Source organism: Ranitomeya variabilis, chromosome 1, assembly GCF_051348905.1.
Source record: "Ranitomeya variabilis isolate aRanVar5 chromosome 1, aRanVar5.hap1, whole genome shotgun sequence".
NCBI lineage: Eukaryota > Metazoa > Chordata > Amphibia > Anura > Dendrobatidae > Ranitomeya > Ranitomeya variabilis.
Window position 1 is genome coordinate 848,216,595 of NC_135232.1, and position 285,701 is coordinate 848,502,295.

General features: G+C 45.0%; 1 protein-coding gene across 1 annotated transcript; it reads left to right on the plus strand.

Moving 5' to 3' along the window:
- The first annotated feature begins 54,133 nt into the window (after positions 1 to 54,133).
- On the plus strand, positions 54,134 to 164,056 carry PARM1 (prostate androgen-regulated mucin-like protein 1). Its single transcript, XM_077276641.1, has 4 exons — positions 54,134 to 54,388; positions 123,643 to 124,443; positions 135,985 to 136,063; positions 160,737 to 164,056. The coding sequence occupies exons 1-4, from the start codon at positions 54,316 to 54,318 to the stop codon at positions 160,819 to 160,821; spliced, it is 1,038 nt and encodes a 345-aa protein (XP_077132756.1). The 5' UTR covers positions 54,134 to 54,315; the 3' UTR covers positions 160,822 to 164,056.
- The last annotated feature ends 121,645 nt before the right edge of the window (positions 164,057 to 285,701 follow it).

The window sequence follows — 285,701 nt, forward strand, 5'->3', positions numbered from 1 at the left end:
CGGGAGCGCAAACCTGTGCACCATTTGGCGGTGTCTACTGAGAAGACGCCAGAGAATATGCAATGTGATAGAATTCTGTCCAGAAGTGAACGGCAGAATTTTAGACGAAAAAATGGGTTGTGCTTCTATTGCGGTGATTCAACTCATGTTATATCAGCATGCTCTAAGCGTACTAAGAAGCTTGATAAGTCTGTTTCAATTGGCACTTTACAGTCTAAGTTTATTCTATCTGTGACCCTGATTTGTTCTTTATCATCTATTACCGCGGATGCCTATGTCGACTCTGGCGCCGCTTTGAGTCTTATGGATTGGTCCTTTGCCAAACGCTGTGGGTATGATTTGGAGCCTCTTGAAACTCCTATACCCCTGAAGGGGATTGACTCCACCCCATTGGCTAGCAATAAACCACAATACTGGACACAAGTAACTATGCGGATTAATCCGGATCACCAGGAGATTATTCGCTTTCTTGTGCTGTATAACCTACATGATGTGTTGGTGCTTGGATTGCCATGGCTGCAATCTCATAACCCAGTCCTTGACTGGAAAGCTATGTCTGTGTTAAGCTGGGGATGTAAGGGGACGCATGGGGACGTACCTGTGGTTTCCATTTCATCATCTATTCCCTCTGAGATTCCTGAATTCTTGACTGAATATCGTGACGTTTTTGAAGAACCTAAGCTTGGTTCATTACCTCCGCACCGGGAGTGCGATTGTGCCATAGATTTGATTCCGGGTAGTAAATACCCTAAGGGTCGTTTATTTAATCTGTCTGTGCCTGAACATGCTGCTATGCGAGAATATATAAAGGAGTCCTTGGAAAAGGGACATATTCGTCCTTCGTCATCTCCCTTAGGAGCCGGTTTTTTCTTTGTGGCTAAGAAAGATGGCTCTTTGAGGCCGTGCATTGATTATCGGCTTTTGAATAAAATCACGGTTAAATATCAATATCCGTTGCCACTGCTGACTGATTTGTTTGCTCGCATAAAGGGGGCCAAGTGGTTCTCTAAGATAGATCTTCGTGGGGCGTATAATTTGGTGCGAATTAAGCAGGGGGATGAGTGGAAAACCGCATTTAATACGCCCGAGGGCCACTTTGAGTATTTGGTGATGCCTTTTGGTCTTTCAAATGCCCCTTCAGTCTTTCAGTCCTTCATGCATGACATTTTCCGTGATTATTTGGATAAATTTATGATTGTGTATCTGGATGATATTTTGATTTTTTCGGATGACTGGGACTCTCATGTCCAGCAGGTCAGGAGGGTTTTTCAGGTTTTGCGGTCTAATTCCTTGTGTGTGAAGGGTTCTAAGTGCGTTTTTGGGGTTCAAAAGATTTCCTTTTTGGGATATATTTTTTCCCCCTCTTCCATCGAGATGGATCCTGTCAAGGTTCAGGCTATTTGTGATTGGACGCAACCCTCTTCTCTTAAGAGTCTTCAGAAATTTTTGGGCTTTGCTAACTTTTATCGTCGATTTATTGCTGGTTTTTCTGATGTTGTTAAACCATTGACTGATTTGACTAAGAAGGGTGCTGATGTTGCTGATTGGTCCCCTGCTGCTGTGGAGGCCTTTCGGGAGCTTAAGCGCCGCTTTTCTTCCGCCCCTGTGTTGCGTCAGCCTGATGTTGCTCTTCCTTTTCAGGTTGAGGTCGACGCTTCTGAAATCGGAGCTGGGGCGGTTTTGTCGCAGAAAAGTTCCGATTGCTCCGTGATGAGACCTTGTGCTTTTTTCTCGCGTAAATTTTCGCCCGCTGAGCGGAATTATGATGTTGGGAATCGGGAGCTTTTGGCCATGAAGTGGGCTTTTGAGGAGTGGCGTCATTGGCTTGAGGGGGCTAGACATCAGGTGGTGGTATTGACTGACCACAAAAATCTAATTTATCTTGAGTCCGCCAGACGCCTGAATCCTAGACAGGCGCGCTGGTCGTTGTTTTTCTCTCGGTTTAATTTTGTGGTGTCCTACCTGCCGGGTTCTAAGAATGTTAAGGCGGATGCCCTTTCTAGGAGTTTTGAGCCTGACTCCCCTGGTAATTCTGAACCTACAGGTATCCTTAAGGATGGAGTGATATTGTCTGCCGTTTCTCCAGACCTGCGGCGGGCCTTGCAGGAGTTTCAGGCGGATAGACCTGATCGTTGCCCACCTGGTAGACTGTTTGTTCCTGATGATTGGACCAGTAAAGTCATTTCTGAGGTTCATTCTTCTGCGTTGGCAGGTCATCCTGGAATCTTTGGTACCAGGGATTTGGTGGCAAGGTCCTTCTGGTGGCCTTCCCTGTCTCGAGATGTGCGAGGCTTCGTGCAGTCTTGTGACGTTTGTGCTCGGGCCAAGCCTTGTTGTTCTCGGGCTAGTGGATTGTTGTTGCCCTTGCCTATCCCGAAGAGGCCCTGGACGCACATCTCGATGGATTTTATTTCGGATCTTCCTGTTTCTCAGAAGATGTCTGTCATCTGGGTGGTGTGTGATCGTTTCTCTAAGATGGTCCATTTGGTTCCCCTGCCTAAGTTGCCTTCTTCTTCCGAGTTGGTTCCTCTGTTTTTTCAAAATGTGGTCCGTTTGCATGGTATTCCGGAGAATATCGTTTCTGACAGAGGTACCCAATTAGTGTCTAGATTTTGGCGAGCATTCTGTGCTAGGATGGGCATAGATTTGTCTTTCTCGTCTGCTTTCCATCCTCAGACTAATGGCCAGACCGAGCGGACGAATCAGACCTTGGAGACATATTTGAGGTGTTTTGTGTCTGCAGATCAGGATGATTGGGTTGCTTTTTTGCCTTTAGCGGAGTTTGCCCTCAATAATCGGGCCAGTTCTGCCACCTTGGTGTCTCCCTTTTTCTGTAATTCGGGGTTTCATCCTCGATTTTCTTCTGGTCAGGTGGAATCTTCGGATTGTCCTGGAGTGGATGCTGTGGTGGAGAGGTTGCATCAGATTTGGGGGCAGGTAGTGGACAATTTGAAGTTGTCCCAGGAGAAGACTCAGCTTTTTACCAACCGCCGGCGTCGGGTTGGTCCTCGGCTTTGTGTTGGGGACTTGGTGTGGTTGTCTTCTCGTTTTGTCCCTATGAGGGTTTCTTCTCCCAAGTTTAAGCCTCGGTTCATCGGCCCGTACAAGATATTGGAGATTCTTAACCCTGTGTCCTTCCGTTTGGACCTCCCTGCATCTTTTTCTATTCATAATGTTTTTCATCGGTCATTATTGCGCAGGTATGAGGTACCGGTTGTGCCTTCCGTTGAGCCTCCTGCTCCGGTGTTGGTTGAGGGCGAGTTGGAGTACGTTGTGGAAAAAATCTTGGACTCCCGTGTTTCCAGACGGAAACTCCAGTATCTGGTCAAATGGAAGGGATACGGTCAGGAGGATAATTCTTGGGTGACTGCCTCTGATGTTCATGCCTCCGATTTGGTCCGTGCCTTTCATAGGGCTCATCCTGATCGCCCTGGTGGTTCTGGTGAGGGTTCGGTGCCCCCTCCTTGAGGGGGGGGTACTGTTGTGAAATTGGATTTTGGGCTCCCCCGGTGGCCACTGGTGGAATTGAACTGGTGTGCATCATCCTCTCTGTTCACCTGTTTCCATCAGGATGTGGGAGTCGCTATTTAGCCTTGCTCCTCTGTCACTTCCATGCCGGTCAACATTGTAATCAGAAGCCTTTCTGTGCATGTTCCTGCTGCTAGACAACTCCCAGCTAAGTTGGACTTAGTCCTTGTTTGTTTTTGCATTTTGTTCCAGTTCACAGCTGTAGTTTCGTTTCTGTGTCTGGAAAGCTCTTGTGATCTGAAATTGCCACTCTGATGTTATGAGTTAATACTAGAGTCTTAAAGTAATTTCAGGATGGTATTTTGATAGGGTTTTCAGCTGACCATGAAAGTGCCCTTTCTGTCTTCCTGCTATCTAGTAAGCGGACCTCAATTTTGCTAAACCTATTTTCATACTACGTTTGTCATTTCATCTAAAATCACCGCCAATATTTGTGGGGGCCTCTGTCTGCCTTTCGGGGAAATTTCTCTAGAGGTGAGCCAGGACTATATTTTCCTCTGCCAGGATTAGTTAGTCCTCCGGCCGGCGCTGGGCGTCTAGGGATAAAACGCAGGCTACGCTACCCGGCTACTGTTAGTTGTGCGGCAGGTTTAGTTCATGGTCAGTTTAGTTTCCATCCTTCCAAGAGCTAGTTCGTATGTTTGCTGGGCTATGTTCTCTTGCCATTGAGAACCATAACAGAGTGGCCCCAGACCCCGACAAGGCTACGGTGATTCAGGACTGGCCGAAACCCAGCAACCTCCATGAAGTCCGGCAGTTCCTCGGGTTGGTAGGCTATTACCAGTGGTTCATCAAGGACTTCACCAAGAAGGCCGCGCCATTGCAAGACCTGTTGGTGGGCCAGTCCAGGAAGACCAAGGGAAAGAGTACCCCATTCGATTGGAACGAGGGACTGGAAGGATCCTTCACTGGTCTGATGATGGAGCTGACGGGAGAAGAGGTACTGGCTTACCCTGAATACGATCAACCGTTTGTACTGTATATGGATGCCAGTAACGTAGGACTGGGAGCCATGTTGTCCCAGGTCCAGAAAAGCAAGGAGAGGGTAATCGCTTACGCCAGCAGGAAGCTTCGTCCCACGGAAAGGAACCCTGACAACTACAGTTCCTTTAAGCTGGAATTCCTTGCCATCGTCTGGGCAGTGACAGAGAGGTTCAAACACTACCTGGCCTCGGCGAAATTCACCGTCTTCACGGATAACAATCCGCTAACGCACTTGGATACTGCCAAGCTCGGGGCCTTGGAACAGCGGTGGATGGCCCGACTGTCGAATTACGACTTCACCATCAAGTACCTGGCAGGACGCAAGAATGCGAATGCCGATGCCTTGTCCCGGATGCCTAATTTGCTGGAAACGGAGGAGGATCCGGAGGCATTGGAAGAGGTAGAGCTGCCCGCTTTCCATCGCCCCAAAGCCACTCAGTGCTCCCATCATGTGAAGAACTGGCACAAAACTAAACAGGATATCATGCTGAATCCCCTGCCCCACCACGGATGGGCAGAGACCCAAGATGGCGACTTCGCGGTCCGTCAGGTGAAAGAGCTCCTGACGCAGGCAGGTTCGCATCCTGGCCCGGATGACCCACAAGAGACGCAACAGCTGTGGAAGGGGCGAAGTAAACTGTTCATTCGCGAGGGTAAGCTGTGCCGAAGAAGTGTCGACCCGCGCACTCATGAATTGGTATGGCAGATAGTGGTCCCAAGGCAAGATGCACCAATGGTTCTGGGGGCGTACCACGATGGGGCCAGACACTTTGGGTGGAGGAAGTTGGAGAGGCTACTGCGAGGGAGATTCTACTGGATTGGCATGAAGAGAGCCATCGAGAAGTGGTGTCGGGAGTGTGACCCATGCAGCCTACACAGGAAGGACCGTGATAGCCAACGGGCTCCGTTGCAGCCCATCATCACCAAACGGCCGCTCGAACTGGTCGCGATCGACCATGTGAAGCTGACGCCTAGCCGGTCAGGCTATATTTATGCTCTTACCATCGTGGATCACTACTCCAGATTCCTGGTGGTTGTACCTGTCAAGTATCTAACGGTCAGGACGGCCGCCAAAACCTTCCAACAGTACTTCTGTAGGCCCCATGGGTATCCGGAGAAAGTACTGACCGATCAGGGACCAGCGTTTGAGGAGGAGGTGTTCCAGGAGTTCTGCAACCTGTACGGGTGTAAGAAGATTAGAACCACACCGTGCCATCTACAAACCAACGGGATGTGTGAGAAGATGAACCAAGTGGTGATCGACTTACTGAAGACCTTGCCTGTAGAGGAGCGGAACTTGTGGCCAACAAAACTGCCTGACCTGGTAGACATGTACAACCACATCCCAGTCAATTCCACCAATTGCACTCCGGCGTACCTGATGCGAGGAAGGTCTAGCAGGTTGCCCATTGATCTAGACATGGGGGTCTTAACTTCCGAAGATGCCTCGCCGGATGCAGATTGGGATACAGGAAGGCAACAAAAGTACCACAAAGTGCAGGAATGCGTAGAAAGAAATCTCACTCAGGCCAGACAAAAACAAGAAAGGGACTACAACCAGCATGCTCCTGCGATTCCCTTGTCACCCGGTGAGCAAGTACTCAAGCGGAAGAGGAGGCTACACAAGCTTGACGACCAATGGGAAGCGGAACCGTATACCATTCTGCCGTCCGACTTCGACAACACGAAGGTCTGCCTCATCAGCTAGGATGGAGGAGAAACCTCCACGGTAATATCCAGGGACCACCTTAAGATATGCCCTGATAAGTTAAGAGAGAGGGAAGCAGATCCAAGAACCTCTCCACCTGTCGAAGAGGAGAAGATGATACACACTGTTCTTGGCGATTTTCCCCAGTCGTGGACTCAAATAAACCAGGCTATCGTGGTGCCTGTCCTAACGTTTCGTCAACCGAACCCGCCTGAACTAACTGTGGTGCCAGATCATCCGGACCCGCAATCACCGCAGACCCCACCAGAAGATGCCATGCCGACCGTGGGACCAGCGGGTCCTCCCTCCGCTATCGGCGAGCCTGCCGTACCCACTGTTGGTAGCAGCAGCCCTAAGAGCCCCAGCATGCCGGTACTACTCCGACTCACTAGAAGCGTAGCTAGAAGGCAGTGCACTACACCAGCGGTAGCAAGCGTAGCGAGCCCTGTTAGGCCAAAAGCAACCCCTGCGCTGCGGAGGTCTAAACGTAGCACCAAGAATCAAACTCCACTTCGCTACAAAACTTGGAGATATTAACGAAAGTTGCTATTTGGTTAAGAATGTTTGTGTAAATATCTGTGTTACAGGTTTAAAAATGGACAATGGAGTAATGGACAGTGAATTGCTCCAAAACTTTCAAAGGGGACTCCTTTGTTTACCCGGGGTCCCCGCTGTTTCCACTACTGAACTGGGAGTCATGAACTGTGCATGACCAAACTTTTGCAACGTTCAAGCGTCCTCACCTCCCATAAAGGGAAGCACTGTTATATATTCACTTGTTCATAGCATTTGCTTGTTTATGGTGTTTCAAAATTTTGTGTGTTTTCTAATAACATGTAATGATGTTCTTCTTTTCCCAGTCCGGGAGTACTGGATTTAACCGGGGGGGAGTGCAGCGCCCCAGAGTCCTGGTCGTTGCAGTAATGTCGCTCTGCCACTAAGGGGAGTGATGTTACGTCTGATTGCACTAAAGGAGTTCACCTGACCTGGTATCACAGACACACACTACACTCCACACTCTGGCCACCAGGGGGGGTGGTTCTATCTATTAGGCCACTCCTCACACTTTAGTAAAACTGGGGGTTGGACAGGAAGTTAGGGAGAAAGTAGCTGGGAAGAGCTTGAGAGAGGATCTGTCAGGGGTGGGATCCTGGCAGAGCCCTAGAAAAGGAGATAGATCGTTACGGAGCCATGCCTGTGCTTTACAGCGGCAGACTCCTAAGAAAGGACAAGAAGCGAGGGGTATTGTGGAGGAGTGAGAAACGGGAATACAGCAAAGAGGCGATAGAACCAGAAGGAGTCGTGCCCCTAGACCAGCAATATCCTTCTGAGGCGCAAAGCCGGCGGCCGGAACGCCGAGAAAGTAAGAGACTTTAAGCATTACTTCAAACCAAGGCAGGACAGTCAATTATAGGTTGGCTGTCTCACTTAAATCACCTAAGCAGACAACGGAGGCAATTGTAGGAGAGGGGCGACTCTAGGGTCCCGGAAGAACTCCAGGCCTACCCCGTCATACGGGTGCGTCCTTGCCATATCATCTGGGGACGGAGAGAAAGAACATCAGGAACAGACACAACAGTTGTGAGGACTATCCCGTGGTGCTCAGCAGGGAAGTACTACAACACACAGGCGCTAGAAGGTAGGCACTGATTTCCACCTGCAAAGGGAACTCTGGATGTGACTTCGGACCGGCCGGTCTCAGCCAGCCCTGTTAGCAGTGCTCTGGATTGCGGATCCTGAAGCCTACAGGTAAAGAGACTGCAACCCTGTGTCTTTGTTATTTCATCGCACCACGCACCACCACCTTTAATTGGACGCCCCTTAGCAGGGTCACGGACCGGGTCAGGCCACCGTGACAACCCCAAGACCGCGGCAGAGAGGCCCAGTACCGAGTGCCCCGCGGGCCCTGCGTCTGGGGGCGCTCCAAACTCCTTCTCCCATCATCCCCCTGTCAGTGTCGGCATCTGACTTCTCCCACAGTGACAGCAAGCGCGATGACGTCACTGCCCGGCGCCCGCTGTCAGGAGATCAGCGGGAGCAGCGCAGGAACCAGGAAGAAGAGAAGTGAGTATTTATTTTTTATGGGTGCTGCCGCCTTATTACAGGGTCTGCCTATGCGGGGGCTGCCTTATTACAAGGTCTGCCTATGGGGGTCTGCCGCCTTATTACAGGGTCTGCCTATGGGGATCTACCACCTTATTACAGGGTCTGCCTATTGGGAGGCTGCCTTATTACAGGGTCTGACTATGGGGGTGCTGCCTTATTACAGGGTCTGACTATGGGGGTGCTGCCTCATTACAGGGTCTAACTATGGGGGCTGCCTTATTACAGGGTCTGCCTATAGGGGTGCTGCCTTATTACAGGGTCTGACTATGGGGGTGCTGCCTTATTACAGGGTCTGACTATAGGGGTGCTGCCTTATTACAGGGTCTAACTATGGGGGCTGCCTTATTACAGGGTCTGCCTATAGGGGTGCTGCCTTATTACAGGGTCTGACTATGGGGGTGCTGCCTTATTACAGGGTCTCACTATGGGGGCTGCCTTATTACAGGGTCTGCCTATAGGGGTGCTGCCTTATTACAGGGTCTGACTATGGGGGTACTGCCTTATTACAGGGTCTGACTATGGGGGTGCTGCCTCATTACAGGGTCTGACTATGGGGGTGCTGCCTTATTATAGGGTCTACCTATAGGGGTGCTGCCTTATTACAGGGTCTGACTATGGGGGCTGCCTTATTACAGGGTCTGACTATGGGGGTGCTGCTTTATTACAGTGTCTGACTATGGGGGCTGCCTTATTACAGGGTCTGACTACAGGGGTGCTGCCTTATTACAGGGTCTGCCACCTTATTACAGGGTCTGACTATAAGGGTGCTGCCTTATTACAGGGTCTGAATATGGGGGCTGCCTTATTACAAGGTCTGTCTATAGGGTTGCTGCCTTATTACAGGGTCTGACTATGGGGGCTGCCTTACTACACGGTCTGACTACGGGGGCTGCCTTATTACAGGGTCTGCCTATAGGGGTGCTGCCTTATTACAGGGTCTGACTATGGGGTTGCTGCCTTATTACAGGGTCTGACTATGGGGGTGCTGCCTTATTACAGGGTCTGACTATGGGGGGCTGCCTTATTACAGGGTCTGCTGCCTAATTACAGGGTCTGCCTATGGGGATCTGCCGCCTTATTACAGGGTCTGCCTATGGGGATCTACCACCTTATCACAGGGTCTGCCTATGGGGGGGCTGCCTTATTACAGGGTCTGACTATGGGGGTGCTGCCTTATTACAGGGTCTGACTATTGGGGTGCTGTCTTATTACAAGGTCTGACTATGGGGGTGCTGCCTTATTACAGGGTCTGACTATGGGGGCTGCCTTATTACAAGGTCTGACTATGGGGGTGCTGCCTTATTACAGGGGCTAACTATAGGGGTGCTGCCTTATTACAGGGTCTTCCTATAGGGGGGCTGCCTTATTACAAGGCCTGACTATGGGGGTGCTGCCTTATTACTGGGTCTGCCGCTTTATTGCAGAGTCAGCCTATGGGGGTGCTGCCTTATTACAGGGTCTGCCTATGGGGGCTGCCTTATTACAGGGTCTGACTATGGGGTGCTGCCTTATTACAGGGTCTGTCTATAGGGGTGCTGCCTTGTTACAGGGTCTGACTATGGGGGCTGCCTTATTACAGGGTCTGACTATAGGGGTGATGCCTTATTACAGGGTCTGCCTATAGGGGTGCTGCCTTATTACAGGGTCTGACTAAGGGGGCTGCCTTATTACAGGGTCTGACTATGGGGGTGCTGCCATATTACAGGGTCTGACTGTGGGGGTGCTGCCTTATTACAGGGTCTGACTATGGGGGTGCTGCCTTATTACAGGGTCTGCCGACTTATTACAGGGTCTGCCTATGGGGGTGCTGCCTTATTACAGGGTCTGCCTATGGGAGTGCTGCCTTATACTACAGAGTCAGCCTGCCTATGGGGTACTGCCTTATTACAGTGTCTGCCTATGGGGGCTGCCTTATGCTATAGAGTCTGCCTATGGGGAGTACATTATACTATATTGTGGACTATTTGGTGCATTATGCTACTGTATATGGAGGCTATCTAGGGGGCCATCATACAGTATGAAGATTACAGTGTGGGGGTCATTATACATTCTTGAAGCCATCAAACAGTTTGGGGGCTACTAAGGAGTCAGCATACTGTGTGGTTGGTACTATACGGTGAGGGGGCATTATACTGTGTATAAGAGAGCATCATGCTGTGTATAGGGGAGCTGTACAGGGGGGAGACTCGGGACATTATTAAAAGTAAAGTGGGCACTTATTGTTATAGGGGAACTCAGTTTACTGTGGCTATCAAAGGGGCACACAGGGCAATATTACTTTCTAGGGGGCAAAATATGGGCACTGTTTTCCAGGGCACTTGCACCTGGCATTACTATATTATAGAGGGTTGCTTTAGAATTTAGAGAGCACAGAGAACCACACAGCAGGTGCAGTAATAGGGACACATACGGCAGCAGCGGCTCAGTATTGGGGTATCAGGTGCAGTAATAGGGTCACATACGGCAGCAGTGGCTCAGTATTGGGGTATCAGGGGGCAGTAATAGGGACAAATACGGCAGCAGTGGCTCAGTATTGGGGTATCAGGGGCAGTAATAGGGACAAATACGGCAGCAACGGCTCAGTATTGGGGTTTCAGGTGGAGTAATAGGGACACATACGGCAGCAGCGGCTCAGTATTGGGGTATCAGGTGCAGTAATAGGGACACATACAGCAGCAGCGGCTCAGTATTGGGGTATCAGGTGCAGTAATAAGGACACATACGGCAGCAGCGGCTCAGTATTGGGGTATCAGGTGCAGTAATAGGGTCACATACGCCAGCAGCGGCTCAGTATTGGGGATTCAGGTGGAGTAATAGGGACACATACGGCAGCAGCGGCTCAGTATTGGGGTATCAGGTGCAGTAATAGGAACACATATGGCAGCAGCGGCTCAGTATTGGGGTATCAGGTGCAGTAATAGGGACACATACGGCAGCAGCGGCTCAGTATTGGGGTTTCAGGTGGAGTAATAGGGACACATACGGCAGCAGCGGCTCAGTATTGGGGTATCAGGTGCAGTAATAGGAACACATATGGCAGCAGCGGCTCAGTATTGGGGTATCAGGTGCAGTAATAGGGACACATATGGCAGCAGCGGCTCAGCATTGGAGTATCAGGTGCAGTAATAGGAACACATATGGCAGCAGCGGTTCAGTATTGGGGTATCAGGTGCAGTAATAGGGACACATATAGCAGCGGCTCAGTATTGGAGTATCAGGTGCAGTAATAGGAACACATATGGCAGCAGCGGCTCAGTATTGGGGTATCGGGTGCAGTAATAGGAACACATATGGCAGCAGCGGCTCAGTATTGGGGTATCAGGTGCAGTAATAGGGACACATATAGCAGCGGCTCAGTATTGGGGTATCAGGTGCAGTAATAGGGATACATATGGCAGCAGCGGCTCAGTATTGGGGTATCAGGTGCAGTAATAGGAACACATATGGCAGCAGCGGCTCAGTATTGGGGTATCAGGTGCAGTAATAGGAACACATATGGCAGCAGCGGCTCAGTATTGGGGTATCAGGTGCAGTAATAGGGACACATATAGCAGCGGCTCAGTATTGGAGTATCAGGTGCAGTAATAGGGACACATATAGCAGCGGCTCAGTATTGGGGTATCAGGTGCAGTAATAGGGACACATATAGCAGCGGCTCAGTATTGGAGTATCAGGTGCAGTAATAGGGTCACATACGGCAGCAGCGGCTCAGTATTGGGGTATCAGGTGCAGTAATAGGGACACATACGGCAGAGGCTCAGTATTGGGGTATCAGGGGTAGTAATAGGGACACATACGGCAGCAGTGGCTCAGTATTGGGGTATCAGGTGCAGTAATAGGGACACATACGGCAGCAGCGGCTCAGTATCGGGGTATCAGGGGCAGTAATAGGGACACATACGGCAGAGGCTCAGTATTGGGGTATCAGGGGTAGTAATAGGGACACATACGGCAGCAGTGGCTCAGTATTGGGGTATCAGGTGCAGTAATAGGGACACATACGGCAGCAGCGGCTCAGTATCGGGGTATCAGGGGCAGTAATAGGGACACATACGGCAGAGGCTCAGTATTGGGGTATCAGGGGTAGTAATAGGGACACATACGGCAGCAGTGGCTCAGTATTGGGGTATCAGGTGCAGTAATAGGGACACATACAGCAGCAGCGGCTCAGTATTGGGGTATCAGTAGGATGAGGAGTTTGTGCAGGTTGGGAATAGATAGTGATTTGGCTGGAATGTGAGAAGTGAAATGTGTCTTTGTTGTATTCTCTGCAGATGAGTTGTAGCTGGAAGAAGTTGTCATGTCGGTCTGAGCCAGAGGGAAAAGATGGGAAAAGTGAACGATTCCATCAGAAAGGACGTCAGCGGTAAGTCATTATCTGTAACTGTGCTGTGATCTTACATGTTCTGTAGGACTGGTATCTACCACTGACCATATGGCGGTAATATCCATATTGGTCTTTATATAGAGATTATCTTCAGTAACAGCGCGGTCATCTGCTGAGGTTCTCCTCCACTATTAGGGCGCGTCACCGAGTTGTAATCAAGGTTACCTGGTTAGGGGCCCACTCAGAAGTTTCTCGCCATACGGATGTCACACGGATGCTTACATGCACTGCACATGGATGACATATGGATCACTGTGCAGGGAACATTTCTGTGATTCTCATCCGAGTAAAACGGATCTTTTTTTATACGTTGTGTGTGACTCCAGCCTAAGGGTTAAATTACCAAGCAGGTGTTTTCTCCCATAAAGGTTTAACCTATGCCTACCAAAGCACTTTTGGTCAAATATATAACATGAAACTCCTAGGCCCCTGTTTAACCCCTTTCTGAGATTAGACGTACTATCCCGTCGAGGTGGGGTGGGCCCGTATGACCACCGACGGGATAGTACGTCATAGCGATCGGCCGCGCTCACGGGGGGAGTGCGGCCGATCGCGGCCGGGTGTCAGCTGACTATCGCAGCTGACATCCGGCACTATGTGCCAGGACCGGTCACATTAACCCCCCGGCACACTGCGATCAAACATGATCGCAGTGTTCCGGCGGTATAGGGAAGCATCTGGGTCCTGCAGGGAGGTGGCTTCACAGCGCCTGCTCAGAGCAGGCGCCGGGAAGCCTCCAGGAGTGCACGTCAGATCGATGATCTGACACAGTGCACAGCAAAGTGTCAGATCAGCGATCTTACACTATAACATGATGCCCCCCTGGGGCAATGTTATAGTGTAAAAAAAAAAATATTCACATGTGTAAAAAAAATTTTAAAAAAAATCCCCCCCCCCAAAAAAAAATATATTGTTCCTATAAATACGTTTCTTTGTCTAAATAAAAAAAAACAATAAAAGTACACATATTTAGTAACGCAGCGTCCGTAGCGACCCGACCTATAAAATTGCCCCACTAGTTAACCCCTTCAGTGAACACCATAAGAAAAAAAAAAACAAGGCAAAAAACAAGGCTTTATTATCATACCGCCAAACAAAAAGTGGAATAACACGCGACAAAAAAAGACGGATATAAATAACCATGGTACCGCTGAAAACGTCATCTTGTCCCGCAAAAAATGAGCCGCGATACAGTGTCATCAAAGAAAAATTAAAAAAGTTATAGTCCTCAGAATAAAGCGATGCCAAAATAATTATTTTTTCTATAAAATAGTTTTTATCGTATAAAAGCGCCAATACATAAAAACATGATATAAATGAGATATCGCTGTAATCGTACTGACCCGAAGAATAAAACTGTTTTATCCAGTTTACCAAACGCGGAACGGTATAAACGCCTCCCCCAAAAGAAATTCATGAATAGCTGGTTTTTGGTCATTCTGCCTCAAAAAAATCGGAATAAAAAGCGATTTAAAAATGTTACGTGCCCGAAAATGTTACCAATAAAAACGTCAACTCGTCCCGCAAAAAACAAGACCTCACATGACTCTGTGGACCAAAATATGGAAAATTTATAGCTCTCAAAATGTGGTAACGCAAAAAATATTTTTGGCAATAAAAAGCGTCTTTCAGTGTGTGACGGCTGCCAATCATAAAAATCCGCTAAAAAACGCTATAAAAGTAAATCAAACCCCCCTTCATCACCCCCTTAGTTAGGGAAAATTAAAAAATTTAAAAAATGTATTTCCAATTTCCCATTAGGGTTAGGGCTAGGGTTAGGGTTAGGGTTACGGCTAGGGTTAGGGCTAGGGTTAGGGCTGGGGCTAGGGTTAAGGCTGCAGTTAGGGTTGAGGCTAAAGTTTGGGTTAGGGTTTGGATTACCGTACATTTACGGTTGGGAATAGGGTTGGGATTAGGGTTAGGGGTGTGTCAGGGTTAGGGGTATGGTTAGGGTTACCGTTGGGATTAGGGTTAGGGATGTGCTTGGATTAGGGTTTCAGTTATAATTGGGGGTTTCCACTGTTTAGGCACGAGGGGCTCTCCAAACGCGACATGGCATCCGATCTCAATTCCAGCCAATTCTGCGTTGAAAAAGTAAAACAGCGATCCTTCCCTTCCGAGCTCTCCCGTGCGCCCAAACAGGGGTTTACCCCAACATATGGGGTATCAGCATACTCAGGACACATTGGAAAACAACTTTTGGGGTCCAATTTCTACTGATACCCTTGGGAAAATACAAAACTGGGGGCTAAAAAATAATTTTTGTGGAAAAAAAAAAGATTTTTTATTTTCACGGTTCTGCATTATAAACTGTATTGAAACACTTGGGGGTTCAAAGTTCTCACAACACATCTAGATAAGTTCCTTGGGGGGTCTAGTTTCTAATATGGGGTCACCTGTGGGGGGTTTCTACTGTTTAGGTACATTAGGGGCTCTGCAAACGCAATGTGACGCCTGCAGACCAATCCATCTATGTCTGCATTCCAAATGACACTCCTTCCCTTCCGAGCTCTGCCATGCGCTCAAACGGTGGTTCCCACCCACATATGGGGTATCAGCGTACTCAGGACAAATTGGACAACAACTCTTGGGGTCCAATTTCAACTGTTACCCTTGGAAAAATACAAAACTGGGGACTAAAAAATAATTTTTGTGGGAACAAAAATGATTTTGTATTTTCACGGCTCTGCGTTATAAACTGTAGTGAAACACTTGGGGGTTCAAAGTTCTCACAACACATCTAAATAAGTTCCTTGGGGGTCTAGTTTCCAATATGGGGTCACTTGTGGGGGGTTTCTACTGTTTAGGCACATTAGGGGCTCTGCAAACGCAATGTGATGCCTGCAGACCAATCCATCTAAGTCTGCATTCCAAATGACTCTCCTTCCCTTCCGAGCTCTGCCATGTGCTCAAACAGTGGTTCCCCTCACATATGGGGTATCAGCATACTCAGGACAAATTGGACAACAACTCTTGGGGTCCAATTTCAACTGTTACCCTTGGAAAAATACAAAACTGGGGGCTAAAAAATAATTTATGATCACTGCACCTTTAGATGAATTAATTGAGAGGTGTAGTTCTTAAAATCAGGTCACATATGGAGGGTTCTGCTGTTTTGGCACCTCATGGGCTCTCCCATTGGGTCATGGCACCTGCAAACCATAACAGTAAAATCTGGCGCTCCTTCCCTTCTGAGCTTTGCCATGTGCCAAAACAGTGGTTTACTCCCACATATGGGATGTCAGTGTACTCAAGACAAATTGCACAATAACTCTTGGGGTCCAATTTCTTCTGTTACCCTTGGGAAAATAAAAAATTGGGGGCAAAAAGATTTTTTATTTTCACGGCTCTGCATTATAAACTGTAGTGAAACACTTGGGGGTTCAAAGCTCTCACAACACATCTAGATGAGTTCCTTAGGGGGTCTACTTTCCAAAATGGTGTCACTTGTGGGGGGTTTCAATGTTTAGGCACATCAGTGGCTCTCCAAACGCAACATGGCGTCCCATCTCAATTCCTGTCAATTTTGCATTGAAAAGTCAAACAGCACTCCTTCCCTTCCGAGCTCTCCCATGTGCCCAAACAGTGGTTTACCCCCACATATGGGGTATCAGCGTACTCAGGACAAATTGTACAAAAACTTTTGGGGTCCAATTTCTTCTCCTACCCTTGGGAAAATAAAAAATTGGGGGCAAAAAGATCATTTCTGTGAAAAAAATTTTTATTTTTACGGCTCTGCATTATAAACTTCTGTGAACCACTTAATGGGTCAAAGTGCTCACCACACATCTAGATAAGTTCATTAGGGGGTCTACTTTCCAAAATGGTGTCACTTGTGGGGGGGTTTCAATGTTTAGGTACATCAGGGGCCAGTGGCGTAACTACAAAGTTATGGGCCCCGGTGCGAACTTCCAAATGGGGCCCCCCCCCCCTACCCCCCCACCTTCCCCCGCCCCGCTTCCCCTAGATACGCCTCGGACTGTTGCAGGAATCTCCTGCACTGCAACATGGTGTTGGGTGCCAGCACAGCCCGCACAGTGGTATATGCAGCACAGCCCGCACAGTGGTATATCCAGCACAGCCCGCACAGTGGTATATCCAGCACAGACCGCACAGTGGTATATCCAGCACAGCCCTCACAGTGGTATATCCAGCACAGCCCGCACAGTGGTATATCCAGCACAGACCGCACAGTGGTATATCCAGCACAGACCGCACAGTGGTATATCCAGCACAGACCGCACAGTGGTATATCCAGCACAGCCCTCACAGTGGTATATCCAGCACAGCCCGCACAGGGGTATATACAGCACAGCCCGCACAGGGGTATATACAGCACAGCCCGCACAGGGGTATATACAGCACAGCCAGCACAGGGGGTATATAGAGCACAGCCCTCACAGTGGTATATCCAGCACAGACCGCACAGTGGTATATCCAGCACAGCCCGCACAGTGGTATATCCAGCACAGCCCGCACAGTGGTATATCCAGCACAGACCGCACAGTGGTATATCCAGCACAGCCCTCACAGTGGTATATCCAGCACAGACCGCACAGTGGTATATCCAGCAGAGACCGCACAGTGGTATATCCAGCAGAGACCGCACAGTGGTATATACAGCACAGCCCGCACAGTGTTATATACAGCAGAGCCCGCACAGTGGTATATAGAGCACAGCCCGCACAGTGTTATATACAGCAGAGCCCGCACAGTGGTATATACAGCAGAGCCCGCACAGTGGTATATACAGCAGAGCCCGCACAGTGGTATATCCAGCACAGACCGCACAGTGGTATATCCAGCACAGACCGCACAGTGGTATATCCAGCACAGCCCTCACAGTGGTATATCCAGCACAGACCGCACAGTGGTATATCCAGCACAGACCGCACAGTGGTATATCCAGCACAGACCGCACAGTGGTATATCCAGCACAGACCGCACAGTGGTATATCCAGCACAGACCGCACAGTGGTATATCCAGCACAGACCGCACAGTGGTATATCCAGCACAGCCCTCACAGTGGTATATCCAGCACAGACCGCACAGTGGTATATCCAGCAGAGACCGCACAGTGGTATATACAGCACAGCCCGCACAGTGTTATATACAGCAGAGCCCGCACAGTGGTATATAGAGCACAGCCCGCACAGTGTTATATACAGCAGAGCCCGCACAGTGGTATATACAGCAGAGCCCGCACAGGGGTATATACAGCAGAGCCCGCACAGGAATATATACAGCAGAGCCCGCACAGGGATATATACAGCACAGCCCCCACAGGGGTATATACAGCAGAGCCCGCACAGGGATATATACAGCACAGCCCCCACAGGGGTATATACAGCACAGCCCGCACAGGGGTATATAGAGCACAGCCAGCACAGGGGGTATATAGAGCACAGCCCACATCTCATCTCATCCCCCCCCCCGATAATGGCCCCACAGTCCGGTTAAAAAGAAAAAAAAAAAAAAACTCTCCTCACCTTTCCTTTTGCCCGCGCTGCTCCTGGCGGCTGCAGTCTGCCCAGGACACTGCAGGTGCGCGATGATATGACGTCATCGCGCACCCGCAGTGTACTGTCAGAGGCAGAGCGGGGAATGATGGGAGAGGGAGCGTCAGGTGACGCTCTCTCCTCCCATCATTGCATTGAACTATACCGGTGTCATAGACGCCGGTATAGTTAAATGCGGCGGCGGCGGCGGCACTGGGGGGGTTCCGGGGGAGGAACAGTGCAGCGGCCCACTACTGGCATCGGCTCTTCTGGCATTTGCCAGAAGTGCCCGATGGCCAGCCTGGCCCTGCTCAGACCTGCCGGCCCGGGGCCCCTGACCTGCGGGGCCCGGTCGCAATGGCGACCGCTGCGACCGCGGTAGTTACGCCCCTGTCAGGGGCTCTCCAAACGCAACATGGCGTCCCATCTCAATTCCTGTCAATTTTGCATTGAAAAGTCAAACGGCGCTCCTTGCCTTCCGAGCTCTCCCATGTGCCCAAACAGTGGTTTATCCCCACATATGGGGTATCGGCATACTCAGGACAAATTCTACAACAACTTTTGGGGTCCATTTTCTCCTGTTACCCTTGGTAAAATAAAACAAATTGGAGCTGAAGTAAATTTTTTAATAAACTTCTTGAATTTGGTTTTGAGCACCTTGAGGGGTGCAGTTTTTAGAATGGTGTCACACTTGGTTATTTTCTATCATATAGACCCCTCAAAATGACTTCAAATGAGATGTGGTCCCTAAATAAAAATGGTGTTGTAAAAATGAGAAATTGCTGGTCAACTTTTAATCCTTATAACTCCCTAACAAAAAAAATTTTGGTTCCAAAATTGTGCTGATGTAAAGTAGATATGTGGGAAATGTTACTTATTAAGTATTTTGTGTGACATATCACTGTGATTTAATTGCATAAAAATTCAAAGTTGGAAAATTGCGAAATTTTCAAAATTTTTGCCAAATTTCCGTTTTTTTTCACAAATAAACGCAGGCAATATCAAAGAAATTTTACCACTATCATGAAGTACAATATGTCATGAGAAAACAGTGTCAGAATCACCGGGATCCGTTAAAGCGTTCCAGAGTTATAACCTCCTAAAGGGACAGTGGTCAGAATTGTAAAAATTGGCCCGGTCATTAACGTGCAAACCACCCTTGGGGCTTAAGGGGTTAAATCAGTAACAGGGCTCCATGTGCCATTTAGAATATCGGTGTTTTGGCCTGCGGCCACCCTCAGACATAAGGGTCTAGGTGCAAATGATAGGTCTGGACCTTTCCTCGTGGTGTCTTAGTATCTGTAGGTGGTATAGATTTTCATGAGATATATTTAGTACCTATCACCTGCTTTTTCTACAGTATAACAGCTCACAGTAAGTTTATGTTATGGTGCTTTGTAGATTGGAGCCATCTGCTGGACATGTTTTAAAATACTATATCATACATATGGTTGAAACCAAAATGTGATGTAATCCATCACCTTTAAAACTAAGAAAAGTACAGCTGTTATTCTGAATATCTATTACCAGGTTTTTGTGACCTAATCTGAGAGAAACATACTTTAGCGGCATACATGCGATCACCTACACCGAAGATACTAGGGAATCATAACACTGTGAGCTTGTATGCTGTCACATTTTAGCATATAGAGTGACTGCAAACTTTTGTCTGAAACCTGGACAACCCTTTTACTATATAATAACAAGGGAATATGTCATCACTGGATCTATGCTGAAGGCACCATAAAAATATAAAAAAATTTAGAATATTGAAATTACCCCTCTTTTCACCCATTAAAGTAAAAAAATAAAAATAAAAAGAAATTAAAAAATTGGCATTGGTGCATATAATAAGATCCAGTGTATCAAGTATAAAATTAATTAAAGGGGTTGTCCACTAAAAGGAAATCCTCTTCTCAATGTGAATGTTTGGTGCCAATAAAATAAAAACACTTATACTCACCTCCCGTGTCGGTGCCGTTCTGGCCGTGTTGGCGCTCACATTCCCGGGTATCACATGTGGCTGTTATGACATATGAGCCATGCACCTATTTAACGCTGGCATCATTGTTTTCACCATCGGACAAATGAAACATCAAGAGAGCAGGGCCGGCCCGAACATATAGGCGAACTAGGCGGCCACCTAGGGCGCCGACCCTAAGGGGGCGCCAGAGAAAAAATAGAAAAAATTATAAATAATCTTTTCAAAAGGCAAAAGGTGTATTGAGCGGAGCTGAATGTGTATGAGGTGTATGGAGCGGAGCCATGTGTGTATGAGGTGTACGGAGCGGAGCCGTGTGTATGAGGTGTACGGAGCAGAGTCGTGTGTGTATGAGGTGTATGGAGCGGAGCTAAATGTGTACAAGGTGTACGGGGCAGAGCCACGTGTGTACGAGGTGTATGGAGCGGAGCGCGTGTGTACGGAGCGCAGCCGCGTGTGTAGGAGTAGCTATGTGTGGCCATTATATGGTACGAAGTATCATGTGCGGCCAATATACAGTATGGAGCATCATGTGTGGTCATTATACAGTATGGAGCATCATGTGTGGCCATTATACAGTATGGAGCATCATGTGTGGCCATTATACAGTATGGAGCATCATGTGTGGCCATTATACATTATGGAGCATCATGTGTGGCCATTATACAGTATGGAGCATCATGTGCGGTCATTATACAGTATGGAGCATCATGTGTGGCCATTATACAGTATGGAGCATCATGTGCGGTCATTATACAGTATGGAGCATCATGTGTGGCCATTATACAGTATGGAGCACTGTGTGGCCATATTTTTTTGTTTATAATTATTCTTTATGAAACAGTGTGATCAGCAGTGCTAAATGGGTGAGGTTGGGACGTGGATATGGGTATGGCTAGTTATGAATGGGTGTGGTCAGAGGCGTGGCCTAAAATTTGCCGCAATGCAAACTTTGTCCCTCTTTCCCATCTTCAAAAGTTGGGAGGTATGTTAAAAGTAGTAGGGGCGCAACAAAATAGTTTCGCCTAGGGCGCCATAATCTCTCAGGCCAGCCCTGCAAGAGAGCAGCCGCAGCATAGCAACACTCTGATCTGGTAATACAAAACATAAAAGCCATCGTGCTCTACCAAAGTTTCTGTCCATCTCAGTCTGAGAATGGCCTGCTCCCTTCTTGCAGCCCTGCATTGAAAGAGATGTTATCAGGGGACTGGCTGATATTAGAAGCCAGGCGGGGAGGGGGCAGGCCATGCACCACCACCTTGGACTGCAGACAGGCAGACATTATAAGAGGGTTGGCTGCTACTAGAGGCCGCGTGGTGAGGTCATACCCCACCATGCCCCGATACCTAGGACTGCAGACAAGGAGACATTATCAGGGGGCTTGCTGATATTAGAAGCCGGGAGGGGAGGGGGCAGGCCACACCACCACCTTGGACTTGGGACAGGTAGACGTTATAAGAGGGTTGGCTGCTACTAGAGGCCGCGTGGGGAGGCCACACCCCCACTATGTCCCCTTACCTAGGGCTGCAGACAAGGAGACATTATCAGGGGGCTGGCTGATACTAGAAGCCGGGTGGGGAGGGGGCAGGCCATGCGCCACCACCTTGGACTGTGGACAGACAGACATTATTAGAAGCCACGGGGGAGGCCACACCTTCCGCCATGCCCCCTTACCTAACTGCAGACAAGGAGACATTATCAGGAGGCTGGTGTGAATGGGGCTGCTGTTCACTGCTCACATTGACAATATCACTCATCAGAGTCGCCGAGTCTCATAGAGGGCAGTGTGACACGGCGATTCTGATGAGCATTATCGTTACTGATGTCACGACTGTTCCGAGCCGCCGGGGCACACGGAGCGCAGCGTGAGCCGGGAGTGGCTAAAAGTCTATGAAGTCTCAGAATGAGTCTCTATATTTATCAACGGAATTGGGGAACATCAAGGGAAGCACTGGACTACGTCAGACTTGGGTGGAAACATTTTTTCTAATAAATTGGTGAACGAGGGACAATGTCTTGTTTTTATTTCTCTCTTTTTATGTTTTGCAGGTATCCATTTGTGGACTACGTCTGATTCCCTGGACTACATTTTTTTTTAAATAAATTGGTGAACCAGGGAAAGTGTCAAGGAGTGTTTATTCAAATTAAGTATTTTTTGGTGTGTGTGAATTCCTTTTTATTACTGGGTTAGTAATGGGGTCCACAAAAATCTAATACCTTAAAATATACCTTTTATTTTGAACTATTTAAAACACAGCAAACAAACGCTAATGACATCTTACCAGGTAATAAGTCGAAAACAGTAAATGGTGTAAGGGAGACCATGATAAGTCCTAATTCTCCCTATTTCACCCCTACCTTGCTGCGGAGGTTGGCACCCTATCTTGAGCGCAAAATGGCGCGCCTGCTCACCAATGACTTCCCCTGGATTCTCCCTATAAATCCCCCACTGTTAACAAATGCCATAAAGAAATCTAAGTTGCTAAATACCACACTTGTCCCTTTAAAGGTTATATAGATCACACGTAGTAACCAATACCTGATGAGGAACAAAGGTGTTGGGGGGAGACAGAGGGAAGGGAAGGGGAGGGGAGTATTGATACAAAGGAACCAAAGGAGATTGAACAGTGTAAGGCCAGTCAACCAATTAACAACAAACCTATGGAGCCTGTCACTTCAATACCATTTACATAACCAAAAACAAATATTCTATAGGAATATATTAAATGTCAGATATCCAGAGAAAAACACTCTGGGGATTACCAACGGGGTTTGAACTAACATAACTCACCCTCCGGTATCCTTGATCAATTGTCTCTACCTATGGCACCCTAATTTTGTACGCAAAGTGACACCCCCGCTCAACGGCAGCTTACCCTCACTTCCCCTGGGTACTCTCCCTTCCAGCTATCTGTCTGATTACAGAAAAACAAAAGTGGAGGTAAGGGGAAGGGGTAAGTTAAAGGGGTGGGTGGGTTAACTCATTGAGATGATAAAGCAATATTACAAACCCCAAACCACAAGCAGAAGGACATAGAAGACAAGGTGTCTTGGCAATCAATTCTGATAAAGTGCTATAGTGCCACAAAGGAGATAGAGGTTGTTTGTTTGATAGTATACTGTATATTGGTGCTGCACTCCTCTAAATTCTTGTTATACTAATCAAATAAAAAAGCGTTATGGTGTTAGGGCTAGCGGAATGCACAAAATAATAAGTAAGGAATAATAATAAGTAAGGAATAAGGTGCGTTCGCAGCCCGGGGTCCACCGTGCAGAGATATCACCTGCTGCTCGGTAATGGCGGCACTATATGGCGCTATTACATCAAAGTACACATGGGTTAACATCACCCGGTGTGAACAGACGCAAACTCAGTTACTTCGCAGAGCACAATGGAACGCTCTACCCTGTTAGCTGGCACAGAGTGCAGCAGAGTAGCATCTAGTGGGATCCCTAACGCTCACCCCCACTACACTGGTGGTTAAACCTGCTCTGTCACTCAGTGGCTTTTGAGCCCGCGCCTGAGGACGCCCAGAGACAGATGCTGGGTTCAAGCAGGAATTCCCACCCTACTCTGACAAAGGTATTGTTCTAAGATTATTAATGCGGACGCGACTGCAAACCGCTAACGGAAATCAATAGCGGACGGAGTGCATGCAGCGTCGCGCATGCATATGCCGCTACTGACGCTGACCTAGTGTGTGGCGGAGGCTTAGCCACTGACTGGCGCTGTATCTTAGCTCCACTCACCCTACCGCCAAAGCAACAACCGGAGGGAAGGGGATGATTAAGGAGCATTCACCAGATACAATCATACAAGCTCACACACAAGTTAGGTTTTATACTAGCGCATGGCCAAACGTTTTATAGCTGTAGCTCTCCAGGACCTTCCTTTTGGTCCAATAGGAGCTGCTACAGGACCTGAGCATGTGACCCCAACCTCCAATGAGAGGTCGACCCATGGGCATGCTCAGTAGGAGAAAAGCAGGACTTAGTCCCTGGATCGTCTGCTAGCCGCTGAACAGTGCTGGCTACAAAGGCTGTGCCTGGAAAGGCAGCAGTAACCAAGTGCACAGTATCAGCTTGAGCCAGATGCTGGGATCACCGTCTCTGCTGAGCAAGTTCCACTACGGCTGGAGGAGAATGGGAGACCGCAGCAAACATGTTTCAAGATTCCCCCCCTGAGCAGCAGTGGGAACTCGACACCTAACATATGGTTTCCTAAAATACCCGAGATACCGCATATACTCGTGTATAAGCCAAGATTTTCAGCAGATTTTTTTTTTGCTGAAAATGCCCCTCTTGGCTTATACATGAGTCATGGTTCTGAAAGCCGGAGGGGGCGGAGCAGCGGCAGGAGCCGGCGGCTGTGACATCATACTTACTCTCCTCGTGCCATCGCTGAACATCCCTACATCTCCGTTGTCCTGGTGCTGCAGCGCTTTCTGTGCTGCACAGTCACGTGGTACCGCTCATTAAGGTAATGAATATGCACACGTCTCCACTCCCATGGCAGCTGTGATTTTGGAAAGTTCAACTCCAACTACCATTACCCCGGTCACTGCACCAGGTCAACCGGGAAGAGCCACGGTGAAGCACCCAAATTGGCCCATTTAATGTGATGTGCCACTTCTAGGGAAGCTGATGGCTGGTATTTTTAGGCTGGGAAGGGCCCAATAAACAAGGACCTTCTCAGTCAGAGTATATCAGCTCTCAGCTGTCTGCTTTACCTCTGCTGGAGAGACCTGAAAATGGCTGTCCACCAACGTTCACCATCCAACCTGACGGAACTGGAGAGGATCTGCAAGGAAGAATGGCAGAGGATCCCTGTCATGATTCTCAATGGCGAGAGAACATAGCCCAGCATATATGAGAACTAGCTCTTGGAAGATGGAAACTATACTGACCATGAACTAAACCTGCCGCACAACTAGAAGTGGCCGGGTAGCATGCCTACGTTTTTTTATCCCTAGATGCCCAGCGCCAGCCGGAGAACTACCTAATCCTAGCAGAGGAAAAGACAGTCCTGGCTCACCTCTAGAGAAATTTTCCCAAAAGGCAGACAGAGGCCCCCACATATATTGGCGGTGATTTTAGATGAAATGACAAACGTAGTATGAAAATAGGTTTAGCAAAAATCGAGGTCCGCTTACTAGATAGAAAGAAGACAGAAAGGGCACTTTCATGGTCAGCAGAAAACCCTATCAAAACACCATCCAGAAATTACTTTAAGACTCTAGCATTAACTCATAACACCAGAGTGGCAATTTCCGCTCACAAGAGCTTTCCAGACACAGTAACGAAACAGCAGCTGTGAACAGGAACAAAATGCAAAAACACACAAGGACAAAAGTCCAACTTAGCTGGTAGTTGTCTAGTAGCAGGAACATGCACAGAAAGGCTTCTGATTACATTGTTGACCGGCATGAAACTGACAGAGGAGCAAGGTTATATAGCGACTCCCACATCCTGATAGGAGCAGGTGAACAGAGGGGATGATGCACACAAGTACAATTCCACAAGTGGCCACCGGGGGAGCCCAGAATCCAATTTCACAACAGTACCCCCCCCCTCAAGGAGGGGGCACCGAACCCTCACCAGAACCACCAGGGCGATCAGGATGAGCCCTATGAAAGGCACGGACAAGATCGGAGGCATGAACATCAGAGGCAGTGACCCAAGAATTATCCTCCTGACCGTATCCCTTCCATTTGACCAGATACTGGAGTTTCCGTCTGGAAACACGAGAGTCCAAGATCTTTTCCACAACGTACTCCAACTCACCCTCAACCAACACCGGAGCAGGAGGCTCAACGGAAGGCACAGCCGGTACCTCATACCTGCGCAACAATGACCGATGAAAAACATTATGAATCGAAAAGGATGCAGGGAGGTCCAAACGGAAGGACACAGGGTTAAGAATCTCCAATATCTTGTACGGGCCGATGAACCGAGGCTTAAACTTAGGAGAAGAAACCCTCATAGGGACAAAACGAGAAGACAACCACACCAAGTCCCCAACACAAAGCCGAGGACCAACACGACGACGGCGGTTGGCAAAAAGCTGAGTCTTCTCCTGGGACAACTTCAAATTGTCCACCACCTGCCCCCAAATCTGATGCAACCTCTCCACCACAGCATCCACTCCAGGACAATCCGAAGATTCCACTTGACCGGAGGAAAATCGAGGATGAAACCCCGAATTACAGAAAAACGGGGACACCAAGGTGGCAGAGCTGGCCCGATTATTGAGGGCGAACTCCGCCAAAGGCAAAAAAGCAACCCAATCATCCTGATCCGCAGACACAAAACACCTCAAATATGTCTCCAAGGTCTGATTGGTCCGCTCGGTCTGGCCATTAGTCTGAGGATGGAAAGCAGACGAAAAAGACAAATCTATGCCCATCCTAGCACAGAATGCCCGCCAAAATCTAGACACGAATTGGGTCCCTCTGTCAGAAACGATATTCTCCGGAATACCATGCAAACGAACAACATTTTGAAAAAACAGAGGAACCAACTCGGAAGAAGAAGGCAACTTAGGCAAGGGAACCAGATGGACCATCTTAGAGAAACGGTCACACACCACCCAGATGACAGACATCTTATGAGAAACAGGCAGATCCGAAATAAAATCCATCGAGATGTGCGTCCAAGGCCTCTTCGGGATAGGCAAGGGTAACAACAATCCACTAGCCCGAGAACAACAAGGCTTGGCCCGAGCACAAACGTCACAAGACTGCACAAAGCCTCGCACATCTCGTGACAGGGAAGGCCACCAGAAGGACCTTGCCACCAAATCCCTGGTACCAAAGATTCCAGGATGACCTGCCAACGCAGAAGAATGAACCTCAGAGATGACTCTACTGGTCCAATCATCAGGAACAAACAGTCTACCAGGTGGGCAACGATCAGGTCTATCCGCCTGAAACTCCTGCAAGGCCCGCCGCAGGTCTGGAGAAACGGCAGACAATATCACTCCATCTTTAAGGATACCTGTGGGCTCAGAATTACCAGGGGAGTCAGGCTCAAAACTCCTAGAAAGGGCATCCGCCTTAACATTCTTAGAACCCGGTAGGTAAGACACCACAAAATTAAACCGAGAGAAAAACAACGACCAGCGCGCCTGTCTAGGATTCAGGCGCCTGGCAGACTCAAGGTAAATTAAATTTTTGTGGTCAGTCAATACCACCACCTGATGTCTAGCCCCCTCAAGCCAGTGACGCCACTCCTCAAAAGCCCACTTCATGGCCAAAAGCTCCCAATTCCCAATATCATAATTCCGCTCGGCGGGCGAAAATTTACGGGAAAAAAAAGCACAAGGTCTCATCACGGAGCAGTCGGAACTTCTCTGCGACAACACCGCCCCAGCTCCGATTTCAGAAGCGTCGACCTCAACCTGAAAAGGAAGAGCAACATCAGGCTGACGCAACACTGGGGCGGAAGAAAAGCGGCGCTTGAGCTCCCGAAAGGCCTCCACAGCATCAGGGGACCAATCAGCAACATCAGCACCCTTCTTAGTCAAATCAGTCAATGGTTTTACAACATCAGAAAAACCAGCAATAAATCGACGATAAAAGTTAGCAAAGCCCAAAAATTTCTGAAGACTCTTAAGAGAAGAGGGTTGCGTCCAATCACCAATAGCCTGAACCTTGACAGGATCCATCTCGATGGAAGAGGGGGAAAAAATGTATCCCAAGAAGGAAATCTTTTGAACCCCAAAAACACACTTAGAACCCTTCACACACAAGGAATTAGACCGCAAAACCTGAAAAACCCTCCTGACCTGCTGGACATGAGAGTCCCAGTCATCCGAAAAAATCAGAATATCATCCAGATACACAATCATAAATTTGTCCAAATAATCGCGGAAAATGTCATGCATAAAGGACTGGAAGACTGAAGGGGCATTTGAAAGACCAAAAGGCATCACCAAATACTCAAAATGGCCCTCGGGCGTATTAAATGCGGTTTTCCACTCATCCCCCTGCTTGATTCGCACCAAATTATACGCCCCACGGAGATCAATCTTAGAGAACCACTTGGCCCCCTTTATACGAGCAAACAAATCAGTAAGCAGTGGTAACGGATATTGATATTTAACCGTGATTTTATTCAAAAGTCGATAATCAATACACGGCCTCAAAGAGCCGTCTTTCTTAGACACAAAGAAAAAACCGGCTCCTAAGGGAGATGACGAAGGACGAATATGTCCCTTTTCCAAGGACTCCTTTATATATTCTCGCATAGCCGCGTGTTCAGGCACAGACAGATTAAATAAACGACCCTTAGGGTATTTACTACCCGGGATCAAGTCTATGGCACAATCGCACTCCCGGTGCGGAGGTAGTGAACCAACCTTGGGTTCTTCAAAAACGTCACGAAAGTCAGACAAGAATTCAGGAATCTCAGAGGGAATAGATGATGAAATGGAAACCAAAGGTACGTCCCCATGAGTTCCTTTACATCCCCAGCTTAACACAGACATAGCTCTCCAGTCGAGGACTGGGTTATGAGATTGCAGCCATGGCAATCCCAGCACCAAAACATCATGTAGATTATACAGCACCAGAAAGCGAATAACCTCCTGGTGATCCGGATTAACACGCATAGTCACTTGTGTCCAGTATTGTGGTTTATTACTAGCCAATGGGGTGGAGTCAATCCCTTTCAGAGGTATCGGAGCCTCCAATGGCTCCAAATCATACCCACAGCGTTTGGCAAAGGACCAATCCATAAGACTCAAAGCAGCGCCAGAGTCGACATAGGCGTCCGCGGTAATAGATGACAAAGAACAAATCAGGGTCACAGATAGAATAAACTTAGACTGTAAAGTGCTAATTGAAACAGACTTGTCAGGCTTCTTAGTACGCTTAAAGCATGCTGATATAACATGAGTTGAATCACCACAATAGAAGCACAACCCATTTTTTCGTCTAAAATTCTGCCGCTCGCTTCTGGACAGAATTCTATCACATTGCATATTTTCTGGCGTTTTCTCAGTAGACACCGCCAAATGGTGCACAGGTTTGCGCTCCCGCAGACGCCTATCGATCTGAATAGCCATCGTCATGGACTCATTCAGACTCGCAGGCACAGGGAACCCCACCATAACATCCTTAATGGCATCAGAGAGACCTTCTCTGAAAATCGCCGCCAGGGCGCACTCATTCCACTGAGTAAGCACAGACCATTTGCAGAATTTTTGGCAGTATATTTCAGCTTCATCTTGCCCCTGAGACAAGGACATCAAGGCCTTTTCCGCCTGAAGCTCTAAATGAGGTTCCTCATAAAGCAACCCCAAGGCCAGAAAAAACGCATCCACATTGAGCAACGCAGGATCCCCTGGTGCCAATGCAAAAGCCCAGTCTTGAGGGTCGCCCCGGAGCAAGGAAATTACAATCCTGACCTGCTGTGCAGGGTCTCCGGCAGAGCGAGACTTCAGGGACAAAAACAATTTGCAATTATTTTTAAAATTTTGAAAGTGAGATCTATTCCCCGAGAAGAATTCAGGCAAAGGAATTCTAGGCTCAGACATAGGTGCATGAACAACGAAATCTTGCAAATTTTGTACCTTTGTGGCGAGATTATTCAAACCTGTAGCTACACTCTGAAGATCCATTTGAAACAGGTGAACACAGAGCCATTCAAGGATAAGAAGGAGAGAAAGAGAGGAAGGCTGCAGTATAGGCAGACTAGCAAGTGATTCAATTAAGAGCACACTCAGAACTAGAGGAAAAAAAAAAAAAAAAAAAAAATTGTAGCAGACTTCTTTTTTCTCTCCTTTCTCAGCCAGTAATTTAACCCTTTTTTTTGGGGCCGGTCAAACTGTCATGATTCTCAATGGCGAGATAACATAGCCCAGCATATATGAGAACTAGCTCTTGGAAGATGGAAACTATACTGACCATGAACTAAACCTGCCGCACAACTAGAAGTGGCCGGGTAGCATGCCTACGTTTTTTTATCCCTAGATGCCCAGCGCCAGCCGGAGAACTACCTAATCCTAGCAGAGGAAAAGACAGTCCTGGCTCACCTCTAGAGAAATTTTCCCAAAAGGCAGACAGAGGCCCCCACATATATTGGCGGTGATTTTAGATGAAATGACAAATGTAGTATGAAAATAGGTTTAGCAAAAATCGAGGTCCGCTTACTAGATAGAAAGAAGACAGAAAGGGCACTTTCATGGTCAGCAGAAAACCCTATCAAAACACCATCCAGAAATTACTTTAAGACTCTAGCATTAACTCATAACACCAGAGTGGCAATTTCCGCTCACAAGAGCTTTCCAGACACAGTAACGAAACAGCAGCTGTGAACAGGAACAAAATGCAAAAACACACAAGGACAAAAGTCCAACTTAGCTGGGAGTTGTCTAGTAGCAGGAACATGCACAGAAAGGCTTCTGATTACATTGTTGACCGGCATGAAACTGACAGAGGAGCAAGGTTATATAGCGACTCCCACATCCTGATAGGAGCAGGTGAACAGAGGGGATGATGCACACAAGTACAATTCCACAAGTGGCCACCGGGGGAGCCCAGAATCCAATTTCACAACAGATCCCCAAATCCAGGTGTGAAAATTTGTTGTATCATTCCCAAGAAGACGTGTGGCTGTTCTAGCTCAAAAGGGTGCTTCTACTCGGTACTGAGCAAAGGGTCTGAATACTTATGACCATGTGATATTTCAGTTTTTCTTTTTTAATACATTTGCTAAAATTTCTACATTTCTGCTTTTTCTTAAGTCAAGATGCGGTTGAGAGTGTACATTAATGTGAAGAAAATTAACTTTTTTGAATTTACTAAATGGCTGCAATGAAACAAAGAGTGAAAAATTTAAAGGGGTCTGAATACTTCCCGTACCAACTGTATGTATGTTTTGTTGTTTGGCGCAAGTATTTTGTATGATTGCAGTTTTCATTTATCCCTGTTTGTCTTCCCTTGTCTTTCTGGTTAGAGTAATCCTATATACTTTGGCCTCACTCCATCTGGTGGGGTAGGGAACAGATAAGGGTAAGTCAGGAGCATTACAAGGCACATGACCCCAGCTGTTGTGAATTTGCTTCTTGGCTCCCTCTAGTGGTTACTAGTGATTTGACTCTGGGTATGTCAGTCATCCCTTGTATGCTCACCTGGGCCGTTAGTTCAGGGGTGTTGCTATATAAGCTCCCTGGACCTTCAGTTCAATGCCTGGCAACGTTGTAATCAGAGCTAATCTGTTGTGCTCTTGTCTACTGATCCTGGTTCCTGCTAGATTAAGCTAAGTCTGCTTTCTTGCTTTTTGCTATTTGTTTTTGTTTGCATTTTTGTCCAGCTTGTACATAATCTGTATCCTAACCTTGCTGGAAGCTCTAGGGAGGCTGGAGTTCTCCCCCCGGGCCGTTAGACGGTTCGGGGGTTCTTGAATTTCCAGTGTGGAATTTTGATAGGGTTTTTGTTGACCATATAAGTTATCTTACTACATTCTGCTATTAGTAAGTGGGCCTCTCTTTGCTAAACCTAGTTCATCTCTGTGTTTGTCATTTCCTCTTACCTCACCGTTATTATTTGTGGGGGGCTTGTATCCAACTTTTGGGGTCTATTATCTGGAGGCAAGAGAGGTCTTTGTTTTCCTCTTCTAGGGGTAGTTAGTCCTCCGGCTGGCGCGAGACATCTAGCGACCAACGTAGGCATGTTCCCCGGCTACTTCTAGTGTTGGCGTTAGGAGTAGATATATGGTCAACCCAGTTACCACTGCCCTATGAGCTGGATTTTTGTACTTCGCAGACTTACTTGTTCCTCTGAGACCCTCGCCATTGGGGTCATAACAGTTTGCCAGGCCAGTATTAAATGTTAAATGCATTGCAGAAGCGGGATTATAAGAAAGAAAATTCTGAGTTTTTTTTTCTTTTTCTCATTTGTTTTTTTCTTTTCCCCTTTACCTCTGAGTGGCTTGTGTTTGCTGCAGACATGAATGTCCAGACCTTGATTACAGGTGTGGACCAGCTTACTGCTCGTGTGCAGGGCATACAAGATTATGTTACCAGAAATCCTATGTCAGAACCTAAGATACCGATTCCTGAACTGTTTTCCGGAGACCGATTTAAATTTAGAAATTTCAGGAATAATTGTAAATTGTTTTTGTCCCTGAGACCCTGTTCATCTGGAGACTCTGCTCAGCAAGTGAAAATTGTTATTTCTTTTTTACGGGGCGACCCTCAGGATTGGGCCTTCTCGCTGGCGCCAGGAGATCCGGCATTGGCTGATATTGATGCGTTTTTTCTGGCGCTCGGTTTGCTTTATGAGGAACCCAATCTTGAGATTCAGGCAGAAAAAGCCTTGCTGGCTATGTCTCAGGGCTAGGACGAGGCTGAAGTGTATTGCCAAAAATTTCGGAAATGGTCCGTGCTGACCCAGTGGAACGAGTGTGCATTGGCTGAAAATTTCAGAAATGGCCTTTCTGAAGCCATTAAGAATGTGATGGTGGGTTTTCCCATTCCCACAGGTCTAAATGATTCCATGGCCCTGGCAATTCAAATCGACCGGCGGTTGCGGGAGCGCAAAACCGCAAATTCCCTCATGGTGTTGTCTGAACAGGCACCTGATTTAATGCAATGTGATAGAATCCTGACTAGAAATGAGCGGAAAATTCATAGACGCCAGAATGGCTTGTGTTACTACTGTGGTGATTCTACACATGTTATCTCAGCATGCTCTAAACGTCTTACTAGGGTTGTTAGTCCTGTCGCCATTGGTAATTTGCAACCTAAATTTATTCTATCTGTAACTTTGATTTGCTCACTGTCATCGTATCCTGTCATGGCGTTTGTAGACTCAGGTGCTGCCCTGAGTCTGATGGATCTGTCATTTGCCAAGCGCTGCGGTTTTGTTCTGGAGCCATTAGAAAATCCTATCCCTCTTAGGGGTATTGATGCTACGCCTTTGGCAAAAAATAAACCGCAGTTTTGGACACAGGTTACCATGTGCATGACCCCCGAACATCGGGAGGTGATACGTTTTCTTGTTCTGCATAAGATGCATGATTTGGTTGTTTTGGGTTTACCATGGTTACAGACCCATAATCCAGTCTTGGACTGGAAGGCAATGTCGGTGTCAAGTTGGGGCTGCCATGGAATTCATGGAGATTCCCTGCCCTTGTCTATTGCTTCTTCTACGCCTTCGGAAGTTCCGGCGTATTTGTCTGATTATCAGGATGTCTTCAGCGAGTCTAAGTCCAGTGCACTGCCTCCTCATAGGGAATATGACTGTGCAATAGATTTGATTCCTGGCAGTAAGTTTCCTAAGGGGAGACTGTTTAATTTGTCGGTACCTGAACATACCGCGATGCGTTCATATATCAAGGAGTCTCTTGAGAAGGGGCATATCCGTCCTTCTTCTTCCCCTCTTGGTGCGGGATTCTTTTTTGTGGCCAAAAAGGACGGATCTTTGAGGCCTTGTATTGACTATCGGCTTTTAAACAAGATCACTGTCAAATTTCAGTATCCTTTGCCGCTGTTGTCAGACTTGTTTGCCCGGATTAAAGGTGCCAAGTGGTTCACCAAGATAGACCTTCGTGGTGCGTACAACCTTGTGCGCATTAAGCAAGGCGATGAATCAAAAAACCGCATTCAATACGCCCGAAGGTCATTTTGAGTACTTGGTGATGCCATTTGGGCTCTCTAATGCACCTTCAGTTTTTCAGTCCTTCATGCATGACATTTTCCGGAAGTATCTGGATAAATTTTTGATTGTTTATCTGGATGATATTCTGTTTTTTTCTGATGATTGGGACTCGCATGTGGAGCAGGTCAGGATGGTTTTTAAGATTTTGCGTGAAAATTCTTTGTTTGTTAAAGGCTCAAAGTGTCTCTTTGGTGTACAGAGGGTTCCCTTTTTGGGGTTTATTTTTTCCCCTTCTGGGGTTTATTTTTTCCCCTTCTGGTGTGGAGATGGACCCAGTCAAGGTCTGAGCTATTCATGATTGGACTCAACCCTCGTCAGTTAAGAGTCTTCAGAAGTTCTTGGGTTTTGCTAACTTCTACCGTCGTTTTATCGCAAATTTTTCTAGCGTTGTTAAACCATTGACGGATATGACCAAGAAAGGCTCTGATGTAGCTAACTGGGCTCCTGCTGCCGTGGAGGCTTTCCAGGAGTTGAAACGCTGGTTTACTTCGGCGCCTGTTTTGTGCCAACCTGACACCTCACTTCCCTTTCAGGTGGAGGTGGATGCTTCGGAGATTGGGGCAGGGGCCGTTTTGTCGCAGAGAGGCCCTGGTTGCTCTACTATGAGACCTTGTGCCTTTTTCTCCAGGAAGTTTTCGCCGGCAGAGCGAAATTATGATGTGGGCAATCGGGAGTTGTTGGCCATGAAGTGGGCATTTGAGGAGTGGCGTCATTGGCTCGAGGGTGCTAAGCATCGTGTGGTGGTCTTGACTGATCACAAAAATCTGATGTATCTCGAGTCTGCTAAACGCCTGAATCCTAGACAGGCCCGCTGGTCATTGTTTTTCTCCCGTTTTGACTTTGTGGTCTCGTATTTACCAGGTTCTAAGAATGTGAAGGCCGATGCTCTGTCTAGGAGCTTTGTGCCTGATGCTCCTGGAGTCGCTGAACCTGTGGGTATTCTTAAGGAAGGAGTTATTTTGTCAGCTATTTCTCCTGATCTGCGGCGTGTGTTGCAGAGATTTCAGGCTGGTAGGCCTGACTCTTGTCCATCTGACAGATTGTTTGTGCCTGCTAAATGGACCAGCAGAGTCATTTCCGAGGTTCATTCCTCAGTGTTGGCAGGGCACCCGGGAATTTTTGGCACCAGAGATCTGGTGGCCAGGTCCTTTTGGTGGCCTTCCTTGTCAAGGGATGTGCGGTCATTTGTGCAGTCCTGTGGAACTTGTGCTCGAGCTAAGCCTTGCTGTTCTCGTGCCAGCGGGTTGCTCTTGCCCTTGCCTGTCCCGAAGAGACATTGGACACACATCTCTATGGATTTCATTTCTGATCTTCCGGTGTCTCAGGGCATGTCTGTCATCTGGGTGATATGTGATCGTTTCTCCAAGATGGTCCATTTGGTTCCTTTACCTAAGCTGCCCTCCTCTTCTGATCTGGTTCCTGTGTTCTTCCAGAACGTGGTTCGTTTGCACGGCATTCCTGAGAATATTGTGTCGGACAGAGGATCCCAGTTTGTTTCCAGGTTCTGGCGATTCTTTTGTGGTAGGATGGGCATTGATTTGTCGTTTTCGTCCGCTTTTCATCCCCAGACTAACGGACAAACGGAGCGAACTAATCAGACTCTGGAGGCTTATTTGAGGTGTTTTGTCTCTTCTGATCAGGATGATTGGGTGACCTTCTTGCCGTTGGCTGAATTTGCCCTTAATAATCGGGCTAGTTCCGCCACCTTGGTTTCGCCATTTTTCTGCAACTCTGGTTTCCATCCTCGTTTTTCCTCGGGACATGTGGAGCCTTCTGACTGTCCTGGGGTGGATTCTGTGGTGGATAGGTTGCAGCGGATCTGGAGTCATGTGGTGGACAACTTGAAGTTGTCACAGGAGAAGGCTCCGCGTTTTGCCAACCGCCGCCGCGGTGTGGGTCCCCGACTTCGCGTTGGGGATTTGGTATGGCTGTCTTCTCGATTTGTTCCTATGAAGGTCTCCTCTCCCAAATTTAAGCCTCGCTTTATTGGTCCTTACAAGATATTGGAAATCCTTAATCCTGTATCCTTTCGCCTGGATCTTCCGGTGTCGTTTGCCATTCACAACGTATTTCATAGGTCCTTGTTGCGGCGGTACGTTGTGCCTGTGGTCCCTTCTGTGGAGCCTCCTGCTCCGGTGTTGGTTGAGGGCGAGTTGGAGTACGTGGTGGAGAAGATCTTAGATTCTCGTCTCTCCAGGCGGAGGCTTCAGTACCTGGTCAAGTGGAAGGGCTATGGTCAGGAGGATAATTCCTGGGTGGTCGCCTCTGATGTGCATGCGGCCGATTTGGTTCGTGCCTTTCACGCCGCTCATCCTGATCGCCCTGGTGGTCTTGGTGAGGGTTCGGTGACCCCTCACTAAGGGGGGGGTACTGTTGTGAATTTGCTTTTTGGCTCCCTCTAGTGGTTACTAGTGATTTGACTCTGGGTATGTCAGTCATCCCTTGTATGCTCACCTGGGCCGTTAGTTCAGGGGTGTTGCTATATAAGCTCCCTGGACCTTCAGTTCAATGCCTGGCAACGTTGTAATCAGAGCTAATCTGTTGTGCTCTTGTCTACTGATCCTGGTTCCTGCTAGATTAAGCTAAGTCTGCTTTCTTGCTTTTTGCTATTTGTTTTTGTTTGCATTTTTGTCCAGCTTGTACATAATCTGTATCCTAACCTTGCTGGAAGCTCTAGGGAGGCTGGAGTTCTCCCCCCGGGCCGTTAGACGGTTCGGGGGTTCTTGAATTTCCAGTGTGGAATTTTGATAGGGTTTTTGTTGACCATATAAGTTATCTTACTACATTCTGCTATTAGTAAGTGGGCCTCTCTTTGCTAAACCTAGTTCATCTCTGTGTTTGTCATTTCCTCTTACCTCACCGTTATTATTTGTGGGGGGCTTGTATCCAACTTTTGGGGTCTATTATCTGGAGGCAAGAGAGGTCTTTGTTTTCCTCTTCTAGGGGTAGTTAGTCCTCCGGCTGGCGCGAGACATCTAGCGACCAACGTAGGCATGTTCCCCGGCTACTTCTAGTGTTGGCGTTAGGAGTAGATATATGGTCAACCCAGTTACCACTGCCCTATGAGCTGGATTTTTGTACTTCGCAGACTTACTTGTTCCTCTGAGACCCTCGCCATTGGGGTCATAACACCCAGCATCTCCACCTTCCCAGGTAATCCAGGGGAAAGGGATAGACTAGGGCATCCCTTAGTGTGAGGGATAGGTAAGCACCCACTTTCGTGGAGAAATCCAGGCAACAGTTCCATGACATTATCACTGGCTTTACCATTTTGATGGCTACTCTGGCAGGGCAAGTACAACAACTCAGCCTGGAGGTGGCAAAGTTGCACTCAGTTGCTTTGCAGCACCCATACACATCAGGCTTAGGGCCTTCAGCTCCCTGGCAACCCAAGGTGGAACCAAAGCTCTACCGGATAGGTTCTCTGGGGGTCAGGATAAGCTCGTTGTTTTCAGGGAGGCCTGCAAACTGTATTTTAAGATACGTTCTTGCTCCTCTTGTACCGAGGAGCAACGAGTGGGGATCATATTTTCTCTCCTCCAGGGTGACCCCAAGCCTGTGCATTTTCTATCCCATCTGACTCTCAGTTGCTTTGTATAGTTGAGGAATTTTCTCAGGCTCTGGGTCATATCTATGATGACCCAGACCACGTCTCTCTTGTCAAGTCTAAATTATGAAGCTCACAGACACAAAAAGAGGACTTAAAAGATACTCCAAAAATTTTGAAAAAAAAAGTCATAGAGAAAAAAGCAGAGATGATTACCTGCTCAGGCCTCCAAAACAAATGCAATGGCAGGGTGCAGCGGACCCGATTAATGATGGCTGAAACACGGGTCCAACAATACCGATGAAACAACCACTTTCAATCCAGTGCTGGCTGTTTGGTATTTTAGTGCACAAAAAGATAAGAGATAATAGTCTGTATGTGGTATTATTCACACAGGCAATGCAGAGCATCTGGCCTACAGCCTATTACTAATGCACATACAGGCGGACTGCCCAGTGCTACAAAATGCATTCTTTGCGAACAGAAGCCACAGTTTACAGAGCCATCATTAATCGCGTCCGCTGCACCCTGCCAGTGCATTTGTTTTGGAGGCCTGAGCAAGTCTAAATTATGTCAGCTTCAGTAGGGAGTCCGGCCAGCGGAAGAGTATTGCTCTCATTTCCGTAGGTGATCTACAGATACTAAGTGGATTGACCCCGCGGTCTGTAGTCAGTTCTGTCAGTGGCTTTCCGTGAGAGTAAAAGATGCCTCTGCCCTGTATGAAACCCTGGTTTCCCTGGAGACATCCATATCTTTGGCTATCCATGTGGACCACTGTCTTTGTCAGAGACATAAAGAGACACCCCAATTTTCAGGGGGTCCGAAGTCAAGGGAACATAGGGCTGAATCAACCAAGGAACCCTTGCAGATGGGGGGATGACTTGCTTGGTCTTCCTGCAGTTTGGATCAAAGAGGGAGTGTGCTTTTTATGTGATGCGAAGAGTCATTTTGTGGGTACTCGTCCATCCATAAATAACTGCAAACAGCAGTCAGAAGACTAAGGAGCCCAGGTTGCGGGGAGGTTAGGAACCCAGGCGTACATATTTCCTCTGTGGGTAGGCCACAATTCTTATTACTGGCTTTTTTAAACAGTGAGGTGGGGTTTAATTTAATTGACGCCTGGTTCGTCCTTGACCACGGTCTCAATCCTCATAAACTCTCTAGAGTAGACCCTTGAGCCAGGCGTATTTTACTCTAGTAGTTCGAGTTTTACATCTCCAGGTAGGGGACTGTCATGAACACCGCACTGCATTTGCTAACTGAGCCAGTGCACTTGTTCTGAGTAAACAAACTGTGCCCAAAGATACCTGTGGAGCAGGGCAGCAGCGATGAAGATGCGTGCTTCAGACAAACAGGACTTGAAGCACGTGACTTCTGGGGGCATGGCCTATCTCCGGAGAGCTAGGAGGTGAAGGAAAACTCCTAGAAGGATAACTACGGGACAAAGTTACCCAGGGGCATAGACAGAACGGGTAGTCAGAACGTAGCCAAAGTATCACACACAGAGAGGGCAGCGCAGTACAAGAGAAGCAGGCAGAGGGCAGTCAGGAAGTAGCCAAGAGGTCATACACAGAGAGGGCAGCGCAGTACAAAAAGGGCAGGCAAAACTCGTAACAGGGACACAGCCAAATCAGAACCAGACAGACAAAACGTAGCACATGCACAAAGCACTGGCACAGGCGCAATAGGTTCAGACACACTCAGCCAAGGGTCAGAGTATAAGCGACAAGCAACGGACCCACAATGAGGCTATAAGAAGCCTCCCAGAATCCTAAAGTGAGGCCAGTAAAGTTATCTGTTTTAAGTTGAACGTGAAATCTGTCTCTATTTGTGCAACTACACCAGCAGAGAACTTCGGCCACTCAGATGGGACCCTGATGGTGCAGGTGGTGTAACTGAAGGTATGCTAAAAAGAGGACATTATTTTCATGTGACGGGAGACCAGGGCATGTGTAAACAGATATTCTCAGCCACGACTACGGCCCTGGCGCGTGCTCACACATGCACCTCAGCACTCGGTGATCACGCTCTGCAACTACCTGGTCTGCCACTTCTTAGTTAAGTTGTTATGGTCACTAAACTCTTCAGCCCCTTTTCAGCAACGTGTTTACCCTTGGTGTTTTCACAACAGTTTGGTCCAGCTTTAACAAAAGTGGCAGAGCTGGAGCGAGAATGGGCATGGCTGCACCAGCTCTTCTACTTCATGATGAGTGGTGGCATTCTGAATGGAGTAAGATTTGTGGTGAGGCGTATGTCATTTTTCAGATCTTCTGGATTCATTAAGAGGCATGTGCCTTTTAATAAATCTGGCGGCTCTGACTCTAACACACCCCCTCACCAAGAGTGGTGTGAACATCACTGTTCTTGATAAGTCGGGCATTCCATGTTTCAATAATACCACTCACAACTGATTGTGGAATATTTTGGAGGGAAAAAATGTCATTAGCTGACTTGTTACGGTGGTGTCATCATATTACAGGATCACAGTTGAATTCAGTGACCTCTTTGAATGACCCATTCTCTCACAAATGTTAGTAAGGGTGGCTGGGTGCTGTATTTTATACACTTAGGGCAACTGGACTGAATGAATAATTTATTGATGTTTGATGTATTGCTCTTTGCTTTTCTGTCTTTGCCCAACATCTTTCCCCACTTTGAAGTACATCTTCTTAGACCTCTCATCAGGAAACCTTGTAGGTTGCAGGCCAGGGGGACAATGGCTGATGTCCACGAAACATAAAAAACATTTTCCTGTGTTTCTTATTTTTTGATGTTCAGTATATTTGCAATTTATTTACTTTTAGGAGCATCTAGTGGTGAATTCACAGAATGCAATTAGAACATCAGCTGTCAAAAGGAGAATTGGGTTATATTTTTTCACCTAAATATATACAATTAAAGTGAACTTGATAGCTGATACATGCTGCCTGATCCACTCAAATTTGAGTTAGGATTCGGCAAGGTACTCTGCTTACTGAAAATGACCCCAGGACTGGACAAACCTTTTAAAAGATGTATCCAAATTCTCTAGTCAATATAGGGCAAATGGTGTTATAGGGTTCCATCTCTTATTTAGTTACTTTCAAGGGCCTGTGTTGGTGGCAACATGTTCATTCCATCTCTTTTTTAACTAGTTATGTCCAGAACCTACATCCGCAATGGAATCCACAGCGTTTGCACAAGCCCTTAAATCTACTGCGCATTGCACATTTAATATGCTGCATCTTTAAACAGGACCTTTCGCTGATGTGCCTCCTGTAATTGCTGCTGTTTCACTGATTCTGGGAAAGATTTTCTTTTTCTTCTGTGCCCTTCTGTTCCAAATTTATGCCCCTTGGAATTATAGTAACATAGTTAGCAAGGCCGAAAAAAGACATTTGTCCATCCAGTTCAGCCTATATTCCATCAGAATAAATCCCCAGATCTACGTCCTTCTAAAGAAGCTAATAACTGTAAGATACAATATTGTTACGCTCCAGGAGGACATCCAGGCCTCTCTTGAACCCCTCGAGTGAGTTCGCCATCACCATCTCCTCAGGCAAGGAATTGCAGATTCTCAATGCCCTAACCATAAAGAATCCTCTTCTATGTTGTTGGAAAAACCTTCTCTCCTCCAGACAAAGAGAATGCCCCCTTGTGACCGTCACCTACCATTGTATAAACAGATCCTCGGAGAGATATTTGTATTGTTCCCTTATATACTTATACATGGTTATTAGATCGTCCCTCAGTCATCTTTTTTCTAGACTAAATAATCCTAATTTTGCTAATCTCCCTGGGTGTTGTAGTTCCCCTTTACTAATTTTGTTGCCCTCCTTTGTACTCACTCTAGTTCCATTATATCCTTCCTGAGAACTGGTGCCAAAAACTGTACACAGTACTCCATGTGCAGTCTAACCAGGGATTTGTACAGAGGCAGTATAATGCTCTCATCATGTGTATCCAGACCTCTTTTAATGCACCCCATGATCCTGTTTGCCTTCCCAGCCGCTGCCTGGCACTGGCTGCTCCAGGTGTCTTAGGCGTGTGAACCTGACTCTGGTAACTCTTGATTTGTCCTGCTGTGATCCCTGACTTGTGCCGTGTCTGTTTACTCCCTCTGTCTGCCCTTTTCCTATCGTTTCTCTGTTTTTCTGCTTGATTCTCCAGTTCTGACCCCCTGGCTTGGCTATTGACTCCGTTACTGTTTGTCCCTATTGTACCGTATATTGCCCGTTCTGGTTTACTGATCTCTTGCTACGTCCTGACTATCTGTTCTGTCTAATCCTTTTTGTACTGTCGTGCTATCTCGTGCTTTGACTCGGCTTGTCTGACCACTCTTTCGCCACTTGGTGGCGTCTGTTTTGCTGCTCTGTGTGTGCAGTCTCACTTCCCCCTCAAGCTCCCCCTGGTGGAGGTTGTGCTGTATTGCACTGCAGCAGCTTGACACAGGTAGTGTCAAATTGGATTCCTGAGTGTACCACAAAATCAGGAACCTGAGGCTCATAATCTTCAAGAGGGGGTTGAAAAGAGGAGGAGGAAAAATAGAGGAAGGTGGAATCCTCTTCTTCACTATCAGTATTGGAGGCAAGGAATCACCAGGACATGTGAAGGAGGCCTAATAAAGTTCCCTATCCTGTCTTCTTTGTTAAATAATGTCCCCTGGCCTATACTCAATTTTGTAATAATGTCCACCATTATGGCTCTCTTTTAAAACACATTAAAAGGAAAAGAAAAAAAGATTCTTCATACTTCTTCCTGCTCACACGACGTGCGGTGTCCTTCCCTCCACAGCCAGTGAAGAGAGGCGGTGCTGACATCAGCTGCCGGCCTCTGACTGAACTGCAGCATCTATAGCGATTGCGGTGCAGGGAGTCACACATTCAACTGAAAACAGCACTGGCGTCATCAAGAAGATCACATCCACTTTGCTTACACATTTAGACCGTGTCCACATGTAGCGTAAATGCTGCATATTTTCTGCTGCTTTTTTTTGGCATAGAAATACTGGGTTGAATGATGGGTTGAACTGTCCAAACAAAGTGGATGTGATTTCATGAAAGCTGCTCCCCCTGTGTGTCTAAAGGCGCAGCTGAACGATGCGATTTTACTGCTTTTTTTTCTCTATAGGCTTCTATGTGGAACATGTACAAAGCTGCGGTTACTTTTTAAATGCAAAATCAAAGCTTTTCTGGACTATAAAAAACACATTAAAAATGTGGCTTCCCATCTCCACCAGAAACGCATCAAATAAGGTGGAAAAGGCCTTAAAAATGCAGCAATAACCAGAGAAGATTGTTATTGTGTAGTTTGGTGTAGACACCTGCAGAAAACAAAAACACAGTATTTCTGACACGTGTGAACACTGCCTTATAGGCATCAAAAAACCGACTGTCATATAGTGAAACTACATAAAGATGAGAAAGTTCTGGTGGCTCCGTCTGTGAATGAGCGATAAAAAAATACATTGGTCCCAACTAGACATGAGCAGGATGCAGAGATGACGTTGCACCAGCCATGACTAATTAAAAACCAAGTGGGGGGCGTCAGAAGGCAAGAGATTCGCAGCCCCCCATTCAGCCACCAAGTACCACTGACCTGGATGCTGTACCTGAGTCCAGTAAATGGATCCGCTTATCTCTAGTCCCAACCGTACTGGATACAGAGGGCAGTCCTGGATTTGGGTCTGCACCCTGCAGTCTGGAGCATCTACTGAAGTTTTCTCACTTCCACCTCACCTCTGCTATCTTCTCCTGCCAGGTGAGAAAGAAATGGTAAATCGGCATGGATTGGGGTCTCCATAGCTGTGGCCCAAATTTACTTTGATGCGCTATAATTTGTCACTCATTCTGTTCTTCACAAGCTAGTGGGTATATATAATATACTGCTTGGCGAACTGACAGCCTCTGCATAGAGTGTAATCATCTCATTCATTGATAGCAAACTTATACTTTCAATATGGTGATAAATAAAAACATAATGTACAGTGGGTACGGAAAGTATTCAGACCCCTTTAAATTTTTCACTTTGTTTCATTGCAGCCATTTAGTAAATTCAAAAAAGTTCATTTTTTCACATTAATGTACACTCTGTACCCCATCTAGACTGAAAAAAACAGAAATGTAGTAATTTTTGCAAATTTAAAAAAAAAATTGAAATATCACATGGTCATAAGTATTCAGACCCTTTGCTCAGACACTCATATTTAAGTTACATGCTGTCCATTTCCTTGTGATCCTCCTTGAGATGGTTCTACTTCTTCATTAGAGTCCACCTGTGTTTAATTAAACTGATAGGACTTGATTTGGAAAGGCACACATCTGTCTATGTAAGACTTCACAGCTCACAGTGTATGTCAGACCAAATGAGAATCATGAGGTCAAAGGAACTGGCATAGGAGCTCAGAGACAGAATTGTGGCAAGGCACAGATCTGGCCAGGGTTACAAAAGAATTTCTGCAGTACTCAAGGTTCCTAAGAGCACAGTGGCCTGCATAACCCTTAAATGGAAGAAGTTTGGGACCACCAGAAGTCTTCCTAGACCTGGCCGTCCAGCCTAACTGAGCAATCGTGGGAGAAGAGCCTTGGTGAGAAACGTAAAGAAGAACCCCAAGATCACTGTGGCTGAGCTCCAGAGATGCAGTTATGAGTTGGGAGAAAGTTTCACAAAGTCATCTATCACTGCAGCCCTCCACCAGTCGTGCCTTTATGGCAGAGTGGCCCGACGCAAGCCTCTGCTCAGTGCAAGACATATGAAATCTCGCATAGAGTTTGCTAAAAATCACATGAAGGACTCCCAGACTATGAGAAATAAGATTCTCTGATCTGATGAGATGAAGATAAACCTTTTTGATGATAATTCAAAGTGGTATGTGTGGAGAAAACCAGGCACTGTGTCATGTCGGACGCTCTTCATACTAGGGCGTTCGACAGACAGCGGTAATTCTGCTTTTGTCCACTATGCGCTCAGTGGCGTCGGCTAGTTTTTGTCTAGCTGGTCTGGGGTTAATTTAGCTGGTGCTCGGATTGGAAGCTGGGTCAGGCCCACTGCCTTTAAATTGTTCTTCTGAACATTGGGCGTCGCCGATTATAGCTTCTGTCTTGTGCTTGGTTATCTCGGTCTGGAGTGGTGGTCTAGGAGAAGGAGTAACGTATCTGGTGGTGTATATTTCCCTTTGTCATATTTTCCTCCTTCCTATATTTGTATTTGTTTTGCCCTGTGCACTTTTAGTGTATTCCTGTGTGACTGCGGCGTGGTGTATATTTTCCGTTATCCTTGTCTGTGCTAACTGTGGGTATTGGTTAGTGGTCTCTTCACTGGGTGGTGGTTTCAGCCAGGGGTTGAAACAGGAGAAGAGGGTGAGGGTGGAGGCCCACACATGCACACCATCAGTGTAAACTCTGGGAGAGGGTCAGTCAGGGTGTCCCAGAGTTGAGGGAAATCGCAGGGGCCCGGGTTACTAGCTCTTGCCTACCTAGGCTTCCCGTGACACACTGCTCATCACCTGCACAATACAATCCCAACAGTGAAACATGGTGGTAGCAGCATAATGCTATGGGGGTATTTTTCAGCTGCAGGGACAGGATGACTGGTTGTCATTGAAGGAAACATGAATGAGGCCAAGTACAGAGTTATCCTGGATGAAAACCTCTTCCAGAGTGCTCTGGACCTCAGACTTGCCTGAAAGTTCACCTTCCAACAAGACAGTAACCCTAAGCACACAGCTAAAATAACAAAGCAGTGGCTTCAGAACAACTCTGTGACCCTTCTCGACTGGCTCAGCCAGAGCCCTGACCTCAATTGAGCATCTCTGGAGAGACCTGAAAATGGCTGTCCACCAACGTTCACCATTCATCCTGACCGAACTAGAGAGGATCTGCAAGGAAGAATGGCAGAGGATCCCCAAATACAGGTGTGAAAAACTTGTTGGATCATTCCCAAGAAGACTCATGGCTGTACTAGCTCAAAAGGTGCTTCTACTCAATACTGAGCAAAGGGTCTGAATACTTATGACCATGTGATATTTCAGTTTTTCTTTTTTAATAAATTAGCAAATATTACTACATTTCTGTTTTTTTCAGTCAAGATAGGGTGCAGAGTGTACATTAATGAGAAAAAAATGAACTTCTTTGAATTTACCAAATGGTTGTAATGAAACAAAGAGTGAAACATTTAAAGGGGTATGTATACTTTCCGTACCCACTGTATATTAGAAAGCTGAAAATGTGTTATTTATTGAGTGATTAAGGCCATGTGCACACGTTCAGTATTTTTCGCGTTTTTTTCGCTATAAAAACGTGATAAAAACGCAAAAAAAAGATTACATATGCCTCCTATTATTTACAGTGTATTCCGCATTTCTTGTGCAAATGTTGCATTTTTTTCTGCGAAAAAATCGCATCGCGGAAAAAAAAGCAACATGTTCATTAAATTTGCGGAATTGCGGGGATTCCGCACACCTAGGAATGCATTGATCTGCTTACTTTCCGGATGGGGCTGTGCACACCATGCGGGAAGTAAGCAGATTATGTGCGGTTGGTACCCAGGGTGGAGGAGAGGAGACTCTCCTCCACGGACTGGGCACCGTATAATTGGTAAAAAAAAAAAGAATTAAAATAAAAAATAGTGATATACTAACCTTCGATGGCCCCGGAGTCTTCCCGCCTCTCAGCGGTGCATGTGCCGCTTCCGTTCCTATAGATGGTGTGTGTGAAGGACCTGCGATGACGTCGCAGTCTTGTGATTGGTCGCGTGACCGCTCATGTGACCGCTTACGTGACCGCGACGTCATCGAAGGTCCTGCACACACACACCATCTATAGGAACGGACGCCGCTGAGGAGATCGGCTGTCTGCAGGTGAGTATAACCATTTTTTAAATTTTTTTTTATTATTTTTAAACATTCTATCTTTTACTATTGATGCTGCATAGGCAGCATCTATAGTAAAAAGTTGGTCACACTTGTCAAACACTATGTTTGACAAGTGTGACCAACCTGTCAGTCAGTTTTCCAAGCGATGCTACAGATCGCTTGGAAAACTTTAGGCTATGTGCACACTTTGCGGTGTGCTCTGCGGGTTCTCCCGCAGTGGAATTGATAAATCTGCAGGGCAAAACCGCTGCGGTTATCCCTGCAGATTTATCGCGGTTTGTCTTGCGATTTCCGCTGCGGGATTACTCCTATACTATTGATGCTGCATATGCAGCAATATGCAGCATCAATAGTAATGGTAAAAATAATAAAAAATGGTTATACTCACCCTCTGATGTCCGGATCGCCTCGGCGCAGCACGCGGCGATCCGGTTCCAAAGATGCTGTGCCGAGAAGGACCTTCGTGACGTCACGGTCATGTGACCGCGGCGTCATCACGGTCATGTGACCGCGACGTCACCGCAGGTCCTGCTCGCACAGCAACTAAGACCGGACGGCCGCATGCAGCGCTGAGAGGTGAGTATAGCATCATTTTTTATTTTAATTCTTTTTTTTTACACTATTTAGGCTTCCCAGGGCCTGGAGGAGAGTCTCCTCTCCTCCACCACAGGTAGCAACCGCACATTATCCGCTTACTTCCCGCATCGTGGGCACAGCCCCATGCGGGAAGTAAGCGGAACAATGCATTCCTATGGGTGCAGAATCGCTGCAATTCTGCACAAAGAAGTGACATGCTGCGGGTTGTAAACCGCTGCGTTTCTGCGCGGTTTTTCCCGCAGCATGTGCACTGCGGTTTGCGGTTTCCATAGGGTTTACATGTTAATGTAAACGCAATGGAAACTGCTGCGGACCCGCAGCATCAAAATCGCCGCGGATCCGCGGTAAAAACCGCAAAGTGTGAACATGACCTTAGCATTCTGCAAGCTAATTTCGCTTGCAAAATGCTAAAAAAAACCACGAAAAAAACGGGAAAAAAAACGGAAAAAAAAAAAATGCGGATTTTTTGCAGAAAATTTCCGGTTTTCTTCAGGAAATTTCTGCAAGAAATCCTGACGTGTGCACATACCCTAAAGGTACCGTCACATTAAGCGACGCTGCAGTGATATAGACAACGATGCCGATCGCTGCAGCGTCGCTGTTTCGTCGTTGTGTGGTCGCTGGAGAGCTGTCACACAGACAGCTCTCCAGCGACCAACGATGCCGAAGTCCCCGGGTAACCAGGGTAAACATCGGGTTACTAAGTGCAGGGCCGCGCTTAGTAACCCGATGTTTACCCTGGTTACCAGTGTAAATGTAAAAAAACCCAAACACTACATACTTACATTCCGGTGTCTGTCGCGTCCCCCGGCGTCCGCTTCCCTGCACTGTGTCAGCGCCGGCCCTAAAGCAGAGCGGTGACGTCACCGCTGTGCTCTGCTTTACGGCCGGCCGGCGCTGACACAGTGCAGGGAAGCGGACGCCGGGGGACGCGACAGACACCGGAATGTAAGTATTGTAGTGTTTGGGTTTTTTTACATTTACAATGGTAACCAGGGTAAATATCGGGTTACTAAGCGCGGCCCTGCACTTAATAACCCGATGTTTACCCTGGTTACCAGTAAAGACATCGCTGAATCCGCATCACACACACCGATCCAGCGATGTCAGCGGGTGATCCAGCGACAAAATAAGGTGCTGGCCTTCTAGCTCCGACCAACGATGTCACAGCAGGATCCTGATCGCTGCTGCGTGTCAAACACAACGATATCGCTATCCAGGACGCTGCAACGTCACGGATCGCTATCGTTATCGTTGTTAAGTTGTTCAGTGTGAAGGTACCTTAAGAATTAATGCTATCAAACAATACAACACCTTTAACAAAGTAAGATTTTATCACACTACGTAATCTCTGCAAGAAGTCTTGAGTAAACCAGTGGGACAAGTTTTACATTTTACATTACAGCCAAAAACTCCAACTGCAAACAGAAGAAATGATAAGTAAATGCATCATTCCAAGTAGGTGGCAGTAAGAAAGATAGAGCAAAGCCTGGTTTCCTTTTTAGTTTACAACTTGTACATTCAGAGAAAAGAAACTGAAAGGTATGATGTGATAAGACTTGTGCAGTAACTAGGCCAGCACTAGGTCCTCCCTTTCATGACAAAGATCTTCTCTCCAATTCTCCCAGTGGCCCAGAAAATGGAATATGTGCTGTTTTTTGTGATTTTTCATGTTGAACTTGATTTACGATGTAATAGTGGCAGCAGAGTAGAATAAAACAGTTTTGTTTTCGTTTAATTTCGCCTCACTGTTGTGCAGATACTAGCAGTCAAAATATTTGGCACCTAATTAGTTAACTTTTGTAAAGTCCAGGTGAGTGTTATCAGATAGTTTTCCCTGGAGGGATGTATTTCTCACTGTACATTGCTGACCAATAATAGGCAGACAGCAACACACATGATAAGAAGAGCATGCCTCCACAATAGCTTAGAGCAGGTTTCCCAGTGTGAGATGTGATGATACAGCTCTGGTCTTCTGGTCTAACCTCCTGCATGATTAGAAAGCGCTGAGAGTAGAGAACAGATGACTCACACCTTTCAGATAAAGTGCTGTCAATTAATGTGTCTACTTATGATTGGTCAGCATGATACAGGGAGAAGTACATGCCTCCAATGAAAACTATCTGATAACACCCACTTGGACATTACAAACGTTAACTCATTAGGTCCCAAATACCTTAACAGCTAATATCTCTACAATAGAGAGGTAAAAAAGAATAAAACGTTTTGTTCTGCTCTGAACATTGCGTGTCCATTTCAACATGAAGAATTTGGTGAAAGTTCCTCTTTAATTTTTATTAGTTGTTATGATATATTAAATAGAATTTAGGTTTTGTTATTATGTTTCATTTAGAAAATATATTTGTTTGAAATTGAATTAATTCTTTCAATCTGTTTCTAAACAAAATGTGGGTGATAATAACTATGGATTGAGGTTAAGCCCAGACGGTGCAGTTGTGACGTGGTTTGGCACAAACAGACCTGATTTGACGCCTTCAGCATATTGGACTGGAAAAATTGTATGAAATAAGTACATTGTAAGATCCAAATTTCAGTAAATAAAAGTAGTCTTCGTCATCAAGTAAAACATTTAAATTGCGCTGTGCAATATTCTATGCAGCATTAAATGAAAACTAGTCTAGTGTCACTCTGCTAATCACTTGTTTTCTCTTTGCACAACCGAGCGCCAGCCACCCTCAGTGCAGGGAACTGTGGTAGGCGATGAAAATAATTGGGGCTAAAATATTTTCAAGCAATATGTCATCACTTTATAGAATTTAACAACACCTTTACCCCCAAAGTGGAGTTTCACATCTAGAGGTCATGGAGAATAATTCTGAACAGGGATAGGGCTGAAACTTTCCAATGTGCACTATCCCATAACCAGAGCTATGGGGGCTGTTTCTGTGGACATACTTTTTAAGCTGTGGGGAGGACCATACCCTGCCCTCCATGCATCGTACTGAAACAATAGTTGCATTGAAAGCTGTTTCTCACCAGTGATCAAAATGACTAGTAATTATAGAGGTAATTACCACTTAGGTCGGAGTTTGCAAACTTTTCTCAGTTTCCAATGTTTATTAAAAAAGATAAAAGCAAAGCCCCAAACTGCATCACTTTACAAGCTGCTAGTACTCTAGACAAGTTCAATATTCTTGATAGTAGCCTTGCCGATAGCAATGACTGATTTTTTGCCTCTGTCATTACATTATACAGGTGGTTTTAAAAGTTAGTGTCATTAGATATGTACGTTTTATGGTTTTTTTTCTCTATTCCGTTGTGGAATACTTAGAAATTCTCATTTTTGCCAAAGTTTAACTACTTCACATTCACGGAGTTCCCTGGCAGCAGAATCCCTGGTGGCAGCGCCATTTTCAACTGTGTTGTATCTTGCCGATTATATATACATGATTGTAGGTAAATGTGGTAAATAATGCAGGCACTGAGCTTTACAATGTACGTGTACAGTGGGTACACCAGTTAGTGTAGGCCACAGATCACTGGCGCAGGACACCAACATGTGGCACCATATAAATCCTGATGCTGGCAGGTCAAGAGTATAAAATGGTGGTGTGACTGATCACAGCCAGAGGTGTGCTGGTCACTGAGTTAGCCAAGAGGCAAAGAGATTTCCAAATGTGCATTCAACATACAGTAGGGAAAAAATTATTTAGTCAGTGACCAATTGTGCAAGTTCTCCCTCCCACTTAAAAAGATGAAAGAGGCCTATAATTGACATCATAGGTAGACCATAACTACTGTATGAGAGTCAAAATGAGAAAATAAATACAGAAAATCACCTTGTCTGATTTGGCAAGATTTATTTTGCAAATTATGGTGGAAAATAAGTATTTGGTCACCTAAAAACATTCAAGATTTCTGGCTCTCACAGACCTGTAACTTCTTCTTTCAGAGGCTCCTCTGTCCTGCACTCATTACCTCTAGTAATGGCACCGATTTGAACTTATTATCAGTGTATAAAAGACACCTGTCCACAACCTCAAACAGTCACACTCCAAACTCCACTATGGTGAAGACCAAAGAGCTGTCGAAGGACGCCAGAAACAAAATTGTAGCCCTGCACCAGGCTGGGAAGACTGAATCTGCAATAGGCAAGCAGCTTGGTGTGATGAAATCAACTGTGGGAACAATAATTAGAAAATGGAAGACATGCAAGACCACTGATAATCTCCCTCGATCTGGGGCTCTATGCAAGATCTCACCACGTGAGGTCAAAATTATCACAAGAACGGTGAGCAAAAATCCCAGAACCACAAGGGGGACCTAGTGAATAACCTGCATAGAGCTGGGACCACCGTTACAAAGGCTACCATCAGTAACACACTACGCTGCCAGGGACTCAGATCCTACAGTGCCAGACGTGTCCCCCTGCTTAAGCCAGTACATGTCTGAGCCCAATTGAAGTTTGCTAGAGAGCATTTGGATTATCCAGAAGAGTATTGGGAGAATGTCATATGGTCAGATGAAACCAAAATAGAACTGGTAGAAACAAAACTCGTGTTTGGAGGAGACAAAATGCTGAGTTGCATCCAAAGAACACCATACCTACTGTGAAGCATGGGGTGGCAACATCATGCTTTGGGGCTGTTTCTCTTCAAAGAGTCCAGGACGACTGATCCATGTACATGAAAGAATGAATGGGGCCATGTATCGTGAGATTTTGAGTGCAAACCTTCTTCCATCAGCCAGGAAATTGAAGATGAAACGTGGATGGGTCTTTCACCATGATAATGATTCCAAGCACACCACCAGGGCAATGAAGGAGTGGCTTCGTAAGAAGCATATCAAGGTCCTGGAGTGGCCTAACCAGTCTCCAGATCTTAACCCCATAGAAAACCTTTGGAGGGAGTTGAAAGTCCATGTTGCCCAGCGACAGGCCCAAAACATCACTGCTCTAGAGGAGATCTGCATGGAGGAATGGGCCAACATACCACCAACAGTGTGTGCCAACATTGTGAAGACTTACAGAAAACGTTTGACCTCTGTCGTTGCCAACAAAGGATATATAACAAAATATTGAGATGAACTTTTGTTAATGACCAAATGCTTATCTTCCACCATAATTTGAAAATTAAATCTTGCCAAATCAGACAAGGTGATTTTCTGGATTGATTTTTTTCCTCAATTTTGACTCTCATAGTTGTGATCTACCTATCATGTCAATTAAAGGCCTCACTCATCTTTTTAAGTGGGAGAACTTGCACAATTGGTGGCTGACTAAATACTTTTTCCCCCCACTGTACATAGAGGGAAATGGAGGAAACAAGGCAGCCCAGGAACTAGTGAGGTGTTACGGGCGGCTACCTGGTGACTGCATGTTGATGGCTACAAAGAAGTGTAGAAAAACCCAGTAGTGTGGTGTGCATGGCCAGCGCCAGGGGAAAGACAAGTATTTTGTGCCACGCATCCTGTTAGCCATTAGCTTAACCCCCAAGTAGAATCATAGATAGAGTTGCAAGGGATCTCACCCCCTGCTCAATGCAGGATTCCCTAAACCATCTCAGACATGTCTGTCCAGCCTCTGTTTGAAGACTTCATTGATTGAGAACTCCCCACCTCTCATGCAGCCTGTTCCACTTATTAATCACACTCAGACGGTGCAGTACAGGGATTAAAACTTGAGAAAAATACTGATGTAGATAAAGGTAGACCCAACAATAAAATGAAATAAGGCACTATCAGGTAGTCTTGACTGTCAAAGTGGGTTTGTACGACTGATACCACTTTCAGAGCAATTCTGTAATTTACAGGGGTGCAGGCAGCATCAGACTGGAGCACACTGGGCCCACCAGAGAACATCATTCTTGGGGCCCACTATGTAGCTACATAGAAATAAATACAAGACCACTGACTGTGTGGTAAAACAGGCTAATATCAGGGCATAATATAAGGTAGTACACGTCTTAGTTATGTAGCAGAACTTGAGATAGCCCCCTCATAGAATATAAAGTAGCCCGCATATAGCATACTGCAGCCCACTCATTACAGATTAGCACCCAGAATGCGAATTATATCTGTATTATGTATTGTTGGGTCCTAACTAATAACAATAATTGGCTGTTCTAATTATGAAGATGTCAGAAGCACCTACACTAGGAAACCCTTTAGGGTATGTGCAGAATTTGCGGATTTGGCTGCGGATCTGCAGCAGTTTTCCATGCGTTGTACAGTACCAGGTAAACCTATGGAAAGTAAAATCCGCAGTGCACATGCTGCAGAAAATACCAGGCGAAAACGTTGTGGTTTATTTTCCGCAGCATGTCAATTCTTTGTGTGGATTCCGCAGCGGGGTTACACCTGCTCCATAACTGGAATCCGCACAAAAGCAGCGGTAAATCTGTGGTAAATCCGCAGGTAATCTGCAGGTAAAACACAGGGTGTTTTACCTGTGGATTTTTCAGAATCTGCACCAAAAAATCAGCACACAAATCCGCAAAGTGTGCACATACCCGTAAGGTCTGTGCACACGTTGCAGATTTGGCTGCAGATCCGCAGTGTATTGGCCGCTGCGATTCGCAGCAGCTTTCCATGCGTTGTACAGTACCATGTAAACCTATGGAAAACCAAATCCGCAGTGCACATGCTGCAGAAAATACAGAGTGGAAACGCTGCGGTTTATATTCCGCAGCATGTCAATTCTTTGTGCGGATTCCGCAGCGTTTTACACCTCCTCCATAACGCTATGTGCACACGCTGCGGATTTTGCTGCGCATCGGCAGCTGCGGGTCCGCAGCAGTTTCCCATGAGTTTACAGTACAATGTAAACCTATGGGTAACAGAAAACGCTGTGCCCATGCTGCGGAAAAAAACGTGCGGAAACGCAGCGGTTTACATTCCGCAGCATGTCACTTCTTTCTGCGGATTGAGCAGCGGCTTTACAGCTGGTCCAAAAGAAAACTGCAGGTGTAAAACCGCAGTGAAATCCGCGGTAAATCCACGATAAATCTGCAGCAAAAATGCAAATTTATCAATTCTGCTGTGGAAAAATCCGCAGAGGACTATTATACGTGTGCACATAGCCTTATAGGAATCCGCAGGTGTAAAAACGCAGGAGAAATCCGCACAAAAACAGCGGTAAATCCGCGGGTAAAATGTTTTTCAGAATCTGCGCGGAGAAATCCGCACATGTATCCGCAACTTGTGCACATGCCCTTAATCTGCTCCCATGAGATCACACAGAGAGGTCCAGCAGAGGGCGCTGCGGGGCCGGTCGCTGTCACTCGCTGTGTACAGTGACTCTTCAGTGGGAGAGGCGTGGGAGGGTGCGGGCGGGTCTGCTGCCATGGGCAGGAGCAGGCGGCATGGACTGCAGATGTCACACCGCTCCCAGCTGGTCAGGCACCTGCTCCTGATGTGTCACACGCCGCCGCCGATCCCGGCTTCTGCACCGCTGCTCCTCTAGTCCTGTGACCGATCTCTGAGCTCTGGCTTCTTCCTCCACCATGGACATAAAGTGGGGTGCGGGGTCCCCGCTGGTGTGCTGCCCTCTGCTGGCCTGCCTGCTGCTCCTGCCAGGTAATGCATAGTGAGTGGGGGGCGCCATGTGGGGTCTTCTCTACGGTGTCACCTTATGGGGAGAGATAGGGCGGACTGTGCTGTCACTCCGCTGCATCTGAGACCTCACTGAGGGCCAGGGGGCTTGTTCTTTCTTCATTGATTTAGAGGACTGATTTACCCCAAAGTGACAGCTGTGGCCCCACAAAATCCCTCCGGGGGTCCTTCTAATTAGTGGGGGTGCCAGAGGAATATGGGCATTCATTGCTTATCCTTCTTCCTGCAGATTGGTGACTGATCTATACATGGAGATTATTACCAGTAATATCTATAGATCTAATGCAAGGTATTGGAAAGGGGCAGAACCTAGTGCTTAGGGTGGGCCCCAGAAAGCTCATCGGCATCTTTTCTCACTTGCCACCCGTGTGTGGTCCGTATACAGTCCACTTTTACAGCAGCAGCCATTAATCATTTCGTTTCCTGTGTGACAGAGCTGTAATGTATCCATAATGTTATATTGTGTCTCCGCACAGCATCCGATTGTTCTCCCGCTCCCATAGACCACAATGGGCTTATATCATATGGTTTCCAGAAGAAACGAGTGCACGCGGCCATTGTTTTCACACACAGATTCGGTCAGTGCCCGGCCCCATGGGATAATATTAGTCCGAGTGCTGTCCGTTTTTTCCACAGACCGCACTTGTGTGAACGAGCCCTTACAACCCTCACAATACAGACATTACGTGCCTGTTCTGCGTTGAGGTGGCCACGGTAATGACATGGGGGTGACGGGGGAAGGGCTGCTGATTTCTGACACTTTATTTTTGTCTATGGAGTTTTGGAAAGTTTGTGCACAGCGTCTGTGAGGGAAAAATGTCATCAACAATTTCAGGCTGCGCTCAAAAGGTTCAAAAAGTGAACGGAAAGCAGATGAGGTTTAAGGCAGATTATAAAAGCTGGGAGAGAAAGTCGTGAACTCCGTCCTGTAGGAAGCAATAAACTGACTGGGAGAAATCCCCTGCCGATATGTCTGTGATATCTGTACATATATAGTGTAAGCTACAGAGGAGGGCGCGATGTACGCTCTCACAGTTACTGACATCATATAATCGTGTATATCTATGTGGCTATACATACAATGTATATATATATATCTATTATATATATGCATACAGTATATATATACAGTTACGTATGTACAGATATCTTGCCTGACGTGGGCACTACATATCTTATGACAGTTACTGACAGGTGCTATGTATCAGTTGCTGATTGACGTGGGCACTATGTGTCAGTTGCTGATTGATGTGGGCACTATGTATCAGTTGCTGATTGATGTGGGCACTATAAGTTGCTGATTGACTTAGGCACTATGTATCAGTTGCTGATTGACATGAGCTCTATGTATCAGTTGCTAATTGACATGGGCACTATGTATCAGTTGCTGATTGACATGGGCACAATGTATCAGTTGTTGATTGACGTGGGCACTATGTGTCAGTTGCTGATTGACATGGGCACTATATATTAGGTACTGATTGACGTGGGCACTATGTATCAGTTGCTGATTGACTTGGGCACAATGTATCAGTTGCTGATTGACTTCGGCACTATGTATCAGTTGCTGATTGATGTGGGCACTATATATCAGTTACTGATTGACGTGGGCACTATGTGTCAGTTGCTGATTGACATGGGCACTATATATCAGTTTCTGATTGATGTGGGCACTATAAGTTGCTGATTGACTTGGGAACTATGTTTCAGTTGCTGATTGATGTGGGCACTATGTATCAGTTGCTGATTGATGTGGGCACTGTGAATCAGTTGTTGATTGACGTGGGCACTATGTATCAGTTGCTGATTGACTTGGGCACTGTTAGTTGCTGATTGACTTGGGCACTATGTGTCAGTTGCTGATTGATGTGGGCACTATAAGTTGCTGATTCACTTGGGCACTATGCGTCAGTTGCTGATTGACTTGGGCACTACGTGTCAGTTGCTGATTGATGTGGGCACTATGTATCAGTTGCTGATTGACTTGGGCACTGTTAGTTGCTGATTCACTTGGGTACTATGTGTCAGTTGCTGATTGACTTGGGTACTATGCATCAGTTGCTGATTGACTTTGGCACTATGTATCAGTTACTGATAGACGTGGGCACTATGTATCAGTTGCTGATTGACATGGGCACTAAGTATCAGTTGCTGATTGAGATGGGCACTATATATTAGTTACTGATTGACTTGGGCACTATGTGTCAGTTGCTGATTGACATGGGCACTATATATCATTTTCTGATTGATGTGGGCACTATAAGTTGCTGATTGACTTGGGAACTATGTTTCAGTTGCTGATTGATGTGGGCACTATGTATCAGTTGCTGATTGATGTGGGCACTGTGTATCAGTTGTTGATTGACGTGGGCACTATGTATCACTTGCTGATTGACTTGGGCACTGTTAGTTGCTGATTGACTTGGGCACTATGTGTCAGTTGCTGATTGATGTGGGCACTATAAGTTTCTGATTCACTTGGGCACTATGCGTCAGTTGCTGATTGATGTGGGCACTATGTATCAGTTGCTGATTGACTTGGGCACTGTTAGTTGCTGATTGACTTGGGCACTATGTATCAGTTGCTGATTGATGTGGGCACTATAAGTTGCTGATTCACTTGGGCACTATGCGTCAGTTGCTGATTGACTTGGGCACTATGTGTCAGTTGCTGATTGATGTGGGCACTATGTATCAGTTGCTGATTGATGTGGGCACTATAAGTTGCTGATTCACTTGGGTACTATGTGTCAGTTGCTGATTGACTTGGGTACTATGCATCAGTTGCTGATTGACTTGGGCACTATGTATCAGTTACTTATAGACGTGGGCACTATGTATCAGTTGCTGATTGACATGGGCACTATGTATCAGTTACTGATTTACGTGGGCACTAAGTATCAGTTGCTGATTGAGATGGGCACTATATATTAGTTACAGATTGACTTAGGCACTATGTATCAGTTGCTAACTGACATGGGCACTATGTATCAGTTGCTGATTGACTTGGGCACTATGTATCAGTTACTGATTGACATGGGCACTATGTATCAGTTGCTGATTGATGTGGGCACTATATATCAGTTACTGATTGACTTGGACACTATGTATCAGTTGCTGATTGATGTGGGCACTATGTTTCAGTTGCTGATTGGCGTGGGCACTATGTGTCAGTTGCTGATTGACATAGGCACTATTTTAGTTACTGATTGACTTGGGCACTATGTATCAGTTACTAATTGACTTGGACACTATGTATCAGTTGCTGATTGATGTGGGCACTATGTATCAGTTGCTGATTGGCGTGGGCACTATGTATCAGTTGCTGATTGACATGGGCACTATATTAGTTACTGATTGACTTGGGCACTATGTATCAGTTACTGATTGATGTGGGCACTAAGTATCAGTTGCTGATTGAGATGGGCACTATATATTAGTTACTGATTGACTTGGGCATTATGTATCAGTTGCTAACTGACATGGGCACTATGTATTAGTTGCTGATTGACTTGAGCACTATGTATCAGTTACTGATTGACTTGGACACTATGTATCAGTTGCTGATTGATGTGGGCACTATGTATCAGTTGCTGATTGACATGGGCACTATATTAGTTACTGATTGACTTGGGTACTATGCATCAGTTGCTGATTAACTTGGGCACTATGTATCAGTTGCTGATTGACATGGGCACTATGTATCAGTTACTGATTGACATGGGCACTATATATTATTTACTGATTGACCTGGGCACTATATATCAGTTGCTGATTGACGTGGGCACTATGTATCAGTTATATTTCTACTATGTATCTCTTGTAAACCAGTGACATGGACACTGTGCATTGTAAGCTATGAACATGTGGCTTCTTTTGGTTTGGGTGTTATTTCAATGTTTGCTGTAGGTGTTTGGGATTTCAGTATTGTATGTCGCAGTGAGGTCTATGGACCATATTACATACGTAGAGTTCCCTGTAGGAAGGTAGGACTCAGGGAGAGGCTTTTACACTTAAAAAAGTCTCTGTTTGTTTGCTTTTTTGTTGCTATTAGTTCTTTATTATAAAGGTGAAGAATTTATATTCATTGTATGAAGATTGTTTTTATAACAACACAAAAGTGACATTTCTGGGATGACGAATGAGATGGACAACACTGCCTTACATAACCTGGAATGAAAGGAGTGACAGTGCAGCACTAATCTACAATGGGCTGCCAACTTTATGCCAGTGGCAGCCAATTGCTGGTCATATCGCTGTGATTGACACCTCACCATCGTGGTCTGGGATTAGCCCTATTTTAAGGGCTTTGAACACATCTTTAAGGCATTTTGAAGGTGGGTAATTCAGCAGGTCTAATGTCCCATGTCCATCTGCATCTACAATGGACATAGTGCCAGATTTGTCGCACAGTGCATTCCCCCGTTGCCGTACTGATCCCATTGACTCACATTAGAAAGCTTTATTGGTCTTGCTGTAGTTTTCGTTTGCGACGGAGCCTCCAATGTAATTGTGAACATTGCCTAAATTCTGATAGTTTGGGATGAATTACCATAATGAGGTTATCAGTGGGGAGGTCATTACTAATATGGGGCAGCAGAGATTACTGTGTGATTATTTGTAAAACTTTCATCCTTATTCTTTTTCTGATAGGGGATTCTTTGGAGCCTCTCGGAAGATAAATGACATTTAGAAATGATCTAAGGTTTTCCCACCCCGTCCTGGGAATTGCCATCTTTATTGGATTATTTAGCAGTTCTCACGGTAACTTTAGACAGGGCGCTCATTAATCATGTATGTGCGGGATACTAAATACCAAAAGCAGCGTATTTGTAATAACGGCCCTTCGTAGAGAATGGATCCCCTTGCTGTGTCGTTATGTAATATGGTCGGTGAGAATGGAACTATATATTTTACCCTCACAGAATGATGCACTTACATATAGTTATTAGTACATAACACTTATAGATATGGGCACTTCTCACCATAGGACTGGTCTTACTGGGCACGTGACACATTTATCTCTGCTACATCGGTAACCCTATATCATTATGGTGAGGACGGTAACAAGATCGTCATCTTCTTCCTTGCACTGTGCTCTGACTGTAGACTTTCAATTTAACCCCACTCTCCCCATACTGCCTGGGAAAAAAGACTGACTATTGTGTATCCAGCAGGAAATATGTTTAATTCCCGTCATGACTACATGGTCATTCCAGTGGCGGCCATGCCAGGTTACTGAGAATAGCCCCTTCACTGCTGGACTGTTAGAGCTGGTTTTAGTGAACAGGTTATTTAGAGGTAACGTGTTATGGACTCGTGTTTAGTGGATAATGCAGAAGAACAGGATTTACTGCGACCTCGTAACACAGTGGTTAACCCTATTATGACCACTTGTATCTGTTTCAAAGAGCAAACATTAATGTTTTTTGGGGCCTGGATGTCAGTGAACTTTGATGGAAGCTTTAAAGAAATATTCCCATTTCCAAGATCCTATCCCAGTATGTAGTAGGTGTAATAATAATAATATTAGCAAATTCCTCCAAATTAGAAATGTAATATAGGTTTTTTTTGATTCGCTATGTCTCTTTCCTCATGTGCAGGCATTGCAGGACCTTTGGTATCCGTGGTTACGACCACTAGCAGCTAGCTGTCACTTTATTAGTGGACGTAACCATGGATACCTAAGGTCCTGCAACGCCTGCACATGAGGAAATAGTACTGAAATCCCAACTATCAAGAGGAAATTAATTTTATACCCCCCAGCAGACTTTGGCTTTCAGTCATAGGCCAGCGTGGCTTCAGTCAGCTCTCAGTGCGTAGTGAGTGATAGTGGTAAGCACACCCAGCACATTGACTGACAGCTGCCTTCTCTGCAGTGTATCAGTGCTGACAGCTGTCAGTCAATGTGCCAAGGTGTTCTTTACAGCCACCACTCACTGTATACATACTGAGCAGTGACTAAATAAAGCTAATTTTCTCCCAGTAGCCGGGCTTTCACTCTGGCAGCCGGGTAGCTTTGGAACCAGGGCTGTGGAGTTGGTAAGCCAAACCTCCGACTCCTACATTTCCATGACACCGGCTCCAACTCCACTAAAATGGGCTCCGACTCCACAGCCCAAACAGGGCAGTGGAGTCAGTTAGCCAAACCTCCGACTGCTCAATTTCCATCGCACCGACTCCGACTCCACCAGAATGGGCTCCAACTCCGACTCCACAGCCCTGTTTGGAACACTGTTAACCTGCCGATTAACCCTATATCTGTAGGTTAATAATGTTTTGAGACACAACAAGTTCTCTTTAAATTAAAAATTCAATGAACGATCCTCTTTAAAGAATAGCTTCTCATGTTACACACCCACCTCAGATATTCTAATCTTCACCTGGTATAAAGTCAAAGAAAGGTGGATATTTTTGTGGTCTATTTAAAGGAAAAATATGTAACATGTTATTACTATTTTTGCCCTCTATCAGTAATAGCAAAATAGCTAAGGAGAAAATAACATAGATTCAATAAAATGTCTCATTGGTGCAAAAACATGAGAAAAAAACAACAACTCAGTGTTGAATAGCGTAAGGGCAGAGACATACTGCCTATTTCTCCTGTGAGAATCGCATGGCACTGCACGGACTGGTATAGCTGCTTATGTCATGCCTGCCGGAGGAATGTGTCTGGTCAGTAAAGTGTACATGCACTGAATTTCTCCTCCCTGGTCATACCTTATTTTGACCAAAATACACAATATATAAAACTAGCCCTAGGGCATGTGCACTCGACGTCTTTTTTGCAAGAAATGTACATAATGTCCAGCAATGTCATGTCGACATTGCTGTGTACGTGTCTCTTCTATTGTCTCTTTTAACCACGTCAGGATTTGGAAACCTTGTTCGGGAACATGTTAAGAGAAGTGACATCTTCATTCTTTGGGCATCTTTGTTGGGAAGCTGCCCGCTCTATACACTGGAAAGTATGGAGCAGAGCTGCCAAAGGACTGACAAACCACCCGCGAAGATGCTTAGGAAAACGCGGCCGCCAAAAATCGGCAGTTCCACCAAACAAAATGGGATAAAACCCTGAATGCTTTTTTTTTTTTTACATCTCGGGCAATGTGCGCACAGTCTTTTTGCTAAGTTTACGAGTGGAAACAAAGTTTTTGAGGAGTTTTGAGATTTGGAGGAGGATTTGAAAAGTTTACGTTCAGTTTTTTGCTCTAGAAACTTCTCAAAAAACTCCCAAGTGCACATAGGCCAAGGCTGGGTTCAGGTATCACATATCCCGTATTTGGTGTAGATTTTCCCACCGGATATTCAGATTTCTTAAAGAATCAATTTCTCCTTGGTTCCTGCACCAAAAAAATGAGAGCAAAAAAAAATTGTGTGAATGAGATTAGGTTAAAATTCAGGAGGTTTCACGTGTGGAAAATCCACACTAAATACGCAATGTGTGAACACAGCCTAAGGCTGCCGTCACACTAGCAGGATTTGGTCAGTATTTTACATCAGTATTTGTAAGCCAAAACCAGGAGTGGGTGATAAATACAGAAGTGGAGCATATGTTTCTATTATACTTTTCCTCTAATTGTTCCACTCCTGGTTTTGGCTTACAGATACTGATGTAAAATACTGACCAAATACTGCTAGTGTGACGGCAGCCTAAGGGTATATTAACACATAAGAGATTTGTAGAAACTTCTGCAAATAGGAAAAACTGCTGCATGTGCGTGGATTCCTACAATACACCCAAACTTAAGTGTTGTGTCAAAATAACAGCATTAAATTGAGCCAAAAATTGGTCTGGTTAACAAAGGGTTAAGGGAAACTTTAGGAAAATAGTGCAGTTTACCCTTGCAATTCTTTATTGGTGAGTCCCTTAGCAAGTGCTTGGAAGAGACGTTTCTGCCACCTGGCATTAGCCCGGCCGCTGGTAGTCAACTCTTGTTGCTAGTTGGGTATAGAAATAAGGCCGGTAATTGCCATCTTACGGAATAACCATTACCTGGCTCATGGGCTGCGATCTTATGGCGTACGGTTCTTCTTTCTGCCTGGACCATGATCTGAGAGTTGGTTATTACATTGTGGAGATAAGCGTCCTTCCCTTGTGCGCTATAAACACCCACTCCCCGGAGAATTGAGAAATGTGATATTGCAGTGTGTGAACTCTCATAATCACGAGTCATTGTATCAGGTTCCTTCATTTATGGTTTGGGCTTTAAATGTATCACTGGAAATGTTGCTTCACGAGTTACTTCAAAAACCTTTGGAAGAAAAACTGTGTTTTCTGCCATTTCTGGCAAAGAATTAGCTTGACTTGAAACACAAAGGAACTGATTTAACAAACCCAAAATGTGCAAAAATGTTGTTACCTGGGTTTGTGTTGACCCCAACTCCAAAAACTCTTTAGAAAGTGAGTGCAGCTTAGGGGGGTGGGCCAGGCCTAGTGCAGCCCCACACATTTATTACAATTTATGCCACAAAATTGGTGTTAATTGTAGCAATATTAGCATAGTAATGGGACTCGTAGTGCCAAGAACTATGGCGGCCTATGAGCATTGAGCAGTCTAGTACAAATCATTCAGTGTGCATTGCTTACTATGGTCTGTTGTGTAAACAGGCTGTTAAACGACCACTGATTGGTAAAAGTGCACCGATCGGCGATTGTTTAGTGTGATAATGCCACCAATAGGTCCATGTGAATGGAGCCCTAACACCTCAGTTCCTTGGTGCTCTCCATACACTCAGCTTTGGTACAACAAGGTGCTTGATTGCCAACTTAGCTCTACTATTCCTGGGTGCTGTCTCAGCTCTGCTACTGCAAGGTACCTGACTACTTACTCAGCTCTCCTGATCCAGAGTGCTGTCCACACACTCAGCTTTGCTGCAACAAGGTGCTTGCCTGCCTGTTTGTATCTACTGATCTAAGGCGCCGTCTGCACACTCAGCTCTGCTCCAGCCAACGTCATACCTGCTTACTCCTCTCTTCTGAACTAAGGTTCTGTCCATACACTTAACTTTGTTGCCTGTCTATTTGTCTGTCTTTTCCATTGTGCTGTGCGCATATTGAATTCTGCTACCTCACGTTTTCACATGTAAAGCGCCATGGAATAAATGGCGCTATATAAATGTATAATAATAATAATCAAGTTACCTACATGCCTGTTTGTCTCTACTGATTCAAGGTATTATTGGCACACTTGACTCTGCTCCATCCAGCACTTTCAACTCCTTTGGGTCTTTACTGTTCCCTTTGTTGTCTGACTAGTCCAGCTCCACTGCTTCAACTCCGGTCTGTCACTCTGACCCTGACCTGCAGCTTAACAAATCTATCTCGCCAGGTGAACCAGTACATTTTTCAACATTGGCGTATGGGTAGCCAAGTGCTGTTAAGAGACATATGCCTGTTAGTAATTATGCCACATCTTGCTTTGCCAGACTCTAGATCAAGACGGCATACAAAGCCCTTGTCTTGATGAATTCACAGAGATTAGAAGCAATAGTAATGGTTGGGTTAGATATGTTGTATGTATGTAAGTGCATATCTGTGCCTTTATTGGGGGTCTTTCCGCCCCCTTTATATGGTGTCACCATTTACTGTCTTCCGTAGTCAGGTGATGTGTCATCAATATTGAGCATTGATGTGGCTGATGGGAGACATCAGGAAAGCCATCCGTAGGGTGACTGTATTGAACACACTTGGGTTGGAATTGTGTTTGTCCAGGAAAATAATGGAATTACACAGGTTATCTACAAATTAAATGCCTACAATAGGATCTGATTCTCTCATGAAAACAACTTTTGGGAAAGTTTTCTTTTGTTCCATTGACAAAATTCGATCCCGTGTGACAAAAGCCCGAGTCTTACTGTATATGGAAGGTAAATGTAGATGAGTTGTTGAGAGGTCCTGGAAAAGGTGGCCATGTGTAATGTTTGATACAATATTTGCTTCTGAGGGTAAACATGCCATCTCCATCATTCAGGGAGAATGAGGAGGCCACGCTTGAAGTAAGGCTAGGTCTTGATGTTGACACCCGTCACGTTATGGGATGTTGCATTGTGTCATCACCGTCTAGAGTGAGTATAGTAAATATTGGTCATTGGAGGTATTCCTAGAAAATGCTACATACACTCGACATTGTGCAGTTTATATCAGTGTGATATACTCACCCGTCCCAGCTCCCACAATATTAACCTCTGGTAGAAGCTGCCAGGTCGAACCCCATGTGAGCACTAACAAGTGCAAGTGCCACTGAACCAGCATGGTGGATAGTAATCTGGGCCATTAGGTGGTCTGATTGGCCAACCAATTACATGGGACAGCCAACAGACCAATTATGTGATGGGTTCTTGGAACTTTGTTTAAAGGGAACCTGTCACCTCTGTCTTAGCTATTAAACTGGCCCCAGTGTGTTGTTAGTAATGCATTGTGACAGGTGACAGATTCCCTTTAATTCCCCTTTGTCTTGCCACCAGGGCCAGCTATTGTATACTTTTTTGACTACTGTCTTGGCTCACTATTTTTTCTTAAATTTTGTATTCTGTGTTCCTATTAAGCCCTGTAAGCCCCTACTGGTTTAACCCTTGGACTGCATGATACTTCTCTTTACCTTCTGATTGACGCTTTGCACCGTAACCCGGCTTCCCTGATCAATTTATATTTTTTTTCTCTATTTCTGTGGTACTGACTTTTTCGGTTTATATCTTATCTTTCTCATCTTGACAGAGGCTATTTTGCTATTTTGAAGCAGCTAGGGATCTCCTACAGCACTTCTCTCTTAAAATGTAATAAAGTGCAATCAAGACATCGTTTGGACCAAAATTGGCATCAATGAAAACTTGGCTCGGTGTGCATAAAAGAACCTCTCAACGTGCTCCGTCAGTAAAAGTAAAAAAGGTTACAAGCAGGGCTGTGGATTCGGTAAGCCAAACCTCCGACATTTCCCTGACTCCCGACCCCACAGCCCTGGTCACTACTGAGCATTTACATAAAGTGCAGCACAGATTCATCTCAGCTAAAAGCCGAGACCTTTAGATCAGGAACAGAACAGGCATTTATAGGACATTTCATAACTTTCCCAAATTATTATAAAAACAAATTACAGCACATCCTGGATTGTACTACTGCACCTAATTTATTATATATATTAGGAGTCAGTCCATTTTATACTGACTCCACCAAAATGGACACAGACTCCACAGCCCTGGTTGGAAATCTGAAAATGAACATGGGGACTCAAACTATTTTTTTTTTTACAAAGTTTGGAGTTTTCTAACCACTAAAATATGATCATTTTTCACAACACAATGATTACCTTAATAACGAAGCCCCCCAAAAAACAATGTTGGCATTGCATTTTGTTTCACCATTTTACCCCACTGGGATTTGTTTTCCATATTTTTCAGTGCATTATATTTTAATGTGGTTTTTAAATTATAAATAAATGCAGATTTCCCAAGGCAGAGATGGAAGAACAGCGCTATTGGAGTGTAGTATTAGTGGGAAGGGTATGTGAGATGAAAGATAAGTATCACCTGGGAGTGTCGGGCAAGACGGGGCACAGCTCCATAGTGAACTGTGAGATTCAGGTACTTTGATCAGGTGCCGCTGGTATCTGCTCCAGATAAGAGTCGGACAGCTAATATATAGCAAGGATGAAGTGACTAGGTAATCTAACGCTGCAATAAAGGGATGAATAAAAACACCGCGTTTTGGCTGCATCCAGCCTTCATCAGACATACTGTACGTACTGGGCAGGTGCACAGTTCTCTCCATTTAGGGACCACTGTTCTTTTAATAGTTGGAGAAAAAGTGTTAGGACCCTAACGAATCCAATTTTTTGGCCATATCTAATATATAAAGCTGTGTGTGTGTGTGTGTGTGTGTGTGTGTGTGTGTGTGTGTGTGTGTGTGTGTGTGTGTGTGTGTATGTCTAGGATTGGCAGGCAAATTGACAGCCAGGAGGAGATGGCATACAGGTATATACTATATACAGGGGAGATGATATACACGTATATACTATATACAGGAGAGATGACTTACAGATATATCTAATATATAAAGCTGAATGTGTGTGTGTATGTATGTGTGTATGTCCGGGATTGGCATCTGCACCGTCGCAGCTACAACCACAAAATTTTGCACAGTCACACGTCTGGACCCTGAGAGCGTCATAGGCTATGTTGTGAGGCAACATTTTAACCCCGCGCGTTCCAATTCACTAAACAATTTTGCACCTATCTACATAATGGGGAAAAAGTGAAAGGAAAAGTGTTGGAGGCAAATTGACAGCTGCCAGATGTGAACAAGGGGGACTTAAAGAGTGAGAGCAATGGCGCCAAAGAGTATATACCGTACAGTTGCTAAGGTGGGGCCCTGACATGGGATAATCACCACACACGGGGATATGAATACACACAAAATGCTCCACACACTACCACGAGCTTGAACACATATACCACCCTCAGCACACATTTCACCACACATACACCAACCTCACCACATAAAAGTCAAAACACAAAAGTCGCCGCTCAAAATTCGCCACGCGCAAAATTCGCCACATGCAAAACTCGCCACATGCAAAACTAGGCTCACGCAAAACTCGCCACACGTGCAAAACTCACCTCATGGAAAACTCGCCACACGCAAAACTTGCCCACGCGGAAAAATTGCCACATGCACAAAAGTTGCAACACATGCAAAAGTTGCCTCACACAAAACTTGAACATACTCAAAACGCACCACACATAAAACTCGCCACGCGCAAAACTCGCCATGCGCAAAACTTGCTGCACACAACTTGCTACACTAACCTGTCACATGCAACTCGACACAAAAAGTTGCTACACACATGTCGCCACACAAAACTCATCTCACAAAAGTCGCTACAAGTATGTCGCCACACGCAACTCAACACACACAACTGGACACATGAAACTCGCCCTAAAACACACACAAGTCTGGTATTATCCTTCAAAAATAAAAATCTGATTAATAAGCAGACAAACTACAAGAGCAACAAATGTACCATATAGGAAATACAGCAGCTGTCAGTCACATGACCTGTCTATTATGTGTATGTGTGAGCTAATATATACTGTCGGGGGGGAGGGCTTCCTGTTGGCTGGGGATTTATCAGGCTGCCAATTTAGCTTACAAATACTGAGGTAAAAATACTGAGCAAATAACGTGTGAACGAGGTCTAATACAGGAGGAGATGACACAGATATATACTATATACAGGAGGAGATGACACACAGGTATATACTGTATACAGGGGAGATGACACACACATATATACTATATACAGGGGAGATGACACACAGGTATATACTATATACAGGAGGAGATGACGTACATGTATATACTATATACAGGAGGAGATGACACACACATATACACTCACTGGCCACTTTATTAGGTACACCTGTCCAACTTCTTGTTAACACTTAATTTCTAATCAGCCAATCACATGGCGGCAACTCAGTGCATTTAGGCATGTAGACATGGTCAAGACAATCTCCTGCAGTTCAAACCGAGCATCAGTATGGGGAAGAAAGGTGATTTGAGTGCCTTTGAACGTGGCATGGTTGTTGGTGCCAGAAGGGCTGGTCTGAGTATTTCAGAAACTGCTGATCTACTGGTATTTTCACGCACAACCATCTCTAGGGTTTACAGAGAATGGTCCGAAAAAGAAAAAAAATCCAGTGAGCGGCAGTTCTGTGGGCGGAAATGCCTTGTTGATGCCAGAGGTCAGAGGAGAATGGGCAGACTGGTTCGAGCTGATAGAAAGGCAACAGTGACTCAAATCGCCACCCGTTACAACCAAGGTAGGCCTAAGAGCATCTCTGAACGCACAGTGCGTCGAACTTTGAGGCAGATGGGCTACAGCAGCAGAAGACCACACCGGGTACCACTCCTTTCAGCTAAGAACAGGAAACTGAGGCTACAATTTGTACAAGCTCATCGAAATTGGACAGTAGAAGATTGGAAAAACGTTGCTTGGTCTGATGAGTCTCGATTTCTGCTGCGACATTCGGATGGTAGGGTCAGAATTTGGCGTAAACAACATGAAAGCATGGATCCATCCTGCCTTGTATGGAGCATCTTTGGGATGTGCAGCCGACAAATCTGCGGCAACTGTGTGATGCCATCATGTCAATATGGACCAAAATCTCTGAGGAATGCTTCCAGCACCTTGTTGAATCTATGCCACGAAGAATTGAGGCAGTTCTGAAGGCAAAAGGGGGTCCAACCCGTTACTAGCATGGTGTACCTAATAAAGTGGCCGGTGAGTGTATACTATATACAGGGGAGATGACACACAAATATTTACTATATATAGGAGGAGATGACACACTGGTATATACACTATATACAGGGGAGATGACATACAGGTACATACTATATACAGGGGAGATGACACACAGGTATATACTATATACAGGGGAGATGACACACAGGTATATACTATATACAGGGGAGATGACACACAGGTATATACTATATACAGGAGGAGATGACACACAGGTATATACTATATATAGGAGGAGATGACATACAGGTACATACTATATACAGGAGGAGATGACACACAGGTATATACTATATACAGGAGATGACACAGGTATATACTATATACAGGGGAGATGACACACAGGTATATACTATATACAGGAGGAGATGACACAGGTATATACTATATACAGGGGAGATGACACACGTATATACTATATACAGGAGGAGATGACACATATATACAGGAGCAGATGACACACAGGTATATACTATATACAGGAGGAGATGACACACAGGTATATACTATATACAGGAGGAGATGACATACAGGTACATACTATATACAGGAGGAGATGACACACAGGTATATACTATATACAGGAGCAGATGACACACAGGTACATACTATATACAGGAGGAGATGACATACAGGTACATACTATATACAGGAGATGACATACAGGTATATACTATATACAGGAGATGACATACAGGTGTATACTATATATAAGGGAGATGACAAACATGTATATACTGAGGGGAAAATGAGAGGTGTGAGGTGAAAATGAGGGGTGTGAGGTGAAAATGAAAAGGTGTGAGTGCAAAATGAGAGGAGTGAGGGAAAATAGTGGAGTGATCGGAAAATGACAGATGTGAGGTCGAAATGACAAGTGTTAGGGGGGGAATGAGAGGAGTGAGGGGGGAATGAGAGGAGTGAGGGGGAAAATAAGAGGAGTGAGGGGGAAAATGAGAGGTGTAATAAGAGAGAAAATGAGAGATGTGAGGGGGAAAATGAGAGGCGTGATGGGAAAATAAGAGAAGTGAGGTGCTATAACTAACCACAGATATTTACTATGCCCAGGCAACGCCGGGCTCTTCAGCTAGTTCTGTATATATGCCATAAATATCTAAGATCAATAAAGCCTTTAAGTGTAATAATGCGTTTGGTTTTGACAGATATAGAGCCCCAAAGTCCCTTCTTTTTTCACCTGGAAAGTTGCCATTAATGGGAATTCACTGCATACAGATTGATATTATTTGTTTATTAACTGTTGTGGCAGACAGTGGCCGTTATATCCATACAAAGAACCCAGTAAATGACATTTCTGGCAAGTCCTGTGGCCATGCCGCCTTAAAAACATAGATACACCTTAACCCCTTTACTGTCGTAAACCACTACAAATAATACCGCTGAGCTGTACTAGCACCGCCGTTTATGGGGTCACCGTTTATACAGGACTCGGTATGGGATGCTCTGCCGGCTATGAAGTCCCAGCCATGGGAGAACTTTGATTTGCTGTTAATGGGACACTGACTGTTCATGGGTGCCCTATTTGCATTCTGTATAGCTGTATTATTTATTTTTACAATATGGCAGCTTTAGTTATGTAAGATCTGTAGTGACCTTCTGGTAGGAGTTGTTTGCAGCCTAGATAATTGTTATAATACATTTACAAGGTTAAATGAATGGAAAAGGGACGACTAAAAAATGCTTTTCACATCCCAGACCTTTACATTGAGTGCAGAGACTGAAGAATCTGCAGCTCCTGTACCATTCAGGCCGGAGTGTGAGCAACTGACGTATGTGATGTGAAGGTTGGCAGGTGAAGGGTTTTATTGTGGTCACGCACAAGATGTTGCATGTCCCACACACATCCTGCTTGTCGCACTGCATAGATCTCACCGAATGTGCCGACACGCTATATAGAGACAATTACGTCTAAGTTGTGACCTACAAACAAGGAGCATTTCCTATTTTTGATTAAATCTTAGATATCATAATTTTACAAAGAAATATATATATCTTTTCAAATCACATAGTTTTTATTAAAGCATATGACACCCAAGTAACACAGTCTGATACAGTTTCCAGACAGGTACAATGAATACAAAACCGATGGATACATCGCTCTTACCCCATAACCAACCCCCCCAATCCCCTGCCCTTTGTCCAATAAAACCATCTGAAACATCACCTCTTGAAAAGTGATACCAAGCTTCTTCCTCTTGAATCAAATTACAGTAAGCACCTTCACCCAAAAAGGCTGGAGACGAGCACACGACCTTATCATATGTAGCAAATCAGCACCTTCCTCACCGCACCTTGGGCATTTTGAGTCACCTCTCAGTCCTGCCTTCATCATCCATGCCGTGGTCCTGTACACCCTATACACCACATATAGCTGCAACACCCTCTTAGCCTCACTCAAGGAAACCCTGGGGATGTATTGTAGTATGGACTCCCACTGGGACTCTGACAAGGGACCCACGTCTGCCACCCATTTTTCCCTTATCCTTAAAGGGTGCTTCAATAAAAAGGTATCCATCAGACCCCTATACATCAAAATAATAAACCCCTTCGTACTCCTCCGAGGCCCTATTAATTCAACAAGCTATCGGACTACAGAATCACACGCGACACCTCATTTTGACTATTCAGGGCGTGACTCAGCTGCAGATACTGAAAGAACATCTTCGGACTTAAAGGACACTCATTCCTAAGTGTTTCAAATGTTTTAATAACATCCCCATCAAACAACTGAGACACGAACCAAATGCTAATGCGCCTCCACTGACCGAACCCCCGCAATCTCATGAGCTCTGCCAACCTGGGATCAAACCAATTCGACGTATATCACGTCAATTCCGTTACTCCCCTCCACTGCTTAATTTTCTGCCAGACTTTCCCCAGCATAGCTATTGTTGGGAATTTTGGGGGGTTAATTCTGAATCTGCCCGCTTCCAGACTAGCTAACAATGGGCCCTTCCCCACCGCGTATTCAATGATTATCCCCGCTGAAGACCTTTGTTCGGGTTCTCCCCAACCTACCATATGTTGGCCTTGGGATGCTATATAGTAAATCCATGGATTAGGGACTCCCAGACCACCCTCATCCTTTGCCCATTGCAGATGCTCTAATTTGATGTGTGCCCATCCACCCTTCCAAATTAAATCCCTAAATAAAGTATTGATCCTGATCAGATTGACTCTATCTGCGACCGATATAAATAGCTTCTTCCAGGCCCCTATCTTCTGCTGGAACTTCCCAAGCAGGGGATTCAGGTTGAGCCGCACATAGTCCTCTATTTTGTCCGAAACCATGATGCCCAGATATTTAAACTCATGTACCACCCTTAAGGGGGTCCCAGGGTCAAGTGTCAGAGGAGCCGCCGCGTCCATGGGCAACAACACAGACTTATCCCAGTTAATAGATAATCCGGAAAGAGACCCAAATTTAGTAATGCTGTTCATAGCGGCCCCCAGAGACTCCTGCGCATCCTCAAAAAACAATAACACATTGTCCACATACAGGGCTATCTTTTCTTCATAGTTTTCATATCTAAATCCCTTTATGTCCTATCCCTCCATATCGCCGCCGCCAGAGGCTCTATAGCAATTGCAAACAGCAGAGGAGACAAAGGGCACCCCTGCCACGTTCCCCTATATAAATCCCCTGACAAGAGCCCATTTACCTGTATCTTAGCTCTCGGAGACGAGTACATCAGCTGCACCCATCTTATAAATCTCTCACCAAAACCCATAGCCTTCATGACCGCCCACAAATACTGCCACTCCACACTATCTAATGCCTTAGCGGCGTCTAAAGACATCACAACCCTCCGACCCATATTATCCGCCTTTACCTGCATATTAAGAAACAATCGTCTAAGGTTGCATGCGGTAGAACTATTGGGCATAAATCCGGATTGGTCCTGATGTATTAGTGTGGTTATCACCTTGTTAAGACGATTGGCCAAAATCTTGGCCAGTATTTTGACATCTATCGTTAATAACGAGATTGGGCGATACGAAGCCAGATCCACCGGATCCTTTCCCTGTTTTGGCAACACTACAATTATTGCCTCACACATGGACCGCGGAAATTCCCCCTCCACCAGACCAGCAGCATACACCACCAAAAAAGCGGGTAGTAGTACCTTTTTATATTTTTTATACACCTCCCCTGGTATCCCATCCACCCCTGGGGCTTTATCATTAGGCATAGAGGCCAGTGCGGCGTCAAGCTCCTCCAAATTAAATGGCTCCTCAAGAAGTCCCCGATCAGCTGCTGAAAGTCTGGGGAGCTGTACCTCTGCCAAAAAACCATCCACCTCCTCCATCGTTGGCTGTTCCCGTGTTTTATAAAGATCTGAATAATACTCCATCATCACCTCCAATATTGCTTTGCAACCAGTATGATCCTTCCCGTCCTTTCCTTTCAAAGCGACTACATGTGTTGAGTCCCTCTGCGCCGCCACTATTCTAGAAAGGAGATCTCCTCAAAATATTTAGCAGTTTGCAACATTCTCCTACGTTCTGCCTTTTTCATTGCCATCTGGCATACAGTGGGGCAAAAAAGTATTTAGTCAGTCAGCAATAGTGCAAGTTCCACCACTTAAAAAGATGAGAGGCGTCTGTAATTTACATCATAGGTAGACCTCAACTATTGGAGACAAACTGAGAAAAAAAAATCCAGAAAATCACATTGTCTGTTTTTTTATTATTTTATTTGCATTTTATGGTGGAAAATAAGTATTTGGTCAGAAACAAAATTTCATCTCAATACTTTGTAATATATCCTTTGTTGGCAATGACAGAGGTCAAACGTTTTCTGTAAGTCTTCACAAGGTTGCCACACACTGTTGTTGGTATGTTGGCCCATTCCTCCATGCAGATCTCCTCTAGAGCAGTGATGTTTTTGGCTTTTCGCTTGGCAACACGGACTTTCAACTCCCTCCAAAGGTTTTCTATAGGGTTGAGATCTGGAGACTGGCTAGGCCACTCCAGGACCTTGAAATGCTTCTTACGAAGCCACTCCTTCATTGCCCTGGCGGTGTGCTTTGGATCATTGTCATGTTGAAAGACCCAGCCACGTTTCATCTTCAATGCCCTTGCTGATGGAAGGAGGTTTGCACTCAAAATCTCACGATACATGGCCCCATTCATTCTTTCATGTACCCGGATCAGTCGTCCTGGCCCCTTTGCAGAGAAACAGCCCCAAAGCATGATGTTTCCACCACCATGCTTTACAGTAGGTATGGTGTTTGATGGATGCAACTCAGTATTATTTTTCCTCCAAACACGACAAGTTGTGTTTCTACCAAACAGTTCCAGTTTGGTTTCATCAGACCATAGGACATTCTCCCAAAACTCCTCTGGATCATCCAAATGCTCTCTAGCAAACTTCAGACGGGCCCGGACATGTACTGGCTTAAGCAGTGGGACACGTCTGGCACTGCAGGATCTGAGTCCATGGTGGCGTAGTGTGTTACTTATGGTAGGCCTTGTTACATTGGTCCCAGCTCTCTGCAGTTCATTCACTAGGTCCCCCCGCGTGGTTCTGGGATTTTTGCTCACCGTTCTTGTGATCATTCTGACCCCACGGGGTGGGATTTTGCGTGGAGCCCCAGATCGAGGGAGATTATCAGTGGTCTTGCATGTCTTCCATTTTCTAATTATTGCTCCCACTGTTGATTTCTTCACTCCAAGCTGGTTGGCTATTGCAGATTCAGTCTTCCCAGCCTGGTGCAGGGCTACAATTTTGTTTCTGGTGTCCTTTGACATCTCTTTGGTCTTCATCATAGTGGAGTTTGGAGTCAGACTGTTTGAGGGTGTGCACAGGTGTCTTTTTATACTGATAACAAGTTTAAACAGGTGCCATTACTACAGGTAATGAGTGGAGGAAAGAGGAGACTCTTAAAGAAGAAGTTACAGGTCTGTGAGAGCCAGAAATCTTGATTGTTTGTTTCTGACCAAATACTTATTTTCCACCATAAAATGCAAATAAAATGATAAAAAAACAGACAATGTGATTTTCTGGATTTTTTTTTCTCAGTTTGTCTCCCATAGTTGAGGTCTACCTATGATGTAAATTACAGACGCCTCTCATCTTTTTAAGTGGTGGAACTTGCACTATTGCTGACTGACTAAATACTTTTTTGCCCCACTGTACTCTATTCTGCGCTACCTTCAACCTTCCCTGTGTTTCTGGGAATGATTAATGCCTCCTCCAACTCTCTTATCAACATCTGATCCTTCCTGCCCGTTTCTACCTTGACTGGGGATATCTCTTTAATGCAGAGCCCTCTGAAATAAACCTTCATAGCCTCCCATACCACAAAGAAATATATTTAAACTAGATGGCAGCCCGATTCTAAAGAATCGGGAGTCTAGAATCCATATATACTTTATTTATTCAAATGTAAGAATAATACAATTAATAAATAATAGTAAGAAAGAACAAAAAATGGCTGCACTCACCAGCTCTTGACAATTCTTGACAGTACGGCACATTTCTGATTGGTCGCTTGCGGCAGGCGGCAACCAATCAGAAAAGTGCTGCGCACCACGAAGGCATATATCTTTGTCCACCCTGAGCGGGTGTAGGACGCTGGTGACGTCACTTATCTCCGGACATTATCTCCGGACAAAGCCACGGAAGTTGGCACAAATTGCCGGAAGTAGTATTCTAGGCAATTATATATTAGATTTTAATGTTATCAGTGTTTACCTTTGAACGTTTATATTGTATTGTCCTGTCACCAGCCATGTGTACGATTATCGGCCGAAAGCCTCTCTGGAACCAATAATCACCCCATGTAAAGGTATCTTTATAAGTTAAAGATTCAGAATACTATGACTTTTATCATATCCTGAACAGTCAAGTTTTTTATGAACCGTTAAGGTTTTCTGGTTGAAGTAAAAAAAACTCTGAGTGTTTACAGTTTGAAACCATAAAATGTTGAAAAATTATGTCATTCTTGAGTATATCACTCAATGGTGCTCATAAACGTGTCAAATTTGATCTATAATATACTTTAATATACGTTACTTTAATCTTTAATATACTTAAGAACAGGGCCCCAGACATCACACAGGGGGTCTGAAACCGCACAGTGGTCCAAAATATCGCTGTGCTCTGCCTGGGGCCCCATATGCTGCCTGGGGCCCCTGTGCTCTGCCTGGGGCCCCATATGCTGCCTGGGGCCCCTGTGCTCTGCCTGGGGCCCCTGTGCTCTGCCTGGGGCCCCATGTTCTGCCTGGGGCCCCTGTGCTCTGCCTGGGGCCACTGTGCTCTGCCTGGGGCCCCATATGCTGCCTGGGGCCCCTGTGCTCTGCCTGGGGCCCCATATGCTGCCTTGGGCCCCTGTGCTCTGCCTGGGGTCCCATAGGCTGCCTGGGGCCCCTGTGCTCTACCTGGGACCACTGTGCTCTGCCTGGGGCCCCATATGCTGCCTGGGGCCCCTGTGCTCTGCCTGGGGCCCCTGTGCTCTGCATGGGGCCCCATGTTCTGCCTGGGGCCACTGTGCTCTGCCTGGGGCCCCATAGGCTGCCTGGGGCCCCTGTGCTCTGCCTGGGACCACTGTGCTCTGCCTGGGGCCCCATATGCTGCCTGGGGCCCCTGTGCTCTGCCTGGGGCCACTGTGCTCTGCCTGGGGCCCCATATGCTGCCTGGGGCCCCTGTGCTCTGCCTGGGGCCCCATATGCTGCCTGGGGCCCCTGTGCTCTGCCTGGGGCCCCTGTGCTCTGCCTGGGGCCCCATGTTCTGCCTGGGGCCACTGTGCTCTGCCTGGGGCCCCATAAGCTGCCTGGGGCCCCTGTGCTCTGCCTGGGACCCCATATGCTGCCTGGGGCCCCTGTGCTCTGCCTGGGGCCCCTGTGCTCTGCATGGGGCCCCATGTTCTGCCTGGGGCCCCTGTGCTCTGCCTGGGGCCACTGTGCTCTGCCTGGGGCCCCATATGCTGCCTGGGGCCCCTGTGCTCTGCCTGGGGCCACTGTGCTCTGCCTGGGGCCCCATATGCTGCCTGGGGCCCCTGTGCTCTGCCTGGGGCCCCATATGCTGCCTGGGGCCCCTGTGCTTTGCCTGGGGCCCCTGTGCTCTGCCTGGGGCCCCATGTTCTGCCTGGGGCCCCTGTGCTCTGCCTGGGGCCACTGTGCTCTGCCTGGGGCCCCATATGCTGCCTGGGGCCCCTGTGCTCTGCCTGGGGCCCCATATGCTGCCTGGGGCCCCTGTGCTCTGCCTGGGGCCACTGTGCTCTGCCTGGGGCCCCATAGGCTGCCTGGGGCCCCTGTGCTCTGCCTGGGACCACTGTGCTCTGCCTGGGGCCCCATATGCTGCCTGGGGCCCCTGTGCTCTGCCTGGGGCCCCATATGCTGCCTGGGGCCCCTGTGCTCTGCCTGGGGCCCCATATGCTGCCTGGGGCCCCTGTGCTCTGCCTGGGGCCCCTGTGCTCTGCCTGGGGCCACTGTGCTCTGCCTGGGGCCCCATATGCTGCCTGGGGCCCCTGTGCTCTGCCTGGGGCCCCTGTGCTCTGCCTGGGGCCCCTGTGCTCTGCCTGGGGCCCCATATGCTGCCTGGGGCCCCTGTGCTCTGCCTGGGGCCCCTGTGCTCTGCCTGGGGCCCCATGTTCTGCCTGGGGCCCCTGTGCTCTGCCTGGGGCCACTGTGCTCTGCCTGGGGCCCCATATGCTGCCTGGGGCCCCTGTGCTCTGCCTGGGGCCCCATATGCTGCCTGGGGCCCCTGTGCTCTGCCTGGGGCCACTGTGCTCTGCCTGGGGCCCCATAGGCTGCCTGGGGCCCCTGTGCTCTGCCTGAGACCACTGTGCTTTGCCTGGGGCCCCATATGCTGCCTGGGGCCCCTGTGCTCTGCCTGGGGCCACTGTGCTCTGCCTGGGGCCCCATATGCTGCCTGGGGCCCCTGTGCTCTGCCTGGGGCCCCATATGCTGCCTGGGGCCCCTGTGCTCTGCCTGGGGCCACTGTGCTCTGCCTGGGGCCCCATATGCTGCCTGGGGCCCCTGTGCTCTGCCTGGGGCCCCATATGCTGCCTGGGGCCCCTGTGCTCTGCCTGGGGCCCCTGTGCTCTGCCTGGGGCCCCATGTTCTGCCTGGGGCCCCTGTGCTCTGCCTGGGGCCACTGTGCTCTGCCTGGGGCCCCACATGCTGCCTGGGGCCCCTGTGCTCTGCCTGGGGCCCCATATGCTGCCTGGGGCCCCTGTGCTCTGCCTGGGGCCACTGTGCTCTGCCTGGGGCCCCATAGGCTGCCTGGGGCCCCTGTGCTCTGCCTGGGACCACTGTGCTCTGCCTGGGGCCCCATATGCTGCCTGGGGCCCCTGTGCTCTGCCTGGGGCCCCATATGCTGCCTGGGGCCCCTGTGCTCTGCCTGGGGCCCCATATGCTGCCTGGGGCCCCTGTGCTCTGCCTGGGGCCCCTGTGCTCTGCCTGGGGCCACTGTGCTCTGCCTGGGGCCCCATATGCTGCCTGGGGCCCCTGTGCTCTGCCTGGGGCCCCATATGCTGCCTGGGGCCCCTGTGCTCTGCCTGGGGCCCCTGTGCTCTGTCTGGGGCCCCATATGCTGCCTGGGGCCCCTGTGCTCTGCCTGGGGCCCCTGTGCTCTGCCTGGGGCCCCATGTTCTGCCTGGGGCCCCTGTGCTCTGCCTGGGGCCACTGTGCTCTGCCTGGGGCCCCATATGCTGCCTGGGGCCCCTGTGCTCTGCCTGGGGCCCCATATGCTGCCTGGGGCCCCTGTGCTCTGCCTGGGGCCACTGTGCTCTGCCTGGGGCCCCTGTGCTCTGCCTGGGGCCACTGTGCTCTGCCTGGGGCCCCATATGCTGCCTGGGGCCCCTGTGCTCTGCCTGGGGCCCCATATGCTGCCTGGGGCCCCTGTGCTCTGCCTGGGGCCCCATATGCTGCCTGGGGCCCCTGTGCTCTGCCTGGGGCCCCTGTGCTCTGCCTGGGGCCACTGTGCTCTGCCTGGGGCCCCATATGCTGCCTGGGGCCCCTGTGCTCTGCCTGGGGCCCCATATGCTGCCTGGGGCCCCTGTGCTCTGCCTGGGGCCCCTGTGCTCTGTCTGGGGCCCCATATGCTGCCTGGGGCCCCTGTGCTCTGCCTGGGGCCCCTGTGCTCTGCCTGGGGCCCCTGTGCTCTGCCTGGGGCCACTGTGCTCTGCCTGGGGCCCCATATGCTGCCTGGGGCCCCTGTGCTCTGCCTGGGGCCCCATATGCTGCCTGGGGCCCCTGTGCTCTGCCTGGGGCCACTGTGCTCTGCCTGGGGCCCCTGTGCTCTGCCTGGGGCCACTGTGCTCTGCCTGGGGCCCCATATGCTGCCTGGGGCCCCTGTGCTCTGCCTGGGGCCCCATATGCTGCCTGGGGCCCCTGTGCTCTGCCTGGGGCCCCTGTGCTCTGTCTGGGGCCCCATATGCTGCCTGGGGCCCCTGTGCTCTGCCTGGGGCCCCTGTGCTCTGCCTGGGGCCCCATGTTCTGCCTGGGGCCCCTGTGCTCTGCCTGGGGCCACTGTGCTCTGCCTGGGGCCCCATATGCTGCCTGGGGCCCCTGTGCTCTGCCTGGGGCCCCATATGCTGCCTGGGGCCCCTGTGCTCTGCCTGGGGCCACTGTGCTCTGCCTGGGGCCCCATAGGCTGCCTGGGGCCCCTGTGCTCTGCCTGAGACCACTGTGCTTTGCCTGGGGCCCCATATGCTGCCTGGGGCCCCTGTGCTCTGCCTGGGGCCACTGTGCTCTGCCTGGGGCCCCATATGCTGCCTGGGGCCCCTGTGCTCTGCCTGGGGCCACTGTGCTCTGCCTTGGGCCCCATATGCTGCCTGGGGCCACTGTGCTCTGCCTTGGGCCCCATATGCTGCCTGGGGCCCCTGTGCTCTGCCTGGGTGTAGGACACTGGTGACGTCACTTATCTCCGGACATTAGCTCCGGACATTAGCTCCGGACATTATCTCCGGACATTATCTCCGGACATTAGCTCCGGACAAAGCCACGGAAGTTGGCACAAATTGCAGGAAGTAGTATTCTAGGCAATTATACACTCACCGGCCACTTTATTAGGTACACCATGCTAGTAACGGGTTGGACCCCCTTTTGCCTTCAGAACTGCCTCAATTCTTCGTGGCATAGATTCAACAAGGTGCTGGAAGCATTCCTCAGAGATTTTGGTCCATATTGACATGATGGCATCACACAGTTGCCGCAGATTTGTCGGCTGCACATCCCAAAGATGCTCCATACAAGGCAGGATGGATCCATGCTTTCATGTTGTTTACGCCAAATTCTGACCCTACCATCCGAATGTCGCAGCAGAAATCGAGACTCATCAGACCAAGCAACGTTTTTCCAATCTTCTACTGTCCAATTTCGATGAGCTTGTACAAATTGTAGCCTCAGTTTCTTGTTCTTAGCTGAAAGGAGTGGTACCCGGTGTGGTCTTCTGCTGCTGTAGCCCATCTGCCTCAAAGTTCGACGCACTGTGCGTTCAGAGATGCTCTTAGGCCTACCTTGGTTGTAACGGGTGGCGATTTGAGTCACTGTTGCCTTTCTATCAGCTCGAACCAGTCTGCCCATTCTCCTCTGACCTCTGGCATCAACAAGGCATTTCCGCCCACAGAACTGCCGCTCACTGGATTTTTTTTCTTTTTCGGACCATTCTCTGTAAACCCTAGAGATGGTTGTGCGTGAAAATCCCAGTAGATCAGCAGTTTCTGAAATACTCAGACCAGCCCTTCTGGCACCAACAACCATGCCACGTTCAAAGGCACTCAAATCACCTTTCTTCCCCATACTAATGCTCGGTTTGAACTGCAGGAGATTGTCTTGACCATGTCTACATGCCTAAATGCACTGAGTTGCCGCCATGTGATTGGCTGATTAGAAATTAAGTGTTAACAAGAAGTTGGACAGGTGTACCTAATAAAGTGGCCAGTGAGTGTATATTAGATGAGCCATGACTGCAACTAGTAATAGTACACAAGGCCATCGTGACTTACTTTGTAAGATGATCTTTTCCCACATGTGACATAATTGGGAAATTAGACCAATATCACAAGGGTTCTCCGTTCTCCTAGGCCATAAGCCTTAATAACTATGAAAGGAAGATCATACTCTTGAGGGTTCTCATTATGTTCTTTGCGTGGGCTTTTTACCCTAATAGAAGGGATATGTTATAACTTTATGACTGGTGGAAGTCGAACCACTGAGGCTGCTGCAGATCTTCAGATTTGAACAATCCCTCACAGTTGTGGCTCTTAGGAAAATGGGTGGAAAAAACAAAAACGTACCTAGTTAAGAAAGGTTTAATGCACTTTCCCATTAATACAAGTCTTTGCATATTGCTAGAATGTGCCATTACTGGCTGATCTAAAGGAGATCTGACGCTTGGGTTCCCTTTAGATTGAATGGCTAGCTTGCCGTGCGGGGAACGAATACGTCCTGGTCTCTTGAATTCCTTTCACTTGAGGTCCAGGAACGGTACTGTGCACGAGTCCTAGTACAGTATGTGGCTTTCATCCCCGGTTTTTTTGCTCTGCTTCATAGTTGCCAGTAGCCACAAATGTTTTTAAACAAAATCTTTGGGCTAAAAAGAGGACAGGATATTGCTCAACTCTGGCAAAACGTTACCTTCCCGTTTTGTGTGTTTTAGAAGACGTTATGGGCGTTATGGAGGCCATCTTCGGGACAGGACTAAAACATCCCTATTTTACCAATGGGAATATGGGTAAATATGCTGCAAAGTAAAAAACTGAATTCATTGCACCAAACTGCATCCTCACGTAAAATTCAAAATAGCAAATTGCATTAGAACCCCTTGATAATGCTGATAATCAGCGAAACGTTGTACTGTAGGATAGATGTAAATGATGTTTGTAAAGTAACTTTCCCATCACCACCACTATTGCCTAGTCTCGTACCATTACGTGTGCTTCTAATAGCCAAGTGACTGTAATATGGGATGAAAGGATAGTAATACCTAGTAGATACTTGAGTACTGCAGACGTATTCGTGCTCCGTAATCATCTGAGTTTGGTGACTATACAGCAGTATAAAATACACTTACAGAACTGTATGTGAAGTGGTTCAAGGCTTGGACTCATTTACACTTGTCTCTACTTAAATAATGGGATTAACCGAAGCCGAGCTGAGCTGTTTCAGAAGCAGTTTGCTTTGTTGTAGGTCAATATACTCAGCTAGATCGCCAGTGCTGGGAAAGTGTCAGATGACACGATGTAGGTTATTGTGTGAATGTTGGTGAGCATTTACATACCTCATCCACCTGTCCTCCTCCACTGTTACATTAGAGTATGCCTTATGTGTACAAAACGAGACTTCCATGAACATTCGGGATTACTGTGGCTGGAAGGGCAGCCGTGTGTGCATCTGTTCTGTGGATGGGAACATCTTAAAGAAGCAAATACTTTTAGAGTTGTACTGATCTCTTTTGCTGAGAAAAACAACAACTCACGGCAAGATTGTACTGGGAGTTGAAGTTTTACAATATCTTAAAGGGAACCTGACAGCTGATAAAAGCTGCCCGAACCATAGGCAGCAGGTATCAGATTCTGGCTGTATGATCCCAGTCAGGTAGGTTTGACTTTGAAATGCTACAGGGAGACTAGTCCGATAGGCGGGTCACCGGTGGCTTCTCCCCACCTGCTGCCAGTGACTGACGGGTCTCTATACCCGCATACAGGGAGAGACCCGTCACTCAAGGTGTGCAACTTGTTAGAAGCCACCAGGGTCCCGCCTTTCCAACTGGTCTTCCCGGAGGCTTTTAAAATATGCTGTAGCGTTTCTCGGTCAAACATACGTGGCTGAAATCATGCAGCTAGTGTCTGACACTTGCTGCCTACAGATCGGGCAGCATGTATCAGCTGTCAGGCTCACTTTAAAAGCCATAGGATAGGGGATTACTGATCGCTGGGCGGTCTGATCACTGGACTTCATGCTATCATGTGAATGGGGCTTCCAAATGTTAAGAATGGGCACTTCCTGAATTGAGTGGAGGTGCACATGCTCAACCTCTGCTCCTTTCATTGTCTATGGAACTGACAGAAATTTCCAAGTGTTTCCAAGTTCACTCCAATATGCACCTTGAAACTAAGGATTATTTGCGTAAGTAGATATAAAAAATAGACTCTGTTATAAACATCAGCCATAATGCAAGTGCGAATAAAGGCTTATAGAAGATGATGCAGTGGGCTTGAGTTTTTATACGGCAACCAGAGTTTCAGTATAAATGACAAGGAAGAGACATAGTAGATGGGCTTCTAATTACACAAGAAGTGAATTTTAGACTACGGCACTGTACTGCAGCGGGGTTGGTGCAGTGTGACAGACAGGCAGTGACCCATGAAAGTTCAAAACAAATGTGTTTAATATCCAAACGTCACAAAGTAAACAGCACACGGTATCCTCCGGATCGCAGCTTGGAATCAAGACAATCCGTATCTGAGACCGATTGCCGTGGGCGAGTGCAACACCGTGTCATGCTGAGGGGTGCCAGGATTTTTGGCTTCGCTTGGGTCTATGTTACTTCAAACAGTCTGAAGATTTGCAGAGCCACCTGCTCTGCACGTTTGCAAATCAAGACTGACACACCCAAACCTTTGCGGCAGGGTTTTTAACTGGAATCTGTAGAGGCCACTTGTAAGACCGGCCTGGAGGGAGTGAACTGCCCCACTACCATCCTGTCGTTCGCTCCAAAAATAAAAGCTCATGCCGAGTTTTCTTAAATCTGCCTTGGGCAAATAGCTTGTCCAAGACCAAACTTACTTTTATTTTGCACTGCAATCACAGCTATGCCTGTGACTACAATGCACTCCAGCGGTCTTAATACGCTTCTGTGCGCATCCTGGGGGACACATAGCGACCCTCACATATAACAGCGGTCACTGCCTTACAGGCACTTCTCTGTAGTCGCTATTATCTTTGTATCTATTTGTATTCTTAAAAGTGCAGTGTGGTGCTACTCCCTTCTACATCGGGAGGTGACATCGCATCTACACACACCTGCACAATCATGGGAAATTGTCAACGTTACTTCTTCTAATGGATATAAGAGTCCACACTGGTCACAATAAAATCTGAAATAACATGGCCTCATAGAACCCATTCATACAATAAAAACACAAAACGCTTTCATTGTGGATAAAAATGGCCGTGTAGTTTATTTAGGGTTACATAAATTAATTAATCACCAATAAATAAACTCCATAAATTATAAAACCAAAGTACCAAACTTTTCCAATAAACCAATCCACCCAGACATGGGTGATTTTCCCACAAGTAAACTACACGACAGTAAAATTACAAGAATTCAGGGGAGGGAGGGTGGGGTCTTCTTTATCTTCTTCCGCTGACAGAATGACCAGATACCACAAAACAGGTGTTTATATATTCAAAAAAAGAGCGGCAAAGCTGCTAACAGCCAATAGAAAACCGTTACAATAGCTGCCAAACATACCAGAAAAAACTGGATAAAACCAGTGTCACACTTTCAGAGATGACTGACCTGACCTTTATTTGACCTTTCTTCTGACAGAAAGTCATATTAAATGACAGGGTCCATGAGGCCATGAGACCCCCGCTATATTTCTTTCAGGTTTACGCGGGGGGCTAACATGGCCTCATAGAACCCATTCATACAATAAAAACACAAAACGCTTTCATTGTGGATAAAAATGGCCGTGTAGTTTATTTAGGGTTACATAAATTAATTAATCACCAATAAATAAACTCCATAAATTATAAAACCAAAGTACCAAACTTTTCCAATAAACCAATCCACCCAGACATGGGTGATTTTCCCACAAGGCCATGACTCAGCGAGACATGGCCCCCCCAAACCACACAGCCATTTTTCAATGATAGTTTGTAGGTCCAAATTAAAAATATCAAGGCCGATATCAGATAAATGAACCAAATCAGGCCTATAAAGGCCCGGTAAAAAACCCTCCAAATCCAAATGCCGGAATGAAAACCCTGAAATTAAAAGAAAAATTTTTTCCATGGATTTATTGACCCTTCTCCGGATTTTATCTAAAAAAGAAAATTTATTGTCGTGCCACAAAAGTCTGGGAATAATCTTGAAAAAACGAAGTTTGAATCAGGCAGAATTTGCTTAAGATAAATAATATCGGATCGAATGGCCGATAATAAGTCAAGAGTCCTGATTTTTCCGAGATCATTCCCAGCTACATGAAATATAATTAAATCAGGGGAAGGAAATTTAATTAGCCATTTCTTCACTTCAGCAACCAGGCAATGCCATTTCAAGCCGCGAACTCCATGCCACCAAACCTGAATATCAGAAGGATTAAAGGATACATTTTCAACATAAGATCGTTGGCTGGCCCTCTTCCTGGCCCAGAAGATAAAAGAATGTCCGACTATCCAAATGACTAGCGGACCTGAAAGAAAACCAATAATTAATAGTCATACAGATCATGTCGTACATATAATTTGAACCTTTTGGAGTTCCATCTTCCCAATTCCTTTATCCCTGAATCGGAAAGCCCGGCCCTAGAGGCCTCCGTAGCTGCTCCGATTCTAAACGAATGAGATGTGATTTTAAGGTGTTTTTTACCCAAAAAGCGTAAACATTTCTTTAGGACAAAATTAAATTGAAAGACAGTAACAGGAGAAAAATCTCTATGAATGAATAATGGGCCCTGTCCCATAGGTCTGACCTTAATCCAATTTGCCGTGTTATCAACAGGGCAAATGATAGAGACATGGATCGCGTTAATTTTCAACCTAGATCCCCTGCCTAATTAATCGGTCTTTAATTTTCTTATAAATAAAATTAAAAAAAATAAAAAATAAAAAAAAAAATACTCATGAATCTGGACATCCGAAATCATGAGTCCCGAAGGCTCTGATTTCTTAACAGAAACCACCTCACCAACGCGAAATGCTCCAAAAAAGGACAGAGAAAAAAATAGAGCTAAATAATAAGGCTTCCTTAAAATTTACACAAACGTGGATGAGACAGGAGCACAATTCTTTCAATAAAGACAGGGAAATAGGTCGTCTCGAGTCAGGTATAAAATTGGTTTTCCTAAACTGCTTTACTGGAAAAAGATTAGTTAAAGCAATACTGCCAGAAAGTTTAAGGAAAAATGAAACTCCTGCTAGGCATTTCGCTATTGCATAGTAAGACAAACCGTTTTGTACTATAGATTCAGCAAACTTTAGTGCTGCTACCGGATTAGAAACTGTTGGGTCAAAATAATGTAGGTTGCAAAAATTGTTCCAATTCAGCCATGCAGCCGAATAGACAGCCCATGATCTATTAGATAACTATTTTTTTTTTTTTTTTTTTTTTTTTTTTTTTATAAAATACTGTATCAGAGTGCAATCATGTCCCAAATTGAAAGGGGTAAGAGGGTCCTTCCGAATCCACGTTGGGAACCTGCAGGAAAATATTCGACCACTGACGATTTTGTAAAGAGTCAGTTATGAAAAGAAATTTGCTCTTTCCCAACTTTGCTTTCAGGCATTGTAAAACCAATTGTCTCAAAATTCTGGCAGCAAAAGTATTTTTAGAAGATAACGTGTTGATAGAAAAAAAAAAAAAAAATAAAATAAATAAATAAAAACAACTACTGCCTGGTTAGTGGAAAGGAGTAAAATCCTGGAATTCTGCATTAGTGATCTCCAAATTAATATTCCTGCAAAAATAGAAAAAAGTTCCAACACCATTACGTTTGAAGTTACTTTCTTAGACACCCAACTTATTGGCCACAGGATGGACATCCAATGGGAGTCAAATAAAATACTGAAGCAATGCTGGCTATCCGCTGTGAAAAGAAAGGGAAAAGAATCGCCAGAGACAAAAAATGACTGCCACAAAGATCTGCCGTTATGCTCTGACAAAAAGGAGAGCCAAATTCTAGCGTCTTCCTTTAGGTCAGAACGGATACTATCATGCGAATGAGGTGAAGATACACCTTTAGTGGCATCCTATAAACTTCTGCAGAAAGCCCGACCTATAGGAATGACGCAAACCGCAAAATGCAATAGACCTAACAATGAATGAATTTCCTTAAGAGTGACCTTGTTCTTGGCTAAAAAATTTGATAACGCAATGCGCAGTTTAAAAATTTTCTCATCAGGAAGTCAGATTCCATTTTTTGATAATCAAGAGTGATTCCCAGAAATTCGATAGATCTAGATGGACCAACTGTTTTTCTGTGAGCAATAGGAACACCGAAGTGCTCACACATTTGGATAAAAAAAAAAAAAAAAAACAGTCATCAAAATAAAAACCTAAAGAATTAAAACCGCACGGGTGAACAGGAAGGAGTCTAAAAGCAGACTTAATATCTGACTTGGACATTAAAGCATTAAAACCAAATTTCTTGAGGATTTCCAATGCAGAATCAAAAGATGAATAGGACACGGAGCATAAACCCTTGTCCACTTCATCGTTCATGGATGAACCCAGCGGATATGATAAGTGGTGAATTAGCCGGAAAGAGCCCTCATCTTTTTTTTTTTTTTTTTTTTTGGTACAATACCCAATGGTGATATATGGAAATTAACAAACTGCGGGGTTAAAAAAGGGCCTGAAACTCTGCCTAGCTGAATTTCATTAATAATTTTATCCCTAGCTGCCTCAGGGTGAGCCTTTAAAGAGGGTAAATTAGGAACAACAGAACAGCCCGCCCCTTTAAATTGTGGGATAAAAAATCATTCTGAAAAACCATTAAAAAGCAGCTCACTGGTCCCCTGGTCGGGATATTTGCTTAGGCACACTGACATGTTTGCCAGAATCACTGGCGTCTGTGCTTTTTGAATTAGGCTCCTTACCTGAGGACTGTTGACCTGCTTGTTACTTAAAACATTTAGACATAGGGTGTGAGTTACCACAGAACGAGCATTCATGGCGGAATCTACAGTTGTTGTTCCACTTACAAAAGGAATCGTTGAAAGCGAAACAAACACCGCGTTTACTTGAACTAGAAGGGGGCTGAAATAACTTGTTGCAGAGATGGGGAGATTTTTCACCCAAAACTGCAGCAAAAATAGAAAAAGCTTGCACCCAGTTGTTGAAAGATTTAAAGTTGGTGCGGTTAAATTCATCTGAATCAGCTTTCTCATTCTTTTCGGATTTTGAAAGCTGGTCCTTTCTAGGCAGTAAAGAAAAAATATCGACTAAATGATTATTCCAAATAAGCTCTTTAACAGAAGGGCTTAAATGGAATCCTAAGGGAGACAGTTCGCATGTCAGAGCTTCATTAAAAGAGTTAACAGGGGCGGTGTTAGCTGATGAAATGTCAGAAATTGCAGCACTGTGTACAGCTGATGTGACAGCTGATGTGACAGCAAGGGGGGGGGGGAAATAGCTTCTCTTAAAGTTTCAGCTAACACTTTTCTTTATGATGTCTTTTAAATGTGAGTGTGGAACAGACAAAGGAACATTGAAAGTCTCACCCCTCGATGAATGCTGGTCGTTTCTCTGCTCCATACAGCAGCTGGAGCTCGAGCCCTCCATGTTGGGCAAGCTCATATGGGAAGCTGCTGTAAGTGGCATTTCTTCATCCTCTTCTGAGTGTGACGACAGGGGGTCCTCCCGAACCGGTGGTCTGGACCGCAGCTGCAGAAGCCACCGCTGTTGTAGCATCCAATGACACCGCAGCGCTTTTACGGCTGCGGTGTGTTGAAGACATCCCGGCCACTTCAGATGAGGCGGTCGGCGCTCTGTCATGACGCTGGCGGTGGAAGTCTCGCGCTGGGCTGCGAGACTTCTGAGGAGGGCGGCGCCGTGACTTCCTTCTTCCTTCTTGGACACTGCGGCTGGAAGCAGGCGGCAACAGCGACTTCGGAGAGTATGGGGTCCTTTGCCTCCTGCGCCTCCCTGAAGCGGTGGGTGTCGGCAGGACCGGAGAGGCTTGACACGGCGACCGAAGGGTATCTTCTGGAGGATGAGGGACAGCATCAGCAGGCGCTAAAATAGGTTTCATAGCCAGGCACTGCCTCAGGCAGTCCGCTCCATCCTCGCCGTCGGCTCTAGTCAGGAGCTGTTGCAGGAGATTCTCCATCCTGGGGTATGTGTCTTCTTTATCTTCTTCCGCTGACAGAATGACCAGATACCACAAAACAGGTGTTTATATATTCAAAAAAAGAGCGGCAAAGCTGCTAACAGCCAATAGAAAACCGTTACAATAGCTGCCAAACATACCAGAAAAAACTGGATAAAACCAGTGTCACACTTTCAGAGATGACTGACCTGACCTTTATTTGACCTTTCTTCTGACAGAAAGTCATATTAAATGACAGGGTCCATGAGGCCATGAGACCCCCGCTATATTTCTTTCAGGTTTACGCGGGGGGCTAACATGAGACTGGAGTCTAAAGAATGGGACAAGAATATGTAGAAGATGAGTAAAGCAAAGCTGTGGAATGCTATAAAACTGTTCTTGCCCTTTGTTTCCACATTCTGTGCAAACATGATGGCTGAAATCCAACTGCCGTAGCGCTCCACTCTTACGTGCTGCCTATATACAAAGTATCCCCAGTCTCATTTTCTTAAAATAACAGGCTAAATGTCAAAATGACAGGAGAGACTGAGGCTTCTTCCCTTACCGGGACAAAGAGACAAGTTCCCATTGATGAATGTTAAAGCGAACCTGTCACCCCAAAAATCGAAGGTGAGCTAACCCCACAGCATCAGGGGCTTGTCTACAGCATTCTGTAATGCTGTAGATAAGCCCCCGATGTATCCTGAAAGATGAGAAAAAGAGGTTAGATTATACTCACCCAGGGGCGGTCCGGTCCGATGGGCTTCGCGGTCCGGTCCGGGGATTCCCATCTTCTTACAATGACGTCCTCTTCTTGGGTTCACGCTGAGGCTCCGGCGCAGGCGCACTTTGTCTGCCCTGTTGAGGGCAGAGCAAAGTAGTGCAGTGCGCAGGTACCGGGAAAGGTCAGAGAGCCCCAGCGCCTGCCCTCAACAGGGCAGACAAAGTACGTCTGCGCCGGAGCCGCAGCGTGAAGACAAGAACATGACGTCATCGTAAGAAGATGGGAGGCCCCGGAGCGGACCGCGACGCCCATCGGACAAGAGCCGGACCAGGACCGCCCCTGGGTGAGTATAATCTAACCTCTTTTTCTCATCTTTCAGGATACATCGGGGGCTTATCTACAGCATTCCAGAATGCTATAGATAAGCCCCTGGTGCTGGAGGGCTTAGCTCACCTTCGATTTTGGGGGTGTCAGGTTCCCTTTAAGCAGTAACTTATTGACTTCTGATTCCTCGTGTGGGTTGTTTAAGACTTGCTGAAGTTAATACGTAAGCTCGGGCAGACATGTCAGACTTGGGTGCGTCACATTTCGCAGGAAGATGTTAAAGTCCACAAACACGAGCAATAATACATGAGAGATCTGTACTTTGGCTCACGAGAAGACTTGTAAATGTTAATATGTAAAGTCAGAGGTTGGGGCTGGAGGACTCTCCGCATGGTAGCACCCTCTCTGTTGTGTCTTATACATTTTTATGGTTTGTATGACAGAGCACAAATATTCCTTATTGTTTTGGCCATTCTTGTTCTTTATTTCTTCTAGAAAAGCAAGTGTATTGACTATCTACAGGATCCATTTAATACAAATGGAACATTTCATTCAATTCATCAGTACTTGTTTCCAGTGAATTATTCTATTTTAAAGGTTTTTTTTTTAGAAATTAAAAATGTATTATTTTAAGCCCATCTTGAATAAATAAGCATTTTTAGGACCATTCTGTGTATAGCTCTCCTGGTCACATACATCCTGCTCTCAGATACTGTCCACTTCCGATGATATTATGTTCACCCATACCTTTTGCCTTCTCAAAGTTGTCATAATCTCTGAGGTCACATTTTTGGGACCGGTCTGTGTTCGTACTGTTGTTGGCTGGTGACATTCCACCCTTGGCTAGATTGGAGCATGGTTATGTGAGATAGCGCTACCTGAGTGGGTTGGAGGACACTCGCTTGGTAATGGGATTAAAGCACTCAGGCATGGTTTCTCACAAAAACAGTCTATTTGGTTTATTTAAATGTCATAAACCGCACCCTAGGCCATGTTGCACATCACAGGCCTACACATAGTCCATAGCACTTTAACTCGGCGAACAGTTCATTAACATCAAAGGAACACATAAACCACCGACAGTCTGTTCCAATGGCAGATACTTCTCTGCCCGTAACCCCCTTTATCTGGAGTTACCTTACAGGAGCTCCTACTCCACACACTAACTCCTGTCAGTCCTGGTTCCCAGGAAAGCTGCCTTACTGGGATCACCGTCCTTGTGACCAGGCCACCTCAGATAGTCCAGATTCGCAGAAGGAACTGTAGCTTCCCCAACACAGTAGCTGTTCCAGGCTCTGCAGACACGGCCTCTCCGTGCGCTATTCAGGAAGTCCAGTCCCAGGCACTTCCAACACACAGGCCTTCAGTCCATGGTCTCACCATGTGCTTCCAGGAATCCAGTCCACTCCAGGACATTCCAACACACTGACCATTCAGTCCATGGCCTCACCATGTGCTTCCAGGAATCCAGTCCACTCCTGGACATTCCAACACACAGGCCATCAGTCCATGGTCTTACCATGTGCTTCCAGGAATCCAGTCCACTCCAGGACATTCCAACACACTGACCATTCAGTCCATACACTCTGAACCATGTGACCAAACCCTGGTCACATTATGTAGCTGTAACCACCCCATAGGTGGGAGGTGTGTGTGGTTAGCCAGTCCCACCCAGCTCTCCGACTAACCCTGCAAGCCTCCCTTTTAACTATACAAATACTTGTGGAACTACAGGTCCCAGAACAACAATACTACAGGCTTACAGCGCAGACTCCCTCTGCGACACATACCGACCTTTTACAATCATGCCGGTCACTGTTTCATTATCGCCATTACAGATACGCCTTCATGTGTATCCTGAGGAGCACATACAGCGCCTTCTGGCTGTAACATGGGTCACTGCATCACAGTTAGTACTAACATGCGCCACTACCCTTTCTGATATGTGGTCACTTGCATGTCTTCTGGGTCTACACCGGGAGCAGGAGAAAGAGGACCAGGGTTAATCAAGTTCTGCGTGGACCACTGATGATGTGCCGTTACAGAACTTGTAGTTGGCCAAGTGCCAGAAGCGAGCACTGGAATGAATGGGCTAAATGTTAAGAAAGGGGCAAATCAGCAACATGCACAATTAGCACAGAAATTAAGCTCAAATACACAATTAGGTTCTTTCAGGCGGAGAGGTGGGTAAAAAAGGACAAACAATTTTTATAACTTTGGAATATTCCCTTATTGTGCAGCTAAAATGATACAAAGAACAATGTTAGAAAATCATGTTGTTTTTTATTGTTTAAAGTTTCAAAAAGTATTAACTTGTTTTATAAAAAAATGAATTGCAAAGTTGAATACATTTCACATTCTTCAGCTCTGTAAATGGTTGAAGGATTTGTAGAAGAATGTGTTTGGTCTGAGTAGAATCCCACCATAAGCCCCCACGATGCTGCTATCTGCGGCATAATATGATCTGCCTGCCTGTATTGTGCCGGTTTTAGGCTGTTGGCTTACTTCTAGGTTGTGGTTTGCAGTCACATGCACTTTAATTTCCAGATATTTTCTCTTTTGGTGTTTGCACTTGTAAGTAAATACGGATAACAAATGTCAGCAATTAGTCCTGGATATCACATTTATACATCTTTGAAATCCTACGTTTATTACTTTATTTCTTTTTTAATCTTAGTAACAGCTGTCAAATCCCCAGAGAGGCTTGGAGGTTATAAATCGGGGTAGTATTGATGTCCTTCCATTTATTTAGTTATGTGTGAAAAAAGCTTGAACAACTGGACTTGTCTCTTGATCTTGTCATCAAGTGCAGTATATTAGGTAAAAAGTTATAGATAGATAGATAATAGATAGATATTAGATAGATAGATAGATAAATAGATAGATAAATAGATGGATATTAGATAGATAGATAGATATTAGATAGATAGATAGATAGATAGATACCGTAGATAGATAGATAGATAGATAGATAGATAGATAGATAGATAGATAGATAGATAGATAGATAGATAGATGTGGGATAGATAGATACGATAGATAGGTAGATGATAGATAGATAGATAATAGATAGATATGGGATAGATAGATAGATAGATAGATAGATAGATAGATAGATAGATAGATAGATAGATAGATAGATAATAGATAGATATGGGATAGATAGATAGATGATAGATAAATAATAGATCGATATTAGATAGATAGAAATAATAAAAGACAGATAATAAATATGTGATAGATAGATATGGGATGGATGGATAGATAGATAGATAGATAGATAAATAGATAGATAATAGAGAGATAGATGGATAGATTGATAGACATGGGATAGATAATGATTGATAGATAGATAATTATGGGATAGATAATGATAGAAAGATAATAGATAGTTATGGGATAGATAATGATAGATAGATAATACATAGATAGATAGTTATGGGATAGATAATGATAGATAGATATGGGATAGATAATGATAGATAGATAATAGAAGTGTGACGCCCCAGGGTCCTGGTTGTCACAGTGGCATTGCTTTCCTCACGGGGAGAGTGATGTCATGCTTGGAAGCGATGGAAGATTCCTCTTAACAGGTAATTAGCACATACAACACCGTTCTGACTCCAGGCCAGAAGGGGGAGCTCTGCACCCGACTTCTGGGGAGCTGCTCTCTCTGGTTGGGTGGAGGAGTTAGTTGCTAGGCAGTTGCTAGACAGTTGGGAAGATTTAGACAGTTGGTGCCAGACAGCAGACTGGAGCAGTCTGAGGCAGAAGGACGAGTGAGGGGCCATACAGCCTGAAGTGCTGTAGCTCCTAGATAGGGAGATACAGAAGGAAGAACAGCTTTTAGTGAATGTGTCAGAGAGCGAAGCACAGGAGAGTGACAACAAGGGAGAATAGCTGTGACTAGGCTACCTCCCTGACAGAGCGCAGATACCGGTAACCGGAAGACCGAGGTTGTGTCATACTCTAGGAGGCACAGCAGAAACTGGTAGGACAGCTAGACTACACGTAACCTGTCCGTCCTAACACCCAGGAGACACAGTGACACATAGAGCCCTGGTCATGATAGAGACCCTGTAAAAAGTCTCGAGTCACCTGTCATACGGGTTTGTGTCTTAACCTACATGGGGGACAGAGAGAACTGAGAGGACCTTGCAAGAAGCCATAGGCAGTAAGGGACTACAAAACTACCGCACTATTTGGAAGGGTTTTAACTCCACCTGGTTAAGGGGACTCTGAACTCGCTTCCAAGCTGGCCGGACCCTGCCTGTACTTGTGATCTGGTACCCTTGACTGTGACTGCCTGCTACAATCAGTAAAACCGGTAAAGAGACTGCACATCTGTGTCCTTCGTTCTTACTACACCTCCTACCATCTTCATCTATTCACCGGGAGCCCTGGGGACCTACTTCACCTGTGGGAAGTTATACCATCTGGCAGCCATAACATCACCCCAGAGGACCCTTTTAAGCAGCGTCGGACACCCCTGACCGAATACCACAGGTGGCATCACAAACTTTTACTATTTCACAAACCACTTTAAAGACCTTCCCTTTAACATGGGCGCCCAGGGCCATGGTCCGGGTCACCGCCGCTGTGACACATCCCTTTAAGTTCCGGACCCGGTACAGAGTACCCCACGGCCCTGTCGGGCACGTCAGATAGATAGAAAGATAATAGATAATAGATAGATGGATAGATAATTATAGATAGTTATGGGATAGATAATGATAGATGGATAATAGATAGATATGAGATACATAGGAGAAAGTGGGGAGAATGAAGCAGCTGATGATTGGCTGCAGAGCTCGCAAGACGTAACAATGTCAAGTGATCCCTGGGAGAGACAGTGCTGTCAGTGCTAGAATGACACCCACACCAGAAGTGAGTGTAGGTGTTGTTATTTTAAAAGGGGTGAGCATAGTGATTAAGATCGGGGTCTCTGAGTAGTGAACAACCCCTTTAAAAGGAACCTGTCAGCAGATTTTGCCGCTATAAGATGCGGCCACTGCCTTTCATTTTATAATGCTGTAGATAAGCCCCTGGTCCGACCTGCAAGCGAAGAAAAATAAGTTATATTATACTTACCCGGGGGCGGTCCTGTGCGGTCCGATCCAATGGGTGTCGCAGGTCCGGGTCCGGCGCCTCCCATATTCTTGTGACACCGCCCTCCTGCTTCATCATTCCCCGGCATCGCGCTCCTGCACAGGCATACTTATCGGCCCTGTTGAGGGCCGAGTAAAGTACTGCAGTGCGCAGGCGCTGGGAAAGGTCAGAGAGGCCTGACACCTGCGCACTGCAGTACTTTACTCTGCCCCCAACAGGGCCGATAAGTACGCCTGTGCAGGAGCGCGATGCCGGGGAGTGATGAAGAAGCAGGAGGGTAGAGTCACAAGAAGATGGGAGGCGCCAGACCCGGAGCTGCGACACCCATCGGACTGGAGCACCCCCCGGGTGAGTATAATATAACTAATTTTTCTTCACTTGCAGGTCGGACCGGGGGCTTATCTGCAGCATTATAGAAAGCTGTAGATAAGCCCTGAAAGGCAGTAGCCGCATCTTATAGCTTTCAAAATCTGCTGACAGGTTCCCTTTAAGTACTGTTGTTTTTTTATCTTTATAATGTATGCTATTAATGCTGTTAATTGACAACCCCTTTAAATAGAGAATCATTTCTTTCTACTCCCCCCCCCCCTTCATTGCCACTGCAGGCATAGCCTAATGCATTGCAGCAAGTAATGTAGGTGGCTTATATTACACCCTCGGAAATAGCTATATGACCTGCATAGGGATTGCCCAACAAAGCCATCACATTCAGAGGTCATTCAGCATCTGTGGCATGCTAAAAATGGTGGTGGGAGTCTGTGAGGTCAGGCCCCTCTTTGAGCGGGGCGGACACTGACAGCTTGGAGTCCCTGTGCAAGAAATGTGTCTGGGCCCCCCTTTTATGGCGATAAAGCTATATGTATATCCACACACACACCTACATGTACTGACTATATATTACATAGTCTGCTTTATTATGTATATTGCCGTCCATTGTTACCCAGTGACCCCTCTTGTTATGTACAGCACCGTCCTTTACATATCGGATTATGTAGAGCCCTGTCTTTATTATATAACGTCCTCTCTTGTTAGATAATATAATGCAATGACGGCTGATGGAGCATGGGAAAGCTTCTTTTCTAATAGAGGAGGCTGTTGGACTGGTCATCTGGTCAGTGGCTGCTCCATCAGCAGTCATTTTATATCTAACAAGAGAAGGGACTATGTAATAAAAGAAGGCTCTGAATAACAAAAATAATAAGAATAAACTATATAAGAGACAGCACTGTACATAACAGCAGAGGAAGCTATATAATAAGGGAGGGCATCATCTATAACGAGAGGATGGTACGCAATAAGGGATGGTGTGATACATAATAACAGTGGAAACTGTAACTAAGGACAGTGTTATACATAATAAGTGAGTACACTGTATATTAAAGGACTGTGTGAGTACACTATATACTAAGGGACTGTGTTATACATAATAAGTGAGTACACTATATACTAAGGGACTGTGCTATACATAAGTGAGTACACTATATACTAAGGAACTGTGCTATACATAATGAGTACACTATATACTAAGGGACTGTGCTATACATAATAAGTAAGTACACTATATACTAAGGGACTGTGCTATACATAATAAGTGAGTACACCATATACTAAGGGACTGTGCTATACATAATAAGTGAGTACACTATATACTAAGGGACTGTGCTATACATAATAAGGCTACATTCCTGAATCCGTGTGCAGTGTCGGTTTGTTGCATGCTTTTACAGACGCATTGAGCATGTCCTATCCTCAAAATCGGATCAAAAGAGGACATTCTCTGACCCTCAAGGATCTCATTCTCAGATCAGTGATTTTCATGTATGTGTGAATGGATCTATAAAACTCTATGAGGTCCATGTGCCATCCGATAAAAAAAACCTGGAAGCATACAGACATTTCACACAAATGTGAGAATGTAGAATGAGGGATTTTACAGATAACATTATCACTCCACATTACACAGTGCAGATACAGAATAATATCTACATCCAGGCACTTACCGCTGACGTCTCGTCTGATTGGAGCCGCTTTCTCCTGTTTCTTCTCCGTCTGGTCAGACCTTCATGTCGACATCTCCTAGCCACGACTCGTCTTGTCATGATGATCATCGCAGCCCTGAAAATAACATGGTCACATACATTGTATATATACTTGTGCGTTCCCCCCGAATGCAGATATGTACCCCACCATTATTATACTATTGGCCACACACCTTTAAAAATATAAAGTGATAAGCAGCGCTGTGCCCCCATTACTATAATCTATGACTCCCAATAGTATAAATTATTCAGTCTCTGACTCTCCCCAATTACCTGTAAGGCTATGTGCACACGGAAAATATGCAAAGTGTTACAGTACAAGCGAAGTGAACGAGATCCCTGAAGTCTCATGCACACGCTGCTTATTTTTTCCTTGAAGATTTGCAGCAGCTTATAATCTGTATAATATCAATTTTTGTAGCGTATTTCACCTGTACTAATGGAGAAAAATACTTAACAAAAGCATGGCAAAAATGTGGAAAAAAAATACATGTATTTTACGCAACTTGCTCCCTGCCGACACATTAGGATATGCAGCAGAATTTTCTCCTGCATATCCTGAACATGTGCACATAGCTTTAGTCCCTGTCCTGTGTCCTCATCATTCACTATACAGTGCCTTACAAAAGTATTCGGCTCCCTGGAACTTTTCAACCTTTTCCCACATATCATGCTTCAAACATAAAGATACCAAATGTAAATTTTGGGTGAAGAATCAACAACAAGTGGAACACAATTGTGAAGTTGACCGAAATTTATTGGTTATTTTAATTTTTTGTGGAAATACAAAAACTGAAAAGTGGGGCGTGCAATATTATTTGGCCCCTTTAACTTAATACTTTGTTGCGCCACCTTTTGCTGTCTGGCACAGCCGTGCGCTGAATGCTGACAACATCCAGCTGCGCTGCTGTATCAGACAGGAAGCACGGGCAGAAAGCAGGACAGATCCGTGCAGCTCCACTCCACCGTTTTGTAGGAAGTGGAGCTGCAGGGATTGCTGCCTGCCTGTCGCACAGGAGGTCAATCTGTCCAGGAGCCCCTCTGGCCAGATTGCCCTCAGTGTTAGCCCTCCACCTCCGGGCCCCGGTGCAGCCCCGGTCCGCCCCTGCCTCTGAGTCTACGAAGAAATAATGATGTCCTATTGTGCACCCATTAGCCATCACTAGTATTGAATGGAATGACACCCATGTGAGACCTGGAGATCAGTTCCCATAGGCCCCTGCATTAGGCGCATTGATATCTGTACATGAAAAGGTGGCTGTATAATCACGCACAATGAGGAGAATTTCTAATCGGGCTGGCATATGGAGACCTGCCAGTTCCAGGCATTATGGTTGGCTCCACTCTTGTTTCATCCGCCCTAACCTTTACTCTGGTTCTTCTGAAAAAAAACTATTATTCCTGAGAAGTATTTTAAGAGCGTTTCTTACCAACAAGCTTAATGAGGAGAAAACACTTCTAAATCCTTGTGTGCCATAACACAAAAACATTCATAATGAGCGTAGGGAACACACTCCGAGGGCAAGTTATATGCTAGCACATTGCCAATGATGTCAAAAGGTCATCCAAAATACTGTAACAATGTTGTCTAAATATATCCATATCCATAAAATGTCATCTTAATGTTCACTGCTGGATTCACAATTTAAAAAAATTACACGTCACTCGACTGCAAAGAGCAGCTTAAAACCATCTCAACTAGAACTTTTGGGCAAGGGTGCCCCATAGTGTGAATAGTCACCTCCTTGCAAAATCCAGCTAATACTATGGCAAAAAAACATGGCTGCCAGAAGTGAATGTCAGAAAATAGATTTATTTTTTTGTAATTCTTAATGGAGTTACTCACTTTAAACTATAAAGTATCCCCTACATAGACCCCCTGTGATCACCTGTGATTCGTGGGAAAACATGGCAGTAAGGGGAGAAGAATAGAGATTATCAAATAGATTCATGGGATCCTGGTTCAGCGGCCACAATGGTAATCCATGGCCATCGGCCAGAGCTCTGCGAACCTTCTCTTGCATGCTCTCCTGACTCCCTTTCTGATTAGTAGGCCCAGTGTAATCTTGTGTGCGCATTGTGCAACTATGACGTTGTGCTGAACTGGTGCCGGTGACTCTGGCAGAAGTAGGTGACACAAGCGGCTGAAGTGGACCAGGGTCCAGCAAATCTTTATGTCCATCTTGAATCATGTACCGTATTTTGCTGTCTATAAGACGCAGCGGGACAGACCCTAAATTTTGGGGAGGAAAATAGGAAAACTTTTTTTTTTTAATAAAATGGTGGTGCATTTTATAGTTTGCATTTATGTCAGCTTCCCCGGGGTCGGAGCTGTAGTGTAGCGGGGTCCCAGGAAGCAGGGTTGCTGGTGGCAGCTGTAGGATTGAGGTGATGCTGCCTGCCCCGGGCTGGGTGGAAGGGGGGTTCGGCTGTGCGAAGTTGAGGTGGGCTTCGGGCTTTCAGAAAATGTTCGAGAAGCCAAGATCTCAGTCTGCATATTCGCCGCCTCCAGTGGCCATTTTCCCTAAATCCACCATAGTTAAAAGAATTGGCAGTGCTGAAAGCCCGCGGCCTGCCGCAGCCTCGCACCGCCAGACTCCCCCTCCTCCCATCCCAGGGTCCGCGGCATTGCCCCACTCCTGTTGTCGCCAGATTCCTACAGCAGTAGCTCTGCCTCCTTGAACCATGCTCTACTGCAGCCGCCCACCCTGGTAAGCTACATTTGGGTTATGAGATACCCCCCATTCTCCCTCCAAATTTGTGGGGAAAAAAGTGCGTCTTATAATCAATAAAAATGGTAAATGGCTGCCGGCATCTTCTCTGTGCTCAGCTTCGCTTAAATGACAGGTCTTTTATTGGTGTATGTAATTAACCCATTGGGCCAAAGCCTGTTTTCCCCTTCCTGACCAGGCAAAGTTTTCAATTCTGACCAGTGTCACCTTATGAGGTAATAATTCTGGAACGCTTCAACAGTTCTCAGTAATTCTGAGATTATTTTTTCATGACATATTGTACTTCTTGTTAGTGGTAAATTTAGGATGATATATTGTTTACATTCATTTGTGAAAATATTGGAAATTTGGCAAAAATGTTAAAAATGTAGGAATTTTTAAACTTTTAATTTTTATGCCCTTAAACCAGAGAGTTATGTCAAAATTGGCTGGAATCAATAGCGTACGACATGTCACATTTGGAGAACCCCTGATGTGCCTAAACAGTAGGGCAGCAAGAGAGAATGCACCCCAAAATTTGCTGTGTCATTTTTCCTGTGTGTGCCGATACCTTATATGTGGTGGAAACTACTGTCTGGACAAACTGCCAAGCTCCAAAAGGAGTGATGTTTTGGAGTGCAGACTTTGATGGAATGTTTTGTGGGCGCCATGTCACGTTTGGAGAGCCCCTGATGTGCCTAAACAGTGGAGACCCCCCACAAGTGACCCCATTTTTGGAAACTACACCCCTCAAGTAATTATCTAGAGGCATAGATATAATAGTGCTAATAATTCTTTTGGCTTTATTGGTGTATGAATTTATAATGTGGTGGTATATGTTGTGCGGGGTACATCAGGTTATACAAGTGTGTTGTGTTAACAGGATAAAACCAAATTTTAGTAATTTATGGACGTGTGCTATGCTTTAAAGCAATCCTTAATGCAAAGGCCAGGTCTCTCAGGGCAGGCTTCACAATGGTAAATTGTCCTTTTGTATTCACGTCTTGGAGCATACTCTGCACCGCTTTTGTGTTCTTCCTTTCTTCGCTGTTTGGAGAACATCACAGGGAAAATGTGGACCTGGGACTATACGGGCCCCATCAGTTTCAGAAGTACTGGGACCCTCACCTTCCTGAATGCCAAAGATTAGGGCCTTGATGACTACCTCCTGAAACTGAAGGAAGGTCCTCTTATTGCCTGCAGATCGAAACAGCACACAAAACATTGTTTTTTTTGTTTTCTTTATTGTCAAATCGCTGTTATTGGCTGGATTGCAGGATGGGGTTAATGAGGTGAATCGGTCACAAGGTATTCGCTACTCCACCTGAGAGCTTCATGATATATCGATAAAGACCCTGATTTCAGCAATGTATCTATGAGGCTATGTGCACACGCCGCGGATTTTGCTGCGGATCCGCAGCGGATTGGCCTCTGTGGATTCACAGCAGTTTTCCCTGAGTTTACAGTACCGTGTAAACCTATGGAAAACAAAATACGCAGTGCACATGCTGCGGAAAAAAAACTCGGAAACGCTGCATTGTTTATTCCGCAGCATGTCAATTCTTTGTGTGGATTCTGCAGCGGTTTACACCTGCTCCTCAATGGGAATTCACAGGTGTAAAACTGCAGGTGGAATCCGCACAAAAAAACGCAGAAAAAATGTAGTAAATCCGCTTTGCGGATTTACCAAAATCAGTGCGGAAAGATCCGCACATCATTCCGCAACGTGTGCACATACCCTGACTATGCTGCTTGCTGCAGTTTTGGTAAAATTACTGTTTTCTTTGCCTCTAAGCTGCCAATCAGTGGTGGCTCATGAATTTGTAAGACTACATGGCAGCAGGTTTACTAGTCCTCTAATAATAATCTCCTGCTGATACAGCAGTGATTTTATTACTACATCAAACAGCCTAGAAAGGGATGCATCGGTGGAATCAGGGTCTTTGTCTCTACATCATTCTGCTCTCAAATTAGGTGTGAAAAATCTGGTGACAGATTTTCTTTAAAAGGATTGTGTCACTTATTTTTTTTTTCCCTAAAAAAACTTTTTTTTTTTTTGGCTCCTAAAAAAAATTCTTCTGCATCACGATTATGGAGAAAATGAAGCGTTATAAAGTGGCCGTTCATATCAGTGAGTTTCTGTGTAATGCAGGACAGGGCACACCCTTTATAGATAGAGGCGCTCTTTGTAATTGCTTGCCACTCTGGCCAAGAAATGAGGATAGCAGAATTCCATAATAATCTATACCATAAGTTTGGTAATCTGTGCCCCCTTGTCAGCGACAATATAGGAGACCTTTGTGCCATGTGGCCTCTCAGACTGCATTTGCCAAAGCTTGGTGCTTTCTGCCTTTTCACCTTCTTTTGGCATGCGGTTTCTGCTGTGATTTTCCTTGGCTCTTTTTCATCATAAGACAATGTAGCATTCTGTACATGTTCCCAATAAGATATCAATTTCTAGCATTCATTTATTTCATGCTAAGTGTCAGGAGCTTCATGTTAATTCAAGGGAAAAGAAAGCGGTCACTAGGGAGTGCTGTGGGGGTCACAGTTAAAATTGAAGGCAAAAGGTTCACCGCAGCTCCAGCCTTCTAGGAGGATACAAAATGCAGTAGAAAATAGTAATAACAGTCCTAGGAGCGCTGGAAATGAGAGCAAAACAAGGATTTTAGTGTTGAACTACAACGCGTTAACCGTCTACATCAGGTGGAAGTTCCACCCGTTCATGTTTTTTTCTTTTTACTGGTGTTTGGCGTATGGGTATTGTACAGGTCTTCTCTTTAACTTCAATTTTTACATAAAACAACATTTTTAGTGAGCAAATATTATTTTGTTATTTTTTCATTTATTTTGCTTTTTTTTTTAAAAAATATTTTCATTTTTGACCCTCAGTCAGCCCCATACAGTATTCTGCTGCTTTTTACATACACGTAAAAAAAGTCTTCTCGCCTGACCTTGCTCCCTCTGCGGACAGCGTCCTCTTCCCCCTTCACAGCCGGGCCGCTTAACACTGACATCATTTGCGGCCTCTGGCCAGTGGCTGGTATTGGTATTGCGGTGCGGAGAGCTGGTCTCTACACCGCAATACATTTCTATTGAAAAGAAGCGCTGACGTTGGCGGGGCCCTGGCTCACTAGACACGATTGTCTCAGGAGCCTTAGGACTGCACAACTGCTCCTCAGGGGCCTCGTGTTTTAGACCCCTGCTCTAAGAGCTCGTTCACACCAGCATATACATCGGAAGTCGGCATCTTCTCTGTGCCCAGGTCGGCTAATTGACGGGTCATCTAATTGTGTATGTAATTAATGAGGTCAATTGGGAGATGGGAGAAGTGTGATCTGTCTAGCTGAAAGTGACATGAAATGGTCTGTTGCCTGCAAGGTCTATTATTTTATTACCTGAGATGACAATGATAGGGAAGTATTTGGAGAAAGGGGCATCTAGTACAAGGAGAAAGGGCTCCTGACAAAAATCAGGTTGCCTCTAAGAGGAGACTATTTTGTGTGTGCTACCATCGGTGAAGGCTTCACCATCGGTGAAGGCATGGTATTGCAATAGAGCGTAGAATTTCTCAGGAAAGGAGATAAAAACAGTCATCAGGTGGAAGACTTACATCTGTAGTGAAGATGTGTCCTGTGTGTGAATCCACGATCCCTGAACCTGTTACCTAGGTGAAGACTAACTAACCAAATTACGTTGATTTTATGACACTGTGGTTAGAAGAACACAATTCTACGGGAGGTGTCTTCTGCTCATCTATTTTATTGTGGCCTTTGAATCTGCTTTTGGATTTATCTGTCAGTTTTTGTAGTACATGGACAGCCATCTGGTACAGAGAATGAGTTACTATATTACTTCCCGCCAAAATAACGTTTTCCAGTAAGAAGGGTCCGAAAGCACGGCATAATAAAAGCGCTGTACGGGAGAGAGGGTCACACTTGTAGCATTCTTCATCTCGTATAAAAGACTCTGGAACTTTGCAAGGCAAGTGGCTCCTGCATTTTGCTTCCGAGCTTGTCATGTTTTGTATCATTTGTTCTGTTCTGTCACAAGAACTGTTTGTAGTTTTGGCTGCTTCTCTGTGGTGGCTTTTATATGACCCAGACTGCTTTCTGCTTTTGTGCTTCCCTAATTGCCTACAGCCATCTTCCAATGCTTGGATAATGATACATTCCTATTCCCTATGTCTGGGGGTTCAACATAATTTACTGAACTGGAGGAAAGCCAGAGGATATCTCGTTGGATGGTCCAGATTCAATGTGCTTTTTCACAAGGAGGACATATGTTTCTTAATAGGAGACTGCAACTTTCTCATTACGTGTGACAATTGATATAGCAGTACAAGTGACGAATACTTGTGTTAGGGGTCGAGTTCCCGACTCTGCACAGGGGGAATCTCGGGCCATCTCCGCTGCGGTCTCCCATTCTCCTGCCGCAGTGGAGCCTGCTCAGTGGAGACGTCGGTGCAGCTAAGTCCATTGGTCCTTTCAGGAAGGTCCTGTAGGTGCTAGGACTAAGTCCTGCTCTGCACACACTGAGCATGCCCAGGGCAAGATCTCTCAGTGGAGATCTAGGGTCACATGCTCAGGTATGGCAGTCTCTCATTGGTCCTTCTAGGAAGGTCTTTTACTTGCTGCAGCTATATAAGGCTCGCATGGCCGCACGGCCATGCGCTAGTATCAAATCTGTTATGTGCATGCACCAGTGTGGTCACATTTATGTGTGTTCAGGGACTCAGCTGAAATAAGCCCCTAGAATGCCGGCACCTCTGGCGAGGAGATTGTGTGCGTGGATTTAGTGCCCCGGCTGAAATAAGCCCCTAGAATACCGGCTCCTCCGGTGAGGAGATTGTATGTTTGCGTGACCACAGACTGCCTTCAGCTTGGCAGTTAGCTGTGAACTCCTGTGGGGTTAACAGGGCACAGCGTCTTGTTTCCGTGCGACTCTGAAGTAGCAGAGTTCGCTTAAACAACCATATAGTGCCGTCATTTGCTAGCAGCAGGTTCCTCCTGCACGGTGGACCCCGGGCTGCGAACGCACCAATAAAAACATCTATATTTAATCAGTGCGTTCCGCTAGCCCTAACATAATACTAGCGCCAGGGTCTAGCTGGCAATGGCGGACAAACAGCAATCTTTGCAGTACATCCAGCAGCTGGAGGGTAGGTTGGCAGCTCTCGAGTGCACAACCTCAGCTGTGGATGTTACCGCAGTAGCTGTTCAGGCTGCTAGCGTGGCTGCAGCAGCTTTGTCCACTGCCACTCCTGTTCCGACCCTGTCTCGCCTCCCGCTGCCAGAAAAATTCTCTGGTGATGGCAAATCATGTAGGGGTTTCGTGAGCCTGTGCTCTATACACCCCGAGCTCTTGGCTGCACGTTTCCCTACAGAGCGGGCAAAGGTGGGATTCATTATGTCTCTCCTGTTGGACAGTGCGTTGGAGTGGGCTACGCCGCTGTGGGAGCGTGGCGATCATGTGGTGCAGAGTGCTCCGCTGTTTCTGAGCACTCTGAAACAGGTCTTTTTAGGACCTCGAGTAACCCATGATACGGCGCTCCAACTGTTGGCATTGACTCAGGGCTCGTCCTTGGTCAGCCATTTTGCCGTCCACTTCCGCACCTTAGCATCTGAGCTGGAGTGGTCGGATAAAGCCCTCATCCCTATATTTTGGAGGGGGCTGGCTGACCATGTTAAGGACGCTCTGGCCACTAGGGAGATTCCCGCCACACTGGAGGAGTTAATAGCTGTATCTACTCGTATTGACCTCCGTTTTAATGAGCGGAGGTTAGAGCGAGCCCAGTGTAGGCAGAGGTTTCAGCTGGCTCCCACCTTTGCCAAGCCTTTGGAATCTCCGGTCCAGGCACCCGAGTCACATGAGGCCATGGAGGTGCTACGAGCGGGACCTAAGTCCCGGACCGCTCGTGCACTTAGGGTCTGTCATGTTTGCCAGCAGTCAGGACATATTGCCACCAGATGTCCTCAGCGGTCGGGGAAACGTCAGCGTCTAGTGGTAGTAGGTGGAGGTTCACTAGACACGGCGACGTTTGCCTCCAAATTGTCCTTTAAGGGGACAATTACCATTGGCCCATCCACTCATTCGGTAGAGCTTTGCGTGGATTCCGGGGCGGAGGGCAATTTTATGTCTTCTGCCTTCGCCCAACGACACGCAATACCTCTGGTGATGCTCGCCCAACCAGTGACCGTACGAGTGGTGAATGGGTCGACACTGCCCTCACAGATTACACACCAGACCATCCCATTTACTCTATCCATGTCGCCATCTCATCAGGAGATAATATCTCTGCTCGTCATTCCTGAGGGAATCGATGAGGTCCTCTTAGGGATACCTTGGCTACGGTACCACTCTCCTCATATTGAGTGGTCCACAGGCAGGATTTTGGGATGGAGTGAATCTTGTGGGGGTAGATGTCAGAAGGAATGCATTCAGGTTGCTACTACAGAGGTACCCGCAGATCTTTCCTCTCTCCCCAAGCAATTTTGGCCCCATGCGGACGTGTTCTCCAAAAAGGCTGCGGACACTCTTCCGCCTCACCGCCCCTATGACTGTCCTATTGACCTCTTGCCTCCCCGGGGTCGAGTCTACCCATTGTCTCTCCCAGAGACGGAGGCAATGTCTCAGTACATCCAGGAGAATCTGGCAAGGGGATTCATTAGGAAGTCTGTGTCACCTGCAGGGGCTGGTTTCTTCTTCGTGCAGAAGAAGAAAGGAGAATTACGTCCATGCATAGATTACAGGGGTCTTAACGCCATCACCGTTAAGAACAAGTACCCTCTGCCCCTGATATCTGAGCTTTTTGACAGGCTTCGGGGAGCAAGAGTGTTTACTAAATTAGATCTGCGGGGTGCTTACAACCTGATTCGCATCCGTGAGGGGGACGAATGGAAGACGGCTTTTAACACCAGGGATGGGCACTATGAATATCTGGTGATGCCCTTTGGGCTTTGTAATGCCCCCGCCGTTTTCCAAGACTTTGTAAACGATATCTTCCAGGATATGCTCTCCACCTCGGTTGTAGTCTACCTGGATGATATTCTCATCTACTCTCCAGATATAGACTCCCACCGGAGAGATGTGTGCAAAGTCTTCAACCTCCTACGGGCAAATTCCCTCTTTGCCAAGTTGGAGAAGTGTGTGTTTGAGCAGGAGTCTTTGCCTTTCCTGGGCTATATCATCTCGGCCCAAGGATTGGCTATGGATCCTGCCAAGCTACAGGCTGTGATGGACTGGCAAGAACCCCATTCTCTCAAAGCGGTGCAGCGCTTGATGGGGTTCATTAATTACTATCGCCAGTTCGTTCCCCACTTCTCAACTTTGGTAGCTCCTTTGGTTGCCCTCACCAAAAAGGGAGCAAATCCCAAGTTGTGGTCAGAAGAGGTCTCCAAGGCCTTCATCTCTATTAAAGGGACACTGTCACGTGAATTTGGAGGGAACAATCTTTAGCCATAGGGGCGGGGTTTTCGGGTGTTTGATTCATCCTTTCCTTACCCGCTGGCTGCATGCTGGCTGCAATATTGGATTGAAGTTCATTCTCTGTCCTCCGTAGTACATGCCTGCACAAGGCAAGATTGCCTTGCGCAGGCATGTACTATGGAGGACAGAGAATGAACTTCAATCCCATATTGCAGCCAGCATGCAGCCAGCGGGTAAGGAAAGGGTGAATCAAACACCCGAAAACCCCGCCCCTATGGCTAAAGATTGTTCCCTCCAAATTCACGTGACAGTGTCCCTTTAAGTCCCACTTTGCTAGTGCTCCCATTCTACATCGCCCCGATGTAGATAAACCTTTCATAATGGAGGTGGATGCCTCGTCTGTCGGTGCTGGAGCAGTCCTATTCCAAAACGATGCTCAAGGTCGGAAGCATCCCTGCTTCTTTTTCTCTAAGACCTTCACACCGGCAGAGAGGAATTATTCCATTGGGGACAGGGAGTTGCTAGCTATGAAGTTGGCCTTCTCGGAGTGGAGACATCTCTTGGAGGGGGCTCGTTTTCCCTTCCAAGTTTTCACCGACCACAAGAACTTGGTCTATATTCAGACTGCCCAGCGGCTAAATTCTCGCCAGGCCAGATGGTCCCTGTTCTTCTCCCGGTTCCATTTCACCCTCCATTTTCTCTCCGGGGAGAAGAACATTTGTGCCGATGCTCTCTCCCGCTCCGTAGTGTCATCAGCGGAGGAGGAGGAGGAGAAACCTCGGCTAATTGTCCCATCTGAGAGTCTGAGGACCGTGGCTCTGGTTTTGCTAGAGTCTGTGCCCCCGGGTAAGACTTTCGTGCCAGCAAATTTGCGACCGGAGGTTCTCTCTTGGGCTCACTCGTCCAGGGTGGGTGGACACTTTGGGACCAAAAGGACATCTGAGCTTCTGGCAAGGACGTACTGGTGGCCGCATATGGCCCGTGACGTCCGAGACTATATTCGGGCGTGTGTCTCCTGTGCCAAAAATAAGTCTCCTCGACAACGGCCAGCTGGCTTACTTTATCCCATGCCGGTGGCAGACAGGCCCTGGGAGATGGTCGAGATGGACTTTGTGATGGGCTTACCCAAGTCCCGTGGCTGCACCATTATTTGGGTGATCACCGACCATTTTTCCAAAATGGTGCATTTGGTGCCTCTTCCACGGCTACCTTCTGCACGGGCTCTGGCAGCGTTGTTTATTAAACATGTCTTTCGCCTACACGGTATGCCGAACAAAATTGTCAGTGACCGGGGTCCCCAGTTTGCATCTCGGTTCTGGAGCGAGCTTTGTCATCTACTCAGCATTGAGTTGAATCTCTCTTCAGCATATCATCCCGAGACGAATGGGTTGGTAGAGAGGGCCAAACAGACTCTGGTCACATATCTGTGACATTTTGTTTCTGCTAGGCAGGATGACTGGGCATCCTTGCTACCGTGGGCGGAGTTTGCGCTTAACAACGCCGTAGCCGACTCCACTGGTCAGACTCCATTCCTTCTTAATCACGGTCAGCATCCGCGGGTTCCTGTGCCTATGCCTGTGTCTTCTGCCGACTCCAGGGTGGCAGACTGGGCTGTGGAGGCACGGGACATTTGGGACCGCACTCAGGATGCCATTCGGGCCTCCAAGGAGAGAATTAGGTCCTCCGCCGATGCACATCGGCGCCCCGCTCCGATCTTTGCTCCTGGCGACTTAGTGTGGCTCTCCGCCCGTAACATCAGGCTGCGAGTTGAGTCCACTAAGTTTGCACCTCGCTACTTGGGTCCCTTCAAGGTCCTCGAACAGGTTAACCCTGTGGTCTACCGTCTGGCCCTTCCTCCACGCCTGGGTATCACTGACAGCTTTCATGTGTCCCTCTTAAAGCCCGTATACATGTCCCAGTTTTCTGAGTCATCTGCCAGGACATCGGGTTCATCTTCGGATGATTACGAGGTGAACGCTATCTTTCGGTGCAAGGTGGTACGTGGCAAAAAATTTTATTTGGTGGATTGAAGGGTTATGGTCCAGAGGACAGGTTCTGGGAGCCTGTTGAGCACATTCGGGCTCCGCAGCTCATTGCCGCCTTTGAGCGTAGCGAGGCCCAAGGAGGGGGGGTAATGTTAGGGGTCGAGTTCCCGCCTCTGCACAGGGGGAATCTCGGGCCATCTCCGCTGCGGTCTCCCATTCTTCTCCTGCCACAGTGGAGCCTGCTCAGCGGAGACGTCGGTCCCAGCGTCTTGCTCAGTCCCACTCTGTACAAAGAGTTACTGCTGCTTTTCCTGCTTCTGCCATTGAAGTCAGTGCTGGGCAGCGGCAAGCAGACGCTTCTGGGACTAAGTCCTGCTTTTCTCGTTCTGAGCATGCCCTGAGTAAGATCTCTCAGTGGGGATCGAGGGTCACATGGTCAGATGCTGCAGCTAAGTCCATTGGTCCTTTCAGGAAGGTCCTGTAGGTGCTAGGACTAAGTCCTGCTCTGCACACACTGAGCATGCCCAGGGCAAGATCTCTCAGTGGAGATCTAGGGTCACATGCTCAGGTATGGCAGTCTCTCATTGGTCCTTCTAGGAAGGTCTTTTACTTGCTGCAGCTATATAAGGCTCGCATGGCCGCACGGCCATGCGCTAGTATCAAATCTGTTATGTGCATGCGCCTGTGTGGTCACATTTATGTGTGTTCAGGGACTCGGCTGAAATAAGCCCCTAGAATGCCGGCACCTCCGGCGAGAAGATTGTGTGCGTGGATTTAGTGCCCCGGCTGAAATAAGCCCCTAGAATACCGGCTCCTCCAGTGAGGAGATTGTATGTTTGCGTGACCACAGACTGCCTTCAGCTCGGCAGTTAGCTGTGAACTCCTGTGGGGTTAACAGGGCACAGCGTCTTGTTTCCGTGCGACTCTGAAGTAACAGAGTTCGCTTAAACCGCCGTACAGTGCCGTCATTTGCTAGCAGCAGGTTCCTCCTGCACGGTGGACCCCGGGCTGCGATCGCACCAATAAAAACATCTATATTTAATCAGTGCGTTCCGCTAGCCCTAACAACATGTCACCCATTTTAGAGAATATGAGCATTAATACTACTACTAAACAGAGGAAAGTGGAGAGGGTTATTAGAGCAGTACATACAGTGAAGTTGGCTGTGATGAGACATTTATCCCAGGCCAAGAAAGGAGGCTGCCAATGGGCTTTCATTTTTATTTTTTCTGTGTATCTATTCGAAACAGGAGGAAATCAGCGCCACTTAGTAAAAAATGGTATTGCGTCAGAAGTGCACATGCTCTATTGCTGGAATGGCTATAAATTGGAAGGATTAAGGATTACTTCCCCTTTAGTTCCCACATGGCTAATGACTTAAGGTACCGTCACACTAAACGATATCGCTAGCGATCCGTGACGTTGCAGCGTCCTGGCTAGCGATATCGTTTAGTTTGACACGCAGCAGCGATCTGGATCCTGCTGTGATATCGCTGGTCATTGAACAAAGTTCAGAAGTTTATTTGGTCGTCAGACCGGCGTGTATCGTCGTGTTTGACACCAAAACAACGATGCCAGCGATGTTTTACACTGGTAACCAGGGTAAACATCGGGTTACTAAGCGCAGGGCCGCGCTTAGTAACCCGATGTTTACCCTGGTTACCAGTGTAAAATGTAAAAAAAACAAACACTACATACTCACCTTCGCATCCCCCGGCGTCCGCTTCCCACACTGACTGAGCGCCGGAAAGTGAAAGTGAAAGTACAGCACAGCGGTGACGTCACCGCTCTGCTGTTAGGGCCGGCGCTCTCACAGTGCAGGAAGCGGACGCCGGGGGACGCGAAGGTGAGTATGTACTGTTTGGTTTTTTTACATTTTACGCTGGTAACCAGGGTAAACATCGGGTTACTAAGCGCGGCCCTGCGCTTAGCAACCCGATGTTTACCCTGGTTACCCAGGGACCTCGGCATCGTTGGTCGCTGGAGAGCGGTCTGTGTGACAGCTCTCCAGCGACCAAACAGCGACGCTGCAGCGATCAGCATCGTTGTCTGTATCGCTGCAGCGTCGCTTAGTGTGACGGTACCTTTATTAAAAAGTCCCTCGGTGTCCATTAGTGAAGGGGTTTAGGCCTTTGGATGATGCGTACATCGGAAGCGGTGGGTCACTTGGTGCATATTAGGATTACTGTCCATTGCTATAGGGCATTTTCCTGCGCATTCTCCCCAAAGTGGTAAGAGTGGGTTTTGATTAAGGGTACGTGCCCACAATCAGTAGTTGCTGCGGTTTTCACGCTGTGCATTTATGCAGCGTAAAACCCACAGTGTCCAGATGTTACAGCATAGTGGATGGGATTTCTAGAAATCCCATGCCCACTTTACCTCCACAGATGTCCACGGCTTACCTATGGAGATTGACATGCGGTGCGTCTCTCCAGACCACAGCCTGTCAATTTCTCTTTCGGAGATGCGATTCTCTGCAATAGAAATGTAATCAATAGATTGTATTGAATGTGGTAAATCCCCTTAGTTCAGAGAACACATACGGATTTACCCGCGTTTAATGGAAGGCAGCACACAGGACGCAGTGAACATACACTGCTTCCTAAGTGCTGCTACTTCTGGATCGTGGGCACATTAAGGATGTAACCCACAGTGAAAATCCTACGATTACAGATTATTTTCCCACCATGTGTGGATAAGATGGATCCACTTAGTTGCTACAGCAGCACTCTGCAGATATTGTTTTGCCCACAAAACTGGGCTAAAAATGAGCAATGCAACATATCCACCCTGTGTGAATATACCCTAAAAGAAGAATTTTGTATTAATAGCTCCTATAGGCTATTATGTGGATCTATGTGTATGGTCTATACAAGTCCCCTCTAAAATGTAAAGTGCTGCGGAATATCTTGGTGCTATAGAAATAAAATTATTATTATAATGTGTACCTAATCTTATTATACTAAGCCATCAAGGCCCAGAGGTTTATGAAAATACAGGTATTATACTAAAGATAAGTATGATGGATCCTGAGAGCGGTGATAAGAAGAGAACAGGCGGGTGAGTGGCCAAGATACAGCTGTGTGTAGGCTCAAAAATGGCTGACAATGGTGAAATATCGTACAGAGGGAACCTCAGATTTACTTATTGTATAATGTAAAGTTATTTTCCCATATACTTTCCGTGTCGATTCCTCTTAGTTTCTTTGACCTCTATTTCCTGTGAATCAGTGGGAATCCTCATTGTTCACTCTCATGGGATAAAGATCTGTCCTTCTCATGAGATGGAAACACAGCACAAAGTATATTGTACAGCAGATCATTATACAATGATTCACCTTTATTTGTTCCATCCAGCTGTAATACTTCATGAAATGCAATTCAGGTCCTTATTTGTTACTATGAGAAAAATCTTCTTTGAAGCTGACCATAGACTTAAACTGCAGATCTGCCTCCTTTTCCTACACATGCATGCTAAGCCAACTGTCCTAAATGGGGAGAGGGGCGTAAGTTGTTGGGCACCTCTGGCAGCAGCTTAACTGCCTTCAGAAAAAAGAATCGGGCTTATTGAAAACTAACATATCCAACACTTCCTTTGACCATTGAGTAGCATAGATTGCCAGCGCCCTGGACCAGACAAGTATTTTGCATCCTCAAACCCACCCGTGGACTATTAGCACATCCTGAGTCCATCCCTACCCGTGTATTACTGAACCCTCTATTCCCAACAAACATAAATTGTATTTTAACAAAATTGTAATTATAATTTGCGCCTTGACCCTCTATTTATTTTTTTGCTGAAACATTTAAAAATATAAAATTACACATTGTTATTTTATTTTTTATTTTGTAGCAATTTTTTATGTAACTATTTTATTACCCTATCCCTAGCACTAGTGCTATCTCTTGCCCTAGTACAAACGCAAAACCTTAACTCTAATTTAAACCTTAGTCCTAACACTAGCCCTAACCTTAGTACTTTCAATAATCCTAAAACTAGTAAAGAATAGAAAAGAATGTAAAAGTGTCTATTAATGAATGAATAAAATATTGAAAGTTAGGCAGTACACATTATTCAATACTTTCTTTATTCATTAACTGCTCAGATTGTTAACCTTAATCGTCTATGCAGAATGTAGCGGTTGAGATTAGTTTGTCATTGGCTGCTGCTCTGTCCGTAGGCTGTGACTAGAGAGATTGTACGGAAAACGTTCGCCAATCTCAAATTCGGCACGAGCATTGCACTTTCGGATTCGTGTTTGTGCATTATCCTAAAAATCAGTAAAATACTACCAAAGCTCGATAAATCATTGAATTTCCACTATTGCTTTTGTTAGGACTTTTGCTAGGATAGTGGTGATGCATGATGAGCGGGGGTGACAGGGGGATGGGTTTGATAAGGGGAGGGGTTGGGCACTGGGAAGAGGTCAAAGTAGTGGCTGACATTTCTTTTTATTAGCTCTTCAGCTCTACTGGTGGTATCTAGACACATAAGCGCATCCGGCTGTCCCCTGAAAGTGGAGACCGCCTAACTTTCATCAAGATGAACAAGTCATGATGTTGCTGCTGATTTTGCAAACTATTTTTTGAAATGTGGAGACTCCAAGTTGGGTTTCCGATAGTGAGTTGCCTGTAGTGAAAGGAGTCTCAGAGCCCCATTGTACTATTTCTACTCTGGGGAAGTTGATGCCTCTTTACTGATGTAAAACCAAATAGAAAAGAAGAGCGCACTACCAATAATATATAATACTGAATCCCAATCGGGGTGCAAAAAAAGCGGCCAGTGCCATGAACCTAAACAAAGAAGAGGAGCCACTTATATGAATGCACACCACGAGTAAATGAATAATAATACTCAAATATATAAAAAAACAGGAATTTTATCGACAAACCACAACTTCAAGAAAACCATAAAACATAATGAAAACCAGTGATGCATGAGACACTTGATCCGTATATAAATATAGCAGATATAGCGAATAATATACAAAATCAGGCCTGCACAACCCTATTTATAATAGACACCCCACCCTCTGACTCATGGGGCTAAAGGCACAACAATAAGTGAGGACCTAATCCCTATACCACCTAAATGTGCTGAATAGCAAACAGACTCGACATTCCTGGATAAAATACCAGCATGATTAATGACCTAAATAGAGTGAGCGCCCACAATAAGGCAAAGAGAGCATGGAATTACCCACATGAGGAAGGGAGGAGGAGACACCGTCCCCGTGTGCAGGTCAAAACCGGACCAAGGGACACAGCCCAACGCGTGTCGCTCTACAGAGAGACCTTCATCTTCCCTTCACCGGTCCCTCACCCTCCTCATCTTAATTTAAACTTAAAGGGAACCTGTCACCAGGTTAGGCTGATATGAAGTAAGGCCACCACCTTTGAGGGCTGATGTACAGCATTCTATAATGCTGTATATCTCCCCCCAACCCGACCTGTAAGAGAAGAAAAATAACTTTTATTACACTCATCTGCGGTCTGGCTCAAGGGGTGTCGCTATTCTTGGTCCGGCATCTCCCATCTTCTTGCAATGCCGTCCTCCTTCTTGGTTCGTGTGGATGACACGTCCCTGCATCATCCGCACAGTCTGCTCGGCATTGCGCTCCTACGGTATTTGCCCTGCCCTTTTTGTATTGAAGAACTGAAATAAATTAACTTTTTTATGATATTCTAATTTTGTGAGAAGCACCTGTATGTCATTTAATCTATCTAAGCTTGATTTGGTTGTCGCTCATTTAAAATGTGTGGATTCCTTTACTTTAATACAGTCCTGATATATAACACCTAAATTGTATTTCCAAATACTATGGAATTTGAGATTAAAGGTTATTAGCATGCATCATGCAGCATGAAGCCATAGATTTGATACATAGCCATTTAATTATCCTGCTTTTGCTTTCTTGTGTTTTATGAGCTGAAATTGCACTGAGGATTTTTTTTTAGAGCTAAGCTATGTTATAAACTATGTATTGTTTTAATTGTAAGACAAGTTTTATCTTCACACTGAGATGTCTATCTTTAAATATATGTCTTAAAAATATGAATTAAAAAGAGATTGGTCATTTTTACTCCCTGGGACTAAATGGAACTTTTAGTATGATCCTTCAAGACAATATGTCCTTAGAGTGTAAGCAGAAAGGAGACCGTGAAACAGAAAGCAGAGGTACTGTAGGCTTCAGGCAGACAGGAAACCGAGAACCAGATTGCAGAGGTTCTGGAGGCTGCAGGCAGACAGACAAACCAAGAGGCAGATTGCAGAGGTACTGGAGGCTGCAGGCAGTCAGGAGACCGGGAACCATGTAGCAGAGGTTCTGCAGGCTGCAGCGGATAGGACTCAGGAACACTATCAGTCTTGACACCAAGACAAAGGTTTGTGTCTTGATAGTCCTTATTTTGGCCCAGGCAGACATTCACATGGGAGCTGCAAAGCCAGACATGGAGCACAACAGAGTTCAGCACACTGATGATGAAGGGAACAAAGCCCGGATCTGGGACAGGTGTGTAACACTTAGAAGAATTCTAATGGGAAACATGTTAAAAGGTTGTCACACAGAGGACCTTTACTACCTTCCCACAGCACAGCTAAGGTCCCCCATGCTGGGATGTCCGTGATCACTAGGATGCGCATCTCAAATTTGTTTCTTGTCAGTGCCCACCTACATTAAGGAGCAGCTTGAATGGAGTGGAGGTCAAACATCCTCAATTAGGCTTAGGCTCAATTGTCCTTAAGGTACCTTCACACGAAACGACATCGCTAGCGATCCGTGACGTTGCAGCGTCCTGGCTAGCGATATCGTTTCGTTTGACACGCAGCAGCGATCAGGATCCTGCTGTGATGTCGCTGGTCGCTGAATAAAGTCCAGAACTTTATTTGGTCGTCCGATCGCTGTGTATCGTTGTGTTTGACACCAAAAGCAACGATACCAGCGATGTTTTACACTGGTAACCAGGGTAAACATCGGGTTACCAAGCGCAGGGCCGCGCTTAGTAACCCGATGTTTACCCTGGTTACCAGCGTAAAAGTAAAAAAAAACAAACAGTACATGCTCACCTGCGCGTCCCCCAGCGTCTGCTTCCTGACACTTACTGAGCGCCGGCCCTAAAGTGAAAGTGAAAGCACAGCGGTGACGTCACCGCTGTGCTGTTAGGGCCGGAGCTCAGTCAGTGTCAGGAAGCAGACTTTAAATAGAACAGCACCTAATCTGCTCAACCTCCTCTTCATTCAAGGTTCTCCTCAGTGTGATTTTTTAGTGAGGAGAAAAAAAGATTCTCCAGACCCCACCCAAGTGAGCATGGGATCCAGTGCACTAAAACCACTGATCAAACAATGGTTGTGTATTCAAAGGAAAGGGGATAATATTTTATCATAGGAAAAGTCATTTTATTATGACTATTATTCTCAATACAAAATTTTATTTTATTTTGTGGTCGTTTACCATGTTTGGGGTGTTTCCTGACTGCACTCATTCTTGGATGCCATCCTAAAACTGTGAGCAATAGGGGTAAATTTTGACCCTTTTTTACAGCTATTTTAATTGAGTACAACCATGTGGGCTCATTGATAATGATGAAATTAGGGACCATGATAGCCCTAACCCCCTGAGGAAGGCTATCAAGTTGAAGATTGTTGATTTGGCTATGAACTCCTTTTAGCTACTTTATAGAATCCTGTATATATTATAGATACTACGTTCCTTGATAAGCCTCTACTGAACCATGGACTGCAGCCGTGGTGGTTAGGATTACCTAGTATTAGTTACAGTGGTTAAATAAGTATTTGATCCCTTGCTGATTTTGTAAGTTTGCCCACTGACAAAGACATGAACAGAAAAAGGAAAATGGGGCTAAACCACCAAAAGGACGATCACAAAGCGAATAAAAATTATCACATTTTATTAAATCCTTAATTAAATGCAAAATGACAAGTCAGAACAGACAAGGGATAAAATGACACACATGTACAGTAAAATACATAAGAGCACGGTGGACCACATGGGCAATCTATATCATGAAAATGAAAATAGTAGGGACATAAAACCATTTTCCTTCACAATAGAGTAATATGGTGAAATAATGACTACAGTAATACTGATCATCAGCAATTCAAGACAAAGGAAGGAACCAATCCAAAACGTGCGTTGGGGAGGGGAGGCGTACCACTGGGCTCTTTGGGTGAAATTAACCAGGTAATGTCCTGTTATGTGATATTTTGTCTTGTATTGCTGATGATCAGTATTAGTCACAGGAAACAGTTTCTTCTAGATACTACCTACAAGTATTGCTTCATTCTATGACTGTTTCAGTTTGCGCAGCCAGATACAGGAGATTCATCTACAATATTACCACGTTATATGAGTAAGGATGATTGTCTCGTATCAGGCCCCAGAAACAGTGGAGAAGGGTAAAATCTATCCATCTACAGTCGCATGTAAAAGTTTGGACACCCCTGGTCAAAATTACTGTTTTTGTAAACAGTTAAGCAAGTTGAAGATGAAATGATCTCTATAAGGACTAAAGTTAAAGTTGACACATTTCCTTTGTATTTTAGGCAAAAAAATTAAAATATTGTCAGTTTTTTACATTTCAAAAATTGCAAAAGGGTAAATGGGCCAATACAAAAGTATGGTTAATACCTAGTAGCACTCCCTTTTGCAAGTTATACAGCTTGTAAACGTTATTTTGTACCCAGACAAGAGTCTTTCAATGCTTGTTTGAGGGATTTTCAGTCATTCTTCCTTGGAAAATTCTTCCATTTTTGAGACCCAGGAAACCTGAGATTCCTGGGTCATTATGCGTTCACTGCTATTTAAAGGTCTAGCCACAGATTTTCAATGATGCTCAGATCAGGGGACTGTGAGGGCCATTGTAATAACTTCAGCTTGCCCCTTTTGAGGTAGTCTGTTGTAGATTTTGATGTGTGTTTAGGATCACTATCCATTTGTAGAAGTCATCCTCTTGTCAACTTCAGCTTTTATACAGATGGTGTTATATTTGCATCAAGAATTTTTACATAGTTATTAAGGTTGAAGGAAGACTTTAAGTCCATCTAGTTCAACCCATAGCCTAACCTAACATGTTGATCCAGGGGAAGGCAAAAAAAACCCATGTGGTAAGAGTAAGCTCCACCATGGGGAAAAAAATTCCTTCCCGACCCCACATACGGCAATCAGACTAGTTCCCTGGATCAACGCCTTATCAAGGAATCTAATATATATACCCTGTAACATTATACTTTTCCAAAAAGGTATCAAGTCCCCTCTTAAATTTAAGTAATGAATCACTCATTACAACATCATATGGCAGAGAGTTCCATAGTCTCACTGCTCTTACAGTAAAAAATCCACGTCTGTTATTATGCTTAAACCTTTTTTCCTCCAGACGTAGAGGATGCCCCCTTGTCCCTGTCACCGGTCTATGATTAAAAAGATCATCAGAAAGGTCTTTGTACTGTCCCCTCATATATTTATACATTAACATAAGATCACCCCTTGGCCTTCGTTTTTCCAAACTAAATAGCTCCAAGTGTAATAACCTATCTTGGTATTGCAGACCCCCCAGTCCTCTAATAACCTTGGTCGCTCTTCTCTGCACCCGCTCTAGTTCAGCTATGTCTTTATTATACACCGGAGACCAGAACTGTGCACAGTATTCTAAGTGTGGTCGCACTAGTGACTTGTATAGAGGTAAAATTATGTTCTCCTCATGAGCATCTATGCCTCTTTTAATGCATCCCATTATTTTATTTGCCTTTGTAGCAGCTGCCTGACACTGGCCACTGAATATGAGTTTGTCATCCACCCATACACCCAGGTCTTTTTCATTGACGGTTTTGCCCAGAGTTTTAGAATTAAGCACATAGTTATACATCTTATTACTTCTACCCAAGTGCATGACCTTACATTTATCCCCATTAAAGCTCATTTGCCATTTATCAGCCAAGCTTCTAGTTTACATAAATCATCCTGTAATATAAAATTGTCCTCCCCTGTATTGATTACCCTGCAGAGTTTAGTGTCATCTGCAAATATTGAAATTCTGCTCTGTATGCCCCCTACAAGGTCATTAATAAATATGTTAAAAAGAAGAGGGCCCAATACTGACCCCTGTGGTACCCCACTGCTAACCGCGACCCAGTCCGAGTGTGCTCCATTAATAACCACCCTTTGTTTCCTATCCCTGAGCCAGCTCTCAATCCACTTGCATATATTTTCCCCTATCCCCATTATTCTCATTTTATCTAACAACCTTTTGTGTGGCACCGTATCAAAAGCTTTTGAAAAGTCCATATATACTACATCTACTGGGTTCCCTTGGTCCAGTCCGGAACTTACCTCTTCATAGAAGCTGATTAAATTAGTCTGACATGATCGGTCCCTAGTAAACCCGTGCTGATACTGGGTCATAAGGTTATTCCTCTTCAGATACTCCAGTATAGCATCCCTTAGAATGCCCTCCAGGATTTTACCCACAGTAGAGGTTAAACTTACTGGCCTATAATTTCCGAGTTCAGTTTTTGTCCCCTTTTTGAATATTGGCACCACATTTGCTATACCCCAGTCCTGTGGTACAGACCCTGTTATTATGGACTCTTTAAAGATTAAAAATAATGGTCTATCAATGACTGTGCTTAGTTCCTGCAGTACTCGGGGGTGTATCCCATCCGGGCCCGGAGATTTGTCAATTTTTGTGATTTTTAGACGCCGCCGTACTTCCTGCTGGGTTAAGCAGGTGACATTTAATGGGGAATTTTTATCACTAGTCATATTGGCTGCCATGGGATTTTCTTTTGTAAATGCTGATGAAAAAAAAGTCATTTACAATATTGGCTTTTTCCTCATCCTCATCCACCATTTCACACAGACTATTTTTAAGGGGGCCAACACTGTCATTTTTTAGTTTCTTACTATTTATGTAGTTAAAGAATATTTTGGGGTTATTTTTGCTCTCTCTGGCAATGAGTCTCTCTGTCTCAATCTTTGCTGCCTTGATTTGCTTTAAATTTGTTGAAATTTCATTCAATTCACTTGTAACAACCCTGCCGGCATCACTACAAGGCCTTTCATCCCCCACCTGCCTTACACACCAACTTACTCACTGCTCTGGGCCATGCTGTGAGTTCTGTCTTCTGACTGTTCCATGCTGTGTGCCTCATGTCTCCTGCTTGTTCTCTGCATGCTTCCTGGCTGTGTGCATAGGGGGCGGCGCAGGCAACTCCTGATACTTATTGAGACTGTGGGCACCTTCCTAAGGTGACCTCTGATACTTAAGGCATCCCCACCCATTGTAGGATGCCTGAGCAACTTACTTCCTCAGTTAGTGACATGCTGCTGAGGTGCCAGGTCCTGTCTCGTTATTTCTCTTGTGTCAGCCACCCAGAGGGGCTTTGTACCCTGGCCTGTACCTGTGCCTTGCCTCTACCCATGAAACGTTTCTCGTTCTATTGGCTGCAAACCAACCCCAAAGCATGATTGATCCACCCCATGCTTAATGGTTGGCGAGATGCTCTTTTCCTGAAATTCTGTGCCCTTTTTTCTCCACACAGATCTGTCATCATTGTGGTCAAAGAGTTCAATTTTAATCTCATAGGAGGCTGGGTGTTTATAAAGCTGAGAAATTTGCAGAATCTGGCCTTTTCTAATGGTAATAGTGAACAAGTCATAACCCTAACTGGTCACAGTAATAGTAATTTTGACCAGGGGTGCCCAAAAGATTATATGCCACTCTATCTATCTACAGTCTCTTTCTATCTATCTTATCTATCTATCTATCTATCTATCTATCTATCTATCTATCTATCTATCTAATGCAAGGAGTATTAAGAGCAATACGAAAAACAAAAATAGGGTGCAAAGCCCCCCAGGTATATACCAAACCTTGTCCTAAGAGTCCAAAAAAGATTAGAGGCAGCACTCCATTGAGAGTTGAGGTTTTGAAGGTGGTAAATTTTACTAGCCCATTGCTGCAACGTTTCGGCTCATGGAAAGCCTTTCTCAAATGTAGCACCTTCAAAACCTCAACTCTCAGTGGTGTGCTGCCTCTAATCTTTTTTGGACTCTTATCTGTCTATCTATCTATCTATCTATCTATCTATCTATCTATCCAATATATATCTATCTATTATCTATCTATCTATCTATCTGTCTGTCTGTCTGTCTGTCTATCTATCTATCTACAGAAAACAAAAATCTGACCAGCACCTCCATATAATGTGAATAGGTGCATGCTGGAATGACTGCACAATATGTAAAAAAATAGCACAGCAGCTTTCTATCAGGACCAAAATATGTGGAAACCCTGAATACATGAGATCTGAAACGTATTGTTGCTAAATGAAATGTACTTACAAAATTGAACTTGCCAAACTGAAGGTTCTTAGCGTATAAATTGGCTATTCATGTGAGCCCATCAACCACAGCAAGGTGACAGTTCTCTGATGGGTAACTGCTCTGTTGCTTATCAAACATGCCTCTCCTGGGCTATAAGCCTACATTTTATATGGGCAGGGGAGGCAGCACTAATTAACAACACCCTTGGGCTGATGGGAGACGTGTAGAGTCAGGAAAAGAGGCAGTCACCACCTCCAATTGGAAACTACAGAAAACAAAAACCTGACCAGCACCTCCATATAATGTGAATAGGTGCAAGCAAGTTGAACCAAAACATCGCCACGCCACATGGGCTGAATAAAGTCCACACCATAAATATTGGAGTGCTGGCTGCTTTTTCCATATTTATATACTTTTGCAAAAAAATTGGATGTTTTGCTGGGGAAGCCTTTTACCCTCTATACAATTTATCATTTACCTGCTATACAATTTATATTGTGCTGTTCAATTTTTTTTCTATTTATAATACTGTCTCAGTATCTATCAATATCTATGTAGCTATCATTGTCTATCTATCTACCTGTCTGTCTGTCTCTTTATCATTGTAAACTTTTTTTTACACATTTTAGATTTTATGACTCTTTGTATTGCCGCTTTTGCAGTTATATAAACAAAATACAATACGTAAAACATGCTTTAGCATGCTTTTATTTTTGTGGAAAATGACCCCAAAAAACTACAATAATGCCCAAAACCCAAAGGCTGTATTATTTATTATTTTGCCTTCCCCATTTGATTACTAGTGACTTATCTATGAACCATTGCAGCATACGTGACTTTCTGTAGTAGGATCCATGCATTATGATGACAGTATCTGTACACGATACTAGTAATATCTGTGAATCACAGCTGTCAGTGGCGTAACTACAAAGTTTTGTTCCCCGATGCGAACTTTCAATTGGGGCCCCCCATGCCAAAATTATTACATTACCCTCACTAACCTTCTATTTAATGCACTATTGGGGATAGCATACAAAGTCCATACAGTGCACAATTCTGTTTTCATTCGCCAGCTGATCAGTGCACAGCTCAGTAAATGCTGCACTCAATATCTCCACAGATCTAGAGGGTTTTTATGGGACACCAATAAATTCTTAAAAAAATACAACAGTTTACTTACAGTACAGTACTGGGCAGTCTAGTTTTAAATGCCAACGTGCCAAATGTAAATCCAAAAAAGATCTTGCCAGCGCTCACTTAACATAAACATGAGCAAACATAACAATGACAATGGAATGTCACCAATGTGGGATGTCAGCATGTGAATTATTTTTACTTTACATGAAATACTTTAGCATTTAAAGGGAACCTGTCACTTACTTTATGCCCCCAAATCTAGGACTACTTGTCCCTGCAGCTTCCTAGTACATCCCTAATCATCCCTGTCTGACCTAATACTGTCTTGTAATCGCTGAGAAAAATGATTTTATAACTTACATATCCCTATGCTAATTAGGGTGATGTGTTCGGAAGTGCAGACACTCTGGGCGTTCATGTCCTCCCTCGCTTCAGTTCCAAGCGCACTCCCAGCGTTTGAAATCTGTGTGCCGTTCCTTCCTGGTATGACGCGTCAATTACGGTCCTGTGCAGTGTGGGGGTGTATTGGGTGTACTGGTCGGCTCCGGAGCATGCGCACTGCACATTCTGAAGCTGACGAGTACACCCAGTACTCTCCCACAATGCACAAGACCAGAAATGACGCAGAGACGCGTCATACTAGGAAGAAACAGCACACAGATTTCAAACACCGGGAGTGTGCTTGGAGTTGGAGCGAGGGAGGACATGAAGGCCCAGAGCTGGGTGTGTCCCTAAGCACTCTGGGCCCTGTCGCAGCTGCAACCCCTGCGACCTCGATAGTTACGCCCCTGACAGCTCTGATATCTGTGAAGATGAGATTAGTGGCTTGGGTTTGGCAGGACAGGGCCGGAGGGCCTTCCACGGCATAACATTTACTGGTGTAAACTACAGCTCAAATCTACGTCTGCTCATAGAGTTCCCATCTTGAGACATGTACAGGCAAACATACCAAAGTGCACTTCTTAATAATGTCTGCTTCAACGTACTGTGGTTTCAGCCCATTGTAGGAAAAGCCAGTCTTAGTCATTTTCACCCTATCTGTATATTACTAAATGTGGAGCTTAACTTATGTGATTTTGCTTTATTCTAATGGTTTGTCTTTTTTCCAGGTCTACATATTAGAGCAGAATCAACAACAGTCAGCCAACAATCAGTGACAGACACATCTTTAGTATCTACACATGTGCCAACAGAACTACCTGAAAATCCTTCTGGAACAGCGTCAACAAAGGTTCCTACAGGAGAATCAAGTGCTAAAGCATCCACTGAACTCCCAGAAGTCACTCCTGTATCAAAAAATGACACCGATAGTGTGACTGCTACCAAAGAGGTGTCTCCTACTATAAAAACAAACCTTTCATCAGACTCCATTCCAACCACAATAACACCATCGAATACTAGCGAGGTATCAATGAAGCCAAACACAACAGTATCAACCAATTTAACAGAATCAACCAAAACAACAGTACCAACCAATACAACAGTACCAACCAGTACAAAAGTACCAATCAATGCAACAGTACCAATTAGTACAATGATTTCAATAATTACAACCAGTGCACCTACTACACCTTCCACCCCAATTTCATCCAAACATGAAAGTGGGCCAACAGAATCCAGCACAGAGACAATAACTAAAGTCGTCAATGAAACAATTACTGGAACAACGAATCAAACGGGAATTACAGAATCTACTGAAAATAGTACCGCTAATGCTACCTCTCCTTCTAAGCCAGTGTCTCCAGAAAACACAAATCATTCTGAGATAGAGTCTTCTCCACATACTGCTCCAACTGTTGCCCCTGAATTGCCACCTTTAAGCAAAACTCCAGCCTCACCTCCTAAGGTTACATCAACCACAGACGCTCCAACTGGACATGACGTTGAGCTTCAAAAGGCACTAAGTCCTGGTAAGAGTTTTGTCTTCAAACGTATGGGGGATTGGATGGCGTTTTTTCATGTTTTATAGGAAAGCTGGTTAACACACAATAGGGCCTTCAAAGCTGCTCCCACATAGGTTGTCATGTAATCATTTCTCACTCCCATTCACCATGAGTTTTGTCATTATTGAAATATGCCTCCACCTATTGGGAAGGGTCTGATACATCTGGGAGAAAAGCTTAAAAGTTGAGATGAGAAGCTGCAGAACCATTTTGTGCCAACCTCTTAATAGTATTTTAACCCTTCACGATACGGCCAATTTCCATTTTTGCTTTTTCGTTTTTTCCTCACCTTCTTCCTAGAGTCATAACTCTTTTATTTATCCATGGCAAAGCAGATGGTCTACTCAACCATGAGAGTTTCGTGCCCAGAAGAATTACATATGTCAAGATAATAGAAAGATAACTTCAGCACCTGAACCTGTCACCCCCAAAATCGAAGATGAGCTAAGCCCACTGTCATCAGGGGCTTATCTACAGCATTCTGGAATGCTGTAGATAAGCCCCCGATGTATCCTGAAAGATGAGAAAAAGGTTAGATTATACTCACCTGGGGCGGTCCCGCTGCGGTCCGGTACGATGGGCGTCGCAGTCCGGTCCGGGGCCTCCCATCTTCTTACGATGATGTCCTCTTCTTGTATTCACACTGCGGCTCCGGCGCAGGCGTACTTTGTCTGCCCTGTTGAATGCAGAGCCTAGCACTGCAGTGCGCAGGCGCCGGGAAAGGTCAGAGAAGCCCGGCACCTGCGCACTGCAGTACTTTGCTCTGCCCTCAACAGGGCAAAGTACACCCGCGCCGGAGCCGCAGCGTGAATACAAGAAGAGGACGTCATCGTAAGAAGATGGGAGGCCCTGGATCGTGATGGCCATCACACCAGGACCACCCCTGGGTGAGTATAATCTAACCTCTTTTTCTCATCTTTCTGTAATGCTGTAGATAAGCCCCCGATGCTGGTGGGCTTAGCTCACCTTCGATTTTGGGGGTGACAGGTTCCTTTTAAGAATGAACTACTCAAGAAATTCACTGAATAAGTTATATTTAATAGATCAAAGTCCAGCCAATGGGACACAGATAAGGAACCAACGTTTTGGCCTGTTGAGGCCTTTATCAAAATAACCCGTAGGAATGGCGCATGTCATGAAGAGGTTAAGTTGACTAAAAAGGTTGTTAGAGGGATTTATTATGCAATTTGCTCCAGTTTTGTAAAGATTGTAATCGTCACCTGCCAAATTTAAAAGGTTGTCCAGGACTATTACATATTTTTTTTACTTTGGACCTAAAAACTAACAGGCAGGTATTTGCTATCCGAGGCAACTACCCGCCTGTTCAACCTGACGCCAGCACAGAGGAGTCACCGACCACTTCTGCCAGTGATGCAGTTGCTCCATGTCAACAGAGCCACTTTTTTTATGGGCTGCTTTGGCAATCAATGAGGCGTGACTGCCCTCATCATGCTGATTGACAACCTGCTCCCCGCAGTTAGGCAGCAGGGAACTGACGTCAACAGTCAAATCCCGTCAACAGAGCAGAACGGATAAGAAGCTGCTGCTCTGTCGGCGTGGCATCAGTGGAAGTCGCTGAATAATTGGCAGAAACGGTCTTTGACTGCTGTGGTGTCAGAGATCAGCGCTGTACACAGCAGGCGGCTTGTTAACAACTACCTGTCTTTTCCTAGGCCCATAGTAAAACAATTCTATACTCCTTGACAGCCCCTTTAAAGAGTATTTGGCCAGTTTAGACTGACATTTCCTTGTCGACCAGTTTGTAGTTTTCTGTACCGTAGCTGTATCTCTCTGGCAGATATGCAGTACATACTGCAACTCATAGGAACGTATGGAAACATTGTATACATTACCAGATATTTCTTGTACAGGAAACATTACCTCTACAAGCAGAATCAATGGATCTGTCACCAGTTTTCTCAATACTAAAGGCATGCATTATTATATAGATCTCTTAGACACGATAAGACTGGTGTAATTACTTTGAAAATTCATGTCAGAATGGTTTTATAAGCCAGATAAGCATTTTTTGAGTCCTGCTGTAGAGTGAGAAAGTGCATGAGTCCAAGTGTATTCAGTTTCTGCCCACCCAGACTGACAGCTGCAGCTTGTGCTGAGCTGTGTGAGGTCTCAGCAGGGAGGAGGGACACTGAGGAACTGTCCAAAAGCAGAACAGAGCTTAAGGATAAACTTTTAGGATTTACTAATGTCTACAGTATGTATTGTAAAATCTGGTGACAAATCTGCCATGTTTCCTGCCATGTCTCTGGATTAGGACATTAGCCAGTGTCAATAAAGCTGTGATTGCACACTACGCAGCCTTTCCTATATTTCACTGAACAAACAGTCAGCATTTGCATTGTTCTGCTCCTGAACAGCCCTGCACGTTGGATGAGCATGAATCTACTCCAATACGGAAGCTTGTGGAAGTAAAGATTTGTTTCCACCAGCAGACAACGTGGAAATATGCCCTTATCATGTTCTCCTGGGATGCCATGGAGAAAAATAGATGCTTTTGTTTCAGAAACCTTAGTCTCGAGTAGGAGAAATGTTTCAGGAGATGACATTCATAGCTACAGATGCAGTGATCACCAGCTGAGATCATCCGCTTCCAGTATCATCAGATCAGAGAAGGCAGGTTACTGATAATGAGGCCAGGAAGAGCTGGTCACGGGACCACGTGTAATAACAGCACATAACGGTCTTCTGTCTTCTCCCCCATGCTGTGTCCTGCAGATAAGCATTATATGCCTTATTAATAGGGCGCCGTGCGACTAAAGCTGAGGACTACATGTGCTCCACTTACACTGTCACAGCGGCAAGACAAGGGGATGCTGTTTAATTACGTCTCATCCATGATTTCCCTACTTACCAGAATGAAGCCAAATAATAAAGACATAATCAAGAGTTCTGCCCCTTAGTATACTCGGAGGCTGACTCTGCAGGACTGGCTGTTTTTCTACGCCGGCCTTGATGATGAGTGCCCTGGAGTAAACGGTGCCATATTCACCAAGAGGCTTGCCTATGCTAATACAACACAGCAGAAATTATGACAGTGGTTCAGGAGTTGGATAACTTGTAACATATACATTATTTTCACAGAAGTGGACAGCCCCTTTAAGCTTTGGATGTAGGCGTTTAACCTACTTGGGGGAGGTTGATCTACAACAAAGTAAGGGAAAAATGAGGTTGCTGCGTTCATTGGTGCCTGATGTTTCACGTACCGTAATAATCAGCCCGTCATGCTGCATTAAATCAATCTGAAAAGTCTGGAGAAAGGCCAATATGGGCAAGTGACAGTGACTCATATGTGAAATGTTTGAGACTAGGAGCAGATTGGAAATTGCTTATGAAGGCTTCTGAAAATGAAAGACCGCAAAAGATTGCCAGAAAATACTTAAAGGGTTTGGCCACTACTTTTCTATTGGTGACCTATCTTTAGGGTAGGCCATCAATATCTGATCAGTGGAGGTGCGACATCTGGCTCCCAGCTCATTAGGTATCTCCAAGTTCTTGGATGCTGCCAGAACACAACAGCTCCGTCACTTCTATGGTGGCTGTGATTCGGTACTGCAGATCCACCCCGTACGCAAACGAATAGGGGGTGAATCCGTAGTACGTGGCCGCGGCCACTATAGAAGTGATGTGGCGGCTGTGTTCCAGCAGTGTTCAAGAACTTCCGGTTGGCGCCAGTAACAGCTGATCGGCCAAGGTGCCAGGTGTCCCCAGTAAAAGATTAGATATTGATGGTTCGGTTTGGTCATCCTCTTTAATGTGACTTTTTTTTACTCAAGTTAGAGAGAATCTGTCAGCATGTTTTTGATATGTAATTTAACAGCAGCATGATGTAGAGACAGAGACCCCTATTCCAGCTTACCCAGTTTACTGGGTGCAGCAGTTATTATAGAATCACAGCTTTCCCTGCCACAGATGTAGCACAGCTCAGTTGTTGCGCTGTGTAGAACACTACAGCTTTCTGTGTACATTGTATAGTGACAGAGAGCTGCTAATCAGTGCTGGGGACATGGTTGGACTAGAATGCACCAGGCAGCTTGTCCTGTAGTGATAATCTCCTGCTGATAAAACACTGATTGTATTGAAACAGCAAAACACAGTCCGGTAAGTGATACATCCCTGTAATCAGGGACTCTGTTCTTACATTATGGTACTCTCAGATTACATAGCAAAAACCTGCTAACACATTTCCTTTAACCATTAGTATATGTAAAGGTACCTTCACACGAAGCGACGCTGCAGCGATAGCGACAACGATGTCGATCGCTGCAGCGTCGCTGTTTGGTCGCTGGAGAGCTGTCACACAGACCGCTCTCCAGCGATCAACTATGCCGAGGTCCCCTGGTAACCAGGGTAAACATCGGGTAACTAAGCGCAGGGCCGCGCTTAGTAACCCGATGTTTACCCTGGTTACCAGCGTAAAATCTAAAAAAAACAAACAGCACATACTTACATTCACGTCCCCCTGCGTCCACTTCCTGACTGACTGCCGTACAGTGAGAGCAGAGCGGTGACGTCACCGCTGTGCTGCTTTCACTTTCACTTTGCGGCGCTGAGTCAGAGGAGGAAGCAGACTGCAGGGGACGCAATGTGAGTATGTGCTGTTTGTTTTTTTTACATTTTACGCTAGTAACCAGGGTAAACATCGGGTAACTAAGCGCGGCCCTGCGCTTAGTAACCCGATGTTTACCCTGGTTACCAGTGTAAAATATCGCTGGTATCGTTGCTTTTGCTTTCAAACACAACGATACACAGCGATCGGACGACCAAATAAAGTTCTGGACTTTATTCAGCGACCAGCGACATCACAGCAGGATCCTGATCGCTGCTGCGTGTCAAACGAAACGATATCGCTAGCGAGGACGCTGCAACGTCACGGATTGCTAGCGATATCGTTATAATGTCGTTTCGTGTGAAGGTACCTTAACTATGTATGTTCCGTTGAAACCATACTTTACCTTAATTAAAGTTTATCTAGTCCTGGAAAACAAGAGCCCCCTACACTGTATCATAGCATCACAATCTTACCTTCTACAGATCTTTATCTTCTCATTACCATATGTGATCACAAGACTTTTCCTAGGCTCACTTTCAGGGAAAGATACATTACACAAGGTTGGTTTTCCATTGATGAGTAATTAGGGTTCTAAACCTGTGTGAGAAAATCAATCCCTTCTTGAAGTATATGTTTTTCGTAAAACAAAAATGAATAATTTACACTTCCTATAAATTACTACTTCTTATCAACTATACCTTTTATATTTAGACTCTATAGAGATTTAAATATACAGTATTAGCTAATTGCTGTGAACTTGGACAAATATGGCAGGTCATATATAAATAGAGAAGCAGTATAGTTTTTATCTACATCATTAGTTAAGGCTAGAAATAAAAAATATTAAGGGAGTTTAAATACTCATTTAACCTAGGCCACTATATTCACATCTAAAGGCCCTAAATGGATTCAGCTGGAATCTAAAATCCACTATGGAGAGTACGACAAGCAAGATCCTGATCCAGCGGTCACATACAGCGACGAGCAAAAGGCTAACAATGTTTTGAACTTTTGACTTTCAGGCTCCATATCTCACCCTCCACTACTGCTTCGAATGTGACACTATCATCATTTTATAGACAATCATCTTGACCATCTCATATGTAAATTTGACTTGCACCTATTTAGCATATGATTAGTTATGCAGATTATTGTCATGTCACTGCATTGTTACTGTTTTGCTCCTAAAAATCTCAATTTAAATTTGTATTATTTTGTAAATCAACTTTTGGCTTTCAACCCTGCCTGAATCCTTGTGGGCATGCGTCAATCAGATTCAAACATGTCTCGACCAAATTCTGATCCCAGGTCTCTTTTACACGTTCCCTGAGTTGGAGCAAACAGGTCGACTCACTTGGGGATGTATACAGTTTTTCCTTCAATTCTACCCACAAGTGTTTGATTGGGTTGATGTCTGGAGACTGTGGGGGCTATTTCAGCACATCCACTTCATTGTCATTGAACAATTTCTTTGCCAATATTGACGTATGCTTGAGGTCGTTGTCCTGCTGGAACCCTTTTCATAACCATAATACTTGAGTGTGCCAAGTAACTTGTCTTGTAGGATACTCACATATAGCTCATCATTGAGACCACCAACAATCCTGGTCAAGTATTGTGCCTTTGGCTGTGAAACAACCCCATATCATCAGGCTTCCTCCACCGAACTTGACAGTTCCTTCAACTTCTTGATCCGTAAGCCCCTTTTGTCCTTGTTCTTCCAGACCCATTTGCACATGTCATAGCCTTGTTTATTGACTTTTATCTCATCGCTCCAAATCGCCTGTTTCCAATCTTTTATAGTCCAGTTTTCATACTTTTTTGCAAGTTCAAACCGACGCTTCTTATGATCATATTGAAGTTGAGTCTTCTTCATCTTTTTTCGGGCCCCCATTCCAGACCTTTGTAACATGCATCGCATGGTGCTTGCATCGATGTCTGTGATCTCACTATTATGAAGCATACAAGCCACCTCCATGGCTTGGCGCTCCAGAAATCATAGACCTTGTGATAAGCCAACTTGTTGATTTCAATATTTTGCCTGGATGGCCACCTCTTCGCTTTTGATCAATGGACGGACTTTGTTTTGTTTTCTTTCAACTGTTATGGCACGCACATGATGTAGTTTGGCACTTTTCTTGGCTGAAAGACCGCTATCTATGAGCTGGATGATGCAGTTTCTCTTGGGAAAGCTTCTTCATGGCTGCTCCTCGATTCGAACCAGTGACTTTTCACTTGGGAATCAAACTAATACCACACTGAGTTATTGGAGAATGTGAGAACAGGTTGTAATTTGTAGTATAGAGGAAGAAAAATGTTTTTCCACCACCAGGAGCAAAACAGTAACAATGTAGTGACTTGACAAGAATCTGCATAACTAATCATATGCTAAATAGGTGCAAGTCAAATTTATGTATGAGATAGCCAAGATGATTGTGTATAAAATGATGGTAGTGTCAAGATCAAAGCAGTAGTGGATGGTGAGATATAGAGCCTGAAAGTCAAAAGTTCAAAACATTGTTAGCCTTTTGTTCGTCACTGTAGGTAGGTCCACTAAATGAAAGTTATTAAATGTAACCTGACCGGTCCCCCATGCCCTCAAACCCAGGAGCATTCACATATTTATGAGTAACTTCCCTGCCTAACCATCCCTGTATAACATTTTTCGTTACAAATGTGGTTTTAAAAAAGCATTTACATTTTCCCCGTTTCCTATGCTAATTAGGGCTTTCACTAGTCGATGGGGCGTTAGTTGCCCCAGACTAGTCAGCCCGCTTGAGATTTCTAGAAATCCATTATCAGCCCATGACGGAACAAAATCTGAAGAGTAATCAGCACCTATCAATGGAGCAAACGGAGATGTGCCCGGACTGTTCCGCCATGAAACTACTGCTCTATAGGTGTCTGAAGTTTTAAAGCATTTTAAAAAGAGTTACCTAGATCTTCCACATGGACCTCATAGACTGGGCTTACATATAGTACTTAGGCTCAGAGTTCAGGACCGAAATGCAGAATAGGAAATTAAAGTTGACCTTAGGTTGCTTTAGGCAACTTTTTCTGAAATAATGTAAAAAGATCTGTCTACCTATCGAGCTAACTGTATGCTCAGTTGCTATTTACTCAGGCTTTGAAACCAAGGCCAACTTGGAACTAGGGCCATGTAGAGAAGTGCCTACCTCATATGGAACTCACCAACATTTGTGTCCATGTATTATGTTGTGAATCCATTCTCATAGTGGTAAGTTGTTGGCACAAAATATGGAGCTTAATGGAGAAAAAATAAAAAATATGCCAAACATGAAATCTATAATACTTTTTATAGCTCTAATCAGTCCTGTAAGTCATTTGTACCTGGTATTACTTCTGTCCTGAAGGAACAGCATTGCTCAAGGCCGCACTAACTTTACAAACCAAGGGAGCGCCTAGAAGATCCTCAGATCATTTTCCAGGCTGTGTAACACAATACATCATGAAAACTGATCTTTCATCTAGCCAGGCTAGAAGCCTTACCTGATCATCTCTGAAATACGAAGGAAATTAATTTCCTAGCAGCTCGAGCAAATTAGGTGTTGTCTCCAAGCAGCGTGGATTGAAAGGACAGATGAATCATGAGGATTACCGCAAACAGCTATGATAAATGATAAATTCTGACAGGCATCAGATCGTTGCTGCTGACGAGCAGACAATTCTGAAATTTACAATGAAGGATGACAAGTTCCTTCATCTTGGCAGAGACTGATGGCATTTAAATAGCTATTTATATATGGATGTAATTAGCATACGTCTATTAATTTTACATTAGTAACAGTTTATAATAAAGAGTCTCTCCTGAATTACTTTTTATAGACCCGTGAGGCTTTTCTGTGGTTAATCAGTGTTTAGACTCTGTCTCGACTACAACGTGAAAGAACTGGTCATTCATGTACCGCTATTTTTCTATTTTTTTTAAGGAGTTTTTCATGGGAGTAGAATGTCAGGAGACAAGTGTGCGGTTTTGAGAAGTTCTTGATCTATGATTTGAAATGGAAAGTCAGTTGTTAGGCGTTGTTCATCCTTACTGCGTGATCCGAGCTACTGTGTGGTCCTGATCAGGTGGAATGAAATCTACAATCACATGTGGCTTTAGAAAGTGGGGCTCATGGCCATGGATGGTTGGTAACAACTGACTTTAGCAACCTGAAAAAATAGCATTGTTTATGCAGTAAATGCATTATTGTATTCGCATATCATGAATTGAGATAAAATGCATTCTATAGCCAGGATCTAACACAGTCAGATGAGGACTCCTGGGCAAGAAACTTATATGAGCCCTTTGCTGTCCAATAGCCCATTATAATGCACAACTCCACCTGCTTTGGAGATGGAAGTGGCCCTCTTACCTCACAGGCCCCTGTTCAGCTACCCAGGATGCACCAGTGTTATATCCGCCCCTTTATATACAGTTGAAACCAGAAGTTTACATACACTATATAAAAAGACACATATGCATGTTTTTCTCAATATCTGACATGAAATCAGAATAAACCTTTCCCGTTTTAGGTCAATTAGGATTACCATAATTATTAATATTTGACAAATGGTAGATTAATGAGAGAGATTTCCAAAAAAGTGATTTCCAAAAAAGAGCCATGACAGACAATGAGCGTTTTGCGCTTAGTTTGCGCTTCTAATGGTCCATGGACCAGTAGAAGCGCAAACTAAGCACCAAATGTTCGTTGCCCGTCATGGCTCTTTTTTGGAAATCACTGCTCCTGCCGACACGCTGCTAGCACTGTTGCACTTTTTGTGATTTTCCTGAATCAAATGAAAATGAAAGAGGACTGAAGTATCGACCAAAAGGGGTGAGTGCTGACTTTCTTCATTTCGTGGTCTTGATTACTTGCATATAATTGTTTGTACAGATGAACGAGGCACCTTCAGGTATCTTGAAATTGTACCCAAGGATGAGCCAGGCTTGTGCAAGTCCACAATTCTCTTCCTGATATCTTGGGTGATTTCTTTAGACTTTCCCATGGTTCTACACAAAGAAGCAGTGTGTTTCAGGTGTGCATTAAAATTCATCCACAGATTTGTCTCTAATTAACTCAGATGTTGCCAAAAAACACAAGCTTCCAAGCACATGACATTATCATATGAGCAGTCCAGAATTGTTTAAAGGCATAGTAATCTTGGTGTATGTAAACTTTTTACTTTGCAGTAAGTAATAAAAATGCCTTAAAACATTCTCTCTTCGTTTATTATTCTGACATTTGGCAAATATTAATAATTATGGTAATCCTAATTGACCTAAAACGAGAAAGGTTTTTTCTGATTTCATGTCAGATATTGAGACAAACATGCATATGTGTCTTTTTATATTTTGTCTGTAAACTTCTGGTTTCAACTGTAGCTATTGATGAGGAAACACTCCTACCTCTTATCGCCTGTGACACAGTGATGGGATGAATCAGCAGTGAAACCTTCCAGAGAGCAGTCGAGAATTCACTCATCCTGAAACGAAACTTGGCATGAGGCAATGATGGCGGTTGTTAATATCATACCTTGTGTTATTGATAAGTGGATACCTCCATAACAGATGTGAGCTGGACTGCTGCCTAGATAAAGTGCCTGCATATCAGAATGGCCACACACTTCACAACTGCTGCGAGTAGATAAAAGTCATGAGCAGATATTCTAGTTTGGCCCAGTCATCCGCACATCCCCTCTCTTTACAGATGCAGGTGAGGACACATGGGCGATTCGCTTAGTCGTCCCCTTAAAGCACGTAATTAGTAGAATTCTCCTCCTAGGGTACAGGGGCTTGATAAAGTATTTGCTCCCTTTCAGAATTAAGGCTTTCAGATGTAACACAATGTAATGTAAAACAAATGCAATCTGAGGAAGCACAAAGTATACATGTTAAATCATCATTACAAAAAATATGTGAAAAAATCCGACACTTCCACCCCTAGCTTAGAGGCAATCTGTACCCAGGTTTTTGCTCCCCCATTTGAGAGCAACATTATATAGGCAGAGACCCTGATTCCAGTGATATATACTTACTGGGCTGCTTGCTGCAGTTTTGATTAAAAAATGTTTTCACCTTTGTATATCTACCAGTTCTCTGAATGCTGTATAACCCCGCCCACACCACTGATTGGCAGCTTTCTGTGTATACTGTGCAGAGGCAGAAAGCTGCCAATCAGTGGTGGGGGCGGGGTTATACAGAGCTCATGAAGTACTACATGGCGGCAAGTTTACTAGTTCTCTAGTGATAATCTCATGCTGATAAATCAGCGATTTCAGAACATCTACAGCACGAAGCCCAGTGACACATCGCTGGAATAATGTGAGAGCAGCATAATGTAGAGATAGAGGAGGCCTCTGTCTCTTCATTATGCCAAAACCTGGTGACATATTCCCCTTAATGGGTTACTTCCTCTTATCGCTAAAAGTTATGACCTATCCACAAAATCGGTTCTGATCAGTGGGGTCCCAAACAGATCTCGAGGAAAGAGCCGTGAAATGTAATAGGTTCACGCCACTGCTCCTTTCCTTCTCTATGGGACGGCCAGCTGGGGCTAAGCCACGTACTCTGTAGCATCCGTGGCCACTGTTTTATTCCGACAGGTCATTTAAAAATCCCATACTCAGAATTGGTGGGGATCCTAGGGGTCGCACCCTCATCCATCAGAATGTTATCACTTATACTATGGGTAGATGATACATTTTATGATGGGAAACAACCTTTCAGTATAGGGTGGGGGGGCTATCACGTTTTTGGCTAGAAGCAGGGTCTCTGCCGCGACTTTGTGTTGTCCTCAGATAGGGCAGCATAATCCTGGTGGCAGTTTCCAATTCCATGTAGGAAGTATGTCTTGCATGATGTGTAGGATCACAACTTCCCTGTGTGTATTAAATATTAACCTTTAATATTTTGTTCTTTTTTTGTTTTACAGGAAGTGTTGCTGCCATTACAATAATAGTAATTGTCCTTGTCTTGTTAATATTTGGAGGAGCAGCATACTGGAGGATTAGGTAAGTGGCTATGAACTGTTAAGGATTTAACACTTAGTTTGTGCTCATATATTCATTTCCAGTGGAATTGAAAAAAAAGGAATTATTTCCATAATATCATGATGATGGATGAATTTTTGAGTTATCTGAACTGTTTTCATTGCAGGATAATTAAGGACTAGGATGCAAAATGCTAAATTCCTACACTATCCCTTTCCACCCAAGACAGCTGTAGTGGCTACATTTATTATGTAGGAAGGTCAGTGACCACCATCATGGTCTTGCAGAATGGTGTTCAGATTTTGAGACTTTACTCAGTAGGCTTCTAAGTAGTGTTGAGCGATACTTTCCGATATCGGAAAGTATCGGTATCGGAAAGTATCGGCCGATACCGTCACAGTATCGGAATCCAATCCGATACCGATACCCGATCCCAATGCAAGTCAATGGGACGAAAATATCGGAATTAAAATAAACCCTTTATACACTTGTAGGTTCATTCTACATGAAGGAAAACAACTAAGAATATTGTAGGATGTATTGGGGGACGTGGCGGAGATATTAAAGGGACAGAGGTTTAGCCCAATGTAATAGAATAGCAGGATTTTTTATTTTTTTTTATGAAGTTCGGCGTTAGAAAGAATTTGACTATGTTTTTTTTTTTTTTTTTATGTCAGATATTGATGTTTCACTACTTCCACGCCCTTCACCTTCTTTTTTACTTCTCCCACGCTTTCTTCTTAATTATCCTCATCATCAGCTTCTTTGACATCAACTTCTTCACCTTATTCATCTTCTTCTTCATCTTCTACCTATTATTTTTTGGGTTACATTGTTCATATTCTTTTTATTTTACTATTATCTTCATCATATTCAACTTCTTCATCATATTCTTATTTGTGACAGGCATTCCCGTAGTTGTTATCTATAAAAGTTTGAAGATTACACCTTCCGTTCTGCCTGTCACAAAACAGTTACATTTGTCCGCGTTCAGTTTGGCCTGCAGCATCAGGCTTTATCCAGGGGCACCACGAGGAGGAACGGACTCACCCCCATACACTGCTTAGTCTTCTTCTGCTTATAATTTAGATAATATTTTTTGCTCTGATATTTAGTGTTATGCTTAATGTTCTTCTGCTCTTTGTTCTGCAGCCTCTTGTTCTTCTGCTTCTCGGTCTTCCAGGTCGTCGTCGTCTCCAGGGTCGTCGTCTCCGGGGTCGTCGTCATCGGGGTGGTCTTCAGGGTCGTCGTCTCCGGGGTCGTCGTCATCGGGGTGGTCTTCGGGGTCATCGTCTCCAGGGTCGTCGTCATCACGGTGGTTGTCGTCTCTGGTGTCGTCGTCATCTTAGGGGTGGTCTTCTGGGTCATTGTGTTTAGTCTCTTGAACTTGGAAATGTAGCAGAAGGTACAAGAAGGCTGAGAAAATGCCGAGAACCAGCTGATGGAACTGGAACTCGGATGGCTACCCGAAGGTCCAAGAGCCAATGGAACTACCGAGGACCAGCTGACGTTACTGGAACCCGGTTACTAAGCAGGAGGTACCTGTGCTGAAAGCACTACCAAGGACCACCTGACGTTGGTGGAACTCGGATACCCAGAGGGAGGCACCTAAGCCAAAGGCTCTGCCCGGAACCAGCTGACGGTACTGGAACCAGGATGGGGAGCAGAAGGTACAAGAGCAAAAGACACTGCCGAGAACCAGCTGACGGTGCTGGAACCCGGATGGGTAGCCGAAGGTCCAAGAGCCAATGGAACTACCGAGGACCAGCTGACGTTACTGGAACCCGGTTACTAAGCAGGAGGTACCCGTGCCTGAAAGCACTACCAAGGACCACCTGACGTTGGTGGAACTCGGATACCAAAGGGAGGCACCTAAGCCAAAGGCTCTGCCCGGAACCAGCTGACGGTACTGGAACCAGGATGGGGAGCAGAAGGTACAAGAGCAAGTGTCTGCGTGGCTTTTGCAGGACACGATGCCGGCTGCACAGCAGGGGAACAGCTGGCGGTGCTGGACCCCACTGACACATTGGCGAGGTGTTTTTCTCTGTGCAGCTAGCACATCTGGGCCCCAACTGGCGGTTTGTTAGAGCCCAGGGTCAGAAGGAGGAGGAGCAGGAGGAGGAGGAGCAGGGGGAGGGGAGTGTAGGCCGAAGCCTGCACTGGCGGCAGCTTTGGGTCTGTTGTGTCTGCGTGGCTTTTGCAGGACACGTTGCCGGCTACACAGCAGGGGAACAGCTGGCGGTGCTGGACCCCACTGACACATTGGCGAGGTGTTTGGCTCTGTGCAGCCAGCACTTCCGGACAGCAACGATCGGTGTTGGAGCCCGGGCTCTGCAGGGGGAGCAGAGTGTAGGCCGAAGCCTACTTGAACCGATTTCAAAGGTCACCTTTAACCCCCCCTCAGGGGTTAGAAAGTAGAAGAGCCACAGCTTATGCAGCAGTAGTGCTGCACAAGTCAAAGGTTGCTCTTGTAATTTTTCTCCTTGCACACGCTGAATGGAACACGTATAACATTCAGCCCTTTATACAGTCAAACTGTGTAATGGAGGCGCGAGTTCCCTTTGTAATGAGACGCAGCACAGGTGTCAAGAATCCCACCTTGGTGCTGGGTGCAGCCTCCCGAGCGTTGTTATTTGCTGTACAGGAGTCTGCGCTGTCGTGTTATCCCCTGGCCTAGCGCCGTTAGCGCTGCCCATCTTCTGGCATCATGTAATGTCGGCCGGTGCGGTTCGCGATGACCATGAATCCCAGCCCCGCAGTGTCTTAACATTGTTAAAACACTGCGGGGCTGGGATTCAGGGCCTGGCGCAGCACATATGTTGGCCTCTCACACTCGGGTCCTTACACCCGCTTCAGACTGTGCGGCGTCATCTGATCCCTTATCGCATGCCACGGCCATGAAGCCGCACAGTCCGAAGAAGGCGGAAGGAGAGGAGGGACAGGCGAACTGATGCACTGATCCTGCCCATGAATCACACCCTCGCAGTCCCAATAAATAAGACACCGAGGGGCGTTGTGTGGGTCAGGGCGGCCGCAGAGGCGCAGCCAGCCAAACAATGATGCCAGAAGACGGGCAGCGCTACCAAGGGGGTTGCAGCGTGTCATTACAAAGGAAAGTCACACCACCGGGACGGTTAAATGGTCACACAGAGGACACATTTCAGACGTGTTTTCAGTTCCACATGTGCGAGGAGAATACGTTTCTGAGCCACCTTGCACACATGCAGCATTACCGCTGTACAAGGTGGCTGGATAACGTAAAAACGCCTGGGGGAGGGGGGACAGGTTCCCTTCAATTTCAGTTCTTGTGTCTGCGTGGCTTTTGCAGGACACGTTGCCGGCTGCACAGCAGGGGAACAGCTGGCGGTGCTGGACCCCACTGACACATTGGCTGGTGTTTTTCTCTGTGCAGCTAGCACATCTGGGCCCCAACTGGCGGTGTGTTAGAGCCCAGGGACAGCAGGAGGAGGAGCAGGAGGAGGAGGAGCAGGGGGAGGGGAGTGTAGGCCGAAGCCTGCACTGGCGGCAGCTTTGGGTCTGTTGTGTCTGCGTGGCTTTTGCAGGACACGTTGCCGGCTACACAGCAGGGGAACAGCTGGCGGTGCTGGACCCCACTGACACATTGGCGAGGTGTTTGGCTCTGTGCAGCCAGCACTTCCGGACAGCAACTAGCGTTGTTGGAGCCCGGGCTCTGCAGGTGGAGCAGAGTGTAGGCCGAAGCCTAATTGAACCGATTTCAAAAGTCACCTTTAACCCCCCCCTCAGGGGTTACAAAGTAGAAGAGCCACAGCTTATGCAGCAGCAGTGCTGCGCAAGTCAAAGGTTGCTCTTGTAATTTTTCTCCTTGCACACGCTGAATGGAACACGTATAACATTCAGCCCTTTATACAGTCAAACTGTGTAATGGAGGCGCGAGTTCCCTTTGTAATGAGACGCAGCACAGGTGTCAAGAATCCCACCTTGGTGCTGGGTGCAGCCTCCCGAGCGTTGTTATTTGCTGTACAGGAGTCTGCGCTGTCGTGTTATCCCCTGGCCTAGCGCCGTTAGCGCTGCCCATCTTCTGGCATCATGTAATATCGGCCGGTGCGGTTCGCGATGACCATGAATCCCAGCCCCGCAGTGTCTTAACATTGTTAAAACACTGCGGGGCTGGGATTCAGGGCCTGGCGCAGCACATATGTTGGCCTCTCACACTCGGGTCCTTACACCCGCTTCAGACTGTGCGGCGTCATCTGATCCCTTATCGCATGCCACGGCCATGAAGCCGCACAGTCCGAAGAAGGCGGAAGGAGAGGAGGGACAGGCGAACTGATGCACTGATCCTGCCCATGAATCACACCCTCGCAGTCCCAATAAATAAGACACCGAGGGGCGTTGTGTGGGTCAGGGCGGCCGCAGAGGCGCAGCCAGCCAAACAATGATGCCAGAAGACGGGCAGCGCTACCAAGGGGGTTGCAGCGTGTCATTACAAAGGAAAGTCACACCACCGGGACGGTTAAATGGTCACACAGAGGACACATTTCAGACGTGTTTTCAGTTCCACATGTGCGAGGAGAATACGTTTCTGAGCCACCTTGCACACATGCAGCATTACCGCTGTACAAGGTGGCTGGATAACGTAAAAACGCCTGGGGGAGGGGGGACAGGTTCCCTTCAATTTCAGTTCTTGTGTCTGCGTGGCTTTTGCAGGACACGTTGCCGGCTGCACAGCAGGGGAACAGCTGGCGGTGCTGGACCCCACTGACACATTGGCTGGTGTTTTTCTCTGTGCAGCTAGCACATCTGGGCCCCAACTGGCGGTGTGTTAGAGCCCAGGGACAGCAGGAGGAGGAGCAGGAGGAGGAGGAGCAGGGGGAGGGGAGTGTAGGCCGAAGCCTGCACTGGCGGCAGCTTTGGGTCTGTTGTGTCTGCGTGGCTTTTGCAGGACACGTTGCCGGCTACACAGCAGGGGAACAGCTGGCGGTGCTGGACCCCACTGACACATTGGCGAGGTGTTTGGCTCTGTGCAGCCAGCACTTCCGGACAGCAACTAGCGTTGTTGGAGCCCGGGCTCTGCAGGTGGAGCAGAGTGTAGGCCGAAGCCTAATTGAACCGATTTCAAAAGTCACCTTTAACCCCCCCCTCAGGGGTTACAAAGTAGAAGAGCCACAGCTTATGCAGCAGCAGTGCTGCGCAAGTCAAAGGTTGCTCTTGTAATTTTTCTCCTTGCACACGCTGAATGGAACACGTATAACATTCAGCCCTTTATACAGTCAAACTGTGTAATGGAGGCGCGAGTTCCCTTTGTAATGAGACGCAGCACAGGTGTCAAGAATCCCACCTTGGTGCTGGGTGCAGCCTCCCGAGCGTTGTTATTTGCTGTACAGGAGTCTGCGCTGTCGTGTTATCCCCTGGCCTAGCGCCGTTAGCGCTGCCCATCTTCTGGCATCATGTAATGTCGGCCGGTGCGGTTCGCGATGACCATGAATCCCAGCCCCGCAGTGTCTTAACATTGTTAAAACACTGCGGGGCTGGGATTCAGGGCCTGGCGCAGCACATATGTTGGCCTCTCACACTCGGGTCCTTACACCCGCTTCAGACTGTGCGGCGTCATCTGATCCCTTATCGCATGCCACGGCCATGAAGCCGCACAGTCCGAAGAAGGCGGAAGGAGAGGAGGGACAGGCGAACTGATGCACTGATCCTGCCCATGAATCACACCCTCGCAGTCCCAATAAATAAGACACCGAGGGGCGTTGTGTGGGTCAGGGCGGCCGCAGAGGCGCAGCCAGCCAAACAATGATGCCAGAAGACGGGCAGCGCTACCAAGGGGGTTGCAGCGTGTCATTACAAAGGAAAGTCACACCACCGGGACGGTTAAATGGTCACACAGAGGACACATTTCAGACGTGTTTTCAGTTCCACATGTGCGAGGAGAATACGTTTCTGAGCCACCTTGCACACATGCAGCATTACCGCTGTACAAGGTGGCTGGATAACGTAAAAACGCCTGGGGGAGGGGGGACAGGTTCCCTTCAATTTCAGTTCTTGTGTCTGCGTGGCTTTTGCAGGACACGTTGCCGGCTGCACAGCAGGGGAACAGCTGGCGGTGCTGGACCCCACTGACACATTGGCTGGTGTTTTTCTCTGTGCAGCTAGCACATCTGGGCCCCAACTGGCGGTGTGTTAGAGCCCAGGGACAGCAGGAGGAGGAGCAGGAGGAGGAGGAGCAGGGGGAGGGGAGTGTAGGCCGAAGCCTGCACTGGCGGCAGCTTTGGGTCTGTTGTGTCTGCGTGGCTTTTGCAGGACACGTTGCCGGCTACACAGCAGGGGAACAGCTGGCGGTGCTGGACCCCACTGACACATTGGCGAGGTGTTTGGCTCTGTGCAGCCAGCACTTCCGGACAGCAACTAGCGTTGTTGGAGCCCGGGCTCTGCAGGTGGAGCAGAGTGTAGGCCGAAGCCTAATTGAACCGATTTCAAAAGTCACCTTTAACCCCCCCCTCAGGGGTTACAAAGTAGAAGAGCCACAGCTTATGCAGCAGCAGTGCTGCGCAAGTCAAAGGTTGCTCTTGTAATTTTTCTCCTTGCACACGCTGAATGGAACACGTATAACATTCAGCCCTTTATACAGTCAAACTGTGTAATGGAGGCGCGAGTTCCCTTTGTAATGAGACGCAGCACAGGTGTCAAGAATCCCACCTTGGTGCTGGGTGCAGCCTCCCGAGCGTTGTTATTTGCTGTACAGGAGTCTGCGCTGTCGTGTTATCCCCTGGCCTAGCGCCGTTAGCGCTGCCCATCTTCTGGCATCATGTAATGTCGGCCGGTGCGGTTCGCGATGACCATGAATCCCAGCCCCGCAGTGTCTTAACATTGTTAAAACACTGCGGGGCTGGGATTCAGGGCCTGGCGCAGCACATATGTTGGCCTCTCACACTCGGGTCCTTACACCCGCTTCAGACTGTGCGGCGTCATCTGATCCCTTATCGCATGCCACGGCCATGAAGCCGCACAGTCCGAAGAAGGCGGAAGGAGAGGAGGGACAGGCGAACTGATGCACTGATCCTGCCCATGAATCACACCCTCGCAGTCCCAATAAATAAGACACCGAGGGGCGTTGTGTGGGTCAGGGCGGCCGCAGAGGCGCAGCCAGCCAAACAATGATGCCAGAAGACGGGCAGCGCTACCAAGGGGGTTGCAGCGTGTCATTACAAAGGAAAGTCACACCACCGGGACGGTTAAATGGTCACACAGAGGACACATTTCAGACGTGTTTTCAGTTCCACATGTGCGAGGAGAATACGTTTCTGAGCCACCTTGCACACATGCAGCATTACCGCTGTACAAGGTGGCTGGATAACGTAAAAACGCCTGGGGGAGGGGGGACAGGTTCCCTTCAATTTCAGTTCTTGTGTCTGCGTGGCTTTTGCAGGACACGTTGCCGGCTGCACAGCAGGGGAACAGCTGGCGGTGCTGGACCCCACTGACACATTGGCTGGTGTTTTTCTCTGTGCAGCTAGCACATCTGGGCCCCAACTGGCGGTGTGTTAGAGCCCAGGGACAGCAGGAGGAGGAGCAGGAGGAGGAGGAGCAGGGGGAGGGGAGTGTAGGCCGAAGCCTGCACTGGCGGCAGCTTTGGGTCTGTTGTGTCTGCGTGGCTTTTGCAGGACACGTTGCCGGCTACACAGCAGGGGAACAGCTGGCGGTGCTGGACCCCACTGACACATTGGCGAGGTGTTTTTCTCTGTGCAGCTAGCACATCTGGGCCCCAACTGGCGGTGTTAGAGCCCAGGGTCAGCAGGAGGAGCAGGGGGAGCGGAGTGTAGGCCGAAGCCTGCACTGGAGCAAGTTGAAAGGAAACCTTTAACCCCCCCCCAGGCGTTTGTAGCTGGAAGAGCCATCGTGTACAGCACTAATGCTGGAAAAGGTAAACTTAGCTCTTTTAATTATGGTCCTTGCAGATGCTGAACCTAACACTTATGAAATGTGTCCCCTCACAGCGTTCAACCGTCCGGTCGGTGGAACTTTCCTTTGTCATGTGACGCAGCACAGCCGTCATTTTTACCCCCTTGTCGCCGTGCGCCGCCTCCTCAGCGTTGTTTGAATCTGTCCCGGAGCCTGCGCTGTTAGGTTACCCCTTGGCCATGCACACATTTTGCGCTGCCCGTCTTCTGACATCATTTGCTGTCAGGCTGGCTGCGCCTGTGCGGGTGCGCTGTCCGAGATTCAGCCTCGCGGTGTCGTCTAATGTAATCCCACCGCGGGCCTGGGATCCGTGTCCATGCGCAGTGCATATCCTCGCCTCTCACTCCCCTCCCTACGGCTTCTAAAGACTGTGCGGTGTCACGGCCGTGGCATGCTATTAGGGACCAGCTGACACCGAACAGTCTTTAGAAGCCGTAGGGAGGGGAGTGAGAGGCGAGGATATGCACTGCGCATGGACACGGATCCCAGGCCCGCGGTGGGATTACATTAGACGACACCGCGAGGCTGAATCTCGGACAGCGCACCCGCACAGGCGCAGCCAGCCTGACAGCAAATGATGTCAGAAGACGGGCAGCGCAAAATGTGTGCATGGCCAAGGGGTAACCTAACAGCGCAGGCTCCGGGACAGATTCAAACAACGCTGAGGAGGCGGCGCACGGCGACAAGGGGGTAAAAATGACGGCTGTGCTGCGTCACATGACAAAGGAAAGTTCCACCTACCGGACGGTTGAACGCTGTGAGGGGACACATTTCATAAGTGTTAGGTTCAGCATATGCAAGGAGCACCACGAAAAGAGTCACTTTTTCCCTTTGCATCATTACTGCTGCACAAGGTGGCTCCTTCAGTAACAAACGCATGGGGGGGGGGGGGGACAGGTTCCCTTAAATTTAACTTGTTGTGCCTGCGTGGTGGTCGCAGTACACGTTGCCGTATACACAGCAGGGGAACAGCTGGCGGTGCTGAACCCCACTAACACATAGGCGAGGTGTTTGGCTCTGTGCGTACAGCACTTCTGGACGGCAACTGGCGGTGTTGGAGCCCAGGGACAGGTGGAGGAGGAGGAGGTTGGAGGAGGTAGGAGGGATTGCCACACACACAGCAGGGGAACAGCTGACGTTACTGAACCCCAATAACAGAGGAGCGACTGTTGACTGTGCGTACAGCACTTCTGGACGGCAACTGGCGGTGTTGGAGCCCAGGGACAGGTGGAGGAGGAGGAGGTTGGAGGAGGTTGGAGGAGGTAGGAGGGATTGCCACACACACAGCAGGGGAACAGCTGACGTTACTGAACCCCAATAACAGAGGAGCGACTGTTGACTGTGCGTACAGCACTTCTGGACGGCAACTGGCGGTGTTGGAGCCCAGGGACAGGTGGAGGAGGAGGAGGTTGGAGGAGGTTGGAGGAGGTAGGAGGGATTGCCACACACACAGCAGGGGAACAGCTGACGTTACTGAACCCCAATAACAGAGGAGGGACTGTTGACTGTGCGTACAGCACTTCTGGACGGCAACTGGCGGTGTTGGAGCCCAGGGACAGGTGGAGGAGGAGGAGGTTGGAGGAGGTAGGAGGGATTGCCACACACACAGCAGGGGAACAGCTGACGTTACTGAACCCCAATAACAGAGGAGCGACTGTTGACTGTGCGTACAGCACTTCTGGACGGCAACTAGCGGTGTTGGAGCCCAGGGGCAGGTGGAAAAGCAGAGGAACACAATGTAGGCCGAAGCCTGAGAAAGTCGAAAGGGAACCTTTAACCCCCCCCCCAAGGCGTTTGTAGCTGAAAGAGCCAGCTTGTGCAGCACAAAAGATGCAAAAGGAAAAGGTGGCTCTTTTCATCATGCTCCTTGCAAACACAGAACTAAACACTTATAAAATGTGTCCCCTGAAGCCGTGAAACCGTCCCGGAGGTGGGACTTTCCTTCGTAATATGACGCAGCACAGCCATCATTACTACCCCCCCGCCGCCGTGCCCCGGCTCCTCAGCGTTGTTTGATTCCGTCCCGGAGCCTGCGCTGTTATGTTATCCCGTGGCCAGGCACACTTAGCGCTGCCCATCTTCTGACATCATTTGGTGTCAGGCTGGCTGCGCCTGTGCGGCCGCGCTGGCCGAGAGCCCGCCTCGCAGTGTCTTCTGATGTAATCCCACTGGGGGCCTGGGATCCATGGCCATGCGCAGTGCATATCCTCGCCTCTCACTCCCCTCCCTACGGCTTCTTTTTCAGACTGTGCGGTGTCACGGCCGTGGCATGCTATTAGGGACCAGCTGACACCGAACAGTCTGTAAAGCCATAGGGAGATGAGTGAGAGGTGGAGGTTCAGATATGCACTGCGCATGTCCATAGATCCCAGGCCCCCAGTGGGATTAAATCAGAAGACACTGCGAGGCGGGCTCTCGGCCAGCGTGGCCGCACAGGCGCAGCCAGCCTGACACCAAATGATGCCAGAAGACGGGCAGCGCTAAGTGTGCCTGGCCACGGGATAACATAACAGCGCAGGCTCCGGGACGGAATCAAACAACGCTGAGGAGCCGGGGCGCGGCGCCGGGGGGGTAGGAATGACGGCTGTGCTGCGTCATATTACGAAGGAAAGTCCCACCTCCGGGACGGTTTTACGGTATCAGTGGACACATTTTATAAGTGTTAAGTTTTGCGTGTGCAAGGAGCAAAACCAAAATAGCTACCTTTTTCCTTGTGCAGCATTACTGCTGCACAAGGTGGCTCTTTCAGTAACAAACGCCTTGGGGGGGGGGGGGACAGATTCCCTTACATTTCAGTTGTTGTGTCAGCGTGGCGGTCGCATGACACATTGCCGGCTACACAGCTGGGGATCAGCTGACGTTACTGAAACCCAATAACACTGGGTCGTATGTTTTGACTGTGCAGACGGCACGTCTGAGCCTCAACTGGCGGTGTTGGAGCCCAGGAATTTAAGTTCAGGTGGTAGAAAGATGAACACAACAGGAGACCTGGATAACGTATACAGTGACCTAATTATTTAATCAGGAGGAGGAGTGGCAAATTCCTGCGAGATCCAGGCCTTGTTCATTTTCAGAAAAGTAAGCCGGTCAACGTTATCGGAGGATAGTCGCATGCGACGGTCAGTTAGTACACCACCTGCAGCACTAAAGACACGTTCCGATAATACACTGGCCGCAGGGCAAGACAGCACCTCCAATGCATACTGGCTTAGCTCTGGCCATGTATCCAGCTTTGAGACCCAAAACTTGAAAGGGGAAGAGCCGTCTGGGAGTACAGCAAGAGGGCAAGACATGTAGTCTGTCACCATCTGACGGAACCGTTGCCTCCTGCTGACTGGAGCCGTCTGTGATGGTGTAGACTTTTGTGGGGGGCACACAAAACTGTGCCACAGTTGGGCCATACTGGTCTTGCCTTGGGCAGAGGCACTGCTTCTGCTCCCTCTTTGTGCAGAGCCTCCACCACTGCCTGGACGCACTGAGCTGCTTTGGAATGCAGTAGCAGCACTTCTCTCAGTTGGAATGGAGAAGATGATGGAACTGACCAGTGTGTCTTGGTACTCCCGCATTTTTCGCTCCCGGTTCAACGGTGTGATGAGGCTTTCTACGTTGTCCCGGTAGCGAGGATCGAGGAGGGTGAACACCCAATAATCAGACATGTTGAGAATGTGGTCGATGCGGCGGTCGTTTCTCAGGCACTGCAGCATGTAATCCACCATGTGCTGCAGACTGCCAACTGCCCAAGAAACGCTGTCCCCAGCTGGAGGCGTGATCTCTGCCCGCTCGTCATCACCCCACCCTCGCTGTACACACTGAGTACTGGACAATTGTGTAACTCCCTCCTCTGGACGGATGTCTTCCTCCTCCATTGACTCCTCCTCATCCTCCTCACAAACTGTCCCCTGCCTACGCGTTTGTGAGGAACCACGTGGCGCTGACTGTCCAGAAGATGATGGAAGTGGTGAATCCTCATCCTCCACCTCTTCCACAACATCATCCCTTAGCGCTTGCAGTGATTTTTCAAGCAGGCAGATAAGGGGGACAGTCATGCTGACTAGTGCATCATCTGCACTCGCCATCCGCGTGGAATAATCAAAGGGACGCAAAACCTGGCAGACATCCTTCATAGTGGCCCACTCTGTGGTTGTGAAGTCTGTACGGCGCTGACTGCGACTTTTTTGCGCCTGATACAGCTGGTACTCCATTACAGCTTGCTGCTGCTCACACAACCGCTCCAACATATGTAACGTGGAATTCCACCTGGTAGGTAGGTCACATATGATGCGATGTTCCGGCAGGCGGTGTCGGCGCTGCAGAGCCGCAATGCGCGCTTTTGCCGTGCTGGAACGCCGCAAGTGAGCACACTCTAGGCGGACCTTGTGCAGCAGTGCATCAAGATCCGGATAGTCCCTCAAAAAACTCTGCACGACCAAATTGAGCACATGTGCCAGACATGGGATGTGAGTGAGGTTGCCGAGGCCCAGGGCTGCCACCAGATTTCGGCCATTATCACACACTACCATGCCTGGCTGGAGATTCGCTGGCTCAAACCACACATCGCTCTCCTGCTTGATGGCATTCCAGAGCTCCTGCGCTGTGTGGCTACGATTCCCCAAAAAAATTAATTTCAAGACGGCCTGTTGACGTTTGGCCACGGCTGTGCTCATGTCGGTCGTAACAGGTACACGTTCATCACGGGTCCATGTGGAGGTGGACTGTGACGGCTCCTGCAGCGATGATTCTGAGGAACTGGTGTAAGAGGAGGAGTCAATGCGTACAGAATGGATTCCTGCAATCCTTGGAGTGGGCAGGACACGTCCTGCGCCACTCGCACGGTCTGTACCCGGCTCAACTACATTAACCCAATGGGCAGTGAGGGAAAGGTATCGCCCCTGTCCATGTTGACTGGTCCACGCATCGGTGGTGAGGTGGACCTTGCTACTGACGGCGTTCAGTAGCGCGTGTTTTATGTGTCCCTCCACATGCTTGTGCAGGGCAGGGACGGCTTGCCTGCTGAAGTAAAAGCGGCTGGGCACATTGTACTGTGGGACTGCCAATGACATCAAGTCACGGAAGCTGTCAGTCTCCACCAGCCTGAATGACAGCATTTCCAGTGACAGAAGTTTGGCAATGCCTGCAGTCAGAGCCTGTGCTCGTGGGTGGTTTGACGAGAAAGGCCGCCTTTTCTCCCATGCCTGTACTACCGATGGCTGTAGACTGGGCTGGGAGTGTGTGGATGACTGGGAAAGTGGTGCTGCGGGTGGAATGACAGCGGGTCTCTGGACAACAGGGCCAGAGGTTCTTCCACGGCGATCCTGGGAGGAAGCCGAACCAGCTGCGTGTGAGCTAGAGGAAGAGGCAACACGAGCTGAAGAGGTGGTAGCTGCCGCTGTTGGTTGGCCTAGCTCTTCAGTGTGTTTGTCTAACTCCGCCGGGTGCCTGTTGCGCACATGTTTCCACATGTTGGAGGTATTGAGGTTGGCGACTTTTTGACCTCTTTTGATTTTTTGATGACACACCTTGCATCTGACATAGCAAATGTCATCTGCAACTGTGTCAAAAAAGGACCAGGCACTGCAAGTCTTGGGAGCCCCCCTTTTGACTTTTGGAAGAGACATGCTCCTTACGGGTGCCAAAGCGGAGGCTGCAGGATCCGCAGTCTTCCCCCTCCCTCTCCCTCTTTGGGCCGTACGGGGAATCTCTTCCTCAGAGCTGCTCCCACCACCTTCCTGTCCCTGACGCCAAGATGGGTCAAGGACCTCATCATCTACACTACCCTCTGCCCCCAACTGCTCCTCCTGGGTAGTCTCAGCAGCAGAGCACGCACCAGTAAGTGGCACCTGAGTGTCATCATCAGCTGATGCGGCCTGCGAGGTGGTGACCGGAGCCACTGGCCCACCCGCCTCTTCAGAGGAAGACAGAAAAAGCGGTTGGGCATCACTGCACCCTGCCTCTTCTTCCATTTCTCCAATGCTGCTTGGCTGGCCCCCTGTTTCCAAGCCAAGAGATGATTCAGAGAACAGAAGTAGAGACTGCTCCTGTCCTGGGATCTCTGTCTGCCTGGGCAATTTTGCAGGTGGTGAAGAGACAGATGGCTGCTCTCCAGTGCTCTGTGTCTGAGAGGATGTGGCACTAATGGAAGTTGATGCATTAGCTGCCATCCATCCCACAACGGCTTCAATTTGGTCTTCACGCAGCAGCGGTGTACGGCGCTCGGCGACAAAGCTGCGCATGAACGACTGTTCCCTTGTGAAAGTGGGTGCTGATGACTCACCGGTGCCCGCAGCAGGCACAGAATCCCCACGTCCCCTCCCTGCTCCGCGCCCACGCCCACGCCCACGTGCCTTACTCACTGCCTTCTTCATCTTGGTTGACTGATAAAGATAAGCAGAAAAGTACTAACGGCTTTGTGTGCTTATTCCTGAGCAACTCCTCCTAACAGGTATAAGACACACTAATTTTCTAAAGTGTGGACTAGACTTGAATATGAGCTAATGTGGCCTACACAAATGTAAAGTGGTGTGTAACTGGTGTGTTTGGTGAACTTTATTATTTATTTATTTTTTGGGGGCTGAACTGACAACGGATAGAGCTGCAATCACACGGAGACCGTGCAGACAGCCGTAAACGGCGCTGCAAGGCCCAAAAACCCTCCTCTACTTTATCCTATGTAGTGTTTTTCCACAAATTAGCTGGAGACGGGTGGAAAGACACTAATAGGATTTTTTAAAATAAATTAGCAGCAGACTACACTACTTTGAAAAAAAAGAAAATTGATTTGGCGGTATGACGCAGTGAAAAACCCTGAGCTGCAGACAACCAGGCTACGGCTGCTCACAGACTACAGGGCGAGCTGCAGTCACACGGAGACCGTGCAGACAGCCGTAAACGGCGCTGCAAGGCCCAAAAACCCTCCTCTACTTTATCCTATGTAGTGTTTTTCCACAAATTAGCTGGAGACGGGTGGAAAGACACTAATAGGATTTTTTAAAATAAATTAGCAGCAGACTACACTACTTTGAAAAAAAAGAAAATTGATTTGGCGGTATGACGCAGTGAAAAACCCTGAGCTGGAGACAACCAGGCTATAGCTGCTCACAGATTACAGGGCGAGCTGCAGTCACACGGAGACCGTGCAGACAGCCGTAAACGGCGCTGCAAGGCCCAAAAACCCTCCTCTACTTTATCCTATGTAGTGTTTTTCCACAAATTAGCTGGAGACGGGTGGAAAGACACTAATAGGAATTTTTGGAAAAAATGTGCAGCAGCCTGCACTACTTCAAAAAAAAAAAAAAAAAGGACAGTATGAGGCAATGAACCACCCTCCCTGAACTGAATACAACCAGCTATGGATGGCCTATGTGGCTGCACTCAGACTAGAGAGTGGGCTGCACTCACACACACACACACACAGAGAGACCTTGCAGATCGCTGTGAAAACAGCGCTACAAGGCAAAAGGAAGGTGAATAGTAGGTGAACACAGCGGTTGCTAAATTAGCCTTTGGAAAGCACAAAGAAGCAAATCGCTATCTCTAAACTGTCCCTCAGTCAGCAAACAGCGTCCTGTCACTAACTGAATTCACAGCAGAGTGATCGCAAAATGGCGCCAGCGACTTTTAAACTGCATCATGACATCATTTCAGCAGCCAATCACAGCCATGCCAGTAGTTTCATGCCCTCCATGCTGAACAGGATGTGCCCACACTTGAAATCATTCTCATTGGCTGAATTTCTGCATTTTGAATCTGGGAACTTCCGATTCCGGTATCCGATACGCGGCAAGTATCGGAATCCCGGTATCGGAGTTCCGATACCGCTAGTATCGGCCGATACCCGATACTTGCGGTATCGGAATGCTCAACACTACTTCTAAGTAATATCTAACGAGCCTAGACTGATTCTTTAAAAGGAGACAATCTGCTAAGTTTTCGCACAGTGACCTTTCTGCATAAAGGGGTATTCTCAAGTTTGGAAGATAATCCCTATCCATGAGATAGCGGATAACTTCCCAATTACTCAAGTGGGAGTGAGGTGGGGGGCTGTTAGGATTATGAGAAACATTGCCTTGTGTGCGTTGAGTGGTGATCAGTCATGTGTGCTACCACTCCATCCATCGTTAATGGGATCGTGGGAGGTAGCCAAGAGCTGTGCTTGGTTCATTTTCAACACTCCCATAAGAATGAAAGTAGCAGCAGTGCCCATGATCTCACAGTGCTCCATCCAGTTCTCTAGATTGATGAGGGTCCCAGCGGTCGAACCTTCAAAGCTTGAGAAGTTATCTCCTATCCCATTGATAGGGAATAACTTCCAAACTTGAGAATACCTCTTCAACATGGTACATAGTACTGTTTGCTATATGCAGTACCATGAGGTGAAAAGAAGAATGAAGACGAACAGACAGTAAAGTCAATAAGGGTCCCCTGGAAGATCTGAGTATCAGTGAAGGGTCCTGTCATTCTAGTACGGGATGTCTAGGCCAATGGCACACCTTTATTAGAGATCTTTTTAATAATTGAAAGGTCCTATTTTACATCGGACAAGTCATCAATATTAGATTGGTGGAGATCCAATTCCATCGATTAGCTACTAGCAGGTCCTCCTGTAGGTGGACAGAGCTTGAACAGGTCAGCGTTCTCTTGTGCAGTGTTTTTCCTTTGGAGGAGGCTGATGGACAGGTCTGGTCGCATGCCTCTTCATTTGCAGCCATTTTGAGAACAGTAACGCAGTCTGTAGGAGGAGAACTTGTAATACGTATATATTTGTAAGTTGGACAAAATCATGTACCCAACACATTTGTTAAAATAAAGGCAAAATGGCCAACTTTAATGTTTACAGAGAATAATAGAATAATTTACATTCTGAGAAGTGTAGATTTGGGCCATAGTCTGCTCCGTACCCAGCAGATACCAGATGTGTTATGCAGCCGGCTTTTGCCAGTAACAGCAGCAATCGGAGCTAGCTCTGATTACTGCTGTTTAACCATTTAGATGCCATTGTCAATCACTGACATCAGTGTTTAATTGGTCTGGTTGCTGTTTCTTCATGAACAGACTCACATGGCCCTCCTCACTCATCCTGGTGCAGGGCCTCATAGAAGAACTTCAGTTGCTCGAAATACTGCTATATTGAGGTGTTTCAGTATATAGTCTAAGCGATCAAATAAATGAAGGTTTAAATTAAAATGTAAAAAAAAGTAAAAAAAAATATATACAGTGGGGAACATAAGTATTTGATTCAGTGTTGATTTTGCAAGTTTTCCCCGATACAAAGAATGGAGAGGGCTGTCATTTTTATTGTAGGTACGCTTCAACTATGAGAGACAAAATCTAAAAATAAAAACATAAAATCATATTTTTTAATAATTAAATTTCATTTTATTGCATGAAATAAGTATTAGATCACCTACCAACCAGCTAGAATTCTGGCTGTCACTGACCTGTTAGTTTTTCTTTAAGAAACACTCCTACTCTGCACTCATTATCTGTATTAATTGCACCTGTTTGAACTCGTTACCTGTAAAAAAGACATATGTCTACACACTCAATCACACTCGAACCTCTGTTTTCTCAGAAAAATAGAAAAATTGGCAGTTTATCAAATGCTTAAATTGCCCATTGTATTGTTAAAAGTTGAAATCACTCCCCGTTTCCCATTCAGAAATGTAGAAATTATCAAAAGCTAGACATTTTTGGTACCAACCGTAAGAGTCCAGCCTATCAATGTATAAAATAATTTAAACCACATGTAAAAAAAATATTGGATATCAGAATTACTGCTATTGTTCACCCCATTTCCCCAGTTAACTCAGTAAAAAGCCGTCACCTTCTTGCATGTACGTCATAATAATATGAATAAAAATGTCAGCTGAGCACGCAAAATACAAGCCCTCCTTAGGCCAGTCTCACACGTCCAGATAATTCCGGTACCGGAAAAATCAGTACCAGAGTTATCCGTGTCCGTGTGCTCACGTGGCACATCAGTGTGGCACACGTGCGGCAGCCGTGTGCCAACTGAGTACCACACGAACCGTGCAGGAGACAGCGCTACAGTAAGCGCTGTCCCCCCAGCGTGTGGCTGTCCCTATGGGAGGTGGAGCCGCAAATTCATCACTGTAATGAGCGGCACCACGTGACCGCTCATACAGGACAAGCTGCGGCGCTGAGAGGAAGCATCGAGGGAGCTGGGTGAGTATTTTAATGCCAGCGGGCGGGCGCACAGGGGGCGGGAGGCGGCAGGTGACAAGGATCTTTATTTTAAACACAAAAATAATAAAAAAACATTGATTTTTCATTCCTTCTCTCCAGCGAACACTGCTGGAGAGAAGGAATGAATGGCGGCTTCAGCACCACACGCTGGGGGGAAAGCGCTTACTGTAGCGCTGTCTCCTGCAGGGTCCGTGTGGTACTCAGTCGGCACACAGGCGGCACATGGACAGCATCCGTGTGCGATACGTGATTACACGGACCCATTGACTTTAATGGGTCCGTGTGATCCGTGCGCTCCCACGAACACTGACATGTCTCTGTGTTTTTCAAACGGACACACGGTCTGTGAAAACACGCTGACATGTGCAGAGACACATTTATTTTAATGTGTCTACGTGAGTCAGTGTCTCCGGTACGTGAGAAAACTGTCACCACACATACCGGAGCCACTGACGTGTGAAACAGGCCTTACACAGCTCCATCGACAGAAAAAAAAAGTCATGAGTCCCACAAAATGGTGACACAAGCCAAATGTTATTCTTTTACACTGTTCTGAATTTTTTTTCCCAAAAAAATTAATAAAGTGATTTACCATGGTCATACAGACCTGGAAAATCATGTAGTCAGGTTATTTTTCCCACACAATAAAATCCATAAAAAAGCTCCCCAACAAAATAAATTTTTTGTTCTCCAGTTCACATCATTTAAAAAAAATTTTCTGTACATTATGTGGTAAAGTCAAAGGTGTCATTTAAAACTACAACTTGTCCTGCAAAAAATGATGAAAAAATAAAAAAGTTATGGCTCTTGGAAGAGGGGGAGGAAATAACGAATGTGCAAAAAAATGAAAAATTACCCAATCGTGAAGGGGCTAAATATATTTCCAGCTCTTCTTGAACATTAAGATGGAAGCACAATTAGCATGTTTCAATTCAACAGATAGCATATACTGAGCTAGCTGGGAAATGAAAGTCGGTTCACTTCAGTTCACAAGATTAATCCTCCTCCTCTGTGGACTATTTTAGGTATTTTAGAGACAAGGATACTTACTATTATTAGCTCCCTTCAGAGCCTTGGAAAGAAGCTTATGTAAAATGTCTGCTCTGACTGCCCTCATGGTCAACTGAGAAACATAAGACAGTTAGAAATGATTATTAGTAAGTTAGAAACTTATCCAAAAGTTTGTACTCTGGAGTTTATACAGCTGTAAGTTGTAAAGCGCTGCGGAATATGTTGGCGCTATATAAATAAAATTATTATTATTATTATTCTGACAAAGTAACAAATAAGATCATTCCCAACATCCCAATAGAAACTTTACAGAATATGTGCCATTAAATTCCCCTGTTCAGGGAGGCACGGGAACTCTAGTACAACCAGTTAGTGAATTGTTGCAATCTAAAAAGTCAATGTCGACTCCTTAAAGGGTCTTGTCATATGACTTAGAAGCCAAATCAGACTCTCTGCACACATGTTTCATGCTGTTTGCCCCTCATCAGTGCCAAACAGGAGTACCTCTGACAGGGCATTTAAAGGGAACTTGTTATGTCTTATAACACTATTAACCTGCAAATATAAGGTTAATCAATAGATTGATAGAGTCATGAAGGTGCCCAGCTGCCGTACTGAATGTGGAGCACCTGTGGAGTGAAAATTAACTTTGTCCCTTCCAAGAGCCTCCGGCTTTCAGTCATGCATCCGTGCCCAGATCAATAAAAGTTATCCCTCACATCACAGAGATTGGCGGCTGTAAGCACGCCCCGGCACTGACTGACAGCTGTCTCTGCTGTCGTCAGTGTCAGGCTGTGCTTACAGGTGTTGCTATGCGTGCTATGAACTGTGACTCTGATTGCTCCGGGCACTCCTGCATGACTGAAAGCTGGCAGCTCCCGGGAAAATAAAGTTCATTTTCTACCAGGTGCCGCACTTTCAGCACAGCGGCTGGGCACATTCTTAACTCTGGGCAGCACGGTGGCTCAGTGGATAGCACTGCAGCGCTAGAGTCCTGGGTTCAAATCCCACCAAGGACAACATTTGCAAGGAATTTGTGTGTTCTCCCCGTGTTTGCGTGGGTGTGCTCCGGTTTCCTCCCACATTCCAAAGACATACTGATAGGGAATTTAGATTGTGAGCCCCAATGGGGACAGCGATGATAATGTGTGCAAACTGTTATTTATTGTTAACTCTATTAACCTGCAGATTAATCCTGTATCTGCAGTGTTATCGGACCTGACATTCCTTGTTATGGGTAAAGCTTCTCCTTGTGGGTAGCGCCAGATCAGCGTAGGGAGACTTATAGACCATGTAGTGCTCCTGGGAATTTTAAATATGCAAATTGTCTCTTCAGAAAGGAAAATGACTTGAATTTTAGTGCCAGAAAATTGCTCTTAGTCTCCTTACATCGGCGTGGCTCTGTCCTCAGGGACCTTAGCCCATGGGTGAGCAAATCATTTTCCTGATGGGCCACATGTGAGAACATTACTGTTGTGAGTGATCGAACCAAGAGGCCAAACTTAATTCTGCTCAATATTATTATTCTTTTATATTCTGCTCAATATTAACCCCTTCACAACCTTATGGGGCTGGGTGAGAGCTTATTTTTTATGGCTTGAGCAGACATTTTTATTGGTACCATTTTGGGGTAGATAACATTTTTTGATTACTTTTTATTGTATTTTAATTCTGGCATTTTGATTTTTTTGTTCTCGTTACGCTGTTTATCGATCGGATTGATTTATTTACATTTTGACAGATCTGACATTTAGAACACAGCAATACCAAAAATGTGTATTTTCCAACTAATGGGTCTCATGTTTGACGTTTGGTCTATTGCTGTTAGCAGTTTGTCACTGTTTCTAGCCCTCTGGTTATCCGGCTCCGGTGACCGGACAGGAATAGCCAATGGGCCAGATGTGGCCCGCAGACCACACTTTGCCCAGGTCTGCTTTAGAACAATTGAATTCTTCAACATTGTAACGATTGGTCGTAATCCAAAAGAATATAATAGCCTGGTAACCACTGATGTCATGCTCATTACTTTTATTGACTGTTGTATTGACTACTGTTGCAAATTGTTTTTTTTACTAGTCCTTGTAAATGTTTTTTAGTCATGAGGTTGTTTGAAAGTGGCTGAAGGTCACAATAAGGAAAATGAAAATCCAAAAATATGGGAAATTTGAGACGCAACACAGTGTATAACTGACATGCCACAATAAATATCGTTAACTACATATGCTCATTAAAAAAAGTCATACTCGCCTCTTCCAATAAGCTCCTCTATCTTTGGTCTTTTGTCCTCTATCGTCTTCTTTCCGGACCTTTGCCACTACTATTCTTCACCACGACCCACGCAATCACACGGGGCCTGACGTATCATGGATGTTAATCCATGTGTTGTATTACAGTGTCCGTCAGCTTGTGAGAAGCCAGCTGGTATCTTTAATAAGAAGTTCCTGTCTGTTCTTATTATGATGTAGTCAGCAAATAAATTGGCATCAGATCATCTGTTAGCTTGTTAGGGATAGGCTGTCTGATCTGGAAACGGGGCTGGGACTTACCACACGTATGATTACATCTACTACATCAACAGTAAAGGAGAAGGACACAGATTTATGGTTAAATAAAGGAAGAATCAATGAGTTCTTGACTTGAAGGTGATATACACGAAGAGATTTACCCTTTTATAAAGTAATGGCACATTGCAAGACTATACCATCACTTTAGAATTGGTGAGATTCAGAAGCAGTGCTGTGGGCAGAGCAGGTAGTCTATGCAGTGAAACCTCCAGCAATAGGTGCAATGCAGGAAGTTCAATGAGGTGTAGCCTCCACCAATAGCTGAAGAGCAGGAAATCTATGCTGTGAACCCTCCACCAATAGCTGAAGAGCAGGAAATCTATGCTGTGAACCCTCCACCAATAGCTGCAAAGCAGGAAGTCTGTGCTGTGAAACCTCCACCAATAGCTGCAGAGCAGGAAGTCTATGCTGTGAAACCTCCACCAGTGGCTGCATAGCAGGAACCTTGTGCGCTGAAACATCCACCATTTGCTGCAGAGAAGGAAGTCTGTGCTGCGTAGCTGCAGACAAGGAAGTCTGTGCTGTGAACCCTCCACCAATAGCTGAAGAGCAGGAAATCTATGCTGTGAACCCTCCACCAATAGCTGCAAAGCAGGAAGTCTGTGCTGTGAAACCTCCACCAATAGCTGCAGAGCAGGAAGTCTGTGCTGTGAAACCTCCACCAATAGCTGCAGAGCAGGAAGTCTATGCTGTGAAACCTCCACCAGTAGCTGCATAGCAGGAACCTTGTGCGCTGAAACATCCACCATTTGCTGCAGAGAAGGAAGTCTGTGCTGCGTAGCTGCAGACAAGGAAGTCTGCGCTGTGAACCCTCCACCAATAGCTGCAGAGCAGGAAGTCTGTGCTGTGAAACCTCCACCAATAGCTGCAGAGCAGGAAGTCTATGCTGTGAAACCTCCACCAGTAGCTGCATAGCAGGAACCTTGTGCGCTGAAACATCCACCATTTGCTGCAGAGAAGGAAGTCGGTGCTGCGTAGCTGCAGACAAGGAAGTCTGTGCTGTGAACCCTCCACCAATAGCTGCAGAGCAGGAAGTTTGGGTACAGGAACATCCACCAATAGCTGCAGAGCTCAAAGTCTGTGCTGTGTTGCTGCAGATAAGGAAGTCTGTGCATTGAAACCTCCACCGGTAGCTGCAGAGCAGGAAGTTTGGGTACAGGAACATCCACCGGTAGCTGCAGAGCAGAAGTCTGTGCTGTGAAACCTTTACTAATAGCTGTAGAGAAGGAAGTGATGTTAGGGAAATGGATGCTCAGATCAAGAGTAGAAATTGTTACATGGGTTTATGTAATGTGTAGCTGCCATTTTTTTAACAACTGCAAAAAATAAGAGCAACACAGGAAAGAAAAACAAAATTCAGGGTGCAAGGCCCCTCAGGCATGTACCAAACCTTGTCATAGGAGTCCAAAAATCAGAGGCAGCACACCATTGTAGATAAGATTGTGGGAAAATATTCAGATTTAATAGCCCATCATACCAACGTTTCGGCCCGTGGAGAGCCTTTCTCAAGCCACAGAAAATGGAAACAAAACTGTACAGCCCCCCACAAAATTGTCATAAAAGTTAACAGAGGGTAAAATGGATCATTGAGATCATTTATCGACTTATTATTTGATCTATGATATTCAGTTCTTTCTTCAGAGCACAAATGTGTACCCCCTTCTCCAGCATCGTACTTTCAACTGTATTGGCATCCTGGATGTGAGGCCTATTATACTGTATGGAGGACTATGTGGGACCCATATATTGTATGGAGAAATATGTGGGGCCCATTATACTGTATGGAGGACTATGTGGGACCCATATACTGTATGGAGAAATATGTGGGGCCCATTATACTGCATGGAGAACTATGTGGGGGCCATTGTATTGTTTGGAGGGCTATGTGGAGGCCGTTATACTATATGGATGGCTATGTGGGACTCATATTATTCGGAGGGACATATGGGCCCATTATATTATTCAGAGTCATGTACTGTACATAATACTATATGGAGCACTATGTGGGTCCCATTATACTATATGGAGGACTTTGTGGGGCTATGTTTGCAGTTTGTGCACACATGACCTGGTTCTTAGGCTTAATTCCTACAATTAGCTTTTTTGGTGAGTTTTTGATGTTGCAGATTTTCTGCAGCATTTCTGCGCTCATTAAGATAAGTTACTTGCATTTTTTTTCAAAAATACACAGTATTAAAAACTTACGAAAAACTCATTGTAGGAACACAGCCTTAGTCAAAGCTATCCATGTGCATGTAATCAACACCTGCAGTGCTAGGATTTAACCCCATCCTACCTGACTTTCTTACTATATATACATATATGTACACACTTCTTGTTTTGTAATGTGCTCAGTTAAAGTTCTGCAGAAATTAATGAGATCCATCAGCAGAAACAATTTTATGAAAAAGGCAAAAATAATACTATAAACTGATTTTGCTGAAACCATGGCCAGGTACCAGAATTAAATGGGATCTGTTCATATTTAAAGTTATTTTCCATGATAACAGTATCGACAGCGTATCCTTAAAGTGAATCTGTTTTTGCTACCCTATCTGAGAAAAGTGTCCTGTAGTGGCAGAGACCCGTATTCCAGTGATGTATCACTTACTGAGCTGCATTCTGTAAATTCAATAAAATCCCTGTTTCTCTGCCGCAGATCTACCAGTTCTCTGAATGCTGAGCACTGTATAACCCCACCCACATCACTGATTGGCACCTCTCTGTGTACACTGTGCATAGGCAGAAAGCTGCCAATCAGTGTTAGGGGCAGGGTTATACAAAATTGATGAATATGGAGGACTACATGACAGCAGGTTTACTAGTCCTCTAATGATGATCTCTTGCTGATAAATCAGATTAACTAATGTGATCTCCGCTTTAAATTCAGTAAATTATATTTACATCATTATGCAAAGTATTTCCAATCTTGCAACATTATTTTCTCACTTTGTGATTGTTCCGTTTTGTAGGCATTCATCGTATGGAAGACTTCTAGAAGACCAAGATTATGGGTCGCTAGGAAACTACAACAATCCCCTGTACGATGACTCATGAAGGACAGATTCTACGCTCAAGAAGAACAAACATTTTCTATGGTCTTATTGTTGTGCAGGGTCAGAGCAACCGATCCACATTACCTTTATATCGTCATCCCTGCTGAAATCACCTGTCACGTCGTATACCTGCTGTTAATGAACAAAGTCATGAACCGAAAACCAAAGTAACATTTCTGTCCTCTGTAATCGCCATTCATCGTACAGCTCCGTCTCCTGGATGATAGAAATCACATTGATTATGATTCCGTAACCAAATAACTAATAGCCTTATTTAAGAAATGAAGATATATATATTTTTTAATGAGAGAGCAGTTTTGCACACTTGAAGTGATCCTGGCGTGTAATCAATTCGTGTATGGAATATTGACATTTGTAAAGCACTTTGTAAGAAACCCAAAGAAACGCGTCGTGTTACACTCCATGTCCATCTTTATGGCTATTACAGATCAGTTTGTGTTATTAATTTATTACTGAGAGTAAGTAATCAAGCAATGCGGAACGTTAGTATGAAGTGTGATGCTCGGACCGATTGACATACACTGGGGGGTAATCTGCCGGTAACAGACGAGGTCTAGTGTTAGAGGCGTTTTATCCCATCACATCACTATTGCTTGATTTCTTCTTCCACGTTTCTATCATTTCCAGTACACAAGTCTCATCCACTCCATTCATACAGAAATAAGTGTACAATAAAAACAAGTGTGGTCAGAATTGATATTTGGTACTTAGTTATATCATTTATCATCTACACTTCTCTGGCATGCTGAAATCTAACGTTCCTGTAGGAACTTTATACACATTGTTTGACTAGTATTACATGCCTTTCTCTCGGTGACTACCAGCCGAATTGAAGCAGTATACTGCCTTGCCATGCTACATCCTACCCAAGTAAGAGGGCGATGGAACAAGGTCTACTGAAGTAGTGTCCATAGGGGTGGATGTGCAGTACCCCTTGCGGCCACTATACGGTTGACGGAGTTGTGTGGTTCCATTCCGCAACTGATCACTTCCAGCCGCCGCCGTTGAGAACAGCTGATCGGCGGTGGTGGCGGGTGTTACAGCTCCACTGATCTGATATTGATGACGTACCCTAAGGATAGACCATCTATATAAAGTACGACTAGTATGGCATCTTGTTACCTCATGCTCCAATTAATTCCAGCCATTTTCTCTTTCAATAGATGATAGCAGTCATTTCATCACACCACTTGGTAAACTGGTTTTACATGAAATCACTTGTTGATCATTACCAAACACTGGAAGTATTGTATCACAAAATATTATGCTGTGTGCCCTTTTTCAGAAATGTGAATCATTTGGAGAATGAATCCCAGGGCTTAATAGCTGGCAGCAAGGATACAGGAGATAGACTGTGGTGGTGGCTTATGGTATCATTGCGGTGCCCTTTTGATTGGGCTGAAGCCTGTTTTGTACTGTAATGGTATTTTGGAATATTCAGAGTTATAAATTAATGAGATATCATGAGAACATAGCGATAGCTAGAGAACACAAGGATCATCCACACATAACATCAACATGTTTTTATTATTTTCTTAAAATGGGTTGTCTGGTTTTAAAAAACTCATTATGAGAAATGATATCAGGTTTTAGTTAATAGCAGGAGACCTACATTTAGGACCTCTATTGATTAGAGAGGAAAGAGAGCCGGCCTGAGCATGCATTACACAGACAACCAACTGATTTCAATTGGCACCATGTAATGCTTAGTTTTTACCTGTGGAGGCAGTGCAGGGAAGTTGAGCACTTGCTACCAGGTTCCTAAATAGATATGTCACTGAGTTACAGTTTTGGGACATCATCATTAGCTTATACTTGACCTTATAATGAAAAAGGATCACTTAAAGCTGACCTCTTTAATAATTTGAAATTGTCTAGAAGAGGTGTCTACTTTGCACACTTCCCTTATAAAATAGATTACTGGTAACTGATGAGGTCTTCAATGGGCCACCTGATCAGGATGCCACCCTAAGTCATCCATTATCAATAAATTCCCATCATTGTCTATGTGCTCTATATTAGGTGCCCTGCTGTGCTGCTGCAGGCAGTGTGAGAGGAAAACTGGGGGACTCCCGGTCTTTGGTTAGGTGCACACGGCGTCATTTAGAGTTTTCACAGCCAAAGCCACTTCAAGCAAATGCCCGCAGTCATTTTCAAGAAGCAGCATCTTTGGCTTTGCCATCCTTCTTGTGGCAGCTCCACTGTCGTTGGCTTTCACTCTATACTTTCGAACCCTGTAGCAGTTAACCCCATACAGACATATGACATACTGGTAAGTCATATGGCGGCTAACTGACTTTGATGCCGAGTCCGCATGTTTCCCAACTTATGATGGCTGATTTAATCAGCCATCATGTGCCTCTAACAGCAGTGGTGGGTGTAGTGGGGCGGATGTACTGCTACGTATAGTACAAGTGATCGGGATCTAGTTCAAGTCACCTACAGGGACTAATAAATACAGTAAAAAGTAAAAAAATATATTTTTTAACATTTGAAAAAAAGAAACAAAAAAACCCACAAAAAAATAAAATCATCCCCCTTTTGCCCCTTAAAAAAAATATACATTTAGTGTCACTGCATTTGTAAAAGTCAAAATATTACATTAATTAATCAGATCGGTAAACGACGTAATGAGAAATAGATCATAATGTCAGAAATATGTTTTTTTGGCTGCCGCAACATTGCTACAAACTTCAATAAGAGGCGCCCAAATCATCGTATCTACTCCAAAATGGTGTCAGTAAAAACTTCAGCTCAGGGTGACATAAAATAAGCCCTCACCGAGCCCCGGATCCCAAAATATGAAAACATTACGTGTCTCAGAAAATGGCGACACAAGAAAAATTGTATTTTTGTTTGAAATTCCAATTTTTTTTTCACCGCTTAAATAAAACAAAAACTGTACATGTTTGGTATTTTCGTACTCGTACTGACCTTGAGATTCATATTGTGAACGCGTTAACTAAACCTTCCCCCCAAAAAAATTGTAAAATTACACTTTTTTTCAATTTCAACACAGTTGGAATTTTTTCCCGCTTTCCAGTGCATCGTATAATAAAATTAATGGTGTCATTCAAAAGTACAACTTGTCCCTCAAAAAATAAGTAGCCATATGGGTATGAGGATGGAAAAATAAAAACGTTATGGCTCTTGGAAGAAGAGGAGGAGAGAAAAAAGACAGAAAATGACCATGTCGTGAATGGGATGAAAGAAGTGACATAACATATGAACATGTGCACAGCAGCGTTGTTTTAACATTGTTGTGCATTATGTTCATTTTATGGGGCCTTTCTGTGACACTTTTCCAACCTGAATTTACCCTCTGACATATTTTCTGAAGTATCTTTTCTGTATGCGCCACCGTTATGTCGGCTGCCTGTAGCAATGCCAGGACATCGTGATATAAGGAATGCTTGCACGCTCCAATTTCTTATGACGCAGCAGCTGATTTTGCATTCAAGGCACATTGTAGGATTTGCTATTTCTTTTACTTGCTGTGTTGTTTTGTATCGTACATCATTGTAACTGAGAAACGTCATTTTACTCCATTCCTCTTAGGCACTGGATTGATGAGAATGTGAACCTGTCCTTGCTGATAGAGCGCATCAAACGCATATGTATTACCCAGACCGTATATCATTTGTTTGCCTGTTTCAACCAATAAACTCTTAAGTCCGAAAATCATTTCATTTGAATATTTTATTGGAGTTTAAATATAAAGCAACCAATTCAAAGGAGTTCTCTCAACATCATATATGGCTAGAATTGCAAATTTTTCCGTTCCAAAGAATTGTATGATTTACTGCTGGTTGTCTAATCGGCAACCGCTGCAGTCTGTCAGAGGTGGCCACTCTCCTATGCAAAGATCACGTTTGCAAGCTCTTTGCTATACAGCTAGCAAGCTATGCTCTGAAGCAGGCCAGATCGCTGGATCCAGTCAATTGCAGAACCCCTGGACTCTTCTGATGCTGCTGAGGCAAAGATGACTCTGCTTGCAGCATCGGAGAACGCACAGTTTGTGCTACCATCTTGGCCATGCACTAAGTCCAAAGTGTTGATCATAGGGAGCGCACTCCTGAAGATAGGACCATGACAATAACACTTAAAAACTATGGTTATTTCATGTTTAGCCTTGTTATGCGCTGCATTGTCCAAATGACTTATCTTTTTAACATTGCTGACATTAGCTAGACAAAGCTATATAAGTTGGGCAGGGACAGATTAAGTTCCTTACGCCCCCTTCCCCCTCCCACACACAACCCCATGGCAGTACCCTATCTATCTACTATATTGAAAGGGTATAGTACAGTTGAGTGACCAAGCACTTTTTCATACAGACCAATGATCAGTATGGAAAAAAATTCACTAGTTTAGACTGCAGAATAGACAGGACTAGTGTATGCAGTAGTTGGAAGCTCCTGCTCCTTTCTGCTATGCGCATGAGCCTAAATACAAAAGGCTGCTTGAAAAAGGACAACAAATGGCACATAGTTTTGTCACTAAATATTACAAGTTAAAACAAAAGAAAGTCAAAACCGCACCCTTTAATATAAAGATTGAAGGTCTCAGCGGACACAAGGGCGCTCGTCCAAAACCAGGGAGCCCATCCCGGACAGTACCAGGACCACAAAAACAAAGAGACAGCGCCACAATGGATGGTGAAAAAATAGGAGCTTACATTTATTCTGCTTCCTGTAGCGACGTTTCGGTCAACAAAAAGGTCTGTTGACCGAAACGACGCTACAGGAGGCAGAATAAATGTAAACTCCTATTTTTTCACCATCCATTGTGACGCTGTCTCTTTGTTTTTTTGTGGTTTAAGTATTACAAGTTGTCATAGAGAAAAATTAAAATCCATAAAGACATCTCCAAAGAAGTAGGACTTCACATTAAACATATGGGATTAATTAGACTTAGGAACAGAGAAGCTAATTAAAACAATGGAAATTATAGAAAGCTAACACTTTAATCTCCATTGAGTTAGGGGCCTCCTGCAGTGACCAGATAATTACAGCACAGAGATTTGTTGGGGAAAAAGACACAAGGCTGAGATCCATATAATCAAGAGGCAGAGAAGTGGAAAATGTAACACCTTTACAGGTAACTATAGAATCATAGAATGGTAGAGTTGGAAGGGACCTCCTGGGTCATCTGGTCCAACCACCTGCTCAAAGCAGGATTCACTACATCATCCTAGACAGATGTCTATCTAGCCTCTGTGTGAAGACTTCCATGGAAGGAGAACTTGCCACCTCTCATGGCAGCCTGTTCCACTCTTGTTCTCTTCAAGGGAAAACTGGACAACTGCAGTTAGACACTCTGTCTTTGATGTCCAGATATAAATATTCGGGTTTGCATCAATCTGATATTTATGGGAGATATTTTTTTAATGAAAGGATTAACCGAACACTTTCACTCACATCACTGTAAGGCCAACAGTACACTTCCAACTTAATAAGGGTCCATTGGATGATGCTACCCAGGTCATGTCTCGTCTCTATAAAAAGATAAAAATGCAATTAGGAGACATGACAATATCTACCGCCTGGGACCTCCAGAGGCAAAGATATCCTTTAAGTAAGATCTTATAACATTTTTAAGGGCCAAGCACATCCCACAAACAGCCCCAACATGAGCTCATCAAGGGATGTGGACGTAACTTTGATTTAATAAAAATAAGAATTTGGGTTTGGTCCTTTGTCAGTCCTGGATGGTACAGCTTGCTGTATTTCTGTCCATTTTCCTAAGGAGTACCTCCCTCCACTAAGCCATTTCCATGACATCAGGTTTTGGAATTATCATTTGTTATTCCTTTTTATTTTATGTAATTGTATAAATCATTGTTTTGTTCTCATTTTGTATCATTGTTGTATAGTTTTTAAAAACAATGTCTACGTTTATGGATAAAATATATAAAATGTAGTAGCTCGGTTCCACTTTCTCTGTAAACCGCACCCCTGGAGCTATACACTACCTGTAACAGTGTCCGACCGGCATGTATAAATGATTGGTGGTGGCAGTTAGTAGTCCTACCTGCCTGTTAGTTTTTTTGGCTCACAGTAAAAAAAAATAATTTAGTCCTGCACAGCACAACCCCTGTAAGCCAACATGTTTGGGTGTCGTCAGCCTGAGATTTAGTTATTTCATATATTGAATCTTTGCCTTTTACCCCATGTCGGTTCGCTTCACTTTGATTACTAGTATATGACGAGTACATGTTGAGCAGTTTGCATTGTATATGTACTTATTTGCATAATTGCGCTCTCTATTCTGAAAAATAATGGCTGTTATATATTTGGTGAGAGTCTAAACTCATCAATAAATGAGAGAAACTGCTGAAAGGTCACCTGTAAGGTGTTTGATAGGAGATTTGTATGGCGTATCGCGTGACCCACTGACTATAAGGGATTTCTCTCTCCACTCATTAATATGCTTCTCTACTTTTCTATTATCACATTAAGCTGCATCTAGAATGATTGATTTATGTTTCCAGTGACTGGACAGGACAGGTCTCCTCCGTCTGGGCAGCTAATTGACCATATATTTACAGTCGGTAGTGAACTGGTGTTTTTCGGCCATTTGTCCAAGAAAAAATTGTTGGGACAATGCATTTTATACAGCCTTAACCTAAGATAGATTTCAGCCTCTTCCAGCCATACAGATGCAGCCAGTCTGGTGAACACCATATAAACCCAAAAATGGCGATCTCATGAGCAGACTTGCCCCCAAGTTGCCTGCATAACATAATGTGGGAAAACAAGTACAAGAAAAGTGACTAAATAAGTGACACACTAGTACACAATAATAGCATCATAATCACTAATATATGATAATGACAACAGCTGAAGGGTTGTCTTCCTTTTGGGAGAATTTTTTTATTTACATAAATGCTTTTAATTGGAGATAAAAAAAAATAAAAATAATTTTTTCATTTGGGTTTCAATAAAAATTTTGCACGCTTTGCTTTCTATAGCCGCTGTGCTGTTTTGTCTATTACTGGCTGCAGAATGAGTTAACTGAGAATCTGTCATCTCACTAAGGCCGGGGTCACACTAGTGATGAATACGGATGAGTACTATGCGATAAAACATTGCATAGCACTCGGACCAGTATTCTTCTATGGGGCATCTCACATCAGCGCTTTTTTTCTCGGCCGTATTCAATGTGCGAGTGAAATCGCAGCATGCTGCTATTGTCACCGACACTCAGCCGACTCTCGGCTCACTCGCACCCATATAAGCCTATGGATGCGATTGAGACAACACACACCACTTGGATATTATCCGAGTGATGTCCGATATATGCTGACCGCGGCAATGGAGGAGATGGAGACATTCATTTCTCCGCCTCCTCTGCAGCTGTGCTCCGATCCTCCCTGTGCGAGAGGCTCGGAGCACAGACGCATGGCACTCGGCTCCCGCTATATTAGTATATTGGATCCGATGCTCTCACATCGGATGCCATACGCTAGTCTGACAGCGGCCTAAGACAGTCTAAGGCCCCCTTCACATACAGTAGGTACTGAAAGTATTCAGACCCCTTTTAATTTTTCACTCTCTGTTTCATTGCTGCCATTTGGTAAATTCAAAAAAGTTATTTTTTTTTCACATTAATAACCCCTTCATGACCTTGGGATTTTTCGTTTTTCCGTGTTCGTTTTTCACTCCCCTCCTTCCCAGAGCCATAACTTTTTTATTTTTCCGTCAATTTGGCCATGTGAGGGCTTATTTTTTGCGGGACGAGTTGTACTTTTGAACGACATCATTGGTTTTACCATGTCATGTACTAGAAAACAGGAAAAAAATTCCAAGTGCGGTGAAATTGCAAAAAAAGTGCAGTCCCACACTTGTTTTTTGTTTGGCTTTTTTGCCATTATGATTCTCCAGGTCAGTATGAGTTCATAGACACCTAACATGACTAGGTTATTTTTTTACCTAAGTGGTGAAAGAAAATTCCAAACTTTGCTAAAAAAAAAAAAATTGCGCCATTTTCCGATACTCGTAGCGTCTCTATTTTTCATGATCTGGGGTCGGTTGAGGGCTTATTTTTGCGTGCCTAGCTGATGTTTTTAATGATAGCATTTTGGTGCAGATACGTTCTTTTGATCGCCCTTTATTGCATTTTAATGCAATGTCGCGGCGACCAAAAAATTAATACTCATGAGGGCAGGATGGGAGAACATATGGCTGACGCCAGGAATGAGACACACGTTGCCCAGGATGGGGAATATTATTACCATAGGGACTAATTTAGGGATATTATTACTGCAGTGATGTATTTATTTTATTTTTTGAGGAAACTGTTTTAAATGAGGGGGCGGTCCTGTTACTGTGTAGAGTGATACTATGTCGCCTCTTTTTCTTCATGTGGTGTAATGTAGAAGTTGGGAAAAATTAAGTAATGTGTTCTGCAAGCGGAGCTCGAGATAACTGTGTTATTTCCTGCAGAGACAAGTCCTGGCTGGATGAAGTGATGGCGGTCTGTGCTGGATGAAAGATGAAAGACTTCACCTAGAGACGTCACTGGTGAGTCAGTGTTACCTATACACTGACACTATACACTGTATACTATATACAGAGGTCCTGTGTACAATGTCACCGGTGATCACTGTATTACCTCTACACAGACACTGCATACTAAGTACAGATCTCCTGTGAATACTGGCACTTATGGTGATAGTATGGTGCTTCTTTTTTTTTTTATTACTGATCAGAATTGTAGTATTCAGTCACTATGTGGTGGTAATATGTGGTCTGGTCATGGTGCGGTGGTATTTGTTCCTTGTATGTGATATTATTTGGTCACTGGTGGTAATATGTGGTCTGGACATGGTGTTGCGGTATTTGTTCCTTGTATGTGATATTATTGGTCATTTTAAAAATTGAAAAATAAATAAATCTTTATTTTTATATAGCGCTAACATATTCCGCAGCGCTTTACAGTTTTGCACACATCATCATAAATAAAAATATACCTAAATTGTATTGCATATTTTAACAAATATTTAGTAGGTTATAGTAGAGTAGGGCCCTGCCAAAAGTGTCTACCGTGTTATGGTGGCGGCTTAAAAAATCTTTTGGCCAAAACAAAAGCTGCCGGCTATATGTTTGAACTGGTGATGGGAACTGTTAATGTGTGATAGGTGAGAAGTGGAGTTTTTTCAAGAGAGAGCGGTGAGACTGTGGACAGTTTGAAGGGTGGAGCATGGAGGCGGGGCTGGGGTGGAGCCTGGGCGGAGTCTCAAGGGGGCCCCGAAAATTTTGCCAGTATGGGGCCCCGAAATTTCTAGTGGCAGCCCTGATTGATATTAATAGGCTGGGAAGGTTCATGGATATTGTGCCATTCCCAGCATAAGAAGACCAGCTCACAGTCATCTGTTTTCACTTGGCTGGCTTTTAAAAATAGGAGGGGACCCAACATCATTTTTTAAATTATTTATTTATTTTACACTGTGCCTCATTCGAGTAGCGTCCTGTCTCTACGCTAGTCAGAGCACAATGGCAGTGCCACCCTTGATCCAGCTTTTATACAGGTCGGATCACATGGCTGCTATGGCTCTGGAAGTGCACACAGCCTTAAAGCTTGTTGATTGGCTGCGCTGCAGCCTTTCAACAAATTTTATTCCGCACTGAACTCAAATAGTAAAAAGGACTGCCGGGAAAAAGTCTGGGTTAGGAATTTAGCACCGGATACTAGAGATGAGCAAATATTTCAATGTTCGGTTCGGATTACAATTACTGAATTTGCAATATTCGCCGATTTCTTGGTCGAATATTCGCTGAACACCATTTCAGTCAATGGGAGGCAAAAACAAACGCATGCACAACACCTTCTAATGGCCCCAAAAGCTGCCTAAAGCAGATGAAATGAGAGACAGACACCAGGAAAGTGGCCGCAATTCACCCACAGTACAAATTGTAGCATTGCACTGCAGCAATCAGCCATGCATGAGGTATCGTGGTCTGGGCCATCATTTACAGCTTTCAACTAAATGTCAAAGTAAGACGAGGTGGGTGACGAATCGGTATAGGCCTGCTGTGCTGGGAGCCCTGATACGACATACAACAGCTTAACCTGCTTTCATGCTGAGCCACACTCAGGTGGCACAAATATCAGTTTCGTAGACTACTATTGTCAGAAAAATCTAAGGATAGTAGTAACACGGGTAGTTGACTCAAATAAAGTGGAGGCCTGATGGTCTTGGAGACCTGCTACAGGCAACACACATGATGGAGACCCAATCAGGAGTCTACACATTTACAAAAATTAGTGGCAGACACCAACAAAGTGCCATCAATTTCACCACAGTAGAAATAGTATAATAGGGACCGACAGGTCTTCCACTATGCCCAACCCAGCAGATAGACACCCAACCAGGCGTGTTTTCTCACTTAAAAAACATTAGTAACAGACCAACAAAGTGGAATCAATTTCACAACAGTATAAATAGTATAATAGAGACTGACAGGTGTTCCACTACACCCAACCCAGCAGTTGGACACCCAACCAGGAGTTTTCAAATTTCAATAAATAAGGGCCTGACACCACCAAAGTGGTGCGAGAGTTGAAATAACATACTAGAGATTGACAGGTCTTCCACTACACCCAACCCAGCAGATAAACGCCTAACCAGGAGTGTTTACATTTCCAAAAACTATTGGCAGACACCACTAAAGTGGCATCAATTTCACCACAATATAAATAGTATAATAGGGACCGACAGGTCTTTCACTGCACTCAACCCAGCAGATGGACAGTTGGACACCCAACCAGCAGTTTTCAAATTTCAATAAATAAGGGCCTGACACCACCAAAGTGGCATAAATTTTACGAGAGTAGAAATAACATACTAGGGACTGACAGGTCTTCCACTACACCCAACCCAGCAGATAAACGCCCAACCAGGAGTGTTTACATTTCCAAAAACTATTGGCAGACACCATCAAAGTGGCAGCAATTTCACCACAGTATAAAAAGTATCCACTACACCCAACCTACCAGATGGACAGTTGGACACTCAACCAGGAGTTTTCAAATTTCAAAAGATGAGGGCCTGACGAATTGACATGCCGGAGGTTGGAAGTCTAGCGCTGCGGTGTACTCTGTGTGCTTCACTGCTGTCTTGGGGAAAACCTCTCTTAAGGTTGTGTAAAGCGTGTTTCGATACTCCATCATTCACGGGTCCCTTTCCAGGACAGGAAGCATCTGGCAAAATTTTATTTCATAATGTGGATCTAACAGAGTGGCAACCTAGTAGTCAGCACTATTTGTTATCATAACTATACGGGAGTCATGTTGCAGATAGTGCAGCAAGAAGGCACTCATATGTCGGGTTCTACCATGAGGTCCAAGCCCATGCTGTGTTGTGGCTGGGTAACACTGATGTTTGTTGCCTCCGTCCTCTCCCGCCAACCACAAACAACAGAGAGAGGATGATTATCCTCTTCATCTCCGGACAGTTGCTCGCCCATCACCTCTTCCTTCTCCATATGACGTTAGTAACAAAATAATATTTTTGGTGCCTGTGGATCAGGCATCTATAACAGACTAGATGCTGCAAACAATTTGAAAGTGAGATGTCCTCTATGGTACGACATTAGTAACAGAAGAATTTAGCGTGGGTGATGCCTGTATAACCTATAGAAGATATACGTCAAACAATTTCAAATTTGGATTTAGCCTGCTGTATCATGTTTGTAAAAAAATATTGTTTTTTCAATGTGCAACAGCTCTGCACACATAACAATTTCACCGCCACAAAATTGCAACGTGGGATATGGCGGGCTGTATCACATTTAGCAACAGAAAAAAAATGTTATGTGCGTGAAGTCTGCAGACAGCTTAATTTCAACCCAACAAAATGACAACGTAGGATACGGTGGGCTGTATCACATTTTGCAACAGAAAAAATAATATTTTTTTTTAATGTGCATTAGGTCTGCAGTCAGCTTCATATCACCACCACAAAATGACAGCGGGGCTTATCGCCGGCTGTATCACGTTCAGCAACAGAAAAAATGATAATTTTTAAAAATGTGTCTTAGGTTTGCAGACAGCTTCATGTCACCGCCACAAAATTACAAGGTGGGCGTTGGCATGCTGTTTCACATTTAGCTAGTAAAAAAGCAAGATTTGCAACAGTATACTCATGCATGGAGCACAATAGAAGCAGTGCACAACACACTTGTACGACATGTGCCCTGCTGTCTTTGTCTATGGACCTTAGTAATGGAAAAAAAAATGTTGGGAGGTCGATTTCACAGCCACACAGGATACTACCTGGATAAACTATTTGAGTAAGAAACAACCACCTAGCTAACTAGATAAAATCTAGCTGCTAACACTGCCAGCATCAGGAGCAACCTCTCTGCGCTGTTACGGAATGTTTCCATAGGCAGAAACCGGCAGCACATGTCCGCTCCATCCAAAGCACTGCCGGCTTTTGAATGCCAGTGATTCCTCATGTGTTCATTAAACCATGCAGAATCACAGCGTCCTATACATTGAACAGTGATATTTATCTTGCGGAGGTGGAGCGTCTGGTAAGATGCGCCGCATGTCCGTTTATGCAGGGAAGCCGGAGGTGTCCCTGCACACATAGTGGAGATGGGACTTCATTAAATCCCCTCCACTATGCTGTAACATCTGACTGCTGTGGGTTGGACACTGCGGCTGTACACAGCGTCCAACCCGCAGCATTTATTGACCGTGGAAACATACCTTACAGTGTCAAAATGGGGCTAAAACAAGATGTCCGCTCTTTATATGGAAAGGGACATGTGATTTCAGCAGCCAATGACACAAGCCGTTGTATCAGGACATTGTGGATGTTTCCTGCACCCTGATTGGCTAGCCGCAATGTGAACACATAAAGTTAGGGAAAAAAGAAATTACCATTTACAAGCACGCAGCACCTCTGAGCTCTGCAAACCCCCTCCCCTCATCAAACACGTGATGAACGCTCATGATACACCACCATTATCGTTGCAAAAGTGCTGAAAATACTTTTGTGGCAATGCAAATATTTTCCCGCACTTTTTACCGATTGGTTCCGATTTTTCCTGATTGTACAAAATTTTGCTCGTGTTTCCGATCACGACTCCGAATGTGCCATATTCGTGCTGAAATATATCTTTGGCAATCGTTTTCCGAACAAATTCGCTCATGCCAGTGTCCTGATGGCAATGTTCATGGTAGCCTAGCAGGTCTTATTAGGGCTTCCATGAACAGGCTTAGCATTAGGCTGGAGACACACTGGTGCGAGATACGGCCGAGTCTCGCTGGTTAAAAGCAAGCTGTGGCACCGGCACTCCGGAGCAGAGCGTGCGGCTCCATGTATTGCTATGCAGCTGCACGCTCCGCTCCGGAGTGCCGGTGCCACAGCTTGCTTTTAACCAGCGAGACTCGGCCGTATCTCGCACCAGTGTGTCTCCGGCCTTAGCCACTAACTCTACCAATTCCCAGGGGTTGCCCTGGCCTTGACCCTATAACCCCGGTACAAAAATCATCAATAACACAGGGATGACCCATGAGTTGGGGCAACAGAGTTGGCTGCAGACCAGTGGAGCAACTGGTGGCAAGAATAGTCTACATGCGGGGTTGTGTAGAATTGCAGGGATCGGGATGTCATCACGGACAGGAGGCTGATCAAGAGTTAACACATTTATTAACAGTTGTAAACTCCACGCAGGGAGAAAGTGAGTATGGGAGGTAGGGTATATAGCAATGCTGGAACTGTAAGGATGAATAGGGGAAATAGGTTAGACGAATGTCCAAAAGGGAAAAAAAGAGTAAACTTATTAATCTGTCGGCTTCTTGATTGCAGCATCTCGGTCTCCAACGGTGGCACCGATAACAGCGGCACATGATGTCCCAGGGTCGTCCAGGGTAGACGGAGGTCTGTTTCCACATTGCAGGCAGAGAGTCTTTGCTGTACTAGGTGGGTTCCCGTTCCTGTGGCTTCCTTGCACTGATCTAAGCTCTATATGCGATACCGCTGGAGCGTTGCTCTGCTCCATGGTGTATGCGGGTAAGGAGTCGGAATGGTGTGGCCCAGTCACCTGATCTCACCTGCGCCGCACGCACACAGCAGTCACTCGTCTCATGTGTGAGTCACCTCCAGGAACGGAGGACGATGAGTGCGTAGCAGTCTGATGTCCGCAAGCAGTGGACACAGTCACAGGGGATATGCAAGGTGGACCCATGCTCACAAGATACTCCACTAACAAGGCCTGCACCTTACCTTGCTGCGCACTCTGTCTTCCCGCCTGGACTCCTCTTTTTTTCCCACGCGCAGCCATTTTTTTCTCTGACCCACCCCCTGCTGACAAGTGCATAGGTCAGTCTGGGCCAGAAAGCTCTCCACAATGCAACAATGGTGACAGTCCCAACAGTTCCAGAACCGGCGCAAGAGAGGTACCCCTGGTCCGGTTCATCTTCTTACATCCCCCTCTCTTTTTTCTCGCCATTCCACGGGTGAGAGTTTCTTAATTTCATGTTGACACTCTTCTAGTCCTTGAACTATTTGCCACCAAACAAATTGATCCTGGTTGTATCGATTAGGGGGTATGCCAGCTGTTGTTCGTTCGGAGCGCCGTAAGTCAGAAGGAGTAGCTGAGTCCATTGGTGTAGTTGAATCAGGCTGTACAGGTGAGGACGGAGGTACACTCATTTCCTAGGAGTTGATTCTCCGCTTTTTCCGATACGGGTTCTTTTCCCACCAAGACTCCAGCTTATCTCGAGGACGTTTATCTCATACCAACACACGGTCGCAGCCTGAAGAGCTGTCCCACGCAGAGGAGCTGCTTCTGTATGTTCCAGTTCCTGAAACCTGGTCTGTGCCAGACGATGTAATGCCTGCAGCCAATGACGATGTTCTCGGATCCAGATGGACACCCCCGTCCGTGGGTAGTCCTCCTCTGGTTCCAGCTCCAGCTCGGTAATCTCTCTACCCGGTTATTCGAACAGTATGTTTTAATTTTTTTTAAATGTTTATTACTTGTTTTAGTTACATAAAATATGAAAAATAATGTAAAAAGGTTTGGTGTTTCCACTTTTAAACTTTGGCATTAGCAGCTGCTGAAATTTGCTATGAAAACCTGGTGTACAACTAGCTCACATTACTACTGCAGTAAATGTGGGCAGGGTTTGCTCACATGTGTGAAGTCACTCCTCTCCTTCCCTTCTGGATTTTTGTAACAGGATAAGAAAGGGTGAAATAAGTGCGCAGGTCCCCGCAGCTCCAGCCGGATATCCCACAACAGGGGAAAAAAACTTACAACAGGCACAGAATAGCCGGTCTCAGGAGCGCAAATGGAGAACACAGACACCAGTTAGGGTAAAACCACAACGCGTTTCAACGGCGTACGCCGTCTTCTTCAGGTAATATATCCACCTGAAGAAGACGGCGTACACTGTTGAAACGCATTGTGGTTTAACCCTAACTGGTGTCTGTGTTCTCCATTCTCCTGAGACCGGCTATTCTTACATAGTTACATAGTTATTAAGGTTGAAGGAAGACTGTAAGTCCATCTAGTTCAACCCATAGCCTAACCTAACATGCCCTAACATGTTGATCCAAGGGAAGGCAAAAAAAACCCATGTGGCAAAGAGTAACTCCACCATGGGGGAAAAAAATTCCTTCCCGACTCCACATACGGCAATCAGACTAGTTCCCTGGATCAACGCCTTATCAAGGAATCTAGTGTATATACCCTGTAACATTATACTTTTCCAGAAAGGTATCCAGTCCCCTCTTAAATTTAATTAATGAATCACTCATTACAACATCATACGGCAGAGAGTTCCATAGTCTCACTGTTCTTACAGTAAAGAATCCGCGTCTGTTATTATGCTTAAACCTTCTTTCCTCCAGACGTAGAGGATGCCCCCTTGTCCCTGTCTCAGGTCTATGATTAAAAAGATCATCAGAAAGGTCTTTGTACTGTCCCCTCATATATTTATACATTAAAATAAGATCACCCCTTAGTCTTCGTTTTTCCAAACTAAATAGCCCCAAGTGTAATAACCTATCTTGGTATTGCAGACCCCCCAGTCCTCTAATAACCTTGGTTGCTCTTCTCTGCACCCGCTCCAGTTCAGCTATGTCTTTCTTATACACCGGAGACCAGAACTGTGCACAGTATTCTAAGTGTGGTCGAACTAGTGACTTGTATAGAGGTAAAATTATGTTCTCCTCATGAGCATCTATGCCTCTTTTAATACATCCCATTATTTTATTTGCCTTTGTAGCAGCTGCCTGACACTGGCCACTGAATATGAGTTTGTCATCCACCCATACACCCAGGTCTTTTTCATTGACGGTTTTGCCCAGAGTTTTAGAATTAGGCACATAGTTATACATCTTATTACTTCTACCCAAGTGCATGACCTTACATTTATCCCCATTAAAGCTCATTTGCCATTTATCAGCCCAAGCTTCTAGTTTACATAAATCATCCTGTAATATAAAATTGTCCTCCCCTGTATTGATTACCCTGCAGAGTTTAGTGTCATCTGCAAATATTGAAATTCTACTCTGAATGCCCCCTACAAGGTCATTAATAAATATGTTAAAAAGAAGAGGGCCCAATACTGACCCCTGTGGTACCCCACTGCTAACCGTGACCCAGTCCGAGTGTGCTCCATTAATAACCACCCTTTGTTTCCTATCCCTGAGCCAGCTCTCAACCCACTTACACATATTTTCCCCTATCCCCATTACTCTCATTTTATGTAACAACCTTTTGTGTGGCACCGTATCAAAAGCTTTGGAAAAGTCGATATATACTATGTCCACTGGGTTCCCTTGGTCCAGTCCGGAACTTACCTCTTCATAGAAGCTGATCAAATTAGTCTGACATGAGCGGTCCCTAGTAAACCCGTGCTGATACTGGGTCATGAGGTTATTCCTCTTCAGATACTCCAGTATAGCATCCCTTAGAATGCCCTCCAGGATTTTACCCACAGTAGAGGTTAAGCTTACTGGCCTATAATTACCGAGTTCAGTTTTTGCCCCTTTTTTGAATATTGGCACCACATTTGCTATACGCCAGTCCTGTGGTACAGACCCTGTTATTATGGAGTCTTTAAAGATTAAAAATAATGGTCTATCAATGACTGTACTTAGTTCCTGCAGTACTCGGGGGTGTATCCCATCCGGGCCCGGAGATTTGTCAATTTTAGTTATTTTTAGACGCCGCTGTACTTCCTGCTGGGTTAAGCAGGTGACATTTAATGGGGTATTTCTGTTATCATTATCACTGATCATATTGTCTGCCATGGGATTTTCTTTTGTAAATACTAATGAAAAAAAGTCATTTAGCATATTGGCTTTTTCCTCATCCTCATCCACCATTTCACCCAGACTATTTTTAAGGGGGCCAACACTGTCATTTTTTAGTTTCTTACTATTTATATAGTTAAAGAATATTTTGGGATTATTTTTACTCTCTCTGGCAATGAGTCTCTCTGTCTCAATCTTTGCTGCCTTGATTTGCTTTTTACAGAATTTATTTAATTTTCTGTATTTATTTAATGCCTCCTCACTACCTACTTCCTTTAATTCTCTAAATGCTTTCTTTTTGTCCCTTATTGCGCCCCTTACAGCTCTATTTAGCCATATTGGTTTCCTCCTATTTCTAGTATGTTTATTCCCATACGGTATATACTGTGCACAGGTCCTATCCAGGATGCTAATAAATGTCTCCCATTTTCTTTGTGTATTTTTGTGTCTCAGGATATCGTCCCAGTTAATTGCACCAAGATCCTCTCTCATCCGTTGGAAATTTGCCCTCCTGAAGTTTAGTGTCCTTGTCACCCCCCTACTACCCGTCTTATTAAAGGTTACATGAAAACTTATTATTTTGTGATCACTATTCCCCAAGTGACCCCCAACCCTTATATTTGATATGCGGTCTGGCCTGTTGGTTAATATTAGGTCTAGCAGTGCCCCCCTCCTTGTTGGGTCCCGAACCAGTTGTGAAAGGTAATTGTCTCTCATAGTTGTCAAAAACCGATTACCTTTGCTGGAACTGCAGGTTTCTGTTCCCCAATCTATTTCAGGGTAGTTGAAGTCCCCCATAATAATGACTTCTCCTTGAGTCGCAGCTTCATCTATTTGCTTTACGAGGATATTCTCCATTGCTTCCATTAGTTTTGGAGATTTATAACAAACCCCTATCAGTAATTTATTATTTTTTCCCCCTCCCCTTATCTCCACCCACAGGGACTCTACATTTTCATTAAATTCACCTATATTATCACGCAGGATGGGTTTTAAGGAAGATTTTACATATAGACACACCCCTCCCCCTCGCTTATCTGTACGGTCATTTCTGAACAGGCTATAGCCCTGCAAGTTAACCGCCCAGTCATGGCTCTCATCCAGCCACGTCTCAGATATCCCCACCATGTCATAATTATGCTCCAACAACATTAGTTCTAATTCGTCCATTTTGTTGGCGAGGCTTCTGGCATTAGTATACATGCACTTGATGTTACTCTCTGTACCTCTATTCTTTCTTAAATTACTAACTGTTCTAACCCCACCCCCCATGCCACCCCCAACTTCCTTATTTGTGCCCAGGTCTCTATCTGCACTATCTTCCCCTCCTATAAAATGAATACCCTCCCCCCCAATCCCTAGTTTAAACACTCCTCCAACCTTCTAACCATTTTCTCCCCCAGCACAGCTGCACCTTCCCCATTGAGGTGCAGCCCGTCCCTAGCGTAGAGCCTGTAGCCAACTGAGTAGTCGGCCCAGTTCTGCAGGAACCCAAACCCCTCCTTCCTACACCAATTCTTGAGCCACTTATTAACCTCCCTAATCTCCCGTTGCCTCTCTGGCGTGGCACGTGGTACAGGCAGTATTTCGGAAAATACCACGTTGGAGGTCCTTGCTTTCAGCTTGCAGCCTAATTCTCTGAAATCATCTTTAAGGACCTTCCACCTACCTCTAACTTTGTCATTTGTGCCAATGTGCACCATGACCGCTGGGTCCTCACCAGCCCCTCCCAGTAATCTGTCCACCCGATCAGCGATGTGTCGGACTCGAGCGCCAGGTAGGCAGCACACCGTCCGACGATCCCTGTCTTTGTGACAGATTGCCCTATCTGTTCCCCTAATAATTGAGTCCCCCACTACCAGCACCTGTCTGGCCTGCCCTGCTCTCCTTTTTCCCTCCTTACTGGAGCAGTCACTCCTCCGGCTTTCAGAGGACATGCCTGGCTGCAGCAGTGCTACCCCTGTACTGGCACCCCCCTCATCTGCCAACTTAGCAAACTTATTGGGGTGAGCCAGATCAGGACTAGCCTCCCTGGCACTCTTCCCTCTACCCCGCCTTCTGTCTGTCACCCAGCTAACTGCCACACTGTCCTGCAGCTCCATCCTACCATCCCCCTCCTCATCTATCCCATTGAGCGTCTGCTCTGTGAGCAGAAGACTCCTCTCCATATTGTCTATGGATCTCAGTGTTGCCAGCTGCACATTTAGATCCAGTATCTGGGTTTCCAAATGCACAATGTGCTCACATCTCGCACAGCAGTATGCACCCTCGACCGGCTGGTCAAGGACTGCATACATGTGGCAAGATGTACACTGGATGGCATTAACAATTGTGGAGCACATTTCCTAATGGGGATTGCACCACACAGAAACGTTAATTAAAAATAAATACAAAGTATTAATTAAACCAAAAAAAAAAACAAAAAAAAAAACCAGAGGCAATTCCTCCCTTGGAAACTCCCTGATTCCAAAGTCACTGAATCACAAGTCACACACTTACCGCCGTTCACACTTACGCTCAGGTCACACTCAGCTCACTCACACTCGCTGTGCCATTCTGTGCCTGTTGTAACTGACAAGTATAGTGTCACTGATGACAGTGGGCTGCACCGATTCTGTTAGTTATTGCAGCTCTCTGTATCATAAGCTGGGGTTAGATACGTGAAGTGTATCACATGTGTGATTAGATACGCTGAGAGTAAGGGTATGTGTCCACGTTCAGGATTGCATCAGGATTTGGTCAGGATTTTTCATCAGAATGTGTAAGCCAAAACCAGGAGTGGAACAATTAGAGGAAAAGTATAATAGAAACATATGCTCCACTTTTGCATTTATCACCCACTCCTGGTTTTGGCTTACAAATACTGATGAAAAATCCTGACCAAATCCTGATGCAATCCTGAACGTGGACACATACCCTAACACACGCTGGAATAAGATACAGGGCTAAGTGTAGTTTATCACATGATTGGATTCAGAGGCGTAGCTAGGGTTTTGGTTCAGGGGGGCGAAACTTCTGAGTGGGCCCCTAACCAGGCAACCTTGATTACAACTCGGTGATGCACCCTAATAGCGGAGGAGAACCTCAGTAGATGACCGCGCGTTAGTGAAGATAATCTCTATATAAAGATCAACATTGATATTACCGTCATATGGTCAGTGGTAAATACCGGCCCTACAGAACATATAAGAGATCACTGCACAGTTACAGATAATGACTTACCGCTGACATCCTTTCTGATGGAATCGTTCACTTTTCCCGTCTTTTCCATCTGACCGACATGACAACTTCTTCCAGCAACGACTCACCTGCAGAGAATACAACAAAGACACATTTCACATCTCATATTCCAGCCCCATCACCATCTATTCCCAACCTGCACAAACTCCTCATCCTACTGATATCCCAATACTGATCCGCTGCTGCCGAATGTGTCCCTATTACTGCACCTGATACCCCAATACTGAGCCGCTGCTGCCGTATGCGTCCCTATTACTGCACCTGATATCCCAATACTGAGCCGCTGCTGCCATATGTGTCCCTATTACTGCACCTGATACCCTAATACTGAGCCGCTGCTGCCGTATGTGTCCCTATTACTGCACCTGATACCCCTATACTGAGCCGCTGCTGCCATATGTGTCCCTATTACTGCACCTGATACCCCAATACTGAGCCGCTGCTGCCGTATGTGTCCCTATTACTGCCCCTGATACCCCAATACTGAGCCGCTGCTGCCATATGTGTCCCTATTACTGACCCTGATACCCCAATACGGAGCCGCTGCTGCTGTATGTGTCCCTATTACTGCACCTGATACCCCAATACTGAGCTGCTGCTGCTGTATGTGTCCCAAACTTCTTCCATTTAAGGATTATGGAGGCCACTGTGCTCTTAGGAACCTTGAGTACTGCAGAAATTCTGTTGTAACCTAGGTCAGATCTGTGCCTTGCCTCAATTCTGTCTCTGAGCTCCTTGGCCAGTTCCTTTGACCTCATGATTCTCGTTTGGCCTGACATGCACTGTGAGCTGTGAGGTCTTTAGACAGGTGTGTGCGTTTCCAAATCAAGTCCTATCAGTTTAATTAAACACAGCTGGACTCCAATGAAGGAGTAGAACCATCTCAAGGAGGATCACAAGGAAATGGACAGCATACAACTTAAATATGATTGTCTGAGCAAAGGGTCTGAAAACTTATGACCATGTGATATTTCAGGTTTCCTTTTTTATTAAATTTGCAAAAATTTCTAAATTGCTGGGTGATGGGGTGCAGAGTGTACATTAATGATAAAAAATGAACTTTTTTGAATTTACCAAATGGCTGCAATGAAATAAACAGTGTAAAATTTAAAGGGGTCTGAATACTTTCCGTACCCACTGTATATAAATAGTGTAATATATACACTCACTGGCCACTTTATTAGGTACACCTGTCCAACTTCTTGTTAACACTTAATTTCTAATCAGCCAATCACATGGCGGCAACTCAGTGCATTTAGGCATGTAGACATGGTCAAGACAATCTCCTGCAGTTCAAACCGAGCATCAGTATGGGGAAGAAAGGTGATTTGAGTGCCTTTGAACGTGGCATGGTTGTTGGTGCCAGAAGGGCTGGTCTGAGTATTTCAGAAACTGCTGATCTACTGGGATTTTCACGCACAACCATCTCTAGGGTTTACTGAGAATGGTCCGAAAAAGAAAAAAAATCCAGTGAGCGGCAGTTCTGTGGGCGGAAATGCCTTGTTGATGCCAGAGGTCAGAGGAGAATGGGCAGACTGGTTCGAGCTGATAGAAAGGCAACAGTGACTCAAATCGCCACCCGTTACAACCAAGGTAGGCCTAAGAGCATCTCTGAACGCACAGTGCGTCGAACTTTGAGGCAGATGGGCTACAGCAGCAGAAGACCACACCGGGTACCACTCCTTTCAGCTAAGAACAGGAAACTGAGGCTACAATTTGTACAAGCTCATCGAAATTGGACAGTAGAAGATTGGAAAAACGTTGCTTGGTCTGATGAGTCTCGATTTCTGCTGCGACATTCGGATGGTAGGGTCAGAATTTGGCGTAAACAACATGAAAGCATGGATCCATCCTGCCTTGTATGGAGCATCTTTGGGATGTGCAGCCGACAAATCTGCGGCAACTGTGTGATGCCATCATGTCAATATGGACCAAAATCTCTGAGGAATGCTTCCAGCACCTTGTTGAATCTATGCCACGAAGAATTGAGGCAGTTCTGAAGGCAAAAGGGGGTCCAACCCGTTACTAGCTTGGTGTACCTAATAAAGTGGCCGGTGAGTGTATATAAAATAGTAGTGAACTTTCAAAGCCTTAGTAGGTTAAAAGAAGTAAAAAAAGGAACATATGCTCAGCAAGTCGTTTTGACATTTCAGTGTATATGTTAATAATTTTTAATGTTTATTCAGCAATTTTTCATGGTTGGCAGAAGTTTTGCTACTAATTACAATAATAGCATAGGAATATAGACTGATGCGGCTCCTAAGTAGTTCTGGCTTACGACAAAAGTACAAAATTACAGTTTGCAGCAGTGAGTGGGAGGCCGGGAAATGACGTGTTTGCAAAGCTTTATTTTATTAACAATACCAGAACACCTTATTAACAGCTATTCAGTCCATTAATACCATAGAAAATCTTAAAAATATAATTTGAGCCAAGAATTGGTAGTGACAAAATGTCATTTCCCGTTGTTCAACAATGAGTAGCTGTGAAATAAGAAACTGTCATATTTAGAGGAAAAACCTTCCCCGTAGCTGACAGCTGCCTGTGATATTTCATCACTAAACAGACAGTTTGCCGTATTAAAACTACTAGTTATAAATTGCTTTCATACTTGGCAGCGCAATCAATTTGCCTGTACAAGTTTTAAAGTATTGGAGTTTTATTTCACACTTGTAGTAGTCTCTTTCTGCCAAGTTTTCAATGCCTTTTGAAGGTCAGAATGAGAAAAAAAGTGAAGCAAGTCATACTTATTACAAGTAAATGGTGGTTGGAAAAACCAAAATAAATACACCCTAATGGATAATGGCAGACGGGGTTTTCCCATCTCATGAGGAGATGGTGGCACTGAGATAGACTGTCACTTTCTCAAAAGTGGGGTTCTTCCACCAATTTTAAGAATTCTAGTTGTGTTCACTTCTAAGTTTCTCGCTGCACAGTGGTGCTCTCCATCAACTTTAGCACAACAACATTCATGACTCTGTTTGTTCATTTATTTTACGCCATTAATTTCGCAGTGCTTTACAGACATTATTGTCACTGTCCCTATTGGGGCTCACAATCTAGATTCCCTATCAGTATGTCTTTGGAATGTGGGAGGAAACCAGAGAACACAGAAAAACTCACACAAACACGGGGAGAACATACAAACTCCTTGCAGATGTTGTCCTTGATGGGATTTGAACCCAGGACCCCAGAGATGTTTATCTTTCTTTCCATCTCTCCTTGATATTGTGTGACTCCTTTGAGGCTTTGGATTAGGTCTCTCACATTGGTAAGTATAAGGTCTCGTGAATACAAATGTATTTTCGGTCCGAGTGCTATCCATTAAAAACAAACCGGATCATACCAATGTTCTTCAATGGGGCAGTGCAGATGTACGATTCTTTTCACTGACCGAATCAGCGTGTGAAAAAAAATCCCAGCATGCATGATTTTCCTCCACACATTAGATCAGACTCACCCATTCAAGTCTATGGTTGCGAGAAAAAGTCGGATGCAGTATGGAGCCACAGTATAGCTTTTTTTACGGGTACATTGCAATTCTGTAACATAGGAAACTGTAAATGAGTAATAGCTGCTGCTGTAAAAAAACAAACGTAGATCTACAATCCGTAGATTTGTCTTGATTCCACACGTATAACACCATTAAGAAAACAATATCATAGTCCTTCTCCCGGGATCATGATGTGGGCTGGTATGATGTAAGGCAGCTGGACCCCTCCTATAATTCCAGATGTACTGACAGCTCTGCATTTCATTGATTTGGTTATACAATGTATTTTCTGAAATATCCTCCAAGTATCAAGGTGGTCAACAACATTACAGTTGCTCTCAGAGGATGCTTAGATACCATTCTTTACTCATGACAGTGTTCTTAAGCAAAATTGTGAGTGAGCCCACTTCTTTCAATGAAAAACAGCCAAACACATGAATGGCTTCAGAATACTGCACAGTTACCACAGGGTAGCGCTCACCTTTTATTCTCTGGTCAATAATTATTCCAGGTGTCCAAAATATTGGGAAGAGAGCTTTATCAGAAAAAAATTACTTTATCCCAGTCCTCTGCAGTCCAGATCCTATACATAAAGGTATTTTCTCCGATGAAGCCCCTTGCAGACTGTTTGGAACCTCTGGAATAATGAATCTCCAGAGAAGAAATGGTGAGCGCTACACAAAGTACACAACCATGAATAAAGAATATTGTCTAAACATCATCCAAGAGTAACTTCTCACAACGATTCTGGAGCAATTTGGTACTGAATAATGCTTTTCCAGCATGAAGGAGTACCATGTTACACAGCACAAGTGATAACTAAGTGGCTGGGTGAACAAAACATTGAAATTTTGGGTCCATGGCCTGGAAACTCGCCAGATCTCAATTCCATTAAGAACTTGTGGTCAATCCTCAAAAGCAGAATGCAGAAATTGTGATAGACTCCAAGCACTGGTAAGGCAGAAGCTGATAGCCAACAAGCCAAGGCAAAGTCTTGAAAAATAAGGGTCAACACTGTAAATATTGCATCTTCACAAAATTTTTAAAAACATGTGAAATGCTTATAGTTGTACTTGATAACCATAGAAACATCTGAGTAAAAGATATAAAAATATGATGCAGCAAACTTTGTGAAAACCAAAACTGGTTTCAGTCTTAAAACGTTTGTCCATCACTGTAGAAGGTGCAACATCTTCATTTGAAGTTCAAGTAGTGTGATCACCTGCAGACTCATTGAAATTGAAAACAGACTGCCAGTCATGGGAGTTCCTGTAGCATACTTAGTAGAAATCACGTACATCTACCTTTAAAAGAAAACGGAAATGCAAACTTTATCATATGTAACTATGACCTGTGAGTAATTTATAATTACCGTACACAGATGCCAGGTTCTATCATGTTGCTGTGATATATACTATCCATGGTATCTACCCTTACATAGTTTTCTACAACAACAATAAATACAAATATCTGAACTTCAACTGACATTTTATAGTTGGTTGGAATATATATTATCCAAAACCAAAGACTTTATCTCTCGCTCTGTCTCTCCTTTTTTTCCTTTTTTATATATTTTTTGTATTGTATACATTTTTTAAGTCTTAATCCATTTGTCCGGATCCTGTGTATTGTGTGTGTTTATGGTAATGTATTTTACTTTATATATATATACTGTTTGTATGAGAATATTTTATACATGTGTAACGTGGCCTGGAACTACTAGTCTTCCATATCCCGCCACGCTACATGAAAATAGGGATCCTGGCTGGGTGTATATGCTGTAGTTACTTTGGCGATATGTCTCTGCACACCGTGTGGTGCCATTGTACTTGACAGGCCAGGACCAGATGTTATGGAGATGAATAAGGGAGATCAAAGTGCAAAAACAAACTTTACTGAACAGTAACGTGATAAGAACTATGTATATCAGATAGTAGGCACAATACTTCATGAATGCTTCACGTGCCATGTTCAGAAATAAGAACTTTATAGTTACGTGCAATGATGCATTGCTTTTCTCACATTTCACAACAGTCCAGCAAACCATCAAGCTCCATCTCCCTCTGTGGGGACCGCAAGGGTCGAGGTGCAACGCTAATGCCCCTCACAGCTACTCTCAGTTCCCAGTTGACTTGTGAGGACCCCACTGGCTGGGGTACGTTGGTATGACTCCTCACTAGTACCTCCAAAGTCAATTCAAAGAGGGTCACAAGTTCTATCCTGTACCCCTGCCTCCTAAGTTCTCAGTAGGAGAGTTCATGTCCTAATATAGTGACCAGTTAGTTACATAGTTACATAGTTACATAGTTATTGAGGTTGAAGGAAGACTTTAAGTCCATCTAGTTCAACCCATAGCCTAACCTAACATGCCCTAACATGTTGATCCAGAGGAAGGCAAAAAAAACCCATGTGGCAAGGAGTAACTCCACCATGGGGAAAAAAATTCCTTCCCGACTCCACATACGGCAATCAGACTAGTTCCCTGGATCAACGCCTTATCAAGGAATCTAGTGTATATACCCTGTAACATTATACTTTTATTAGCTTTCACTCTTCTCAGTCATTTAATAAAATCCTGCTCATGCAATTCTGTCCATATTCTGATTTCATTTCAGATATTGAGAAAAACATGCATATGTGTCTTTTTATGTAGTGTATGTAAATTTCGGGTTCCAACTGTACATTGAGCTGAAAAACTTCCACCTGATGAAGACGGTTTAACCGTTGAAACGCGTTGTGGTTCAACACTAAAATCCTTGTTTTGGTCTCATTTCCAGCGCTCCTAGGACGGTTATTACTATTCTTTACTGCATTTTGTATCCTCCTAGAAGGTTAACGGCTGGAGCTGCGGTGGACCCTTTGCTTTTAATTTTAACTGTGACCCTCACAGCGCTCCCCAGTGACCGCTTTCTTTTCCCTTGAATTTCATTGAGCTGAAAAAAAACACAGCATCTTACCTGGTTGATATATACTGTATGTGAAGGGTATCAATCCATTTATCTATTTGACATATTTACATATGTAAAAAGCCTATATTACTGTGATTGGTTTATAAATGTCTGGAACTCTAATACATTAATTCAGACATAAGCCCTTTTTTTCGCTGTGTACAGGGGTTTATTAGGTGTATTTTATTTACATTTAGAATAAAGATACATGTTTTTAAGGGTTTGTCGTACATTTGTATTTCTACTCTTTTTTTCAAATCCAATTCCTATGCTTTAGTGAGACACAATGTGCACAAAGGTACCTCTACGGCCCGTATCCGGTTTATACGGTGACGTCACATCTGTCACATCCGGTATTTGGAAGCAATGCGTTCCCGGCAGCCATATCCTGTATTCTGGCTTACCGGTGACATCATATCCTTGGTCTAGATACAAATATCCTGATTTTGTTGCCACGTGGGAAAAAGTGGCAACCAGTAGTTCCTTACGATTTATGCAGCTTCTTCTTGAAAAAGAAAAACAAACACTTGCTACACTTTCTGATAAACTTAAAGAACAAGCAGAGATAACAACATTTTTTTCCTTGGAATCTGATTTCTCAGCCAAAGAGAATAAGTTACAAACTAATCTTGAACACTTTCAATATAATTTGAAAGAGAGGAAACATCGGCAATATCTGAGGGATATGCAAGATTTTAAGGATAACAAGTAGTATCTATTAATCAGGACCAAGGGGACTAATCAGGATTTTGAGACAGACCTCTCCTCAACGGATACCGTCCTCTCTGACTTTGAGGGAAAAGGTAGAACACTTAGGGGTAGGAACCAGGGGAGAGGAAGACATCCTAGTGCCCGTGGAATCATAGAGAGAACTGAGAATAACCATGGGGTCTATTTTTTGTATCAAAGTGATCCTCTCAGTAATCACATGCATCAAATCAGGAAATAGTCTTAGTAGAATCAATAGGAGCTAATGGTCCGCAACAAGAACAGGACTATAGTTTCACTGGTAATGTGGGCACTGGTATTCAGGTCATTAACTTGTCCCAAAAGGAGCTTACTACTCAAGAACTGGCAGTTCTGAAAAAAAGGTTTAACCTTTGTCCCAAGTACTGACTTTGACTTATTTTGAGCAGTTAATGATCTTAATCTTTTTCTCCGAAAAATACGTTGGCAAAAGTATTTCCTTAAACAGGAGAATCGCACGTGTTCTGAAATGGGGATATCGGTGGATCTATTGTGAGGTTGTTAAATAGCATTGTTGAAGTTAACCTGAATGCTATAAGAAAGGATCTGTTCACAGATTTAAAGAACAAGAGCATAAAAATGCAACCTTCCACTGGGGATGTTTCGGCAATTGATGTGTTTGAAAGCCTTGTGACAAAAGATCTGATGGATCTTTCTGAGCACAGATTACAGTGGCAGTTCAAATGCAGTATGGCTGAGATGGCTATTATTAACCAGCTGGAACAGGACAACCATGTTGCTATTAAGCCCTCTAACAAGAGGGGCAACGTGGTTTTGCCCAGAAGCATGAACTGGGCACTACCATGTACTGGTGACTACCACCAACTGGTGACTACAACGTACTGGTGACTGCAACGTACTGAGGACTACAATGTACGGGCACCAGAATGGCAGTTTGCAATTTTCACTCAGCAACATCCACTGCTGCTTGTTTCTGGAAAACACCCATGGAGTGAAAATCGTCACTACACCTGTAAATAAATTCCCAAAGGGGTATAATTTCCAAAATGGGATCAGTTGAGGGGAATTCTGCTCTTCCAGCTCTTACAGGCTCTGTATATGGAGTCCACAAACTATTCTAGGAAAATCTACGCTCCAGGAGGAAAATGGTACTCTGTCCCTCTGTGTTTCACCGTATGGCTAAGTAATAATGTACAGCCACATATGGGGTATTTCCACATTCAGCAGAATATGTGGATTCATTTTGGTGCTTTTTTTTACCTATTTCCCAGTGTGAAAATGCTAAATCTGGGGCTAAAACAAAATTTTGGTGGTAAAAATGTAATTATTTTTTCTTCACTGCCCAATGTTATGAAATTCTGTGACATACCTGTGGTGTCAATCACTGCACCTCTAGATGAATTCATTGAGAAGTGTAGTTTGTAAAATAGGGTCACTTATGGGGGGTTCGGCTATTCTGGCACCTCAGACCCTTAAACCAGTCCAGCAAAATATGAACTTTAAAGGGAACCTGTCACCCCGTTTTTTTCAGTATGAGATAAAAATACCATTAAATAGGGCCTGAGCTGTGCTGGACAATAGTGTATTTTGTGTACCCTGATTCACCACCTATGCTGCCGAAATACCTTACCAAAGTCACCGTTTTCGCCTGTCAATCAAGGTGGTCTGGTCAAATGGGCGTGGTGAAATCGCTTCTTCACCCCCAGATCTTGCTTATCTTTCCGTTGGTGGCGTAGTGGTTTGCGCATGCCCAACAGCGGAATGCACTGCGCAGCTGAAGAAAAAGAGCGCGATCTGCGCTATTCACCGCTTTATCGCTGGCGGCGGCCATGTTCCTGAGGCCGCGCGTGTGCAGATGGAGCGCTCTGCTGTCCGGGGCTTCAGGAAAATGGCCACGGGATGCCGCGCGTGCGCAGATGGAGATCGCGGCGGCCACTTTCCTGAAGCCGAGTTCGCATATCGGCTTCAGAAAAATGGCCGCCGTGATCTCCATCTGCGCACGCGCGGCATCCCGCGGCCATTTTCCTGAAGCCCCGGACAGCAGAGCGCTCCATCTGCGCACAAGCGGCCTCAGGAAGATGGCCGCCGCCAGCGATAAAGCGGGAAATAGCGCAGATCGCGCTCTTTTTCTTCAGCTGCGCAGTGCATTCCGCTGTTGGGCATGCGCAAACCACTACGCCACCAACGGAAAGATAAGCAAGATCTGGGGGAGAAAAAGCGATTTCACCACGCCCATTTGACCAGACCACCTTGCTTGACAGGCGAAAACGGCGACTTTGGTAAGGTATTTCGGCAGCATAGGTGGGGAATCAGGGTACACAAAATACACTATTGTCCAGCACAGCTCAGGCCCTATTTAATGATATTTTTATCTCATACTGAAAAAACGGGGTGACAGGTTCCCTTTAATATGATGCTTCTTCCCTTCTGAGCTTTGCACTGTGCCTCAAAAGTAATTTTTGGCCATATATTGGGTATTGGTGAACTCAAGCAAAATTGCACAAAATATTTTTGAGGCCATTTTTCCCTGTTAACCTTGGGAAAATGAAAAATTTGGGGCTAAAAGAAGATTTTTATATTTTCATGGCTCAACGTTATTAACTTCTGTGAAGCACCTGGGGGTTCAAGGTGCTCACCACACATCTAGATAAATTCCTTGTGGGGTCTAGTTTTCAAAATGGGGTCACTTGTGGGGGGTTCCACTGTTTAGGCTCATCAGGGGTTCGCCAAATGCGACATGACACCTTCAGAAAATTCCATCAATATCTGCTTTCCAAAATGTCATTTTATCCTTTCTGAGCCCTGCAGTGTGTAAAAACAGTTGTTTCCCCCCACATATGGGGAGTCTGTGCACTCAGAAAAAATTACACAACACATTTTGGGATCTATTTTTTTCCTGTTAAAAAAATCAAAAAAGTTAAATCGCACTCCTTCAATGCCCTGTCATGCGCAGAAAGAGTAGCTTTCATCCACATTTTGGGGATCAACATACTCAGGAGAAATTGCACAACACATTTTATGATGCATTTTCTCCTGTTACCCTTGTGAAAAAAAAAAAAAAAATTGTGGCTAAAAAAAAAATTTTTGTAGTTTTCCCCCACAGATGGAGTATCGGTGTACTCAGAAGAGATTGCATAACAAATTCTATATTGCAATTTCTCCTGTTACCCTTGTGTAACAAAATTAGGGGCTAAATAACATTTTTGTGCGAAAAATGTGATTTTTTTTTATTTTCATGGCTCAAAGTTATAATCTGCAGCGAAGCACCTGGGAGTTCATGGTGCTCACCACACTTCTAGATACATTTTCTAAGGGGTCTTTTTTCCAAAATGGTGTCACATGTGAGCGGCTTCGACTTTTTAGGCACATCAGGGGCTCTCCAAACGCGACATGTCATCCATTAATTATTCTAGCAAGTTTTACATTCAAAAAATCAAATGGCGCTTCTTCCCTTCCATGCACCAAGTAGTTGTCCCCCACATATGTGGCATCAGTGTACTCAGAAGAAATTGCACAACAAATTTTATGGTACAATTTCTTCTGTCACCCTTGTGAAAATACAAAATTTGGGGCTAAAAACATTTTTCTGTGAAAAATTAGATTTTTTTATTTTCACGGCTCAACGTTATAAACTTCCATGTAGCACCTGGGGATTCATGGTGCTCACCACACGTCTACATAAGTTCCCTGAGGGGTCTAGTTGCCAAAATGGTGTAACTTGTAAGTGGTTTCCACTTTTTAAGCACAACAGGTGTTCTTCAGACACGATATGGCGTCTGCTAATTCCAGCAAATTTTACATTCAAAAAGTCAAATGGCGCTCCTTGCCTTCCTAGCACTGCTCTGTGCTCAAAGAGTAGTTTTCCTCCACATATGATGCATCAGCGTATTCAGAAGAAATTGTACAACAAATCAGATTTCTCTGCCAGAGAGAATAAGTTACAAACTAATCTTGAACACTTTCAATATCATTTGAAAGAGAGGAAACATCGGCAATATCTGAGGGATATGCAAGATTTTAAGGATAACAAGTAGTATCTATTAATCAGGACCAAGGGGACTAATCAGGATTTTGAGACAGACCTCTCCTCAACGGATACTGTCCTCTCTGACTTTGAGGGAAAAGGTAGAACACTTAGGGGTAGGAACCAGGGGAGAGGAAGACATCCTAGTGCCCGTGGAATCATAGAGAGAACTGAGAATAACCATGGGGGTCTATTTTTTGTATCAAAGTGATCCTCTCAGTAATCACATGCATCAAATCAGAAAATAGTCTTAGTAGAATCTATAGGAGCTAATGGTCCGCAACAAGAACAGGACTATAGTTTCACTGGTAATGTGGGCACCGGTATTCAGGTCATTATTTTGGCATCTGCTAATTATTCCAGCAAATTTTACATTCAAAAAGTCAAATGGCGCTCCCTCCCTTCCTAGCACTGCCCTGTGCTCAAAGAGTAGTTTTCCTCCACATATGATGCATCAGCGTATTCAGAAGAAATTGTACAACAAATCTGATTTCTCAGCCAGAGAGAATGTTACAAACTAATCTTGAACACGTATTCAGAAGAAATTGTACAACAAATTTTGGGGTCCACTCTTTCCTGTTACCCTTGCAAAAAATAAAAAATAAAAAACATTTTGGTCTAAAGTAAAATTTTTTGAGAAAAAAAGTTAAATGTTCATTTTTTCCTTCCACATTCCATTTATTCCTGTGAAGCACCTGAAGGGTCAATAAACTCCTTGAATGTGGTTTTGAACACCTTGAAGGGTGCAGTTTTTAGAATCCTGCCACTTTTAGGTATTTTCTGTCATATAAACCACTCAATGTCACTTCAAATATGAGGCGGTCCCTAAAAAAATGGTTTTGTAAATGTTGTTGGAGAAATGAGAAATCGTAGGTCAACTTTTAACCTTTATAAAAAAAAATTATGCTTCAAAAAATTTGCTGATGTAAAGTAGACATGTGGGAAATGTTATTTGTTAAGTATTTTGTGTGATATACCTTTCTGGCCTAAGGGCATAAAAATTAAAAGTTTTAAAATTTCAAAATTTCTCATATTTTAACAAACAAATGCAAGTCATATTGAACAAATTTTACCACTAACATGAAGTGCAATATGTCTCGAGAAAACATTCTCTGAATCAGTGGCATCCGTTGAAGAGTTCCAGAGTTATAACCACATAAAGTGACACTGATCAGAATTGCAAAATTTGGTCTGGTCAGGAAGGTGAAAACAGGCTTCAGGGTGAAGGGGTTAATGGCCAGTGAGAACATACTCCTACACGTTGCATGCATACCAACCTATACTCTAGTTCATTACTTTCAGTTTTGTTTATAGTAAAGGGGTTGTCCGGTCTAAAATGAACTTAAATACAAAAAGAGGCGGGACAATACCCATCCCTTCAATGAAGCAAGAACATCTATATTAAATCCAAATGGTCTTTATTGAAAATATAAAAAATGTCAAAAATTTTAAAATAGCCACATATTCATTATTCCACAAAATTATAACCCCAAGGAGGGCAAGCACCGGCATACTTATTGATGCCAAATAACTATATGGAGATAAGAGCATCTCTGCATTCCAATACTCTCTTATAGGACTTAAGTCCAGACAAATATTTTCAGTGTTGAATAGCATCTCCTTAATTAATAAACAATATATATTTGCACATAATAGTAACCCATACTGGCCTAAGTCCCAAACTAATAAAGGGAAAAAACTTATTCCAGAGATTGTGTGATCAAAGTGCCCGCATAGCCTTACCTCTATAGTAGCCATAGTGAGACCCTATACCAACTGGTAGCCCTCCGCGTATATGTTTTGGACTTTGCCAGGGTTTTTTCTTCTAGTCAGATTGTTGAAAAATATTGATGATATTTATATACACTTCTCAAAAAAATCAAGGGAACACTTAAATAACACAATGCAACTCCAACTCAATCACAATTCTGTGAAATCAACCTGTCCAGTTATGAAGCAACATTGATTGTGAATCAATTTCCCCTGGTGTTGTACAAATGGAACTGACAACAGGTGGAAATGATAGGCAATTAGCAAGACAACCTCGATAAAGGAGTGGTTCTGCAAGTGGTGACCACAGGTCATTTCTCTGCTCTCATCCTTTTTGGCTGTTGTTTTGGTTAGTTTTTTGCATTGTATTTTGTCTTTTTTTTGTATTTTGTCATTGCTTTCACCCGTAGAGGTACTGTATAGTAGCATGAGGTGGGGTCTACAACCCACACCAGTTGCTCAGGTAGTGCAGCTCATCCAGGATGGCACATCAATGTGAGCTGTGGCAAGAAGGGTAGCTGTGACTGTCAGCACAGTGTCCACAGCATGGAGCAGATACCAGGAGACAGGCCAGTATACCAGGAGACATAGAGGGATCCATAGAATAGCAACAACCCATCAGCAGAACCGCAAACACCTCCTTTGTGCAAGGAATAACAGGAGGAGCACTGCCAGAGCCCTGCAAAATGACCTCCAGTAGGACACTAACATCCATGTGTCTGCTCAAACTCTCAGAAACAGACTTGATCAGGGTAGTATGAGAGCCCGGCATACACAAGTGGATGATGTGCTTACAGCCCAAAACCATGCAGGGTTATTGGCATTTGTCAGAGAACACTAAGATTGGTAAATTCAACATTGGCGCCCTGTGCTCTTCATGGATGAGAGCAGATTCACACTGAGCACATGTGACAGACGTGACAGAGTCTGGAGACGCTGTGGAGAATGTTCTGCTGCCTGCAAAATCCTCTAGAATGACCGGCTTGGCAGTGGGTTAGTAATTGTGTGAAGAGACATTTCTTTGAAGGGAAGCATAGCATAGGTACCGGGATAAGCTCTTCAGTCTCATTGTGAGACCATTTGCAGGTGCATTGGACCCTGGGTTCCTTCTAATGCATGACAATGCTACACCTCATGTGGCTGATGTGTGTCAGCAGTTCCTGCATGATGAAGGCATTAATGCTCAGGACTGGCCTGTCCATTCCCCAGACCTGAATCCAATCGAACACATCTGGGACATCCTGTCTCGTTCCATCCACCAGTGCCACGCTGCACCACAGACTGTCCAGAATTTGACTGATGCTTTAATCCCGTTCTGGGAGGAGATCACACAGGAGAACATCCACCGCCTCATCAGGGCCATGCCCAGGCATTGTAAGGAGGTCATACAGCCATGTGAAGGCCACATACACTACTAAGCTTCATTTCCTTGTCTTGAGGCATTTCCACTGAAGTTGGATCAGTCTGTAATTTCATTTTCCACTTTGATTTTGGGTATCATTCCAAATACAGACCTCCAAGGTATATTAATTTTGATTTACATTGATTATTTTTATGTTTTATTGTTCTCAATGCATTCCACTATGTAATGAATAAAGATTTGCAACTGGAATATTTAATTCAGCTATATCTAGGATGTGGTATTTTAGTGTTCCCTTTATTTTTTTGAGCAGTATATATATCCCCCTCAGCCCTCTAGTATATACAGGGGTTGGACAAAATAATGGAAACACCTGGAAACATCAACAAAAGTTAGTTTAATCTGGTGTAGGTCCACCTTTTGCGGCGATTACAGCCTCAATTCTCCGAGGTATGGATTCATACAAGGTGTGAATTGTTTCCAAAGGAATTTTAGCCCATTCTGCCGTTAAAACACCCTCCAGTTCTTTGAGCAACGATGACGGCGGAAATCGATGTCTAACTTGAATATCTAAAATAGACCATAAATGCTCAATAATGTGTTGAGGTCTGGGGATTGCTCAACTTTATTAGAATGTTCCTCGTGCCATGCTTTAACGATTCTAGCTGTATGAATTGGTGCATTATCATCCTGAAAGATGGCGTTCCCCTCCGGGAACAGTGCTTGAACCATTGGATGCACTTGGTCGCCCAAAATGCCTAAATAATCTCGGCTGTTGATTCTTCCATGAAGGGATATCATTGGGCCGGCGGATCTCCACGAAATAGCACCCCAGATCATCACAGAACCTCCACCATGTTTTACGGTTGGGAGAAGGCATTCTGGATGGAATGCTTCTTTCGGCTGTTTCCAAGCATACACTCAGCCGGAGGTCGGAAATAGGGTAAACGATGATTCGTCTGAGAATATCACATGTTTCCACTGCTCGAGGGACCAATGCTGGAGGTTTCTACACCACTCTAAACGCTTGGAAACATTTGTCATTGAGAGCAGCGGTTTTCTAATTGCAGCTCTTCTGTGGAATCCAGATTTGTGCAGCTCCCGATGAACAGTTTTCGTGGAAACTGGGTTCTGTAGGTGTTCATCGAGCTCAGCAACGATTTTCGGAGCTGTGGTCTTGCGATCCTCTCTCACAATTCGTTTTAGAGTCCGACGGTCTCTTTGAGTCAACTATGACTTTCGGCCGGACCTGTGCTTTGCTGCGGACGTTTTTCCTTCTTTTTCAAACGCAGTCATTACTTGGGAGACAGTACCTCTTGACACGCCAAGCATTCGGGCACTTTCTGTTACACTAGCACTTGCCATACGAGCACCAACAATTTGGCCTCTTTGAAAATCCGAGAGGTCTGCCATTGGTATCAGGTTCTCATCAATGTTCTTACAATTATGCAAAACAAACAGTTAATTTACATACACATATCACATAACACAAATAATCAACTACAAAACATTACCATATGTCACGGTTTGCATGTTTATCACATGTTCGAAGATAATGATGCCAAAACGTTAGGTGTTACCATTATTTGGTCCAACCCCTGTATATTGTAGATATTTATATATGTTCATAACATATTATCTGATCACCTATTGAGGTGCCTGGTCAGTCAGAGTAGTGGTAGGGCTACATAGGGGCAGTCGAAGAGGAACTACCGTTTCTTAGTCCGGGTTCACATTAGCGTTTCTGTGCGCAGCATACGATCCTCAAATATTCACATGCGTCATGCGTACATATCTTTAACATGGTGTATGCAGGGACATGCGGATGCATGCGTCGTTTCTCGGTGTGCGGCGGTGTCCGGCGAACGCAACATGTTGCATTTTTTGAGGCTTCAGATATTGCGCAATCATGCACATGCGGATGATTGCAGATGAGTGCATAAATGCATTGCTGTCTATGGGAACGCATTGGTACACAAGGACATGCGTACGCATGCGTTCGATATGCATGCGTACTTCAGACTGAACATGAACTGGTTTCAGCCACTCCTAAAACAAAGTGGTATAAAAAGGGGTGATGACACAGCAATTTCTTAATTCTCAAGACTCTGGAAGCAAGCACAAGGCTTTGGATGTAAGTATAGAAGCTTTAAAAATGTCTGTTTGTCTTTGCAGTCTACACTCTGTACTAATTTTTTTCTGTTCCTTGTAAACTGTTTGCTTCTCCGGTCCTGGTGCTGCCTTCCTGGTGCTGCCATCCTGGTGCTGCCTTTCTGGTGCTGCCATCTGGTGCTGCCATCCTGGTGCTGCCTGACTGTTGCTGCCTTCCTGGTGCTGCCATCCTGGTACTGCTGTCCTGGTGCTGCCATCCTGGTGCTGCCTGACTACTGCTGCCTTCCTGGTGCTGCCATCCTGGTGCTGTCTGACTGCTGTGCTGTTGGACTAATGCCTGTAATGTATGTATTGGTGTCCATTGTTCTTTTTTTGTTTTTTTGGGCTACATTGTGTTAGGCTCTTAACAAGTTAAATTTTTCTTATCTGTTCTTTTCTCTAGTGTTTCACTTGACTGCTGCCTGCTATTCCAACATGTCCTCCACTGAAGCTTCCGAAAGTGGACATGACACTGATTATGTAATCACATTTGATTTACTGATTGGTATATATTGACTGGCAATACTATACATGTGGCAAATCATGTATTTTCTTTACAGGTACTTTCCAGTGCGGAAGAGCAGGAGCAGTCGAGTGGAAATTATTCTTCCCAGGGTCGTCGGCCTCAAGTTGCTGAGGAGGAAAGACGGGGTGTAAGTAGCCTTTTTCAGAGTTGTAACTGAACTTGTTTTCAGCTTTACTTACAAATTATTTTTTTGTATTTCATCTATAGGTTCCACAACATGAGGAAGGACAACGTGACATAGATAATGACCTATTTATTCAAGCTGTGCAAGAGTGAGTAGTGTTGTTGGACCCCCATGATCGGAATTATTCCGACTCAGCCTTGATCCGATGACTCTGGGAAGAAGTGGCAAGATTGCTGAGGGCTGATTGGGACCGTGCCACACCACATGCCAGAAAGGATTTTCGTAAGTATTGCAATGCTGTCTGACGCGGTAGTGAACCTATTAATGTAGGTGCATTGTTTTACAATTAATATTTTCCTTTTTTTCCCCTTCACAGTGAAGAGAATAAAAGTCCGTTGGCGTTTGATGAAGGATCGCTTCAACAAGGACATGAGAGAGGAGATTCAGGTTCGAAGTGGTGCTGCTCGAAAACTCAGAAAATATAAGTACCGTCATCAGCTTTCTTTTCTGAAGCCTGCAGTTGCTCAGCGAACCACACAACTTGGAGCAGCACCACACAATCTGGATCGTCCTCTGTTTGAGTGGCCCCTCATCTACCAGCCAATGAACAGGCCCAAACCCAATCATCCACAAGCGATGGAGCAACCAGGCAGGCTTCATAGGCTGGGGAACAGGATCACAGCGTGATCACAGAACAATCAAGCGTTTCATGGCAAATAGCCAACAGGGACGCAGGAAGCGTGTTGGGCAAAAAAGGCGAAAAACAACTGCCCATGAATTGAGGAAAATGAAGCGTGAAGCTGCCAAGATGCCATTTGCCACCAGTGTTGCCATATTTCAGAACTGAAATGTTACTGGAGTAACAAAAAGGTGTGCTATACTCAGGGGCATGGCCAAGGTAAGGAAGGTTGAAAAACGACCACTTTTGAACAAGAAACATAAGATAAAGCGTCAAGACTGGGCCAAGAAATTTCTTAAGACTGACTTTTCGAAGGTTTTATGGACTGATGAAATGAGAGTGACTCTTGATGGGCCAGATGGATGGCTGGATCTGTAAAGGGCAGAGAGCTCCACTCCGACTCAGAAGCCATCAAGGTGGGGTACTGGTATGCACTGGTATCATCAAAGATGAACTTGTGGGACCTTTTTGGGTTGAGGATAGAGTGAAGCTCAACTCCCAGACCTACTGCCAGTTTCTGGAAGACAACTTCTTCAAGCAGTGGTACAGGAAGAAGTCGATATTGTTCAAGAAACACATGATTTTCATGCAGGACAACGCTCCATCACATGCCTCCAACTACTCCACAGCGTGGCTGGCCAGTAAAGGTCTCAAAGAAGAAAAAATAATGACATGGCCCCCTTGTTCACCTGATCTGAACCCCATGGAGAACCTGTGGTCCCTCATAAAATGTGAGATCTACAGGGAGGGAAAACAGTACACCTCTCGGAACAGTGTCTGGGAGGCTGTGGTGGCTGCTGCACACAATGTTGTTCGTAAACAGATCAAGCAACTGACAGAATCTATGGATGAAGGCTGTTGAGTGACATCATAAAGAAAGGTGGCTATATTGGTCACTAATTTTTTGGGGTTTTGTTTTTGCATGTCAAAAATGTTTATTTCTAAATTTTGTGCAGTTATATTGGTTTACCTGGTGAAAAAAAACAAGTGAGATGGGAATATATTTGGTTTTTATTCAATTGCCTAATAATTCTGCACAGTAATAGTTACCTGCACAAACAGATATCCTCCTAAGATAGCCAAATCTAAAAAAATCCCACTCCAACTTCCAAAAATATGAAGCTTTGATATTTATGAGTCTTTTGGGTTGATTGAGAACATAGTTGTTGATCAATAATAAAAAATAATCCTCTAAAATACAACTTGCCTAATAATTCTGCACACAGTGTATAGGGGAGCATGCCTTCTAATCTGCCTGGGGCCCTGGCTTCTCTTAATCCATCCCTGAGGAGATTGGTAACCCTTAGCTATCAGTAAGTTCCTGGGATGCAAATTTTGCAGCTCCACTAATTGATTTTAACCATCAAGCGACAACTGCAGTTCTGAGAATTGCCTGCACTCTAGTGCATGACATTTTACAGCACCTAGAACCATACAGGTAAGATCAGTTAATTGTCTCTCTGCTTACCCCAGGCGCTATACACACATTTACAGAAGCAACAACAGAGGAACTCCACAGGCATTATATATTAAGTATTCATCAAACTGTACATGATATGCATGAAGCACACTCAAAGAAGAAATATTTGTTAGCAATAAATATAATTAACAACAGAAAAAACACAATGATATCGAACCCTCATGTTATACTTGTAATAGTTTATTACAAAAAAAAGAGACGTCAGCCACCCACATAGAACTAAAGTGGTGACGTGTTTCTATTATACTTTTCCTCTGATTGTTCCTCTCCTGGTTTTAGCTTACATATACTGATGTAAAATACTGACCAAATACTCAACATGTGACTGTGGCCTAAAAATAAGTATGTGAATGCAGAGCTATTGAACAATTTGTGTTCCTTTAGGGGATATTTACACAGTGCTTTTTGCAGCGTTTTTTTCTGCACAAAAAAGTTTGGGCAGGAAAAACAGTGCATACAAAACTGCAGTCCTAATGAATTGGGGCCTTTATCTTTGTATGAAATAGAGTACAATATGTTATTACGAAACACAAGAAAAAAAATTAGAATAAAGTAAACGAGAAAAAGCGGAACAAAAGAACATAATTTTTGACCTATGATTGGTGTATGGAGCCCAAGGCAGGGCCTTAACTCAAATTGGTTCAGGGGTTGCAGTTTCTCGCAGGCTGTGGAGATATGTGGGGTTAAACGAGTGCCCTGTTCCGCTAGCTGAAACCGCATGGACCAGGGATCATCCCACTGAACGCCTGCTCTCCTTTGCCCTTGGGAGTAATACTACTCAGACAACACAGGATGAGGGTAGAATAGTGTAGCAATACTTTACTGAACCGTAAAACAGGCAAATAACACATAGAACAGTCCCAGCAAAATACCCAAGATGGTGAAAATTACAGTGTCACCCTGCCGCTGACTGTCCAGGATAAGAAGAGCTGTGACTTCAGAGCTTCCAGGGCCAACTACCCCACCAGTGGTACACACAGAGAGGAGGTAACGACATGCTTAGGAAGATGACAGTCCATTGGGGTACGAGGCCAAGTAACCGGAGAGTCACAATCTGGCTTCTCCGAACATCTCCATGGGTCCCATTCCTGGATTTCCCAAATGTATCTATGGGGTTCACGTGACCGGTGAGTCCAAATCCTGACTACCCCAAATGTATCCATGAATTCAGCAATGGTCAATGGAGCAGATGTGTATTCTTTCAGCTGGGGCCGTGGTCCCCTAAGCTGACATCTTGTAGAATGACAAAACTGTGTCTCTTGTGATGGAGACATGATATCTTGGCTGTTGTCCTGTAGAGAGTCTCTGGTTCTTTGGATGTCTGGATGTATCTCAGTCTGATGTTACAGAGGCATATATATCCACTTTATAGTTAACAACTGTCCTTCAAGCCAGCCTTCACAGGTAAAAAGAAAGAATGGTGACAAGATCAACTCATATTGTTTGATTATGTAATCTGTTTGCATAGCTTTTGCTCCTTTGTTTTAAATTCAACAAACTAACTGGCCTGGACAATGTCCTGCATCTCTAGTCACCCAGGATAACAGCACAATATGTTACAACAAATTGTCAACTTACATGTCAATATTACAGGTTTACACAAACAAAAGTATGTGTTTTCTTGACCAACCAGTAAGAAACAAATAAATCCAAAAATTTGTGCAAGAGCAGAAAAGATGCAGCACTCACACATGAGCTGTTTCAACGAAGTCCTTTATTAAACCATTGTGGATCTGTGGACAAAGTTCATGGGACAGGCAGGTGCAGGAGGAATGCGCGGAAGGACAGATCCACAATGGTTTAATAAAGCACTTCGTTAAAACAGCTCATGGGTGAGTGCTGCATCTTTTCTGCTCTTGCACATTTTTTAGATGGATGTTTTTTTTCCTTCATGCTGTGCACCTATGCCCAGAGCTTATCTACCGCTGTTCTTAAAGTGCCCGCCATCCAGAGCGACAGGTGTTAAATTTGCATGACCTTGGTGCCATTCATTTTTTTCTTTTTGGTGAAATACATTCAAAAGTCAAGATATAAATAACAGTCTATTCCTCCTGGCTTGCTGACGGATAGCCATCAGATAGCCAACATCAAATATATACATTTTTGTCATGTCTGTTCAGCATCTCACACAATGTTTCACAGAAAATGACATGTTTAAAAACAATTTAATGTATTTTTAGTATAAAAACCAGCCAGTTTGCACTTTTAATGTCATGGAAACCAATGTGTATATTTTGCTAACATGCTATAAGTAATTCCAGTAAGATCAAGAATAGTTTTACTTTTTTATTACTTTGTTGACATGCTTAACAAATGCCATAAAAATATAGTCTCAATGTGCTATAAAGAGAGATAGGAAAAACAACAAAACCAGGGTGTGATGCAACAAGAGAATATAAAAGTATAATATACTGCTAAACAGCGTGGGTGAGCAACACAGACTGCAGACGGCCTGTAAGGGTCGGGTGTGGATGATGGTGTGACCCTCGGTTGTAGAATGTTAGAATAATGCCAGAGACAGTGATTTAATTCAGCTTTTATTTCTTTCATTACATTTCCAGTGGGTCAGAGGTTTACATACATGTGGCTAATACTTGGTAGTCATGACTTTAATTTGTCTAATTTGGGTCAAACATGTTGGATAGCCTTCCACAAGCTTCTCAGTAAAATGCTCGAAAAATATTAAAATTTGAGAGTCCTCAGTGGTTGATACCATCTTTTCAGTTAGCCATTTAAAGGTACAGTGCCTTGCGAAAGTATTCAGCTCCCTGGAACTTTTCAACCTTTTCCCACATATCATGCTTCAAACATAAAGATACCAAATGTAAATTTTTTGGTGAAGAATCAACAACAAGTGGAACACAGTTGTGAAGTTGAACGAAATTAATAGGTTATTTTAAATTTTTGTGGAAATTCAAAAACTGAAAACTGGGGCGTGCAATATTATTCGGCCCCTTTACTTTCAGTGCAGAAAACTCACTCCAGAAGTTCATTGTGGATCTCTGAATGATCCAATGTTGTCCTAAATGCCTAATGATGATAAATATAATCCACCTGTGTGTAATCAAGTCTTCGTATAAATGCTCCTGCTCTGTGATAGTCTCAGGGTTCTGTTTGAAGCACAGAGAGCATCATGAAGACCAAGGAACACAACAGGCAGGTGCGTGATACTGTTGTGGAGAATTTTAACCCCTTCATGATCCAGCCTATTTTGACCTTAATGACCTGGCCATTTTTTGCAATTCTGACCAGTGTCTCTTTATGAGGTAATAACTCAGCAACGCTTCAACAGATCCTAGCGATTCTGAGATTGTTTTTTCGAGACATATTGGGCTTCATGTTAGTGGTAAATTTAGGTCGATAATTTCTGCGTTTATTTGTGAAAAAAACGGAAATTTGGTGAAAATTTTGAACATTTCGCAATTTTCACATTTTGAATTTTTATTCTGTTAAACCAGAGAGTTATGTGACACAAAATAGTTAATAAATAACATTTCCCACATGTCTACTTTACATCAGCACAATTTTGGAAACAACATTTTTTTTTGCTAGGATGTTATAAGGGTTAAAATTTGACCAGTGATTTCTCATTTTTACAACAAAATTTACAAAACCATTTTTTTTAGGGACCACCTCACATTTGAAGTCAGTTTCAGGGTTCTATATGGCTGAAAATACCCCAAAGTGACACCATTCTAAAAACTGCACCCCTCAAGGTGCTCAAAACCACATTCAAGAAGTTTATTAACCCTTCAGGTGCTTCACAGCAACAGAAGCAACACGGAAGGAAAAAATGAACATTTAACTTTTTAGTCACAAAAATTATCTTTTAGCAACAATTTTGTTATTTTCCCAAGGATAAAAGGAGAAACTGGACCATGAAAGTTGTTGTCCAATTTGTTCTGAGTACGTTGATACCTCATATGTGGGGGTAAACCACTGATTGGGCGCACGGCAGGGCTCGGAAGGGAAGGGGCGCCATTTGACTTTTTGAATGAAAAATTGGCTCCAATCTTTAGCGGACACCATGTCGCATTTGGAGAGCCCCCGTGTGCCTAAACATTGGAGCTCCCCATAAGTGACCCCATTTTGGAAACTAGACGTCCCAAGGAACTTATCTAGATGCATAGTGAGCACTTTAAACCCCGAGGTGCTTCACAAATTGATCCGTAAAAATGAAAAAGTACTTTTTTTCACAAAACAATTCTTTTAGCCTCAATTTTTTCATTTTCACATAGGCAACAGGATAAAATGGATCCTAAAATTTGTTGGGCAATTTCTCCTGAGTATGCTGATACCTCATATGTTGGGGTAAACCACTGTTTGGGCGCACGGCAAGGCTCGGAAGGGAAGGCGCGCCATTTGACTTTTTGAATGGAAAATTAGCTTCAATCGTTAGCGGACACGATGTCGTGTTTGGAGAGCCCCTGTGTGCCTAAACATTGGAGCTCCCCCACAAGGGACCCCATTTTGGAAACTAGACACCCCAAGGAACTTATCTAGATGCATAGTGAGCACTTTAAACCCCCAGGTGCTTCACAGAAGTTTATAACGCAGAGCCGTGAAAATAAAAAATAATTCTTCTTTCCTCAAAAATGATTTTTAGCCCGGAATTTTTTATTTTCCCAAGGGTAACAGGAGAAATTGGACCCCAAATGTTGGTGTCCAGTTTGTCCTGAGTACGCTGATACCCCATATGTGGGGGTAAACCACTGTTTGGGTGCACGGCAGGGCTCGGAAGGGAAGGCATGCCATTTGGCTTTTTGAATGGAAAATTAGCTCCAATCATTAGCGGACACCATGTCACGTTTGGAGAGCCCCTGTGTGCCTAAACATTGGAGCTCCCCCACAAGTGACCCCATTTTGGAAACTAGACCTCCCAATGAACTAATCTAGATGTGTGGTGAGCACTTTGAGCCCCCAAGTGCTTCACAGAAGTTTATAACGCAGAGCGATGAAAATAAAAAATAATTTTTCTTTTCTCAAAAATGATTTTTTAGCCCGCAATTTTTTATTTTCCCAAGGGTAACAGGAGAAATTTGACCCGAAACATTATTGTCCAGTTTCTCCTGAGTACGTGGATACCCCATATGTGGGGGTAAACCACTGTTTGGGCACACGTCGGGGTTCGGAAGGGAAGTTGTGACGTTTTGAAATGCAGACTTTGATGGAATGCTCTGCGGGCGTTACGTTGCGTTTGCAGAGCCCCTGATGTGCCTAAACAGTGGAAACTCCCCACAAGTGACCCCATTTTGGAAACTAGACCCCCAAAGGAACTTATCTAGATGTGTGGTGAGCACTTTGAACCCCCAAGTGCTTCACAGAAGTTTATAACGCAGAGCCGTGAAAATAAAAAATCATTTTTCTTTCCTCAAAAATAATTTTTTAGCCCACAATTTTTTATTTTCCCAAGAGTTACAGGAGAAATTGGACCCCAAAAGTTGTTGTCCAGTTTCTCCTGAGTACGCTGGTACCCCATATGTGGGGGTAAACCACTTTTTGGCGCACGTCTGGGCTCGGAAGGGAGATAGCACCATTTGACTTTTTCAATGCAAGATTGGCTGGAATCAATGGTGGCGCCATGTCGCGTTTGGAGACCCCCTGATGTGCCTAAACAGTGGAAATCCCTCAATTCTAACTCAAACACTAACCCCAACACACCCCTAACCCTAATCCCAACCCTAAAGGCCCCGTCACACTTAGCGACGCTGCAGCGATACAGACAACGATGCCGATCGCTGCAGCGTCGCTGTTTAGTCGCTGTGTGGTCGCTGGGGAGCTGTCACACAGACAGCTCTCCAGTGACCAACGATGCCGAGGTCCCCGGGTAACCAGGGTAAACATCGGGTTGCTAAGCGCAGGGCCGCGCTTAGTAACCCGATGTTTACCCTGGTTACCAGTGTAAAATGTAAAAAAACAAACAGTACATACTCACCTTCGCGTCCCCCGGCGTCCGCTTCCTGCACTGACTGAGCGCCGGCCCTAACAGCAGAGCGGTGACGTCACCGCTGTGCTGTGCTTTCACTTTACGGCCGGCAGTCAGTCAGTGCGGGAAGCAGACGGCAAGGGACCTGACGGACACCGGAATGTGAGTATGTAGTGTTTGGTTTTTTTACATTTACGATGGTAACCAGGGTAAACGTTGGGTTACTAAGCGTGGCCCTGTGCTTAGTAACCCGATGTTTACCCTGTTTACCAGTGAAGACATCGCTGAATCCGTGTCACACACACCGATTCAGCGATGTCAGCGGGACCTCAACGATCAAAAAAAGGTCCAGGCCATTCCGACACGACCAGCGATCTCACAGCAGGGGCCTGGTCGCTGCTACGTGTCAAACATAGCGAGATCGCTACTGAGGTCGCTGTTGTGTCACAAAACTTGTGACTCAGCAGCGATCTCGCTAGCGACCTCGCTTAGTGTGACGGGGGCTTAACCACAACCCTAACCGCAACACACCCCTAACCCTAGTCTTAACCCTAATTCCAACCCTAACTCTAATTCCAACCCTAACCCTAAGGCTATGTACCCACGTTGCAGATTTATGTGTGGATTTTTCGGCACCATTTTTGAAAAATCTGCAGGTAAAACGCACTGTGCTTTACCTACGGATTTACCGTGGATTTCCAGTGTTTTTTGTGTGGATTTCACCTGCGGATTCCTATTATGGAGCAGGTGTAAGACGCTGCGGAATCCGCACAAAGAATTGACATGCTGCAGAAAATACAACGCAGCGTTTCCACGCTGTATTTTCCGCACCATGGGCACAGCGGATTTGGTTTTCCATAGGTTTACGTGGTATTGTAAACGTGATGGAAAACTGCTACGAATCCGCAGTGACCAATCCGCTGCGGATCCGCATCCAAATCCGCACCGTGTGCACATAGCCTAATTCTAACCCTAATTCTAACCCTAGCCCTAAGTGCAACCCTAGCCCTAAGTGCAACCCTAGCCCTAAGTGCAACCCTAGCCCTAAGTGCAACCCTAAGTGCAACCCTAGCCCTAAGTGCAACCCTAGCCCTAAGTGCAACCCTAGCCTTAAGTGCAACCCCAAATGCAACCCTAGCCCTAAGTGCAACCCTAAGTGCAACCCTAGCCCTAAGTGCAACCCTAGCCCTAAGTGCAACCCTAAGTGCAACCCTATCCCTAAGTGCAACCCTATCCCTAAATGCAACCCTATCAAGTGCAATCCTACCCCTACCCCTACCCCTTCCCCTACCCCTAACCCTTACCCTAACCCTAACCCTACCCATAACCCTACCCCTAACCGAAAAACAAAAATAAATATATTTTCTGTATTTTATTATTGTCCCTACCTATGGGGGTGATAAAGGGGGGGGGGGTTATTTACTATTTTTTTTTATTTTGATAGAACTTATCACAGCGATCAAAATCTACAGGGAACGAATCTGCCGGCCGGCAGATTCGGCGGGCGCACTGCGCATGCGCCCGCCATTTTCCAAGATGGCGGCGCCCATGCGAGAAGACGGAGGACACCGGGAGGGACACCGGGACTAGGTAAGTATGGGGGGGTGCGATCGGACAGCAGGGGGGGGGAGGGGAGGACGGGGGAGGGGCGGAGGGGAGAGGAAGGCGCTTAGGACAGGATAGAGGGGTAGGGAACACTGATGGCGGCTGCAGATCGCCGCCATCAGTCGTTGGGGGGGCCAGATCGGGGTCTCCAGCCATGGCCGATGTTATTGAAGCATCGGCCATGGCTGGATTGTAATATTTCACCAATTTTCATAGGTGAATTATTACAGATTGCTCTGATTGGCTGTTTCACTTTCAACAGCCAATCAGAGCAATCGTAGCCACGGGGGGGTGAAGCCACCCCCCCTGGGCTGTAGCACCACTCCATCTGTCCCTGCATGTCGGGTGAAATTGGAGTTAACCCTTTCACCCGGCCTGCAGGGACGCGATCCGGCCATGACGCATATGCTGCGTCACAGGTCGGATTGGCACAGGTTTTCATGACGCATACGCTGCGTCAAAGGTCGGGAAGGGGTTAAAGCCGGATTTGGATACAAAATGATTTCCAAAACTTTAAACATCTCAAGGAGCACTGTGCAAGCGATCATATTGAAATGGAATCAGTATCATACCACTGAAAATCTACCAAGACCCAGCCGTCCCTCTAAACTTTCATCTCAAACAAGGAGAAGACTGATCAGAGATGCAGCCAAGAGGCCCATGATCACTCTGGATGAACTGCAGAGATCTACAGCTGAGGTGGGACAGTCTTTTCATAAGACAACAATCAGTCGTACACTGCAAAATCTGGCCTTTATGTAAGAGTGACAAGAAGAAAGCCATTTCTCAAAGATATCCATAAAAAGTGTTGTTTTAAGTTTGCAACAAGCCACCTGGAAGACACACCAAACATGTGGAAGAATGTGCTCTGGTCAGATGAAACCAAAATCAAACTTTTTGGCAACAATGCCAAACGATATGTGGCGTAAAGGCAACACAGCTCATCATCCTGAACACACCATCCCCACTGCCAAACATGGTGGTGGAAGCATCATGGTTTGGGCCTGTTTTTCTTCAGCAGGGACAGGGAAGATGGCTAAAAGTGATGGGAAGATGGATGGAGCCAAATACAGGACCATTCTTGAAGAAAACCTGTTGGAGTCTGCAAAAGACCTGAGACTGGGATGGAGATTTGTCTTCCAACAAGACAATGTTCCCAAACATAAAGCAAAATCTACAATGGAATGGCTCACAAATAAACGTATCCAGGTGTTAGAATGGCCAAGTCAAAGTCCAGACCTCAATCCAATCGAGAATCTGTGGAAAGAGCTGAAAACTGCTGTTCACAAACGATCTCCATCAAACCTCTCTGAGCTCGAGCTGTCCGCAAAGGAAGAATGGGCAAGAATTTCAGTCTCTTGATGTACAAAACTGATAGAGACATACCTCAAGCGACTTGCAGCTGCAATCACAGCAAAAGGTGGCACAACAAAGTATTAACAGGAATCTGTCACCCCAAGAATCGTATATGAGCTAAGGCCACCGGCATCAGGGGCTTATCTACAGCATTCTGTAATGCTGTAGATAAGCCCCCGATGTAACCTGAAAGGTAAGAAAAACAGGTTATATTATATTCACCCAGGGGCGGTCCCGGTGCGGTCCAGTCCGATGCGCATCGCGGTCTGGGTCCGGGGCCTTCCATTTTCATATGATGATGTCCTCTTCTTGTCTTCCTGCCACGGTTCCGGCGCAGGCGTACTTTGTCTGCCTTGTTGAGGACAGAGCAAAGTACTGCAGTGCGCAGGTGCCGGGAAAGGTCAGAGAGGCCCGGCGCCTGCGCACTGCAGTACTTTGCTCTGCCCTCAACAGGGCAGACAAAGTATGCCTGAACCGGAGCCGTGGCAGGAAGACAAGAAAAGCATGTCATCGTATGAAGATAGGAGGCGCCGGACCGTGACACCCATCGGACCCGAAACGAACCAGCACCGCCCCTGGGTGAGTATAATATAACCTGTTTTTCTTACCTTTCAGGTTACATCGGGGGTTTATCTAAAGCATTACAGAATGCTGTAGATAAGCCCCTGATGCCGGTGGCCTTAGCTCATATATGATTTTTGGGGTGACAGATTCCCTTTAAGTTAAAGGGGCTGAATAATATTGCACTCCCCACTTTTCAGTTTTTTGAATTTCCACAAAAAAATTAAATAACCAATACATTTCGTTCAACTTCACAATTGTGTTCCACTTGTTGTTGATTCTTCACCAAAAATTTACATTTGGTATCTTTATGTTTGAAGCATGATATGTGGGAAAAGGTAGAAAAGTTCCAGGGAGCCGAATACTTTCGCAAGACACTGTATCAAGCCACTTAGGACTCTCAAATTTTAATATATTTCTATCTACTGGCTAACACGGTACAAAAATATATATTTTTCCAGTAAAATGCTGGAATTTTGGCCAGTTTTGCCCAACAGAACAGGTTTGTAGGCCTGCTTGCTTACACAAGATTTCAGCTATGTCTATGTATTTTCCAGGGGATTCATGTCATGGCTTTGTGATGGCCACTCCTTTACTTTTACCTTATTGTCCTTCGGGCTTGACACACTGCTTTGGTATGTCTACAAAATGTTCTTTTCATAATGCCATCTATTTTGTGAAGCGTACCAGTTCCTCCTCCGGCAATGCACCCAGGCAAAATGATGCCACCCCCAAGTTTCACAGTTTGGGAGGAGTTCTTTGATCTGCAATGCTCCTCCCTTTTCCTCCATACATAACAATGGACAAACTGTTCCATTTTTTTTATCAAGCAAAAGAACATTTCTCTAAAAAGAAAGATCTTTCTATGAATTTGCAAACTGTAACCAGAGGTTGCCAAGTTAACTTTTTATTTTTTACTGAACAGCTTATCAAAAATTCACAGACAGACAATATTGTTACAGACAGTCCTGACACTTCTGGATTGTTGGCAACCCTGACTGTAACTCGGATGTTTTATGGTGATTTTGGAGCAGTATTTCCTTCCTTGCTGAATGGTCTCTCAGGTCAAGTCAATACAGTCAACCTTGCTGCGCAGTCTCTCAGGTGAAGTCGATATAGGCCACATTTTACTGTTGATACAGGTACTTTTATATCTGTTTCTAGCAGCATACCGACAAACATGTTTGCTGTTGTTTATGGGCAGATTTGTATTTCTCACACCACAGTACATTTATCTCTTGGAGGTAAAAAGTGTCTCCTTCCAGAATGATATGATTGCTGCATGGTCCCATGCTTTTTAAACTTGCAGTTTATAGTTTGAACAAAATGAAAGTGGTTCTCAGGCATTTGAAGGTCCACAATTCTTTTTCTGGTGCCTTGGCTAATTTGTTTTGATGTTCCCGTAATGTCAAATACAGAGGCAAGGGGGCCTTGAATATAGTTCTCAAAATACTGAAACATATACAACATTAATTAACTGAAATTATATCAATGCTGATAATGCCAATCAGGAGATGAAAATGTTTTTCATAATTTTCCAAGATTTTTAAAGGGAACCTGACAGCTGATATATGCTACTTGATACTTGGGCGGCATGTATCAGGCACTGGCTACATGAACTCAGACCGGTATGTTTGACTCTGAAATGCTGCTGTGTTTAAGAGAATAACATACTTTAAAAGCTGTCAATGAGCTTCTCCCCCGCCTGCTGCCCTGTATTATCATGTTTCTGCCTATATGCGCCTATAGGCAGAGACCTGTCAGTCACTAGCACAAGGTGGTGAGCAGCCAGAGGACCCAGCGACTTTTAAAGTATGTATGTGTTTGTGTCAGCTTCCACCGAGCCGGGGCATAATGGCAGCCAATGGTCACAGAGGTCTTGCCAGTCGGCGGACTGTCCTCAGCAGAATAAAAACGGGAAAGTTGTGGAAGGTATGCAAGATCAGCTTGTCTCAATAAGCAATGTACAGACCTTAAGTGCAACAGGTGAAAAACTTGCTTTTACTGAAGCAATTGATGATGATGATGATTACAGCTCTCCTCATTTATTAAACTGAGCCAACAGCCCTTCATGGTGTGATGAACCCAGCTCTTTTCTGGCAATGTATAGTAGCTCTCCTCACTCCTGCTGCATATAGAACTATACATATGCTAAAACTTCTCCTCCCAGCCTGGACCTTGGCATCCACGGCACCTCAAGCTTTTTGGAAAGTACCTCATCTCTCTTTCTCTCTCTCCCTGCATTCCCTGCAAACAGCATTATATTCTTCTATAGATATTCCCCACTATATCCATTTAATAAACTTTTTTTTTTCCTTTTTAGCAAGCGATTAAGTTCTGTGTTATCCATCCTGGCCTCTTTAAATGCTTCCAATTCTTCCTTTTTTGGGATTGTTACCAATTGTGCAGTGAGAATTTCATTTAGGAAAATCTCCCATCATTCTTGGACATTTCTGTCATTTAGAACATCTAGCCATTGGACCTTTACTACCCTCTTGATGAGTCCATTCTGATTAAATTAAGACAGATAAAATATGGTGATCATTTTATTTCATATTTATATTGACATTTATTGCAGCTGATGTTAATTAATATCTTGGAAAAATGTTTGAGACCTAAAGCCAGAACGCTATGAAAAAAACTTGTACAGAATTAAATAACCAAGAAAGCCTATAATTTATTCTGAATATACGGTAATGCCATTTAAGAACCTGCTTTCTTTGACAAACATGCATAGACATAAAAAGTGTAATATAGAGATTGAATGTCATTTCAAAACAGCAAATTTAATTACAGCTTAAAATACTGTAGGCATGCACTGTTGAGAATAATCGAAGTTACAATGTACTACAATTGATACTATGAAAAAGATAGTGGGCCTGACCTTAAGGTTTAATAGTGTGTATATACGAAGTGTGAAATAGTAAGTTTAGGTTAAAGAAGTGAGGTAGATACAGACACTTCCCTTGAAATGATAGGCAAACATTGATATAAAATTATTACATATTATACTGTGTACACTTTATTTTGTTGTAACATTTCCTGTTCTTTTATTTCTACAAAAGAACTTTTATATAGACATGTTCAACTTAAAATTCAGATTTACTCAATTACGAAAAGTCTGCAATCTAACAAACTAAGAACTCTAGATCAAACAGAGAGGACATGAACTTTATAAGACATCTCAGACACTATATAAGGGTAAGGTGACATTTCCATTTTTTCAGCATTGCTCCTTGACACTCAAGAACAATGACGTAATCTGAAATTACTGGCGTAATCGTAATCTAATTAGCTTTATTAATTAATTTCTGCAATCCTCATGCTGCCACATCTTCAACTCTTATGGGTCTAGTTATTTAATAATGATGTGTCTAGTTACTTACTAACAAACTTGTCTCGGGTATTCTAGTACTGCCACATCTGTACTGGACATAGTTGTTCCATAAGCTGTCTGGCAAGTACAGCAGTATAACCATCTCCGGTTTGTGCTGCTCACTCTGACCTACAGCTTACAGCATTCAGCTTACCTGAACTGGTTACAGTTGTGCTCAAAAGTTTACATACCCCGGCATACCCGGCAGAAATTTTGCTTTCTTGGCCTATTTTGAGAGAATATCAATGATAACCTCAAAACTTTTTCTCCACTCATGGTGGTTGGGTGAAGCCATACTGCGTTTTCTCTTTTTAAATCATGACAACCCAAAACATCCAAATGACCCTGATCAAAAATTCATATACCCCATTTCTTAATATCTTGTATTGCCCCCTCTAACATCAATGACAGCTTGAAGTCTTTTGTGGCAGTTGTGGATGAGGTTCTTTATTTTCTCAGATGGTAAAGCTGCCTACTCTTCTTGGCAAAAGGCCTCCAGTTTCTGTAAATTCCTGGGCTGTCTAGCATGAACTGTGCTCTTGAGATCTCCCCAGAGTAGCTCAATGATATTGAGGTCAGGAGACTGAGATGGCCACTCCAGAGCCTTCACTTTCTTCTGCTGTAGCCAATGACAAGTCGACTTGACCTTTTGTTTTGGATTAATGTCATGTTGCAACGTCCAAGTATGTCCCATGTGCAGATTCCGGGCAGATGGGTGCAAATTTGCCTCCAGTATTTGCTGATAACATGATGCATTCATCTTTCTTTCAACTTTGACCAAGTTTCCTGTGCCTTTGTAGCTCACACATCCCCAAAACATCAGCAATCCACCTCCGTGCTTTACAGTAGAAATGGTGTTCCTTTAATCGAAGGCCTTGTTGACCTCTCTCTAAATGTAACTTTTATGGTTGTGGCCAAAAAGTTCAATTTTGGTCTCATCACTCCGAATTACCTTGTTCCAGAAATTTTGAGGCTTGTATCTGTGCTGTTTTGTGTATTGTAGGCAAGATACTTTGTGGCATTTGCACAGTAATGACTTTCTTCTGGTGACTCGACTGCGCAGCCCATTTTTCTTCAAGTGCCTCCTTATTGTGCATCTTGAAACAGCCACACCGCTAGTTTTCACAGAGTCCTGTATTTCAGCTGATGTTATTTGTGGGTTTTTCTTTGCATCCCGAACTATTTTCCTGGCAGTTGTGGATGACATTTTTGTTAGTCTACCTGACCGTGGTTTTGTTTTTATAGAGCCCCTGATTTTCCATTTGTTAATCACAGTGTGAACGCTGGTGACTGGCATTATCAATTCCTTGGATATCTTTTTGTATCCCTTTCCTGTTTCATACAGTTCAACTACCTTTTCCCGTAGATCCGTTGACAATTCTTTTGCTTTCCCCATGACTCAAAATCCAGAAACAATGTACAAAGTCAGGACAGCGCTTCCCAAGTTGGTGAAATTCAATCACTTTATTCTGCCATCTGTTGCAACGTTTCGATCTATACAGATCTTTATCAAGCACAATACAATACACATTAACCCCATTTAAATATTATATGCACTACCCCTTCATTAACAAGACACCAATCAATAACAAGCAAAAATAATTGTGTAAATAAATCACAAACAAATATATTAAAAACACCCCACCTGATCATCAACTGAGAGTGTACCTTAATAACATTCTAAACATCACCTCTGATTGCTCTATCATGTCTTATACAGCGAGATCAAAGTACTAGAAAATCACAGCATATTAAGATCATAACAAAGCATTAACCAATCACAGAAAGGCATTCTCATTGTCAAGGGGTGTTTTTAATATGAAAATACAAAAACACACAAGCGCTACCTGACCATGCAGTAGAAAACCACCACTAGAATCCCCTCAGTTGCTAAGGTCAATAAGGGGTAGGTGTCACCCTTATAGAAAAATAGACAAGTGTTAAATAGACTGACCGCGCTCCAGGGGAGAATATCACAGAGCAAACTAAGTGGGTCCAATGAACAAAGAATATATAGAGACTGGTAGCTGTCCAATAAGACAAATACTAGCCCCAGATGGCACTCCGAGAGAGAGAGAAAAAAAAACAAGCTAAGTAGATTCGATAAACAAAAAATGTACATAGCAATCTAGTGGCCGTCCAGTAAATAAATAAATTCCTAGCCCCAGGTGGTAACAACACTACTAGCACACATTTCCCTTTTATAGTAAGACAGGCAGTGGAGCCCTTACCTTTCAGTGGAGAGTGTCCTGTGTGAGCTGGCAGATCTGCAGATACAGTTAAGTCCATATATATTTGGACAGAGACAACATTTTTGTAATTTTGGTTATAGACATTACCACAATGAATTTTAAACAAAACAATTCAGATGCAGTTGAAGTTCAGACTTTCAGCTTTCATTTAAGGGTATCCACATTAAAATTGGATGAAGGGTTTAGGAGCTTCAGCTCCTTAACATGTGCCACCCTGTTTTTAAAGGGACCAAAAGTAATTGGACAGATTAAATAATTTTAAATAAAATGTTCATTTCTAGTACTTGGTTGAAAACCCTATGTTGGCAATGACTGCCTGAAGTCTTGAACTCATGGACATCACCAGACGCTGTGTTTCCTCCTTTTTGATGCTCTGCCAGGCCTTCACTGCGGTGGTTTTCAGTTGCTGTTTGTTTGTGGGCCTTTCTGTGTGAAGTTAAGTCTTTAACAAGTGAAATGCATGCTCAATTGGGTTGAGATCAGGTGACTGACTTGGCCATTCAAGAATATTCCACTTTTTTGATTTAATAAACTCCTGGGTTGCTTTGGCTTTATGTTTTGGGTCATTGTCCATCTGTAGTATGAAACGACGACCAATCAGTTTGGCTGCATTTGGCTGGATCTGAGCACACAATATGGCGGCTCTGAAGACCTTAGAATTCATTTGGCTGCTTCTGTCCTGTGTCACATCATCAATAAACACTAGTGACCCAGTGCCACTGGCAGCCATGCATGCCCAAGCCATCACACTGCCTCCGCCGTGTTTTACAGATGATGTGGTATGCTTTGGATCATGAGCTGTACCACGCCTTCGCCATACTTTTCTCTTTCCATCATTCTGGTAGAGGTTGATCTTGGTTTCATCTGTCCAAAGAATGTTCTTCCAGAACTGTTCTGGCTTTTTTAGATGTTTTGTAGCAAAGTCCAGTCTAGCCTTTTTATTCTTGATGCTTTTGAGTGGCTTGCACCGTGCAGTGAACCCTCTGTATTCACTTTCATGCAGTCTTCTCTTTATGGTAGATTTGGATATTGATACGCCGACCTCCTGGAGAGTGTTGTTCACTTGGTTGGCTGTTGGGAAGGGGTTTCTCTTCACCATGGAGATTATTCTGCGATCATCCACCACTGTTGTCTTCCGTGGGCGCCCAGGTCTTTTTGCATTGATGAGTTCAACAGTGCTTTCTTTCTTGCTCAGGATGTGCCAAACTGTAGATTTTTCCACTCCTAATATTGTAGCAATTTCTCGGATTGTTTTTTTTTGTTTTCGCAGCTTAAGGATGGCTTGTTTCACCTGCATGGAGAGCTCCTTTGACCGCATGTTTACTTCACAGCAAAACTTTCCAAATGCAAGCAACACAACTCAAATCACCTCCAGGCCTTTTATCTGCTTAATTGAGAATGACATAACAAAGGGATTGCCCACACCTGTCCATGAAATAGCCTTGGAGTCAATTGTCCAATTACTTTTGGTCCCTTTAAAAACAGGGTGGCACATGTTAAGGAACTGAAACGCCTAAACCCTTCATCCAATTGTAATGTGGATACCCTCAAATGAAAGCTGAAAGTCTGAACTTCAACTGCATCTGAATTGTTTTGTTTAAAATTCATTGTGGTAATGTCTATAACCAAAATTAGAAAAATGTTGCCTCTGTCCCAATATATATGGACTTAACTGTATAAGATATATTGGGATATATATATATATATATATATATATATATATATATATATATATATATATATATACTGTATAAGGGATCTGTGTGCTAGTAGTTTTGTTACCATCTGGGGCTAGGAATTTATTAATTTACTGGACGTCCACTAGATTACTACATACATTTTTTGTTTATCGAATCTACTTAGCTTGTTTTTTTTTTTCTATTCCCTCTTGGAGTGCTATCTGGGGCTAGTATTTGTCTTACTGGATGGCTACCAGTCTCTATATATTCTTTGTTCATTGGACCCGCTTAGTTTGCTCTGTGATATTCTCCCCTGGAGCGCGGTCAGTCTATTTAACACTTGTGTTTTTAATATATTTGTTTGTGATTTATTTACACAATTATTTTGTTTGGATTTTTTGCCAAGCGGGACTCCTTGGATATGATGTGCATTTTCAGTATGGGTAACCCCTTGTCCACATGAGGTGCTGTGAAGTACCACTTATTTGAATATATCACAATCCAGAAATGTCAGTGGCTGGATGAAAGATGCAGGAGTCTGTCTGGATCCCAGAAACTGACTCATCTTTTATGCACACACACTGATTACAAGCAAACAGGTCACAGGTGAGGATGTTACCTTTAGTAGCCATTCAAACCCATTTGTGTCAACTTCTGTGCATGTTATCAGGCCCAAATCACCAGGGTATGTGAACTTTTGATCGAGGTCATTTGGATGTTTTGGGTTGTCGTTATGATTTAAAAAGAGAAAACACAGTACTTTGACAATAAATGGCTTCACCCAACCACTAACCATGAGTGGAGAAAATGTTTTGGTGTTATCTTTCATATTCTCTGAAAAAAGGACAAGAATGCAAAAATTCTGCCAGGGTATGTAAACTTTTGAGCACAACTGTAGCTGACAGTGGTCAGACCATTTCCTTTTGTAGCTTTGCTCAGTGCTGTGTGTTCCTTGTAGTCTGTGTTCTGCTGTTTTGATGTTTGTTGCCTGAACTAAGACTTTGACTTTTGACCATTTGTTTGTCTTGCCCTTTTGCCTTTGACGTACACTCCTCGTATTTGACCCCGGAATTTGTTACTCCCCTGTCTTGTGGATTGTCCATGAGAAGTGACTAGCCAGCGTCACATGCACTGCATGAAACATCTGCTGTTTTACTTTCAGCTCCTCATCATCAGACACAATTTCCCTCTCATATGGGTCAGTCTTCTTGAGGAACATCTCCACATTTGCCAACACCTTCTCAGTTTGATAGAGGCACTAAGGCTTGTTGGGGTGTTGTTAATTTTTGTACTGTACACTTTGAACTTATCAGCAACTTTTTTCTGACCAATCTAAATTGGCTTGTAGTTAGACTTTCTTGTTTGGTAGCACCTTTATGAGAATGAGGTAAGCCTATGATGTATTCTTTATATTCCTTCATGTCTGTCTTCTGTAGAGTGATTAATAAACCAATTTATTTCCAGACAGCCACTGACTCTATACTCTGCTCAGACAGGGCTCTAAACCTGTGTGATGTTATGCCATCCAGTTCTAAAACTTGCCATCTGAATTGGCCTGTAACAATGGTAATTTTCTACTCCAGTTTGTGTAGCCAGATAAATGATAAACTTGCTGTTAGAGGTTTGCCATCTTACCTTGATGATAATTTTCTTTCTACCAGAGTGAATTTACACTTTAAAAGAGGTCAAGGAGGAAAGCTCAATATTCTTGTCTCACATCTTAAAAATCTCATCACAAATTGGCCAAACAGGGAACAATGCAAATTTGCCAGATGAAATTATTGTCTGCTGAAAGATTCTGTCACCTTACTGAAGGACCTTGTCTATATCATGGTGTCATTGTTAGCTCTCACATGGGCTGTTCCAAATTTAAGGGCAAACTGGGAAATTTCATACCATAGGCAAAAAAAGAGAGGTTGTCTTTGGTTTAGCACTATTCTCCACCAAATACAGGTTTGTTGTCTTCAGTGTATCTGAGTTCATAAGACAAGCTATGTTTGAATCAAGGACTGCAGAAAATGTTATTGACCTCTCATTAGCCATCAAGGCTGAAAATTATTTAAATATTATTTCTCTGCAGATGTCTTTAAAATTTATCACACCAAATGGTTCCACAATTCCTGGTGGTCAAATTCAATTTTGGCCTGAGAAGGTGATTCTTTATTAAGCTGGAGCACTACCTAATGGGAAATTTCTTATTTAGTTTTGCTGCTTTCTGGTGCACAAATGTTCTTGGGTCTCTCAAGGCTAAAGGCCCCGTCTCACATAGCGATTTACCAACGATCACGACCAGCGATACGACCTGGCCGTGATCGTTGGTAAGTCGCTGTGTGGTCGCTGGGGAGCTGTCACACAGACCGCTCTCCAGCGACCAACGATCAGGGGAACGACTTCGGCATCGTTGAAACTGTCTTCAACGATGCCGAAGTCCCCCTGCAGCACCCGGGTAACCAGGGTAAACATCGGGTTACTTATTGCAGGGCCGCGCTTAGTAACCCGATGTTTACCCTGGTTACCAAAAAAAACAAACAGTACATACTCGCCTTTCGGTGTCCAGGTCCCCCGCCGTCTGCTTCCTGCTCTGACTGAGATCCGGCCGTACACTGAGAGCAGAGCGCAGCGGTGACGTCACCGCTGTGCTCTCACTTCTCACTGTACGGCCGGCAGTCAGTGAGAGCAGGAAGCAGACGGCGGGGGACCTGGACACCGAAAGGCGAGTATGTACTGTTTGTTTTTTTTGGTAACCAGGGTAAACATCGGGTTACTAAGCGCGGCCCTGCGCTTAGTAACCCGATGTTTACCCTGGTTACCAGTGAAGACATCGCTGGATCGGTGTCACACACACCGATTCAGCGATGTCAGCGGGGCCTCAACGACCAAAAAAAGGTCCAGGCCATTCCGACACGACCAGCGATCTCGCAGCAGGGGCCTGATCGCTGGTACGTGTCACACATAGCGAGATCGCTATGGAGGTCGCTGTTGCGTCACAAAACTTGTGACTCAGCAGCGATCTCGCTAGCGATCTCGCTATGTGAGACGGGGCCTTTAGTCTAGATGCTTTCATCATTGATTGATCTTCTGACCAAATCACCCAGTCAAGACTTCTTGTTATCAAAATGGCTTCAAAGATCTACTTCAACCGCCTTCTCTGGAACTGTAATCTTGCCTTCATCACTGCTAATTTGTCCTTTCCTTATCTTCAACTTGGACTTCACAGATGTCTTTTGCAAACAAAAGGCCAAAACACTACTACTTTCCTTCAAACTAATCATTCAGAAGGAAATATCATCCCCTATCTCTTCCTGAGAGTGAAGCAATGACTTCTTGCATTAAAAAGAATTTGGAGAGGGAATTCATCCAAACGTTTATGTCTCCATCTGATGTAGGCATCTTCTTCGTAAAGAAGAAATACAGATCATTTAGACCATTCATAGACAATTAAAAAAAAAATCACTATCAAAGATTGCTACCGACTGAGCCTCACCTCAGAACAATTTTATGGGATCAAAAGTGATTCCATCTTCTCCAAATTAGACCTGCATGGAGCCGATAACCTAATCCGCATATAAGAGTATGACAAATGGATGACTATGTTAAACTGACATGATGGACATTATGAATATCTGGTCATGCCACTTGCCTCATACAACACACCGGCTGTGTTCCAGCACTTTGTTAATTAAATCTTTTAAGGTGTGCTGTACCAGTAGGTCTTAATCTACCTGGATGACATCCTAATACTCTCTTCACACTATCTTCTTGTTAGCTCTGTCTTGAAGAGACTGCGATAAAATCACCTCTACGCCATGCTAGAAAAATGTCTCTTCAAGTGTCATGAATTGCCATTTTTCAGATACATCATCTTTTCTGGAAGTCTGCATATGGACCTAGAAAAATTTCTGTTAATTGGGATTGACCACAGTCCTTTGGTCTTAAAACCTTACAAAGGTTCCTTGGCTTTGCAAATTGTTACCGGCTGGTCATTAAAAATTACTCTCAAGTGATAGTTCCACTTAAGGCCCTTATTCAGAAAGTCACTAAATTTCAGGACTGGCCAGATTCTCCTATTCAAGCTTTCAAAAAAGTTTAAGGAATTGTACCAATTTTGGAGGTTATTCCCTAGCCAGAGAATAATTTCCAATTGCTGGGTGTTTGACCTCAGCGATCCAGAGAACCAGGACTCTTAAGAGCCCCTTGTGAATGGAGCAGTGGTCAAGCGCACCTCTGCATCACTCCATTTATTCTTAACGGGAGTGTTGTAGATCAACCAAATTCTGCTCTCGCCTATCTCTGGCAGTCCCATAGACAATGAATGGAGCAGAGGTGCACATGATCAACATTCAAGGTGTCTCCCTCTGCCTGGAACTCTAGTAATCAGTCATAGTCTTTGTGTAACCTTGGCAGTAAAGTACATTAGATATTAGTTGGCCAAATCAGCCATTTAGATTGGTCAACTATCTAATCTGTATGAGGACAGATAGGGGATATAAGGACTGAGAAGTTGAAATTCAATCTTTTCTCCTTTTGCTTGATGGAAAGAAAATACACTACTAGAGGTCTCCTTCATGGGGAACACAGGAATGCTTGACTATGCCGAGCATTCTAGTGTATAGGGGAATTGGGAGAGATAGAAATCAGCCAAATAATCATTTGGAATACAACTTTCTAATGTGTATGGTCAGCTTAAAGTTATTATTTAAAATGTATCAGTATCAGTGTCACTTGCAGACCTTTTTGCCTGGATTGCACTTGTACCCCATGAACTAATGGACATCCCCAAAAGCTACTCAGGGTCACTTATGGATAAATACAGTTAGTTGGTGGATGGGAGTGAGAGAAGTATATAAATAAGAATTTAAATCATTTTTATAATTATTCAATTGTTGCAGCAGTTATCTGCATTTATATACATGGATAGTTTGGAACCTTTTTTTTATGGGAGGGATTGCAGTATTTAATGACACCATTTATTTTATCATATAATGTACTGAAAGATGTGAAGAAAATCCAAGTGTAGTGGAATTGAAAGAAAACAAGCAAATAAACACAATTACACCATTGTTTTTCATGTTTTGATTTTATACTGTACAGTAAAAATGACCTGACAGCACGATTCTTACAGCAGTACAATTATGGCAATGCTAAACTTGTCTAATTTCTTTGATATTTAAGTTTTGACATTTTTTTGACATTTTCAAATCTCCCGGAAGTGCGTTCCACGGTAGAACGCACGCCGGGTACTAGAGGTCTGCGCGGCATCCCTCTGTACCGGAAGTCCCCTTGAATATTCAGCGCGTTCGGAGCCACGAGCAGGGATGGGCTGTGAAAGCCGAGAGCCTCTCTGAAAGGGAGGTGGCTCGCTTCAGGAGCCACCGCTCACCTGGACAGGCTGAGGGACCCCTTGTTCGGCGGGGTGTCGGCCTCCGGACCCTCTGCAGGTGGAAGGGGAGAGATGAAGAGGACTGCATCTCAATCCTCCTGCGTCTGGCATCAGGAGCTCCAGCTTCCTGGAAGATATCAGGTACACCTCATCTGCATCCGTCCCTGATAGGGACAGGAAAAACACTGAGGGGTGGTGGTTGGAGAGGCCTTTTAACCTCTTGTGTATTCCTGTCCCTTTCAAGGATAAGAAGAACAATCCTCCTGATGGTGTGGTCAGGAGGGACGTCCTGGAAAAATACGTTGTTGGAATTACCCCTTATTTGGACACCTGTAACTTTTTATTTTTCCATCCATAGAACTGGGTGTGAGCTTGATTTTGTGTGCTGAGTTGGCAATTTTTATTGAAACCATTTTGGGGTGGTATAAATGACATTTGATCACATTTTAAATGTATATTGTTAGGGAAACTGCAATTCTGGCTTTTAGATTTTTTTTCTCTTTTGCTGTTTAATGTGCCAATAATTGTATATTTTGATATATCAGACTTTTTTCAACAAGGCGGTACTAAATATATATTTTTATTATTTCTTCATTTTTAAAGGGGATCATTTGATCACTTGTACTGTGTTCTGCAATACAACAGCATTGTAGTATATAGAGAAATAGCGATACTCCTATGGAGCTCAGCCTGTACCTGAACTTCACAGGAGGATCAAGATGGCAGTTACAGGGGAATTCAGCAGACCCTGGGCTGAAATTGGAATTGTGCGAACCAATGGTAACCAGTGTGCACCCTCATCAGCAATGCCGCCATTTACATACCACTCTCAGAGATTGACAGCAGTATTTTAAAGGTTACACTACGGCAATCTAAGTAAGCTATGGCTGAGGCAATTACAGGTAAATGCCAGCTATCTAACTCAGCAGGCATCTGCCTGGTATGAGGCAGGTTCGACTCCTGATCCAGCTTCATATATTCGACCTATAACGAAAATGTACTTCGTAGGTGGGTAAAGAGTTAAATGTAAAAGGTCCCTAGGAAACGATCTGTTATTTAAATTAGGTTTTTATGTTAAAGGAAACCTGTCACCAGGTTTTCCCACATAAAGTATGGCCAGCACCTGTAAGCTTTAGGTGACAGCATTCTAGAATACTGTATACGATGTCCCTAATGCGCTCTCCTTAAAGGGAATCTGTCACCCCAAAATTCGGCTATAAGCTAAGGCCATCGGGATCACAGGCTTATCTACAGCATCCCCAAATGTATTCTGCAAGGTAAGAAAAACAGGTTATATTATACTCACCCAGAGGCGGTCCCGGTTCTGTCCGGGTCCGATGGGCGTCATACGATGACGTCCTCTTCTTTTCCTCCTGCCGCGGCTCCTGCCCAGGCGTACTTTTTTTGTCTGCCCTGTTGAGGTCAGAGTAAAGTACTGCAGTGTGCAGGCGCTGGGCCTCTCTGACCTTTCCCGACGCCTGTGCACTGTAATACTTTGCTCTGCCCTCAACAGGGCAGACAAAGTACGCCTGCGCCGGAGCCACGGCAGGAAGAAAAGAAGAGGATGTTATCGTATGAATATGGGAGGCACCGGATCCGGACCGCAATGCCCATCGGACCTGTACAGAATCGGGACCACCCCTGGGTGAGTATAATCTAACCTCTTTTTCTTATCTTGCAGGTTACATCGGGGGCTTATCTACAGCATTACAGAATGCTGTAGATAAACCCCTGATGCCGGTGGCCTTAGCTTTTAGGTGAATTTTGGGGTGACAGATTCCCTTTAAAGCAAAAATAGCTTTTATAATATTCAAATATGGTACAGCCTAGTCTGATGTTCTGGATCGGCACCTCCTCTCTTCTTGCTTACTGTGAATGACGCTTTTACGCCATCCACACAGTGTCCTCGCAATTGTGCTCCTGCACAGAAGCACCTCTCTCTGCCCTGCCGAGAGTAGAGCAAAGTATTGTAGTGCGCATGCGCCAACACTCTTTGACCTTTCTCCGCGCATGCACATTACAGTACCTTGCTATGCCCTCGGGCAAAGCAGAGAGAAGTGAGCTTGCACTGGATCACCATGTCAAAGATACTGTGTGAGTGACATAGAGCTCATCATCCACATGAAGCAAGAACAGAGGATGTGCAGGATCAAAAACAGCAACGCCCATTGGACCAGACCGCGCCATAGGTGAGTACAATAAAAGATATGTTTTGTTGTATGCAGAATGGATTGGAGATTTATATATAGCATTTTAGAATGCTGTCACATAAGTCTTATAGGTGCTGGCCCTACTTTATTTTGAAAAAAACAGGTGACAGGTTCTCTTTAAATGTATTTTTTAATTTTCATCTTTTTTCAATTTCTACTCTTGTCGACTGATTTATGCTGCCCTCCAAACCAACAGCAGGATAGAAGCTAGCTATATATTTCTCTGAAATGCTCTGGCATTTAAAAGAAAACATAGTTAGAAGATCCGGGCAAGGACCATAGCCAGAGAAGAGACTAGTCCAATCCCGCTCAAAGCCAAATTTTCCCTGCACAGATCCAGGTGACTGACTGGTCTCTCCTTAGACAAGGCTAGTCCAGTGCCAGCCAGATCTTTCAGTCCAGAAGAGACCTGCCAATCAACTCGAGCAGCACTGGGAAAAGCCGGACTAATATCGACTCATGCTGTGGTCTCCTGCAGGACCTGATATGTTTCTTCTTAAACACCGATGCAGCAAACACCGATGCGTTTCAGAGAAAAATATACAGTACCTGGCTGTAATCGTGCAGCCTGGATCTGATTAACGCCGCATGTGGATTAGGCAGCAAGAGTCAGTTACAGGTTCCCTATAACATAAATGCTTGATTTAAACAATGGGTCATTTTCTGATGACATATTCCCTTTAATCATTAATTGTCATTCCAGTCTATCAGGAGTGTAAAAGATAATGAGGAATAGAGGTAAGTAATAAAACTATAATACAGAAAATAAGCATTGGCAGCTGCATTGTATCACATCTCATTTCTAATTGCATTCAACATTAGCATATACATACAATTAAGAAAATACAGAATATTCCAGAGCATTCATCTTAAATGATAAAACTAAAGGCATGAGTTTCAATCAGAATATATGTTCAGTGTATCAGCCATGTTCTGTATATAAAAACGGTAACTGGCAAATCTGGTTTATCCAGTCAATCCTCCTTTGGCCTGAGTGGTGGATATAGGTAAAATTGCTACAAAGGAAAATAAATCCTTCACGAATCAAACTAGTTGCAAGTCTAAGGCCTCATTCAGATGTCTGAGTCTAGCATGTGTTCTATCCGTGATTTCTATTATAGACTATGAAGCTCTTCACATGTCCCTATTTTTTGGGGAATCAAGTATTCCTTAAAGTGACTGCATCACTAGGATTTTTCCAACTAATCTGAGCGCAGCATAAACTAGAGACAGTGTTAGGTGTCGAGTTTCCACCGCTGCACAGAGGGAATCTCAAACCATGTCCACTGCGGTCTCCCATTCTCCTCCAGCCGCAGTGGAACCTGCTCAGCAGAGATGTCGGTCCCAGCATCTGGCTCAAGCTGATACTGTGCGCTTGGGTACTGCTACCTTTCCAGGCTCCGCCTTTGTAGCCAGCACTGATCAGCAGCGAGCAGGCATTTCAGGGACTAAGTCCTGCTTTTCCCACACTGAGCATTCCCACGGGATGACCTCCCATTGGAGGTCGGGGGTCACATGCTCATGCCTGTTGCAGCTCCTATTGGCCCATCAGGAAGGTCCCGGAGCGCTACTACTATAAAAGGTTCGCATGGACGCACGGCCATGCTCTAGTGTAAACTTGTGTGAGTGGACAAATTCCTGTCGATGGATGAAAGCTCCCACTCATTCCCATCGCTAGTGTTGTTGCCTGCTCGCGAATGGTAGAGCTACCTAGCGTCCGACAGTGGTATCCTGCACATTAGCACAAGATACTTTATCTAGTTAACAGCGACCGGCAGAGCAGCGCCGTGCGCTTAGTGCGCTTTCCTGGCCCTAGTTAGGGTGGTTAGTGTCGTCCGCCAGAGCGGCGCTGCACGCACTCTGGTGCAGTAAATATTTACGTTAGTTGATTCCCTGGCACCACAGTAGCGGTGTTGAGCGCAAGAGATCTAGAGGGACTCTTACCCTGAGTCTTGGGGCAGAGTTCTGTGTCGCCTTGCTTGCGCTCTCTGTGCGGTATCGCGGCCCTGTGAAGCAACAGGTTTCGCTTCCTTCATACCGGGTGAAGCTAACCCGTGTGTGTACTCACATTATACCACCATATTGTCCGTCATTACCAAGCAGCAGGTGTCTTAGCTGCACGGTGGACCCCAGACTGCGAACGCACCTTATATCATCTCTAATTATTATTTGGTGCGTTCCGCCAGTCCTAACAGACAGAGATCTCGATTCCAGCGATGTGTCACTTACTGGGCTGCTTGCTGAAGTTTTGATAAAATCACAGTTTTATCATCAGGAGATTATCATTAGAGGTCTAGTAAACCGGCTGTCAGGTAGTCCAACCCCACCCCCTACCATTGATTAGCTGCTTTACACACAAAGCTGCCAATCAGTCGTGTGGGCGGAGTTATACTGAGCTCAGAATTCAGAGAACTGGTAGATGTTCACAACTTAAAACAGATTACAGCTAGCATCCAAGTAAGTGATACATTGTTGCAATTAGGGTCTCTGTCCCTACATCATAACCCTCTCATATGGGGTAGCAAACACCTGGTAACAGATTCAATCATGGGCACATCTGTTTATGATCTGAGTTACAGATCAAAATTACCCATAAAAGTCTAAGGGTCGGCAAAAATTCTGGACAGCACATGGATGTCATCAGTGTGCATTCCGGGATTGGCATTGCAATGTACAGTATAATAGAAGCTTTACAATTTATTATTTTCATCAGTGGAAATCACTGCTAAAACACTGATGCTAAAACCTGTCACTGACCTAATACCAATGAAATTCAGATTGGTCCATGTTTTTATGTACGTGAAAAATCAAAGACGCCGTAATGAGGCCTAACGTAGCTGTCAGATCTTTCTATGTTGTTTTGTATGTTGAATGAGACAAATTTTTAACCCAAATTATATATGTGAAAGGGTCAAACACCTACAGGTTGGGACTGAGCTCCTAAGTCGTACAGTTTCCAGTTCTGCTATAATCATTAGGAAGATATTTAGTCTTGTTATTAGGACATGAACTCAATGGTTCAGGCAAAATACCGGGGAGAAAATGATCTTTTATGGCTATAAATGTAGCGGAGGAAATGGGAATGCAGGATGCCCGTATTATAGTAATTGTTTGCTCGCAGGAACAGATGCCTGACTTACTGACATAACGGGCCTGGAGAATACAGACAAATGACATCTATCGATAAAACATGGAATATTGTGCAAGAAAGAATTAAAAGCACACATTTTTTACATTGCATTTTTCCTGCCAAGGACTCGGCACATATCATTACAAGATAAGAATCTCAAAAAGGGTTAAAATTTGTTTTTGGTAAATATAGTTTTCAACAATAAAAGATTTTTAAAAAGTCATTATTGTTCTTCAGCAATACATGGGACAGATTTGGTTAAACTATGGAAGCACAATCTAATGACAGGCATGTGGGATACCTCAGAGAGGAAAGCCGACGGCTGGGGGCAGATGTTTATAGCCTGGGAAGAGAGTAATACTCATGTAGCTTCCCAGGCTATTAATTTCAGCTCACAGCTGTATACTTAGCCTTTACTGGCTACCAAAATTGGGGACCCCCCCAAAAAAATGGCGTGGGGTACCCCAATAATTAATAACCAGCAAAAGCTATTCAGACAGCTGCAGGCTGATATTAATAGCCCAGGCTAAAAACATCAGCTCTCGGTCGCCCCAGAAACGGTGCATCTATAAGATGCGACAAATCTGGCGCTTAGCCTCACTCTTCCCACTTGCCATGTACCGGTGGCAAGTGGGGTTCATATTTGTGGGGTTGATGTCATCTTTGTATTGTCGGGAGACATCAAGTCCACAGGTTAGTAATGGAGGGGCGTTTATAACACACCTATCCATTACTAACCCCATAGTGATATTGTTTAAAAACACAGACACCCAGAATAAAGTCCTTTATTTGAAATAATAATACAGACTCCTTTAATAATCTTAATTAAACCATACTTACCGAACGCCTAATCCACCGACGCCAACGTCTCTGTTATGGTTTCCAATGGCAAGGAAACATCAGAAGCATAGAATAAACGGACAAGCTCTCGGGTGATGGAAACTAGAGCTGACCGCGATGCTAAACCTACACACCACACTAGAAGTAGCCAGGGGGCATTCCTGCGTTGTCTCTAGATGCCGCGCGCCAGCCGGAGAACTAACTACCCCTGGTAGAAGAAAACACAGTCCTGGCTTGCCTCCAGAGAATGTCCCCACAGGAGATAGCAGCCCCCCACATATAATAACGGTGAGAGCAGATGAAAAGACACACGTAGTATGAAAGCAGATTTAGCACAGAGAGGCCCGCTAACTAAATAGCAGAAAGATACAACAGAGGACTTCGCGGTCAGCTGCAAAACCCTTCAAAACACCATCCTGAAATTACCTTAACTCATGTGACAACTCATGCCACTGGAGTGGTAATTTCAGCCCAACAAGAGCTTCCAGCTGCAGAGATTCACATAAGTGCAAACTGGACAAAACATACAAAAATAGACTTAAGGACTAAAGTGTCCAACTTAGCTGAGCAGAAAACTGGGAGCAGGAACATGCAACAGAATCACTCTGGATACATTGGTGGCCAGCATTAGAATGACTGAGGAGCAAGGTTAAATAGGATACTCCCACATCCTGATAGGAACAGGTGAACTGAGAAGGCAAAGCTTGCAGGACACCAGTACCACAAGAGACCACCGGGGGAGCCCAAGAACCGAATCACAACAGTACCCCCCCCTTAAGGAGGGGGCACCGAACCCTCACAAGAACCACCAGGGCGATCTGGATGAGCCCTATGAAAGGCACGGACCAAATCAGAAGCATGAACATCAGAAGCTGTAACCCAAGAATTATCCTCTTGACCGTAGCCCTTCCATTTCACCAGATATTGAAGTCTCCGTCTGGAAACACGGGAGTCCAAGATTTTCTCCACCACGTACTCCAATTCACCCTCAACCAGCACAGGAGCAGGAGGCTCAACAGAAGGCACAAGTGGTACCTCATACCTCCGCAATAATGACCGATGGAAGACATTATGGATAGCAAAGGATGCTGGGAGGTCCAAACGAAAAGACACAGGGTTAAGAATTTCCAAAATCTTATAAGGACCGATGAACCGAGGCTTAAACTTAGGAGAAGAGACCCTCATAGGGACAAAACGGGAGGACAACCACACCAAGTCCCCAACACGAAGACGAGGACCAACACGACGATGGCGATTAGCAAAACGTTGAGTCCTCTCCTGGGACAACTCCAAATTGTCCACCACCTGCCCCCAAATACGATGCAACCTATCCACCATGGTATCCACTCCAGGACAATCCGAAGACTCCACCTGACCAGATGAAAAACGAGGATGGAACCCTGAATTGCAAAAGAAAGGGGAGACCAAAGTGGCAGAACTGGCCCGATTATTAAGGGCAAACTCAGCCAACGGCAAAAAGGAGACCCAGTCATCCTGATCAGCAGACATGAAACACCTCAAATAAGTCTCCAAGGTCTGATTAGTACGTTCCGTCTGGCCATTTGTCTGGGGATGAAATGCAGACGAAAAAGACAAATCAATGCCCATCCTGGCACAAAACGCCCGCCAAAATCTGGACACAAACTGGGATCCCCTGTCGGAAACGATATTCTCCGGAATACCATGCAGCCGAACCACATTCTGAAAAAACAGGGGCACCAACTCAGATGAGGAAGGCAGCTTGGGCAAGGGCACCAAATGAACCATCTTAGAAAAGCGGTCACACACCACCCAAATGACGGACATCTTCTGAGAAACAGGGAGATCAGAAATAAAATCCATAGAGATGTGTGTCCAAGGCCTCTTAGGAACAGGCAAGGGCAACAACAACCCACTAGCCCGAGAACAACAAGGCTTGGCACGAGCACAAACATGGCAAGACTGCACAAAAGTACGCACGTCCCGAGACAGGGAAGGCCACCAGAAGGACCTAGCCACCAAATCTCTGGTACCAAAAATTCCCGGATGACCTGCCAACGCAGAAGAATGAACCTCCAAGATGACGCTATTGGTCCACTCATCCGGCACAAACAATCTACCAGGCGGACAATGATCAGGCCGATCCGCCTGAAACTCTTGTAAAGCACGTCGCAGGTCTGGGAAGACAGCAGACAATATCACCCCATCCTTAAGTATACCCGTAGGTTTAGAATCACCAGGGGAATCAGGTTCAAAACTCCTAGAAAGGGCATCCGCCTTCACATTCTTAGTACCTGGCAGATACGAAACCACAAAATTAAACCGGGAGAAAAACAACGACCAGCGCGCCTGTCTAGGATTCAGACGTCTGGCCGACTCAAGATAAATCAAATTTTTGTGATCAGTCAAGACCACCACCTGATGTTTAGCACCCTCAAGCCAATGACGCCACTCCTCGAATGCCCACTTCATCGCCAAAAGCTCCCGATTACCGACGTTATAATTTCGCTCGGCGGGCGAAAATTTTCGAGAAAAGAACGCACAAGGTCTCATCACTGAACAATCTGAACCTTTCTGCGACAAAACCGCCCCCGCTCCGATCTCGGAAGCATCAACTTCCACCTGAAAAGGAAGAGAAAAATCAGGCTGGCACAACACCGGAGCAGAAGAAAAACGGCGCTTAAGCTCCCGAAAGGCCTCCACAGCAGCAGGAGACCAATCTGCAACATCAGCACCCTTTTTAGTCAAATCAGTCAAAGGCCTGACAACGCTAGAAAAACCAGTTATGAATCGACGATAAAAGTTAGCAAAGCCCAAAAATTTCTGAAGGCCCTTAAGAGAAGTCGGTTGCGTCCAGTCACAAATAGCCCGAACCTTCACAGGATCCATCTCAATAGAAGAGGGGGAAAAAATGTACCCCAAAAAAGAAATCTTCTGAACCCCAAAAACACACTTTGAACCTTTAACAAACAGAGAATTGGTCCGCAAAACCTGAAAAACCCTCCTAACTTGTTGAACATGAGATTCCCAGTCATCCGAAAAAATCAAGATATCGTCCAAATACACAATCATAAATTTATCCAGATATTCACGGAAAATATTGTGCATAAAAGACTGAAAGACCGAAGGGGCATTTGACAGACCAAAAGAAGGGGCATTTGACAGACCAAAAGGCATCACCAAATACTCAAAATGGCCCTCGGGCGTATTAAATGCGGTTTTCCACTCATCCCCCTGCTTAATTCGCACCAAATTATACGCACCGCGAAGATCAATCTTAGAGAACCACTTCGCCCCCTCAATGCGAGCAAATAAATCTGTCAGCAATGGCAAAGGATACTGATACTTGACTGTGATCTTATTCAAGAGTCTATAATCAATACAAGGTCTCAAAGAACCATCGCTTTTAGCTACGAAAAAGAACCCCGCTCCAAGAGGAGACGAAGAAGGACGAATATGTCCCTTTTCCAAGGACTCCCTAATATACTCTCGCATGGCAGCATGTTCAGGTACAGACAGATTGAATAGACGACCCTTAGGAAATTTACTGCCAGGGATCAAATCTATGGCGCAATCGCAATCTCTGTGAGGAGGAAGAGAATTAAGAGTAGATTCCTCAAAAACCTCACGATAATCAGACAAAAACTCAGGAATTTCAGAGGGAATAGATGAAGCAATGGAGACCAAAGATGTGTCCCCATGATTTCCTTGACATCCCCAGCTTAGTACAGACATTGTTTTCCAGTCAAGGACTGGGTTATGAGTTTGCAACCATGGCAATCCCAGCACCAACACATCATGTAGATTATACAGTACAAGGAAGCGAATCACCTCTTGATGGTCTGGAGTCATACGCATAGTCACTTGTGTCCAGTATTGTGGTTTATTACTAGCCAATGGTGTAGAATCAATACCCTTTAAAGGTATAGGAACTTCCAGAGGCTCTAGATCAAACCCACAGCGCCTGGCAAAGGACCAATCCATAAGACTCAAAGCGGCGCCAGAATCCACATACGCATCCGCAACAATAGAAGATAACGAACAAATTAGAGTTACAGACAAAATAAACTTGGACTGCAAAGTGCCAATAGCAGAGGATTTATCAACTTTCTTTGTTCGTTTAGAGCATGCTGATATAACATGAGTAGAATTTCCACAATAGAAGCACAAATGATTTTTGCGCCTATAAATCTGTTGTTCGCTTCTGGACAGAAAGCTATCACATTGCATACTCTGTGGTGCCTCTTCAGAAGACACCGCCAACTGGTGCACAGGTTTGCATTCCCGTAAACGCCGATCAATCTGAATTGCCATTGTCATGGACTCATTCAGACCAGTAGGCGCAGGAAACCCCACCATGACGTCTTTTACAGCATCAGAGAGACCTTCTCTGAAAATTGCCGCGAGAGCGCACTCATTCCACTGAGTAAGCACAGACCATTTTCGAAATTTTTGGCAATATATTTCGGCTTCATCTTGCCCCTGAGAGAGGGCTATTAGGGCTTTCTCAGCCTGAATCTCCAAATTTGGTTCCTCATAAAGCAACCCCAAAGCCAGAAAAAACGCATCCACATTGAGCAACGCAGGATCCCCTGGTGCCAATGAAAATGCCCAATTTTGGGGGTCACCCCGCAGTAAAGAAATAACAATTTTTACTTGCTGGGCAGGATCTCCAGCAGAATGAGATCTCAGCGAAAGAAACAATTTACAATTGTATTTAAAATTTAGAAAACAAGATCGATCTCCAGAAAAAAACTCCGGTATAGGAATTTTAGGTTCAGACCGAGGAGCATGTAACAAAAAATCTTGTATATTCTGAACTTTAGAGGCAAGATTATTCAAATTGGTAGCCAGACTCTGGGGATCCATATTTCAACAGATAAAGTCTGAGCCATTCAGGGGTTAAGAGGAGAGGAAAACAGGAGACTGCAATTAGAGCTGAAGTGCAACTTCAGAGGAAGGAAAAAAAAAAAAAAAAAAAAGGTTTCACACAGTTCCTTTTCTGTTGAGAAATTGGATTCTGGGCTCCCCCGGTGGCCACTTGTGGAATTGTACTTGTGTGCATCATCCCCTCTGTTCACCTGCTCCCATCAGGATGTGGGAGTCGCTATATAACCTTGCTCCTCTGTCAGTTTCATGCCGGTCAACAATGTAATCAGAAGCCTTTCTGTGCATGTTCCTGCTACTAGACAACTCCCAGCTAAGTTGGACTTTTGTCCTTGTGTGTTTTTGCATTTTGTTCCTGTTCACAGCTGCTGTTTCATTACTGTGTCTGGAAAGCTCTTGTGAGCGGAAATTGCCACTCTGGTGTTATGAGTTAATGCTAGAGTCTTAAAGTAATTTCTGGATGGTGTTTTGATAGGGTTTTCTGCTGACCATGAAAGTGCCCTTTCTGTCTTCTTTCTATCTAGTAAGCGGACCTCGATTTTTGCTAAACCTATTTTCATACTACGTTTGTCATTTCATCTAAAATCACCGCCAATATATGTGGGGGCCTCTGTCTGCCTTTTGGGAAAACTTCTCTAGAGGTGAGCCAGGACTGTCTTTTCCTCTGCTAGGATTAGGTAGTTCTCCGGCTGGCGCTGGGCATCTAGGGTTAAAAAAACGTAGGCATGCTACCCGGCCACTTCTAGTTGTGCGGCAGGTTTAGTTCATGGTCAGTATAGTTTCCATCTTCCAAGAGCTAGTTCTCATATATGCTGGGCTATGTTCTCTCGCCATTGAGAATCATGACAGTTTGACCGGCCCAAAAAAAAAGGGTTAAATTACTGGCTGAGAAAGGAGAGAAAAAAGAAGTCTGCTACAATTTTTTTTTTTTTTTTTTCCTCTAGTTCTGAGTGTGCTCTTAATTGAATCACTTGCTAGTCTGCCTATACTGCAGCCTTCCTCTCTTTCTCTCCTTCTTATCCTTGAATGGCTCTGTGTTCACCTGTTTCAAATGGATCTTCAGAGTGTAGCTACAGGTTTGAATAATCTCGCCACAAAGGTACAAAATTTGCAAGATTTCGTTGTTCATGCACCTATGTCTGAGCCTAGAATTCCTTTGCCTGAATTCTTCTCGGGGAATAGATCTCACTTTCAAAATTTTAAAAATAATTGCAAATTGTTTTTGTCCCTGAAGTCTCGCTCTGCCGGAGACCCTGCACAGCAGGTCAGGATTGTAATTTCCTTGCTCCGGGGCGACCCTCAAGACTGGGCTTTTGCATTGGCACCAGGGGATCCTGCGTTGCTCAATGTGGATGCGTTTTTTCTGGCCTTGGGGTTGCTTTATGAGGAACCTCATTTAGAGCTTCAGGCGGAAAAGGCCTTGATGTCCTTGTCTCAGGGGCAAGATGAAGCTGAAATATACTGCCAAAAATTCCGCAAATGGTCTGTGCTTACTCAGTGGAATGAGTGCGCCCTGGCGGCGATTTTCAGAGAAGGTCTCTCTGATGCCATTAAGGATGTTATGGTGGGGTTCCCTGTGCCTGCGAGTCTGAATGAGTCCATGACGATGGCTATTCAGATCGATAGGCGTCTGCGGGAGCGCAAACCTGTGCACCATTTGGCGGTGTCTACTGAGAAAACGCCAGAAAATATGCAATGTGATAGAATTCTGTCCAGAAGCGAGCGGCAGAATTTTAGACGAAAAAATGGGTTGTGCTTCTATTGTGGTGATTCAACTCATGTTATATCAGCATGCTTTAAGCGTACTAAGAAGCCTGACAAGTCTGTTTCAATTAGCACTTTACAGTCTAAGTTTATTCTATCTGTGACCCTGATTTGTTCTTTGTCATCTATTACCGCAGACGCCTATGTCGACTCTGGCGCTGCTTTGAGTCTTATGGATTGGTCCTTTGCCAAACGCTGTGGGTATGATTTGGAGCCATTGGAGGCTCCGATACCTCTGAAAGGGATTGACTCCACCCCATTGGCTAGTAATAAACCACAATACTGGACACAAGTGACTATGCGTGTTAATCCGGATCACCAGGAGGTTATTCGCTTTCTGGTGCTGTATAATCTACATGATGTTTTGGTGCTGGGATTGCCATGGCTGCAATCTCATAACCCAGTCCTTGACTGGAGAGCTATGTCTGTGTTAAGCTGGGGATGTAAAGGAACTCATGGGGACGTACCTTTGGTTTCCATTTCATCATCTATTCCCTCTGAGATTCCTGAATTCTTGTCTGACTTTCGTGACGTTTTTGAAGAACCCAAGGTTGGTTCACTACCTCCGCACCGGGAGTGCGATTGTGCCATAGACTTGATCCCGGGTAGTAAATACCCTAAGGGTCGTTTATTTAATCTGTCTGTGCCTGAACACGCGGCTATGCGAGAATATATAAAGGAGTCCTTGGAAAAGGGATATATTCGTCCTTCGTCATCTCCCTTAGGAGCCGGTTTTTTCTTTGTGTCTAAGAAAGACGGCTCTTTGAGGCCGTGTATTGATTATCGACTTTTGAATAAAATCACGGTTAAATATCAATATCCGTTACCACTGCTTACTGATTTGTTTGCTCGTATAAAGGGGGCCAAGTGGTTCTCTAAGATTGATCTCCGTGGGGCGTATAATTTGGTGCGAATCAAGCAGGGGGATGAGTGGAAAACCGCATTTAATACGCCCGAGGGCCATTTTGAGTATTTGGTGATGCCTTTTGGTCTTTCAAATGCCCCTTCAGTCTTCCAGTCCTTTATGCATGACATTTTCCGCGATTATTTGGACAAATTTATGATTGTGTATCTGGATGATATTCTGATTTTTTCGGATGACTGGGACTCTCATGTCCAGCAGGTCAGGAGGGTTTTTCAGGTTTTGCGGTCTAATTCCTTGTGTGTGAAGGGTTCTAAGTGTGTTTTTGGGGTTCAAAAGATTTCCTTCTTGGGATACATTTTTTCCCCCTCTTCCATCGAGATGGATCCTGTCAAGGTTCAGGCTATTGGTGATTGGACGCAACCCTCTTCTCTTAAGAGTCTTCAGAAATTTTTGGGCTTTGCTAACTTTTATCGTCGATTTATTGCTGGTTTTTCTGATGTTGTAAAACCATTGACTGATTTGACTAAGAAGGGTGCTGATGTTGCTGATTGGTCCCCTGATGCTGTGGAGGCCTTTCAGGAGCTCAAGCGCCGCTTTTCTTCCGCCCCAGTGTTGCGTCAGCCTGATGTTGCTCTTCCTTTTCAGGTTGAGGTCGACGCTTCTGAAATCGGAGCTGGGGCGGTGTTGTCGCAGAGAAGTTCCGACTGCTCCGTGATGAGACCTTGTGCTTTTTTTTCCCGTAAATTTTCGCCCGCCGAGCGGAATTATGATATTGGGAATCGGGAGCTTTTGGCCATGAAGTGGGCTTTTGAGGAGTGGCGTCACTGGCTTGAGGGGGCCAGACATCAGGTGGTGGTATTGACTGACCACAAAAATTTAATTTACCTTGAGTCTGCCAGGCGCCTGAATCCTAGACAGGCGCGCTGGTCGTTGTTTTTCTCTCGGTTTAATTTTGTGGTGTCTTACCTACCGGGTTCTAAGAATGTTAAGGCGGATGCCCTTTCTAGGAGTTTTGAGCCTGACTCCCCTGGTAATTCTGAGCCCACAGGTATCCTTAAAGATGGAGTGATATTGTCTGCCGTTTCTCCAGACCTGCGGCGGGCCTTGCAGGAGTTTCAGGCGGATAGACCTGATCGTTGCCCACCTGGTAGACTGTTTGTTCCTGATGATTGGACCAGTAGAGTCATCTCTGAGGTTCATTCTTCTGCGTTGGCAGGTCATCCTGGAATCTTTGGTACCAGGGATTTGGTGGCAAGGTCCTTCTGGTGGCCTTCCCTGTCACGAGATGTGCGAGGCTTTGTGCAGTCTTGTGACGTTTGTGCTCGGGCCAAGCCTTGTTGTTCTCGGGCTAGTGGATTGTTGTTACCCTTGCCTATCCCGAAGAGGCCTTGGACGCACATCTCGATGGATTTTATTTCGGATCTGCCTGTTTCTCATAAGATGTCTGTCATCTGGGTGGTGTGTGACCGTTTCTCTAAGATGGTCCATCTGGTTCCCTTGCCTAAGTTGCCTTCTTCTTCCGAGTTGGTTCCTCTGTTTTTTCAAAATGTTGTTCGTTTGCATGGTATTCCGGAGAATATCGTTTCTGACAGAGGGACCCAATTCGTGTCTAGATTTTGGCGGGCATTCTGTGCTAGGATGGGCATAGATTTGTCTTTTTCGTCTGCTTTCCATCCTCAGACTAATGGCCAGACCGAGCGGACTAATCAGACCTTGGAGACATATTTGAGGTGTTTTGTGTCTGCGGATCAGGATGATTGGGTTGCTTTTTTGCCTTTGGCGGAGTTCGCCCTCAATAATCGGGCCAGCTCTGCCACCTTGGTGTCCCCGTTTTTCTGTAATTCGGGGTTTCATCCTCGATTTTCCTCCGGTCAAGTGGAATCTTCGGATTGTCCTGGAGTGGATGCTGTGGTGGAGAGGTTGCATCAGATTTGGGGGCAGGTGGTGGACAATTTGAAGTTGTCCCAGGAGAAGACTCAGCTTTTTGCCAACCGCCGTCGTCGTGTTGGTCCTCGGCTTTGTGTTGGGGACTTGGTGTGGTTGTCTTCTCGTTTTGTCCCTATGAGGGTTTCTTCTCCTAAGTTTAAGCCTCGGTTCATCGGCCCGTACAAGATATTGGAGATTCTTAACCCTGTGTCCTTCCGTTTGGACCTCCCTGCATCCTTTTCGATTCATAATGTTTTTCATCGGTCATTGTTGCGCAGGTATGAGGTACCGGCTGTGCCTTCCGTTGAGCCTCCTGCTCCGGTGTTGGTTGAGGGTGAGTTGGAGTACGTTGTGGAAAAGATCTTGGACTCTCGTGTTTCCAGACGGAAACTCCAGTATCTGGTCAAATGGAAGGGATACGGTCAGGAGGATAATTCTTGGGTCACTGCCTCTGATGTTCATGCCTCCGATCTTGTCCGTGCCTTTCATAGGGCTCATCCTGATCGCCCTGGTGGTTCTGGTGAGGGTTCGGTGCCCCCTCCTTGAGGGGGGGGTACTGTTGTGAAATTGGATTCTGGGCTCCCCCGGTGGCCACTTGTGGAATTGTACTTGTGTGCATCATCCCCTCTGTTCACCTGCTCCCATCAGGATGTGGGAGTCGCTATATAACCTTGCTCCTCTGTCAGTTTCATGCCGGTCAACAATGTAATCACAAGCCTTTCTGTGCATGTTCCTGCTACTAGACAACTCCCAGCTAAGTTGGACTTTTGTCCTTGTGTGTTTTTGCATTTTGTTCCTGTTCACAGCTGCTGTTTCATTACTGTGTCTGGAAAGCTCTTGTGAGCGGAAATTGCCACTCTGGTGTTATGAGTTAATGCTAGAGTCTTAAAGTAATTTCTGGATGGTGTTTTGATAGGGTTTTCTGCTGACCATGAAAGTGCCCTTTCTGTCTTCTTTCTATCTAGTAAGCGGACCTCGATTTTTGCTAAACCTATTTTCATACTACGTTTGTCATTTCATCTAAAATCACCGCCAATATATGTGGGGGCCTCTGTCTGCCTTTTGGGAAAACTTCTCTAGAGGTGAGCCAGGACTGTCTTTTCCTCTGCTAGGATTAGGTAGTTCTCCGGCTGGCGCTGGGCATCTAGGGATAAAAAAACGTAGGCATGCTACCCGGCCACTTCTAGTTGTGCGGCAGGTTTAGTTCATGGTCAGTATAGTTTCCATCTTCCAAGAGCTAGTTCTCATATATGCTGGGCTATGTTCTCTCGCCATTGAGAATCATGACACTTTTCTCTCCTGCTTCAGCCTATAGATTAAACATTTGGGCTGGCCACACTGTTATGGTTTCCAATGGCAAGGAAACATCAGAAGCATAGAATAAACGGACAAGCTCTCGGGTGATGGAAACTAGAGCTGACCGCGATGCTAAACCTACACACCACACTAGAAGTAGCCAGGGGGCATTCCTGCGTTGTCTCTAGATGCCGCGCGCCAGCCGGAGAACTAACTACCCCTGGTAGAAGAAAACACAGTCCTGGCTTGCCTCCAGAGAATGTCCCCACAGGAGATAGCAGCCCCCCACATATAATAACGGTGAGAGCAGATGAAAAGACACACGTAGTATGAAAGCAGATTTAGCACAGAGAGGCCCGCTAACTAAATAGCAGAAAGATACAACAGAGGACTTCGCGGTCAGCTGCAAAACCCTTCAAAACACCATCCTGAAATTACCTTAACTCATGTGACAACTCATGCCACTGGAGTGGTAATTTCAGCCCAACAAGAGCTTCCAGCTGCAGAGATTCACATAAGTGCAAACTGGACAAAACATACAAAAATAGACTTAAGGACTAAAGTGTCCAACTTAGCTGAGCAGAAAACTGGGAGCAGGAACATGCAACAGAATCACTCTGGATACATTGGTGGCCAGCATTAGAATGACTGAGGAGCAAGGTTAAATAGGATACTCCCACATCCTGATAGGAACAGGTGAACTGAGAAGGCAAAGCTTGCAGGACACCAGTACCACAAGAGACCACCAGGGGAGCCCACGAACCGAATCACAACACGTCTCCTGCAACAAAAATAAAATAATAAGCCACAATATTCCTCACCTGTCTGCCGAGAAGATAATCCATAATGTCACACGACGATCCTGATCATTTGTGATGTGACTGCTCTACATGAAGAGCAGACTCACCAAAGCCTTGTCAGATGACAAATGCACTCGCAGGGTGCAGCAGACCCCCGATAATAAATGCTAAAGCAGCACAGGTGCAAGCTACTGATGAGAGCAACCACCCACTCGCCCAAACATTAGAGGGGTTGGCTGCCTAGTAGCAAAAATGCGCACAGGTATGGCTTGCATAAGACACTATTCACACAGATGACACCGTGGGAAATACCATTGAAAGACAGTAAAACACAATACAAAATCTCAGCAAATCCGTAAACATTTCTATACCTGCATTTTTGCTGCAGATTTGATTGACTCGAAGGCAATGGATGCGGAAACGCTGAAGAAACACCAAAAAGAATTGACAAGCTCCAGAAAAAAACGCACTGCAAATACGCACCGAAATTTACTGATCATGTGCACAACACTTCAGGATTGTCACGGAATTATCTTGCATAAGGATTCCATTGCGTTTTTGGATCATTTCCATGTGAAAAAAACGCCGCAAAAATGCATCAAAAAACCATTGTGTGCACTTAGTCTTAGTGTTCTAACTGCTGCCTTCATTCAGCAGAAGGTTAATCAAGGGTGCTAATTAGGGTGCACCTAGCACCCTGAATGCTGAAAAGGTTCAGTGCACGGTTCCGTATACTTCACTCATGATGCGACTGCTGGAATTTGCATGCCTGAGCTCTCGCTACAGACAACCAGCGGTGTTAATTCAAGTAAGGTATGTGGAGGCATGCAAAACCAGTGGGATGAACAGTGTACTGGGCCTCTTGACCACACGCAGGATGCACAAATCACGATAATTAGAATCTATGAAGATTCCAATGTCTGCCCGTGGACAATGTCAACATGAGGGAGAACCATGCACTGTGAGGCCAAAATGGAATCACTGCGATGACTTTCACTTGCTCCTCTCTGATATTCTTGAAATCCTTCACGATCAAGGAAAGAGGAGGAAATACATAGATGAACATCATCTTCCATGTTATCAAGAGGCCATCTGTTGCCTAAGTTTGATCCGTTTTATAGAGTAAGCAGAAGTCCAGAATTTTGGTATTCTGCCTAGTGGCCATCACATAGATTTCTACAACTCACATTCTGTCACAGATCTGACAAAACAATTCTGGGCATACGCTACATTCTCTGAAATGGATTAGATTAGGCTGAACCAATTGGTCCTGACATTGAAATTCCTTGGATATGGAGCACTGAGAGGTTCTTGAGGACTGATTCTGCCCAGGAGAACATCGAGCAACACTCCCTCTCTAGGGAAGGGCTCTTTATTCCGCCTTGTTTGTTGATATAATACCATTGCTACATTGTCTGATTGGACTATGACATCTTGAAATAACAGTGGATCCTGAAAATGAAACAAGACAACTTTGACAGCCTTTCTTTCTTTCAGAATTAAAGAGAAAGACTTCTCCAGGGGGAATCACTTCCCCTGGACCTATGACTCCTGTAAAAGACCACCCTAATCAGAAATTGATGTGTCTGTTGTAATTGTTATAGGAGGTTGAGAAAGCAGACACCTGGCCTTCTTGGGACAACTCGGAGAAACCCACCATTTCAAATCCTTTTTCGCAGTGCAAGAAATGCAAAAAAGCTTGTTTAGGTAACAGCGATTTCTGTCACAGGCTGACAGAATACTGTGTTGGAGGTTCTTGCCCATGGCACTGCTTCCAGAGAGAATGTCAGAAAGTCTTGAACCTTCATGGCTATCCTGATTGACACTTGCTTGCTGAGAGTCAGAATCTTGATTTTTGACAGTATCTTGTGAATTCTAGCATCCAACAATCTTACAACCATCTTTTGTGAGGTGATTATAAAGATCAGAAATTTCAGTTCTCTGTTGGGATTGAGTTGACTTTTCTCCTTGTGGGCAAGAAACCAATGGCTGAAAAGGCCTTGTAATGTTTGTCTGGAGATGATGCTGTTCTTCTGTGGAGGCTTTGACAAGGCTTTGTCAGTCATCCAGATAGAGGATAATGAAGATGCCCTGGAGTATGAGGATTACTGTCAGAGTTACACAACCCATTGTTAAGACTTGGGGAGCGATTGAAATACTTCACAGACCTGTGTGAGCCTGGGAAGCCTCTGTCTGCAATCAGTGCTCACACAGCTCTGTGAACCAGAACAATCTCACCCAGAGATCAGACCTATGAGCACAGGGGGAAGAATCACTGACATGCTTCCCTGCTTCTACAGCTATATGCTCGCTGTCAGACCTATATAAGGTGAGCGCGGGGAGCATACTTCATGCTCTCTGGGGGTGGGGAGTTGGGGGGATGATAGGAACTGCAGATACTAGGCCAGCTGATCGGCCACTGGGAGAACAAAATGGAGTAACGCTAGTGAGCATACTTCAGCAGATGAAAGCATGTCATTTTTTTAATGGAGCATAATTTTTCATAACTGTAAATTACAAAACCATATATTTCCACCTTTTTTGTTTAGTTAAATGTATTCTTTATGGGGCACAACCCCTTTAAGCGCACAAGCCCAACCTAAGGAAAAACGTTGGAAATAGCTGTGTGCACCTGTTTTTGAACGGAGCACACTATGCATGCGTCTACTTCACAGATCGTCGACAGAGCCGCAGAACCACAGGTGAACTTTTTGTGTAATCACAAAATGAAGGCTCAAAATTTTATATACACTGACAGACATGGCAAAAGTATTTATCTCATCAACACAGTGCAAAACAACCAAGTGTAAGAGGGTGAACGGGATGAAAAGGTTCTAACAGGTGTATCTGAAAAAGTGTCTTGTATTCCATAGAACCGTATAGGAACAAAGGTGCACGCTTAATGTATTGCTATAATATGTGGATTACCCAATGCGTTCTGATAAATGTACTAGATATAGGAAATGGATAAGATTAGTACATAGGACATAGGCTAAAATTTAGCTACTTGATAGGATTGGGTATAGTGCAGTGATGGGCACAATATGTTCAGGACGCTGACAGGTTTAGGATAGAAACTGTTAATGTGTTCTTGAACTGCTGCAGTCTGGAAGGGGCAGGTCCAGTTAACAAGAGGAACAGTCCCTGGTTAGTGCAATGAGAGTAAGAGATTGCATGGAGAGAGAGTAGTAGTTGGAGGTCTGAGGGCACAACTAGCACGGGCTATTCAGCAGTAAGAGAACGTCAGCCATAAACTCACAGTGGACATTCTTGGAACGTGCGGGGCCTTCTGTCCAACTGCGGCACTGAGAAGCCAGCCTTAATATCTTCCTAGGAGAGGAAGTTGGATGGGAAATCACATAAGGGAGTTGGGACAGGACTCATGGAAGCTGCAGAACCAGATGGAGTATCCCAGGGGTCAGAAAGGAAAGGGATAGCTCAGGGTGAGCGAACAACAAACATCAGGGACGTTCTGTGCTACGGACTTTGAAAATGGAAAAGTTTGTGCCCAATACTGCGTTTTTCAATATGAAAAACTTCTTTATTATAAAACGAATTTGATGTCCTCTAATGTGTGTGCAGTGGTTTCTGAAGTTGAAGAACAGGAGAGAGCAGAGGCCTGTGGTCAAAACGTGAGTGTTACGCACCACATGCATAGCACAGGACAATCGGGACACCGTTTATTTGTGGGGTGCCATGGTGTGGGAGAACAACAGCCCATCACGCATGACTTCCACCTGTGCACCTTACATAAGGGACATGAGATCACATCATATATACAGACAAAGATCGGAGAGACATGAAACCATCACATGTATACGGCAAAGCCATTTGAGGGGTGTGAGACCACCTGATGTGTGTGGCAGAGACATCTGAAGGACATGAGGTGCCTCACTTATATGGCAGAAACATCTTAGAGCAGGTCATGGCATTTGTAGGACATCAGCCCACCTTGTGATGTGTCCTCTACAGGGGCAGACGCACCATTCCTGTAATCTGTGCAGCTACACTGTTTTACAAGAGGTAATGTAATGAGGCAGATTTTCACCTCCAACAGATAAAAACTTGTCACAGACACAAAGAGGGACCCATATACTGTTCTTGCACAGGGGCCTTCCTCTGCATCAGTCCATCTCTAGTCCTGCTCTGTACTAATAAGAAGAAACAAAAATAGTGTATTGTGCTTGCTGGGCACCTTTTATTGCCTGTGTGCTTAGGTTCATTAGGATACTTTGCATATTTTATTACTTACTGCTGTGTAACATGTCTTCTGTTTCTAAGTAGGGAGCGAGTTAACCCATGATGTGCTGCTATAGAATGTCCAGGAAATGTGCTTGGTGTATAATGTCATTTTACGTCGACAGACTCCCTTTAAAGAAGGTTGTAATTGTTTTATCTGGGGTCTATGCTTACTTTGAGGGTCTGGAGTCTCGTCTTTATTTGCTTAGGACTAGTGTGTACTTTATATTTATTTAAGGGATCTGGTGTGATAAATATTGCCTAATTTCATTCCGTTTAGCCTATTCTTCTGCCATGTTGATCCAGAGTAAGGCAAAAATCCTCATGATACAAGAGCCAATTTTCCTCATTGTAGGTAGGAGTAAGAAATTTATTTGAACTCCAAATATGCCAATCAGCATAAATCCCTGGCTCAACCCATCTCCAGTAATATAGTAACTGTAGCCTGTAATATGATTGCAGTCAATAATTACTTCCAGATCCCTAGTGATTGAATTTATCACGACAGTTTCCTCCGATATACGTTTCCATAGTCTCACTGCTCTTACAGTAAAGAATCCCTCTCTATACTGATATAGACATAGTGGCTGTTCGATTATAAGGCCACTATTCCATGTCAGTGTTTTGGAGAGGAACCAACACTCAGAAAAGGCAAAAATCTATATTTTGGATCCACACTAGTTTTAGCTTACAAATACCGATGTTAAAAAATCAACAAAATACTGTTAAAGAGGACGTATAATTACAGTCTTGGGAAGAATCACATCATTACAGATAACTTTTTTCATTTTGCTTCTCAACTAAATAACCCTAACTTTGATAATCATTCTGGGTCATATAATACATTTATTATCTTGGTTGTCTGTCGAGATGAAGGAATCTCCTGAAATTAGTTTTGAGTAGATACATGTCAACCTGAATAAAACTGGACTGAATGGAAAGTATCCTGAAAATGCATTTATAATGCTCTGAGATCTCTCCAGACCATAAAGCAAAATAAAGATTCATAGCATTTCCCCTTTGTAATATCTCAACAGTTTAGCTTTCGTCAATGTGGTTATCAGTGTTCTGTTTGTTGGACCATTACCATGCTATATAAGGAATGTTGGCAGATTTCCCATAGAAATCTGATGTTATTATTAGCACTAGACACTTCACACTTTGAGATATAGCCAGAAACCTAGAAACGTGACCTAAACCACAGAAATTAAACAGATTGTTCTCTATACTGTAAGAAGGTCATTGTACTATAATTAAACATTAGAAAAGAAATCACAGTAACAATGCTGGAAGCATCAGATAGAGCTCCAATAGAACTAAAGTAAAACATAGCTTAACCTCTTCATGACGGAGCCCTTTTTCGTTTATGTGTTTCTGTTTTGCACCCCCCTTCTTTCCAAGGCCATAACTTTTTTATTTTTCAGTCAAAAAGACCATGTGAGGGCTTGGTTTTTTTGCGGGACAAGTTGTACTTTTGAACAACACCATTGGTTTTACCATATCTTGTACTCAAAAATGGGAAAACAATTCCAAGTGCGGTGAAATTGCAAAAAAAGTGCAATTCCACAACTGTTTTTTGGATTTTTTTTTACCATGTTCACCAAATGCTAAAACTGACCTGCCATAATAATTTTCCAGGTCATTATGAGTTCATAGACACCTAACATGTATAGGTTGGTTTTTATTTAAGTGGTGAAAAAAAAAATCCGAAGTTTGTTATAAAAAAAAAATTGCATCATTTTCTGAGACCCGTAACGTCTCCATTTTTCGTGATCTGGAGTTAGGTGAGGGCTTATTTTTTGCTGACGTTTTAATTGTACTATTTTGTTGTCGATACGACTGTTTGATCGCCTGTTATTGCATTTTAATGAAATGTTGCGGCTACCAAAAAAATGTAATTCTGAAGTTTTTACTTTTTTTCACTACGCCGTTTACTGATCGGATGAATTCTTTTTATAGCTTGATAGATCAGGTGATTCAGAATGCGGCGATACCAAATATTTGTATGTTTGATTTTTTTATTGTTTTATTTTGAATGGGGGTGATTTGAACTTTTATATATTTTTTATTTTCTTAATATTTTGTAAAACATTTTTTTTTACTTCTGGCATGCTTTAATAGTCTTCATGGGAGACTAGAAGCGGCCATAACCGAACGGCTCTGCTACATACAGGCAATGATCAGATCGCCTGTATGTAGCAGAATTGGTGACCATCGGGCGGCGCTCATAGCAATCCAGCAGTGACAGCTATAGAGGTCTTCTGCAGACCTCTGATTGTCATGCCAACTCACCGGTGACCTGTGATCATGTGACGGGGTCACTGATGGGCGGGATTTCCTGCACACCTGCCGGAAGCGCATGTTAAATGCCGCTGTCAGAGATTGACAGTGGCATTTAACAGGTTAACAGCCATGGATGGATTGCGATTCCACCTGCAGCTCTTAGAGGCACATATAAGCTGTTCAAAACAGCTGATATGTGCCGGGAAAGATGTGGGCTCAGCGCCGGAGCCCACATCAAAGGGGGAGACATGACATGCGCCGTAATAGTATGGCGCATGTCGTGAAGGGGTTAAAATAAATAATTAAAAGTACTGACCTCAGATTACCCCACATTAACCCCCGGCACACTGCGATCAAACATGATCACAGTGTTCCGGCGGTATAGGGAAGCATCGCGCAGGGAGGGGGCTCCCTGCGGGCTTCCCTGAGACCCCCGGAGCAACGCGATTTGATCGCGTAGCTCCGAGGGTCTCTTACCTCCTCCTTGCTGCAGCAGGCCCGGATCCAAAATGGCCACAGCACCCGGGTCCTGCAGGGAGGTGGCTTCACAGCGCCTGCTCAGAGCAGGCGCCGGGAAGCCAGGAGCTGTGCACATCAAGTCGCCGATCTGACACCGTGCACAGCAAAGTGTCAGATCAGCGATCTTACACTATAACATGATGCCCCCCCGGGGCAATGTTATAGTGTAAAAAAAAAATATTCACATGTGTTTAAAATCTAAAAAAATTCCCCCAAAAAGTTTCCCCCCCCAAAAAAAAAATATTGTTCCTATAAATACATTTCTTTATCTAAATAAAAAAAAACAATAAAAGTACACATATTTAGTATCGCCGCGTCCGTAACGACCCGACCTAGTGTCCCACTAGTTAACCCCATCAGTGAACACCGTAAAGAAAAAAAAAACGAGGCAAAAACCAACGCTTTATTATAATACCGCCAAACAAAAAGTGGAATAACACGCGATCAAAAAGACAGATCTAAATAACCATGGTACCACTGAAAACGTCATCTTGTCCCGCAAAAAACGAGCCACCATACAGCGTCATCAAAGAAAAAATAAAAAAGTTATAGTCCTCAGAATAAAGCGATGCAAAAGTAATTATTTTTTCTATAAAATAGTTTTTATCGTATAAAAGCGCCAAAACATAAAAAAATATAAATGAGGTATCACTGTAATCGTACTGACCCAAAGAATAAAACTGCTTTATCCATTCTACCAAATGCGGAACGGTATAAACGCCTCCCCCAAAAGGAATTCATGAATAGCTGGTGTTTGGTCATTCTGCCTCACAAAAATCAAAATAAAAAGCGATCAAAAAATGTCACGTGCCCGAAAATGACACCAATAAAAATGTCAACTCGTCCCGCAAAAAACAAGACCTCACATGACTCTGTGGACCAAAATATGGAAAAATTATAGCTCTCAAAATGTGGTAAGGCAAAAAATATTTTTTGCAATAAAAAGCATTTTTCAGTGTGTGACGGCTGCCAATCATAAAAATCTGCTAAAAAAAACGCTATAAAAGTAAATCAAACCCCCCTTCATCACCCCCTTAGTTAGCAAAAAATTAAAAAAATGTATTTATTTCCATTTTCCCATTAGGGTTAGGGTTAGGGCTAGGGTTAGGGCTAGGGTTAGGGTTAGGGCTAGAGTTAGGGTTAGGGCTAGAGTTAGGGTTAGGGTTAGGGCTAGGGTTAGGGCTAGGGTTAGGGTTGGGGCTAGGGTTAAGGCTACAGTTAGGGTTGGGGCTAAAGTTAGGGTTAGGGTTGGGGCTAAAGTTAGGGTTAGGGTTTGGGTTACATTTACGGTTGGGAATAAGGTTGGGATTAGGGTTAGGGGTGTGTCAGGGTTAGGGGTGTGGTTAGGGTTACCATTGGGATTAGGGTTATGGATGTGTTTGGATTAGGGTTCCAGTTATAATTGGGGGGTTTCCACTGTTTAGGCACATCAGGGGCTCTCCAAACGTGACATGGCATCCGATCTCAATTCCAGCCAATTCTGTGCTGAAAAAGTAAAACAGTGCTCCTTCTCTTCCGAGCTCTCCCGTGCGCCCAAACAGGGGTTTACCCCAACATATGGGGTATCAGCGTACTCAGGATACATTGGACAACAACTTTTGGGGTCCAATTTCTCCTGTTACCCTTGGGAAAATACAAAACTGGGGGCTAAAAAATAATTTTTGTGGAAAAAAAAGATTTTTTATTTTCACGGCTCTGCGTTATAAACTGTAGTGAAACACTTGGGGGTTCAAAGTTCTCACAACACATCTAGATAAGTTCCTTGGGGGTCTAGTTTCCAATATGGAGTCACTTGTGGGGTCACTTGTGGGGGTTTCTACTGTTTAGGTACATTAGGGGCTCTGCAAACGCAATGTGACGCCTGCAGACCAATCCAAGTCTGCATTCCAAATTACGCTCCTTCCCTTCCGAGCTCTGCCATGCACTCAAACGGTGGTTCCCCCCCACATATGGGATATCAGCGTACTCAGGACAAATTGGACAACAACTTTTGGGGTCTAATTTCAACTGTTACCCTTGGAAAAATACAAAACTGGGGGCTAAAAATAATTTTTGTGGTAAAAAAATAATTTTTATTTTCACGGCTCTGCGTTATAAACTGTAGTGAAACACTTGGGGGTTCAAAGCTCTCACAACACATCTAGATAAGTTCCTTAGGGGGTCTACTTTCCAAAATGGTGTCACTTGTGGGGGTATCAATGTTTAGGCACATCAGTGGCTCTCCAAACGCAACATGGCGTCCCATCTCAATTCCTGTCAATTTTGCATTGAAAAGTCAAACGGCGCTCCTTCCCTTCCGAGCTCTGCCATGCGCCCAAACAGTGGTTTACCCCCACATATGGGGTATCAGCGTACTCAGGACAAATTGAACAACAACTTTTGGGGTCCAATTTCTTCTCTTACCCTTGGGAAAATAAAAAATTGGGGGCAAAAAGATCATTTTTGTGAAAATAATAATTTTTTATTTTTACGGCTCTGCATTATAAACTTCTGTGAATCACTTAATGAGTCAAAGTGCTCACCACACATCTAGATAAGTTCCTTAGGGGGTCTACTTTCCAAAATGGTGTCACTTGTGGGGGGGTTTTAATGTTTAGGCACATCAGGGGCTCTCCAAACGCAACATGGCGTCCCATCTCAATTCCAGTCAATTTTGCATTGAAAAGTCAAATGGCGCTCCTTCACTTCCGAGCTCTGTCATGCGCCCAAACAGTGGTTTACCCCCACATATGGAGTATCGGCGTACTCAGGACAAATTGTACAACAACTTTTGGGGTCCATTTTCTCCTGTTACCCTTGGTAAAATAAAACGAATTGGAGCTGAAGTAATTTTTTTGTGAAAAAAAGTTAAATGTTCATTTTTATTTAAACATTCCAAAAATTCCTGTGAAACACCTGAAGGGTTAATAAACTTCTTGAATGTGGTTTTGAGCACCTTGAGGGGTGCAGTTTTTAGAATGGTGTCACACTTTGTTATTTTTTTATCATATAGACCCCTCAAAATGACTTCAAATGAGATGTGGTTCCTAAAAAAAAATGGTGTTGAAAAATGAGAAATTGCTGGTCAACTTTTAACCCTTATAACTCCCTAACAAAAAAAATTTTGGTTCCAAAATTGTGCTGATGTAAAGTAGACATGTGGGAAATGTTACTTATTTAGTATTTTGTGTGACATATCTCTGTGATTTAATTGCATAAAAATTCAAATTTGGAAAATTGCGAAATTTTCAAAATTTTCGCCTAATTTCCGTTTTTTATCACAAATAAACGCAGGTAATATCAAAGAAGTTTTACCACTAGCATGAAGTACAATATGTCACGAGAAAACCGTGTCAGAATCGCCAAGATCCGTTGAAGCGTTCCAGAGTTATAACCTCATAAAGGGACAGTGGTCAGAATTGTAAAAAATTGGCCCGGTCATTAACGTGCAAACCACCCTCAGGGCTTAAGGGGTTAAGGATGAGCGAACCCAAACTGGAAAGTTCGGGGTTCATACTGGACACCTAGTGTCAGGTACCGAACACCAAACACGGACATTTTACTGTATGTCTGGTTTCCTGTTAGGATTTGCCAGTTTAATAAAGCTTATTGAAAGGCTGCAGTGCAGACAATCAACAAGCTTTTAGACTGGAACCATCATAGTCATGCCAAGTATTGGCATGGCTGTGATTGGCCGGCGCAGCATGTGACCCGGTCTCTATATAGGCCAAATCACGTGCCGCCGCCATTATGCTATGTGTACTCTGCACCCCCACCTGTGAGAGTACTGTCCTTTAATCTGCAGTGTGCACTATACCCCCTATGCCTGTGGGAGTACTGTCCTTAGCCCCTTAATGACCGGAGGTATTTTTGTTTTTGCATTTCTGTTTTTTGCTCCCCTTCTTCCCAGAGCCATAACTTTTTTATTTTTAGTCAAAATGGCCATATGAGGGCTTGTTTTTCGCGGGACAAGTTGAACTTTTGAATAACATGATTGGTTATAACGGGAAAAAAATTCCAAGTGCGGTGAAATTACAAAAAAGTGCAATTCCAAACTTGTTTTTTTTGGTTATTTTTTTACCATGTTCACTAAATGCTAAAACTGACTTGCTGTTATGATTCTACAGGTCATTATGAGTTAATATAAACATAAGGATGAATTACCTCAGGGAGATCAGAACATCCAACACCGCGGAGACACCATCACGTGTTTCTCAACGCAGTTATCCAGAACACTGCCCCCATCCCTTAAGGGAAATATGCAAATGCATGTAGAAAAGCCGCGGAGACACCATCACGTGTTTCTCAACGCAAGCAATGAATAGCCAGGTCTTTCACCGGGAAGGAACAACCACGGGAAGGGCAGCATCCAATAAAGGAAAACCACCTATGCCAAAACATGGTATCCATCCACAGACAGCTGTTTCGGGGTATTTGCCCCTCATCACTGTGGAGTAGGAAACTGGCTATTAGGAGCAGTGCCTAGTGAAAAGGCTATAAACATAAGGATGAATGACCTCGGGGAGATCAAAACATCCAACACTGCGGAGACACCATCACGTGTTTCTCAACGCAGTAATCCAGAACACTGCCCCCATCCCTTAAGGGAAATATGCAAATGCATGTAGAAAAGCCACGGAGACACCATCACGTGTTTCTCAACGCGAGCAATGAATAGCCAGGTCTTTCACCAGGAAGGAACAACCACGGGAAGGGCAGCATCCAATAAAGGAAAACCACCTATGCTTGCGTTGAGAAACACGTGATGGTGTCTCCGCAGCTTTTCTACATGCATTATGAGTTAATAGACACCAAAAATGTCTAGGTTCTTTTTTATTTAAGTGGTGAAACAAAAATCCAAACTTTGGTAAAAAAAAGAAAATGGCACCATTTTCCCGAGACTTGTAGTGTCTTCACTTTTTTGATTTGGGGTTGGGTGAGAGCTTATTTTCTGAGCACTGACTTTTTATTTATACTATTTTGGTGCAGATACAGATACAGATCTTTTGATCGCCCGTTATTGCATTTTATTGCAATGTTGTGGCAACCAAAAAAAAGTACTTTTGGAGTTTAGAATTTTTTTTCTTGTGACGCCGTTTACCGATCAGGCTAGTTCTTTTTTTTATATTGATAGATCGGGCTATTCTAAAAGCAGCAATACCAAATATGTGTATGTTCATATTTTTTTTAATGGGGGCTGTGTTTGTGGGGGGCTGTATTATACTGTGTGAAGGGCTGCATTATACTCTGAGGGGGGCTGCTTTACATTCTGGGGGGCTGCATTATACTTTGAGGGGGCTGATTTCTACTCTGGAGGCAGCTTTATACTGTGTGTGTGTGTGGGTGCTGCAATATACCGGTACTCTTATGGAGCTGCATTATGCTGTGTGCGGGGGTTGCATTATACTGTGTGGGAGGAACTGCACTATACTGTGTGTGTGGGGAGAGCTGCACTATACTATGTGTGTGTTTGTGGGAGGGCTGCTATATACTGTGTAGGGCTGCATTATACTTTGAGGGGGCTGCATTATATGGTGTGTGTGTGAAGTGGGCTGCTTTAAACTGTGTGGGAGCTGCACTAAACTGTGTGTGTTCGTGGGGTGCTGAATTACTGTATACTGTGTGTGGGGGGGCCTGCATTATCCTGTGTGTGGGGCTGCATTATACTCTGAGGGGGCTGCATTATACTGTTTGTGTGGGGAGCTGAATTACACTGTGTATGAAGGGGGCTGCACTGTATTGTGTGTGTTTGCGGGGGTGGGGTCTGCCTTATACTGTGTGGGGGGCTGCATTATACTCTGAGGGGGCTGAATTATACCTTGAGGGGGCTGCATTATACTCTATGAGGGGGCTGCAGTATACTCTGAGGGGAGCTAGAGTGTACTCGGAGGGGGCTGCATTGTACTCTACCAAGGACCATGAGGAGTGCATTTTACTATATGTACTATATGGGACCTGCATTATACTGTATCGAGGACTATCTGTACCAATCATTCTTCCTCAGCCAGAGAAAGGGTAGGTACACACAGTCAGTAAATGATGTGGGATTGGAAATTGCGTACTTGATCAGCATTCAGATGTTACAGCATAGTGGATAGGATTTCAAGAAATCCCATGCCCACTATGCATGCACAGGCGACCACAGCTCACCCATGAAGACAGACATGCGGTGCGTCTTTCCAGACCACAGGATGTCAATTTATCTTTATTTGTCTCCGCAAGATAAATATCACCTGTACAATGTTTTGTAGGCAGTGAATCCGCACGGTTCAAAGAATACATGCGGATTCACCTGCGTTCAATAGACGGCGCTTTGGACGCAACGAACATGTGCTGCGTCCAAAGCGCTGCCAATTACTGAACGTGTGCACCTACCCTAAAAAGGCCAGGAAACACGCTTTGAACAACTTCATTATTGACGAAGGCGCTAGCTTAGGGGGCTGAGCTTAGTGTTTGTAAATACAAAAGAAATGTTTCTGTGTGATGCTGCGATACGTTAGCATTTGGGGCCCCAATTTAAACTGTTGCCCAGGGCCCCACTTTGTTTAAAACTGGTACTGCGTAGAGCACCAGATACAGTGGGGAAAAAGTATTTAGTCAGCCACCAATTGTGCAGGTTCTCCCACTGAAAAAGATTAGAGAGGCCTGTAATTGACATCATAGGTAGACAACAACTATGAGAGTCAAAATGAGAAGAAAAAAAATCGAGAAAATCACCTTGTCTGATTTGGCAAGATTTATTTTGCAAATTATGGTGGAAAATAATTATTTGGTCACCTAAAAACATGCAAGATTTCTGGCTCTCACAGATCTGTAACTTCTTCTTTAAAAGGAATCTGTCACCCCATTTTAGGCCTATAAGCTTCAGCCACCGGCATCAGGGGCTTATCTACCGCATTCTGTAATGCTGAAGATAAGCCCCCGATGTAACCTGAAAGATAACAAAAACAAGTTATGTTATACTCACCCAGGGGCGATCTCGGTTCTGTCCGGTCCGATGGTCGTTGCAGTTCGCGTCCGGCGCCTCCCATCTTCATACGATGACGTCCTCTTTTTTGCTTCCTATCGTGACTCCTGCGCAGGCGTACTTTGTCTGCCCTATTGAGTGCAGAGCAAAGTACTGCAGTGCGCAGGCTATCTCTATCCCTCCTCCTCACCCCTCAGTTATCTTATTATCTCCTGGTTTTGATCTTGGCACGTTTAACTACTCTCCAGTGTATATCGTCTCCTCTGCACTTCGGCGTCTAACGCCGCCCTCGACCACCTTCTACCCTGTCACATGGTTCAGGTCCTGTTTGCTACCCGTTGAGTTCCCCGCCACACTGCTCTTAACTCTCTTGCTGTGGCACGCAGCTCTCCCCGCAGCAGTAATACCCGGGAGTGTTGACAACACCAGAAACAAAATTGTAGCCCTGCACCAGGGTGGAAAGACTGAATCTGCAATAGGCAAGCAGCTTGGTGTGATGAAATCAACTGCGGGGGCAATAATAAGAAAATGGAAGACATACAAGACCACTGATAATCTCCCTCAATCTGGGGCTCCACGCAAGATCTTACCCTGTGGGGTCAAAATGATCACAAGAATGGTGAGCAAAAATCCCAGAACCACAGGGGGGCCTAGTGAATGAAAAAAAACACCAGTACACAGGCAGAGATGCTTACTTGTCCAAGGCCTCCAAACAATTGCACTAACCAAGGTGCAGCAGACCCAAGTTAAGATGGCAAACGCACAGGTGCAATAATACCGATAATGCAGCCACCCTACAATCAGGAATTGGCCGCTTGGTGCATCTGTGCAAACAAATAGTCTGTATGTGGCGTGTTCACACAGGAATGCAAAGTATATGGCTCAAAGCCTATTAATGACGCCATGTAGCGGGCTTACCATAATGCATCCTGTGTGAACAGAGGCCTTGGACAAGTATGCATCTCTGCCTGTGTACTGGTGTTTTTTTGTCTAGAATAGTGGAGGTCTTTCCTCTTATGGTGTTTTTTTTTGGGCCTAGTGAATGACCTGCATAGAGCTGGGACCATCGTAACAAAGGCTATCATCAGTAACACACTACACCACTGCCAGGGACTCTGATTCTGCAGTGCCAGATGTGTCCCCCTGCACATTTGTGCAGGGGAACACGTGCACATCTAGTTGAAAAATGGCTGAAAGTATGCATGTCACAAACTTGTGCTTACATTACTGCCTGGTCTCAACAACGGCACACAAGGATCCTGACAGCGCGCATTGAGCATGCTGTGACTGCAGACTTTCATACCAAACCTGAACAACCCCTCTAAGGACAAAACATCTAAATAAACATCACCAATAATAGATTGTCATCTCAGATAGATATAGTGTGGCTTGGTTTCCGCCAAAGCAAGCCATTTAAAGAAGGAAATAGAGCAAATCCAACTATTACATCACATTTACCATTATCTATACTGCCAACATCTGGAATATCATTATGATTCTGAAATAAAAAGAAATGAGCAGCTTCACAAAAAGACAATACTGGCATAGGTGTTCCCCTATCCATGTGTAAGGTTTATCATAGAACCCGACATTTCTAACAGTGCAGAATATATAGCATAATAAAATCACAGAAAAAAACAGCCATATTTACCAACACCGTGTGACAATACTAATGCTCTACAGGATGCAGCAGACCCCCATGAGGATTTTTGATCATTTATGTCCTTTTTTATGGTGATATACATAGTGTTTTGCAAATATTTAGGCAGGTGTGTAAAACTGCTGCAAAGTAAGAATGTTTTAAAAAAATAGAACTGTTAATAGTTTATTTTTATCAATTAATAATAGTGAATGAAGAAACCTGAAAGGTAAATCCAATCAGTCTGCTAGACTCGTCTGATGGAATGAATCCACTATTTCCCCAGTTTGTAGTGTAAACATGAAACAAGGGCGATGGCACAGCAGAGAGACCAGGATTATGGACTATACTGGATGGTGAGCAATGAAACCGAGCAGGGCACACTGAAAGCCACAGGAGATTGCAGAAATGATTACAGTGTAATATGAATAGTCCCTAAATAACAGTTCTAAAGGATTCCAGCAAGTGGGTTACTCAGCAGGTGTGAGGGGCAGTAGATGCAAGTTATAGAAACCACAGGAGAGTTCAGAGATGATTACAGTGTAATGTGAATAGTCTCTGAAAAACAGTTCATAATGCTTACAGCAAACAATGGAGGAACCTGCAGGTCTGAGGAGTAGTAGAAATCACAGTACTAGTTGCAGAAATCTCAGGAGTTGAAAGAGAAGATTGTATCTGAAGAAACAAAATAATGGCAAACTCCATGCAAACAGCAATTGAAGACAAGATTAATTGAATATTAGACACATAGGTGTCTGTCTCTAAGGAGACCTTAAAAGACCTTGGATAATGATGTCTAAGAGACATGCCAGGTAATTGGTGAAACTTAAAGGGGTTTACAGTCTAAAATGACAAGTCTGCAGTCACTCTGTGACTGAAGACTTGTGAATCCTCACACAGCTCAGGTGTCACGTGACCAGGGCTGTCACTAGAAATTTTGGGGCCCCATACTGGCAAATTATTCTGGGCCCCCTTGAGACTCTGCCCAGGCTCCACCCCAGCCCCGCCTCCACCCCTCGAACTGTCCACAACCCCACCGCTCTCTCTTGGAAAAACTCCACTTCTCATCTATCACACATTAACAGTTCCCATCACCTGATCACACATATAGCCGCAGCTTTTGTTTTGGCCAAAAGATTTTTTAAGCCGCCACCATAACACGGTAGACACTTTTGGCCGGGCCCTAATCTGCTGTAACCTATTAAATATTTGTTAAAGTATGCAATACAATTTAGGTATATTTTTATTTATTTTTCAATTTTTAAAATGACCAATAATATCACATACAAGGAACAAATACCGCTACACCATGTCCAGACCACATATTACCACCAGTGACCGAATAATATCACATACAAAGAACAAATACCACCGCACCATGACCAGACCACATATTACCACCACAGTGATCGAATAATATCACATACAAGGAACAAATACCGCTACACCATGACCAGACCACATATTACCACCACAAAGTGACCAAATAGCACATACAAGGGACAAATACCGCTACACCATGACCAGACCACATATTACCACCACAAAGTGACCAAATAGCACATACAAGGAATAAATATCACCCCACCATGACCAGACAACATATTACCACCACATAGTGACTGAATACTACAATACTGATCAGTAATAAAAAACAAACAAACACAATACTATCACCATAAGTGCCATTATACACAGGAGATCTGGACTTAGTATGCAGTATCTGTGTACAGGTAATAGTGATCACTGGTGGTATTATACACAGGAGCTCTGTATATAGTATACAGTGTATAGTGTCAGTGTATAGGTAACACACTGACTCACCAGTGACTTCTCTAGGTGAAGTCCTTCATCTTTCAACTTTCATCCAGCACAGACCGCTGTCACTTCTTCCAGCCAGGGCTAGTCTCTGCAGGAAATAACACAGTTATCTCTAGCTCCGCTTGCAGAACACATTACTTAATTTTTCCCAACTTCTACATTACACCACATGAAGAAAAAAAGGAGACATAGTATCACTCTCATTTCTGGCTCCAGCCATATGTTCTCACATCCTGCTCTCATGAGTATCCATTCTGCCCCATATGATCTCCCCATCCTGCCCCATCTGTCTCCATCGTATCCATCCTGCCCCATGATCCTGTACAATCTGTCTCCAATCCTGCCCCCAGTGTCTCCAATCATGCCCCGTATCTCCATTCTGCCCCGTATCTCCAATCATGCCCCTATGTCCATTCTGCCCCCAGTGTCTCCGGCATTCTGCCCCTAGTGTCTCCAGCATTCTACCCTCTGTGTCTCCAGCATTCTGCCCCCAGTGTCTCCAGCATTCTGCCCCCAGTGTCTCCAGGATTCTGCCCCCTTTGTCTCCAGGATTCTGCCCCCAATGTCTCCAGGATTCTGCCCCCAGTGTCTCCAGGATTCTGCCCCCAATGTCTCCAGGATTCTGCCCCCAGTGTCTCCAGGATTCTGCCCCCAGTGTCTCCAGCATTCTGCCCCCAGTGTCTCCAGGATTCTGCCCCCAGCGTCTCCAGCATTCTTCCTCATACCCCCGTGTCTCCAGCATTCTTCCTCATACCCCCGTGTCTCCAGCATTCTTCCTCTCCCCGTGTCTCCAGCATTCTTCCTCTCCCCGTGTCTCCAGCATTCTTCCTCTCCCCCGTGTCTCCAGCATTCTTCCCCTCCCCCCGTGTCTCCAGCATTCTTCCCCTCCCCCCGTGTCTCCAGCATTCTTCCTCTCCCCCCGTGTTGCCACCATTCTTCCTCACCCACCCCCATGTCTCCAGCTGCCCCAGGGCCCCCTGGATCGCCGCGTTCAAAAAAAAACAAAAAACACGAGGTGTTCTTACCTTGCCGCTCTCCGGCGGCGGGCGAAGCTCCCGAGTCCACGCAGCTGAAGCGCGCACTCGCTGGCGGCTGACAATGACATCAGATGTCGGCGAAGGGCGCGCTGCGGCTGAAGTCAGCTGCCATCCTCCAATTGGCTGGCGGCTGTTAACTATTGACGTACCGGCCCGCTCCCGCACATCAATAATGTTAAACTGCCACAGCGCCTGAGGGGGGGGGCTCAGTGAGCAGATGAGGCGGGGCCCAATGCGGGCCCCCTCTGTCCACCGGGCCCTGCACGTGACAGCAGGTATGCAATATGCAAACTCCCGGCCAGAACTTGACTAGACTGTTTCCAGTGTGCTCGGTCCAAGTATATTGCGCAAGGCTAGAAACAGTTTAGTCGGACTGAGTGGGGATTCACAAGTCTGCTGTCACATAGAGTGACGGCAGACTTGTCATTTTAGACCAGACAACCCCTTTAAAAGGTGTCAGCCATAAGGGAAGGAAATAGAGCCTGAACTTGGAGTTGAGATAGGTGTGCAGCACAATATTTGGTGTAACCATATTTTGCCTTCAAAACAACATCAATAGGGTTGAGCGAAACGGATCGGTCATTTTCATAAGTCGCCGACTTTTGGCAAAGTCGGGTTTCATGAAGCCCGACCCGATCCCAGCGTGGGATCGGCCATGCGGTACACGATCTTCGCACCAAAGTCGCATTTCATATGACGCTTAAAGCGCCATTTCTCAGCCAATGAAGGTGCACGCAGAGTGTGGGCAGCGTGATGACATAGGTCCTGGTCCCCACCATCTTAGAGAAGGGCATGGCAGTGATTGGCTTGCTTTCTGCGGCGTCACAGGGGCTATAAAGGGGCATTCCCGCCAAACGCCATCTTACCGCTGCTGATCTGAGCGTAGGGAGAGGTTGCTGCCGCTTCGTCAGAAGCAGGGATAGCGTTAGGCAGGGTACATAAAGCCCCAAACCGCTTGTGCTGTAGCGATTTCCACTGTCCAACACCACCTTTTCTTTTTGGGACAGTGGAGGCTCGATTTCTGTGTAACAGCTCTGTAGGTTATAAGGCTCCCTGATAGCTGCATTGCTGTGTGTACGCCGCTGTGCAAACCAACTGCTTTTTTCAAAGCACAAATCCTGTTGCTCCTTCATCTCTGCACAGCTATCTATCTTGTTTGTTTGTCCACACTTTTGACTTTTGTGTGCAGCAGTCCTTTTTATTGCTGCCTGACATACTTTTCAGAGATAACTGTAGGGAGATAGTAATTGTAGTACAGTCCCTTTTTTTTTTTTCTTTTTTTGGTTATATCTCTTCAAGCCACTTTTTGCTACAGAAAATATACTCTAATACAGTGGCCCCGATTTATTCACAATTCTCCCAGAAAAAAAAAATAAAAGTGGGAGATTAAGATTGGCAAATCTGCATCAGTGCCAGTCCTGTGTGTGGCATCTGTCTTTGTTTTTCTGCCACAGAAAACCTACTGTGTGACAGTGGGCCTGATTTCTTCCTAATTCTCCCAGAAAAAAAAATAAAAGTGGGAGATTAAGATTGGCAAATCTGCATTAGTGCCAGTCCTGTGTGTGGCATCTTTTTTTTTTTTTTATTTCTGCCACAGAAAACCTACTGTGTAGCAGTGGGGCTGATTTCTTCCTAATTCTCTCAGAAAAAAAAATAAAAGTGGGAGATTAAGATTGGCAAATCTGCATTAGTGCCAGTCCTGTGTGTGGCATCTTTTTTTTTTTTAATTTCTGCCACAGAAAACCTACTGTGTAGCAGTGGGCCTGATTAAACCACTTGTCTCACATATCCCCCCCAAAAAATAAAATAAAGGGAGAATAATCTTGCCAAACCTGTGCATCTGTGCGAGTGCTGTCTGTGGTATCTGTCAGTAATTTTGTGCCACAGGAACTATACCGTGATATAGTGGGCCTGATTCAATCCCTTGTCTCCCATATCCAAAAAAAGAGCGACATTTCTATTGCCAGTGGGTGCATCTGCGTCATTCCGGCTAGTGCCATATCTGCCACCCTCTTTCTGCAAATCAAACTGTGTTGTTGTGTAATACAGTGGGCCTGATTTTTCCCTGGATTCTCCCACACATAAATAGGGACATTTCTATTGCCAGTGTTTTTATCTGCGTCACTCTTGTTAGTGCCATATCTGCCAGCCTCTTTCTGCAAATCAAACTGTGTTGTTGTGTAATACAGTGGGCCTGATTTTTCCCTGGATTCTCCCACACATAAATAGGGACATTTCTATTGCCAGTGGGTGCATCTGCGTCATTCCGGCTAGTGCCATATCTGCCACCCTCTTTCTGCAGATCAAACTGTATTGTTGTGTAAAACAGTGGGCCTGATTTTTCCCTGGATTCTCCCACACATAAATAGGGACATTTCTATTGCCAGTGTTTTTATCTGCGTCACTCTTGTTAGTGCCATATCTGCCAGCCTCTTTCTGCAAATCAAACTGTGTTGTTGTGTAATACAGTGGGCCTGATTTTTCCCTGGATTCTCCCACACATAAAAAAGGGAGATTTAAATTCACAACCAGTTCACGTACACCTTCTTCCTGGTTTTACTGGACCACATAACGGTTGTTTGATTACATTTTTCCAATAATGAGGAAGTCTGGTGGAAGAGGTCGTGGCCATGGGCATTCATTGCCAGCTGGTAATGATGATAGTGGTGGTGGTCGTGGAGCATCAGGTGGTCGTGGGAAAAGCAATATAGCCCCTAAGTCTCGAGTTGTTGAGCCAGCGTCATCGTCTGCCTACACAAGGCCTCGAAGGCTCACTTTTCTGGGAGTAGGAAAACCGCTTTTGAAGCCGGAGCAGCAGGAACAAGTATTGGCTTTCATTGCTGACTCTGCCTCTACCTCTTTCTCCTCCTCCTCGGAAAGTGCCAAATGTCAGAGCAGTGTGTCGTCAGTGGATGCTCCCGCTCAGGAACAAGTTGCTTCCTTGCGTCCTTCACCCAGAACAACAGTGAAGGATGCGTCAGGCGACACAACTGGTTACTCCATGGAGCTCTTTACACATACCGTGCCTGGGTTCGAAAGTGAAATTGTTAACAGGCCATGCCCATTACAAGATGAATCGGACATGGAGTGCACAGATGCACAGCCACAGCCAGATTATAATGCTGTTCCTTTGACTCAGATCAGAACATTGCCCTCGCAGTGTACTGATCCAGAATCTGACCTCGAGGAGACTATGGATCATGAACGCTATAGCACCGGCTTACACGGTGACCCAGAGGAAGGTGCACAGAACATAGAAGAGGAGGTCATAGATGACCCAGTTGTTGACCCCAATTGGCAGCCATTGGGGGAACAGGGTGCAGGGTGCAGTAGCTCTGAAGCGGAGGAGGAGGAACCGCAGCAGACATCAACATCGCAACAGGTTCCATCTGGCAGGCCCGTATCTGGCCAAAAATGTGTGGCAAAAACAAAACCAGTTGTAGGACAGCGTGGCCATCAGGTTCAAGTAGCTCAGTGTGCAATGCCTGAAAAGGTATCCGATAGGAAGAGTGCAGTGTGGAATTTTTTTAACCAAGATCCCAATGATCAGCGCAAAGTCATCTGTAAGAAATGCTCCAGGACCTTCAGCAGAGGTCAGAATGTTAAAAATTTAAATACAAGTTGCATGCATCGACATTTAACCACCATGCACTTGCAAGCCTGGACACACTACCAAACGTCCCTTAATGTTGTAGCACCCTCTCACAATGAAGCTAATAAGCAAGGCGACATCCCTTCCCTCCCTGTAAGCCCACCGTTTACCACACCACCTGCAGGTAATGTGGCGGTTTCGTCGCAAGGCCAAAGCAGTCAGGGAATCACCAGGTTCGTGGTCGGAAAAACCGTATGTAGGGCACCATCAAGAATACCGTCACCAACCCTCTCTCAGTCACCCATGTCCACCGGCACCCCCGCTAGTTCCACCGTATGCAGCTCTCCAATCCAGCTCACCCTACATGAGACTCTCATTAGGAAAAGGAAGTACTCATCCTCGCATCCGCGTACACAGGGTTTGAACGCCCACATTGCTAAACTAATCTCTTTAGAGATGATGCCCTACCGGTTAGTTGAAACCGAAACTTTCAAAGCCCTGATGGACTACGCTGTACCATGCTACGAGCTACCCAGTCGGCACTTCTTTTCGAGAAAAGCCATCCCAGCCCTCCACCAGCATGTAAAAGACCGCATTGTCCATGCGCTCAGGCAATCTGTGAGTAGAAAGGTGCACCTGACAACAGATGCATGGATGAGTAGGCATGGCCAGGGGTGTTACGTCTCCATCACGGCACACTGGGTTAATGTGGTGGATGCAGGGTCCAGAGGGGACAGTAATATTGGGACAGTTCTGCCTAGCCCATGGTGCAGGAAACAGTTGGCTGTAGGCATTCGTCCCCCCTCCTCCTCCAGCAGAAGCGAGAGCTCGTCCACAGACCGCAGGCGCACCACCACTCCATCCGCAGCTGCCACTGTTGCACACGAGGTGTCCAATTATGGAACAGCTTGTGGCAAGCGTCAGCAGGCTGTATTGGCATTGAAGTGTTTTGGCGACAACAGACACACCGCAGAAGTTCAGTCCGAGTTCTTGCAGCAAGAAACTCAGTCATGGCTGGGCACTGTACATCTTGAGGCAGGCAAGGTAGTCAGTGACAACGGAAGGAATTTTATGGCTGCCATAGCCCTTTCACAACTGAAACACATTCCTTGCCTGGCTCACACCTTAAACCTGGTGGTGCAGTGCTTCCTGAAAAGTTATCCGGGGTTACCCGACCTGCTGCTGAAAGTGCGCAGACTTTGCTCTCACATCCGCCGTTCGCCTGTACACTCCAGCCGTATGCATAACCATCAGCGGGCTTTGAACCTTCCACAGCATCGCCTAATCATCGACGTTGCAACAAGGTGGAACTCCACACTGCACATGCTTCAAAGACTGTGCGAACAGAGGCGTGCTGTTATGTATTTGTGGGAGAATACACATACACGGGCAGGCAGTTGGATGGCAGACATGGAGTTGTCAGCTGTGCAGTGGTCGAAGCTCCAAGACCTGTGTCAAGTCCTTCAGTGTTTTGAGGAATGCACACGGCTGGTTAGTGCAGACAACGCCATAATAAGCATGAGCATCCCCCTAATGCGTCTGCTGATGCAAAGTTTGATGCACATAAAGGAACAGGCGTCTGCAGCCGAGGACGAGGGAAGCCTTGATGACAGTCAGCCATTGTCTGCTCAGGGAAGTCTACAGGACAAGGTGGCGGGCGAAGAGGAGGAGGACGAGGAGGATGATGGGGATGACTATTTGTTGGATGAGGAAGCTTCTCAGGGGGCAATAGAAACTGCTGGCGGTGCAAGGCCGGGTTTTGGGTTTTTGAGGGAGACAAGTGAAGTGGATTTGCCAGAAAGTGCTCCTCAACCCAGCATAAGCACTGACTTGACAACTGGAACATTGGCCCACATGGCGGATTATGCCTTGCGTATCCTCAAAAGGGACCCACGCATTTTAAAAATGATGACAGATGACGATTACTGGTTGGCCTGCCTCCTTGATCCTCGCTATAAAGGCAAATTGCAAAATATCATGCCACATGAGAACCTCGAACAGATATTGGCAACCAAACAAGCTACTCTTGTAGACCGTTTGATGCAGGCATTCCCAGCACACAGCGCCGGTGATGGTTCTCACACGAGCCGCAGGGGGCACCAGGGCAGAGGTGTTAGAGGTGCACAGATCAGAAGTGGCGTAGGACAGAGGGGTTTTCTGACAAGGTTGTGGAGTGATTTCGCAATGACCGCAGACACGACAGGTACAGCAGCATCCATTCAAAGTGACAGGAGACAACATTTGTCCAGTATGGTTACTAACTATTTTTCCTCCATAACCGATGTGCTCCCTCAACCGTCATTCCCCTTTGATTACTGGGCATCCAAAATAGACACCTGGCCTGAATTGGCTGAATATGCATTGCAGGAGCTTGCTTGCCCAGCAGCTAGTGTGCTATCAGAAAGAGTATTCAGTGCTGCTGGTTCAATACTGACCGAAAAAAGGACTCGTCTGGCTACCCAAAATGTTGATGAGCTAACCTTCATAAAAATGAACCACTCATGGATTTCAAATTATTTTGCCCCACCTTTCCCGGCTGACACCTAGCTTTCCTGTAAAAAGGTCTTGCTTTGGGACTGGTGTTACTGACTGTTCTAATCTCTTAATTTGCAGCTGCTGTTTGTCCAGAATACGACATGTTTTCACCTCCCTAAATGCACTAACTCCCCCCACGGGGCCGTGGTCTCGTCACTTGTCACAAGCACCCGTCAGAGTGCCGCTTGTCTGAAGAGGTGCGTGTGCCCACTTTTGGTCGACGGGACTGGCACTGGGTCCCTCATAGTACAATGAAGTGTCTCTGGCGGTGGTGGCGCGCACCCAACGTCAGACACACCGTTGTAACATGAGGGGCCCTGGGCTTGTACCGCCGGCCAGGAGAGAGTGTCCCCCCCCCAAGGTCAAACAGTGCTCTACCACTTGCTAAATTATCTGTCGCTGCTCCACCACTGTTTAGTATAGGCGCTGAAATCCTTCCATGCCTGGCACAGACAATAACAGTTTGTTGACATGTATGATGCTAGTTAAAATAGTCAGGGGCCCTGTCCTACATTTGCACCAGTAAATACTTTGCGCCAAATTACAATGTCTGAAAGTTAGCATAGGAGCACACCCCTGTACCTAAGTATGCCACCCTTTTTTTTTGGGGGGGGGGGTTATTTTTGTTTTGGATACATTAACATCACTTTAGGTTTTGGGACTCGGAGTACTTACTGTGTCAGACACTCCTTCCAATTGTCCTCCACTGACCACACCAATGCTGCCTGTGTACCCCTGCCACATAATGGAACCTGCATAGAGCCTAATTTATTATTTTAGGCCTAGGAAGTCTGTCTGCGGTCCCTCCTTCCAATTGTCCTCCACTGACCACACCAATGCTGCCTGTGTATTCCTGTTGCCAAATTTAGGCTGCATAGAGCCTAATTTATTATTTTAGGCCTAGGAAGTCTGTCTGCGGTCCCTCCTTCCAATTGTCCTCCACTGACCACACCAATGCTGCCTGTGTATTCCTGTTGCCAAATTTAAGCTGCATAGAGCCTAATTTATTATTTTAGGCCTAGGAAGTCTGTCTGCGGTCCCTCCTTCCAATTGTCCTCCACTGACCACACCAATGCTACCTGTGTATTCCTGTTGCCAAATTTAAGCTGCATAGAGCCTATTTTATTATTTTAGGCCTAGGAAGTCTGTCTGCGGTCCCTTCTTGCAATTGTCCTCCACTGACCACACCAATGCTGCCTGTGTACCCCTGTAACCAATTTAAAACTGCATAGAGCCAACTTTTTTAGTTAACACATACGATACTACCTTTGTCTGTCTGCGCCACTAAATCACGCTGTCCTCCACTGAAAAAGGTGAGCTTCAATTTCCGGCTCTCATTAAGTATTTTTAAATTTAACACTACAGTTGCCATACTACTTGGGTTGGGGCCTAGTAACGGTGTCTGCCGCTCCTTGGTGTTCTCCTCCTCCTTGGTGTTCTCCTCCGGGTTTCCTTGTCTGAGCTTCAATCTTCCGGCTCTCATTAAGTATTTTTAAATTTAACACTACAGTTGCCATACTACTTGGGTTGGGGCCTAGTAACGGTGTCTGCCGCTCCTTGGTGTTCTCCTCCTCCTTGGTGTTCTCCTCTGGGTTTCCTTGTCTGAGCTTCAATCTTCCGGCTCTCATTAAGTATTTTTAAATGTAACACTACAGTTGCCATACTACTTGGGTTGGGGCCTAGTAATGGTGTCTGCCGCTCCTTGGTGTTCTCCTCCTCCTTGGTGTTCTCCTCTGGGTTTCCTTGTCTGAGCTTCAATCTTCCGGCTCTCATTAAGTATTTTTAAATGTAACACTACAGTTGCCATACTACTTGGGTTGGGGCCTAGTAACGGTGTCTGCCGCTCCTTGGTGTTCTCCTTCTCCTTGGTGTTCTCCTCCGGGTTTCCTTGTCTGAGCTTCAATCCTCCGGCTCTCATTAAGTATTTTTAAATGTAACACTACAGTTGCCATACTACTTGGGTTGGGGCCTAGTAACGGGGTCTGCCGCTCCTTGGTGTTCTCCTCCTCCTTGGTGTTCTCCTCCGGGTTTCCTTGTCTGCGCTTCAATCTTCCGGCTCTCATGAAGTATTTTTAAATTTAACACTACAGTTGCCATACTACTTGGGTTGGGGCCTAGTAACGGTGTCTGCCGCTCCTTGGTGTTCTCATCCTCCTTGGTGTTCTCCTCCGGGTTTCCTTGTCTGAGCTTCAATCTTCCGGCTCTCATTAAGTATTTTTAAATGTAACACTACAGTTGCCATACTACTTGGGTTGGGGCCTAGTAACGGTGTCTGCCGCTCCTTGGTGTACTCCTCCTCCTTGGTGTTCTCCTCCGGGTTTCCTTGTCTGAGCTTCAATCTTCCGGCTCTCATTAAGTATTTTTAAATTTAACACTACAGTTGCCATACTACTTGGGTTGGGGCCTAGTAACGGTGTCTGCCGCTCCTTGGTGTTCTCCTCCTCCTTGGTGTTCTCCTCCGGGTTTCCTTGTCTGAGCTTCAATCTTCCGGCTCTCATTAAGTATTTTTAAATGTAACACTACAGTTTCCATACTACTTGGGTTGGGGCCTAGTAACGGTGTCTGCCGCTCCTTGGTGTTCTCCTCCTCCTTGGTGTTCTCCTCCGGGTTTCCTTGTCTGAGCTTCAATCTTCCGGCTCTCATTAAGTATTTTTAAATGTAACACTACAGTTGCCATACTACTTGGGTTGGGGCCTAGTAACGGGGTCTGCCGCTCCTTGGTGTTCTCCTCCACTGAACAAAGCAGTGCCGCCTGTTTCCTACTGTTAGCAATTTAGAACTGCATTTAGCCTAGTTACTTATTTGGCCCTACTCACTCTGTCAGCCTCTCATTACAGTGGTCCTCCACTGAACAAAGCAATGCCGCCTGGTTAGTCCTGTTACCAATTTTGAACTGCATTTAGGCCACTCTATTATTTGGGCCTAGATCTGTGTTTCCTCCTCATCCTGCCCATTGCCCAGCCACTGCTAGATTAGCCCGCTGGTACATTGACCCAGACCACTACATTCCCCTTGCACTCTACACAGCCTGAATCTGACCCTGCTGAAAGTCAGGTTCCTCTTCCCGCATACTATACCACCTTACACGGGGACAAAGAGGAAGGTGCAGGTGAAAGTGCAGGTTCCTTCATCAGGTGGGGGGGGCACACTCATTGGTGACGTCACTGGCACAGGGCCCCTCATAGTACGCAAAGTGTCGCTGCCGGTGGGAGGCGCCCCCGCCGTGTAAACACACCGCTGTACTGTGAGGGGCCCTGTGCCAGTGCCAATGCGAACGAGTGGGACCCCCTGCTTGCTCAGGATCACAGCACTTGCAACATTGCAATACTTACCTCTAACTGCTCCACTGCCGTGACGTACTCCACGTTTCCTGGGCCCACTGAAAACTTGAACCAGCCCTACCCCCCACAACTTTAGCCAAATGACCCCCCAATTTTCAATGGCTACCTATTATTGTAAGGTAAATTAAGATTGACAAGCTTAAGTAACAAGAATTGATGTTTTTGGCATTAAAATGGGCACTGTAGGTGTTTTCCTGGCCTCCACTCACTGCCGACTATGCTTCCCCATTGACTTGCATTGGGTTTCATGTTTCGGCCGAACAACGACCCCGACTTTGCAAGAAGATCGGCCGATTTCACTCGACTCGACTTTTGACAAAGTCGGGTTTCGCAAAACCCGACTCGACCCCAAAAAAGTAAAAGTCGCTCAACCCTAAACATCAATTCTTCCAGGTATATTAGCAGAAATTGCAGAATGTAGGTTGAAATGCAGTCATTAAATAATACAGGAAAAGGTGTGTGGGAGGCTTAAAATTGTGTGAAGAATAGACAAATTCTGCTACAAAGGTGGGGTTGAAAAAGATTCATGTCACATGTTTATACATCATGGCAAGACTGAGAACAGCAATAACACACAAAGTAGTTATACTAAATCAGCAAGGTTTCTGCCAGTCACAAAATTCAAAGCACACTGGGGTTTTAAGATGTCTGTTGAAGCTCTTTTGAAAAAGGACAAACAAATGAGCAAAGTAGACCCAGTGGTTGGCCAAGAAAAGACACTTCATGCTCCCCTTCTTAAGGTACCTTCACACTAAACGACTTTGCAACGATAACGATAGCGATCCGTGACGTTGCAGCGTCCTGGATAGCGATATCGTTGTGTTTGACATGCAGCAGCGATCTGGATCCTGCTGTGATATCGCTGGTAGTTGCTGAAAGTCCAGAACTTTATCGGAGTGTATCGTCGTGTTTGACAGCAAAAGCAACGATGCCAGCAATGTTTTACAATGGTAACCAGGGTAAATATCGGGTTACTAAGCGCAGGGCCGCGCTTAGTAACCCGATATTTACCCTGGTTACCATTGTAAAAGTAAAAAAAAACAGTACATACTCACCTTCTGATGTCCATCAGGTCCCTGGCCGTCTGCTTCCCGCACTGACTGTGAGCGCCGGCCGGCCATAAAGCACAGCACAGCGGTGACGTCACCGCTGTGCTCTGCTTTTACTTTACGGCCGGCGCTCACAGTCAGTGCGGGAAGCAGACGGCCAGGGACCTGACGGACATCAGAAGGTGAGTATGTACTGTTTTTTTTTTACATTTACAATGGTAACCAGGGTAAACATCGGGTTACTAAGCGTGGCCCTGCACTTAGTAACCCGATGTTTACCCTGGTTACCCGGGGACTTCGGCATCGTTGGTTGCTGGAGAGCTGTCTGTGTGACAGCTCTCCAGCGACCACACAGCGACGCTGCAGCGATCGGCATCGTTGTCTATATCGCTGCAGCGTCGCTTAATATGACGTTACCTTTAAAGCAGAAGTTGTCTAGCAGTGCTATCAGCTCAATACTGACAGCATCCAGTTAGACTCAGATACACCCATCTACCATTTGTAAAAGTCTGGCCAGAAGTGGTCTTAATAAAAGGAATAGTGACCAAAAAGTCACATTCGACATGAAAACAAGGCCAAGAGACTCAACTGTACATGAAAACATAGGAACTGGGTGCAGGGAAATAGCAGCTGGTGCTCTGGACTAATGAGTCACAATGTGAAATATTTGGTTGTAACTGAACGCAATTTGTTCGCCGAAGGGCTGGTGAACAATACAATATGTAGCTTCTGCAGGCAATAGTGAAATGGAAACAAATGGAGTTGCGGATTTGGTCAAGATTAAAGGTGTCCTCAAATTGCTGAGAAATACTGTTATATACATATCCATCATGCAAAACCAACATAGAGACGTCTCATTGGCTCCAAATATATTCTGCAGAAAAATAACAACCTCAAACAAGCAACTAATGTCATATACCGTAGAACTATCTTCAGGATTTTTGGAAGTGATGATATGGCACCACAGAGCCCGGACCTCAACATCTTCTACTTTGTCAGGGAATACATGAAGAGACAGAAGGATTTCATCTCAACACCACACTTATCCCAGACCTAACCCATCTTTTTAACCTATCCATATCTTCTGGTACCTTACCTTCTGCTTTCAAACATGCCATGATCACACCTATCCTGAATTTACCACAACCTCTTATGTCCAGCTATTGCCACATATCGCTGCTCCCATTTGTCTGTAAACTCCATGAACAGCATGATCCATGCTGAAATTTCCTCCCATCTCTCATCTAACTCACTGTTTGATAAGCTATAGTCTGGCTTCTATACAACTTACTGCCAAAACTAACAGACAATTCTCTGTACTTCTCCTTCTAGACCTGTCCTCTGACTTCGATACAGTCAACCACTCCTTCCTACTACAAATCTAGTCTTCCTTTGGCATCAAGACCTTGTCCTCTCCTGGATCTCCTCACACCTTTTCAACCGCACTTTGAGCGTCTCCCACTCCCACACTACTTCCTCATCCCACCCTCTCTCTGTCGGTGTCCCTCAAGGCTCTGTCCTGGAACCCCTACTCTTTTCAATCTATACCTTAGGCCTGGGACAACTCAAAGTCCCATGACTTCCAGTACCACCCACACGCTGACGATACTAAGATCTAACTCTCTGGCCCAGATGTCACCTGTCTGCTGTCCAGAACCCCAGAGTGTCTATCAACCATATCCTCCTTCTCATCACACTCCCTAAAGCTCAATGTGGACAAAAGTGAACTCATCATATTTTCTCCATCTCACCTAACTCACTTACCTGATCTTTCTATCACAATAAATTACATCGTACTTTCCCCTGTACAAAAAGTCAGCTGCCTTGGAGTAGTCCTGTCCTACCGTATGTCCAAGTTCTTGCCGCTTCCATCTCAAAAATATTTCCAGAATCCGTCTTTCCTCAACCATAGTGAATCTACTAAAATGTTAGTGCTGTCCCTCATCATCGCTTCGACTTCTGCAATATCCTCATCTGGATAGCGAACACTCTCAAACCTCTCCAGTCCGTCCTTAACTCTGCTGCCCGACTAATCCACCTTACTTCTCGCTACTCTCCCACTTCTTCCCTCTGGAAATCCCTTTATTGGCTTCAAATTCTCCAACTTATCCAGTTCAAATTGCTAACATTGACTTACAAAGCCGTCCATAATCTGTCCCCTCCGTGAAAATCTCGAAAATAATCTCTCGATATCTTCCAACACGTAACCTTCAGTCCTCTAAAGACTTCCTTGTCTCCTCCATACTTATACGCTACTCACTCAATCGCCTCTAAGTCTTTTCCCGAGTATCTTCCATCCTCTGGAATTTTGTGCCTGACACGCCCAATTATCCAACAAATTCAGAACTTTCAGACGGAACTTGAAAACTCATCTCTTCAAGAAAGCTTACAGCCTGCACTAACTCCCTACCAACTCCCCACCACGACTGAAGCAGTTGCAATTCCCAAACTTTCTGACTCCTTCCCCATTAACTGTAGCTTCACAAGGGCAGGGTTTCTTCCTTTCTTTACCAGTCTGTCATTGTTAGTTTTCTCTCTGAAATTTATCTTTATATTCTGCATATAACCCCTTCTTATGTACAGCACCATGGAATCAATGGTGCTCTAAAATAAATAATAATAATTTGATCAAGCCTACATTCACAGAAGATCTGTGGTTAGTCCTACAATATATTTAGAACAACCTCCCTCCCGAGTTCATTAAAATTCTGTGTACAAGTGTGCCAGGAAGAATTGATGCTGCCGCTAATGCATAGGATGGTCACAAATATTGTTGAGATTTGGATTTCTCTTTTGTTTCGCTTTACGTTTTGTTAATTCATAAAAATAAAACTGCTAACACTTCTATGTTTGAAAGAGTTCTTAGGCTGGTTACACGCCTGTGTTTGGCTGGTCTGCGTATGGCTGCGTACATCCTCCCTTAAGCTTGGCCTATGCTCTGCCTACTTCCGCATGCCTCCTGCGTACCTATCTTTAACATTGGGTATGCAGGGACATGCGTTGTATGCGGATGCGTCCGCTTAAGGGAGGATGTACGCAGCCATACGCAGACCAGCCAAACGCAAGTGTGTACTTAGTTTGAAGCATTTTGCAGACACCTGCATAAAAACTTTTCCTTAGTACTGTATGTGACAGAAAAACTCTTGACCCTAATGTTTAAAGTTGTGTGATGGAGATGTAGAGAATAGTGGTGTCACTAGTGGTGATTTTTTATAGTGGTGATTTTTTCGCTATGGATGTTATTGCAAAAAAGCTGTGGGAAGGCTACACACTTCAATCTTTGCGCAGCAAAGGGTGAAACTTGTACCTACATCCACGTCATAAATTAACACGCTGCACATCTCAAACTCACAGCTCCTGTCAATTTACACTGCTGATATAATTCATAGCATGTGAATGAGGCTTCTTTAAATCTCACATACTTTTCTGGCATTGTAAAACAAAAGATTTTCTGCAAACTAAAACAATTGAAAAATTCACTGTGCTTTTGCACAGTGGGAAATTAACCAGTAAAGTAAATACCATTGTGGATATCACTGAGAAATCTTGTCTCCCAAAGTAAATACCTTCTACTGGAATGTAGTCTTAAAGGAGTTGTCCCCTTCCTGAAAATGGTCATCCCAGGGTGTGGTTTATTATACAATGACAAACTGTTTCTTACCGTCCCCAGGTTCAGCACCGAGCCTCTGGTGCTGCTCTGACGCTGTGGTGGTGACATCACATTGCCAATGCGGCAGCTAATTAGTGAGCTCACTGATTGGCGACTGCATTGTCAACATGGCATCTGTGCCAGAGGCAATACGGAACACGGGAGAGCGCCAGAGACTAATCTAACAAACTCCAGCCCCATATGTACATTCTGTAAAGGTGGGCTATCCCTTTAAACTCTTTGAGCTACTAATTCAAACCTACCACCTCATCTATACAAATATTAGAAAATCTGGCATCCTTGGACCCTATATACCTCCTACCCCCACATGACCTTCTTTCTGTCTCCTACTCCCAGGGATCACTTACCCCCAACTTGCACTCCATTCTCACATATCCACTGGTTATCTTCCTGATTGTTTAACTGGAAATCTAATTTGTTAGAGGACTGAGGACCGAGGGGTCTCGTCATCGTTTCCTTCCGGTGTTTGGAGATGTTCAGGAGGCACCTGCGAGTACAGAAAAAAAAACAAAAAACAGTCAATAACATACAAACACATCAGCCCCCACCTCCCCAACACTTCTATGCCCATCCGTGGGAAGCTATGAGGAACAATCATCTAGGTAGCAAACCACAGGGATTACAGAGCCGGGCTGAACTACTTTTGCCGGCTATACTGTACGAATCTGCGGAAGACAAAAAATTTAATTTTATTTTCGACTTTTGAAATAAGACAGCATTTAAAGGTAGGGAAGGACTGTTTGGACTATACTTATCTGAACAGGAAGTGGCAACTGTTATTATCTGGTGGATTAAACATGAAAAACGGGAATTATTATTATTGGAAACCGTGCAGTATCATAAACATACAAGACACAGGGCATGCTACAAGCAGGGAAGCTAGGGGGTACTTACATGCTCGTCAGGAGACTCAGGCAGGAACTCTTCTGCTGATGGTGCACAAAGGCTTGTCACGGTCTTGGACGGGCGAGGGATTTCCTGGTCCCGAGTGAACGCCAGCAGGTCATAGTACCACAACTTGGGCACATACACGTCGTCGGTTCCGGACCCAGACTTCACGGACTTTTCCATCTTGTTCAGTTCTTTTTTGTAGACTGTGTGGAGAGCCTTGATCTTCTTCCGCACAATGTTTTCATCCACCGTCTCTGTGGGATGCTGCTGCTTGTAGAGGGCCACCAGTTTCTCGTACGCAGCTTTCTTCTTGTAGCGGTTGCTGTAATCCGCAGACTTGATCTTCCACAAGCAGGGCAGGGAGCGGTACATGTCGATGAGTTCCCGAACAAACTCCTGGTCATTGGCAGACATCTGAAAGAAAGAAATAGTAAAGTTACAGCAAGCAAGAAAGCGAACGCTCAAAATGGCTGCCAGCCAGCCAGCGCAAAAGCGTTTTTGTTTACCTTTCCATGAAGCGAACGCTCAAAATGGCTGCCAGCCAGCGCAAAAGCGTTTTTTTTTTACCTTTCCATAAAGCGAACGCTCAAAATGGCTGCCAGCCAGCGCAAAAGCGTATTTGTTTACCTTTCCATAAACGAAAACTCAAAATGGCTGCCAGCCAGCGCAAAAGCGTTTTTGTTTACCTTTCCATAAAGCGAACGCTAAAAATGGCTGCCAGCCAGCGCAAAAGCGTTTTTGTTTACCTTTCCATAAAGCGAACGCTCAAAATGGCTGCCAGCCAGCGCAAAAGCGTTTTGGTTTACCTTTCCATAAAGCGAACGCTCAAAATGGCTGCCAGCCAGCGCAAAAGCGTTTTTGTTTACCTTTCCATAAAGCAAACGCTCAAAATGGCTGCCAGCCAGCGCAAAAGCGTATTTGTTTACAAACTTGCAAGCTCAAACAGATCTCTGCAGAGATGTAGTATACATCACTCTACAATACACATAAATTAGCATTGCTGCATGGCAGATGAAACAAACAGCACAAAGATATTACTAACTGTTGATAAGCTGAAAGAGATAGAGGACGAAGACGTCGGGAGTATGCAGAGTTCCGGACAGGACGCTCCCGTGAGGCTCGTAGGTGGCGGAGGGACGTTCCGGACAGGAGGCACAAGTGATTGCAAAGGAAAGACTGAGTAGAGTCGCGGTTTATATTCCGGAACACAGATACAGATGATCCCGCTGTGGCCTATCAGCGGTCACAGGGAGACGGCGTCACAGCCACTCATTTCCACCCAGCTAACAACCATTGTTCCTGCTGCAAGTTCCCTCTCAGGTCGTCGCGGCTGAGGGCGTCTCCTTTTGTAATGTAACACGCCTACCTGGCTAGAAGGAGACGCTGCGATGCCCCCTATGCTCGTTGCTGGCGTCGTTGCTTTTGATGTCAAACATGACGATACACGCCGACCTGGCGACGAAATAAAGTTCTGGACTTCTAGCTCCGACCAGCGATGGCACAGCGGGATCCAGATCGCTGCTACGTGTCAAACACAACGAGATCGCTATCCAGGACGCTGCAACGTCACGGATTGTTGTAAAGTTGTAAAGTTGCTGAGTGTGACGGTACCTTAAATCGCACCTATTGATAGTAACTCTTACTAATATCTAGTATGTTTCCATTTGAAAATCTGTCACTTGATAATTGAGAATATGATTATTTTCGGCTGACATTGTACGCTTCTGATGGATGCTAAATGACTTTGTGTCATAGACACTATTTATGGTGTATACAACTGCATTATTAGAGCTGGAACTTGTGTTTTGTACTGAACTCTGGTATTTCCACACATTTTAGTCTATGTCATACTAAGCAACAAGAAAGGAATGTGAGCCATGTGGATGAAAACATTTTTATCTATAAGATATGTTTTACTTTATGGTGGCACTGTGTACTAAACACTGCTTTGTTGGTATATCTACAAAGCGAAAATTGCCATAAACTGGTTTGTTCCATAACTCCCAGTGTTCAGCCTATGTCTAGGAAGGAATACATGGCCGCAAGGTTACAAAGGTATATTAATATTGTTACAATGCTTTTAATGCTGTACTATTCAGGAAACACTCATACATTTCGGAAAGTAATTTGAGGTTCATCAAGAATCAACCTTTGCTTGTTCATGCATACTGTCAGATACACCCGCATCCCCACCAATCAGCTCTTATCGGTGTCAGTGGCAACGGCCGATGGCAGGAAGTACTCACTTGCCGAGCTACTCTGTCTACTTGTAGTGGACAGGCCTTGGTACTGCACATCCGCCTCCTATTCAAATCAATAGGAGGCGGATGTGTAGTAGCCTTTGACAGCCACTATCAGAAGACGTAGCAGCTCAGCAAGTGAGTACTTTCTGCCAGCGACCGTTGCCACTGACACCGATAAGAGCTGATTGGCGGGGATGCGGGTGTCAGACCCCAGCCGATCAAACATTGATCACCTATACTAGGAATAGGTCATCAATATAAAAGTGGACAATATATAGTGGACAACCTTTCTAATCATTCCAAATAGATAGATACACTAGTGCCAGAAAAAAAGAGACTGTTGAAGCTGCTGACAGATCTGCAGGTCCTGTGAGATGACCAGTATACAACCTAATAGATAAACAAATGTGATGCTGTCAGGCTAAACCGCCAGATAAATTATAAATATAGAGCATAAAAATGCAGGATTTGGGATAGAAAGGGAGCCTGTATAAAGGGAATTGGTGTCTACAATACTCTAATGAGGAAGAAACCAATAAAAGATGCTTCCTATACAGGTACATAAGACACAATATGAATTGAAAACTTCAGATTAAAATTAAAGCATTCAATTCAAGGAAGAGATCCATTATAAAATCATTTTCATTAATCCACTTTAAACTAAATTAGCATATAACTAAAGTTAAGCAGAGAATGTTATTTAGGGGACGCTGTGGAAAACAATAAATAATTCTATGTAATTTTCTCTGTATAGGGTGAAAGGCTTAATTACCGGTATGATTCTCCATTTCCATTTGTATTCCCTATCAGTTAAGTAACAAACTCCCATAAATCATATTTGTACACTACAAGGCAAAAATGATATGTTTATATATTTATTGATATATTAACCCTTTACTCCCAAAGCGTACATATAGGTAAAGACAAAGGTTGTAAAGAGAATGAGTGATGTAAATTAGTATATATGTCAGATTTACCGTAAGTATTTATAAAATGATTATGTGCAACTAGGGTACCCGTTTGCTGACATACCACATATATCACTTAGATAGAGTATATGTGCCAAGTGGTAGCTTTTTCACCTATCCTTAGAGAACTAGTTCCGCAAAAATATACTAACAAGTAAAATGGTAGAAAGTAGAGATTATCTTTCCTAGTATCCAGCAATATCAATGTGCCAAAGTTACCTTGTTAAGTGTGTCTTTAGTTTCCACTCTGTAATCACTGCCACAGTGTCCCCTCACCCCGACGTGCGTTTTGCCGCCAGCTTCTTCCGGGGACGTGTCGAGCTGAGGGGCGGCTATCATATATGTCCCAATCCTACCAATCAGCATGTGAAAAGGTCGGCTTTTGTCTGATGGTATCAGTGGGGCATTGTGCAGGCGCCCTTCTCAGTAGATCGGAGCTTCCTTGTAACGCTCATTGACCCGCACGCATGGAACGCAAGCCGGGCAAGTTGTGAGCATCATCAGAAGTCCCTGAGATAGGTAAACCACGCATGCGCACTATCAGGACCAAGCAGTGTAATATCGAAATTACAAGTCTAAGTATATGTAAAGTTATTTACTAAGGTGAGCTGGTACAGAAATAACCTAATAATATTCAAAATTGGAAAGGCACACAATTAGAGGATAGAGGACCATATCTAGATTGTTAAACTGGTGGTAAAATTTGTTTAAGATAAAGTATGATAATAGAATGTGAAGATGCCGTAGCCGAATAAGATGTCATTTACTGAACTCAAGGATTTATTGCAAACTGACTCGATACTGATTACTAAATATGTCAGAGGGCATATACCCTAGTTTACAAGGCCAAAAAGTGTCTTGTGGACAGACGAGACCAAGATAGAGCTTTTTGTTAAAGCACATCATTCTATTCTTTACCGAAAACAGAATGAGACCTACAAAGAAAAGAACACAGTACCTAGAGTCAAATATGGTAGATGTGCAAAGATGTTTTGGGGTTGTTGTGCTTCTTCTGGCACTGGGTGCCTTGACTGTGTGCAAGACATCATGGAATCTGAAGATTACCAAACGATTTTGGGTCGCAATGTAGTGTCAGTTCATGGGTCTTCCAACAAGACATTGATCCCAAATATACTTGAAGAAGTACCCAGAAATGAATGGAAACAAAGCTCCAGAGAGTTCTGAAGTGCTCATCAATGAGTCCATATTTAAATCCCATTGAACACCTGTAGAGAGATCTTAAAATTGCTATTGGGATAAGGCACCCTTCAGATTTGAGTGACCTGGAGCATTTTGCAAAAGAAAAGTTGTCTAAAATTCCAGTTAAAAGATATAAGAACCTTGTTGATGGTTATAGGAAGTGATTGATTGCAGTTATTTATTAAAAAGGGTGTCAAACCAAATACCAAGTTGAGGGGGCCAAAAATTTTGTCCAGCCCATTTTTGGAGTTTTGTGTGAAATTATGTCCAATTTGCCTTTTTTCTCAGTTTTTTTGCTTTGTTCCAATGCAGACAAATGAAATAAATATGTGTATAGCAAAACATGTGTAAATGAAATAATATTCTGAGAAAAATACCTCATTTTCTGAAACAATTGCAAGGGTGCCAATACTTTTGGCCATAGTGTATATATTTGGAGCAGAGACTGTGGCTATGACTCAGTACACACAGAGAAACAGTTATGACAGAATATTCAACAAAAGTGGCAGAAAGCTCCTGAACTTATGTAGAAATGTAGGACTTCATATTCTTAATGGCCGCACCAAGGGAGACTCTGTAGAAAGGTAAATGTGATGACATAGCATTTGTTCTTAATTAGGCCAGAAGTGGTTTTCTTCGGTGGGTTAAGAGACATAGTATATTGTTCATATGAGCCTTAACATTGAATCTTGAATTGATATGTGTTGCAACTTATTGTGCTGCTGTCCTGGAAGACAGGGATGCAGAGTAGGTGAACAATCAATGTTTGCTAATATGTTGATTCTCATTGTATTAGTTCAAACAGCTTGTTTACTTGCAAACAGTGAAGGACAAACTATGCAGATTGATTGAATACTCGAACAATGAGAGTTGACCTCACCCCATCTTCTCTCTGACCTGTGGATGATGACCTGGAAGACAGCTGTGGGTATCAAAAAGGACCTATTTCCTTATGCAGAAAGAATTTATAGAACATCAACCGGGCACCATGGCTTCGACTGGAGGAATACAGGTTTGATCCACTATCCATCACTGAGCCCATGGAGACGTTTTGAGCACCTAGGTTGAGACAATCAGGCAACCTGGCCATATACCTCAATGAACTGTCAACTTCCTAAGCTGCTACCTCTTTTCTGAGGGTGCCCACCAAAAGAAGGGTGCCACTGGTTGGGATAGGTCGCTGTAGAAGCCCCGAAGTTTCAGCTGCTCTAATCCCAGCAAGTAGAAGGGTGACACTCTGCACCATATTATGATCTTGCTGGGTCTGTACTATATGTTATTGTCTATCCGTGAACAGCAAGCATAAGAGAGAGAGAGAGCACATTGCTTTACACTAGCCTTTATCCTCTTGGATGGTCACACCCTTTTCCGACCCCAAGAGGATCGTTGTCCCCCTCCCCTGGAGGTTTGTAGCTACATCTCCCTTTACCTATGAAAGATCATAACTTCCAAATGGAAGGTCATATGGCAGTGGTTCAGGTGCCATTGGATCTGGTCAGGCCCCCGTTATGCTTGGAGACCAATCACGACTTTGCTACCTGGCTCTTATTAGTCATTCTGCGTTTCTCTCCACCCTGGAGTGCTAGAATGGATCGAGACTCTGGAAGGTGTTCGTCCCATTCCAGAGATCTCGAAAATGTAACCGGTGTGTGACTGTACGATAAGTCCATATTCTCCTTATGAAATCATAGGAGACTGAGCAAAGCAGTTAGACCACATAGTATCCAGAGGGGGTCTCCCTGTAGGAGCTTGGATTCTATCCATGTGGTGGGAATGTTAATTTCTTCTTTGAAGATGAGAAAGCTGGGCCCCTGGTGATCCAGGTGTCCTCTTAAAGCTGCGCAAAGGAAGGGGGTTTTATAATCCCATGCCAAATAGGATACAAATGAAATTAAAACTCCAATATTCTTCACAATGATTCAATAAAGTATGGCCACACTGTGTTATCCTCACCATGTATTGTCTGAGTAGTATTGTGACATGGGAAAGGAATACGGGTATTCAGTGATATGAGCCCTGGTCCATGTGATCTTTCTAAAGACAGCCAGACCCTCGTGTTTCCACAGTATTTATTAAATTCCCATGTAGGAAGGAGTGTAGTTGACTATACCATTACAGATATAGACCCAGCAAAATATTGGCGCCTTCATTGTCATTGTCATCTTTTCAACCTACCTTCATCCTATAAGTAGTCCAAGATGTCGGCAATAAAATATCAAGATGCTCCCAGCAGATCCATAATACAGGAGATGTTCCACCACCTCTACAACTATGAATACAAGTCAAATCCACAAGGAATGAGCCAAGCTGAAAAAGAGGTCAATAATACATTCTACACCATGGCCAGATTGTCCAACCATAAAAATGTCAACTACAAAAGGCCAAAAGAAAAACAGATCAATGGTTGGTTTGACAGATCACATAAAGGTGCATGGGAGAACCTGAGAACAGCCTCAAACAAGAAACAAAGAGAATCCAACCATGAGGGATGCCTATGACACCATACAAAGGCAGTACAAAATCATCCTCAGGGGAAGGAAGCAAAGTCTCATCTCTACCAAACTTAACCAACTCCAAGATGCCCTCCTTCTGGGAACCATGTAACCACATGGGCACAAAAAGCAAGAAAAACAAAATGGCAACATATGGCTCCTTTACTTCAAAGAGCTCTACAAAGACATTCTGAAGGAAGGACTAAGCCAACAACAGAAAAACATAATGGCAAAACTAAAGGCAATGAAGGAAAAAGTAAAACATTTCCCAAACCCTCTGGATACACCAATTACATTACAGGAAGTTACAGAGAGAATTTTTTTTCCATAAGGTGTAGAATGCAACAGACTAGATGATTGATTAAACCACTGTGCCATGATCTGAGGAAAACCTGGAGAGGTGTGATTAGGTGCCATGTCCGACCTCGGATGCACAATGGCCGACAATACCACATTGCAAGGAGAAACAAGGGAGGCCGGACCAGCTGCTACCCCAAGACTAACCTCAGGTAGGAGGCAGCTGACCCCCAAGGGAGAGGAGGCAGGAAAGGCCAGGGATGTTAGACTTAGCAAGCACAGGCGGACACAGCAGATAGACAGGCAGGCGGAGGCACAGCTGATAGACAGGCAGGTGGGCACGGCTGCTAGACACATGTGACCTGTTTGCTTGTAATCAGTGTGTGCACATAAAAGCTAAGTGAGTTTCTGGGATCCAGATAGACTCTTGCATCTTTCATGCAGCCACTGATGTTTCTGGATTGTGAGTCATGGTGAAAGCAAAACAACTATCAATGGATCTATGGTAAAAGGTAGTTGAACTGTATAAAATAGGAAAGGGATACAATAAGATATTCAAGGAATTGATAATGCCAGTCAGCAGCGTTTAAACTGTGATTAACAAATGGAAAATCAGGGGCTCTGTAAAAACAAAACAACGGTCAGGCAGATCAACAAAAATGTCTTCCACAACTGCCAGGAAAATTGTTCTGGATGCAAAGAAAAACCCACAAATAACATCAGCTGGAATACAAGATTCTCTGAAAACTAGCGGTATGACTGTTCCAAGATGCACAATAAGGAGGCACTTGAAGAAAAATGGGCTGCATGGTCAAGATGCCAGAAGAAAGCCATTACTGCGAAAATGCCACAAAGTATCTCACCTACAATATATAAAACAGCACAGAGACAAGCCTCAAGACTTCTGGAACAAACTAATTTGGAGTGATGAGACCAAAATTGAACTTTTTGACTACAACCATAAACGTTACATTCAACAAGGCCTATGATGAAAAGAACACCATTCCTACTGTAAAGAACAGAGGTGGATCGCTGATATTTTGGGGATGTGTGAGCTACAAAGGCACAGGAAACTTGGTCAAGGTTAAAGGAATGTTGAATGCAGCATGTTATCAGCAAATACTGGAGGAAAATTTGCTCAGCCCGGAAGCTGCACCTGGGACATACTTAGACGTTCCAATGTGACAATCATCCAAAACACAAGGTCAAGTTGATCTGTGATTGGCTACAGCAGAACAAAGTGAAGGTTCTGGAGTGGCCATCTCAGTCTCCTGACCTCAATATCATTTAGCAACTCTGGGGAGATCTCAAGCACGCATGTCATGCTAGACAGCCCAGGAATTTACAGGAACTGGAGGCTTTCTGCCAAGAAGAGTGGGCAGCATTACCATCTGAAAAATAAAGAACCTAATCCACAACTACCACAAAAGACTTCAAGCTGTCATTGATGTTAGAGGGGGGCAATACAAATGGGGTATGTAAATTATTGATCAGGGTCATTTGGATGTTTTGGGTTGTCATTATGATTTAAAAAGCAAAAACACAGTCGTTTGACAATGAGTGGCTTTACCCAACCAGTAGCCATGAGTGGAGAAAAAGTTTTGGTGTTATCACTCATATTCTTTGAAAAAAGGGCATAGAAAGCAAAAATTCTGCCGAGGTAGGTAAACTTTTGAGTACAACTGTAGATAATAGATAGATACTATAGATAGATAAATAGAAAGATAAATACATAAATACATAGATAGGATACAGATAGATAAAATAGAGATAGATAATAGATAGATTCAGTATCTCACAAAAGTGAGTACACCCCACACATTTTTGTAAATATCTTATTATATCTTATTATATCTTTTCATGGGACAACAGTGAAGATATGACACTTTGATACAATGTAAATTAGCCAGTGTACATCTTGTATAACAGTGTAAATTTGAGGTGCCCTCTAAATAACACAGCTATTAATGTCTAAACTGCTGGCAACAAAAATGAGTACACTCCTTAGTGAAAATAGCCAAATTGTGCCCAATTGGTCATTTTCCCTCCCCTGTGTCATGTGACTCATTAGTGTTACAATGTCTCAGGTGTGAATGGGGAGCAGTTGTTAAATTTTATGTTATCACTCTCACACTCTCTCATACTGCTCACCGGAAGTTCAACATGACACCTCATGGTAAAGAGTGCTCTGAGGATCAGAAAAAAAGAATTGGTCCTGTACATAAAGATGGCCTAGGCTCTAAGAAGATTGACATCAACCTGAAATTGAGCTACAGCATGGTTGCCAAGGCCATACAACGGTTCAACAAGACAGGCTCCACTCAGAACTGGCCTCGCCATGGTCGACCAATGAAGTTGAGTCCACATGCTCAGCATCATATCCAGAGGCTGTCTTTTCAAAACAAACATATGATTGCTGACAGAAATGCTGTAGAGGTTAAATAGATCAGTATCACTGTCAGTACCTAGACCATATGTTGCACACTGCATCAAATTGTTCTGCATCACTGTCAACCCAGAAGGAAGCCTCTTCTAAAGATGATGCTCGTAAACGGTTTGCTGAAGACAAGCAGACTAAGTACATGAATTACTGGAACTATGTCCTGTACTCTACTGAAACCAAGATAAACTTATTTGGTTGAAATAGTGCCAAGTGTATGTGGCAGCAACCAAGTGAAGAGTATAAAGACAAGTGTGTTTTGCCCATAGTCAAGCATGTCGGTGGGCGTTTCATGGTTTGGGACTGCATGAGTCCTGCTTGATGTTGAAAGCTACAGTTCATTGAGAGAACCATGAATGCCAACATGTACTGTGACACACTGAAGCAGAGCATGATCTCGCACGTTTAGAAACTGGGCCACAAGGCAGTATTTAAAGGGAACCTGTCAACAGACTTTGCCGCTATAAGATGCGGCCACTGCCTTTCAGGGCTTATCTACAGCATTCTATAATGCTGTAGATAAGCCCCCGGTTTGACCTGCAAGTGAAGAAAAATTAGTTATATTATACTCACCCGGGGGGGCGGTCCGGTCCTACGGGTGTCGCAGGTCCAGGTCTGGCACCCCCATCTTTTTGTGACGCCGCCCTCCTGCTTCTTCATCACTCCCCGGCATCCCGTTCCTGTGCAGACGTACTTCTTTGCCCTGTTGAGGGCAGTGTAAAGTACTGCAGTGCGGAGGTGTTGGGAGAGGTCAGAGAGGCCAAGTGCCTGCACACTGCAGTACTTTACTCTGCCCTTAACAGGGCAGAGAAGTACGCGTGCACATGAGCACCGATACAGGGGAGCGATGAAGAAGCAGGAGGGTGGCGTCGCAAGAAGATGGGAGGCGCTGGACCCAGACCTGTGACACCCATCGGACCGGACCGCACAGGACTGCCCCCCAGGTGAGTATAATATAACTTATTTTTTTTCACTTGCAGGTTGGACCGGGGCTTTAAAGGGAACCTGTCACACCCAAAATCGAAGATGAGCTAAGCCCACCAGCATCAGGGACTTTCTGTAATGCTGTAGGTAAGTCCCCGGAGTATCCTGAAAGATGAGAAAAAGAGGTTAGATTATACTCACCTGGGGGGTGGCCCGATCCGATGGGCGTCGCGGTCCTGTCCAGGGCCTCCCATCTCCATAGGATGACGTCCTCTTCTTGTCTTCATGCTGAGGCTCCAGCGCAGGTGTACTTTGTCTGCCCTGTTGAGGGCAGAGCAAAGTACTGCAGTGCGCAGGCGCCGGGCCTCTCTGACCTTTCCCGGCGCCTGCGCACTGCAGTACTTTGCTCTGCCCTCAACAGGGCAGACAAAGTACGCCTGCGCCGGAGCCGCAGCGTGAATACAAGAAGAGAGCGTCATCGTAAGAAGATGGGAGGCCCCGGACCGGACCGCGACGCCTATCGGACCGGACCGCAGAGGGACCGCCCCTGGGTGAGTATAATATAACCTGTTTTTCTCATCTTTCAGGATACATTGGGGGCTTATCTAGAGCATTACAGAATGCTGTAGATAAGCCTCTGATGCCGGTGGGCTTAGCTCATCTTCGATTTTGGGGGTGACAGGTTCCCTTTAATGCTGTAGATAAGCCCTGAACGGCGGTGGCCGCATCTTATACCGGCAAAATCTGCTGACAGGTTCCCTTTAAACATTATAATGACCCTAAACACACCTCCAAGATGACCACTGCCTTGTTAAAGAAATGTCTCTAGACCTAAACCCTATTGAGCATCTGTTGAGCATCCTAAAACGGAAGGTGGAGGCGCACAAGGTCTCTAACATACACCATCTCTGTGATGTTGTCATGGAGGAGTGGAAGAGGATTCCAGTGGCAACCTGTGAAGTTCTAGTGAACTTCTTGCTCAAGAGCGAAAATGCTGTGCTTGAATGTAAATGGTGGCCACACAAAATATTCACACTTTGGGCCATGTTCACTTAGGGGTGTACTCACTTTTGTTGCATCTATCTATCTATTTAGCGAAAAGAGATGGAAGCAGC

Bases quoted from the DNA above. Each gene is read 5' to 3' on its own strand.
- PARM1 (XM_077276641.1), top strand. From the start codon at position 54,316: ATGGACATAAAGTGGGGTGCGGGGTCCCCGCTGGTGTGCTGCCCTCTG. The intron at 124,444-135,984 runs GTAAGAGTTTTG...TTTGTTTTACAG, and splicing joins TCAAAAGGCACTAAGTCCTG to GAAGTGTTGCTGCCATTACA. The intron at 136,064-160,736 runs GTAAGTGGCTAT...TCCGTTTTGTAG, and splicing joins GCAGCATACTGGAGGATTAG to GCATTCATCGTATGGAAGAC.